This window comes from Equus przewalskii, chromosome 29 (assembly GCF_037783145.1).
Source record: "Equus przewalskii isolate Varuska chromosome 29, EquPr2, whole genome shotgun sequence".
NCBI lineage: Eukaryota > Metazoa > Chordata > Mammalia > Perissodactyla > Equidae > Equus > Equus przewalskii.
The window spans coordinates 992,791-1,281,148 of NC_091859.1; the positions used below are offsets into that span (position 1 = coordinate 992,791).

The following is a 288,358-nucleotide window of genomic DNA, read 5'->3' on the forward strand; positions in this document are numbered from 1 at the left end:
CCAGGACACAGTCCATTCCTGAGGCATAATAGGCCTGTTTGGATTGTGTAATACAGTATGATTTGTGTATTTCTAAATCCACTTTCCAATTTGGGAGTATAGGTTCCCTTTTTCCTACCTGAAATTGAAGACGTAAGCCAGAAAAATAGCTTAATGAATATCTGGATTTTCTGATACTCTTTTCAGTGCCTTTTAAGGATAGTTTTTAGACTACAATGTTAAGGTTGTCTCAAATTATCGATGTCTCTTCTGGGCCCTTTTGAAGAGAAAATAGAGTGAAATTGTTTTTTAAAAATACTACTCCATGAGCCAGTTATCAAGAAGTAACTTCTGTTCATCTGCATTAATTTATCTGCACTAATTTACAAAGATGAGTAATTTTAATGATATAATGACAGTTCTTGAAAATGTAAAAGCCCGGTAGCGATAAGATATTTTGAGGAATTTTGGCTGTCTCCTGGGTGACAAAATTATTATTCTTGTCCAAAAGCTATGCAATATATGCTCCCTCCCCCTATATTGAATCCCATATGATATTTTTAAATCTGAAAATGTTCTTTAACTGAAGAAGTGACCTGAGTAGTTCCTACCCCTCAAAGATTTTAAGGCAAACAGTAGTGGCACAGGAATTTATTTATGAAGAATATAGTTTTGCATGAACTTTATTGAACATGGTCAGATAAGGCATTGTTAATTTACTGAGTCCTTATCTTGGGTATCTTGCCTTGAGGTTGACAGTTGACAGTCCTAATTCCTCAACGTTTGGTTCACTGCTTTGCCAGAACTGCTACTGCCTCTCCTAAAATTTGTTGCCTGGATATAGAATTATTTGCAAAGTAATCACTGCAGTTCTCATCTGTGGATTCTAAAATATTGGGAGGAATTTCCTTAAATGCAGAACTAAGAGCTAAAGCTTTAACAGTGTGGTGTAGATTGAGAGCTCATTCAGTCTGGTAAGTGACTTTCATTGGTCCTTTTCTGTTGATACTGAATTCTAGGAATATGGGTGGGTTTAATTAGAGAAATAAAACTTGGCAAAATTTCTGATTCAGAATATTAGCAGCCAAGAATCCAAAAATAGCCATTTAAAAACATGTTGTCAAAGGAACACAGTATTTGTGGTGGTGCTTTTTAAGAACAAACAGAAAAGCAGCAGTACTAAGCCAAGCACTGCTTTAAAAAAAAAAAAAGGCAGGCTTGTATTTAATGATAGTGGAGACAGTAGTTTGGGGATGTTCCTGGCCTAATAATGACTTATGCTGACATTATTCAAAGTCAGTTTTAAATTAGGGAAGATTGAGATAGGTTCTATGACCTTCAGTTATGAAAGTTAACTATCTTTTTCAGAGCCAGTCCCCCTCCCCTCCAAAATGCTGCCTTTCTCTGTGGTCAGTGAAGTACACAGAAGCTTCCAGCTACTTGGCATTTGTATGATGAATTCTCAACTTTATGTCACAGTTTTTGCTAATGCTGTCCTTAAATTTCCTTACCATCTTTGCTCTGTTTTTGAAGCTGATTAGGGCACTGCCTGCTATCTTTTGGAAACACTTGAACTAGAGAGCTTGAGCTGTTCACTGTTTTTACCCTAATGTTGAAAACTGGGTAAAAGTTAATGTCCCCAAATTATTAATCTCAAAAGTTTTAAAAAATTTTTTGTTTATTGCAGTAACATTGGATTATAACATTATATAACTTTCAGGTGTGCATGGTAATATACTTCAAATTCTGTGTAGGTTACATCATATTCACCACCCAAAGACCAGTTAGAATCCGTCACCACATGCGTGTGCCTGATCACCCCTTTCGCCCTCTTTTCTCCCCCCTTCCCTTCTGGCAACCACTAATCCATCTGTAGAGATTTTTAAAAAGTGAATATTAAGCTTTTATCTTCTTGAGTTTTTCAAGATAATTTAGCTGTTTTGTTTTCTGGTTGCTTCTCAATTAAAAATAGCACATGCCAGTTACTTGTAATCAATTTAATACATTTGATGGGATATTCAAAAAATATCCTTATACTTACCACATTAATTCAAATGAATTTTAATATACATACTCACCAAGCAATGCTAAAAGGAACACCTGCAAGTTCTGTTGGGGTACCCCAATTGAACAGTGAATAGGACAGAAAAAGAGGCAAAGAGTAAAATAACTTTGTCATCATCTCAGGTTGTCACTTACACTGATTAGCCTTGTACATGGACATTTATTTATCCAAATAAGAAAAAATCGAAACTAATTGTAGTTATTTCATGTGAGTATTATGATCAAGATTCACATCCTGGTGTTGCGAATTCATTGGTTAGACCTCCAAATCTCAGTTATCTGCCTTTGATAGTCTTGGATGGTAATCTTAAAATAGTAGCACATTTGAAAATTTATGTCTTTCTTTTTGAGAGTTGGTAGTGTGGTATGTATACAGTCAATATAGGATTCAAGGGATAGGGGCCCGCCCTGTGGCGCAGCAATTAAGTTCGCACATTCTGCTTTGGCGGCCCAGGGGTTCGCTGGTTCGGATCCCAGGTGTGGACCTACACACCGCTCATCAAGCCGTGCTGTGGCAGGCTTCCCACATAAAGTAGAGGAAAATGGGTGCAGATGTTAGCTCAGGGCCAGTCTTCCTTGGGGAAAAAAAAAGATTCAAGGAATGTAAGGTCCTCTGAGGAAAATCCACAAATACTCTTTATGGGCAGTTTTAAGAGCTAATTTTTGTCTATACTTTCCTGAATTTTCATCTTACTTCACTGAATCACACAACTATTGCTAGCTTTACTTCACCTTATGAAATTTTAATTTAGAAGTTAGAATTTTTACCACATTTGAAAATGGCCTGGGAAAGAAACATTTTCTCAAGTAGAACTTCTGATTTGATGTAGTATTTTAAAATGGACACATGACTGATTCATTCTTGCTATTTAGTTAACTGGTGTAGTTTGTAAATATTTTAACATAAGATCCATAACAATAAAGTAAGAAGACTGATTTCCTTGTATAGTTTATAGAATTTAATCATCTGTTTCATGTATATAAATGTTTAGTTTGGATCTCTTTCATTTTAAGCTTTAATGCCCATTTCTCCCCTCACATACCTAATGTGTGTAGTTTTTAAATGAAATCATACATAGCTTAGGAAGACTGCTGTGGACAATATATGAATATCATCAAGAATGTTTAAGCAAACCCACGACTAAAAATTTTAGTTTTTGCCTGCAATTTCGTATGTAAATCCAAGGGAAAAACTTACAAGCTAAAGGCCTACTTTGTTGCGAAATACTTATGTGAGACTATAAAAGATTTTATTGTGAGAAGAGAAACGAATTTGGTGCTATGAATGGACAGAATTTATTAATCTCTTTTTAGAGGAAAATCAATTTTGGTTTCATTTGTGAGTGGAACCTGACAAAAGCGGTGTGAATACGTGAATCGGGCAGATTCAGAATTAGCAGGCTCTTTGTGTTTCTCTTCTCATAATAGGGGTTAGTCATAAACCATGCTATGCAGAGCATTTTGCTGGTGCTCTGAAAGGGACACAAAATGTACTACTGGAATTCATGTCCTCAAGGAACTTAAAAGTCTAGGGAAGAGTTATTTAATAGATGTGAGAGAATTTAGAGACATTGAAAATGGAGGAGGAGATAAAATTATTATTTGTAGAAGATAGTGCAAAGCTTAAGAGAGTTAACTGAAAGTATCCTAAAAACTAATAAAGTCACTGGGTATAAAATTAGTCACAGAAAGTAAAAGCTTGCATGTATATAAACAACAGCCCATTAGAAGATAAAATGGAAGAAAAGGTCCCTTTTGAAGTAAGAACACAGGAGAGAAAATTCCTTGTAATAAACAATATGCAAGATGACAAAAAGAAAACTTTTATATTTCTCCTGAAAAGAGAGCTCAAACCCATGGAGAAGTGTATCGTATTCTTGGAGAGGAAGACTTACACCATCTGCGTGCCGGTTCTTTGTAATTTAATCTACAAATGTGACGCAATCCAAATAAAAGTACAGCTTTTTCCACAACTAGAAAGCTGAGTCCAAAGTTCCTATGAAAAAAGACGACTAGCCAGGAAAGCTCTGAAAAAGCAACGAGGGCAGACTAGTTTTACAAAATATTAAAGTAGAAAACTCCAATAATTAAGAGTGTGGTACTGGCGTATGACTAGACAGATCATTAGAACAGAATAGAAAAGTCAAAGATAGACCTAGATATGGAAATTTCATACAGCATAAAGACAACATTTCAATTCAGGGAGGAAAACGTGCTCTACTCATTAGTAGGTGTTAGGACACCTGGGTAGCTATTTGCAGGAAAAAATAAAGTTGGATTCATATTTCGTATAATACCAAAATAAAATCCAGTATGAATGTGAAAACTGAAATATTTAAAGTACTTGAAGAAATCGTGAGAGAATCTTAAAAGATTTTAGTGTGGTGAAGGGTATCCTAAATTTAATAAAAAATCCAGAAAAAATAGAAAAGATTTTCACTATAAATTTATAATTATATATATTTTTTTACACCATATTTTATATAGTAATCACTATATAAAATAAATTCTTCATGGCAAAAACCACCATAAGCAAAGTAAAAACATGACAAATTTGGAAAAAATATTTGCAAATCATATCATGCATTGCTTAACATATAAAGAACTCCTAGAATCCAATAAGAAAAAGTTCAATGGTCCAAAAGGGAAAAGATCCAAAACTATAAACAGAGTTTTCACAGAAAAGGATACAAATGACTTAAACTGAAAAAAAAATTCAACTTCACTATTAAGAGAAGTGTAAAATAAAACTATACTGAAATACTACTTTTTTAACCTATTTGATCAAGAAAGATTTTTGTAAATTTTATAAAACATTTATGTCCTAGATATTGTAGGTAAGAATTGAGGAACAAGTGTTTTTGCTGGTAGAGGCATAAACTAGAACGACCACTGTGGATGGTATGCTGTGTATTTTGGATTTACTCAACCACAAATTTACCTTCCTGGTTGGAGAGGTTGGGAAATAAATACATTTCCCATGTTTTCTTGTGCAGCTAGGTTTCTGGGAGCTAATTAGGTTTTCCTAATTATATGTTCTCTGCATGATTTGAAAAGAGATGTGAATCAAAGGGCATCTTCTTGAGGCTCTTGAATGTTGCCAGGTTGTGGGAGACATACTCCTATGCAGCAGTGATCAAGTGTCTATCCTCCAACTTCCTGGATATGGAGAAGTAGTGGTGTAGGCGGCAGCTTCTTAATCTACATTTTAATCCCTGGATTGTGGTATCAGATCTTTCTCCATTTTCCCAGGAGTGAGAGGTTGTGATGGTGGCCTCTGGCTTCCAGCATGGCTCCACGATGACCCCAGACGTAGTAGCTCTCCTAATGAATTAGTTCTGTATCACAGTGGGATTCATTCTGGGAGGCTCAACCTAGATTCCTCTACCCTCCTCCTTCAGCCCCTCCAGTGGCTTTGTAAGCACCAAATTCCCTATAACAAGTGCCTTCCTGTTTAAACTATCTAGAATGGTTTCTCTTTCCTGCACTGAAAACTGACTGACTGATTTGGCAATAGCAATCAAAATTGTATTTCGATTATATAAATATATAAATAAATGTATTTCCTTTTGACCTAGCAATTTTACTTCTGGGAATATCTCCTATAGATATGCTTGTATATGAAGGAAATGAGTTTTCACGAGGGTTTTCAATGCATAGTAGAGGAATGGTAAAATCAATTAAAGTGCATGTATATAGTGGAATCCTAGGCAACTATAAAAAAGCATGAGAAAGCTTTATGTATTTAAATAAAACAATCAACAAAGCATATTAAGTTTAGGAAAAAAAAGCCAGGAGACAGAACTGTGTCTACTGCTTGTTTTTAAAAATTTTAATTAGCTTTGTTGAAGTGGAACAGACATAAAGTATACATATTTAAAGTGTGCACTTTAACAAGTTGGACCCATGAAGTCACCATCACAGTCAAGATAAGGAACATATCCATCACCCCCAAAGTTTTCTTATGCCTCTTTGTTGGTTTTTTTCCCCAAAGATTGGCACCTGAGCTAACAACTGCTGCCAATCTTTTTTTGTTATTGCTTTTTCTCCCCAAATCTCCCAAGTACATAGTTGCATATTTTAGTTGTGGGTCCTAGTTGTGGCATGTGGGATGCCACCTCAACATGGCCTGATGAGCGGTGCCACGTCCACGCCCAGGATCCAAACAGGCAAAACCCTGGGCTGCGGAAGCGGAGCGCACGAACTTAACTGCTCAGCCATGGGGCCGCTTCCATCTTATGCTTCTTTGTAATCCGTTCCCCCGTCCCTGCTTTTCTTTACAATAGGTGCGTTTGAATTTTCTAGATTGTTATATAAATGGAATTATACAATGTGTATACTTTTGAATCTGGCTTCTTTCGCTCTGCATAATTATGCTAAAACTCATCAATGTTGTTGTGTTTACTGATAGTTCATTCTTCTATTGCTAAGTAATATCCCTTTAATGGATGTACTACTTTTTGTTTATTATTCACTTGTGGATAGACATTTGAGTTGTTTTTTCATTTGTGGCTGTTACAAATAAAGCTTCTGTAGACATTTATGTACAAATCTTTGTAAAGACAGATTCTTTTATTTCTCTTGGGTAACTACCAGGAGTAAAATGGCTGGGATATTTGGTAGATGTGTGTTTAACTTTTCAAGAAACTGCCGAAGTATTTTCCATAGTTGTATCATTTTACATTCCCACCAGTAGTACGAGTTTCTGTTCCTCCACATCCTTGCCAACACTTGATATGGCCCGTCTTTCTAATTACAACCATTCTAATAGGTGTATATATTATCATGGTTTTAATGTGCATTTCCCTAATGACAAATGACGTTGAACATTTTTTTCATGTGCTTATTTGACTTCTGTATATCTTGGTGACATGTCTGTTCAAAGCTTTTGCTCATATTTTATTGTTTTTAAAATTATTCTTTAGTTTTGAGAGTTCTTTGTATATTTTGGATACACGCCCTTTATCAGATACATGATTTGTAAACATTTCCTCCTGGTCTGGCCTATCTTTTCATTCTCTTTGTATTTCAAAGAGCAGAAGTTTTAAACTCTGATAAATTCCAAGTCTTTTCCTGTATAGATTGGGCTTTGGTGTTGTTTCCGAGAACTCTTTGCTTAGCTCAGGGTCACAAAAGTTTTCTTGTATGTATTCTTCTAAAAGTTTATAGTTTTAGGTTTTATATTTAGGTCTGTGCTTCATTTGGAATTGTTTTTTGTATATGGTATGAGGTAAGCATAGAAGTTAATTTTTTTTTTTACTGCAGTACCATTTGTTGAAAAGACTCTCCTTTCTCCACTGAATTGCTTTTGCACCTTTGTTGGAAATCACTTGTCCCCAGATGAGTGGTTCTCTTTCTAAACACTATTCTATTCCATTGATGTATTTGTCTATCTTGATGCCAATACCATGCTGTCCTGAATACTGTAGTTTTATAGTTGGTTTTGAGATCAAGTAGTGTTAGTCTTCCAACTTTGTTCTTTTCCAGAATTGTTTTTGGCTATTCTAGCTTCATTTCCATATAATTTTTAGAATCAGCTTGTTAATAGCTATAAAAGTAATTTTTAAAAATCCTGATAGAATTCTGATTAGGATTGCATTGAATCTATATATCAGTTTGGGAATAACTGACATACAATAATTACTGAGTCTTTCAACCCATAAAGATAATATAGCTCTCCATTTACTTAGGTTTTCTTTAAATTCTTTCAGCAACGTTTTGTAGTTTTTAGTATATAGGTTCTTTGTCAGATGTATTTCCAAGTATTTCATGATTTTGATGTTGTTGTAAGTGATATTTTTTATTTCAGTTTCTAATTGTTTGTTGCTAACATATAGAAACACAAATGATTTTTGTATATTGATCTTGCATTCTACAACTCTGCTGAACTCACTTATTGGTTCGAATAACTTCTTTGTAGAATACATAAAAATTTTTACATAGATATTATGTCATCAGTGAATAAAACAATGAATTTTCTTCCTTTCTGATTTGGTTGTGTTTTCCTTCTTTTTCTTGCCTTCCTGCACTAGCTGTAGCCTCCAGTACAATATTGAATAGAAGTGATCAGAATCGACATCCTTGTCTTGTTCATGATCTTTCCTGTTATTGAAAAAGGAAAAAACAGTAACTATTTGTACTTATTTGCCTCATAGATCTGGTATATCTCCAAAAAGATACATAAGAAACTGATAATATTAGCTGCCTCTGAGGAGAGAAATTTGGTTAGATGGGGGAAAGGATGAGAAGTGAAATTTCCACTGGATACGTTTTTGTACTTTTTTTTTTTATGTAGGAGCCATGCAAATATATTGCCTATTCCAGAAATCAAATAAATAAAGCTGAAGAAAGAAAACTTACATGGTTTATAAACAGAACATTTGCTAAAAACCAGTATTTTTGCAAAGAAACAATGAGGATGGGACACAAGAAATCACAAAGTCAAAAATTAACAAAGGTAGATTTAATCATTTAAGAATACTTGGGAATAGTAATATTTGCAGTAGACTTTGAAAGAAGAGAGATGTGAATTGAGGGTGAAAGAGACATTTTAAGAGGAAGATATATGCAAAGTCATGAAAATGGGAAATGGCAAATTTTAGCCAACAAATTACCTTGACTGGGGCTTTGGGCCTGGTAAGAAAAATAAGAAGGGAAGGTAAGATGGGGGAGTGGTTTGCAGAATAACTGAGACTAACGGGAATGGCAATTTCACATGGTTCAACCCAATACCAACCCAACCCAACCCGAGGCACATATTTACCATAAGTTATCTTAACTCAGCTAACGGGTCTTTTGAATGAGGGCCTGCTATTCACCAGGTCCAGTGCTGGATGTTGTATGGGTCCCCAGCAGTGAACCAAATGGATGTGGCTCTTGCTCTGATAGTTTGTAATCTAGTGGTCATCTCTGGGCTTAAACAAAATGAGCAACCTCCATGTTCCTTTTTGTTTCAATATTTTAGCCACGTATTCAGTGTGACACTCTGAAAACCCCTAACCCTTTGCTCATCCTTAGACACCTCCACCTCTAAAAATTCAAGTCATGGGGCCGGCCCTGTGGCCTAGTGGTTAAGTTCAGTGTGCTCTGCTTTGGCAACCTGGGTTTGGTTCCCATGCACAGACCTACACCACTCCTCAGCCACCAGCCATTCTGTGGTGGCAACCCACGTACAAAATAGAGGAAGATTAGCACAGATGTTAGCTCAGGGTGAATCTTCCTCAAGCAAAAAGAGGAAGATTGGCAACAGATGTTAGCTCAGGGCAAATCTTCCTCAGGAAAAAAAAAATCAAATCACGATTCAAACCCCTTGACCTCCACTCCTCCTCTCCTGACAAAACCTTCTTGTCAGTGTAGGATAAAGGTTGAGACTGAAGACTCTGAGGCCAGATGCCTGGGTTTGAAATTTTATTTTACATTTCCCTGTATGAATTTAACTTTCTGTGCCCCAGTGTCCTCATTTATAAGATAGAGATAAAAACTGTATGCACTTCATAAGGTTACTGAGAGTATTAAGTGAGTTATAACATATAAAGTGCTTAGAACACTGACACATGGTAAGTTTTTAATAAATATTGGCAATTATTACTATTAGCAGGACATCTTGTTTGCACCATTTCACCCAAGGCTAACACTTCCCACCAATTGTATCCCACTCCCTCCCACCTGGTAGTCTTTTTAGACATGATCTCATTTTTCCCACAGCATATTGAACAACATTCTCTCTACTGGCCCTTTTCCTAGAATTATAAACATGACAAGAACCTCCCCCACTGAAAACAAAATCCATCCTTAATTGTGAGCATCTCTTCTTCTTTCCTGTTTTATAATCACATTTATTGAAAGCCCACACTGGTGCCTCCATGTTTTCCTATTTTCCCTTTATTCCTCAACCTATTTTTGAAGTTTTCCACCTGATGCCATCACTCTGCAAAATTGCTTTTACCAAGATCAAGTACAACTGTTTTCAAGATGCCTTTCCTCTGTTTTCCATTGCACCCCATGACTTCTCAAACACTTTAAAATTATAACTTCTTCAAGACTTCCTAGCCCCTCCAACATAATTTTTACTTGTTTATGTTGTTTATATCTGTTTTCCCTGACTAGAATGTAAAATCAGAGAGGACAGGGATTTTTGTCTGCTTTGTTTACTTCTGTATTTCTAGCACCTAGAATAATGCTGGGACATCATAGCAGCTCGCTAATTATGTGTTGAATGAATGAACCCTGAATTGTGATCATCTATTTTCCTGTCTTCTACATTTGATCAGGAGCTACTTTGAAGGCTGGGACTGTTGTTATTATCTGTTTATTAGCCCTGTTAGTTACACTACTGTAGACTTTATAAACACTGTTCACTTAGCCTACCTCGGATTTATTTAAAAAATATTTTTCTTTCTTCAATAATAAACTAACCTTAGCTTATTGTAACTTTTTTACTTTATACACTTTTTAATGTTTTTTAACTCTTTTGTAATAACTCCTAGCTTAAAACACAAACACATTGTACAGCTGTACAAAAATATTTTCTTTCTTTATATCCTTATTCTATAAGCTTTTTTCTATTTTTAAAATTTATTTTCTTTTTACTTTTTGAAATTTTTTTTAAAAACTAAGACAAAAACACACACATTAGCCTAGGCCCACACAGGATCAGGATCATCAATATCACTGTCTTCCCCTCCACCTCTTGTCCCACTGGAAGGTCATCAGGGGCAATGACACGATGGAGCTGTCATCTCCTATGATAGCAATGCCTTCTTCTGGAACCCCTCCTGAGGGACCTGCCTGAGGCTCTTCTTGAGGAGGAGTCACTCTTTCAGAAATATGTCCATCCTGGTTTTCTTGGTTTGTTTCTTTTTTTCATCATAGATTTGCTTCTAAGCAGATAATGCACCATGAACATTCCTCTCTATTAATGAAAACCTTTTGGTGTTGGGGTCCGTGTTTTCAAACCTTTTAAGGAGCTTGTTGAGGTCTGCAGAAACTTCTGCTAAACCCTTCACTGTGAATTTCTTTGGGGCCCTTCTTCTCCTGCAGTTTCCTTTTCTCTTACCTCTTCCTCAGCTCTGTGTTCCTGTTCCAGTTCCAACAACTCCTCATTAGTCAATTCCTCAGAAACCACCTCTAGGGCCTCCTCAATGTCATTCTCATCCACACCCAGGTTAGAGCTGTTTGCCATCTCAGCCACAGCCTTGTTGATTTTTGCAACCTCCTCGTCCTTGGCAAATCCTTTGAAGTCATGGGTGAACTTCTTGAGTGTCTTCTTCCAGATGCCATTCATACACTCCTACTGACATCACCCCAAGCCCAAGCAAGGTTCTTGATGCAGTCATAGATATTGTAATCCTTCCAGAATTGCATCAGTGTCTTCTCAGTGTCTTCCTCGGTTGCAGCAATAGCCTAAGCAAACGTCCTTCTCAGGTAGCAGGCCTTAAAAGCTGCTATAACTCTTTGATCCATTGGTTGGATCAAAGAGGTGGTGTTTGGAGGAAGTAACACTGCTTTCATATTGGGATAAAGATCAATAAAAGGAGGATGTCCAAGAGCATTAACAAAAGTGAGCAAAATCTTGAAAAATATGTTATTATCCAAATAGTACTTCTCCATTTTTCTGACATAGCAATTCAGGAGGGCATCTTGGAAGAGGAGATGGGTCATCCATGATATCTTGCTCCTGTGATACACTGGCAGTGTGTGCTTATGATATGCTGGAAGGCCTTGAAGTTCTAACTGTGCCAGATCACAATGGGTTTCAATTTGTAGGCTGCAGCATTAACCCCAAGCGAGACTGTTATCCTGCCCTTAAAAGCCTTGAAATCCGGCATTGATTTGGCCTCCTTATGGATGAAAGTCCTTTTAGGCATCCATTTTCAGAGTAGAGAGGTTTCATCCATATTGAATATTTGTTCTGGCAAGTAATCTTTCTCCACAATCAGCTTACCTAGAGTTTCCAAAGATTCTTCAGCTGCCTTCATATCATCACTCACTGACTCACCACTCAACTTTCACATTATTAATGAATAATGATTCTTGAACTGTTTAAATCATCCAGAACTAGCAGTATATTCAACATCATAGTCAGGTCCAGGCTTTTATTTCAATATGGCAAACAAACTTTTTGTTTTGACCATGAGCATCATGATGCTGAGAGGGACATGCTTCTGTGTCTGGTCTTCAATCCAGGTCATTAGAAGTTTCTCCATGTCTGCTGTAGGCCCTCGTTGAATTTCTGTTAGTCTTGTTATCTTCAATGAAACAGATCCTTTAACAGCTTCCATCACTTTGTTCTTGTTCTTCAGGATTGTGGCTAAGGTGGAATGGGACATGCCTGACTGGTGAGCAATAACGGTCACTGATTTTCCACCTTCATAGTCCTTAATCACTTTTAATTTTGTTTTCCAGTCAATCATTCAACATAGCCTCTGACTGGCCACATTAGCAGTGGATTTTGTATGTTTAGGGACCATGATGAACAAAACAACATGAGATTAAATCAAGTACAAGAGAAAATGATGCAATCAAGACATACAGTAAACATGAGATGTATGAGGCTGCTGCTCATGTAACATTGCATACTGTTTTACAGTAAACTTTTTTAAATAGAAAGTGTACACTAAAATAATGATAAGTATAGTATAGTAAATACATAAATAAATAACATAGTCATTTATTATCATTATCCGTTATTATGTTCTGTCCATAATTGTATGTGCTATACTTTTATATGACTGGCAGCACAGTAAGTTTGTTTACACCAGCATCACCTCAAACACGTAGCACATTGTGCTGCGATGTTAGGATGGCTCTGACATCACTAGGCAATAGGGATTTTTCAGCTCCATTGTGATCTTATGAGACCATCATATATGCAGTCCTTCATTGACCAAAACATCTTTATAGGGTGCATAACTGTAACTCAATCCGAGTCTGAATGTGTGAGAACCAGGGGAGGCAATTATGTAAATCCCAGCCCCAGGGTAGAAAATGAGGTGAGAAGTCCCACTTCAATCAGTGAGGCAGGAAAAAAGGGATATTCTTCCTTCACCATTTGTTCTTTTCAAGCCACACACAGGTTGGCTGATGCCCAATCACGTTGGAGAGGGAAATCTGCTTTACTGAGTCCATTGATTCAAATGCAGTCTCATCCAGAAACACCCTCACAGACAAATCCAGAAACAAAGTTTTATCTGGGCACCTTGTGGCCTAATCAGGTTGATGCATAAGATTAACCATTACACTGTTTACCCCTTTAACTTGTATTCTTTATTAGGATTCCTTGAAAATAGTTCTGCTGCTAAAATAGGTTTGAAAATGATAGGTTTAAGCCAAAGACAGAGGAAGGACAAAAGTACAAAGAAATAACAGGGGAGATAGTTCTTAACCCTAAGTATACATTTGAATCACTTGGAGAGTTTCTACACTGATTCCTGACCCCACTCCTAGAAATATTGATCAGGGTTAGGGACTGAGCACAGACATATTTGTTAATTCTTCAGATGATCCTAATGTATGGCTAGGGTTGAGAACCACTGGAACAGGTAATCCTCGATTACAAGGGAAGATGAAAGTCAGTCTGTTGAGAGAGGCAAAATGTCTCCATTGGTTGCTTATGGTTCCCTTCAGTGATGGTGGCCATAGACAGTTGTTATGACTGTGTTTTTTGTAGCCATGAGTAGTAATGGGATCCAGACACTTGAGAGGACAGAAGAGCAAGACCAAGTACTTATTGGTTACTTTATAGGACACTAATAACAACTGAAAAATAAAAAATAAATCCTTCTTCCTTGAAGTTTTCTAAAAGATTAATTATCAACCAGTTCTTTCAACCCTTACATTATTTTCTGAGAGTGAATTAGAAAGAGGAGCATGAATTCTATTAGGAGATTGTGGTGCTGTTTACTACAGATTAATTTTCCCTATTAAATGGTAGCCTCTTATTAATTTTTCACCACAAAGAGGCTGACTCAATCCTTATTTCGAGCTTGCATGTCGAGCATTCTGGATAATTGCAGGCGGAGTGATAACCTTTATAATGGGCACAATCAAATACAGAGAAAAATTCGTTCTTGGAATGCAATTTCAAATTTAAAAAGATGAAACTTATTATCTTGGAAAAAGAGTATATGAGTTTCATGGTGTAGTGTAATTATTCCTAAGGGAAGCTTCCAATGTTCTGTGATTCAATATAGACTCAGGATAAATGTATGCTACTGGCACTCGCTGAGGCGTGCTGACAAGTTACCACATTTCACTCATTAGCAGGTAAGTATAGTTAAAGGTTACATCAATGTGGCCACAGGTATCTTGTTTTTGTTTTTATTCTCTTGATGAAAATACATTTCAATAACAGAAAAATTCTCCATGTAAAGAAAGACATGTTATAATCCAGTTTTTTGTAAAGAGGATATTATTTTCATAGGATACATTGGAAGTTATTTTCCATTTAAATTAACTGTTTGTCTTTTTTTTTCTGCTTTTTCTCCCCAAATACCCCAAGTACATAGTTGCATATTTTAGTTGTGGGTCCTTCTAGTTGTGGTATGTGGGATGCCACCTCAACATGGCCGAATGAGTGGTGCCATGTCTGCGCCCAGGATCCCAACTGGTGAAACCCTGGGCTGCCACATGAGAACTTAACCACTCAGCCACGGGGCTGCTCCCTTAAATTAACTGTTTCTTGTGAGGAAATTTGATGAAATGGTTTACCACAAAAATTGCCTTTAACATTGCCTAATAATAAAAATTGCCTAAAACAAAAACATTAAACAAAAATTGACTTTAACAGAAATGGATATTGCAATATTTCTTCTGCAAGTGCCTGTGCTTTTTATTTTGCCTGATTTGTGCTCCCTGATATGCTTTATCTCATGCTTGACTGATTACAAGTGTGAAAGGGGGTTAAATGTATTCACTGTTGGCAATTTAGCATTAATTGTAATATGCTGTAATTGAAATTACAATTTGTCATTTCCAGTCAAATTGTGAAGCACCGTAATTGTATTTTAGAGTTCCACTGCCATTGATTATAGCTACCTTATTTGTGTTTTAATATACCATGACAAATTTGTGAATGGAAATACAATCTTGTAACAAGCCAGGAAACAAGTATTGTTCTTTCTACAATACCGGAAAGAAAATTATTTCTTAACAAATGAAAGGAGGAGATGGCAAGACAGTAAAGAGGATTCATTTGAGGATGAAAAGGACACAAAAAGACCTGTTTACCAAGAGTGCATAAAAATAATGAGCCATGGATTTTTTTGAAAACACTTTTATTTTTTTCTTCTTTTATTTATTTACTTTTGAGGAAGATTAGCCCTGAGCTAACATCTGCCACCAATCCTCCTCTTTTTTGCTGAAGAAGACTGGCCTTGGGCTAACATCTGTGCCCATCTTCCTCTACTTTATATGTGGGACGCCTACCACAGCATGACTTGACAAGCAGTGCATAGGTCCACACCCAGGACCCAACCTGGCAAATCTCTGGTCTACCAAAGCAGAATGTGTGAACTTAACCACTATGCCACTGGGCCAGCCCTGAAAACACTTCTAAATCAAATATTACAAAAATATTTTTCAAATTAACACTATTTTTGAAATCTACCCACACTAATACAAATTGTTCTAGTTTATTTATTGGAATCGCCACACAGTGTTCCACAGCTTATATGACATTCTTCCCCTGGTGGTCATTCAGGTTGTAAGTTTTTACTGTTATGAATAACGCTGCAGTGAACGTTCTTGTACATGACTCCCCATGCGTGTGGAAGAGTCAGTAGAGAATATGCTTAGAAGTGGGATTTCTGGGTTGCAGGGTATGCACATCCTCTATTTTACTTTCTTTTTGACTATGCTAAGAACACTTAACATGAGATCTACCCTCTTGACAATTTTTTCTTTTTTTAAAGATTGGCACCTGAGCTCACATCTGTTGCCAGTCTTGTTTTTTCCTTCTTCTTCTTCTCCCCAAAGCCCCCCACTACATAGTTGTGTATTCTAGTTGCGAGTGCCTCTAGTTGTGGCATGTGGCACACCACCTCAACGTGGGCTGATGAGCGGGGCCATGTCCGCGCCCAGGATCCGATCTTGGGAAACCCTGGGTCACTGAAGCAGAGTGCATAAACTTAACCACTCAGCCACGGGGCCGGCTCCTTGACAAATTTTTAAGTGTACATTATTGCTGACTAGATGTCAACAACATATAAAACTAATGTTTTACTGCTAGATTGCTAGAGCTGATTTATCCTGCTTGACGGAAACGTTATGCCCATTGATAGTAACTCCCCATTTACTGCTTTCCCCAGTCCCTGGCAACTGCTTTTATGCTCTTTGATTCTATGAATTTGACTATTTTAGATACCTCATGTAAGTGGAATCATGCAGTATTTGTTTTTCTGTGACTGACATTTCACTTAACATAATGTCCTCAAGGTTCATCCATGTTGCCAGATATTTCAGATTTCCTTCTTTTTAAGGATGAACAGTATTCATTGTATGTATATGTCACATTTTCTTTATCCATTTATCTATCAATGGACATTAAAGTTGTTTCCACATCTTAGCTATTGTGAATAGTACTGCAGTGAACAGGGGAGTGCTAATATCTATTCAAGGTCCTGATTGAAACTATTTGGTAAATACCTAGAATGGGATTGCTAGACCATATGATAATTTTATATTTAATTTTTTGAGGAATCTCCATAGTTTACCCAAAGTAGCTGCATTCCCACCAACAGAGTGTAAGAGTTCCAGTTTCTCCACATCCTCACCAACATGTGCAGTCTTTGGTTTTTTGATAACAGCCATCCTGACAGGTGTGAGGTGATATCTCATTGTGGTTTTGATTTGCATTTCCCTGATGATTAGTAACAATGAGGATTTTTTTGTATACCTGTTGGCCTCTTGTATGTCTTCTTTGAAGACATGTTTTTCAAGTCCTTGGACCATTTTTTTTGAGGAAGATTAGCCCTGAGCTAACATCCACTGCCAATACTCCTCTTTTTGCTGAGGAAGACTGGCCCTGAGCTAACATCTGTGACCATCTTCCTTCACTTTATATATGGGACTCCTACCACAGCATGGCTTGCCAAGCAGTGCCATGTCTGTACCCGGGATCCAAACCAGCAAACCCAAGGCAGCCGAAGCAAAATATGCAAACCTAATCACTGCGCCACCAGGCCGGCCCCCTTAGACCATTTCTTAATCAGGTTATTCATTTTTTTACTATTGAGTTCTAGTACTTTCTTGTATATTTTGGATATTAACCCCTTTTCAGATATATGATTTGCAAACATTTTCTCCCATTCCATAAGTTGCCTTTTCACTCTGTTTCCATTGCTGTTCAGAATCTCTTTAGTTTGATATAGTCCCACTTGTTTATTTTTGGGTTTTTGCCTCTGTTTTTGATGTTGTCCATGAAAGCACTGCCAAGACCAATCTCATGAAGCTCCTCCCCTATGGTCTTCTAGGAATTTTATAGTTTCAGGTTTTACGTCTAAAGTCTTTAACCCATTTTGTGTTGATTTTTGTATGTAGTGTGAGAGTCCAATTTCATTCTTTTGCATGTGGATATCTAGTTTCCCCATCACCATTTGTTTAAGAAACTAGGCTTTCCCCATTGTGTCTTCTTGGGACCCTTGTTGAAGATGATCCACTTATATGTTTGGATTTATTTCTGAGCTCTATCCTGTTCCATTGTTCTATATGTCTATCTTTATGCCAGTACCATACTGTTTTGATTACAGCAGCTCTGTAATATATTTTGAAATCAGAAAGTGTGGAGCTTCCAGCTTTGTCCTTTCTCAAGATTGATTTGGCTATTTGTGGTCTTCTGTGGTTCCACATAAATTTTAGAATTTTTTTCTATACCTGTAAAAAAAAATGCCATTGGGATTTTAATAAGGATTGCACTGAATCTATAGATGGCTTTCGGCAGTATGGACATTTTAACATTAAGTGTTTCAACCCATGAACATGGATGTCTTTCCATTTGTTGGTGTCTTGTGTAATTTCTTTCATCAATATTTTCTAGTTTTCAGCATGTGTCTTTCACCTCCTTAGTTAAGTTTATTCCTCAGTATTTTATTTGTTTTGATGCTACTGTAAATGAGATTGTTTTCCTGATTTCTTTTTCAGATAGTTTGTTGTTAATATATAGAAATGCAAGTGATTTTTGTGTGTTTATTTTGTATCCTGTATTTTACTGAATTTATTTAATAGTTCAAAGTGTTTTTATGGAGTGTTTAGGGTTTTCTACATGTAAGGTCATAGTGTCTGCAAACAGGGAAGTTTTTACTTTTTCCTTTCCAATTTGGATGGCTTTTTTTTTTCTTTTTATTCCCTAATTGCTCTGGCTAGGACTTCCAGTAGTATGTTGAATAAAAAGTGAGCATCCTTGCCTTGTTCCTGACCTTAGAGAAAAAGCTTTAAGTTTTTTACCATTGAGTATGATGTTAGCTGTGGCCTTTTCATTTATGTCCTTTATTATGTTGATGTAATTTCCTTCTATTCCTAGTTTGTCGAGAGTTTTTATTTATTTTATTTTATTTTTTTAAAGGTTGGCACCTGAGCTAATAACAGTTACCAATCCTTTTTTTCTTTTTCTCCCCAAATCCCCCCAGTACGTAGTCATACATTTTAGTTGTGGGTCCTTCTAGTTGTGGGTCCTTCTAGTAGTGGCATGTGGGACGCCACCTCAGCATGGCCTGATGAGTCATGCCATGTCTGCACCCAGGATCTGAACCAGTGAAACCCTGGACTGGGAAGCCAAGTGCATGAACTTAACCACTCAGCCACAGGGCCAACCCTGAGAGTTTTTGTTATGAAAGGGTATTGAATTTTGTTAAATGCTTTTTTTGCATCTATTGAGACAATTATGTGATTTTCATCCTTTATTCTGTTATTGTGGTGTTTCTCACTAGTTGTTTTTCATATGTTGAACCATCCTTGCACCCAAGGGAGAAATCCCAGGTGACAATGGTATATATGATCCTTTTAATCTGCTGTCAGTTTCAGTTGGATAGTATTTTGCTGAGGATTTTTCATCTACATTCATCAGGGATATTGGCTTGTAGTTTTCATTTTTCGTGTGGTGTCTTTGTGTGGCTTTGGTGTCAGGGCAATGGTGGCTTCATAAAATGAGTTTGGAAGTGCTCCCTCTTCTTCTATTTTTTGGAATTGTTTGAAATGAATGGATATTAACTATTCTTTAAATATTGGTGGAATTCACCAGTGAAGCTCTGTGGTTCTGGGCTTTTCTTTGGAAGGTTTTTGATTACTGATTCAATCTTCTTATTAGTTATAGGTCTATTCAGCCTTTCTATTTCTTCATGATTTAATCTTTGTAAGTTGTATGTTTCTAGGAATTTATCCATTTCTTCTAAATTATCCAATTTGTTGGCATGTAATTGTCCATAATTGTCTCTAATGATCCTTTTTATTTCTGTGGCATCACTTGTAATGTCTCTCCTTTCATTTTTCATTTTATTTGGTTGTTTTCCTTCTTTTTTTCTTAGTCTAGCTTAGGGTTTTGGAATTTTGTTGATCTTTTCAAAACACTAGCTCCTAGTTTTATTGATTTTTTTCTATTTTCTATTTCATTTATTTCTGCTCTGATTTGTTATTTCCTTCTTTCTGCTAACTTGGGCTTAGTTTGTTCTTGTATAAGACTTCAGTGAAAGAAATTGAAGAAGATACAAATAAATGGAAGGACATACCATGTTCATAGGTTGGAAGAAAGAGTATTGTTAAAATGTCCATACCACTGAGTCACCTATAAAGTCAATGTATTCACTATCAAAATTCCAATGACACTTTTTCACAGAAGTAGGAAAAACAATCCTAAAATTTGTATGAGACCAGAAAAGACCCCAAATAGCCAAAGCAATTCTGATAAAGAAGAATAAATATGGAGGCATCACACTTCCTGATTTCAAACTATACTACAAAGTCATAGTAATCAAAACAGTATGGCACTGACATAAAAACTGACACACAGACTAATGGAACAGAATTGAGAGCCCAGAGATAAACCCACACACATACAGTCAACTAATATTTGACAAGGGAGCCAAGAATACTCAATGGGGAAACGCTAGTCTATTTAATGAATGGTGTTGGGAAAACCGTATAGTCACATGCAGAGGAATGAAAGTAAACTCCTATTTTACACTATTCACAAAAATTAACTTGAAATGGATTAAAGATTTAAATATAAGATCTGAAACTGTAAAACTCCTAAAAGAAAACATAGAGAAAAGCTCCTTGACTTTGGTCTTGGGAAGATTTTTGGATATGGCACCAGGAGCACAAGCAACAAAAGCAAAAATAAACAAGTGGGGCTATATCAAACTAAACAGCTTCAGGACAGCAAAAAAACAAGCAGCAAAATTCCCAACCTATGGAATGGGAGAAAATATTTGCAAATCATACACCTGATAAAGGGTTAATATCCAAAACATATAAGGAACTCATACAACTCCATAGAAAAAAAAGGCAATGTGATTAAAAAGTAGGCTGAGGAACTGAATAGACATTTTTCCATATAGGACAAAGATGGCCAAGAAGTACATGAAAATATGTACAAGAACACTGATCAAAAGATGTACATCACTAATCATCAGGGAAATGCTAATCAAAAGCCCAATGAGACATCACCTCACATCTGTTAGAATGGCTATCATCAAAATGACATGAGATAGCAAGTGCTAGTGAGGATGTGGAGAAAAGGGAAGCCTCGTGCACTGTTGGTGGAATATAAATTGATACAGCCACAATGGAAAACAGTATGGAGGTTCCTCAAAAATTAAAAGTAGAACTATCGTATTATCCAGCACTCCTATTTCTGGGTATATATCCAAAGGAAATGAAATTAGTATCTTGAAGGCATATCTGCACTCCCATGTTCATTGCAGCATTATTCACAATAACTAAGATACCAAAAAAGCAAGTGTCCATCTATGGAATAATGGATAAAGAAAATGTGGTATATACATATATGTATACAATGGAAAATTATTCAGCCATGAGGAAGAAGGAAATACTGTCATTTGCAACAACATGGGTAGAAGTTGAGGGCATTAACCTAACTGAAATAAGCAAGACAGAAAGACAAATACTGTATGATCTCACATATATGTGGAATCTAAAATAGCCAAACTTAGAAACAGAGCCTAGATAGTTGCCAGAGGCTGGAGGTTAGGAGAAATGAGGAGATGTTAGTCACAGGCTACAAACTTCCAATTATAAGATGAATAAGTTCTGGGGATCTAACATACAGCATGGCGATTATAGTTAACAATATAGTGTTACATACTTGAAAGTTGCTAAGAGAGTAAATCTTAAATATTTTCACCACAAAAATGAATGGTAATTATGTGAGGTGATAAAGGTGTTAACTAACATTACTGTGACAATCACTTTGCAATATATGTGTATCAAATCAATGCATTGTACATCTTAAATTTACACGATGTTATATGTCAATTATATCTCAATAATGCTGGAAGAAAGTAAAAATAAAAATAAATGAAATCTCCAACTACATCAAAATTTTAAAAGCACATGTAAAATAATTTATGGGTCAAAGAAGAAATTATATTGTAAAAAAAATACTTAGAATTGAATGATAAATGAAAATACTACACACCAAAACTTGTGATATGCAGCAGAAGTGGTCCTTTTGGGAATTTATAGATTTAAGGTTTATGTTAGCAAAGAAGAAAGGCTGAATAGTAATAAGATAAAGGGTTAATTTAAGAAATTAGAAAATAAACAACAGAATAAACCCCAAAGAAAGTGGAAGGAAGGAGATGATAAAAATAAGAGCAGAATTCAATGAAAGAGAAAACTAAGATACAAAAAGAGAAAAAATAATTTCAGAAACTGGTTCAGTGAAAAATCTTAAAATAGAAAAAACGTTTGGAAAATTTTTCAAGGAAAAAGGAAAGCACACATAAGCAATATAATGAATGAAAAAGAAAACAAACTATAGTTACATTAGAAATGTAAAAGATAAAAATATCAATAATTTTATGCTCGTAAAGTTAATATGGATTAAGAATTCAGAATATCTATAACAATATGACTTACATACGCCTGTAGACCATCTACGTCAACTTGACTGAGTTGTTAGTTCAAGGAAATTTTGCCTGGAATGAATTATTATTTCACTTCTTTAGAAAATTCCCACAGATGAATTTATCTGAGGCAGTAGACTGCTCACTTCCACAATTAGCTTGCAGGTATCTACAATATACACTGGTGACAAGTGACAAAGAGTCACTCAAGATCCTCTCTTCTTTTTGTCTACCAAATCCTAAACAATTATGTCACAAATTTTCCTTATCCCAATCAGCTCCTTGCCTTGACAGACCCATCTCAAACCAATGAACTCAGGATCCAAAGCCCTATAAATAATTCATTTCTGACTCCCCCTCTGACACACTGCTAAGACTCTGTCAGGTAGTGTTCTCCCGTCCTGAGGTAACTTCTAGTTATAGCTTTACTTTAGTAACAGGTCTATTGATGTTTTGCGGAATTCAAAAGAATAAATTTCCTCTTATTCTGAAACTGTATATATAAAAAATAAACTTCTAGTGCTGTTTATTCTTTGTCAAAGCAAGTCACAAAGACAGCTCAGTTCCAAGGGGTAAGGAAAAATGTTCCACCTCTCGATTCAAGGAGCTGTAAAGTCCCCTGCACACAGGAAGTGATGCATAAGTGTGGCTATTTTTGCAATCTACCATCGGGATGGAGAAATCATCTAATTTAGTCTCTGCATTTTGCATATTTAAATATGTCAAAGGTTACACAACAGTTAAGTAGTAGCAGTTGTCTTGAGTCCTTTCCTAGATGTTCCTCTTCAGGGCTGCTCCTGGGGGTTCTTGATTCTCATAGTTGCTAGCACAGTGTGTTGACATAGTAGGTGCTAAGAAAGTGTAGGATCAGTGGATAGCTACATTTTAAATGGGGAGAACCAAATTAATTATTTAGAAATTCTTACTCTGATATCCCACTCTTTAAGTAAAATAATCATATTTATTTGTATAAAATAAATGGACTGAGGGTTTGGGGGCTTGAATTCCTCGATTCTCCTCATAAAAGATACAGACAGAATCACCAGACAAAACATTTGTAAAATCTTCTGACTATTTGATGATTTTGAAAGCAATATAGAGCCAGCGTAATGGAGAAGGGGGGATTTCTCTGGATTCTCCCCACCCTCCAATGCTATGAGAGCCTGGTGGGTCTCCCACAGGAAAAGTCAGCATGAGTGTGGGATACCCCCACCCACTGCATGACTATAGACTCCAGAAGCTTCACACTCTGGAGTTGGTCCTTGCTTGGCCTCCAGCAATTTATCTCAATTTCTAGGTTGGACTTCTTACTGGTTTGTGTGACATTTGGTGGCTCTGTCACAGTTAAGCTGCCAGGCTTCTGACTCATAGGAGCACAGGTTCAGGAGCTTATATACCATCACATTTGAAAATTAAACTACTGACAGGTTGAGGGAACAAACTGCAGAAGACTAAATCACTTTCCAACAGTCATACTGCTGTGAGGATTCACTCAAGATGGCCTCCAGATACCACACTCTTTACCACGCTCCACGGCCAACAGGGAATCGCATTTCAGTATAACACAAGAATCTTCTAATCATTGGGGAGGGGGAGCAATATAAACTGATTGTTAAAATTTCAGACAATACAATTTGCCTAAAGTAGAGAGTGGAATTCTTCTAACAGTCCTAGAAGTTTGGTGTTTGGTGTAGAATCTACACTGTAGATTCTTAGGGCTTTTTGGGTTTTTTTCTTCTACTTTTTATGCCCTTAGCAGGTAAGAAAATCAAAATTTGCTTAAGTAGTTGACTTAAAGCATTCTTAAATTCCACTAATAGGGTTAGAAGGCATGATTCCTGAATCTATCAGCTAATTGAATCAGGTCCAATGTATACTGTATGTCTTTTCTTAATGTCTAAAATTGACTCGATGTTGGGGGCATGAGGTAAGGGGAGGTATGCTAACTTTGTATGCACATGCTACAATGTGAGGAATGTTCACCCAGAATGCTTACATAGCTTTTGTAGAGAAACATACCCCCTCAAACTTTGGATGGAGTAGTTAGACTGCAACAACTGTTCTTTCCAAGGGTTCAATTTATGCAAATATTTGAATTTGCTAGTTCTGTTTTTCATTAGCTTCATCAGAGTATAAAAGAGAAATGCTGTAGATTCGTGCCAATATAATTTTAAATGATTATTACATTGATATTCCTTTTTCTTCCCAAATAGCTTACAAATTTCCTGTTTTCTTTCTTCATTTTATAAATAATAATAAAAAAGCATTTAACATAAAGCTTCATGACATATTAAAGGAGAGAAAAATGTAAGTGGGTAAGCAATGAAGCTGAGAAGGAAACATTTGATACAGGGTAATATGTGCCTAGATAGAAGAAAACAAGAATACCTCCTCAGGCTTCAACAATAACTCCGTCTCTCAAAAGTTAGCTATGTTACGATTCAGAGATAAATGGAAACATTTCATGAATAATCAGCAGTTTGGGAAGCTACTTTTCATTATTTGCCTAACAGGTCTTTCATTTCAAAAGCATCATAGCATCAGAGAGAAACAAATTGTGGTATGTACAGGCTGTCACTGATATATGAACAACTGACATTCAAAAACTCCCTATGTAGAATCCTACCTCAGGTTAGAAGTTCTGTTTGTTTTTCAACAGCTCTTTGTTGCTTTTCCAGCTCAGTCCTACAACTCTGTAGTAAAACTCTCTTGCCTGTCATTACTGTGATGAAGAATTGTGGAGAACCCTTCCAGGAGAATGATTTGCTGTTCTCGTTCTTTTTTTTTTTTTTTTTTTAAATAAGAACTGCTCTTTTTGTTTGTTTGTTTTAAAGACTGGCCCTGAGCTAACGTCTTGCCAATCTTTTTCTCTTCTTCTTCTTCTCTCCAAAGCCCCCCAGTACATAGTTGTATATTCTAGTTGTAGGTCCTTCTAGTTCTGCTATATGGGACATCGCCTTGATGAGCGGTGCTAGGTTGGCACCCAGCATCCCAACTGGTGAAACCTTGGGCAGCTGAAGCAGAGCACGAGAACTTAACCACTCGGCCATGTGACTCACTCTCCTCGTTGATTCTTAAAGGATGAAGAGCCATTTCCTAGATGAAATGGGTAGATTTGGGAATGGAAAGCATGGGCATGCCAGGCTGAAGGGACCTCATGAGCAAAGAGTTCAGAAAACCATTAACAATTGGGGGTCATTAGAGTGTAAAGTTCTGCAGGGAATGGTGGAAAATAGGCTAAAGAGTTAAATCAAGGAAGGAGCCTGGATCTCCTCCCATCAATGCTGACAAAAAATTAGTGGGGCCAGCCCCATGGCTGAGTGGTTGGGTTCGTGCTGTCCTCTTCGGTGGCCCAGGGTTTCGCCAGTTTGAATCCTGGGCGCAGACATGGCACCACTCAACAAGCCATGCTGAGGCGGCATCCCACATGCTACAACTAGAAGGACTCGCAACTAAAAACACACAACTATGTACCAGGGGGCTTTGGGAGAAAAACGAAAAATAAAAGGTTAAAAAAAAATTAGTTATTTTAGGGGGTGAATGACATTGTGATTTAGAAAAGAAAAAGAAAAGATGAAAAGATCACTGTGCTTCATTGCAAAGAAGGGATTAGAAGGGAACAATATTTTAGGCAGGATTACAAGGAAGTTGCTGCAGTCATTTATGGGGGAAATGACAGAGGCTTTTGACACAATAGACACCAGAGAGCTAAGACTTTTCAATTGCATTGAGCTAAACACATTTTTCAATTCCAGCTGTATATATGGTGTTGCAGACATATAGCCATTTTGAGACGAAGTGGACAGTTTTAAGCCAACAATCTGGAAATGAAAGAGCACAAGTATGCACAAGCTAGGTATCTGACGACCATGTTGAGGTGGTAAATTAATGAACCCTGAAACTGCCTTACCTCTTGAATTTTTGTTATGTGAGACAAAACAAAATCCACTTATTTAATACATTTTTACTTGATTGCTACTTGCAGCCAAATGCATCCTAACTGCTGTGTATGTGAAAATACGTAACTGAATTTAAATTATCATATATATATGTATGTTGTATATATATATATATATACACACATATACATATACTTTGGAAGTTTGCAAAAAAGAAAAAGGTACAGGGAGTCCCATATACCTTTCACCCAGTTTTCCCCAATGGTAATATCTTATGTAACTATAGTATAGTATCAAAACCAGGAAATTGACATTGGTACAATCCAGTTCTCTTAACCAGAATTTGCTGATTTTACCAGCTTTTACATGCACTTATTTGTATGTGAGTGTGAATAGTGTGTAGAGTATGCAATTTTATCACATGTGTAGATTCATGTAACCATCACTACCATCAAGATACAGAAATGTTCCATTATCACAAGGCTTCCTTGTGCTATCTCTTTATAGTCACACCCACCCCTTTTTCCTTTCTTCCCAATGCCTAACCTCTGGAAACACTAATCTCTTCTACATATCTATAATTTTGCCATTTCAAGAATGTTATATAAATGGAATCATACAGCATGTAACCATTTGGGATTAGGTTTTTTTTTTTTTTAACTCAGCATCATTCTCTTGAGATCCCTCCAAACTGTTGCATGTTTCAATAGCTGACTCCTTTTTATTGCTGTATAGTATCCCATGTAGCAGACGTACTACAGTTTGTTTAATCATTCATCTATTAAAGGACATTTTGGTGGCTTACAGCTTTGGCTATTACAAATAAAACTCCTATAAATATTAATGTACAGGTTTTGTGTGTACACAGTTCTCATTTCCCTGGAATAAATGGCCAAGGGACAATTGCAGGGTCATATAGTGAGCATATGTTTAGTTTTATAAGAAACTGCCAAGCTATTTTCCAGAGCGGCTGCACGATTTTATATTCCCATCAACAATTTATTAATGATTTTTCTCCATATTTTTACAAACATTTAGTGTCACTGCTATTTTAAGTTAGTCATTCTAATAAGTATGTAGTGACATCTCACTGTGACTTTAATTTGCATTTCCCTAATTGCTAATAAAGTTGAACATCTTTTATGTGCTTATTTTGCCATCTTTATATCTTCTTTAGTAAAATGTCTATTTATGTCTGTGATAGGCAGAACAATGGTTTCTCAAAGATATCATGCCATAATGCCCAGAACCTCAGAATATGTTACCTTACACAGCAAAGGTACTTTGATGATGTGACTAAGGGTGTGGACCTTGAGATGGGGAGATTGTCGTGAATTATCCAGGTGGGCCCAGTCTAATCCCACGAATCCTTAAGTGGAAAATATTTCTTGGGGAGATGTGACTAACAAAGAAAAATCAGAGATGCGGTGATTGTAGAGAGGTGGAATATTGCTAGATTTGAAGATGGAGATGGGGACCATAAGCCAAGGAATGCAGGTGACCTCTAGAGGCTGGAAAGGCAAGGAAAGACTCTCCTCCAAGAGCCTCCAGAAAGGAATACAGCCCTGCTGACACCTTGATCTTAGGCCAGCGAGGCCTGTGTTTGACTGTAAGAAAATAAAAATGTGGTCTTTTCAGGTAATTTCTTATGGAAGCAATAGAAAATAATGCAATTTATTTTACCCATTTTCTAATTGGATTATTTGTTTCTTTAGTGTTGAGTTTTGAAAGTTCTTTTGTAGTCTACTATTAGTCTTTTGCTGAATATGTGGTTTGCAAACATTTTACTCTAGTCTGAGGCTTTTTTGATCCTTTTCACAGTCTTTTGCAAGGCAAAATCTTTTAATTTTGATAAGCCCAACTTATCAACATTTCCTTTATGATCATGATTTTGATATCAAGTCTAAGAACTCTGCTTAACCATAGATCCTGAATATTTTCTCAATTATTTTAAAAATTGTAAAATATACATAAAATTTACTATTTCAGCCTTTTAAAAAGGCTTAAATTATACGCTTAAGTTATATACACTTAAAAAGTGTATAATTCAGTGGCATTAAGTACATGCACATTTTTGTGCAACCATCACCACTATCCATTTCCAGAATTTTTCATCATCCCAAACTGAAACTTACATAATGACTCCCATTCTCCACCAAGCCCCTGCCCCTAGACCACTATTCTACTTTCTGTCTCTATGAATTTGACTGTTTTAGGTACCTCAATAAGTAGAATCATACAGTATTTGCCATTTATTATCTGGCTTATTTCACTTAGCATAATATTTTCAAGGTTCATCCATGTTGTGGCATGTATCAGAACTTGATTCTGATTTTAAGGCTGAATAATATTCCATTGTATGTATATACCACATTTTGTTTATCCATTCACCTGTTGACGGATTTTGGGGTTATTTTAACTTTTTGGCTATTTGAATGATGCTGCTATGAATATTGGTCTGCAAATATTTGTCTCTGCTTCAAGTCTTTTGGATGTATCAGCTAGAAGTGAAATTGCCGGATCATATGGTAATTCTGCTTAGATTGTTTGAGGAACTGCCATATTGTTTTCCACAGTGGCTGCACCATTTCACGTTCCTACCAGGAATGCCCTCAAGATTCTCTTTTGCATGGTACCCCCTGTGTTTATTTCCCATTTTCTAGATTCAGTTTTGCCCTCTCATAATTAACTGCCTTGTTTTGGTGTCACACAGCTTCCAGTTGCTTCCTGAGAAAGGGTGCATAAAAGATAATTTTTTTGAACTTTCGTGTCTGAAAAAGAATTGTTTTACTTTCATACTTGATTGGGTATTTGGTTGGGTATAACATTCTAGTTTAAAAATATTTTCGAAGGCTTTACTACATTGTCTTACATCTTGCAGCGTTTCTACTGTCAAGTTCAAAGATATCTTTGTTCTTGTCCTTTTCATATAACATGCTTTTTTTACTCTGTGAAAATTCTTATGACCTTCTTTAGATTCCCACTGTTCTGAAATTTCAGTTATGTCCCTTGTTGTTGGTCCTTTTCATCCATTTTGCCCACTTGGTGGGCTGATCCAATTTGAAAATGCATGTCTGATAGTTCTGGAAAACTTTTGAATTATTTGTTTGATAATTTCCTTTCCTCAATATTCTCTGCTCTATTTGGGTATTCGATTTCCTATTCTAATCCACTAACTTTCTTAACTTTTCTCTCTTATTTCCATGGTTTTCTCTTTTTATTTCTGGGACATTTCCTCAGCTTATCTTACAATCCATTTATGGATTTTTTTTCATTTAGCATATTTTTCATTTCTTAGGGCTCATTTTGATTCTCTGAATATTCCTTTCCATGGCCTTTTATTCTTGTGTCATGGGTGCAAAATCTTCTCTCATCTCTGTAAAGTTACTTATTATACTTAAGTTTTCTTCTGTTCTCTGCATTGTCTTGAATTGCTTTTTTGTTGGTTTGTTCATTTTGCTCTTTGCCTTTCAACTTAAAAGTTTTCTTCAAATGTGGAGTGATCCATGGTTATCTGTTCATCTTTAAGAGACCAGAACCAAAAGCTGATTGGAAGTTTTAGAGAGATGGGTGGAGTTTATTTTTGTGCTTTATTGTAGGATGATGTGCTTGGGTCATTTCAATGGAGATCCCCAAGTGTCAGTACCTATAGGTCTGATTTCTTCAATTGTTAATTTATCCAGAGACAAATCCTGCAATCGCTTGGCTGTCAGCAAAGTGTATGCTCTCTTCATGACACTACTTTGTATAGTTAAGCACCGAAAAAAAGTTTTTAGTCTGGCTGTTTAAGAGTTCAGGAGGGGCCGGCCCAGTGGCGCAGCAGTTAAGTGCGCACGTTCCGCTTTGGCAGCCTGGGGTTTGCCTGGTGGGATCCCGGGTGCGGACATGGCACCACTTGGCAAGCCATACTGTGGTAGACATCCCGCGTATAAAGTAGAGGAAGATGGGCATGGATGTTAGCTCAGGTCCAGTCTTCCTCAGCGAAAAGAGGAGGATTGGCAGCAGTTAGCTCAGGGCTAATCTTCCTTAAAAAAAAAAAAAAAAAAGAGGGGCCGGCCCCGTGGCTGAGTGGTTCAGTTCGAGCACTCCGCTTTGCCGGCCCGGGCTTTCGCTTGTTTGGATCCTGGGCGGGGACATGGCACAGCTCACCAGGCAACGCCGAGGCGGCGTCCCACATGCCACAACTAGAAGGACCCACAACGAAGAATATACAACTATGTACTGGTGGGGTTTGGGGAGAAAGAGGAAGAAAATAAAATCTTAACAAAACAAAGAGTTCAGGACAGGTAGAGATCAATGAGTAGTGGCAAAGTTGGAGGAATCTTAATAGATGATGTGTGACATCATCATAAATCTTGAAAGACAAGTAGGTCAGTCAGAAACTGAGGTGGAGCAAATCAGATTAAACAATTACATACTGTAGTTCAGAGACAGGAGTGACCACTTTCAGCTGATAGTGTAGCTCATCTGACTAAGACATGTATCTGTAATTAAGTCTCTATTTATCCATAAAGCAGCCATGACTCTGGCAAATCATTAGTCTCCAAGAGACTCAATTTCTTCAACTGAAAAACCTGGGGAGACTAAAGTCCTGCCAGGGCCTAAAGTTTCTCTAAGGTACTTATTAAGATTCTTTTCCATCGTATGACTTTTTCAGTGATGTTATTAGTGAATAACTATATAGTTCATGAGAGTAAACTTAGAAACTATAAAATTTCACTCCCATGAAAACACTAAGTTATAGGGAACTTGGCTTTATTTACATTAAATTTATATGCACAATGCTTTAAAAAACCTGTCCACTTGTTATATGTAAGTGTATTATGATTTCTTTTCAACATAGTAAAAAACTAAAACATGAAACATACTACATTGAAATCCTGACCTTGTTTCTTCCTTTGCACAGACAGAGAGTGTAACTGAAGAAGGAAAGCAGTCTCTCTCCTCTTGCATGTAAAGTACAACTGTGCCATTTCTAAATGTGGAGTTGATTTACATTCAGTAAGGGTTTATTTAACAAATGTGTCTACTATGTGTCAGGTGTGGTGGTCACAGAAATGAAAAGCACCGTCCCTGCCTTCCAGTAGTTCATAGCCTCTTAGGGAAAGGAAGGCAGTTCAGTAACTCACCAAGTATTTTACAGTGTGAACCATGGGAGTGAGAAACGGAGCCTCTGTAACTGATGTCTGCTTTGGCTTGCTCAGCAGCTACTCCCCTTTTTTCTGGAATGGTTTCTGGATTTTTCTCTGGGAATTACTCTTCTTCTAATTCCATGTACTTTGAATGGAGCTGTGGGCATATGATTCAAATCAGGCCAAACAGAATATTCTGGGCCACAGTGATTGGTTCAGGAATGGTCCCATGATGCAGGCCAAGTCAATCTGCTACAGTCAGAAGCAATCTTGGGACACAGCATGGTACATTGGGGGAACAGCAGATATTTGGCTATGGCTGGAGAATTGGGTTTGAGTGGGGAAAGCTGGGAGATAAAGCTAAAATGGTAGGCAGAAACAGTTTATGAAGGACTTTGTAGGCTATGCTGGAGAATTTGGACTTTTTCCTGAAGAGATGGCGGAGCCATTAAGGCATTTTAAGCAGGGAGTTCACAGGATCACATTTATGTTTTAGAAAGATCAGTATGGTAGGGATATGAAAAATGGGTTAGGAGGAAGATGAAGCAGAAAGCAAGGGAATGAGTTACAATGCCACAGTAGTTGTCTAAAAGGGAGACCTGGACTGTGGAAGTGGTAGTGGGGACGCAGAGGAGAGACACAGTGGGGATGTCTCCCACGAGCTCTCTAGAAGATAAAGCAGAAAGGGGTAACACGATAGCAGAAACTGGAGAAACTGAAGAAATTGTGTCTTGACTGCATCTCTAGTTCAGCAAATAGTAGTAATTTTCAGAGAACAAAAGTAAAATTTAAGTTTCATTTAAGGCTGTGCTTCTCAAAATTTAACGTGCACACAAATCTCCTGGGATCTTGTTACAGTGCGGATTTTGGCTCAGTAGTGTTGGGATGGGACCTGAGATTCTGCATTTCTAACACACTCCCAGCTGATGTTGGTGCTGCTTGTCTGCAGATTACACTTTAAGTAGTGAAGGTTTACGAACTTTTGAGGTGTGAGTGGGTCATTCCAGTAAAAAGGTCCAGCAGGCAGTAGGTGGAGGTTCTAGAGTTTAAGAAAGAGAGACTGGGCTGGAGCTATTTGGGAATCATTATCACATAGGAGGCAGTGATACCAGAATATGAAGATAATGGCCCAAGAATGTGTTTGGAAAAAAAGTAGAAGAATCCCAAGGATTGCCCCTGGGTAGCACCAGCATTTAAGCGGCAGTTGGAGGATGAGGTTTAAGAAGATCAGAAAGTAGCAGATGAACATAGGATGCCAAATTTTCAATGAGAAGTCTTTAATTCCCAAACCTATATAAATAACAGCTACCATTTATTGAGTATTCTCTTCCTGGCACTGTACTGAGGGCTTCAACTCTTCTCCAAAACACGGGGTGTAAGAAATGTCTCATTAAAATTTTTCTCTAACCTCACCCCTGTTGACGCAAGTAATCCATAACCAACCTACAAATAAAAATTGGGGTGAGTTTATTCTGAGCTGAAATGTGAGGACCATACAGCCCAGGGGAGTTTTTCCACAAAGGAATGGAGCACTCCAAAGAGGCGGGATCACAGGCTGGTTATATACCCTCAAAGAGCATGTTTCACATATGATTGAAATGTCCCTCTTACAATAGTCACAAGAGTGCCCTGTCGGCACAGCGATTGACGGACACAGCAGGAAGCAGGTCTTCCGCCTCCAGCCGGGCGGTACAGGTGAGCTGAGGGGGTCGCAGGTGAGCTGGGCCGTACAGGTGAGTGCAGCAAACAGTTCCCAGTCTGAGGAAAGACGCTTATCCTTAGGGAAATGCCAATGTAGGGGGAAGTTGCACCTTTATCTTAAGGCCATTTGTTCTTGCCATAGGAAATGTTTTAAAGCAGATATACAATGCGTGCTCAAGGCCACAGACAGGCCCTTTTGGAAAAAACAAAGTCAGGCCACATTAGGTTTACACCAAATGGCTTCCTCATATACTCCAATATATCCTATTGCGTGCCATTTCTATTTGTCACCGGGTACCACTAACACAGTCAGTCCCAGCTCATTTTTCCCTCCCACGTGAGTTGCCTCCGATGCAGGGTGGGCTGGGCGCTACACACCCAAGCCCTGCAAGCCCTGCAAGCCCTGCAAGCCCTGCAAGCCCTGCAAGCCCTGCAAGCCCTGCAAGCCCTGCAAGCCCTGCAAGCCCTGCCGCCTCTCCTACCCTCAGTTCCCAGCATCCACAGAAGCGGCGACCCTTGTCTTCTGTTGTTCCCTTTGGTTGCCACCTAACTAACCTCAAAAGCCTCTGGTCTCTCCCCACTGTGTGAAGAGAGAAGCGCCTCCGGGGGGGCAGGTGTTTGCGTACAAAAGGGACTTTTATACCGCGCCAGGGTACGGGAAGTCCCGGATCTCGGCCAGAGCCATCAAGGGTCTATCCAACCATTCTCTGACATTCCGGTATGGCGCTGAGAGCAAAAGAAACCACCTCATACCATCGTCCCCTGAGGCCCTACACCGGCTCTGCGGCGGCGCTCCTCGTGCGGCCCCAAGCTTGGCCGAGTTCGGACACTCTCTTCCGGCCGCACGGTGACCAGCGCCCAGGCCGGGCGGGCCCCGCGGCTCGCCCGCTCCCTCCGGACCCCTCGCTCGGGGCGGCGGCCAGGCCCGCGCCTCGGGGGCTGGCATTCCCTTCATCTGCATCCCAGCCTCACCACCCCGCTGCCCCGGGGACAGCCAGGCCGCTGGTGGCAGAGTCGCCTGCGGCCACAAAGCCAGCACCAGGTCTGCTGCCCCTAACACGGCGTCCTCTCCCTCCTACTGAACTGAAGCCTGCCAACGGCTCACAGGCTCGCGCCCAGGCAAGCCCCAGGCAGAAACACCGCAACGTAGCCCCGCTCCTGGGGAAGATAAACGCGCGCTTCCGCAACACGCCTCGGGGACTCGGCTGCCTCTGAGCCGCACTCAGCACGCCTGCGTCAGGCGCTCGCCCCGCCCCTCGGAGCCTTCCCGCTACTGCCCGCCCCTTTCCCGCCCGGATGTCTGCCTGGTTTTGCCGGATGTTGTTGTGAGTCCGAGAGACACGTGAGGCGCTGCTACGTCATCACAGGCACGCGCAGGAAAGATGGCGGCGGCTGGGGCTGTGAGCGGGAAGGTGGGTAACGGCCCGGGGACACCCCTGCTTTTCTACGCCATGGGGTGCTTTTGCTGCGTGGGGGCCGGCCGGCCGGGCGGGGGGCTTTCCGTATCAGGAGCGGCCTGCGGCGGATGTGGGAGAGAGGACGTGGTGGGTCAGCTGTTTCCTCGGGAACGCCGGCTCCGCCGGGACGAGACCCCCCTCCTGTCCCGCGGCCAGCCGGCCCCGGCGCGGCCCTGGTCCGGCGCCTTCTCTGTCTTCTCTGTGTACGCAGGCCTTTCCTAAGGGGTAGGAGGTGGCTTAGTTCCTCTCTTTTTCTGGCTGTTTTCTCACTCTGGTTCTTTGTGTCTATTCTTTCGACTCCAGTATCTTTTCCCTTTTCCTTTGAGGCGTTAATCTACTTGCCCCTGCCTTTCTCTGCTTCACTTTGATGAGGGCATCTGTGTTTCTTTCGGGAGGAGCTGAAAACAGGTGCTATGCAGTTGTGCGCTCAGAAGAAAAGAGTGTGTTGGATCCATTTTACCGGACTGCCGAGTTGGTTGGTGGTTGTGCGCAGGAGGGCATGTTTCCACTCCGGGAGTTGGAGATTTACACCATCCCACGCGTGTCTAGGAAGCGTTGGTTAAGACATTTATTTCCTAGGCGTCTCTGTGATGTTCCCGTGGGAGTATCTGTGGCGCTGTCTTACAAGGTGGTCACGGGCCGTCCTCCCAGTTTGTTAGGAACTAGGATTAGGTGCGGAGGAGGTTTCGTTGTATGGTGCCTGTTCACCTTCTGAGGGCATAGGTTAATGCCTGTTATTTAGGACTATCATGCCTGGTTGCTGGTAGCATTTCTCATTGCGGGAGTATTTCGTAAACAGTTGGGTCTGGTAATTACTCATCCAACACTAAGGCCTATTTACTTGTCGTGGTACTTCCTCATTCCTTGAGTTTCATTCATTTTCTCTATGCTGCCCTCCTTATCCCATTTGGAATTGTTTGACAGCGTTTGTGGTTTGGTGTATGGACTACTAGACCAGGCGCATGTAACCTTGGGAAATTGAGAAGGATGACTTCTCTGTCCTTCCATTCTTTATCTCCAGAATGGAGGTGATGCCAGTCATTATTTCTTGGATTGGAGTTGTTAGGATTACATGAAATAATAAAAGCATTTAAAAAAGATTAAATACTTTTACTTACTGGATATTTTAAATGATAGGTTGGTCATCATTTTTGGATTATTCATGCTCTTTGGTTGTCTTGTGAGTTTTTGTGTTCAGGATGGGTGCTGATTTCTACTTGACTCAGTATGTATTCGAATGTTATCCTGTTTGATTTTTCCATCTTGACTGATCCAATCTAGTTCTTGCCAAGAGTGGATCCTTTCCATTTGAACTACACTTAGCTCTTTCAGGTGTGGGATGATTTTGAAAGAACCGTTGAGGTGATGAAACAGAGTTTTGGAATCTAAGACTTTTTTCACCCTTTCCTTCAAACCACTGCCTTTTGTAATCTGACTTCTTAAAATGAGTCTTTTATTTCGTAGCTCTGCTTCATCACCTCATTTATTCTCACTAATTGCACATTCACAACCATTCCCATCACTCCACATTAACTATTTTTCCATGCCAAAAGGTGCCCCTCTTCCAGATAATGCTATCATGACCAGCAAAACCCACTTATTCTTCCCTCAGTAAGTTCAGATCTAGTTTAATGGCTTTGTCATTCACTTTGTTCCATGAAAAACAAACTTAGAGATGTCCATTTCTGTAACAACATTTAACCATAACCAGGTCTACCAGTTTTACCTTAAAGAGGTTTCTTAAGTTTGCAGCATCCTCTTCAGTGCTTAGTTTATTCAGGCCTTTCGTCAGCCTCTAGTCGTGAGTTCTTGGCTGATTTTTCCGTCTGCAATCTCTTTGCTTGCAGTCCTCCCCTCCACCACTGCTAGAGTTATTTTTCTAATGCACAAATCCGATTGTCTCTTGCTTTAAAAGACAAACAAAAAAATCTTTATTTTGTTACTGTTACCATTAAAATAATACTCAAGGTTGGTTAATATGACATAAAAAGCCATGTTACCTTTCTAGCTTTATCTTAGGCTTCCTTACTTCCTAGTGTTGTTTCTTTGGGAAAGGCGAACAAGGAAGAATGTATATATTTATGAGGATGTATGTGTGTTTCTGTCTGTATTTATTTATTTCCCCGCAAGGGATCAGCTAAGACCTGTCTAGTTTAGAAACCCAGGGCGGTGGATGTTAACCAAGGCTCACAAGGATCATGTATGGTACTTTTAAAAAATACAGATGCTGGGCCACAACCCAGCTGTGTTGAATTAGAATCTCTGTCTCAGTGTTAAGATCTAGGATGTAGAGTCATTTTTCTAGTAAGTCCACTTTGCTTACTTTGAACTTTGAGTGTAGGGAGGGAGGGAGTTAATCTCTGTCATATGGAGAAGCAGTGTAAGATGAGATTTAAGAGCTTGGACTCGAGCTAAACTAGTTTCAAAAGCTAACTTTGCACTTACTAGTGACTTCAGTTAAATTACTTAATCTCTCTGTGTTTCAGTCTCCTCATCTGTAATGTGAGGACGATTATAATACCTACTTTATGGAATCGTTAGGTGGGTTAATAAGTAAATATATTAGAATGAAGCCTGGCACATAATAGAGGCTGTTGTAGGTGTTATTCATTATCATAATTTCCCTACAAGTCATTGGTTGGGTATGGCAGAATTTTAAAAATTTAGAATATAGTTTTTGGTATGGGTGTGTAATTTATTTTTGAGGTTATGTCTAGTTTTAATTCTCGTTGTTATTTTAACAATTGAAAAATATCTTGTTTTAGAAGTCATGTAGTTTTTTGTTTTATTTTTTGCAGGGAAAGATTTGCCCTGAGCTAACATCTGTTGCCAGATGCCATCTTCCTCTTCCCGCCCCCCCCCCAAAGCCCCAGTGCATGGTTGTATATCCTAGTTGTAAATCCTTCTAGTTCTTCTATGTGAGCCACTGCCACAGCGTGGCAACTGGCGGACAGGTGGTGTGGTTCTGTGACCAGGAAACCCGGGCCACCTGGCTGGCTCTAGAAGTCATGGAGTTTTGATGAATGAAAAATCGTCACAATAGGGCACTGGTTAAGGAGATGGAGTGTAATTGCCTGGGTTCAGACCCCAGCTCCACTGCTTTGTAGCTGTCTTACTTTGGGCAGATTTCTTAACTTCCCTGTGCCTCAGTTTTCTCATTTGTAAAATAGGGGATAATGGTTATATTTCCATCGTGGAGTTGTAGAAAGGATTAAATGAGTTAATATTTGCAAAATGTTTAGAATAGTGCCTGGTGTCAAGTAAGTGCTTGATAAATGTTACCTGCTGTTATTACTATTGTTAAGGAAGATCTTTCAGACTGTCTTAAGATTGTTATTATTGGTTTGGAAATAGTTGAATGTTTATTTTTGCTGCCATTTTCCACTAAGAGATTAAGACTGCCATATAAAAGCAATATAGTCATGTAAAATGGGTTGGGGGGAAAATGAGGCAAAAGGAACGTAAATAAAGGTAGGAAAGGTAGAGGGAACAGAAAGTACAATTATTAAATAAACTGTGTCCTTTAGTGGGCTACAGTTTGGCTCTAAGTTTTTTAGCAGCCAAAGTAAAGAGGAGAACTTGATCAGTTATAAGAATTATAGGATCCACAGTAAAGTAAAACCAAAAGCAGAAACCCAAAAACCTAGTTTCTGAAGATTACACCAGAGAATAAAGTCCTATAAGTTCTTTAGATTGTGTATTATAGTGAATGTGATTATATGGCATATTGTGTCCTTTTGGTAAAAAAAAAAAGACTCTGTAATGCCCCTTAGTATGCTGATGGTTTTATGCTAGTAGATGGTTCAGTAGTTCAGTAAATACAGGGTACCAGTTTGATGTATTCAGTTCTCTGATGATTTGACTAAATTCAAGGGTAGGCTTTTGTCGAGTTGAGTGATGTACTCAGTTTTGCACATACGTTGTTTTTCTTAGCTGAGCTTTTGAAAGTGATCTTAATTATAAACCTCAATTAGTTTGGAGTTCAGCTATTCTTTGTTGCTATATATGTGTAGAAACATATGTTTTCACACTCAGTGAAATGGGAGGGGGAAAGAGTGACATCCTCTTGTGAATATTGAGGGGAGAAATAGGGACACTGCTTCTAAAAGCCATTCTGCTTTTTCTTTAACAGGTGAACAGGGTTGAATTAATGGACTAAGTTGAGCTTACCAATCAGAGAGGGTGGGAGAGAGGAGATGCCTGAAATAGGTTTTAGCTTTATAACCAGTGTCCCTGATGATGGTTACAGTTTACTTTCATTCATTTATTCAACATTTATAATGCATCTCATTTGTTCCAGGTACTATATTAAGCATTAGGGATACATTAAATAGCCCCTTACCTTGGAGCATATAGACTTCAGTTCTTCAGAAGGAAAACATTCACTAACAATTACCGCTTTATCTTGCCTAAATAAGAAATGCAGTGTGAGTTTCAAGTCGTTGAAGTGGGTGATGTTTTAGTGAATGTTATTGTTCTGAAGACCTTTAGACTGACTTGTCATCATGAGGTCAGGGCCTGAAATGTTTCACATGCATCTAGCATAGGTTCTGGCACGTAGTCGATATTCAGTGAAGAGGAATGAGCAAGAAGGTAGAGAAAATGAGGGGGGACTAGAGTGAGAGAGATGGGTTCATTAAAGCACTCTTGTTTTGGAGTTAAAAAGTCCTATTTTAGTACACTTCCATTTCACTCTAGGTCTCTGTTTTTATTATGAGTATACTAGAATTTGGTTTTGTTGACAATAACTTGAAACAATTGGGAAATCAGCTGTTATTTTTTCTTAGAGTTTGTTTTGATGGCATTCTCATAAGAATTTATTTTGTAGCTTAAATTTGGCCCCTTCCAGTTCCTTTTAGATATGCTTATAGTCCTGCGAAACCCTCTCCTTAAGAAAGATAAAGGTGGCCGGCTCTGTGGCCCAGTGGTTAAGTTCGCACGCTCTGCTGTGGCAGCCCAGGGTTCGGATCCTGGGCGCGGACATGGCACCGCTCATCAGGCCACGTTGAGGTGGCGTCCCACATCCCACAACTAGAAGGACCTGCAACTAAGATATACAACTATGTGGGGGAGGGGGTTTGGGGAGATAAAGCAGGGAAAAAAAAAAAAGATTGGCAACAGTTGTTAGCCCAGGTTCCAGTCTTTAAAAAAAAAAAAAAAAAGATAAAGAATATTCTTAGTATCTAGTAGGTTTTTCCTGGAGAATTTTTCTTTTCCTGGACTAGATCTTGTAACATGGTAGTAACTTCCTGTTAGAGGATACAATATGAAGTATGTCTTCTTTCTTTAGTTTTCTGGCATTCTTTAGTTTAACAAACCTTTGAGTACTTTCCATGTGCTGAATTCTTTGGATACAGGAGTGATTAAACACAGACTTTATTCTTGACATGGTACAATAGTTTTCAATTTTAACAATTTCACTTTGTAAATTAGTAAAAACATGGCTTTTTTGGAAAAGAATTTAAATGTTAAGTCTGCTTCAATGTGACGTAGCTGCTGGGACTAGGTAAAAAATTATAACCCAGCCTTTTTTTTTTTTTAAGATTTTACTTTTTCCTTTTTCTCCCAAAGCCCCCCAGTACATAGTTGTATATTTCTTGTTGTGGGTTCCTCTAGTTGTGGTATGTGGGACGCTGCCTCAGCGTGGTTTGATGAGCAGTGCCATGTCCGCGCCCAGGATTCGAACCAACGAAACACTGGGCCGCCTGCAGCGGAGCGCGCGAACTTAACCACTCGGCCACGGGGCCAGCCCCTAACCCAGCCTTTTTATTTTCACTTTTTGGTGGAAGGAAATCCTTGTGAAATTTATTTACTGTCTCTTATTGTACAATACTATAGTACATGTATGTAGTTGTTGGCATAATGGTATAAGAGAAGTTGTTCAGTTAGTCCTCGGTACCTCCCCAGACCGCTAAGTTATTCCTGTTCTCCTGTCTGACGTTGTTGGTGCGCTAATCCCCTGAAGAAGCAATAATGGTTCTGCTGGCTGCCCTTCATCGAGAGTTGTCCCATCCTTAACATCTCAGTGTCTTCACACTCAAAATTTCTGTGATTCGTTACCCTTAATACCACCTATGTTCTACATTTCTTTGAGTTCTTCAGTCATCACTGAGCAGCATGTTCCAGGTAAAATGCACTGTTACGTTCTTCCTTCTGTAATCTTTCTCAGTGAATAACCTCATCCACTCAATTTTGTTCTTGACTCCTCTCCCCTTCACCTCCAACATCTAATCAGTCATAAAGTCCTATCATGACTACCAGGTACATACCATTCGACCCTCTATGTATCTTTCTAAACCATCTGCCTGCCTTTCCTTATCCCCACTGCCACTGCCTTAGTTCAAGCCGCTGTGAAGCTCTCCTCCAGATTACCGTAGCTGTTCATTCTTGGCTCTGCAGCTAGTTTGTTGGCTTAGAAAAGGCGAGTATGACCATGGCATTCCCCTGCTAGAACTTTCTGATGGCTTTTAGGTGGCAAAGATTGTCTTTAGAATAAATTCCAAATTCTCAAATTCTTGAGCATGGCTGATAAAACTCTTTATGATCTGATCTGATGTCTACTTTTGTCTCTAAACTCTTTATCTTCTATTGTCTGATCTGGGTTGCAACCATGTGCTGAACTACTGCTCTCTGTAGAACATACACCCTCTGCCAAGAAGGTATTCCTTCTCCCAGTTAAAATTCCATTCTTCAGGTCCCAATTTATATTCCATTCTAGTTAAGACTCATCTTCCCTGAGCCCTGTAAGTCTAGGTTAGATATGGTTTATTAGGGCTTGCTGTGACAGCCTGTTCATACTTCTGTCATATGTTGTAATTATGTTTTCTTATCCTAATCCCCAATTAAATTGTAAGTGCTATGAGGGCAATGACTGACTTTTACTTATTTATACCTGGAAGCTTCCTCTGTACCTGGCACGTTGTAGGCATTCACCATGTAGTTACTCAACGAATAACTGAAAATGACATCTCATTCAGGATCCTATGCATACTTCCATCACACTCTGCTATGACCATTCATTTATTGGTTTAGATGACGTTACTAATGTAGTCAGATGTTTTTTTCGGTGTGTGTTTTTCCACCAACACCTTTTATTCCCAGCATCTAGTTGGTGCTCAGTAAATGTGTCGAGTCTATGAGCGAAGAAACTTCTAAAGCATATTAGGTGGAATGGGGGTGGTTGGAAGAGTTTGGACAGGTTCTTGTGCTCTTTTGAAGAATTTAGTAGAAGTTATTTGCAGAGAGGAGTAAAAGGCTTTTCCAGGTAGAGGGAGCAGAATGCACACACAAGAAAGGCACAAGGCTTTGAGGGAACAGGTGGGTTCACAGTGGTGCAAGGCAGGAAGTTCGTTTGTATTGGGGAGTGTCAGCTGTTGTGTAGCTGTGGAGGACAGGGGTGGATCAGAAGGTTTTGAAGCTCAGGTGTGGCACCCGGATATACATTTTATAAAGATCAGATTGGGCAGTGGTTACTCATTACATAGCTTACACAGATTATTGGAGGGTGACCAAATTGGAGGAAGAGAGATCAAAATGTTCTTTTATCAACACAGGCTAGAAATGAGGAGGGGTCAGTGTCAGAGGTGAAGAGTTGAGGGATTAGGAGACAGGGTGGGGATGGTGAAAGAGTCATTGAGAAGAACCGGGTGGATGGGATGTCTTTGACAGAGTTGGAAATATCAGGAGAGCAGATATAGGAAAAAGCACGCTAAATTTAAGATGACTGTGACTTATTCAAATGGAGATATCAAGTAGGTGCTTAGGTATTTGGATGTGGAGTTCATTAGAAGTTCTGGGTTCACACTGGCGTTTCTTGGGGATACCTTCTCTGACCATAAGTTTAAATTATCTATGTGCTGAATAGTTTTAAAGAAATGAATTTTTGTAACTTTTTGTTGTTAAATTTAGCTTATAAAATTCACGTAGTTGCTAAAGTCCAAGAATGTATGTTATGTATGATAAGGACTGGATTATCATGTTTGAACAGAGATTTAGGGCAAGAATTTTATCCCTAAGCTTAATAGTAAATTTAAAACATTTGGGTTGAATGTTTTCATTTCTCTTTAGGTTTTGCAAATAGAGATTATGCTAATTGTAATACAAATAAAAACCCCATCCTCTTTAAGTGTAGGAACAATATAAAAAATTACTTGCTACTGTATTGTACAACTTCTTTAACTGTTTCAGCTTTTTCTCTCAGGAAGTAGCATGGTTTTGAGTTGGATTGTCCCAAGTACATCTCTTTTTATCTAGATAGTTGAATTTATCTATTGGCATGCCTCTTTTTTGCCTTTTAATTCTAACTTTTGCTGAATTAGAGGTTAGTAAGTTTATTCTAAAACATTTGCTGTGGTCCCCAGAATTCTTTTAATAAGTTATACCTGACTTAGGTTCCTTTGCTGAAGGAAAACTGCAGTTTCTGTTGCCGTCAGCAGGCCGTCATTGAAGGTTTTATAAATATGCTTACCTGCCTGGGCATCTCAGCAAATATTTCACAATAAACGAGAGCCCAGAGGGCGTGATACAATTTTATTCCAAATGGAAAGCTTTTTTCCTTTCTTCGGTACCCTTACACCTTGTTCCTGTGTAAAGATTTTACCTTTTTATAACGTTACCAGGTACATAGTTTATTTTTCTGCTCTCCATGGTATCTGGCATGTAAGTGCCTAATAAAAGTTGAATCACTTATATAGTTAGTTTAGCACCACCAAGTGACAAGTCTTTGAATGCCCTTTATAGTTGCTCCCTGTGGACACTTAATCCCCAATGAAGAACAGATAGGGTGAGATTTTAAATTTTTTTTTGAGGCAAGATAACTTATTTTTCTTTCTCCTTTTTTTACTGAAATATCTCTAGTTATGTATTTACTTTTATGTAGGGTTTTATAGTTTAAAACAATAGATTTTCCATGTAAGTTATTTTTTCTATAGCTTTATTGAGGTATAATTGATAGTAAGTTGCACGTAGTGTGTAATTTGATGGCTTTTGATCTATGTATATGCTATCAACCCATTGACACAATCAAGATAATGACATTTCTACCACTCAGCTTCTTTTTGACTCATTGAAACGTATCACTGCCTTCAGGCTGTCCACAGGAAACCGCTGAGCTGCTTTTTGTCGCTATAGATTAGTTTGCATTTTCTAGAATTTTATATAAGTGGAAGTATATAGTATGTACTCTACTTTTGGCTTTTCTTCATTTAGCATAATTATTTTGAGATTCTTTCTAGTTGTTGGATGTATCATTAGTTTATTCCTTTTTCTTTCTTTCTTTTTTAGTTAGGAAGGTTGGCCCTGAGCTAACCTTTGTTGCCAGTCTTCCTCATTTTGCTTGAAGAAGATTGTCCCTGATCTAACATCTGTGCCAGTCTTCCTCTCTTTTGTTTGTGAGACACTGCCACAGCATGGCTTGATGAGCGGTGTGCAGGTCCATGCCCAGGATCTGAACCTATGAATCCCCGACCACTGAAGCAGAGCATATGAACTTAACCACTACGCCCCTGGGCTGGTCCCTTTTTATGTTTTGGATGTCTTCTCTTAGCAGGTTCTTACTTTTCTGCAGTGTCTTGAACATATGGAATTCAGTGATAATGCTTTAATATCCTTCTTACTAATTCGGTTGTTTGTGTCATTTTGGGTCATATTTAATTTTGTTGATTTTCCTCCTCATTATGGGTTCTATTTTCCTGACTGTTAGCATGCTTGGCAATTTTTTTAAATCAGATGTCACATATTGTGAATTTTATCTTTTTGGGTGCTAGATATTTTCGTATTCTGTAAAATATTCTTTTTTTCTGCTTTATCTCCTACCCCCACCCCCCCGTACATAGTTGTATATCTTAGCTGTAGGTCCTTCTAGTGGTGGGATGTGGGACACTGCCTCAGTGTGGCCTGACGAGCAGTGCCATGTCCGCGCCCGGGATCCGAATCCTGGGCCGCCGCAGCGGAGCACGCGAACTTAACCACTCGGCCACGGAGCCGGCTCCTAAAATATTCTTGAATTTTTATCCTGGAAGGCACTGAAGTTATGTGGAAAGAATTTGATACTTTTGGGTCTTGCTTTTAAACTTTGTTAGATGATATCAGCGCAGCATTTACTGTGAAACTAATTTTGTCCCCCTGCTGAGGTAAGACTATTCTGAGTACCCTGCCCAATGCCCTGTGAAGTCGGTTTCCCACTCTAGAGGGAACAGGTCTGTGTGAGCCTGCAGATTGCTGCTGCTAGTATTTCAGGTGGCTTTTCCCCCTGGCCATAGGTGGTTTACTGATACACATGCAGTGATCAGAACTCTGCCGAGTACTCAAGGACCTCTGCACGTCTCTTGAGTTCTCTCTCTGCATTTCTCTGTTCTCGAGTCCTCTGTCCTGTGAGCTCTGTCTTGACTTCCCCCAGTTTCCAGCTCTGTGTCCTCAATGCACGGAGACCACTGGACACTTTCTGGGTTTTCTCTCCCATTACCACAGCTGGAAACTCTCAAGACAGTGAACTAGGGCAATTGTGTGACTCACTTCATTCGTTTTCTTTCATTTAGCAGTCGCTGTCCTTCATTACCCGTTGAAAACCATTCTTTCATGGATTTGGCCTTTTTTTCTGGTGGGAGGATAAATCCAGTTTCTGTCACTCTGTCTTGGCTGGAAGTGTAAGTCATTATAGGGTATTTTTTTCCTCTCTGTTTTTGGTTTAATACCCACAAATAGGTCTTTTTTTTTTTTCCTCAAGCCCAGGATGAATGTTTGTGTTTCAAATTTGTTTCCTTTGTCGTTATAAACTCTGAGATGGTCTTTTTCTTCCAGAGTTTTTGTTAATAACTGTTTCTTTCTTGTTGGTCTATATTAATTCTCTTCTGTCATGTACCTTCTGAGAGGTGACATTGTCAACAAGATATTCAAGAATGTTATCAGATGCTAAGTGTTTCCAGAATGCCAGTAGATATTTGGATAGCTCAAGGTTGTCATCACATCTGTAGGGTGGCTTTATGCCAGTTTGTAATATATTTTAGAGTATCTTTTTCCTCATTTCACTAGTAGTTTATATATACTCTCCACAACAATAGCATTCCCTCCCTTTTTTTTGCGGGTACACTTAGTGGTAGGTGGTGTTCCTCCCTCAAATCTGCTTGATCTGTCCCTCTTCCCTTTCTTTTTCTCAAGGTGTGTTCTTCCATTGTTGAATTCATGTCATGATTTCCACCTGACAATATCCCTCTAGTACTCTTGAGATTTGGTTTAAATTCAATTTAAAACTTTACATTTTGTGTTTATCACCAGTAATTTTTAGCATTTTGGTTGTAAAAGAAAACTTATATGCAGAAAATCACACTCGTATAACTTAATGAGTCATAAGGCAGACATCTTTCTAACCACCACTCGGTTCGAGAGACCGACCTTTGTAGCCACTCCAGAAGGCCTTCCATGCACCCTTCGTCCCTAAGTAACCACCCTGCTAACTTCTGTAGTACTTAGTTTCTTGCATTGTTTTTATTATTACTGGTATTTTTTGAACATTGCTGTTGTGTCATGTTTTCTTTTTAAAGTCCTCGTTTGTCCTCTACTTAGTACTGGGTACTAAGTACTGGGTACTTCCTCCAGTTTTGTTTTTCTCAATCAGTTGCACCTTTGTCTTTTATGATATTTGATATCTTATTTTTCTTTGGGTAGTTTGTTCATTCTCTTCACATTTCAATTTGGGTTCTTCTTATCAAACACATTACCTCTGGATTTTGAAAGATTGGACTGTACAGGAATAATGGTCCAAAAAAACAAAACAAAACATCCCAAACCACCCAAATCCTGATTTTGACAACAGCTATGTATCCTGTTTTATACTCACCTTTCATACTTAGTTTTCATACTCAGCTTTCTCTGCCAAATGAACTGAAAGATGAAATGAAAACACCATTTATATCGCCATTAGACATGTATTTCAGATATATTTTTACCATATAATTTGTTCCCTTATAAAATATCACAAATTAGTGAGTTGTTAGACGTGGAGAATCTGACATAGACTTTTAGTACTGTCTCAAATACATATGCTAGGGAAGTGATTAGGCTGTTTTATTTTTACGTTCGATGCCTCTGTATCCCTAAGGTAGTAATCGTGGGAAGTCTTTACTGCCTACACGTTGTCTTGCTATTTGGGATGCTTGCTGCTGATAACTTAGAGTGTGGGTTCTCTGTAGAAGGAGTCTCAGACATGTTGTGCATCTCGAGTAGTGCAGACTTTTGTCTCAGTCTTTTTCTTCTCTTAGCTTTCCACTTGCCAGCTTCCTGACATCAGTTTTCATTGCTTTTCACCTCCTTGGAATATAATTTTTTCTTGTCCTGTTTCCTGACCTGTATATTCTTTTCCTGTTGTGCCTGTGAACTCTTCATCTTCCCTCCCGTCTTAGGTAGTAGAAAGAAGCAGAGGCATCGCTGATGCCTTTTCTTTCTTCCTGTAGCATAGAGAGCCTATTCATGTTCATGGCACTGGTCACTGGTTACTCCCTCAGGTTGAAATACTAGCACATAGGATCCTGGAACCATTTTGTCAGTGTCCATGGGTGCTGAGCATGGGTGCTGAGCCTTAAGTTGATTGCCTTTTTCATTATGTACTTTTTGGACAGACAAAACTTGTCAGAGCAGACCTCTGAGTCTCCACCCCAGAGAGAACCTTGATCAAGTCACGTAACTTCCTTGCCTTTTTTCTCAATTACAAAGTGGGAATGATAACATATATCTAATTGAGTTGTGAAGATCAAATGTGATAATGTAGAAATGCTTTGTAAAGTAATACATAGTAGAGATATTATGTGGCCAATAATAACATTTGAACCTTTCTTTTTATTTTACATTAGAGATCATGAGTAAAACCAGAGTAAAGAAATTGGAAGCCTGTTTTATAAAGTATTATCTCCCATGAAAGTTCTAATATCATAGTTGTTCCCTGTAGCAAAGTAATTTTTCATATCAAACAAACTTGGAGGTAGTGTCGCAAATGTTAATGATTACCATTGATAAACATAGGAAGCAGAATATCCTACGGCAGAATGATATTCCTCAGGAATCAATTCACTGTAGAGTCCAATGAAGAAGTGTCTTCATGCTATTGTATAAGATCCAATTTTTAATCGGTCTTCTGTTTTTGTATGTTGAACTATTTTGAGTAGTTAATACCTGTAGAATTGTATTTCATTATACATAGGTACTCAGAAACTGGGGTGATGGACAGACGTATGCTGTAAGCAAAAAAAAATTCCCTTAAAAAAATACAGTGAAGAGCTATAACATTAAAATGACTGATTCAAATCAAAATGATAGAAAAGAGACTAAGCTTCTTGTGTGGAATGTTTAGGAGTTCAGATGGGAGAGAAATTAAGGATTTTTGTTTAAAGTCCAAATTGTTAATTAGCTGCTACATTGATTTATAAATTAAAGACATTTAAATTGGTTTTAGTCCTGAAGCAGCATTATTTTCTACATCTAAGCAATTTCAGAAACTGCTTTCCTCTAGGGAAGCCATGTGGAATTTTTCTGGTAGTTTCTTGAGGGAATAGTAGTTGAGATTTAATGGATGAAGGTGTCAGGAAATCTGAAATCCACTTGTTCATTTGATATGCCTGTGGTCTTGAACAAAGTCACTGAACAACTCTTTGTTGTACTTTTTGGAAGATTAGCCCTGAGCTAACTGCTGCCAATCCTCCTCTTTTCACTGAGGAAGACTGGCCCTGAGCTAACATCCATGCCCGTCTTCTTCTACTTTATATGTGGGGCGCCTGCCCCAGCATGGTGTGCCCAGCGGTGCCATGTCTGCACCCGGGATCTGAACCGGTGAACCCCGGGCCCTTGAAGCCGAATGTGTGCACTTAACCGCTGCGCCCCCACGCCGGCCCCTCTTTGTATTAGTTTATTCTGTAAAATGGAGATGGAGATAATAAGATCTATTCTGACTCATTCAGTTTGGTTGTGAGGATTAAATGAGATCAGAGTGCTTTGAAAACCAAGTGCTATTCAGTTAAAACTGTTACCGTTATTTTACATTTGAAGTAAATTATATACTGATGCAACTAGTGTTGTTTTTAAGGTTTAGTAGCACATAATGGTGAATTTATTAGTTTTATTCTATGTGCCATTTCTGGCAGAATTATTAATTTGTATTAACATCACACCCTTCAAGTCAGAAAGCTGAACATGGCTGCTTTCTAAAGACGTTACAAGTCTGGGTTCGGAATTTTGAGTTTTTGGTCAGGTAATTTGTTCCTCAAAAAGTGCTGAAGAGTTAACACAGAAAGAACTCAGCATGAGTGCATCTTTGACTTTTTTGTAAGGTGGCTGGTACTTTAATAATTTTTAGTAAATTACTGAATTATTTAGGAAATTACATAGCTAAACTACTTAGGAAAGTCAGCTTTTTCTTAAATGAAAAAGAGAGTAGGCAGCACTTGACCAACATATGTATAGGAAAGAAAGAGTCGCCTGAAATGCTTTGGTAGGGAAAGTGCTGCATTTGATTCTTTGGGGTTCACTTCGTTAAAGTGTCAAAATCTCTTTAGTGTTAATAGTGTCACAGAGCCTTGGATTACGTTGTTAATGATGCCAAGCTTTTCTTGGCAAGTAAGTGTCCCTTTTTCTGCTCTGAGAACTAGGAAGTTCTTGATTATTCTACTAGCTGAGTCTTGCTGAAAATATGCTAAAGTGTGGTTTCTGGATATGTCTATGATCTGTTTGCACAAAAGCTTGAGATTTTAAAGGATTTCTTTTTTATAACCTTTTCATACTTCCATTTTGTGGCCTCAGATATAATTATGTAGTTCAACTTCCTCTTTTACAAATTGATAAACTAAAGTCCTGAGAAGTTATAGTTTATACTTCTGGAACTCCTTTTTTTCACTTTACTCATTAAAATTATTTTTGTAATTACTAAAGCAATGTATAGCTGTAGTTTAACTTTGAAATATTGAAATAAGTTAGCGGCTTTAACATAAAAATTACAATTCCTCTTTCAACCTTTCCCTATTCCATTCTCTCTTCCAGAAGTAACCTCTGTTAACAGCTTAAAATGTGTCCTTCCAGAACTTGTTCTATGTGTTTTATACAGGTATAGAAAAACTTTTGAAAAGTTATGTAGTCATACTTTATATAATTGGCAGTTTTTTCCATGTCTGTCTATCTGTCCCTCTAATTTCCCTCATCCTTTCTTAACTCCTGAATAATATTCCCCAAGAATGAATATCCCAGTATTTATTAGATCATTTCTTTCTTTGTAGACATTTAGATTCATACCTTTCCTTTCCTCCCTCCCTCACCCCCTTTGATATTATAAATAATACTATTGTGAATATTCTTATGCATATCTTTGTGTACCTGTGTGAATGAATCTGCATGCTTGAAAAGTTTTCATCTCTATACAAACCGTATAAAATTGTCTCCCACCACTCCCCAACTGTTACTAATCTCCATCTTTGCCTTTGGCGTAATGCTTGTCTGTTGCTTAACAACTATTTTGTTGAAGGCTACCTTGGGGTTTTGAGATCAGAACTTCTCTGGTGATCTTGAGTACTAGAAAGACTTTCCTGTAAGAGATGAGAAATGATGTAAGTCCATACCACAAGTGGTTAATATAACACGGGAGAGGCAGTGAAAGTAATGTGGGAGCGTTGTAGTGTAGTGGCTAAGAACACAGTTTTCTGGTGTCACACTGCCTGGGTTTCAGTCTCCACACCACTCCTAGCCACCCTTCGCTGTTTGTGTCATCACCCTCAGACAAGTTATTTAACCTCCCTTTCAGTTTCCTCATTCACACAAATAGCCTCCTCATCATAATGATGTAGTGGGATATAGTTATAGAACCTGTGGTCCAGGGTTATGACATGTGGAGGTCCTGATGCAAAAGTGTTCCATAAATGTTAGCTGAAAACAAGAGGATGCATGTCCATTTACATTCATCACTAGGGGGTGATCATGATAGGCTTTGGTGGTGTTTGTCCTGCGTTGTTGGTCCCCATGCTCTTCTGAATAGTGATGTGATTGTATTAATAAAAGGTCTACATAAATAGAAAGTACGCTCGATTCCAAATTTGCATATGTCAAAATTACTGAGGTCTAGAAGTGACTATTTTTATCTCCCTTTTAGTTATTTGCATAATGAAAAGAATTTTTTTAATGGTTTGAAATGGCTCTCTTAATTTATAACATTATGCTTAAGAAAATAAGGCTTAACTTTAAATGTTTTAGTTTACTCAGGAGTTAACCTACGTCTCTCCAATATTCCCATAGGACAGTGTTCAGGAATCATGTCTTAATCATATTAATATATCTATAGTCTTTTACATGCTTTGACATATAGGAGCACTCATATTTGTAAATATTTGTGTGCTTGAGCTAGTTTAAACTAGTCATTTCTAAAAGTCCTCATCATTACTCTTTAAAATTCCCGTATTTTTTCCTGAATTTTTATGCCATGTTCTACAAAAACACACCAAAATGATCTTACAGTAAAAAATGTGCTGTTATGGGAGTAGTTCATCCACATTGTAGCACCTATCAGAGCTTTGTTTCTTTTTTGTTTTTTGCTGAATAACAAATTGCCTTTATGGATATATACCACATTTTTGTTTATTCATTAAACAATAAAGCATTAGTTCCTCATTGTATTTCATCTCTTCTTATTCTTGAATGTTTTCAGTTTGAACCCAGTATTTGCTTAGCATTTGTTAAAAATTTATTTTAAGTGACATTTGCATATTGAGACACATGGCAGTTAGCCCTGATATCTTTGTTTTTGGAGAAGGTCAAGATTGTGATTATTGCTGAACCAATGAACTTTCATGCATAGCTAAGTAAACTTCCTTTCCAGTTTATCTTTGTTTGAAGTGCTCTTAAGTCTGAGTAGTACTTTTTAAATAATACCTTTATATATGAAATAATTAGAAGCTTGGTTCAGACTTTATAGGAAAACATCTCTTAATTTTTTTAACAAATGTTGAAATAGTACTGAATAAAAGTGGTTTGATTAATCTTATTTTTACTGTTCCAGATTATATATGAACAGGAAGGTGTTTATATTCACTCATCTTGTGGAAAGACCAATGACCAAGACAGCTTGATTTCAGGAATATTGCGTGTTTTAGAAAAGGTATGTTTCTGGTAAATGATTTTATTTAATAATTGTTTATGGTAGTGGTTCATCTTTGGGGTATTATCAGCAAGTTTGAATTTTGTGTGTAAAATAAAATTAGGTGGTTGAGCAGTAGTTGTAAATTTAACATGGAAATGATAGAAATAAAATACTTTAGATAAACCAGTAAAATGGCATGGAATATTTACAAACTTAAGTAAAAGTTGCAGTAATAGAACTTTTTTATAATGAAAAGTAAGCAGAATTTAAAAATCTACGTAACATTGGTTGTCAAATAGTGGTTTATATATGATATTGCATATGTAAACTGCCAATATTTAAGAGGTTAAAAATTTCACTTTGGATTCAGGGATTTAAAAATACGTAACTAAGAATGTAAGATATTGCTGAATAGTAAATATAGTTTATAATTTCTTTCTCTAGGATGCTGAAGTAATAGTGGACTGGAGACCATTGGATGATGCATTAGATTCTTCTAGTATTCTCTATGCTGGAAAGGTATTTAAGAAAATAAAGTATGACTAAAGAAATGCCATTTTTTAAATAACAGCTTTATTGAGATATATTTCATATACGATAAAACTCACCCTTTTAAAGTGTATGATTCAGTGGTTTTAGTATATTTACAGAGTGTGCAACCATCACCAGTATCTAATTTGAGAACATTTTCAACACTCCTAAAAAAGAGACTGTACCTTTTAGTAGTCTCCTCCATTCCCACTTAACCCCAGCCCCTTGCAACTGCTAATCTACTTTCTATCTCTGAGGATTTGCCTGTTGTAGACGTTGCATCTAAATGGAATCATAGGTTCCATTTGTGACTGGCTGCTTTCACTTAGCCTATCGTTTTCAAGGTTCATCCATGTTATAACACCTATCACTACTTTTTTCTTTTTTGTTTGCTGAATAATATTACGTTTATGGATGTATACCACGTTTTTATTTATTCATTAATCAGTTGATGGACATTTGGATTGCTTTAACTTTTAGGCTGATATAAATAATGCTGCTATGAACATTCTTATACAAGTTTCTGTGTGGACATATGTTTTTCTCTTGAAAACCTAGGAGTGGAATCGTTGGGTTATATGATAACTCTGTTTAACATTTATATCATGTGTTGACTTTGCACTACGGAAGGTAGAGATTTCCCTTTATCTTATCTCTAATTCACCTTGAAACTCTGGCTCAGTTGTCTACATTTCTTCTCAATGTATTTAAACACATAGATGATCTTCTGATTTCTTAGAGACGTCTTTCCCAGAGCCTTCCTACAAGCTCATTCTTAGTAATTGGTTGCTCTCTTGGTTTGCTGTGCATTAATTATCCTAGGGGTTCTTTTTGCCTCTTTCCCATATTTGAATTCCTGTTTCCTGTATCCTATGTTGTCTTCTGTTTTGGTTTACTTCCTTGTTTTGAGACAGCTCCAGGGCTTCCTGAGAAAAAGGGTAAATGGGAGCAAAAACATTTCTATTTTTAGACTTTCTGTCCTTATTCTGAATTGATGGCTTGGCTGGTATAGAATTACAGTTTGAAAATAAATTTCGCCACGTATTTTTTAAAAATTATCCCAGGTTTGGTTTCCATTACTGATGTTTAGTCTATTGCATTCTAATTCCTGATCTTTTCTATGTTGTTTTCCTCTTTGGAAGCTTTTAGGACTTCCTCTTTGATTCTGGTGCTCTAGATGTCCTGGTAATGTGCCTTTATGGTCTTTTTTATCTGTTTTGCTGGGTATTTAATGGGCTTATAATATGGAAATTTGTGTTCCTTAGGAAACGTTCTTGAATTATTTTAGTGATGATTTCTTCTTCGTTTCCATTTTCTATTTTCTTTCTGGAACTCTTTAGACCTCTGGACTGGTCCTGTAATTTCTTAATACTTTCTTTCCTGTTTTCTAATTCTTTGACTTGGGTGTGTGTACTATTTTACAGGAAATTTCTTCAGTTTTATCTTCCAGTTCTTTTATTACCTTTTTCATGTTTACTGTATTTTTAATTTCTAAGACATCTTGTTGGAGTGCCCCCTTCCATCCTTTTTAAAAATAGCGTCTTGGTCTTCATAGATGTAATATCCTTCCTTATTCTGAGGCATTTAATGAAAGTTTTTAGATGTTTTTATCTCTGTATAACCCACTTCCTCTAATTGACTTTTTTTGTTTTGTTCAGACTTTGTCTTTTGTATAGACGCTTTCCTTTGGTGTTCGGTGGTCTTTGTAGTGTGGTGCTCATATTTAACAGCAGACACAAAAAGTGATTATACTCTGTCTAGGTATGGGTAGGCTTGGTAATAGTAGGCACTCAAGGTGACCTGGGTAGGTTGTTTCCTTGGGGAAACATGATACCTGATGTTGAAATGTAGGTGTTTTCTCTTGGGCTACTCATTTGCCAGAGAAGAATCTGCACATTCTTGCCTGGAAAAGGTAAGCCTGGATTCCAGTATTCTGGGAACTGAGTGGAGGAAGAGAGCTGAGAATCTTGCCAACTCATTCCATAGATGGACTTTCAAATAATTCTCCGGTTTTCAGCATATTATCCCTTTGCTCGGTGTGCTTGGTTTCCCTGAATTCAGAGATAATCTTGTTTCTCTAATGAGTAAACCTCCAGCCTTTTGGACTTTTGGTAGTAGTCTTCTTTCCAGCTTGACCTTTATCCTGATTTCCAGAAGTACCACATCTACCAACTCCAAGCCTTTATGTGGAGTGGTGTTCTTGTAGATGTTTCTTAGCTTTCCCCCCATTGATGGTAGAATTGGTAGTGATGATGTTAAGGGTTGTATTTTTTAAATTGGGGAAACAAGGAGGCCTCTCTGAGAAATGATATTTGAGGAAGGACCCAGAAGAGAAATCAACTCTACTTTCTAATTTCATTCATTCCAGTTCCCCTCTATTTTTCAGTCAGTTTCTGTTTCTTATTTCTTAATTTTTCTTGTGCCTTTATAATATCTTCCTAGTCCTACAAGTTTTCCTTTTACCCTTTTTTAAGAGAATTACACTAGCAATACATGAATACATTCTTGTTGTAAAACTTCAAATACTAGAAAGTTGAAGTCCTGCTTTACTAGAATCCTGTTCCTTATCTGTCCCTGTTTAGTGTCTATCTTCCCAGATTTATCTGTACACATTTCACATCTGTCTAGACCCAGTTTTCTCTGTGTTCTAGTTGCATATACTGCCATGTAGTTGTTACACTACACACATTGTTTTGCGGCTTTATTTGCTATTCGCTATTGGACATATATACATGTTAACATATATCAGTCTTTAAACTAGTGCTTAGTATTTCATTGGCTTCTCCTAATTTATTTACTCATTCGTTCATTGATGGATATTAGATTTCCAGTTTTTCACTTTTACAAACAGTGCTGCAGTGAAAATTCCTGTATATGCCTTTTTGTATACAGCTGTGAGTATTTCTCTAGGGTAGGTGATGACAAGAGAGTTACTGTGGTCAAACACAGGTATGTTTTAGGTTTTAATAAATATGGCTGTATTGCCCTTTTGGAGTCAGTACTAATTAGCACTGTCATCAACAGTGTCATCAATAGCATTGCCTCACACTCTCATTTTTTGATTTTTAATTGAATGGGGCAAAAAAATTGAAATTCAGTTTAACTTGCTTTTCTTTGACTGTTCCTGATTCTTCGATTTTTTTTGAAGTTGGACATCTTCCTAGATGTTTGTCTCTTTGTATTTCTTCTTTGACTTGTTTGTTCATACCATATGCTTATTTTTCTGTTTCGATATTGGATCTCTAAATAAATTGGTAGGAGTTGTTTTTGTATTCTGGTTATTTTTCTGTCATCTGCCATATAGTTTGGAAATGTTTCCACCCTGTCTTGCTTATCTTTAACTTATGTGTGATGTATTTTGTTGCACAGAAGTTAAACTTTTTGATTTAGTAAAATTATTAATTCATTTTCGACTTTTGGGTTTATTCTCTTTTAAAATAGAAAATCTTATAGAACTGTACATGTAGATCTGTTATCTGTAGCTTTTAGCTAATTGTGATTAAGAGAAATATGCAACCAGTGGTGACTTAAATAAGTAGCCACCATTGGTGTCTTCCTCAGATAACCAGAAGTCTGGGGGTTTGGAGCTATTTGGAGTGGTTCTCTTGCTTTTTCTGTTGTGGTTATAAGGTGACTGCCATATTTTTAGGCAACACAGCTGCATTCAAAGCAGGAAAGGGGGAAAAGGGATGTGGCTTTTATTAGGAAAGCAAAAGCATTTGCAGAAGCCTTGCAGTTGACTTCTGCTTGTATTTCATGGGCAGTCAATCCTAACTGTTAGAGAATCTGGGCAAGCTTTTCCTCTCTTTTTGGTAAAGATGAGCAAGGGAGAAAAGGATAGGAAAAAGTGTGTGGTTTTCCCATCAGTGATGTCTCCCACAACCTAGACACTTAATTTATATAGACACTGAGAAGATATTATTAATTGAAATTAAATTCTAGTTTTAGTTCCTAAATATTTTATATATTATGATTATTTTAGGATTCCAGTTCAGTTGTAGAATGGACCCAGGCCCCAAAAGAAAGAGCTCATCGAGGATCGGAACATCTGAACAGTTATGAAGCAGAGTGGGACATGGTTAATACAGTTTCATTTAAAAAGAAACCACATACCAATGGAGGTATGAGTTAAATCTTTGAAATCTGAAACTTATTTACTACACTATAATATAAACAAAAGTGCAAAGAAAATTCTTTAACGTTCCTTTGTCAGAAGAAGAATGATTTGATGCTTTAGTATGTGTAATTCTCATATTTTACTTATATTCTCTCTTCATCTCTCTTTGTTGTTTTTTGCTTGTGACTTTATGAAAAAAGGCTTTAAAAAGACTTCTGTTTTGTAGTTATTAATGGTAGAAAATGGAAGTTTTCTATTGCTTTGACTGTCTCTCATGCACATTTTTGTTAAACTAGTAGAATAAAAAATAAATCGTGTTATTTCATCCTAAAGCACCAGGGGGAGATAGAGTATACCACTAAACCATACTGCTCTAATTTCAGTTTTTACCTGGATCCTCAGCTCATTGCAGTCTCTCTTTTATATATGTTTAGTGACTATTCTCCTTTATATATTTTATATATATATTTAAATCTGTGTTTCTTATGTGGTGATTATCTACATGTAGATAATAAAAAAGAGCCAAGCTAACGGCCTGACAGGACATGTATACTACCCCAAATATGATTTAACTACCCAGTCTATGATGTGGCCAGCCTAGTTGTGATCTCTTAAAAATATTAAACACTTGTATAAGTTAAAATGATTTTTTCCCAATTGATTCTTTTGTGTTTTACAATTAAAAGGATATTTTATCTTGTAATGATTTTGGTCTGAATGTAGGGTTTATCCACGTTTACCAGACTCAAAAAGGCTGGTCAGAATTTACTGGAATATGTATTGCTATGTTTATTTAGCATTGTTACTGAGTAAAATTGATTTTTGTGTATGGCCTGGGGAATCATTCTCATATACAGTAGTCATGCTTTGTACCTTATCATTCTTGGAAACATTCGTAACTGTTAAGAAGTAAATAGTAATTCACAAGCTTTTGATAATAATCAGCTCGTGCATGTGTGTGTGTTTGTCTCTTTCTCTCTCTTTTTTTTTGGCATTCCCTTTGTACTGAAAGGGAAGTTTCTTACCAGAACAATGCAAAGTGTAAAAGATAGAACCATAGGATTTAGTATATTTGGTGTGTGAGCAATTTTTAAGTTCTCTAGATCTGAAGGATTTGTTTATGTGAATTGCTGTTTTTTGTTTCTTGTTGCCCAATATTGTTAAATCTTTGAAAATGAAGAAGAAAGACTATAGGAATGAGCAAAAGTGAATCAATGAGTGATTTTTTAGAATTTCATAAAAGAAAGAAGCATTACATATGTAAGAGAAAAGCATTATCTGACAATAAAGATCTTTTTAGATTAGTGGTTTTCACCTTTAGCTGCACATTGAAATCACCTGGGGATACTAGGCTTTTTTAAACAATACCAATGCCTGCGTTTCATCCAGCAAAGTAAATCGGACTCTGGAGGCGGACCTGGGCATTTGGAGTTTTCAAAAGTCCTGTTGGTGATTTTAATGAGCAGAGTTGAGAACCTCTGTGTAGCTTAGCAAAAAATGACAGATGTAAATACTGCCTACGTGGCTTGGCTGTGCATTGTGACTTGTAACGTAAAGAGCCTTTATTAGCAATTATTAAAAGTTAAGGAGACATTTTCTTTTTTTTTCCATTCAGTATTTTAAAAATGTTATAATTGTGCACAGCAGTAAGAATACATTGAACAGTATAGCCCAGTAGGCGTACACATGCACATGTCTAACAGAACAAGGAGTTATGAAGTGCAGTGCGCTCTGTTCCATTCCATCCCATCTCATCCCGGACTGTCTATCTCAGCTGTTTATTTTTCATTGAAACTCCTTCCTAAAGGAGACATTTTCTAAGCTCAATGTTTCAGAATTCAAAATTATGCCATTACGAAACATCTTTTGTACTGTTAGCGCTTTTTTCAAATAAAACTTTTATTTATTTAGTTTGTTTATTGTAACGTTGATATTTTTTACTTTTTACTTTTGTTTGTGATTCACAAAGGAAGCTTGGGATAGACCTTTAAAAAAATTGACTATCAAAGACTAACTTAAGTTTGTGTTTCTAAAGAGTTTCTATTGCTAAGTCTTTGTTTTTATATACCAGAGCAAATGTTTTGGAAACATGTCTTCCCAGAACAACAGACTGCCATCATATTCTGGAGACCTATTCAAAGAAAGCGTCAAGTCCTTGATGTTAATAAGACAGGAAGACTTATTGAACTGTTTTGTTTTGCGCTTCTGCTGTTGGGTTCAGTTTTCCCATGTCAGTGTGTTGGAGATATTTTTTACATGTATTTGGTAACCTAGTAAGTTCATCAGAACTAATTGCCTGTCTTTAAGGAAAAAGAAGGAAATTTTGAATTGATTCTTGGATTCTATTTTCCTTTGTAACCATTTCTACTTCTGATTAGCTGTTGGGGGTAGACTACATTGCAGATTACTTTTATGTTGACTTGGTACTAGGTTATTCATTTATTCCATACTTCTTTGAGTACCTGTTGTGTGCTGGTCACTCCTCTAGGCACTGGGGATATAGCTTTGAACAAAACAAAGTTCCTTTTCTCATGAAGCTTTATAGTCTTGTAAAGGGACTTCTAGAATTATCTTGTAATATTTCTCTCATTGTTTATCAGAGCTTTAAGTGAGGAAATGTGTGAGGTATTTTCTATTGTATTTAGTGTGTAATGTGTGTCTCTTCCATTAACAAGGGAAAAAGCCTATGAAAATTTTTACTTTTGAATTTGTACAAACTCCTGATAATTCATGTAGCCTGCATGTGTTATTTAATGTTCTCCGTATGATTTTCTCACATTAGTTTGGATTAAATGCTTTTTGTTTAAGAATTTAATAAAAAATTGTCTATATCTAGTTTTTTATCGCTGTTTTGCTGTGAAAATGTTTTTGGTCTTTGCAGATAATCTAGGAGTATGTATCCTTTCTAGATAGTCCAAGTACATTTATACATAAATAATTCATGAAGACATTGGAATTCTAGAATTGTTCTCACGTTGATATTAGCTTGTAGTGGTGTTATGAGCTCTATAATATAAATGCCATGAAACATAATCTATAGTAGTCAAGTTACCACATGGCCCTTAATCTAGTACCAGCCTTAGATATGAGTTCACCATCTGAACTGGTGTAGAAGCTAGGCAGGTCACTGTATAGATACGTTACTTTAGGCTTTCTGGACTTCTTTGAAATGATACTTGTTAAAGTGTCCGTGAAATAATGATGGTGTCCGTACTCCTTGCGAGTAGAGGTGTCTGTAAGTTGTAGATTTCTGTGTCACTTTAGGAGATCTTGTTGGAAGTAATGGGGCTAGAGTATTCCTGACTATGTAGGAATGTGATATACATGCAGGTCAACACCAACTGATCTACCCTTTGATCAAGTTTTATAAGCAGATATCTTCGATGTAGTTTATCTTTGCAGAATTGATAGTAAGGGATGGAATTAATGAAGATCTTGAATAACAGGATAGTATGACACTTTTGAGGAAATAAGCTTAGAGAAAGGGTTTTTAAAATTTCAGAGACGTGATGTACTTATGTCTGTGTTAAAATAAAATGGCATTTTAACATTAGAAATTAATTATAATTATTAGTGAGAAGAAAGAACATTTTTCCTTTGTTCTTTAAATTTTCGCTTAAATAGACAATCTTTAAGTTGCTTCTTATCAATTATGATGTTGTTCACAAACCTAGGGTTTTAAGCTTCTGTAAACAGCCCACAAACTCAGAAAATGCTTTATTTTACATAACTATGATTTGTTTTGAACAGAGATCTTAATTTAGAAGGTTGGTTTAGCAGGAAGAGTGAATGTATTCATTCTCTTTGAAGCATTCCCAATTTAGTTATCTTTTCATTCTCAGTTTCTCCCTATTCTTTGGGTTTTTGCAAATACAATGTCCGTATATTCATTCCAATGTTGTTATTTTTTTTTTTTAAAGATTTTATTTTTTCCTTTTTCTCCCCAAAGCCCCCCGGTACATAGTTGTATATTCTTCGTTGTGGGTCCTTCTAGTTGTGGCATGTGGGACGCCGCCTCAGCATGGTTTGATGAGTGCCATGTCCGCGCCCAGGATTTGAACCAACGAAACACTGGGCCGCCTGCAGCGGAGCACGCGAACTTAACCACTCGGCCACGGGGCCAGCCCCCCAATGTTATTTTTTATACCAGTATACTTACCTTCACTCAGTGTAGTCTAGTAAAATTAATTGCAAAAGGAAGTGAGGAAATAAAGGGTTTCTTTTTGTTTTTTTTAAACTCTTTTAAATAGCATCGTGCCATTTGTATTTGGAAAAGATTAACATTTATTATTTGCTCTATACCTAGTACTATACTAGTTAGTTGAAAAGTGTTCTCTCTTTTAGTTGAAAAGTGTTCTCTCTTTTAATTCTTAGAATAACATTGAGAGGTAAGTATAATTATCTCTGTTTTACAGATGAAGAAACTGAGGCTCAGGGAAATTCAATGGTTTGCCCCAGACCATTCAGTTAGTAAGATGATGGTGTTGCAATTTGAATCTAGCCTGCCTGCTTCCAAAGCTGTTGTGATTTGCGGGCAAAGCTTGTATTTTAAATAAGGAAAACATTTTTCAGTTTGTATGCAGTGGATAATATTTTAAAAACGATTCTTTTAAGAAAACACGTGTTGCCATTTCTAATATAGGTGGAAGCCATAGTAATATGAATGCTATAGTCATTCCTTAGGTTCAACAAATTTGTTAGGCAGTCATGAAGACCATTGTCAGTGCTTTTTAAAAAGGTGAACAAAAATATTTTGCCCTACTTTCTTGTTTTTAAGATGCTCCAAGTCATAGAAATGGGAAAAGCAAATGGTCATTCCTCTTCAGTTTGACAGACCTGAAATCAGTCAAGCAAAACAAAGAGGGTATGGGCTGGTCATATTTGGTGTTTTGTCTAAAGGATGACGTCGTTCTCCCTGCTCTGCACTTTCATCAAGGAGATAGCAAACTACTGATTGACTCTCTTGAAAAATATGTGGTGTTGTGTGAGTAAGTATCAAATTAGTTTCTACTTCTTGAAATTGGATTGTTGTATTGGTCCCAAGGCACACTGTTTTCACTTGTCATAGGGTATCAGTGATTATATGCATATCGGGGCACAAGCAGCTATTTTTTTCTGGTACATATTTTTTCCCCGGTACATAGTTGTGTGCTTTGGATGAATAACTGAATAAAATTTTCATTTTAGTAATTTTGATCTGCAACTTATCACCTTATTACTGTTTTAAAGAATGGTCCAATCTTTTTTATCCACATTTAAATGAATGATGATGCATCAGTAACTTATAGATTATATATTTACTGAATTTACCTTTTATTATGTAGTTTCTGTTAAATACAGAGTTTTCTTTGTAATGTTGCAAATTTACGTCAGGCAAGTCTAAACCCTTCATAAAATTATTTTAATTGTGGAAGAGAGAGCTTTCTCGTTTTCCAGAAATCTTATGTCTGATGTCTATTTACCTGTATGATGGGAAACACATACTCTTTCTTTCACTCTCAACAGATAGATTTTGGGTATATATTATGTTCTGAGCGCTATGCTTGATGTTTAGTAGTGAACAAAACAGGCATGTTCCTATGTATCTGAGAGTTTATGGTCTTGCGAAGGATGTTGACCAGTAAATGGCAATAAAACTCAAGAACTAAGATGAAGAAAGTACAAGCTGCTTTGGGAGCTCCCAGGAAGAGAAGAAGATTATCTCCTTCAGACTGGGGTGGGGAGCTGTCAGGGAAGACTTTCTGGAGAAAGTAAAATCTAAGTTGAGACCTGACAAATAAGTGAACATTAGCATGAAAGGGAAGGATAAATTTAGAGGGAGAGATGTTTTAGATAGAGGGAAGAATACAGAACATGGTATAATCACATCACAGAGTAGTTCACTATCACAGGTCTGCATAGTGGAGGAAGAGAGGGTGCCAGATTTAAAGATGAGATCGAAGAGCTGAGTAAAGGCCAGAGTGTGAAGGATCTTGTAAATCGTGTTAGCAGGTTGTTTGAGTCATCTAGAAAAGATTGGCGTGGTGTGAACTAGGAGAGTGACAGGAAAAGTGGAAGTATTGGGGGAAATATTTAGGGTTACAGTTTGTGACTGATTGGCTGTGTGGAGGTGAGAAGAAGGGAGAAGTTGAGATTTTTAGCTTGGGGAACTATCGGGATGATTGTTAACTTCATTAATAACGTCCTCACTTTATGATAGGGTAACATCACACCTAAATTTAATTATATAAAGCTACGAGTGATCCAGAAGTTGAAGGATTTTGACTGACTTGTTTTCTGCCGTGAAATTCTCCCACCTACCATGTTGACCACCTCTGGCTGGCACTAGGCATGCTGATCAGTACCAGGAACCATAAGAAAGTCAGGCTGGTTGGTGGTACGTGGGTCTTGGATCTTGAAGTGAGAAGCTGTGAATAGGCTACCACTCAGGGGGTTAAATAGATTTCAGGAGGCGCAGCGTCATGATTGGGGTAGAAGGTTTGGCTGTTGAATAGCAGATACGAAAGACATGGAGGTTTTAGCACCATAGCAAGCTCAAGTATCAAGCAGTGTTGCGATGTAGCTGTCACAGAAGAGCTCCTGTGGTCTGAGATTGTTGATTAAATCACAGACTCTAGGATGAAGTGGTCTTCCCTCTCTGTTCTTTACTGGTAAGATAGTACTTTGGAGAACTAGGCCAGTTTTGGGGTTTTTTTCTGGAGGTCACTGCAGGACGCCGGCTGCTGAGACCGTGCAGAGCTTTTTTTTTAAAAGATTTTATTTTTCCTTTTTCTCCCCAAAGCCCCCCAGTACATAGTTGTGTATTTTTAGTTGTGGATCCTTACACTTGTGGCATGTGGGATACCGCCTCAACGTGGCCTGATGAGCGGTGCCATGTCCGCGCCCAGGATCTGAACCCTGGGCTGCTGAAGCGGAGCCTGTGAACTTAACCACTTGGCCACAGGGCCGGCCCCTAGGCTTAGTTTTAAGCACTGCATTTTAAATGTGTTAGACTATACTACATGGAAAAGATGACTGGTGTCATCTTTTGATGCAAGGGATCAAAATGGTATCATGAAAAACATTAGAAGGATGTGGGGATTTAACTTGAAGAAGAAGAATTTTGGTGCAACATTAAGTAAAATCCAAACTTCTCACTATGGTCAGTGAGAGCCTGCCCTGTCTTAGCTCTGTTTCTCTCTTAAACCTCATCTCATGCCATTCTCTTCTGTATTCTAGGCACATGATTGTCTTTCAGTTCCTGAAATGCCCTAAACTCTTTCTTGTCTTAGGGTCCCATATGTCTGCTATTTCTTTGCTTCTCCCTTTCTGATCCCTGAGGTCTCAGTTTTGATGTCACTTCCTCAGAGGGGCTTTTCTGGATGCTCTCCTCTCCTGATTAATGTAGATTTCCACCTCCATTCTTTTTTGCTGTCTCTTTCCCTTGTTTGCTTCCTTCATGGCCCTTAACAGAATAAGATACTATTGTCTATTTTCTTCATTCATGTACTACTCTAGAATATAAGCCCAAAAAGGTAGGGGTTACATCTATCTTATTTACCTTTTCTCCTACGTTCCTAGCCACAGTGCCTGGTACATAATATTTGAGCAGTAAATCTTAGTTAAAGGAATAAATGGCATGGTATTTATTAATTCTACAAGTAATTCATTCCAAATTAATTTTGAATTCACCCAGTTATCATCACTTTTGGATAATCACAGGTCTAGTGAGGACAGACCAGTATAATGTGAATGAGAGCAGACTAGAAACCATCTTCTCTGTTGGCAGGCAGATCCAAGAGAAAGAGAGAGCCTAGAAGGGGTTATGCCTAGCATGCACCTTGCTCTTTCCTGATCTCAGCAATCAAATATGTCCTTGTGAAAAAGGAGAGTTTCTTTAGTAGAAGTATGTATTTCCATTTGGAAACATGAAGCCATGGGAATGGTGTTCCTCCATGTATTTTTTTTTTCTCATTCAACAAGTTTTTTTTTTTTTTTTTTGAGCACCTGCTGTATCCTAGACACAGTGCTAAGTGCTGGAAAGAGAAAGGAGTTTGTACTGTTTTGGGAGAGACAAACATTGCTTATATAAATAAATTTTCAGCTATGATAAGTGCTCTGAGTAAGAGAGAGATAGCACTATGAGAGCATATAAAAGGATAAAATGCAAGTTTTTTGTATGTCAGTAGTAATCAAAGCTCTGAGAGAGGATGAGAGATTAACTAAGCGGAGGATAAAATGTGACAGGATATGAACATAAGTGATTTTTTTCTTAAAGGTATGCTTTTTTTATGCTGAGGAAGATTGGCCCTGAGCTAATATCTGTTGCCAGTCTTCCTCTGTTTCTTTCTTTTCCCTCCCCAGAGCCCCAGAACCTAGTTGTATATCTTAGTTGCAAGTCATTCTAGTTCCTCCATGTGGAATACTGCCACAGCATGGTTTGGTGAGCGGTATGTAGGTCCATGCCCAGGATCTGAACCAGCAAACCCTAGGCCACCAAAGTGGAGCCTGCAAAGTTTACTGCTAGGCCATGGGGCTGGCCCCAGCATAAAATGATTAATTGCAACCTTTAATGACCTGGTCAAGAGAAAAACCTAGCTGAGGAGACTTACCTCCCTACACTTTGTTCTCTTCTCTCTTCCCATTGGGCTTTTATTAAGTTTCTGGTCAACCAGGGATGTGGCTGTTCTTGGGGGCAGAGATAGCTGTCTAAAAATGAGTCCTTCAAAAGCTACACCCCTAATGGGGTATACTCTTTGCCCCCTGAATGTAGTCTGAAATTTGTAAGAATAGTACCTCAAATATTTTATCTCTAAGGCCCCATCTGTACCCTAGGCTGAAAATAAGCACGCCTCATTCTCTTTCTCATTATAAATTATGCCCAATTACATTGTGTCATATAGCTCACTAGAGATTATATGTTGAGTCCAAGTGGTAGAATGTAGATACTCCAAATAAACAGTCACCAGTGTAAAAAATGTCCCAAATTTCTATAAGGTATCTCCCGTTATCAGATTCTTAGGGAGATATTAAAGGCCCTTGTTCTTTGTGTTCATTAGTAATAATCCAAATACATGAAATTCCCGATTAAGCTAAAGCCCAAAGAAATGAAAATTCCTGAAGATCTCCAGTTTTTACTCCATCATGTGTGAGCCATATAAATATAAATTATAAAACTTGGAATAAATTATATATATAGTTTTATTGTAAATATTCTGTACCTTTTTATTTTTTCTTAGCCTTTTTTGATTGATATTCTTAGCAGTAATATTTTTATTTATTTTTTAAGCTTTCCATATTGGTCATTCTCAGTAGCAATATAAAGTAGTTATTGCTACATCTCAGTGCATAAACATTCTTCAAATGTTATAATTTCTGAAGTTATTCTGAGGTCTTTGGGAGAGCTCACTCTAAAGCCTGGAAAGTACTTGTGAATTTTCAGTAGATATGCTGCTATAGTTGTGATACTGGACTATGGTTTTCTTGAAGCCCTTTAGTAGGCTCTAATAGAATTGCTGATGTTAGCATTGTTAAAAGTTCTATCTTACTGCTGCAGGGAGTTTGAAAGTCTTGAATAATGTTGTCATGAGAGATCAAATTGTCAGAATCCATAACATTCCCAGAATACCTAAATACAGTATTTATAAATCCATAATATTTAATCTTCCTGGATTAAATCAATGTGTTAGCCTGGCAGGTGGAACTGTTAACAATATTCCGGAATGCCGGCCCTCCTTTTGGTGAACTCTGCAGCTGCTTAGCAGTGTACTACTTGTCCTTTGACTGATGTACTTTTAAAATGTTTTGTGGATTTCTGTAGGGGCCACTCAGTTGTATGTTTTTGTATCTCTCCTCTTCTTACAGCTTCCCCCAGCCCCTCATCACAGAGCATTGGGAATAAAAAGTGAAATTCTTCCTTTTTAAAAAAGGATCAGTGGTTGCTTATTGCTTGGGCACTCATTGCTTCTTTCCCCCTCCAGTTCCATGACTGCGCTGCAGATCTGGGGCTGCACGTCTGTCCTGCTTCTACATGCATAGCCAGTGTTTTGACTTTCATGACCATTTGTTATTTGGATTTTAAAGAAATAATTTGACTTATTTTATTATTAGAAACAAAATAATAACTGCAGTGCCAGCAGCACTGTGCTAGGAAAAAATATGTTCCTATATTTTCTTTTTCTGGTGCTACATTTAAGAGTTGACCTATCATTAAAAGAACGCCTTATGAGAACCTATGGTTCTTCATATTAAGCATGACCCTGAAAGTGTTCAGAAAAATAGTGTTTAATGAAAATTGAACATTTTAAAAGTTATTATATTTTTCCTAGTTCAGATGACTCACCCTCAGCTCCTTGTAAAAAGCCAAGGAGCTTATTAGGCTATTGTTTCTGAAGATCAAGCGCTCTTTCTGACTATGTAAGAGTAAGATCCTGTTTTGGATTTCATATCCTCCTTGGCATTGCTGCTGCATCCTGTATGTTAGAATTAAGAAGAGATAACCATTATTAAAGTTCTTATCTCAAACATTTATAATAAACTAGATGTAGATAGCAGCAAAATAACACATTTAATTTTTATTTTAAACACAGAAAAGTAGATTTTAAAGACTGACTTACTAAGTTATAAAACTTACTGAGTAGAAAAAAGACTGAATAATTCATCTGATTACTTGAAATTAGATAGATGTCAATTGGGAAAGCATTTTATTTATTTTCTGGTTGTTAAGAAAAGGAGAGAAAAACTTATTTCCGGAGCTTAATAGGGGAAGAACTGAAAACATGCTGTTACCTGACCTGTCCTTAGAATCTTGGTAATACGTGCACGTGTGTTTATAATTACGGTTAGCAGAATTAATGATCTTTAACAAATAAATCTATAGTATCTTGTATTTTTAACATGTTATGTTGCAATACTACCAAGCTGTGGAATGAAGTTGGAAACCATTTCAAACTGGACATTTTTCTATAGTGAAAATATTATACATAAAATACTGATGAATTCTAAAGTGGGTTTGACCTTAATTTTTATGATAATAAAGGCAGATATATTTATAACATTTTTGTGTTATAATTCTTAAAACAACAATTTGGGTTCATTAAAGCTTAGTCTTCTTGGCTTTACCTAGAATAAAAATATACTTCAACCCCTTTTTATTTGTTAGTTTAGTATTTCATGTTCATGTAGTTTTGGAACTTGTTTAAGATACTAAGTACGTGCTAATTTTGTATTAATGAGAAACAGTTCTAGAAATGGACTTTCAAGGTTTTTGTTGTTATTAAGGAAAAGTAACCATGCGTTAGTAATTATTCAGGAAGTGATTGGTGCAGTGTGCTAGTATTTTCTACAGGTCTCTTTTTTTAAAATTACAGATCTCCACAGGATAAAAGAACACTTCTTGTGAATTGTCAGAGTAAGAGTCTTTCACAGTCTTTTGAAAATCTTCTTGATGAGCCAGCATATGGTTTAATACAAGTATGTTTCATAAAATCTATCTTGTATTAATCTGTTAATCTGACTCCATTATTGTATATACGTCCTACCTCTAACTTTCTCAGAGATTATACAGAATGAGGCAAGTGTCTCTGTGTGTGTAAACTTTATGGGATGATTCTCTGTAATTTTATAGAAATAGTGTGTTTCGTTAGTATTGGTAAGACTCAGAAGCTGCCCTCGTTCTTACTCTTACGGCAGTTTTTCCCTTTATCATAATACTGAAATTGGACATCAGTAAATTTTTATCATCATAGCTTTCATTGATTAGGTGAAAGGTCAGTGGGCAAGCCACTTTGGATTCATTAATGATAAACTTAGTCAAAAATCTGGATTGAATTTTTATTTTCCATTGAAGTTGATTCATTTGAGGTTGTGATAACCTAATTCCCCTTAAAGTATTTGAGTGTATTCTTCTTGCATTTGGCTAAAAATGTGCACTTAACAAAGGTAGGAATAAATTTAATTTATTTTACACTCAGATTTCTATGTAAACTAATGAAATGGTTATCTATTCTTTCATTCAACTAATGTTTGAGTCCTTACTCTGTCCCAGGTGCTTTCTTCTTCGTTCTGAAGATTAACAAAATAAGGAGGAAACTTTTTAGGAAGGAGGACAAGAGAGCTAAACACTGATTAAATTAAAAAGTGAAGGAACAGTTTTTCTTATTGTGAAAATAATTGTTTTAAAGATAGACCTTTGAGAAGTAACTATTTGCTAAATTTGAATAAGCACACAGTTTGAGATTTAGAAGTAACCCTAGCAGTAGAAAAACCTTTTGCTGTTTCCCAGGATGGCACTGTACAGAACAAATTACTCTTTTCGGCATGATTTACTAGTCATATAATTAGATTAAAATGTCAGCTGGTATTTAAATATTGTGAGCTTTTAAACTTAGCTGTTAAATATTTTGTGTTAGACTAGTGTGGTACTGCACACTTCAAGAAATATTTTTTTTTTGTGAAGGTAGGACTGCTAGACAGAAGAAAGCTGTTGTGGGCCATTCACCCGTGGCAAGTAAGCACTGCATATATTTCTGATGTATGCAGATTGAATGACGCCTGCAAATCATTTGTTTATTTGCAATTAAATCAGTAGTAGTAACTTGCCAGTTAATATACTGTTTTAGCCAAACGAAAAGATTGGCTTAGAAAATTAAAATTTTTTCCCCAGAAAAAAATAAAATTTTACGATAATCTTAGAACGCTCTTAGTTCTGATTTCCCCCACTTTAAAAAACTTTGCCCAATATAGTTATTTTTATTCTTTATTTGAATTAATAATGCTAATTTTTTTCTTCCTACTACATAGAAAATTAAAAAGGATCCTTACACAGCAACTATGGTAGGATTTTCCAAAGTCACAAACTACATTTTTGATAGTTTGAGAGGCAGCGATCCCTCTACACATCAACGACCACCTTCAGAAATGGCAGATTTTCTTAGTGATGCTATTCCAGGGTTAAAGATAAATCAACAAGAAGAACCAGGATTTGAAGTCATCACAAGAGTGAGTGGAGATTTATGTTGATATAGCTTTTCTATTTTAACAGGAGAAGCATATTTTAAACATGTACCAAATGCTATAGAAACTCAATTTTGATTATAGCTACCTGTTACTCATAATCCTTTCCATTTTTTTTTCTTTATTTTTTTGTTGGCTAAATAATATATCTAACAACTAAGGCTTGTCCTGCCACCAAATTCTTGGTTTGTTCTTCATCGATTATTACTTATACTTTGTGTTATTAGTGTTGGATCTCTTTTCTTTGATTACCTTTTGGTAATAACGAACAGACTGTTTCACTGAGTGCGTAGCGTTGAGTGGATAGCAAGCCCTGCGTCTCGCCGCAGCTCTGCCTTGGTGTACATGCTTGCTCAGTGGGCACCGGGACTCTGCCCTAGGGCCTTACTCTCGTGTGAATCTTTTCTCTATGTAACATGCTTTTGGCTCTGAATTGTGGCAAATCTTTATATATGCTCAACAAGATTTTAAATTTACTGCAGTTCTGGGCTGCACATAGAATATTATAAATATCTAAATTGTAGTACTTAATTAAAGGGCTTATCTTGCAAATAGCATTTTTAAATTACCAACATCTGTTAATTGAATAAAAAACTGTAGAAAATGCCAAGTGGAGCTAATGGACCATGAATCAATTCTGAGAGCTACAAATTTTAGTTTGGAAGAAAAGCTAATTTTAGAATATGGTTAATGGAATAATACTCTCTTTTTTAATAATATAGCATAGTATTTAGTTTGAAAGGTCTCTTACAGAATTTACATGTTGAATGTTCTATACTTATGTAATTGAAACCCAAAATAGCAAATATTTTCCTACCTCTGAATTTATCACCCAGTTATTTGTGTGTTTAATAGGAGGGAAAATGTATGGGATGCTAACTATTATAGTTCATAAAGTAAATGTTGGAAAATAAAAGAATATATTAGAAATGTTAGAACTCATGTATGAGGAATAGTATTTTAGTTTTAGTTTCTATATACCTTGATTTCATTTCACTGATTCAAGGTATACTCCTTATCGCTTATCTTCTTATTTTAGATTGATTTGGGAGAACGACCAGTTGTTCAGAGGAGAGAGCCAGTGTCCCTGGAAGAATGGACTAAGAACATTGATTCTGAAGGAAGAATCTTAAATGTAGACAATGTGAAGCAGATGATATTTAGAGGGGTAAATACGTTAATATGGACTGTATTTTAAACTGCTGGTATTCACATTTCTTTCCCTTGTCTTTTTTTTTGTCGGGGTAGGGGAATGAACTCCTTTTTGATGAATGATGCCTTAAAATCCCTGTAGGACAGAGTCAGGTGCTTGTACTGTCCCTGAGGGTTGAATGGAGGGCTGCCATTAAGCCTGGGGAAAGATGCTCTTCCTTCTTGAAGTTCTGTGGGTGTGTGAGGGAAGCATGTTTGCACCCCAGTGGTCATTGTCTTAGCCAGGAAGGGTCCCTCTGTCTGCTGTACAGTCTACTGTATACTCTGCATTGTTTAAGCTTTCTACAGCGGCTTACGTCTGCAGAATCTACAAGTCAAAAACAAGGTAGTATTCACGGAATTGAGCTATTTTCATGTATAAAACTCTTTAATATTAGTCTTCCTGTTAATTTATATGCAAGTTTTGTGAACGTAAAGTATTGCCTTCTTTTTTACAATGTGTTTAACCTGCATGTTTTCTTCAGGGACTTAGTCATGCGTTGAGAAAGCAAGCATGGAAGTTTCTTCTGGGTTATTTTCCTTGGGACAGTACCAAGGAGGAAAGAACTCAATTACAAAAACAAAAAACGTAAGTAGTGGTTTTTTATGTGTTCATCAAAGAAATTCACATAACTGACCCATACAAATTAGTATAGAGTTCCTAGATGACAGTTTGGAATAGACTAGGGTATGGAAAAATAACTTTATTTTCATCTTTTCAATTTAAAAATTATGAGCACTGTAGTTACTTCAGACCAGAAACACTTATTAGGAGGACTTCGTTACAATTATGTTGGTGGATATGTTAAAAAAAATTCCAGTCCCCTTGTACAAACGTTTTACATACCTGAAAAATAACTAATTAGATATGGATTTTTAAATATATCTCATTCATCTTGATTCATTTTTACAATTTGTTATGAAATTTTAAAAATGGCTCATAAGAAGTGCATTTACTATTTAGGTTAATCACCTTTAAATTATTTTCCTTGTGCTTTTGGAACATAAATTAGTCTTTCATTCTTTTTTGGAAGAGTGTTTCTATTTTTAAATAATTTCTCAGACTTGAGAAGAAACACAGACCAACTTTCCAGGTACACGTCTTATTCCCAGTTCGTCAGTCTAGCCTTTGATTTAAAGCTCACTCTAATCATTATGTGGATATTCAAACTCTTGGACAGTCTTTTCTCTTTTCAGCACATTTTGCTCTTCCTTCTAAGACATTTTCACGTTGACAAGTTTCTGCAATAAACTCATTGGAAAATGGAACTGTTATGTCACATTTAAAAAAATCCTTGTAGGTTTTTATTTGTAATTATTCAGAACGTTAGTGGTTAAAATATTGAATGCCTGGAATAATTTTAGGTATGATATTAAGGATTGAGGTAAATATTTTCTTAAAATCATACCTAAATTATTCTAGTAGTTTAAGCACAGTTTATGACATTTATAAGGTTACTTTATTTTTCCTTTGTTTTCACTCATTATCATAACTTTAAACATTTCACTGTCATTTATAAACTTGCATCTCACTAGCATCATAATTGCTTTGATACATTGTTACAGAAAAATTAAATTTTTAAAAAAATAAAGTACAAATAGCTTTTTTTTATGTAAAATTGCTTTCTATAGTGATGAATACTTCAGAATGAAACTACAGTGGAAATCTGTCAGCGAGGAACAAGAGAAGAGAAATTCAAGGTTAAGAGATTATAGAAGTCTTATCGGTAATTTTTTCTTAATTTTGGAAATGCATAAGAGGGGTTTACGTTGAAGTCTTGATAAGATTTAAGAAGTGGAGATATATGCTACAGAATTAGGGCTCAAAAGAGAAATCAGAATTGGAGAGTACGTTCAATTGTTTAATGTCTTAGTTGGTCCTCTTCCAACAGGAATATGAATTCAGTCAATATATTTGTGAGTACTGATATATTTTATTTTCAGTTCCAAAATGTGAATTTTAAAAAAGAGTGTTTAACTTTATTTATTCTTTAATTAAATTTGTTAAAAAAAAATTTGTCTTCCTTATTCCAAAAAAAGTTTGTGTTTATCATAGAAAAATTAGGAACCATCGATGAGCAAAAAGAAAATAAAGATTAGTTTTTTTTCTGTCATGCAGAGATAACTAGGGTTAATATCCCTCCAGACCTTCTCTAAATGATGCATACTTTCATTTTTTTTAATTAAATAGTTCCATATAGATAGTAAATTTTTGTCAGTATTTGAGAATTGAGTAACTATTCACCTGGGAATAATTATTCTCTAAAAAAGAGATGCTTGATAGAATTTTGCATTAAAGGAATTAGACTTAAACTTCCAAATAGTGACTACTGGGTTTTCTGGCTCTTCTGATAAAGGCCAGATTGGCGAAGGAATGCACAATTCCTCCTGTCCATGTCTACCTGACAAGTTTCAGTTTATATTCCCCATTTTACAGATAGGAAAATTGAAGCATTGAGAGCATAAATGACTTGTCCAAGGTCACATGGTTAATAAGGGCTTGGTTAATAAGGCCCAGTTTTAATGTTCTTAAGTATCTTGTGACTTAGCCTTGGTATAATTTTTTTTTTTTTAAGATTGGCACCTGTGCTAACATCTCTTGCCAGTCTTTTTTTAGCTACTCAAGTTAGATAGAGAGTTGGATTTAATGAATGTTCTTTTTTTTTTAACTTAAGTACAGTAGCATCCCCCTTGTCTGCAAGAGATAAGTTCCAAGACCCCCAAGGGGTGCCTGAACCTACAGATAGTACCGAACCCTATATATGTAATATTTTTTCCTATATGTATATACATATTTGAGCTGCAATAGCAAAGCTAGCATGAATTTCTTTTGCCTTCACAATTTCATGGATAGAAGATTTGTTCTTACCATAGATCTTAGCAAGCTCAGCATGTGATTTTTTTCCTATTAAGTCGAGAAACTTTCATCTTTTCACTTAAAGGAAGCACATTGTGGCTTCTCTTTGGCATATCTGAATTGCCAGCGTTACTACTCTTGCATTTTGGGGCCATTATTAAGTAAAATAAGGGTGACTTGAACACAGGCACTGCAGTACCTCGACAGTCGATCTGATCACCCAGATGGCTGCTAATGGGCGAGTAGTTTATACAGTGTGGATCCGCTGGACAAAGGGAGGATTCATGTTCTGGCAGGATGGAGTGCGACTGTGTGAGATTAAAACTTACGAATTGTTTATTTCTGGAATTTTCCTTTTAATATATTCAGACTGAGGTTGACAACAAGTAACTGAAACCAAGGAAAGTTAAACCATGAATAAGGGGAGACTACGTACTCATTTTCTTTCTAGAAATAGTTTCTCGAAATACTTCCCTTATAAAATATCATTTTTTACATTTTGATCTCTTTTCATATTCTGCCTGGCATGTCATCACTAGATATCTATACAAGAGGAAAGAAATACAGGTGCTAGTTCGTGAGGGTATAAATAATTCTTACCATGTTTAAAATGCCTGTTGAGGCAGATTTTCTATATTGGCATTATGACTGTAAATTGTGCTTGAGTTAATAAAAAATAACTTATGTACCTCTTTATTATGATAGGAAAAACATTTTGACATTTTTAAATGAAAGTTTACATTTATAGCATTTGATATTGCTTTTCCTTATTTGTTTGAAAAATTGATCCACACTTCTATAGATATATGCTTGCTTTTTATTAAAATCAAATGTAGTGTATTTTAACAAAAACCTAGAATATTGTTCTCATACTTTTTAAAAATGCCCTTACAGAATCTAAACTCATATCATCTTCTATTGTTAGATTGTACTCTGCTGTAAAATATCTCCCCAGCTCTTCATAAGTATTGAGAATGTTTTCAAATTATTCAGTTTAATGGGGTCATTGGGAGAGAAATCAGTTATAACTTTTAAACAGAATTGATTATAGAGTGAATCATTTTGAGCTTTTAAAATTATTCATAATTTACTGAGAGATTCAAGTTTGGGGCGTGCCTTTTTAGTTGTAAAATCTTTCACAACAAGATGCATTTAATAGGTATCAGTGTTTGTGAACTGGATTGTAAGTACAGCTTGGGATACACTCATGGTGATGTTTTCATTGTCATGAAATCATTTCCAGCAAAATGTGGATTTTCATTTTTTCAGAATTAAAATAAGTTACTTATACTATGTTACCATGAGAATAAGGAAATAATTTGTCCTGAAGATGATTATGGAACATGACAAAGAAGTTGATAATACTTCTCATAATGAATGAAGCAAATATGAATGAAACAAATCTCTTTGATTATGCTTGATTACATAGTAGTTTTTTTCATTATTGGTTTCAGATAATACTGCCTATCACATAGATTCATGACTGGCATTTTTCTTGCTAACTAATGTGAATTATTACTTAGTGTTGATTTTAATTAATTGAAAGTGTTTCCTACTATTCAGAGAAAAGATTTCTATGTTTAGATAGAAATGGGAAAATATTTAAAAATATTCCCATGAGGAGGTGGACTGATTTTTGAAAAATATTCCAAAATGTTATTTATTGCATATCTGAAATGGAATTTGATGAATTTTTTAATTAAAAGCTTGACAGGAGAGTAAAATTAATAGCAGGAAAAATAATTCTGTACTTGTAAGATACGAACATTATAAAAATCTGTTTTTTGAAAGATTTTCAAATATGTGATGGTTTTCCTCCTCAGAAAAAGATGTTAACAGAACAGATCGAACCAACAAGTTTTATGAAGGCCAAGATAATCCAGGGTTGATTCTGCTTCATGACATTTTGATGACCTACTGTATGTATGATTTTGATTTAGGTAAGTTCTCCTCTCATATCTTAATTTAAAGAAGGTTTATGTATATTTAGTTTAGAATTTAAATTTATTAACCTGTCAGATGTATGTACTATCTCTGTGGCCTAGTTTTGATGGGGTGGTTCCACAGGGGACTGGAAACTTAGAAGGCTGTGGCTCCCAAGTGCTGCACTAGGGAGCGCTGTGTTGCCACAGCAAACTCATGGGGGCAACGTGGGGTGTTTTAAATGTTTGAGGGAAATCCAGTGACTTCTGTAAGACACTGTTCTGTTAGCCGAAGTAGTTCAGGATTTTAACACTAGATTGCTCCTTCCTTCTGTTGAAGTTATATCTTTGCAAAGCAGAGTTTTTTACCTAGATATGATAAGGAAGTACTCTGTGAAAATAGATGAGAAATGGGAAACGAGGATGGTGACATCCAGTTGGATTCCAAAGTTTCAGAAGTAGTATTGTGCCCAACAGGTGCTGAGTTCATAGGTCATAAACACTTATTAAATTGTTTGGATCTAACTACTTCATAAGTGGAAATGTTAGTTATTTCTCTGAGCCCAGGGATGCCTTGGAGAAAATTGAGTCATTAAGGATGCTGTAACGTGAGAAAGTTTGGGAACCTCTGTTTGATATGCTTTCTCCCTTGTGAAGAAAAATACTTATTTGATATCTCACACAAGCAGTGCAGATAATTCTCTAGGGCATGTGAGACTTTACTGTCTTTTCTTGGCAAGTCTGTTTCCTACCAAGAATGGGTTGGAAAGACTGGGGCTGGAGGTGGGATGGAGGATTGCATGGGAAAGGGATACTAAGGGGTAGAAAACCTAAGAAACCGATATTTTAAGGGGCAGGAGAACTTGAGCTGTTTCTTTTGTTGACTCGAAAAGCCTCAGACTGAGTTTGTTCAGGAATAACCAGAACAACAGCAATTTGGGATGTGCGTGCTATGGTAAACCACTGGCAAATCCAACAGACAAAGAAGGGGAGCTGCCTTTATAAAGAGAAGGGGGGAGGAGGGGGGGCTGATCTGAATGAAAGTCCATTGGGGGAAAGTAATAGTTCAGGGTAGCAGCAGGTTCTCATTGGCTGAGCTGTAGTTTCTCACTGGCTGGGGTCTTTCCAGATAGGGAGAGAAATCCTCCTTTAGTAATAAAGTAGTTGTACTTCCTGTCCAAGATGCAGGCATCTGTCTCTTCCTTTTTGGTGTAATTGATCGTGTCTGATGGGCCATGAGAGCTCCCCCTGGAGGCCTTCCTCACTCCAATTTAATTAACATTTCTTTTACTAATTTCCACACTAAAGAACCAGAAGTTGCCTAAGTATCAACCTTTAAGTAAGTATAAATAATGAAAAACTTCTGAGTTACCTACAATGTGAGTGATTCCTCAGTAGAAGACAGTGGAAATACATGTTTCCCAGATTGCTTTAATAGAGCTTGAAGTATCTTTTGGAGAACATAATTGGATATTTGGCATATTAAACCCAAATGAACCTTGAATTATGAGTATGTTTTCTTCTGTTTGTATCTATGTGAATTCTTCTTGGCTTCTTATTCGTAAGTTAGGGGAAGGTGTAAACTCTGTTGTGCATCTTGAGGCATCAGCCTCTTTGGTGACATTAAGTTAAAAAATCAGAGGGGCCGGCCCCGTGGCCGAGTGGTTAAGTTCGTGTGCTCCGCTTCAGCAGCCCAGGGTTTCGCTGGTTTGGATCCTGGGCACGGACATGGCATCGCTCATCAGGCCATGTTGAGGCAGCATCCCACATGCCACAGCTAGAAGGACCCACAACTAAAATATACAGCTATGTACTGGGGGGATTTGGGGAGAAAAAGCAGAAAAAAAAAAAGAAGATTGGCAGCAGTTGTTAGCTCAGATGCCCATCTTCTAAAAAAAAAAAAAAATCACAGATTTCTGTATAAAATGTAAAATGTAGCCAGTTCTATCACACCTATAGTGAGCCTCAGATTGGATCATTGAAAACATATTGGTAGAGTGCTTTTCAGGTTACAGAGTGCTATCGTACTCAGTTTTGATTTTGGTTTTGATTCTAATAGCAGCCTTTTGAGGAAACGGAGAAATAATCCCCACTTTATGAGTGAGGTTATGTTGGTTCAGAGAGTGACTCAGGGTTACACAAGTAAAGAATGTTGGACTAGGAGTAGAGACCCAGGTCTTTATTTCAGGCTGGCCTTCTTACCTCTACATATTCAGCACCCTGACCCGTTGCCATGTTAGCTTCTGTTACCAATATAGAGAATAGGACCATTATCCTGGGGAATGAGGCATTGCCCAAACTCTCAGACGGTAAGTTTGAGGTAGGCATTCATGCATGTTCTCACAAGGAGTTTTTGAATGCTTAGTTTTTTTGGCCATAGTCTCAGACCAGTTAACTGGATAAATTGGGATCTTCATTTGTCTCTATTAACCCTATATTTTTTCTAATCAAATAATGTATGTTATCTTAAACATAGCCAAGATTCCCATTAAGAACTCTGGCCTTATGAGATGCCACGGAAGTTTTCATAAAGTAGTGGACCAAATTTCTTGCCTTTTACTCAAAGCAAAGTAACCTGGGCTATAAATTTACTCTTATAGGTGCTTCTGTCATTTTGAGTTGTTTGGCTTCTTAGCCCATAGGTGAGGTATAGGTGCATTTGCACTGAACAGAGTCTCACTAATAGTGAGGAAGGAGACAGAAATGATCAGAAACAGAAGAACTTCAGGAAGAGTCATTTTTAGTTAGTGCGAAGACGCTACACCTAGGATCTTTCTATGGAAAGTTCTTTTTTAGAGTATATGTTTATAATTATGATCCTGAGTAACCAATAGAAGGTTAAATTATACTCAAAATACTGTATGTAAGAAGGCAGGACAGTGTCTAATTTAAAAAAAAAGGATTTCCGGGGCCAGCCCAGTGGTGTTGTGGTTAAGTTCTCATGCTCTGCTTTAGCAGCCAGGGGTTCAGATTCTGGGTGTGGAACCCACACACTGCTCATCAAGCCATGCTGTGGCAGCATCCCGCATACGAAGTGGAGGAAGATTGGCACAGATGTTAGCTCAAGGTCACTCTTCTTCACCAAAAGAAAAAAAGAATTTCCAATTCCTAAGATTTTTTTTTATTTGCTAATCTAAGGGATAAGCTTCAGTGAACCTGGAAAATTGACCTATATGTAGATGAGTTTTTTTGTCAGTGTAAGAAAGTGTACAGTAGGATGATAAGGAGTTCAGTTCTCATGCCTCCCCACTGAAACAAATTTGCTATGAAAATAGTTTTGGGGAACTGCCTCAGAAATTGTAGTAGTGCCAATAAAGATGTGCGTTATCAGCACTAGTGCAGAATCTGAGTGTACTGAGTGCTAATTCAGACAGCTTTGCTCTTTCCTTAATTAAAGGGAATTCGTACGTTATTTCCACCCCCACAACTCACGACATATCCCAAAGAACGTCATGAATAAAATAAAATAAATTAAAAGCAACCAGAATACAGGTATTCATTTCACTACTTGCTTCAGCTGAGACTTACCACAGAAATATGGTAGTGATCCCATATGAAAGCTGAAGACTTAAGGGATTAAATTAGCTTCTTAGAAACTTTTATTTATTATAACTTTATAATAAAGCGCTTTTTTCCCCAGAGGAAATGTGCTTTGTAAATCTTTTGAAATATTTGTTATAGACCATGCGCAGTCAACCCCAGGAAAGTAGTACTCTTTTGCACTTTGTTGAATTTCCTTCATGCTTTAATTGGTTTAGTCTATATATTTGTCATTGTATTTACTGCATCAGTGCCGTGTGGGAAAATTCTGATAACAATTTAGTCTTCCTTCCAACCTACTTATTCTTTTCTTAACAGTGTTGTATTAATCAAGATTTTCCAGGGAAACAGAACCATTAAGATTATATATTTATTTGTTTCACACACACACACACACACACAAGGGGAGAGAGAGAGAGAGGGTGAAAAAGAAAAAGATATGGTATTGGCTCACGTGACTGGAGACAAGAGGTCCCACAGTCTGCTGTCTGCATGCAGAGTGGAGACCCAGGAAAGCTGGTAGTGTAGTTGGAAGGCCTGAGAGCAGGAGAGCTGATGGTGTGGATGCCATTCTGAGTCTGAAGGCATGAGAACCCGGAGCACTGAGGACAGGAAAAGATCAATGTCCCAGCTCAAGCAGCCAGGCAGAGAGCAAATTCAACCTTCCTCCATCTTTTTATTCTATTCAGGCCCTCAGTGTATTGGGTAATGCCCATCCACTTTGGGGAATGCTGTCTGCTTTAATCAGTTCACCAATTTAAATGCTGATCTCTTCTAGAAACACCTTCACAGACACTCCCAGAAATAATGTTAAACCAGACATCTGGGCACCCCTTAGCCCACTCAAGTTGACGTATGAAATTAATCATCACAAGTGTGCATTATTTTAAAAAGTACCTCCAATAAATTTCTAGAAATGCTTACACTTAGATATCCTGTCACATGCATTATTTCTGGCATGTTTCTCCAAATGTCTTGGTAACTCCATTGTCTGATACTGTGATAATTGGCTGCCTGGCCCTGGGAACCCTGGTGTTCTTTTGTGTTAATGTGAGTAGAGTCCCACTTTCCGCAGGATATGGTGTAGACATAGTGAGGTTGATAGGGATTCAGCATAGCAGGAGATGATTGTGAGAGGCTCAGAGCAGAGAGACCTAAATTTATTTGTAAGGAGATCTTGAGGTGATCTGAGTGCCTCACTCTGTTATACATTCAAACTGAGTTTTCTCAGGAGACTTTGGCTTATTTGTTTCCTGGGCTCATTTTTAAACTTTTCTTCCAAAATAAGAATGATGTAGATTTCTAGCAGAAATATCTCCTCCCCCTTTAAGATATATACTCTTTAAATGGCTTCAGTGCATGTAGATTTTGGCGACTAAGAATGTAAGCTTTGGAACTGCAAATGAAAGACTGTTTTCCATAGACTTCCCAAGCTTTCACTGGAAAAAATTCTCTACGTACCTTTAACAAATGTACAAAAGTTACCAAAGTTAAGTAATAATATGTATGTGCAAAGGCTTGGTATGAGCTCTTGTCCCTTTCTTGATTCAAGAATATGTGTCTTAAGTCTCAAATCTAGTTGTAAAGCAGTTAAGAAAATTGAGGGTTTTATGAGATGGAAGTAAAAAACGAGACTTAACATGTTCAGGTGAAAAGCTAAACCAAGACTTTTTGTTTGTTTTTAAGTGAGGGGCCTGATTCTTTAACTTTCCAGTTTTTCTCTTGATCAAGGGCTGTAATTAGTGTCATGACTGAGAAATTTTAACAGCATCAAGAGAAAGGTGGTCAAAGTGAGAGTTTTAGGTACAAAATCCTGATTGGATTAAACCCATTTGTTAGCATTGGTTGGATATGGAGTAACAAGAAAGAAAAGAGAGAAGCACATAGATACGACTATTTGAAAGAAGTGCATCATTTTGTTGTGACTCCTTTTGTTTAAATTACCAGCGATCTGGTTGCTAGAGCAGTAGGACCCTTTTGCGTTCTTACTTTATTTGGCTTATTCATGCAGTTTGGTGCTGTTGACTACTCTGGCCTTGCAGCTTTCTTCCCTTGACTTCTACCACACCCTTCTCCCTTGAGTTTTTTCCCCTTACTTCTCTGACTGTTCCCTCTTAGATCTCCTTTGAGTATGTACTCTTAAGTTTGATGTTCCTCTGGGTTTTCTGTTCACCTCTCTCCTTTTTCATAATGCTTTTGCACCTTATTTTTAAAGATATTACCCACTCTTGATAGTGATACCTACATGAAAACACATATTAACAGCTGTATTTCTGCTTACACCTCAATCTAAACCCATCTTTCTCACTTGATTGCTAGACTTCCTCCTCCTTGTTTATTTTCTTTTCTTGGTGAATATCAGCATCGACCAGTTTCTGAAACCAAAGAAAAGATGTAATTTTAAGTGGAATGGTGGTGATATGCACAGCAGGATACGTAAAGCTTAGGTTTTTAGAGACATGATTATTTTTTCTGTTCTTTTTAGGGTATGTGCAAGGAATGAGTGACTTACTTTCCCCTCTTTTATATGTGATGGAAAACGAAGTGGATGCCTTTTGGTGCTTTGCCTCCTACATGGACCAAATGGTAAAAAGAGAGATTCCTTCCTTTAATCAAACTAATTTAGAAAATTTTAGTTGTATAATCTTATTATATAAGATTGATGTTCATATTTAGCCAATTAAGATGTAACTTAAAAAAAATTGCTCCATGTTGTTCATTTGTTTCTTTTCTAAATAGTCTTTTCAAGAGGTTTGAAAGTACTGCATTGTTTTTAGTACAGAAAGTAGATGGCAAGTGCCTGTGGAAGAGGAATAATCAGGATTTAATATCAGCAAATTCTTATGTTCTGTAGAAGAGCCAAGAGCCATGAGTCATTATAGAATATTGATGAAATAGATGAATTCAGTTCTTGTGAAGTAGTTGAACGTTCATCTCATCTGTTTCAGAGATAAAGCTTAGTCATGCCGAGTAATATCCTTACCTTTTGTGAACATTTTGGGTTTTGTTATTATAGTAACTAACTTTTCTCCAGATGTGTTTCAACTATTTGTAATGCTGACACTCTCTTAGAACTTCGCTCTTATTTTCTCAGAATCATGTGATTATTAGAGTTGAACTATGTTTACATGTACATATTATTACAAAGAACATTTTATCTATTATCGTTGATAGATCTTGAAGACAGAGTTCTAGAATAATAGTACAGAGGGTATTATCAGGGAAATATAGTGGAACAGTCTTTTCAAGTAATCTGTTAGGAAGAAAAAAAAAAGCAGAGGGGCTAAGAGTAGGTAAAGGCACAGGAAATCCAAAGACCTGACTACATAGGTCATTGTACTGTGTCAAAATAAAGCTAATAAACTTGATGCTGGGCCTTGACGTTGGATATTGAAATGGCTTGCTTCCAAGGGGATAAGAATTTTGAGTATGTAATCATGTAAAATGTTTCCCCTGAGTTTAACTCAGAGTTTCTGGGATACAGATGTGAAATTTGGAAGTGATACTCTTCTCCTTTTTGATTACTTTTATTCTTCCCCTCTTGTTTGCCTCTTGTTCTTTCCCCGTCCAATTGTCCAATTTTTCCAACTTTTATCTAGTTCCTGAAGTCTCTTATCCCTGCTTCCAAGTCATCTTCACTTCTAGTCTTTTCCAAATGTATATTTGATAAGATTTGATAATTTCAAAATGTTCTTTTACTATTAAGTTAATAAATATTCAAATTATGTAGTCTTTTACCATGAATTAATGTTTTTGGATTATTTGGAAAGGTTATTAATTGCGGTAATCTGGTAATATCATAGTTTGTCTTCCTTACCTGTTTGATTGATTGATTTTACCTGCCTTCTTAGTTCCAATTACTCCCAAGTGGTCTAGAAACCTGAGACATTTGTTATAAAGGTCTGTACAACTCTTACTAACTGTATAAAAACTGTTGTCTTCCTTCCTTGTGTTTTTGTTGTTTATCCTCTTTTCACTAGAGCTAGTACATCCTTGATAAAGGGGTCATGTCTTTGTTTAACTAGTTCTCTGGTATGCTTCCAAAATTTTCCTAATGCCTGACGTGAGGTTTTTGTTCAAGAGATTTTTGTAGAATACACGCATATTTTCCCAGTGCTTGGTTTAGACCTCTCCTTATGTAGATATTCCAGAAGTACTAACATGAACATACTGCATTTAGTTTTTTAAAATAATTGTTTTCATAACACTGAGGCAATATTGGCACATTCCAGTATATTGGCTTATGATGCCAAATACATAGATACATGCATACATGTGCATGTATTTGCATCTCAGATGTGAAGACTACTTTCTGAACATCTTTAATGCGCACTTTGCAGTCTATTTGTCATTTTTGTGTATGAAAGCTCAAGTTCTTTTTTCTGTCTTTTTCACAGTAAATATTCTCTGTGTTTACCTTTTCCATTGAGGATGGTCTGGGGATTTTTCTAAAAAGATCTCTTAATATATTGTTTACTAACATTTTTTTCCATAACATGTGAACAAAAGGGGAATATGTTGTGATAAAAATAATCTGCACAGTTATTTTCCACTGCATTGCTTTTGTTTTGGTGTCCTTAAGTCTCTACTGCTGTTGTTGGATTCCTTTTTGTTTTACAGCTTTATTTTATGTAAGTTTTTATTTCTTTTGTGATGGCTGAACCTAATGTCTATAGATTTACTTTTGTTGATATTTACTCGCATCTAATGTAGGTCTAGGTATAGACTTGGTCTATTAGGGAAATATTTGCAAAGTTATCTGATGAACTTTCTTATACCCACCATCCGTTTTGTTTACAGATGTGCATATGTACATATGCATATATATGTATATGTATGCACACATGTTTATTCACAGATACAGTTGAAACCTTTATATAGCCATTGTTGATCTCATTTCCTCTTCTCCAGGAGTAGCTACTTCTCTGAAGTTGGCTTCTGTCATTTGGGTGTGCTTCTTTTTAGAGCAGAGTGGGTAACAGTGGCTGTGCTGTGTTGGTACACCCAAGCCAATTCTAACCTTTGGCTGTGTCGCAACAAAAATTATGCTGTTAATAAAAGAATTAATTCTGCTTTTCCCCTACAGGTCCATGTGGTAAATGTGAAGAAACTATATCCCAAAGGCTTGTGTTAGTCTACTAAACTAGTTTTTTAAATCATTAAAGAGAAACTAGTTTATTGAGAATTAGTAGCCTGTAATTTTTTTTTCTTTTTACCAAGAATGAATGACTTCTAATCTGATAAGATACTTCTAATAAAGGATTTTATTGCCTCTAAAACTGGAAAAGAAGTGTGAAGGAGAGGATCTTGTTCTTAGACTTTTCACAAGGGTTAGGGTAATAGGCCACCATAGAGGGATTGGAGCACTTGAGTTAAAGGGATCAGAATTGTCTAAGAAGCCTTGCATTTATTTTGGTTCCCTGCCCCTCCCAGCTCACCCTGCCCTCGTCTGAAGTGTTGGTAGGGAATCTCCTCAACATTGAAGGTTAAGTCAAGTAAACCACAGCAATTCTCAAACTTTATGATCTCAGGACCCCTTCACATTCTTAAATATTATTGAGGACCCCAAGAGCTTCTGTTTATGTGGGTTATATTTATTGATGTTTATCATATGAAAAATTAATACTGAGAAATTCATAAATATTTACTAATAAGAGTAAACGTATTACATCTTAACATCAGTAACATTTTTTAATGAAAAGTAACTTCTCTTAAACAAATTTATTGAGAAGAGGGATTGTTTTACATTTCCCATTTTCTTTAATGTCTAGGTTAATGGAACACAGCTGGATTTTCACATCTGCTGTTGTTTTCAGTTTATTGTGAAATCACACATCATATGTATGGCCTTTACACTTGTCGGAAAATTTAAAGTGCAAAATGCATATAGTGTTTTAGTATTATCGTGAGAATGGTTTTGACTTCACAGATTCCCTAATGTCATCAAATCTGAAAAATAATTGTTAATGCTGTAAATTAAGATATATATTAAAGCTAAAATTAATTCTATTTCATGTAATAATTTGAATAAATAACAATGGAAATGATTTGATACAAGTTTATTTCCCAAATGTGTGTTCCTTTCACTGGGTCTGTTATTCTCTTTGAAAAATAAGTATATCAGTCAATCTAGAGCTGCATTCTTCTTTAGCTAAGTCAAATGAATAGAGGGAAAAAAATAATCCTTAGTTTGAGACCAAGGATTCACTTTCTTTTCCTTTCTAATGTTGCTTTAGCTTCTTATAGTTGCGATTTTTTAATATAATCAGTGCATATAAGTCCACCTTTTGTCCTTAGATCATGGTTTAGTTATCAGTGAATATATACTGTAAAATATTTATTATTTATTATATTACTTATGTGGTAACATTTGTTTCCTTTTAAAGCATCAGAATTTTGAAGAGCAAATGCAAGGCATGAAGACCCAGCTAATTCAGCTAAGTACCTTGCTTCGGTTGTTGGACAGTGGATTTTGCAGTTACTTAGGTAAGTTTAGTGAATCAAAACTATACCCAGCAAATTGTAGGGTAATACATAGGAAAAACGTAAAGAACTCTTTTAAAGACATAGGTATTCTACCGCCGTTGCCTGGGTTCCTTTGAGGAATAAGAGTGGAACCAAATTGTCTTTGTATAATTCTGCTTTGAAACAGTTTATTCATAAAAGAAATTATTTGTTGTTGTTATTAGGTGTTTTACTTTTAAAGAAGTTAGCCTGCAAATTTGAATTGTTTCCTTGAATTAGTAGAAGGCAGTTAAATTTATAAGACTTGTAGTAGTCTACAATGCATAAAAAAAATTTGAGTTTGAAATAGGTTCACTGTATTCTGAGATAATTAGCATAAGAGTAAGCCATATATACATTTTTTCTTCTGTATAGAATCTCAGGACTCTGGATACCTTTATTTTTGCTTCAGATGGCTTTTAATCAGATTTAAAAGGGAATTTAGTTTTCTAGATATTCTTCGATTATGGGAGGTAAGTTCTTAAATTATTATACAAATGTAATATTTATTATGGAAAGAAACAAATTTATTTTATAGAGTATAAATGGATTATAATAGCCTAACTGAAATTTCTAAAGCAATTATGCTCCAAAATTCTGATAGTTTTGTAGTCTCTCCTTAAAAATTAGTGATCTTGAACTGAATTTCTGGTCTTCTGGTCTTTGGAGCTTTTTTGTATAAATCATAATCCTTCTGAGAGTTGGAGCCAGTCGGTTTCCTGGAAGCAGTTGTCTAGACCATTTGTGCCCGTGTTCTCTCCCTGGGAGACTTGACTTTCTGTGAGGCTCAGCTGCATCCTGATGTAGATTGTATAGAGTTCAAGGAAGTTTTGACAGGACGGTCAGTTGAGATGTCACATTATTTGTAGTCTGAGGTATGGGAGGGAGCCAGCTTGTCTTTTGCTTTTTTAAAGAAATTTAAGTTAGAGCAAAATACTAAGAGTAGTATAACAATACTAAGAATAATATAACAAGAATATAACATGTGTGAACATTTTGCCATATTTACTTCTAATGTTTTCTCTTTTTTCCCAAGGAAAAAAATGAAAGCTATAGCTGACATCTTTTTTAATCACAACTCCAAGTCCCATTTCCTTCTCCCCAGCTCTAGAGGATATTCATGATCATGCTTTTGGTGTATATCCTTTTACTTCCTTGTGCACCCAGGGCAACTCTTGATGAAAAACAGAAAATTATTATTTTCTTCTCAAATATCTGTTAATTATTAACAGATCGATGTGCTTTAAAAATAGCATATGGGTATAATGGCTGCTGTCTTCTTTTATAAAGGATTACAGAGTTTCTCCCAAGGAAAGAATGGGAGAGAGACTCCATTTCAGTAATAGATACTTACACAGTGGAACCCCAGTGCCATCTGAGGCTTTTGCACCTGAAAATTGATTCCTATACTTTTGGTGACTCTGCTACCTTAGAGAAAGTGATGCTCTGATTGAGGGACCACTGCTTTCTGGAGGATCACTTCCTTTGTTTGAAATTAGAAGTAAAATGCACATGTTCTTGCCCTGGAATCATGTTTTAAAGTTCATCAATCTTGTTAAATTAGTATCTCAACTTCTTTTTTAGAGGATGAATTGAGAATATTGTTACCACATAGCTAGAATAACTCCTCAGTCTGTGTTTATCAAATAAATTGGAAATTTTAATGAAACCTTTGAGGATAATTGCATTGTGATTAAACTTCCAGAAACTGAATTTAGTCTGAAAATTGTTCAACTTGATTTTCTGCTAGTGAAAGAAGTACAAATATTTCAGATGTACTTTAATAGTATTGTTTATGTGGGTCTTTTTATGTCTCCAGAAGAGACATTGTTAGGTACATTAACCAGAGGGAAACTAAGGCCTTAAATTTGAGAGCATTACCTATATTTAGTCAGAAATGCAGCTATTAATCAAACGTTTCATATGTTTGGGTATAAATTTTGGGTAGTCGATTCAGTTTTTCTCACAATCAGGGATAGTCTGACTTACCTAATATGATGTTTAGAAGGTAGAGCTATCTCTGGGTGTTTTTGATTCCATGTGCTGTATAATTGAATTTTTTTTTTTATTCCCAGGATTTATCTTTTTTCCCTCCCCCAGATACTGAAGATGATTTAAAGTGAGAAACTGAAGGTTCAGAAAAATAGTGAAAATGCCTCTAACCCTTACACCTTAAACTTAAGCTCATGGTTGTGACCTTTTAATTAATACCATGTATCATGTTGGTTAGGCTCAGTGGTGTGCTTATTGTAGTTACCTAAGGAGCCACATTTGGAATTCATCATATTCCCATAATGTTAAACTTGTTGTTAGTTACTTTGTAGGTAAAGGTAAGACTTCCCTGCCCCACCCTTCATTTCCTAACTAGGAAAACAGTGGACTACCCCATCTAGGCAACTTCTGCTTTGCATAGAAGTCATTCAGAGTTCAGCATTGTATCTGTGAGGATGATATTTTAGAATTGATAGAGTTTACTAAATAGTTGTTCTGTTTTTTGTAGGTCATGTGGACTGAGCTACCTTGTAAAAATTTCCATCTTCTTCTCTGTTGTGCTATTCTGGAATCAGAAAAGCAGCAAATAATGGAAAAGCATTATGGCTTTAATGAAATACTTAAGGTAATTATTCCTTTAATTTAGATTTTAATATTTGGCTCTTTCCTCTGTTTGGTGGTACTGATAGACAAAACGTTTCCTTGGAGCTTTATTGAATTCTTTGAGTGACTTAAATGTCATCAGTAACACTTAGTACTAGAGCTGACTCTCTGAGAATGACAGTTCAACAAATATGCGTTGGCCAGTTATTTTTACCTGGTTAATTAGGAAGAAAAGGAAATTCAACAGATTTCCTTTATGTTTAGTTTTCTAAAAGAATAATTGTGTTTTGCTTATAACTTTGGGATAGTAGACCTGGGACAGCTGCTGGATTTAATGTTGCATAAGCTTATTAGCCATTTTTTAGCTTTAAAACTTGAAGTAATCTAATGAAAGATATAGTGAATTTCCTGTTTATTTGTATTATGTGAATATTTTTATTTTAAGGATTTTATCTGCAGTGAAATATAACTGACAATAAATTAGTAGGATATAGTAGTGCTTTCAGTTCGGATTATCATTTTATTTTATTGATTCATTTTAGCATATCAATGAATTGTCCATGAAAATTGATGTGGAAGGTATACTATGCAAGGCAGAAGCAATTTCTCTACAGATGGCAAAATGCAAGGTATACAGTGTTTGAAGTAATGAGAAGATTTTTTGTTTGTTTTTGGTGGGTTGAGGTAAAGAAAAGTTTTCTTCTTAGAAATAAAATAAATGGCAGTTTTAGCAAGTTGAAGGCAGACACAAAGCATTGACTGGCATTTGATTTACCATTACAGATTTACAGCACTTAATTGAAAACAGTTGATTAAGTATGCTAGATAGGAAGCATATAATAATAAGACAAAATGGCAAAAGTAATGAAAACATTTCTGCAACAACTAAAGAGGCTGTAGAATTTAACCGTTGATATATTACACAATTGAATTAGTGAGCACAGAATAGGACCTCGTGTTAGATATGTAGTACCCCCAGATAAAGACATGCTAATCAGAAACAATTAAATGGATAGTATTTAGTCTAGATCATTATATTTGTATCAGTGACGCTCTCAATTATTTCTAAAAACAAGGCAAATTTGTTGTATTATCTGAATTCAAACCAAATCATTATACTTTTGATGTATTTTGTTTTTTGTATTTTAATGAGAATTTTTATTTGGTCTTTGTGTCATTTCTTCATGGTTCCAAATACTTAACTTTGGTTCAATTCTACAGATGTTCATTTGATAGCTTTTTGTTCCAAACATGCCAGTGAGAAACTTCTTACCTTTAAGGAACCTCTGTGTTTTGAGGGGGAAAGACTGTGTAAATAAGGAGAGTGAAATAAATGCTAAATATCAGGAAACAATGTTTGTAAGAGGGTGGGGTGGGGTAGAGAGTAACTAATTTGGAATAGAAGATCAGGGAACCTCTTATGAAAAAAAGTGGTTAGGATTTCATGTGGAGTGGAGAAAGAAGATTTGAGAGGGTACATAACGATGACTGCTAGAACAAATCTTCAGATTCTGGAATCGGTGTCGTCTTGAGTAGAAGTGTTATTCTGTGATTACTTTTCCTCTGTAGTGAACGATGGTTTTGTGTTTGATTTTTCATATTCAGGAATTGCCACAAGCAGTTTGTGAGATCCTTGGGCTTCAGGACAGTGAAGTTACAACACCAGATTCAGACACTGGTGAAGATGAAAATGCTGGCGTGACTAGTTGTCCTGCATCTGCATTTCAGAGTAACTCCTTGCCAGCACTTGCTGCCAGTGGAGCCAGAGCTGACAACCCAACACAAACACCAATGTCCCCAAATGTCAGCAGATTAACACCTGCATGATCATTTGCTTAATTTTTGAAGAGACACTTTGTTGCAACTTTTTTTCAAATACTTGAAAGGTGGAAATTTAAAATCTTGGTATTGATCATGCTTTAAGGTTTATGGAAAGAAAGTGTACTGATGTTTTTGCATTAAAGCTTTACAAAGATTTAAACTAATTATTTTTGTAGTTACTTCTACCAGATAGCCTTTTTTTCCCAGTAACATTCCTTAGTATTTTTATAGCCAAGTACAGATTATTTTCTTGCTGATGAACTGGAATTGGATAAATATTGCAAGTGGATGAGATGGAAATTATGCACTTTGAAAAACATTCACTTTGTTTACTCTAAGTTTGGTGGGTTTTGGATTTGATCAAATTAAAGGTTGAGGCTTTCTATAGCATTCTGAGCTGAGAAGTAGATTGTTGTCCAGTGACAAGATTCTCTTGTTTGTTTTTCTCTATTGTTTACAGCAATACTCAGCTTAAATATTTATGCTGGTTGAATGTGATTTAAATTGGACATTTTCATCAATGCAATTTAATGTGTAGATATTTCAACCATAGAAAGTGGATTGGCAGTATATTTTTACATTGAACTTTTCTTCACTTGTATATAAAGACTATATACGTACTTATTTATGAGTATAAGAAAAGATAAGCATATTTTCTTTAACTGAATAAACTTGACTTGATTTATATAACCTGATTTCACAAAGTTAATACATAGCTTCAATATGAGATCTTTTTCAAAACTATTTTCTTAACCACACGTTTATTTCATGAGACCACATTCAACCCTGTACCTGGTGTAATTTTAAAATTAACTGCTTGTAACCTCACTTTACTAATGATGTTTATTATCTTTCCTAATAATGCATTAACTGATTCATCAGGTCTTTAAATTTTCATAAAATACTCCTTGCAAAAAGCTTATGTCAAAAATTTCAGTGTACTATCGCGAGTCTCAAAATAATACTTTTTTATATATGAACAAAGCTGTTGTTTTTACCATGCAGTGTTGCATGATTTAAAGTTACGTGGAATTAACAAAACTGATTCTGTGTTAATTGTAATTTGTTAACTCCTGTACATATCATTAAAATAAATTTGAAGTTGAAGTAGCGTTTTCAGTTAAATTACACTTAGAAAATATTCTGCTAGTTCTTCATAAGAAAGAAATCCAAGATGGACCCAGTACATCTCATGTTTTTATGTAATTGAAGCAATCATTTGAATGAGTTGTGAAAATGAGAAGAAACATGACCCTTTTTATAACCTAAAAAAAAATTTTCCTCAGGATGAAGTTGAGCCAGTGTTGCCTTAGAGGATGTCATTATCTGACTCAGTAAAGCGGCTGCCCACACTTGGTGCTAATAATGTGAAGTAAAAATTACGCAGTTCTAAATCAGTCCAGTAGATAGACTTTTTTCCCCCAGAAAGCTAGGGAACCAAATGAACTTTTTTCCTACTTGCACGTTAACTGACAATAATGACAGTAGAACCATTAGATTTTAGTTTTTAATATCATATGTATGTTATCTTTCATCAGTTAATAAGAGTAAGCCTATTCAGGGGGAAAAAAGTAAACTGATCAAAAACTCAGCATCTCTAGCCTTTCATTTCCTGCTGTTCAGGAAATTACTTAGAACATCTTGATGTTCTTCTTGTTCTTCCTGGACAGGGACTTTTGGGGAGTTTTTTCATACTACGTAATGTGATATCTATTTCAGAGTTTTAAAAATCGTAATACATTTAGTAAGTTGAACTTTTATCAAGTTTTATTAAAACTACTTGTTAAAACATTGAATTTCTATCTAGCACATTTTTGATATGGGAGTGATAATAATGCAGTGGTAGATAAAGTCTTAGATAATCAGAGTCCACAAAATCCAGTGAGCAAATACTATGTAAACGTGAGCTATTGAGATTGCTAAAATAGATAAATAGGTAAATGCGTTAGTCTAACCTTTTAAAGATTTGTTTATTTCAGTTTTCACAAGATGCTCTGTCCACACTCTGATAACATGTAAAATATTATGTGCTATATTAAGTGATATTTAAAGTTGTTAAAATTCAAGTAATTTCTAATTTAATTGTAAAAAGTATTTTCAATTCTGATATGAGTGGGAAACATTTTTGCATGGAAGAACATCTCTACTTTGATTGTTTCATGTGTCTAGGATTCTTCATCTCTTTATATATTATGAACTCTAGTCTTGGTGATGTCTAAAGCTTTGTTGAGTAAGGAAAACAGCCTTTTGGGATAAGATAGTGATTCTTGCTGAACCTGACATTTCCAAGGACTTTTATAGATGCCGACTATTCTTACAGAAAATTCATATAATTATGCCATTATTAAAGATAGTTTGTATAAAGTAATGCAAAATGTTTATTGAAGAACCTAGAACATCATTTGACTTGTGTGCAACTATGTAACAAGGTAATATCATTCCAGCTTAGATTTCTCTACTTGGGGTTTTCAGTAGGTGCGTGAACCTCTTACTGTATTTGAAGTCTTGTGTGCAAATATGCATATTTTGGAGAAGAGGTCACATAGTTTCTCAAAACCTTCTCTGATTATCCCCAAAAGTTGAGAACCATTGTTATAAATTATTTAATGTGAGAATAATAACATAATTTAGGACTCATGCTAATGACTTCATGTGCTGAACTTCAATTAAAATATCTTCAGAGTGCTCATTCCCAATCCTTGGTCTCTATTTAATCAATCAAAATACATGTCCAAGCTATACTTCATACATATAGAATCAGAATCTTTGGAAGTGAGGTCAAGGAATCCACGTTGTCACAGGCCTCCAGCTGGTTCCTGAGCCTCCCTGAGGTCAGAGAACTGCCGTTATATGTCGTGTTTCAGGGATTAACACTTTCACTTATGGTCAGGTAGACAAGTCCCTAAGTTTTTAAAAAGTAGTTCCGTGATTTTCTAAGGTGGATTTGCCCTAGTTCTGGTCACCATTTTGAGTGGAAAGTGAGGACATTCATCTTAGCCTATTTTTCATAGATTTCCCCCTCCGTATCTTATTTTTGAAGGTAAACTTTCAGTGTCACTTGTGAACACAAAACAAGATGAAGTTTGAAATCAATCTGCAAGGTTTCCATCAGTATCTAATGTCATTACCTGATTCTAAACATCTGTATCTACTGGTACTAAAGTGTGAATACGCTACCATTTGAATGATGCAATGTATTTAGTCTGTTCTCCCTCTAGGTCCTTATACTACAGTGATTTTAAGTTGTAGATTTTTGAGGATTGTTCCAATTACAAATATTTTTCTCATTGTTTTGTAAGTAGACTCCTATTTTTCAGGCTATTTTTTTTCACCTGGGGAAAAACAGTGTGTTGCCCTTAGATGCAAAGGTTGGGTGGACTAGGGCAGTTATACTGGACATAACTTGTGTAACTCTTTGGATATCTAAAGCACTTGTTCAGACCTTAGGAAATTACACTGTTTAAGAACTCACTGTAAAGAAAAACTGATTATAATCAAAAGTCTCTAAAAACTATCAAGAATCAGAAATCCCATAATTGCTTAATGTAGTTCAATCCCTAAAGTCGGAATGTTAGAATGATAGGTCAGCTATAAAATATGGTTTTCCTACTCAAATATCTATATAATGTAGTGCTCCTCACGTATCTCGCTGTGTGCAAAAGAAGACAATGAAAAGAAATTCCAGTAGGCTTAGCTGTGATCATTGAGCAGTGTAGTTCCTGGTTTAGCTTTTTAAAGTAAGGCTTATTAACTTCAGAGATGGGCTTTTGCTGTGACAGTCAATAATAGATGTTCCCTATACCAAACTAGTCTGATTGGAGGCACAAGACCCAACAGGTTAGTAAACGGCTTTAAAAACACGACTAAGGTTGTTTTTAGATTGCTTTAGATGTTATATGGCCTGGCTGTACAAGGGACTAGAATCTCTTCCATGGTCACAGGCTCACTTTGCAAGCCACCATGGTACTTCTCAGTGCTCAGTATTTACAATGCATACCACTATCACTGTTTGGCACAGAGTGCGGGATACACCCAAAGAAAATTTGGGCCACATGTTTTTTATTAACTGAATCAAGTGTTAAATGAGCCAAATGGAGTATTTGCTGAATAGGAAGTCGTTAGCAGTTGACAGCTTCTAACCCAAATAGATATATAAAGACTAAATTGATATGTTTTCTGAGTGAAATTGTTTAAATTCTTTTACTTTTGTACTCTTAATGGAAACAATGCTGTTACAAACACATAGATGCTCTTATATCCTCCTCTCTCCCTTCCTCCCAAAAAAGGACAAAACTCAAGATACGTTCTCTTTCACATGTCAGGGTGTAAAGAAGTTAAGTCTAAAAGTTTAATTTCGTTAAATTGCTCAATTTAAACTCGACTTCTGAATAACTGGGACAAATATTTATTCTCTTTTGGGTTACAGAGCTTTTAAGAATTCTATATAAAGGCTAATGGATTTCCCAAAGGAGGAGAAACCCAATCTTAAGGCTCTCACAACCTTCCTTCACTTCCTATTAACTAACAGTGTTTTCCAAACTAGCCTTCTAACTTTCTGTATAGTATGACTTGTCCCAAAGTTTTATTGGTTGGTGAATATAGAGGGGGAAAGAATCCCTCTCACTGACATACCTAAAAAGAGTGAGAAACCCTAGCTTCGTAAACTACAGCTTACAGAATGGGTGGGTTAGCCTTGACAGAGGCACATCTTAGGGAAGGAATTTAAGAGTTAAAAATGCGTCAGCTAAGGCCCAACAGATTGAATTCAGATGGCAGAATCCTGGAGCCATCCCTCAGCCTCAGCAGAACCCTTTTTCCTAATCTATTCCCTTGGTCCTAACAAGACTACAACCGAAATCCTTCCAGACATGGGAATCCACATCCTCTCCCTATTTTTGTTTTTTTAAGCACCTTAGACAGATTCTTTGCCACAGAAATTCTCATCTCTTTTGGTCACTCTCTCAATTTGATTTTGCAATGCTTTTCAAATGTTTGGGTTGCTGAGTTTTCCAGCTCTGTCTTCAACTCTGTAATTCAGAATTAGACATAAAGAGGTAAGTTTCGAGGAGTGGGGGTTGATTCTGCGAGAAGGCGCGAACAGTTATGAGCGTGTCTTCTCACGGCTTCACAGTGTGGAATGAATCCATAAGAGGCCTGGCCTTCATCTAGGGGTCCCTCCTATTTTAGTCTCCTTCCTAAGCTGACTAGGTTTCTCTTAAGGACTCATGCATTGTCTGAGAACATCACTATGGAATTTTAAAAAATGTTCTATGGTCTTTGTTAAACTTGCTTTTAAAAACCATAGAAATTTTGCATGCCTTATTTTTCTTGTTTTCTTATTTATCTGCTATCAATAACTTCAAGTTTCTTGGTTACAATTTAGAGTTTCTTACCTATGTAAGCACAAATCCTGAGTTGTGTTGACAGGTGATTCTTCTGGATAAACAGTACAACTTGCTTCAGACATTTGTTTCCTCAAGGAGTTCATGGAGGCTTGGGCTGGGGTGTGGACACTCGGGTCACCATATAAAGTGCTCTGTGTTCTTGCCACCGATGTGGAGTTTATCCTGTAAGCTCTGGGAGTCAGACGTTGGAAAAAAATTCAGTCAAACTGCGTTGTTCATACTAGAAAATGTCCACTGTACTTATGAATGCGAAACAAGGGTTAAACTATTTGAGCAAGAGGACAGGTTTTAGATTCAGGTAGTCATGGAAGTGAGACTCAGCAAGGTTATGTCTTCGTTTTGTGACCATAACGGTCACAAACGCTGAGCCCTCGGTTTCTCACCTGTTGGTAGGGATAATACCCCAGTTGTGAGGAGTAAATGGAGTACATATAAAACGATTAATAGAGTGCCTGGCTTGATTAAGCATTAATAAATGCTCTCATTATTATCTGGTGGCCATTAAATAGATACTGCCGCAGGCCACCTTTTTCATCTTAAAGCTCTGTGGTTTGTTTTCCCTCCCAAAACATACTATCCTACAGGACCAGCCTTAGGGCACCAGTTGGTTTGTTTGCAATTGACTGAGGCTATTTTCATTTCAAATCCGAGCTGTGTATTCTGGTTTCATCTGAGCCACTGCCTCGATGACCGCAAAGTAAATCACGGTCCCCTTTGTGCTTGCAGTTTTATCCTCTTCCAATTGGGCTTAAATGTGCTTGCCTTTTATCAAGCTCCCTTTATGAAAGTTGTTATGAAAATATGATAATGAGAACACAAGTGTAAGATGTATCTCATATTTTGCCTATTAATAGAGTCTGATCATTCTTAAGTCAACCCTCTTGGTCAGTACAGCAAATAATCAAAGAAATTAAAAACAAACACAAGGTATGTCTGCATTAAGCATTTGTAGCAGTATGGTAAATGATAGTGTCTACAAACATTTTGTCAGGGAACAAACTGATGCCTAAGACTGTGGGTAGCTGTGGTTGGTTATTTTTCAACATTAGGTCAGTTCAGTCAGACTATGATACCAAATCATCCTTTGTGACTTTATTTCCCATTATATTGTCTAGATGTCTGGCTGGTTGATACAACCTCCTTGCAAAGTTTAAATCCTTGTTTCCTTTATCTTTGTTTATACTTTTTCCCCCTTCAAGGTGATGGTTTCTGTAGTGTGTAGGGGTACTCAGCAGGAATAAATACATTTCCATTGTGTCATAAACAGCTTCGTCTGATGTAATATGAGTTGAATTGGTGGAGGCCACTTGGGTATGGTAGAGTTTGGAAATTTTCTTCATGTGAGCACGAGTGTATTATTGCTCATATTCTCTCATGACCAATATCAATTTTATGAAGACTTTTCATTCAAAGTTAGGGTAGGATTTTATAAGGTCTCAGGTGAACCTCGGACTTTTTCATACTGCTGCCTTATCATTTTAAAAATCTGTAGATAGGGGCCAGCCCCGTGGCCTAGTGGTTAAATTGGAGCAGTCCACTTCGGCAGCCCAGGGTTTCACGGGTTCGGATCCTGGGTGTGGACATGGCACCGCTCATCAGGCCACGCTGAGGCGGCGTCCCACATAACACAACTAGAAGGACCCACAACTAAAATATACAGCTATGTACTGTGGGGATTTGGGGAGAAAAAGCAGAAAGAAAAAAAGAAAAGGAAAGCAGATTGGCAACAGTTGTTAGCTCAGGTGCGAATCTTTAAAAAAAAAGAAATCTGTAGATATTTAAAGTACCAGGCTAATGGCTACTTTATTAACTATGTTCATGATGATGGTTTGTGAATAGCTTGAAAAGAAAGTGCTGTTGTGTAGGGGCCTGCTTGAGTTTCCCAGAAGTTAGTCATGGCAGACATTTCATTTCTTTTTATTGATAAATTACTACTAAATCAAGAAAATACCTTAGATATGGTATACATTTATTTTGGTATGCTATTCATCTGGCTATGTTGGAGGAGTTAGAAGTGGATGGTAGTAATAGTAAACAATTCCTGCCATGGAATTTACCCTGTAAACTCTGGGAGTCGAATGTAAAATGAAATCTAACAAAACTGATTGCTAGGTTGGTTTCATGCTATAAAGTTCAGTCTTTTTTTCTTTATTCAACATGAGTTTAAGCATAGAAAGCATATGTATCAAATTTGCTTTGAAACAAAATTAATAGGCTGGAATTAGGGCTTAAAACCAAAATGACAAGTTACTTAAGGGAAAGAGATCAGACTTTTTGTTGATTCCCAATCTTGAAATAATCACTACTGATTCTCTTTCAAATGTCTCCATACTTACACATCCCCTGTCTATGCTTTCATAACTTCAAGCTGCTTTCTCCATTCACTTTGAGGAGTGGCCAGGAAAATTCTTCCTTTCAGTTTATTTGTTTACCTTTTCGCACCAACACGTTTCTTTGCATATCTGAAGCTTAGCTTTCCCTTGATGACATTGAATTCCCAGTTGGCTTTTTATTTGGCCAGAGTGATGAGAGTGAGTGGTGAGGGAGGGAGGAGTAAGAAACCCCCAGGGTCTCTCATCTTTTGCCTACAGTATGGAAGTCTGTATGTGTAGTGGGGGAAGTTCATAGGCGTGGGGAGGTTGATCTGTTCCAGTGTGAACTATGGATACCCCTTGGTTCCCTTGTTGGTTCATATCGCTTTCTCCATACCTTTGTCCTGGGAATCTACAGACTCCTAGGATCCACTTCCATTTTCCAGGTGATTTAAGGACTGGCTTAATATTATTTCTCTCTTGTTTTCACAACTGTCCTCAATGAGGACAGATACCTATGTTGAGGATTCATTGATGTCCTTAACATAAAGCTTCCCTAATTTTGTAGACCCTGTCAATCTCTCAGCTGTTTACCACCATGACCATTTATGGTTACATGGCCCTTTTCACCTGTAAGATCTTGTATTTGAAGGTCTCCTTATCTGACAATACCTCACGCTATACTTTCCCACTCCATTTCCCACTCTTGGGCTCTTTAACTGCTTGGTCTAAACCAATTCTGTGTAAGACTCAGCTTATGACTGTTGGCTGCTTGCTTATCATAGACTATAAGGACAGCTGCCTCGTCAAAGCCTAGGTATCCATATCTTTTTAGTTTCTGCCAAAGATTCCAAACCAATGCCCAAATTTATATCACTCTGGTTTCAAAATCCATGAGGGATAGGGAAATAACTAACACTGAGTATCCAGTATCTGTCAGACACTGTAATAAGCACATTATACACATCTAATTTAATTGGGATAACAGCCCTATAAGATGTAGGTATTATCACCCTATATTACAGAAATGGGGCTGAGAAATGTGAAGTAATATGTCCTCAAACATGGGTAGGGCAGAGCTAAGATTTAACTCAAGTTTATCCAAAACTAATGCCCTATTTCCATGCAATATAATTTGTTTTAAAAATTTTTATTTTTGTAATCAATGTCACACATGCACATGATTTCCACAAGATTTGTTATTATAAGCAACTATCTTTTTCCTTCTCCTCACCCTCTGTTCCTCCTCCCCAGTGACAAGACTTTCAGCTTTCAGCTGATTCTGTTGGTGCTTACTTCCACCTCTCTCAATGTTGTGATATGCTTGTATTGCTACCACTTTAATTTTTGGTTTTAGGCATTATCCAATGACTTCCCATCAGATGTAGATTCAGCTCTCTGTCCCCTCCCCCAGTCCCCACTATACATATCCACCCTTCTTCATCTTACCAGTATAGTTGATATCATAATATTGGTTAATGTCAATGCAATTCTCAGCTGAGACATGTTCCCCTTTGGCCCTAACTTTCATTTTGCTTTGGAAATTAACTGTTATCAAGGTGTTTTATTTACTAATTTTATATATAAGTATCACTAATCCAACCCTACTCTCTCTACCAAATGTTTAAATTGGAGCTTCTCTGTTGGGTAATCTGATGCTCCATTTTGTTCAGAGCTCTCAGTGTATCTTTAGGTCTTTCCTCTTAGCTTGGTCAGATTCTCCAGGCTTTTCCCTTTACTTGGCTGGAGGGTAAATGCCTGGCTTTCAGCCTCCTGGGGTTTGGCAGTCTCAGTGCATAAGTTCATTAAATCACTCTCTTTTTAGCATGATGCCCCTATTCTCAACTATATCTGGTGCCCTTCAGTCCATAGGACTTCTATTTTACCTTCTCCAGAGAATAAGCTCCATTCATCTACCTGGGGCAGGAAGGGAAGCGAGTTGGCTATATAGAACAAGGGAGGGAAATATGGAGTTTAACTGCCTTTTTTTAAAAAAATAACAACAGCTTTAGTAGGATAAAATTCGTATGTCATAAAATTCATGTGTCAAAAAAGAGGGTTCTTAAAGTGTACAGTTTAGTAGTTTTTAGTATATTCACAGAGTTATGCAGCTATCACCAATATCTAATTTCAGAAGATTTTCATCACCCTCAAAAGAAACTCTGTACTTAGTAGTGATTCCTCTGTTCCTCCTCCCTCCAGCCCCCAGCAACCACTATTCTACTTTCTGTCTCTTCTCTCTCTCTCTTTCTGTTTTATCTCTGTTTGCCTCTTCTATACATTTCATATAAATGGAATCATACAGTATGTGTTTCTTTCTGCCTGTCTTCTTTCACTTAGTCCAATGTTTTCAAGGTTCATCCACGTTGTAATACATATCAGTACTTAATTTCTTTATATTGCTGTTTATAGGTATACCATGTTTTGTTCTGTCATTTTATCCATTGATATTGAGTTGTTTCCACTTTTGGCTGTTATGAATAATGGTACTATGAACATTCGTGTAGGAGTTTTGCATGGACACGTTTTCATTTTTCTTAGGTGTACACCTAAGAGCAGAATTCCTGAGTCATATGGTAAGTTTAGGTTTAACTTATTTTAAAAAAAAATTGGCACCTGAGCTAACATCTGTTGCCAATCATTTTTTTTTCCTTCTCTCCAAAACCCCCCAGCATGTAGTTGTATATTCTAGCTGTTGGTCCTTCTGATTGTGCTATGTAGGATGCTTCCTCAGCATGGCATGATGAGTGGTGCCATGTCCGCGCCCAGGATCCGAACTGGTGAAACCCTGGGCTGCTGAAGCAGAGCACAGAACTTAACCATTCAGCCATGGGGCTGGCCCCTAGGTTTAACTTTTTGAAGAACTGCCAAATATTTTTCCAAAATGACTACACCATTTCACATATACATAGGTGTAAAATTGCTGGGTCATATGGTAACTTTATGTTTAACATTTTGAAGAACTACCAAACTTTTCCCAGTGGCTGTACCATTTTTCAATCCCACCAACAATGTATGAGGGTTTCAGTTTTTCCACTTCCTGCCCACACTTGCCTGTCTTTTTTATTTTAGCTACCCTAGTGGTTTATGAAGCGATATCTCATTATGTTTTTCATTTGCATTTCTCTAATGATTAATAATGTTGAACATCTTTTCATGTGCTTATGGCCTATATATTCTTTGGAGAAATGTCTATTCAAATCCTTTGCCCTTTGACTTTCCACTAAGAAGACATAACACTTATGACCATATATGCATCCAACACAGGAGCACCAACAACATAATCATAGTAGGGGACCTCAACACCCTACTTACTTCAATGGATAGATCATCTAGACAAAAAATCAACAAAGAGATAGTGGAATTAAATGAAAAACTAGACCAGATGAACTTAATACATATATACAGAGAGCACTCCATCCAAAAACAGCAGGGTATACGTTCTTCTCAAGTGCTCACGGAACATTCTCAAGGATAGACCACATATATGGGAAACAAGGCAAACCTCAATAAATTTAAGAAGATTGAAATCATATCTAGAATCTTCTCCAACCATAAGGCTATGAAACTAGAAATAAACTACAAGAAAAAGCAAGGAAAGGAACAAAAATGTGGAGACTAAACAGCATGCCACTGAAAAACAAATAGGTCATCAAAGAAATAAAAGGATAAATCAAAAAATATTTGGAGACAAATGAGAACAAAAACAGACCATACCAACTCATATGGGATGCAGGAAGAGTGGTCATAAGAGGGCAATTTATAGCAATACAGGCCCACGTTAAGAAACAAGGAAAAGCTCAAATAAACACTCTTAAACTACACTTAACAGAATTAGAAAAAGAAGAACAAACAAAACCCAAACTCAGCAGAAGGAAGGAAATAGTAAAAATTAGAGCAGAAATAAATGAAATTGAAACAAAAAGGACTGTAAAAAGGATCAATGAAGCAAAGAGCTGGTTCTTTGAGAAGATAAACAAAATTGACAAACCCTTAGCCAGCCTCACTAAGAAACAAAGAGAGAAGGCTGAGATAAATAAAATTAGAAATGAATGAGGAGAAATTACAATGGATACCACAGAAATACAAAAGATTATAAAAGAATATTATGAAAAACTATATGCCAACAAACTTGACAATCTAGAAGAAATGGATACATTCTTAGACTCTTATAACCTCCCGAGACAGAATCAAGAAGAAATAGAGGATCTGAATAGACCAATCACAAGTAAAGAGATTGAAATAGTTATCAAAAACCTCCTCAAAAATAAAAGCCCAGGACCAGATGGCTTCTCAGGAGAATTCTACCAAACATTCAAAGAATATTTATTACCTATTAGTCTCAAACTATTGCAAAATATTGTGGAAGACAGAAATATTCCTAACACATTCTATGAGGCCAACATCACCCTGATACCAAAGCTGGATAAGGACAACACAAAGAAAGAAAATTACAGGCCAATATCACTGATGAACATAGAGGCAAAAATCCTGAACAAAATATTGGCAAAGCAAATACAGCAATACATTAAAAAGATCATACACCATGATCAAGTTGGATTTATACCAGGGACACAGAGATGGTTCAACATCCTCAAATCAATCAATGTGTTACACCACATTCACAAAATGAGGAACAAATACCACATGATAATCTCCATAGGTGCAGAGGAAGCATTTGACAAGATCCAACATCCATTTATGATAAAAACTCTCAATAAAATGGGTATAGAAGGCAAGTACCTCAACATGATAAAGGCCATATACAACAAACCCACAGCCAATACCATACTCAATGGGGAAAAACTGAAAGCCATCCTTCTGAGAACAGGAACAAGACAAGGGTGCCCACTCTCACCACTCTTATTCAACATAGTACTAGAGGTTTTGGCCAGAGCAATTAGGCAAGAAAAAGAAATAAAAGGAATCCAAATAAGCACTGAAGAAGTGAAACTCTCACTGTTTGCAGATGACATGATCTTATATATAGAAAACCCTAAAGAATCCATCAGAAAACTATTAGAAATAATCAACAACTACAGCAAAATTGCAGGGTACAAAGTCAACATACAAAAATCAGTAGCATTTCTATACTCAAATAATGAACTAATAGAACAAGAACTCAAGAATACAATCCCATTTACAATTGCAACAAAAAGAATAAAATATCTAGGAATAAATATAACCAAGGAGGTGAAAGACTTATACAAACAAAACTATAAGACTTTACTGAAAGAAATCGATAATGACATAAAGAAATGGAAAGATATTCCATGCACATGGATTGGAAGAATAAACATAGTTAAAGTGTCCATACTACCTAAAGCAATCTACAGATTCAATGCAATCCCTATCAGAATCCCAATGACATTCTTCACAGAAATAGAACAAAGAATCTTAAAATTCATATGGGGTAACACATGACCTCGAAGAGCCAAAGCAATCCTGAAAAACAGGAACAAAGCTGGTGGCATTGCAATCCCTGACCTCAAAATATATTTCAAAGCCATAGTAATCAAAACAGCACAGTACTAGTACAAGAACAAGATACACAGATCAATGGAACAGAATTGAAAGCCCAGAAATAAAACCATACATCTATGGACAGCTGGTCTTGGACGAAGAAGCCAAGAACATACAATGGAGAAAGGAAAGCCTCTTCAATAAATGGTGCTTGGAAAATGGGGCAGCCACATGGACAACAATGAAAGTAGACCATTATCTTTCCCCATGCAAAAAAATACACTCAAAATGGATCAAAGACTTGAAGGTAAGACCTGAAACCATAAAACTTCTGGAAGGTAATATAGGCAGCACACTCTTTGACATCAGACTTAAAAGGATGTTTTCAAATAACACGTCTCCTCAGACAAGGGAAACAAAAGAAAAAATAAACAAGTGGGACTTCATCAGACTAAAGAGCTTCTGGAAGGCAAAGGAAACCAAGATCAAAATGAAAAAACAACCCACCAACTGGGAGAAAATATTTGCAAATCATATATCTGAAAAGGGGTTAATCTCCATAATATATAAAGAACTCACACAAATGACTACAAAAAAACAAACAACCCAATCAAAAAGTGAGCAGCAGATATGAATATGGGTGTACAAATATGTCTTTGAGACCCTGTTTTCAAATCTTTTGGTTATGTGTACCCAGAAGTGGGGTTGCTAGATCATACGGTAATTTTATTTTCACTTGTTTTTGAAGAACAACTATATTGTTTTCCGCCATAGCTGTACCATTTTACATGCCTCCCAACAGTTCACAGGGGTTCTAATCTTCTTTTTCCCTCTCTAGATATTCTTTTATTTGGAGAGTTTATGTCCTGCATCAGCTAGTGTCACTGAATTATTCTCAAATTTCTATTCCCAGCTCTAATCTATTTCCCAAACTCCAGTTCCATATTTATAACTGCATGCTATTTAAAGTCACTTAATAGTATGACAATCAACTCAAATTCACTGTTCCTAAAACTCCTTTTTTCCCCAAAATTTATTTCCTCATTAGAAATAGTGAAAATACCACTATTTCCAGCCGTAGAGGCTTGATAGCTTAGTCTTTTTCTTATATTTGACTTCACCTTCTTTTTCAGAAGTAATATCCAGTTAGCCACCAACTACTTGTTGATTCTTATTTTAACATTCCTTTTTCTATTCATAAGTGCCACCACCCTAGTTCAAGCTTTTATCATTTTTATTCCAACTGGTTGTCCTACCTAGACTAAATCTTACTAAGGTATTATTTTTATTAGGCTATAATCCCAATACAAAAATAATAAATGCTTCCTCTTAAAATATACATTTTTTATCCTGGCATTCAAATTTCCATATAATTAGTCCTTCATCTTGCCTTTCAAGTTTTATATTTGTCTTCTAGAAAATTATTTTCTCTTGGCTTCCTTTTCCTACCTCTCTGGACTTTTTTTCATTCTTATTTTTCTTCTTTTTTAAAATTTAAATTGCTTCTTAAATTTGGCACCCCCCAGGGTTCTGTTCTTGGCTCTCTTCTCAGACAACATATTCTCCATGAGTGAAGCTACACTTATGTAGATTCAGTTGTTTGACAATACCTAAATCTCGATATCCAAGTGAGTCTCATTTCAAGTTTTAAATGCATATATCCAAATGCTTACTAGACATCTTTGCTTGACCATTCACATGCAATATGTAAAAAATCTAACTTTAAAAAATTTCCTCTTGGTGGTCAGCAACATGGCAGAGTGAGCTGTTACCTTATCTCTCCCTCTTTGACATACAACTAAATAGACATTCCTTGACCAATGGAGGATACTCACACAGCACAACATGAGGCCTGAGAGATCCACACAGCTGTACCTCTGAAGGTGGATGGGCTGGCTCCCTGGCAAGTGGTGGAGGTAGGTGAGCACTCCCCTATCCTTCCCTGGAAGATCTGTGCATGTGCCTGAATGCTTTCCCAGCTGGCAGAGCTCTCATAGTACCACTGCAGCCCTGAGAGTGGGAACGTGCCTCAGGTGACTGTGAGAAGGGGCAGTGGCGGCTCTGGGCCTGTATGTGAATGCTTTCCCAGCCAGTGGGAGAGCCCAGCCTGCTGCTACAGTCCCAGTGAGAGGCCCAGGCTTGACTCCATGAAGAAGCCCTGCCCACCAAGCACAGCACTGAGGCAACTGTAAGAAGCAGCAGCAGTAGTGGATATAGGCATATGTGAATGGTTTCTTATACAGTGTGAGTGCCCACAGTACTGCTGTGGCCCCACAGGTGGAAATGTGCCACAGTGTGGCAGCAACACTGAGCCAACCTGTAAACACTTTCCTGGCTGGTGGGAGGACCCACGGTACCCACACAACTTCCAGCAGAGGGGGTGGGATCAGAAACACAGCTCCTGCTTCCCCCTAGTGGTAGCTTGTGGAATCTGTGACCTGATACTACCACAAATGCACCAGCAAAAGATTAGTTCATCAAACACCATGAGAAACTATAGCAACAATTCAGAGCAAAAGGAGAATGACAAGTATCTAGAAACAAACCTTAAAGTCACAGAAATTTACAATCTAAATGACAGAGAATTCAAAATAGCTGTCATAAAGAAATTCAACAAGTTACAAGAAAACTCAGAAAGACAGTTCAATGAGCTCAGGAATAAAATTAATGAGAAGAAGGAATACTTCACCAAAGAGATTGAAACTATTTTTAAAAAACAAGCAGAAATTCTGGATATGAAGATCACAATTAATGAGATAAAAAATAATCTAGAATCCTTAAAAAATAGAGCTGACTTTATGGAGAATAGAATTAGTGAGTTAGAGGATAGAAATATAGAAATGCTTCAGGTAGAGGAGGAGAGAGAACTAAGACAATGAAAATGAAGAAAGTTTTTGAGAAATATCTGACTCAATTAGGAAGAGTAACATAAGGATTACAGGTATTCCAGAGGGAGAAGAGAGACAGAAAGGAGCAGAGAGCTTGTTCAAAGAAATAATAACTGAGAAATTCCCAAACCTGGGGAAGAAACTGGACTTAGAAATATATGAAGCCAGTAAAATTCCTAACTACATCAATGCTAAAAGACCTTCTCCAAGGCATATAATAGTAAAAGAGGCAAAATTTGATGACAAAGAAAAAACATTAAGGGCAGCAAGGCAAAAGACAACAACCTACAAAGGACCCTCTATCAGGCTTTCAGTGGATTTCTCAGCAGAAACTTTACAGGCTTGGAGAGAATAGAATGATATGTTCAAAATACTGAAAGATAAAAACTTTCATCCCAAAATACTCTATCTAACAAAACTTTCCTTCAGATACAATGGAGAAATAAAAGCTTTCCCAGATAAGCAAAAGCTGAGGGAGTTTATTGCCACGAGGCCTCCCCTACAAGAACTGGTTAAGGATGCCCTCACACCTGAATCAAAAAGGCAAAGGTTTACAAAGCTTCAAGCAAGGAGATAGACAAAATCGGAAAACTGCAGCTCTCTTTCAGTACAGGGTAGCAAATACTTAATTATAACTTAAAAGATAAAGGGAAGGAAAGCATCAAAAGTAACTATAAAAACTTCAACTTAGTCACAAATTCAGAAGACAAAACAGAATAATTTGTGACAACAGTAACTCAGAAGAAGAGGAAAGGGATGAAACCTGCTTAAGCTAATGGAGATCAGAGGCTATCAGAAAATGGACTATCTCTACTATGAGATCTTTTATCAAATCTCACAGTAGCCACTAAAAAAAAAATCAGAGCAGAGCCAAAATTCATTAAAAAAGAGAAAACTGAGAAAATCTCAACAGAAAACCACCAAAATGAAATGGCAGTCAGAAATAAAAGGAAGAGAAAGAATGGAAACATAACCAGAAAATAAGAGATAAAATGGCAGTACTAAGCCTTCATAAATCAATAATCACTCTAAATGTAAATGGATTGAATTCTCCTATCAAAAGACACAGAGTGGCTGGATGTATTAGAAAACAAGACCCAACAATACGCTGCCTCCAGGAAACACATCTGAGCTCTAAAGACAAACATAGGCTCAGAGTGAAGGGACAGAAGATGATACTTGAGGCAAATGGCAAATGAAAGAAAGCAGGTATTGCCATACATATATCAGAAAAAGCAGATTCTAAGATAAAAAAGACAATGAGAGGGGGCTGACCCAGTGGTGTAATGGTTAAGTTTGCATGCTCTACTTTGGTGGCCCAGGGTTTGCCAGTTCAGATCCCAGGCACAGATTTGGCACTGCTCGTCAAGCCATGCTGTTGCAGCATCCCACATAAAGTAGAGGAAGATTGGCACAGATGTTATCTTAGTGACAATCTTCCTCACACACTCACACACATAAAAGATAGTGAGAGATGAAGAGGGGCATTTTATAATGATAAAACGGACATTCCACCAAGAGGACATAACACTTTTAAATATATATGCACCTAGCACAGAGCACCAAAGTATACACAGCATCTATTAACAGACCTAAAGGGAGAAATTAACAGCAACACAACAATAGTAGGGGACCTCAACACTCCACTTACATCAATGGATAGATCATCCAGACAGAAAGTCATCAAGGCTGGGGCCAGCCTGGTGGCAGAGTGCTTAAATGTGCATGTTCTGCTTTGGTGGCCTGGGGTTCACCTGTTCAGATCCCAGGTGCAGACATGGCACCACTTGGCAAGATATGCTGTGGTAGGTGTCCCACATATACAGTAGAGGAAGAAGGGCACGAATGTTAGCTCAGGGCCAGCCTTCCTCAGCAAAAAGAGGAGGATTGGCAGCAGATGTTAGCTCAGGGCTAACCTTCCTCGAAAAAAAAAAAAAAAAAAAACCCACCAGAAGAAAAAGAAAGTCAGCAAGGAAGTAGTGGATTTAAATGAAATACTTGAGCAGATAAACTTAATAGATATATATGGAACATTCCATCCCAAAACAGCTGAATACACATTCTTCTCAAGTGCATGTGGAACATTCTCAAACATAAATCACATGTTGGGAAACAAGGCACGCCTCAATAAATTTAAGAAAACTGAAATCATATCAAGCATCTTTTCCAACCACAATGCTATGAAACTAGAAATCAACTACTGGAATAAAGCTGGGAAATTCAAGAACATGTGGAGACTAAAAAACATTCTAGTCAACAACCATTGGATCAAAGAAGACATCAAAGGAGAAATAAAAAAATACCTGGAGACAAATAAAAATGAAAATACAACATACCAACTCTTGTGGGATGCAGCAAAAGTGGCTATAAGAGGGAAATTCATACCAAAAGAGGCCCACCTCAATAAACAAGAAAAACATCAAATAAGTAATCTGAAACTACACCTAACAGAACTAGAAAAAGAAGAACAAATGAAGCCCAAAGTCAGCAGGATGGAAATGATAAAAATTAGAGCAGAAATAAATGAAATAGAGACTAAAAAACAGTAGAAAGGATCAATGAAACTAATAGATCATTCTTTGAGAAGATAAACAAAATTGACAAACCCTTAGGCAGACTATGACAAAAAGAGAGAAATCTCAAATAAATAAAATTAGAAATGAAAGAGGAAAAATTACAATGGATACCATAGAAGTACAAAGAATTTTAAGAGAATACTATGAAAAACTATATACTCACAAATTGGACAACATAGAAGAAATCAATAAATTCTTAGACTCATGCAACCTCTCAAAACTGAATCAAGAAGAAATAGAGAATCTGAATAGACCAATCACAAGTAAAGAGATCAAAACAGTAATCAAAACAAGAAACAAAAGTCCAGGACAAGATGGCTTCTTTGGAGAATTCTACCAAACATTCAAGGAAGATTTAATACCTATCCTTCTCAAATTATTCCAAAAAGCTGACGAAGACAGAACACTTCCTAACTCATTCTATGAGCTCAACATTATCCTGATACCAAAACCAGACAAGGACAGAACAAAGAAGGGAAATATCGCCAATATTGCTGATGAACTTAAATGCAAAAATCCTTAACAAAATATTGGCAAACTAAATACAGGAATATATTAAAAGGATCATACACCATGATCAAGTGGGATTTATGCCAGGAATGCAGGGATGATTCAACATCCAAAAATCAATCAATGTGATACACCACATTAAAAAAATGAAGAATAAAATTCACGTGTTCATCTCAATAGACGCAGAGAAAGCATTTGACAAGATACAACATCCATTTATGATAAAAATTCTTAATAAAATGGGTATAGAAAGGAAGTACCTCAGCATAATAAAGGCCATATATATGACAAACCCATAGCCAACATCATACTTAATGGTGAAAAATTAAAAGCCATCCCTCTGAGAACAGGAACAAGACAAGGGTGCCCACTGTCACTACTCCTATTCAACATAGTCCTGGAGATTTTGGCCAGAGCAATTCAGCAAGAAAAAGAAATAAAAGAAATCCAAATTGGAAAGGAAGAAATGAAACTCTCACTGTTTGCAGATGACATAATTCTATATATAGAAAATTGTAAAGAATCCATCAGAAAATTATCAGAAATAATCAACAGCTACAGCAAAACTGCAGGGTACGAAATCAACTTACGAAAATCAGTTGCATTTCTAAACACTAATAACAAACTGGCAGAAAGAGAAGAATACAATCCTATTTACAATCACAACAAAAAGAATAAAATATCTAGGAATGAGTTTAATCAAAGAGGTTAAAAGACCTAACACTGAAAATTATGACATTATTGAAAGAAATTGAAGAAGATAGATATAAAGAAATAGAAAGGTATCCCACATTCATGGATTGGAAGAATTAACATAGTTAAAATGTCCATATTACCTAGAGCAATCTACAGGTTCAATGCAACCCCAATCAGAATCTTAATGGCATTCTTCATGGAAATAGAGCAAAGAATCTTAAAATTTATATGGAATAATAAAAGATCTCGAATAGTCAAAGTAATCCTGAGAAAAAAGAACAAAGCTGGAAGCATCACAATCCTTGACTTAAAAATATACTACAAAGTTACAGTAACCAAAATACAATGGTACTGGCACAAAAACAGACACACAGATCAATGGAGCAGAATTGAAATCCCAGAAATAAAACCACATATCTATGGTCAGTTAATCTTTGACAAAGGAGCCAAGAATGTACAATGGAGAGAGGAAAGTTTCTTAAATAAATGGTGTTGGGAAAACTGGACAGCCACACGCAAAAGAGTGAAAGTAGACCATTATCTTTCACTATACATAATAATTAACTCAAAATGGATTAAATACTTGAATGTAAGACCTGAAATCATAAAAATCCTAGAAGAAAATATGGACAGTACACTCTTTGACTTGGGTCTTACCATCATCTTTTTGAATACCACATCTACTCAGGCAAGGGAAACAAAAGAAAAAATTAACAAATGGGACTACATCAGACTCAAAAGCTTCTGCAAGGCAAAGGAAACCATGAACATAATGAAAAAACAACTCACCAACTGAGAGAAAGTATTTGCAAGTCACGTATCCGACAAGGGGTTAATCTCCAAAATATATAAAAACTCATATAACTCAACAAAAAAGCCCAAACAACACTATCAAAAATGAGCAGAGGATATGAATGGACATTTCTCCAAAGAAGATATACAGATGGCCGACAGTCATATGAAAAAATGTTCAGCATCACTAATTATTAGGGAAAAGCAAATCAAAACTACAGTCAGATGTGACCATATGCCTGTCAGAAGGTTATAATTACCAAGACAAAAAATAACAAATGTTGGAGGGGATGTAGAGAAAAGGGAACCCTCATACACTGCTGGTGGGAATGCAAACTGGTGCAGCCACTATGGAAAACAGTACGGAGATTTCTCAAAAAATTAAAAATAGAAATACCATATGACCCAGCTATTCCACTACTGGGTATTTATCCAAAGAACTTGAAATCAACAATTCAAAGAGATTTATGCACACCTCTGTTCATTGCAGCATTATTCACGATAGCCAAGATATGGAAGCAATCCAAGTGCCCATCAATGGATGAATGGATGAAGAAGATACCGTATATATATATATATACGGAATGCTACTCAGCCATAAAAAGGGACAAAATTGTCCCATCTGCAACAACATGGATGGACCTTGTGTGTATGATGTTAAGCGAAATAAGCCAGACAGAGAAAGACAAACACTGCATGATTTCACTCATATGTGGGAGATAAACACACGGATAAAGAGAACAGATTAGCAGTTGCCAGAGGGGAAGGGACCTGGGGGGTGGGCAAAAAGGGTAAAGGGGCACATATGTACGGTGAGAGATAAAAATTAGACTACTGGTGGTGAGCACGATGCCACCTATCCAGAAATTGATAAATACTAATGTATACCTGAAATCACACAATGTTATAAGCCTTTATGATTTCAACAATATAATTGAAAAAGAAAGAAGGAAGTATAAAGACAATAAGAAAGACTAACATACCAAGGAAATAATTTGGGGCAAAAAAGCAAAAGAATAATAATGAGAAGAAATCATCAGTGATACGATAAAAGAGGTCATTCAGATGTGCCATTTTCCTGTTAGTTTCCTATCTTATTCTAACAACAAAAATTTCCTCTTAAATTGTTATTTATGTGTGGTCCATTTCAATGAATGACACCATTATTTACCCAGTCCACCCGAGTCAGAAACTTGGGAATTATTCTGTTTTTGTGCACCCACATCCAAGTTGTACTATGTTGCCCTATGAATTTTACCCCTTAACATCTCTTGTTCTTTTCATTGCATCCTTAATGCTGTTACCTTAATTCAGCTCATCATCTCCTGGCTCAGCCACTCTTTACTTGTGTGAACCTTTCGCAAGTTACCTTAATTCTTTTTGCCTCACTTTCTCCACATATAAAAGGGAAATAATAATTATGTCTTGTAAGTGTTGCTGTGATGATGAATAACATTTTTACCTAAAAAGGTGCTTAGAATAGAAATTGGCAAATATGACACGCTCAGTAATATTAGCTACTATTATCATTACTTCAATGAACATATTTAAATTTGACTTTCCTAATAGCTGGTCATAGCTGATTTTTTAGAGGAAATGTGAGCTAAATATTTCCCAAATTAGATAAAATAATAATATCCCCTCAAGACTCCAGAAACAATTAAAATTCAGTTAATATTAGTTCATCCTTTCCTGTTTTCATCTTGTTTTATATACAGACAGGCAGTGTCAGCCCCAGGTTTTGTTTAGTTTTACAGTCAAACAAGCACATTTGGTCAAGAGCCTTACATCCTTCAGGAAGTTGGTAATATTTTCCTGTGACATGGTGAATTTTATGACTTACTAAAGTTTGAATAGTAAATCAATTGATCTATGTATTTCAGATTGTCGGATTTGATCTAATCACAAGTGGAGAGGAAAAATTCAGTAACCGTCAACAGCATCAAAGGAATGACTGAAACATAGGCATTTTGTTTCCTTTTTCTTCCCACTTAGTGAGAAAGATTCTAGTGTTAGTGTCTCAACTATCATCTATATGTCGTTACATCAAAGCCTCACGTTTCCTTTACAATACAATTGCCTGAACATCACTGCATAGCAGCATCACACAATTGGGAAGCAGTGCCTTTTATGAAAGCCATCACACACACGTGTAGACACAGTCATAACACAATCAATCAAAAAAAATCTTAACATAAAATAGCTTAGGGATTCAGCAGTGCTGATATTTCTTAAATTATTTTCCTCCTTTTGGAAAGAAAGCACAAACCTTTGAATTTAGTCACCTAAAGCAGGTTTGAGAGATGAGAACTAACGTCGGGAGACAGTTGTTTTCTTTTACACATAACACCCTAGTTACGGATTGTTCTTCACCAACTACGCCCACATGACTACTCGACCTGTGAAACAAATCGCACCATAAGCACAGATAACCCCAGGCGTCAGGTCTGTAATCTGACTGTGGCCATCGGCAGCCAGAAATGAGTTTTTTTCTAATCAGCCTTCCATCAGTTCCCAGTCACTCATAAAAAGGAGCCCGGAGAAGGGAGGATTCGCGTTGCTCTTTCTTCAGCACCAGAGTTCTGGACAGCGCCCCTTCCTCTCTCCATCTCCGCCAATCTCTACTGCCCCGCTAGTCCCCCTGCTGCGGAAAAAGAAAATCACGTTGGGATCCATGCAGCCGGCAATGATGATGTTTTCCAGTAAATACTGGGCAAGGAGAGGGTTTTCCCTGGATTCAGCGGTGCCTGAAGAGCATCAGCTACTTGGCAACTTAACAGTGAGTACTGAGTTGCTGGCACTCTCTAGAGAAGTGTTTTCTAGGGTAGTGACCATCTTATCCTTGCTACATGGACAACTGGTGTAGAGTAAGCACACACACCTCAGCCCTTCCTCTTTCATCTGTGAGCCCTGCTTCCCTCTTGTCTGCATTCAGTATTCCTTCTCTCTCCGTAAAGTAAAGCGTGTGTACTGATGGATATGTGCTAAACTTCCTTTCCTCAAAGTTTATAAGTAGAAAGTAAAGAAGTTCCTGAACACCAAGAATGAGAGGTTGTCTGAACCAATGTCTTTTATTCACAACCAAAAAAACTGTAGAATTTTGAAAGGCTGTTTATTGTGAGTAGAAATAAGGAGAAGAAATTAAACAGATTTTTATGGTTCCTGGAAGATTATGATGTCTCCTATACACTCTTCCATCTACAAAGCCTAGTCTTTAAACAGAGAGGCAATATTTTCTCTTCTTGTCTATAGGTGCTGGTTATTGGAATAAAAGGAAGATGGGTTCCTTTCAAAAGTTTTTCTGCACTTTTCATTGCTTCATTTTTTTCAGTTTAATTTTTGGAGTAATGAAAGCAATATGCCACTTGCTTCAGTGTTTAAGGCATTTGTTTGTATTTAAATATTAACAGGGTAAAAGAGCAATAGTTCGCTGGATTTTAGATCCTGTTTTGAGGTAATAGTCACAGGATTTAATAAAAAAGACAATGAAAGGAAAATGTATTCGGATTCCTAGTCATTAAAAATATTAAATGATATTTCATTACTGTACTCTCAGAGTTTATCAACCAACTGCAATTCAGTCTGTATCACAGAAAAATCTGTTTTATTATTGTAGCTCCAAATACACGACAGAGAGTCATCTTGTACTGGCATGTTATACTGCTAAAAATGTTGAAAAGTAATCAGGCAAGTTTTGCAGAACTATTTAAATCAATTTGCAAAAATGAGACCAAAATTATAAATAGATTTTCTAACATTTAAATATTATGAATATTTGGATGAGATATTACGCTGAGGAATTTTGAAGTCATAATGAACTGCTAGAAGGAAAACAAAGAAAACTCAGAGTTATGGTTAAGGTATGACCTTTTCCTATAAAGAATACTACTGAAATATATAAGATCGGTGTGTTGTGTCGTAAGGAGGAGGCAGATGTCGAGAGGACTAAGACATTTGAGGTTTTAATGACTAAACATACTGCCAAATACCTATGTCTGCATAAATAATAAAACATCCATTTCTATGACATATAAATCTAGTGAGCAAGGCAATACTAACATGTGAAAGTAAAGCCAGCAAAGAAACCAGAGGAAAGCAAGGGCAAATCACTATTCACTGGGTTCCATATCAAATTTATATTTCTCAGTTTCATGAGAAAGTAATAATTGGTGTGATTGTACTATATCACTATTGCCAGGGTGGAAGTTCTCTGTTTGCCTAATTCTTCATTAGCATATAAAAAACACAAAAAAGTACACCCTAATTTTGCTTTTTCTGCCAAATGAAAATTTCCAGCTGTTTCATCCTGCATTTATGACAATGTGATCCAAGATTCTGGAATCTGTCCTTTTTGTCCTCAGCCAATGGGACTAAGAGCCATTACTTACTCATGTACTACAATATCTTGAATGGCTAATGAACTGTTAATCTTTTTCAGTTTCTCAGATGCTACTCTTTGCTCGTAATGATTAGCTAGCTAGTTTTTTCTGCCCTCCTTTCTCCCTTCCTTCTTTTCTTTTCTTTTATTTGTGGGTGAATTTTAACAGACACTTTTCAGATATCGTCTGCTGACACAGATAGCCTTAGCTGAATACATTTCCTCTGTGCTGAACTTCTGCAGATATATTTACACTGACAATGTGGATCTAATTTCAGAAAGGAAGGTTATCAAAATCAGTGCATGTCCTGATGACTTTCAAAATGAAATTAATATTTTGTTTTTAAGGTATAATTGAAAGTAAAATAACTGTGAAGAGTATACGTTTGGTCTTATTTTTGTTATATTTAGTAATTAATATAGTTTCCATATGATTTAACTAGGCTAACAAATCAGATTTCATGCCATAAAGTAAACCTAGAAAGACAGGAATTGCTCATACATGAGACTTATACTTTGTGGGGTCAGATTTTTGTTGCTATTAAAATGAAGCAAATATGACCCCCTTTTCATTTCAGCTACTACATGAAAATAGTGCACTGGAAAATGGTGTCCCAGAGTAAATTAGACCAATATTTATGATTGAAAGGTATGAGTGACATGGCAGCTTTGTTTTGAGTTTGTGTGCTTGCTGGGGCTTCCAGCATATAAATGGAATATCTGAAGAAAAATCTAATTATAGAGAACTCTGGAATTCTAACTTATATATATATATATATATATATATATATTGTTTCCACCTTCTTGAAGGTAAATAAATCTAACTCTGGCAAAAATGATGATAAAAAAGGCAACAAGGGAAGCAGCAGAAGTGAAACTGCTCCTGACAGTGGCAAGACGGCGGTCGTGTTCTCCCTGCGGAACGAAGTGGGTGGGTTAGTAAAGGCATTGAAACTCTTCCAGGTGAGTGTCAGACATCACTGTACCACTTTAAAAGGGACTGTGTGCCTGGTTACAAACCTGTCATCTGTTAAGAAACATTCGTGAATCAATTTCTGGACAATGTGTTGAAAGGTTCAAAGAAACTGAACTTCATGAGGCTTTACAAGGGGAATTTGTTTGCCAAACAAGGAAATAAGCAGATTTGTGTGAATTATATTTTATTAATTCAGAGTTAGCCAATTTGTCATTCTGCAGACTGTTGCCAGGTGAGGAAGTCAGTAATTAAAAAATGTGAGCCTCACACCTGGAAATGCAAACACAAAGGAGCCAAACAGGGTGTTTGTAAATATTAAGACCCTGCAACCTGAATTGATTTGTTAACCTTTGAACAGTGCACATGTCCTAGGAGCACATTTATTGCATAAGATGAGACACAAGACTGTAGGCACTTGGTATTTCCCTAAACTTCATTGTCTCATGAACTTAATGTGTCTTTTGTAAGGATGAGTCACTCTCCTTATATATAAACTGGGGCTAGCTCTCTCTTTATCTTATGGAAATGCAGTAGCCTTTTCCCAGGCCCAAACTGTTGATTTGAACCCTCAAGAGAGAGCCTGGTTGAGGGTGAGGTTAGAAAAATCCAGAAAGACTATTGCCTCCTTGCCAGGGTAAACTGGATGCTTCCGTACGCTTCAGCAAGCACCTTCCGTGCTTCAGGCACCTTCAGTGCTGTGGGATGCTGGTACTGGGGGAAGAGGGTTGGAACGGCAGTCGGAGGATTCAGACCTGTGTTCTCCTGGCTTGGTTAATCACTAGCTGCTTCCTAGGCTCCATTTCTTCATTTGTAAAACAGCAATAATAATTCCTACCCAACAAGGTGTTGTAATGAAATAATACGAGTGAAAGCGCTTTGTAAAGTGTACAGATATGAGGCATTATTGTGATGCTTTTTTGATGAGGGGGAATTAGCAGCCTGATTTGGCAAATATTTCCTGTTTTCTCTTGACCTTGAAGAAAGGATCAGGCACCATAAGCAGTGGTAATGGAAATCTAGGAAAATATTTTACACATAATTATATCATCCAGCATTGTCTCCACACAGTGCCCAAGGCAGACACATTCACTTAGACAGCTGGGTGCAGTGGAAATCCCTGGAGAAGGAGTTGGCAGCCCAGAGTTCTCACTTGGCCATCAGATCGTCATGGAGTCTCGGCTAAACCACTTCACGCATCTGGCCCTCAGTTTCCTTGTCTAAAAATATTTACTCTGCTTCAACCAAAAGACACTGAAAGGCCAAAGTGACACAATATGTGTGAAGATGCTTGAATCTTGAGCTTAATATTAGTCTTACCTTTATTATCTGCCAATTTAGGAAATACGGCATTAGTGCGAAGATTAATAAAAGTAGAAATAGATCATTTAGTTTCCTGGTCACAGGGCTAAGTTTTTAATACAGGGAGGATGCTGTTTGATTTCAACTTACTCTGGCATCAGAAACTACCTGTCCTGCTCCTGTGCTGAAAATTCTGAGGCCAACGAGGATTGTACTGGGAATTGTGCTGATAATCAGAGAACACCATCCGGAGGGTGAGGAGGTGTCTGTTTCTTTGGGGCTAGGTTAAGGTGGAGAGGAGAGCTTAGTTTTCAGTTAATGTGGTGGAATGGAAGCCCACGTCATTGAGGAAATTTAAACCTGAGGTTTAAGTATTAAATTGCTGCCCTCCCTCTCACATCTTACTGTAGGATTGATGGATTCGGGAAGCTGCTCTTCTTGCTTCCTCTTCTTTTCCTTTTCAGTGTGGGCCACACTTTGGCCAGCGTTTCCCAAATTTCAGTCATTTTCATATGATGTTCCCAATCTATGCCTCATTTGCCTACTGTTTGTACTATTTACTTATTTTTTCAAAGATTATCTTATTTTTAAGCTTTATTTCAAAAGGAAACTCTATACCACTATAAAATCAGGGGTTCGAGTTTGAGTTATGATTTTTTAAACATATAAAAATAAACAAATAAACCTGAGGATTACATGGCATATGATAAACTAATCCCTCCCAACCCCCCCCAAATAATCAGGCACAATACCAGTGGGATGGGGACCACTCTGGGAAATGATGATGCTCATAATCATAGTACATTTTATGGGTCTCTTTATGTAACTTAATGCTCCCTTCTTTTTTTCAAGGAGACAGGAAAACCTACATACAGTCTCTGTTATTATTAATAGGGACAATGGTTATAAACATTTCCATGTTTTAGTCAACCAAAGAGCAAGGAGATTGTCTTTCCCTCTTTTGTGGGCACTTGGCACCTTGTTGCTTACGAGTTGAACAAGACCAGTCCATGGCATCCCTTTTATTGTTCCCTTATTGAAGATGATTTAGAGATGTTGCTTATATTTCTACAGGAAAAGCATGTCAACATGGTTCATATTGAGTCCAGGAAATCCCGGCGAAGAAGTTCAGAGGTTGAAATCTTCGTGGATTGTGAGTGTGGCAAAACAGAATTCAATGAGCTCATTCAGTTGTTGAAATTTCAAACCACAATTGTGACATTGAATCCACCAGAGAACATTTGGACAGAGGAAGAAGGCAAGGCCAGGTTTTGCTTGTTGGGGGATTTTGCAATCTGACAAATGTTGCGAAGGAGAAAACACAATCTGTGAGCTAATATTTGTGAACGTGCACTGTGTTTTCAACAGAGCTAGAGGATGTGCCCTGGTTCCCCCGGAAGATCTCGGAGTTAGACAAATGCTCTCACAGAGTTCTCATGTATGGTTCTGAGCTCGATGCCGATCACCCAGTAAGTGTTCAGTAAAATCCATTCCTCACATGCTCTTCCAGGACTATCCATGTGCCAGGCAGGGTGCCATGTTCTGTGCTGTGATGCCTTATTGTAGAGCAGTTTGTTATTTATTCCCCACAACTGAGAGCAGACTTTCAAATGATAATGCTTTCCTGTACATATGCCTTGGCTGGAAGCAGGTTAGAAGGATGACATTTCCTTATAGCATTTATTTTTAAAAGGATTGGTTAGAGGAGGAGATTCTAAACCTTGGAGAATATTTCTGTAGAATTAGACAGCTTGAGATATACTTGCAGATAGTGACCCTTGGAAAAATGATGAACTGAAATTGATCGCCCCTTTTGGAAACTAGAGAGGCCTAGGCATTATGGGGCTCAGTGAGAGAATAAAATTCTCCTTGCTATTTTCCTCGACTGAAGGTAGTTAGTTAGGAGCAGAGAAATGTGGTGGTTCAGTCTCAATGGAAGGGCATAGGGTTTTAGAATAAGGCCGTGATGGAAGATGCATCTCTTCCCACCTCTACCCTAAATCTATTTACCACCATCTCTCCTCTACTCCAGTAAAAACGTTACCTTTCAAGAAATATAATACACAGGTAAGCATTTCCCATTATTCCCTCCCTCTCCCTTTGCATCAGTTTTTATTTAACACAAGAGTCCTGGAGCTTCTTTATGGTCAGAATGAAGTACGGTTAATAGTCTGGGAGAAGGAAGCAATGTACAATTATTTTGTTACAAGCATTTTTTCCCCCCGGTGCCTGTTGTCTAAAACTAGGCAGATAAAAGGGTGAAACCCAAGCAGATTGGTCATGCTTATAGAGGACTTTGTGGTCTGAGGGTAATGGTTTAGAGATTTTATTTAAATGGGAGAAATCCGGAAATCTGAGAGTAGGACTACACTCTATGCAGTGGTTCTCTAAGTGTGGTCTCAGGGCTGCTGCATCCGCGTTGCCTGGAAGCTTGTTTTAACAAGCCCACACTTGCCTTTAAAGGAAACTATGATGACTTCCACAAGAGGGAAATTTTCAGTCAAGTCAGTCATTTGGCATAATATACCAATTCAAACCAATTCATAACATACCGTTTAAACAGATGGTCTAACAGCCCTAATTTAATTGCGCTTTTTAAAAAAATCAGAATTAATTCAAAGACACAGCGTGTTGTGTTTGCCGGCATAGCCTAAAATTTCAGAATTCAGTATTTCACGGGTAAGGATCCTGAATACTAGAAAAACACTCAAAAGTGCCTTTAATAATCACCCATTTGTTGTCTGCCCCTTCCCCACTTCTGGAAGAGTCAGAATGAGCAGGGAAGCCTGATGTAGAGGTGAACAGTAACAGGGCTGCCCAGATAGCAGCTGTTAGCTTGCAGGATGTCCCTGGGCAAGGCCCTCTATCTCTGCACCTCAAATTCTTTATGGAAAAAGCGGAAATAAAATTCTTATTGACCTCAAAGGGGCATTTGAAAAGCCTAGTTAATAAAACAACCGGAAAGCATTTTGGCAAGATGAAATGCTTAACTCCAGAATGGGAATGCTGTATTAAATCATCCAGATCAATGCCTGGACAGAAAAGGATTTCTCGCTAACCTCCTATTTCCAAATGCTCCCCTTAGTCTAGTTTGAAAATTACTCAACCTGGAGAAAAGAGATCAGCCATTTTAACGGAACAACCACAGGAACCACAGACCTTGTTGTGAAAAAATTTATTCTGATACCCAGAGTAAATTTCCCTGGGCTGAATTTTGTTTCATTGCTCCTAATTACACCCACCTTATGATACTTTCTCTTATTTTCTGTGCAGCCACTTGAAATAATTGCAAGTACTTAGCAATCTCCTACTTTATTGTCATTTTTTTCTTTTTTAACCATATATTTTTTTTTATAAGCACACCAAATGTTCATTATGCAAAGTTTTATAGCGGTAAGTTGGTGTTTTTATAAGTTATTATTTGAGGAGGATGGAAAAAGTTGTCCAAGCACATTTTGTGCCCGGGAATGATCCCAGTCCTGAGACAGGGAGTATTGTGCTAGACGGCTCAGAAGGGGCTTGGAATACCAGAGTCAGGGCGCTGAGGCTCTCTAGAAATGGTTAAATACCTATCTAGGTCAGTGCCTCTCCAACTTTGACGGACAGACAAATCACCTGGAGGATCTTTACAAAACGCGGATGGGGTCCTGAGATTCTGCATTTCTCGCGAACTCCCAGTTGAGGCTTCCTCGGAGGTCTGAGGACTACACTTTGAGTAGCAAGGATCTAGACTAGGGGAATCTTTCAAAGTGTGGCTCAAGGTTTGCCACAGCAGTGCTGGTTAAAAATGCAATACCTTAAGGCTCCTGGAGCCTGCTGAGTCAGAACTTTCAGGGGTGGACCCTGGAATCTGCACTTAAAAGGATTTGCAGGAGATTCTGATGAGCTCTAAAGTTTGAGAAGTAATATCCTAGGCAGTGACTCACAGCCCCAGCTTTCCATTCCAATAATCTGTGGGAAACTGAAAAATATACTGAAGCCACGGTGTCACCTCAGAGTGCCTAAATCAGAAACTCCGGGAATGTGTTTAGGTTCAGAGTAGTAGTTAAAGCTCCCAGGTGATATAATATTCCACCGGTGTTGCCCTCTTTGGGAGAGCTACTTGAGTGCCAACGCACATTTAGCTGAGCACTTTAGGGTGCTGGCTAGGTCTTCAGCTCCCCTTGATTAAGACTGAGAGAGGAAGAGTGGGTGTGTAGCAGATATTCTCTGGATGCCAGTGTTGCCAGATTTAGCAAATAAATATATAGGATGCTCAATTAAATTGGAATTTCAGATAAACAGTGAATACTTTTTTTAGTATAAGTATGCCCCAAATATCGCATGGGTGTCCTGTATTATATCTGGTAACCTTATCCCTGGCTTCAGTCCAGCATGGATGGCCAAGGGATGCTGTGTCTCTGTAATCGTAGTGGAGCTAGCACCCCTGTTTGATTTTGCCAGTCCACGGCTCAATCCTGGAAGCTCTGAATCGCGCACCACATTTGTGTAATCACCGTCACACTAGGCTAATGAGGCATGATGAGTAAATCACTGTCTTGCACGCCTAGAAAATGTGCAGGTGTTTGCTGAGGAGAGACAGCCAAGATTCTTTGGGAAGTCCAGCAGATTACTATGCTGTTACCATGGTACTTGGTTAGGCAGGAACTGGGGACAGATGCCACGCTTTCCCATGGCTCTTTTCCTTTCCTTGCGGCTGGCTTTCTTTCTGAGTAATAAAGGTGCTGGGAACTTCTCAGTCCGACCGTCCCAGGTTGCCTGGTAAGACTAGTGAGTGTGGACGCTCATACTCCCTGGCATGACCATATCTGCCCTCTCTAAAGCAGGAGACCCTTTTCTTAGGTCATACACTCATTTGCGAATGTGGTAACTCTGGTCACAAAATCTTGCATATACACATTTTAAGGCTTCACAAGCCTGCCTCTGAACCTAGTTTAAAAACTCCCAATTCAGCAGAAGAAAGGAAGTGCTTGCTTCTGGGGCGGGATCCTTCATTTCTGCAGGGTGTTTGGGTGACCGTGGCACTCTCTATCCCTCCCCCATTAATGAATCTTGTCATTCCTGAGAGAAAGGCTGTTCGTAATGGAAGTTCTTCATTTCTGTGAAGATTTCCTGCCTCAAGGCCAGTTCTCCTTCAACCAGAAGAGAGGATGGAACAATTTTCTATGAGTTTGAGGTTCCACTACGAAGGATCTTAGCTGCGGGGAGGCACTCTAGGCCTTTGTGGTCCTGCCCCACTTCTCCTCAGAGCCCGTGACCCAGGCCTGTCTTTTGGCCTGGACTCCATTCTTGAGATGACCACTGCTTCCTGGTTATTCTTTGAAGTTGCAGTGGTAAGAAGTTAAATTGAAACAATTCCTTCTGGGCTTCCAGCAATTTGAAGAAACAACTTTAGGAAGGATTGCTTGTCTAAAAGTACCTGAAGGAAAGGAAAATGGAAAGTCTGTTGACAAGAGGAGAGATTCTTGAGTAAACCAAGAAATCTTCTCAGAAGGATCCCACTTGACTGAGGAATGACAGACAGGATGTTTAATTCCCCAAGCCCCTGATGACAAATAAACTCTTCAAGTTGCTAAAGACTGATCAGAATGATGGGAACTCAGAGTGGAACAGAGCTAGCCTGCCATCCTGTGCATGAATCTGTTTAAATCTATTTGCATTGTGTGGCTATACACCAAACCTCTTTAATTCGTACTAATTGGGGACTTGATGATTATTTTGAAGGATAGAATTTTAAATAAAGGTACATTTATTGGTCATTTACACAAAGCAATTTCATATAAATTAACTTACGAAATAACCTCATTAAAGAGACCTGTTTTAACGAACAGGATAAGATTAATTTGTGATTAAGATCAATTACATACAAATGATACTTTAAAAGCAAAGGATATTGTTCACAGCATCAATTTGCTTAACTAAGCCATTCTGCCCACTTAGTGGAAAGGTAAACTTCAGCCTGAATTTCCACACATCCCGAATTAGTACAGCCCAAATTTAATGAGGTTTTACTATAAGCACAATTCACTTCTGCCTGTCATCAAGATGGTCATCGGAGGATAAAATTTACATTCGGATCAAACAAAGTAAACACCACAGTGATTTTCTTTTAGGCCTCTGCAACTAATTTTTTTGGCACTCTGTTAAAGAACTTACTCTCTTTTCTGTTTAAGGGGTTTAAGGACAACGTCTATAGACAGAGAAGAAAGTATTTTGTGGACGTGGCCATGAGTTATAAATAGTAAGTACTTGTTTGACTCTTTCCTGTGACTTGTTGCTGGCCAGTTAGGAGAAATGCATACTGTGTGCAAGGACTCATCTCCTCTTCATTTGACCTTCAGCGGAAGGCTGACATGAAGTATTTTAAACACTCGCCAACTCCGTAGGCTTTCGTGCCAACACTGATGTTTGGCGTCCAGGTATAACTGTAAAATAATGAGACACATGGGCCACATGCCAAGCGCTACATTTTCATGGCTGTGTTCGCAGCTCTACTAAGACAAGAAGCCATTTTTGTGCACTTTGCAGGGCCTGAAAAATGTGTTTTAATTTTACTTTCGACTTTTCCTTTTAGTAACCCCTTCGATGTCCAGCTTCCCCAGTGAAAATACAGGTTTCAGCAAGAATGGGGAAAGGCTCATGTTAGCAGCTATAATAGAAAATAAACGAATTTGCTTTACATGGAAAGGGAAACTTCCTATAAATTGGAGGGCTTACGGAAAAGTTTCACACCCATTCCTGGATCAGGGTTGGGATAAAATTGCAGAAGCTCAGAATTAAGGTGAGGACTGTGCATGGTGCTTGGTGCTAATGGGCAGTGACAGGAGGTTTTTGACTGGCAATAATGCAGTGTGTTGACTGATGACTATGTCTAGAAAAATGGAGAGGAGATCAGGCCTCTGTTCATTCTACTTACACCAGTAAAACTTAAAGACCATTGCAGTGCTGTGTTCCCTTTGTCTGGTATGTGATCAGCTACATGAATCTTGTCATCAGAACAAAATATAGATCCGCACGTGGTACAGGAAAGATTCTTTCTTGCTCTAGTTGAGACTAGGTGAGAAGCTTGACTGCCCTGTGCACAAGTTTTTCCTTGGTGAGGATTTAGGACATTATGTGTATTATAGAGGGTATCAGTGTTGCTTTTTTTTTTTTTTTTTTTTTTAAAGGACTATGGCATACAGATGCTTAAAGTAAAGTGACCGGATTCCACATCGCACCTCTGGTTGGGCCAGTCATTTACTCATTTCTAACTTCCTGGATGCTGGCATCCCCTTCTGTCTCTCCTCCCAAGCCCCAGGCCTCCTCTATTTTTTTCCCATCACATCTATAATGCCGAAAACCAGAAATATGTGGCACATGCTCTCCACATGTGTCTACTCCACTCCTGTCTCCTCTGTTCCAAGCAGCTTCTTGATGTTCGTTAGCCTACTGTGACTTTCTACCCTCACAGTGTCTGTGTACACATGGCTTGTCCTGGCCCAAGCCCAGCCTCATGCCCCCTTTGACCCTCAGCACCATGGCTCATGACCCCGTCTCCCAGTGTTTCCCAGACAAATTGCCGAGAGAGCGCTCTGATGGGCCAAGCTCACTTTTTCCCATCAGGCCCTCGTAAGTGGTGTTGAGTGTTAAGATCAGCTCCTTTGGGTCCCAGACCCTTCCCATGGAATCAGACTATGCCTGCATTGATGGGTCCTCAGAAGGGATATGCGCAGGACTGGCTTTTGGGACATGACCTGTCCAGGACATGGTCAAAGCTCAGTGCCTGGCAGAGTCTTTCTCTTAGATAAAACAGATACATGAAAATGTATTTTATGCGTAGATGCTATATGTAATGTATTTTATATATATATATAAAACAATATATGTATGTATGTGTGTGTGTATATACAGGATTTTGTTAGCATAGTGATCAAGGGACTACCTCAAATATTACTTATTTCCTCTTGATAGAGCCCAGAAACTGGATGAAGGTGAGCCGATATTGTGGTGATACTGATACAATTGGTATATATGAGTCAACCAGTTTCAAGGAGCATTGATAATGGGGAGACTTTGGCTTTAAAGAAAACATATTTATATGGAGACGAAAGGAAAAAGGCACATAGAGTGATGGAGAGTGAGGCTCTCAAAGTGTTAACAAGAGTTGGCATTTGCCAACAAAAGAGAAAAATTGAGGTGTGGTGTTTATGGAAAACTAAAGATTGGAGGTTGGAAATGGTGGAGATTCCATACAAAGGAGGGCTGGATGGAGCTGGAGCATTCCAGGATTTGGTCCCAGTTTGGAGGGACCTGACTCTTGGTAACTGAATGTTTAGGAGGCTGAGGTAGGAGGGAAACTGCCAAGTCACCATGTTACAGGGAGAAACTACTCTCGTACGGACTCACAAAACTCTCCCTGTTGTCATGATACCAGAAAGGCCAAATTACAACCTGCAGGTTACTTGGTGGATAGAGAATCAAAGCAAAGGACGGTCAGCTGAACAAGCTGGAATCCAGGGGCATAAGAACCTCTCCCCTGGACTGTGCTGAGTCAAGATTGACACGTAGAATAATAGAGTGATTAAAAACTGGGGCATTGGAGGCAGACAATGTGGGGTTCTAGACTGGCTCCACTGCTTCCTACGTGGATGTTCGACCTCCTAATGCCTCAGTTTCCCCATCCAGGAAACGCGTTTGACCATAGGACCCATCTCACAGGGCTGTGGTAAGGATGACGAGAGAACGCATATGCTGTGCTCAGCACAGTGCCCAGCACGGGATTTGTGACTATAGGCGTCAGTTGTTAATACTTTATCCTCCTCCTTCCCCCTTCCCCACAGGCTGTCCTTAGTTTACAGGTGACCGATTGTTTGCTTGGTTCTTTAGTTATACTCACACCCTAGTTTAGGCTGCCACTTAGCAAATACTGTAGCTCCAATGTCCCTTAAAGTAATCCTTGGAAGAAAACTCCTTCAGTTTCTAATTTAAAGATTGCTGCGTATACCAATGCTTTTTGTGCCAACCAACATCCTTCTTTACGGAGAGATTTCATGGAAAACCATAATATTCTCATATTTGTGTGTGTGTTTGTGGGAAGCTGCCAAAATACTGATAACACATTGCCAGTTGCCTTGGGTGTTCCTTGTAAGTGGACAGAGTGAGGACAGTGCTTACCAGGAGTGGCTAAATCTGAAAAACATGAACCCAGGACTTGCAGAAAGTAGAGAGAAAAGAATCATCACTTAATGCCCTCATGCCATCACTGCTGCGGCTTCTCTGAGTCTGAGGATGAATAAGGGCTAGCCATTGTGTGTGGGTGCACGCATGTGCATCTACAAGCACACTGAGGGCTGGAGTCGAGCCTGGGTGCTGGTGCTGATGGGGGCGTGGCACAGATACTGACAGATCCCAAGTGGGCCTGGGCCCTTGTCTCCAGTTTGCCCTGAAGTAAGTAAGGTTTCCTTTCAGTTTACAAAAAATAAAGGTGCAATTTCTAATTGAAATAGGTATTTTTCTAGTGCTGATAGCTTTCTGAGTGAGCAAAGGTAAAGGATGTCAATACAATAATTACTTAAAATAAGTTCATTTGAGCGGCTTCTGGCAGCATGCTATGATCTGATTTTCCAAACCAAAGCTTAGAACCACTGGTCTGAAGCAGACTATTTGAAATCAGGGGGGTCCTAAAATCCAGCATGTGAGGGCCCTGCAAATATAATTTGGTGACAAAATTAGGGAGCACTCTGACGCGGGGAGAACAATTCAATTTCCTGTTGATAATTCGTTAAGGCTTCGGGGCTCTGAGAAGAAGTCAAATATATGGTCAGAAATAGAGATGAAGATGGAGTACAGATGTTTTGGCATTGCCATAGGGATTGGCAGGATGTAGCTGGAGGGGTCTAAAGGTAAGGAGAAGGAAAATAAATGAAATACAGAATAGTATATATTGAAACCACCGGCAAGAAGCCCTCTGGGAGATTCGTGTTGAATACTGTATTTTCTATGATAGTCTTGGAAGGATAAAGCAGGGAGAAAAAAATCAACAAAACCAGTGAAAAATGAAAAAGTTTCATTTCATCACTCTATGATGAAAAAACAGCAGGCTCAAAATCTGTATGACCGTGAACCCAAAAGAGGAGAGGGAGCGGGGAACATGCCGGCCGCTGAGAACTGTCGGTGGGCGCCTCTTCACGAATTTCTGATTGACAGCGCAGCGGACAAGCAGGATTGAAACCCGCGCCCCGGCAGGCCGCCGCCGCGACCGTCCCCGCTGCGCCCACGAGTGGGGTGGGCGTGGCCTTCTCCACAGATGCCCCGGGGACCAACGCCCTGCCCGGAAGGGGCGCTCCTCCTGATCCGTCTGGGAGAGAACGTGGGGATCAGACCCCAGTTTCCCCCCCGCAAATAAAAGAAATTCTGGTCCGAACAGAACAGCAAGTACCCCGTGATTCGATGATGTGAGGCCCCCGTAGATTTGCAGTTCAGAGGAAATGGCTGTGCGTGGGGCAGCCGGATTGTGGAGCAAGAGAAAATGATGCCTGAGATGTTGTAACTGTTAGGTTTGTCTGAAACTACCCAGCTTTTTGTCATTGGTACATTCATCTTTTAACGTTGGACGTTAGCTTTGCTGCATTTCCCTGGGCTTCACAATTGCTATATTGTTGGGGAAGAAAAGCAGTAATGTGTTTTTATTCAATTGACTAGAAAAAAAACAAATTTTTCTTTGGAGGCTATTATAATGACTATTTCTGAACAATATGCATGCATATTTAGTTTAATTATGTGTTTGGTGGGGCTGGTGGTAGTTATTTCAAGCCATCTTCTCTCTCGAAAGAGGCCCCGAGCTCTGGCGTCCATTGTGCCGCTCCGGTTTGCTTAAATTGGTTTTGAAGATTACTGTGATTGTGTCTTGCTGTGAATGTACTTTCTTCTGGTTGAAATTAAGTTGGTACCTAACCTTATGTTCTTCTCATGGGGCTGCTTCCTCTTTGGTTGGTTTGTTCAGTCCATGGAATCTGAAATGAAAATAGGTAAATGCAAACGTCAGTGGGAAAGGTAAACGAGGGAGTTGCAACATGTCAGAATTTGCTACTTAAAGTTGGAAAAGCCCCCAATTTGCCAAGAAAACTCATTTCATTTCAACTTCAGGAGTCCAAGTGGTTCCATAGCATCTCCAGGCCTCAGTCGTGTCCTCTGTACAGTGGAGACAATAGCAGCGCTTCTGCCTCTCTCCTGGGAGTATGCTAGGGATTACATGGAATCATTGCGGCATCACTGTTCAATAGGCTTTGTTATTATCTTTATGAAAACAGTAATCAAAGAATCTAGACCAAGAGCCCAGGATTCCCTCAGCCCGCTGCCCGACATGGAGGCCTCAGTAGCTGCCCCTTTCCCCTAGAGCTGAGAGGCAGTGTGTGGGGTGGCTAAGAGGGCAGAAGTTGGAGTGCATGCCTGGGGTGGATTCCAGCTTTACCACTTACCAGCTGAGTGACCCCAGCAAATTACTTATCTTCTGTGCCTCAATTTCCTTGTCTGTAAAATGAGGATAACTCTACTACTGCTTTATAGAATTGTCCCGAGGGCTAAATGAGCGGATATATTAACAGCATGTGGAACACTACATAAGAAGTGCTATATAAGTATTTGCTAATACTTCTATAATACTATTTTTCTCACTTCAGCTGACCTCTCCTTTTTGTCTCTCCTCACGCTCCAAACGTTTTTATAATCCTTTGGTTGCCACCCATCTCCACTCCCCTTAGCTAAGACTTTCTTTAAGTCCTGACTTTCGTCTGATATTTACGCTGTTAGTTATTTATTGCTGCATAACAAAATCGAGCAGCTTAAAACGACAAACATTGATTATCTCACATAGTTTCTGAGGGTCAGGAATTGGGGAGCAGCTTGGCTGGGTGGGGCTGGCTCAGGGTCTCTCACAAGGCTGGCATCAAAGTGCTGGCCGGGGGAGCAGCCATCTGCAGGCTTAGCTGGGGCTGGAGATCTGCTTCTGGTATGGTCACTCATATGGCTGTTGGCAGGAAGCAACAGTTTTTTGCAACATGGGCCTCTCTACTGGGCTGCCTGAGTGTCCTCAAGATATGGTAGCTGGCTTCCATCAGTGGTCTGAAAGAGTCCAGGGCAGAATCCACAATGCCTTTTATAACCTAGCCTCAGAAATGACGTACCGTCACTCCTGACGTGTTCTGTTGGTCTCACAGCCCAACCCTGATACGCTGTGGGAGGGAACTGCACATGGGCGTGACACCAGGAGTCAGAGTTCACTGGGGGCTGTCTTGGAGGTTGGCTGCCACATACATTTAACTTGTGTTTGATTTTATTTCTTCAAGCCTCTCCCCAACTGCTCTGCCAGGATTGGTGCCAATGTATTATCTGTAGAACTGATCTTGTGAAGGAAGCGGTAGCATGGTGTAGCAGAACACGTGGCAGAATGTATAGGCTTTGGAGCTAGCAGAGCTAGGTTTGAATTCCTGCTCCACTTACAAGCTCTTTGGCCATGAGCACAGACGTAGTCTCTCTGAGTCTCAGTGCTCTCATCTCAGAATGGGCACAATATCTACCTTGTATGGTTGGGAGGATTAGCAATGATTACAGGGCCCAGATGCCGATGCGCACAAGCTAGTGTTGACTCTCTGATAATGTGATTATTATCATCAAGCGTTAAGTAGCTGGTGGTTCCTCGATTCCATATAATCATTTATTAAGCTCATTTAAAATGAATAAAGGACCTTATGGAGTGAATGAATTAAGGAATTTCAGGCTCCATGGTAGGCTGGGTTGTAGGAGTTTTTCAAAAAATGTGTGTGTGTACTTTTCACTTTTTAGTTTCATGTAACTCACGCACACAGCTTGCTTCTTCAATCTGAAAACTTGAGCCTCTGCAAGGCCTTCTGAGGCCAGCGACTCTCAGCTAAGGTCTGAGAGTCCAGGATGCGGCTGGCATATGTTGGCTTGAGCCCTGAATGGCTGATGGTGGTAGAAATGTTCACCACAGGTGGGCCTCTCACCTGGCACATTCAGGTGGTTTTAGCTTCCTTTAGTGAAATTCCTGCTGTGTACTGCACATGGTGCTAAACACATCACTTACGTCTCTCATTTAGCATCACAATGAGGCTTGAAGATTGGTGCCATCATTGTGTTCATTTTGAAGATGAGGAAATTGAGGTTCAGAGATATATTAAGAAACTTACTAAAGGTGACACAGCTGATCATGTCACCTGCATAAATACTAGTTATTGCCACTTTAATTTCTCCCAAATGGAGCAGTAAATCAAAGAGTAGAATGAAAGCAAATATTTGTAGTCCTAGGGTTACTTCCTAGATGACCAGAGTAGATTCTGAAGAAGGTCACTCTCAGGGGTTTCAGGAGTGCCTCTCTTACAGAATCTAAATGTCTTCCTTTGCTCAAGAAGCCATATCTTTTCTTTTTCTTTTTCTTTTTTTTCTTTGGAAGTGGCTGCAGCACTTCCACTTTACATAGGTGGTGTCATACACAAGCTGAAAATAACAATGACAAAACTAAGTGACGTGGCATTTTTAAAAGTCATTATTGTCTTTATAGAATTCTCAGCATATTTGAAATGCACAATTCTTGTAAGCATTTAATACACTTAAGACTTTGTGGAGCCAGGACTCCAAGTAGCCCTGTCTGACTTCTAGGGTACAATGTGTCTCCCTGGCTGCTTGGACATCTGCCTGCTGCTGGCACAGCAGAGCCATGCCGTGTCCTAGCCCTGCACAGTGGTTTTGTGCTCTTCTCCTCCTGCCTGAAGCCTGACCCTTGTGGGATGTATGGTAGATGGAAATAAACATAGCTAGGCTAAGACTTGAAAAACAGTTGCCTGGGATTTGTCTCTCTCTGGCTTTTTTCTAGTTGCTTGCCTATTTATTTCTTGATTTTTTGATTTACAAAATTGCATCCTTTGTGGTTCAGTTGCTCTGAGTGTACATGGCTAAACAGAGACTCTAAAACAAAACAGCCCCACATGGGAACTGACATATTAAAAAAATGCAATCACCCGCCCAGCAGGCACGTTCAGTTTGGGTGAGCTTGTGAATATTCTACTCAGCTCCATCGGGGCAGACAGAGAGAGAGAAAGAGAGAGAGAGAGAAACTGGGAGAGAGAGAGAGAGAGAGAGAGAGGAAGAGAGAGAGGAAGAGAGGAAGAGAGAGAGAATTTGCTTATTCAATACGAATTGGCGATGATTCTAACCTCTCTCCTCATCAAAGCAGAGAAGGGCATTGTTTGCCACTCTGTGTTCCCCTACTCACAGCCCCAAATACCACATGATGTCAAAATGAAGCCCTCTGGGACTGGGATTCAGTAATGTGCTGTGCATTTTAAGGTGTGGAAGAGATGCATAATTATGGAATGGATGTGCCTTGAAATAAACATATTGGGCTTCCAAGCCAGCATCTCTCTTCTCAGCAGGTCTACTCAGTTACTTCTTTCTCTAGATGACTCAGCAGGAGTCAGCCATAGGTTTGCAAAGGGAAGGAAAGAGATGGAGGAGCAGAGACAAACAAGGATGAGCTGCAGACCTTGAGTAGAACCCTTGGCAGACATTGGGTAGAGGTGTCTGCCGCTCTGCCTCCCACCTCCCAGTGCCCAGGACTGTGCACACTGGGCTTCCTCTCCTCACAGGGGGCGGTGACGATTTAGCTTTGAGTTTGAGCCAGAGGCTTCCTGATACTGAGTTTTTCCGAGAAGGCTTTTGCAATTATTGCAGCTTGCAGAAAAATAACTGGGGTGGCTCCACCTCTCCACTTTTTGAGAAATTTCAGTTGACCTTAGCATTTCTCATTTCATGTGAGAAGAGGCATGATTTATGGATCCTGCTTGCTTTCAGAATGTAGCTTAAAGGAATTCATTGCTAACAGGAGTCGTGAGTGCCACATTACCTATTTTTAGATAGGCAAATCTTAATAGGAAACACAACAAATAGAAGGTGGAGGAAGAATGAAAGGGAAAATTTAATGCTTTCTTGACAGGGGAAAAAAATTAACTGAGAGGTTGCAAGTTTTTATCCTTCATGACATTTTCCTCATCAGTTCCATTGGCGGATGGTCCCCTTGATGAATTGTGGCCTCTATTGTGATGTGGGACCAAGCTTTAATTTTTTTCCTTCTGTGCCTTTTTGAGAAGAGGCCCCTTAGAAGGCAAATGTGCTTTCTCCCTGACTGAGCTAATTTTATCCCATTCCATTATCCTCCATCGATTTCCTTTCCCAGGTTTTGAATGGAACTGAGATATATGGGGCTGTTTGGGTACTTTGTGACTCCTGCATAAACACCAGTTGTAGATGCTTTAATTTCTCTGAAATGGAGCGGTAAATTGAAAAGTGGAACAAAACCAAATATTTGTAGTACTGGGGTCATTTCCCAGATGACTAGAATAGTTTCTGAGGAAGGTCACATTAGAGGTTTCAAGAATGCCTCTCCTGCAGAACCTAAATATCTTCCTCTGCCCAAGAGGCCACCCCTGTTTTTGTTTTTAAATCTGGATAGCAACTTCCGTTTGACATGGGGGATATCGTACACAAGTTGAAAACAAGAGCAACAGAATTAAATGACTTGGATTTTTAAAAAGTTATTCTGCTCTTTACAGAATTCTCAGCTTATTTGAAGTGTACAGTTTTTGTAAAGTATTTAAAAGAATGCCAAGTGTTACTCTCTACGTGAAGTTCAGCTCAGTGGGTGAAAGGAAGGGAGCCTGAGAGTTTCAAAGAAAGACAAAAGGGAAAATTGACTCGGAAAAGTTTTCTCCTTTTCATCTTCTGGGCTTGGTGGACCGTTTAGCTGTTCGTGAATGCCTCAGGAGGGCTGCTCCCACGGCTGTGGACGACGTAAACACAGGATGGCCCAGTAGCACTTACTGACAAGGACAGAAGCTGCACCAAATTCTAACATCTTTCACGGGAAATGAAGTATGAGTACTTTTACTTTAAAATGATTTCCATGAACATGAAGGATTAAAATGATTTCCACAAGTCCTGTCTGAGGCGAATGGGTTTATACAGAAGAGTGCCATTTTGTAATATCTAGATCTATTCTTTTTTTTTTTTTAAGATTGGCACCTGAGCTAAAATCTGTTGTCAGTCTTTTTCTCCTCCTCAATTCTCCCCCGCCCCCCAGTACATAGTTCTATATTCTAGTTGTGGGTCCTTCTGTTTGTGCTATATGGGATGCCGCCTCAGCATGGCCTGATGAGCAGTGCCATGTCTGTACCCAGGATCTGAACTGGGGGAACCCTGGGCCGCCAAAGCGGAGTGCATGAACTTAACCGCTCGGCCACGGGGCGGGCCCCATCTCCAGACCTAGTCTTGACCCTGAAGGGAAGTGATGAAATTTTATTCATTTCTGTAGACGTGGAGGAAGGGAACCAACTCTATTAAGTACTGTCAGGTAGTAGGCATTGGCCCAGGTGCTTTACAGATGACGTCTCATTTGACCCTGTCAGTGTTGTACAGTTCCCTTCTTTCCCTCAGTTTCAAATGCGGAAACAGAGGCCATGCAGGATACGTGGTAGGTACTCAGTACCTTGCACTGAGGTGTACTGGTTAAGAGTGAGGTCTCTGAAGCTGGCCTTCCTGAATTGGAGTCCTCACTATGCCACTTATAGCTGTTTGACCTTGAACAGATTCCCAAGTCTGTAAGCCTGTTTACTCAACCATAAAATGAGGATGGTAGGAGTCATTTATTCCCCTGTAAAGTGAGAATTATATGACACCATCCATGTCATGTGCTGTTATGTTATTATGATTGCTACAGTGGGATGGATGGATGAATGAAGGGATCCTGTGGTTGAGGTCATGACTCCACTACTGAAATAGGTCGTTAGCAACATTTGGTCCCTGTTGGTCAAGATGCAAGATGTGTGCGACTGAATTTGGAGCTCTTGGAGACCCCAGCCTGAGTCTCTGCATCCCTGTGGCCTGAGATGGTTGGCTGCCATGGGATGTAGCTCTTTGCTGGCTTGTGTCCTCTGAGTCACCATCCTGGTGAGTGCTGAGCATGCACACATCAACAGTTGTCAGACCCGCTGTTGTTGCTGTTGATGTTTAATTTCATAGTAGTTTTGGCAGAAGAAAATCACTCCTCTAGAATGTGAAGAGGACTTTCTTCAAGGTGAGAAAATGGGAGGAAGCCCTATCCCGGGATCACAGGACAAGTGAAAACACATAATTTCCAGGAGTTAAATCTTCCCTCTCCTGAGGCTGCCTAGGTGCAGTCGTTGATTTTCATTACGTCTCTTACAAAGGCAGCACCAACATTAACAACGTGAACAAACAAACTAACATTTTTGTTTTCTACCATCTGAAAGTTCCTTAGGTCCCATAGACTCATTTATGAAAATTCATGTGTGAAAAACTCATTTGTAAAAGCTCATAAAATATGTGATCACCGGTGCTCTCACCTGAGCGGCCTGGGGACCAGCTGAGAATGGGCCTGAGCCTTACAGATGAGTTACAGATAGCCCCACTCTGTGGAGCGGCATCGAGCCTCAGGCTGCCCAGTCCACCACCCACGAGCCCTCACCGGCCACTTCATGTCTGACGGCTTGAATGGGTGGAGGCCTCGGTGTAACTCAGCAGTTGTTAAGTCCCTGTACTGAGTTGTACGTTTCCTTTCAGGAAAATAGCATTCAATCATCGTGCTCTGTGGCTTTGCAAATATCTTTGAAAGTTCATTCACTAGGATATCCAGTCAAGGAAACATCTCTGTGTTGAGTTAAGTTTGGCTTTTACATCCCTCTGGGTTTATATGTGCTGCTTGCTTTCCTGGTGAAAATTTTGGCTACAAGTGTGATGGGTGACAATGCTTAGGAAACCTGAGCTGAGAAAAGTAGGAAAAAGAAACCCTTCCACGTGAAGTAGGGATAATAGGAAACCAGTGGGACAAGTATGTATCTGCCAGACTTTCTGGTACTCAACTATAATTTTTCTGAACCTTTAGATTTGTGGCTTGTTTCACGCTGACTGGTTGATTTACTTATTCAATACACATTACATATGGAAACCTATCTGCTCCAGGCTCCCCTCTGGGTGGCATAAGGTAGATGAGAAAGCATCGGGCCGCGCCCTGGGGGAGGGCACTTTGTAATGAGGAGAGAGTTAGCAGAGTCATAGCTGTGGATATTTACTTCTTGTTTTTATTTCCCTGGGTATTACTGATAGTATTTTATCACAAAGTTATTGAGTGTCCTTTATGAGCTGAATTCTGAAGTGTAATTTTATCAAATTGGAGAGCCTTAGACTTTTCTCATAGACTCTTGGAAATCAGTAGAAAAAGTGGCATTTGCTTTCTGGTTAAACTTTAATGGAATTCATACACTTTTCTTAGGATGTTTTTTTCCTGGCTTGTAGTAACATTTTTCCAACCTCAGAGGCATACGCATCTTCCTGTGTGGCTTTGCTCTGGAGACACCTGGCTACAGGTGACACTAACCAGCATAGAGCTAGGTGATGGCATGGTCACTGGTTATGGTGAGAGTCACCAGTACTGACTGGAATTTTGGCACACTGGTGTGTCACCTCAGTTGTGAGAAGTGTAACAAATGCTTGGTAACAATAGTAAATTTTGTGAATGATGAATGCTTCTCTTTTTTTAAATTTAATTTTACTTTTTATCTTTCTGTGAGGAAGATTGGCCCTGAGCTAACATCTGTTGTCAACTTCCTCTTTTTCAGATCCTAGGGTTTTTAAAAAATTTTGATGACTTTCAATGTCTCCACTTCTTTTTTTGTGTTTTTTAAAAACTGGCACCTGAGCTAACGTCTGTTGCCAGTCTTCTTTTTTTTTTCTTCTTCTCCCCAAAGCCCCTCAGTACACAGTTGTATGTTCTAGTTGTGAGTGCCTCTGGTTGTGCTACGTGGGACCCTGCCTCAGCGTGGCCTGACGAGTGGTGCCATGTCTTGCCCAGGATCCGAACCCGGGAAACCCTGGGCCGCCGAAGCGAGGCGCAGGAACTTAATCACTCGGCCCAGGGGACCAGCCCCAAATGCTTCTTTTTTAAAAATTACATTAGATCAAAATCAAGGTTATTCTTATAATAATGTTAGAATAATGTCAATTTTACTCTTCCATATTCTTGTATGCTTTCTTGGATGGGAAGGAAAGAGGATGAATTGCAGATAGCTCCCTGGAAATTATGCAGAATTCAGGGTGTGCTCACTGAGGAGTGCAGGATGTACTCTCATAAGTCAGGAAGGAACAAAGACAGGGACCTCCTGCCTTCATGTTCCCATAATCTTCCTGGAAGGTCCTGTCCAAACCCTTAGAGGAGCTGCTAATTGCTAATGAGTTTCAAAGTTGGTGAATTTTCACATTTCACCTCTTCTCATTTCCTTTCTGTAGCCCCCAGGTGGAAGTGTCAATCCAGAGAGAAACGCCTAAGGTGGGGAGAGAGAGAAGAGATGAGGCAGAGATGTGAGGGACAGTCTGTTCCAGGTAGATGAACAGCTCTTGAATAAGTAAGGCATCTCCTACCCTAAGGAACATGTAATGAAATAAAGTAGAAATGAGTTCCTTTCTGTTTTTATCAGATTCGTCCATCCGCCTCACCAATTCTCTGTTTACCTTCTGTTCTGTTTGGTCCTTGCCACTGAGGAAATCCAGCTGTTCTCAAAAAACACAATCTGCATGGTGTTTCAGTCAGTCTTGCCATCTTGGTGTAAATACCGCAATTGCAGCCTGTCAGATCTTCCTCCACTGAGTGAGTGAACTGCTCCCCAGCACTGGAGTACCTCTGAAGATAACACAAGTAGGGAAACTGCATCTGGTACTAGGAATTCCACCAGCAAGGACGCTAGGAGGCATCCAGGACACACCACCATAATTAGATATTTTCCAATCCCCCAAGTTTAAAAACATATATATAAGAAAAATAGCTTGCTGTTAGACGTGCTGGAGGAGAAGATAGAATAGTTAAATAAAACAAAAGCATTGTTGCTTATTCATCTGGGTATAGAAAGAACTCCCACAGTTTCAGCCTCAGTGGGGTACGTGTCTCTGGGTTTCAGTGTCAAATATGTGTTTGTTAAACAGCTTTGCTCTAAGGAGCTCAGGACTTCCTTAGAATAACCAAGTCTGTACCTGCCTCCAATTTGGTTTGTCTGTGCACTTTCAACTCCTCATTGTAGGGACAAAGCAGGTTTTTCAGAATCACGCCCCTGATTCTAGGAAGAGTGGTATTTAACCTTACAGGCAGAAAGATGCCTCCCACAGCCGTCAGTATTTCCAAAGAAGGTTCTTAGTGTTCTCCAAGTAACTTATTGTACCATGGAGTTTGTCCTGTCATCCAGCGTAAATCCCCATGGTGACCATCTTAGTCCTTTTCCCGGTACTGTCTTCCCGGGCGCTGGCCCCCATCATGTTCATAAAGCCTCAGTTTGCTATTCTTTGGCCAGAGGGCGAAATCTACAGTGAATGGAAACGACTGAAAGTCACGTCTGTTTCTCTCCAGTGAATTAGGAATCTGTGAATAACAATTTTGGTGGTTGTTGAGAATTCCAGAATCTCAACTAATTCCATATAAATGGAGGAGATTCCCTAGAGATCTAATTATAATATTTGCATGTAATTAGTTTGTGGAGGAGTCCCATCTTGTTAGGGTTTATCCCAACAGAAATGTCTTTATTTTCCCCACTCTCCACTTTCAACTGTGTCATGTGGAACTCTACTTTCCTGCTGGGAAGCAGCTTCCTTAGCAACATCTAATCTCCTGTCCGTTTTCATTATTAGTACAGTCTCATTTGGCTATTTAAGGCCTAGTCCTGTTCATTGAAAGAAAGATTAATCTCAAACTTGATTCAAAGTGTATCTTCCCTCCCCTTCAGTAGTTTGGAGGTGAGTGTGTGTGTGTGTGCGCGCACACGCATGGGGAGCTCTGGTTCTGTGTGCCTTTCCTTCCCTCTTCTAGAACCTAGTTCCTCTGGAGGTAGGGGCTGAGAGGAGGGAGGGAGGTGGCTAAGGGCTTTTTATAGGATTGTTAGAATGCCAGCGGTGGGCAGGCCTCAGGCCACACTTACCCTGGTTTAGATGGATTCTTTCTGAGGGGGTGGTCTCTGTAGAGTGTTATGTGTAGTTTTCTTGGGGCAGGACCATTCCCTCCATCTCCACCCCTACAGATATGCACCCTGCATCCCCTTGGCCTTGGCACCCCCACCTCCTTCTCTGGGTTGGGCACACTATGGCTTGGGCACCTCTCACAGACCTGCCCTTCCTTGCTTCTTCACCAGGGTAACGGGAACCACTGGAGCATTCTTCTGCATCCTGAGACCCAAGCAAAACTAGACAGGGTGAGGCTTCCCCATCTTTCTCTCAGGGACACCACATTGGGTCCTCTAGAAATCTATAGATCACTGGACATCAGGCTCCACGTTCATGGGAACCTCAAATTTCAGAGGGCACATATCAAGGGTCCCCTCTTCTCCCTCATAGTGTGCCGTACTCCTAGGCTTCCAGACACTCCCCCAGGGACTGTCTTTCTGCTACTCGACTCTGGTGGCCACACCAGGGAGGGCCTGTGGTACTGCTGCTCAGCACGGGTCCAACTGGGAAAAAGCAGCCAGGCCTCACTTCTCATGGGCATCCACAGTCCTTCCAGATGATTCTCATGGCACAGCCTCCCCTCCTCACTCAGGGAAGGGGAAAAAACCTGCCCTTCCCCTCAAACACTGGCCTCCTCACAATGCTGTGCATCTTGTTCCCTGTTAGACCAGTGGGTGAGGTGGAGGTGGAAGGCGTGTGGTAGAGAGGACTTTATTGGTGGTAGGGCCATTTCTGCTGCCTGGTAACATGCCCTGCAAGGAGAGGACTGGCTCCAGCTGTTGGGGTCTTTTTCTAGAATGTGGAGTACTTAAGAGACTTTAGTTTGGACCAGAACAGAGGTTTAGGATGCTGAACTACAACAACATTACATAGACATTATAACATGTCCTCCTAGAGAGATGCATAACACATGGGTGTATATCCTAGGATACCCTTCTGTCATCTTTCTGAGGTACAGTTCACAAAAGAACATTAATCTGTAATAAATACAAAGAAGTGCAGCACATTCTGCTTCTTCCCACGACTACTGTTTTTATTTTTCCGAATATCAAATTTCACAGTTTTAAAAAAATAGATGGGTGCCCCTGCATGCCTGGTGCCCCCAGCACGACCTCCAGTCTTCTCGAGATGGTTAAAGAACTGAGTAGCTCCGCGAGCACTCTGTGTGATCCACGCCTGCACGCTGGTCTCGTGGCTGCCTGTGACTGCATATGAGAGCTGCTATGTATAAACGCACACACCTGGAAGTCTTATTTTAGTTTGGTATATGGAAAGTTGATGTCTGGAATAAGTTTTATTTCATTGGTTATCCTAATCAGTTAAGACTACAGCCAGTCTTGAGCCAGACTAACTGGGTTTTAAGCCTGGCTCCATGATTTTAGGCAAAGAGCTTCATCTTTCTGAGCCTCAGTTCCTCATCTGTAAAATGGGGATAATAACAGTGTCTGTCTCATGGAGTTGTTGTGAGAATCAAATAGGTTATTGCGTGTAAGAACACTTCACCTTAAAAAAGCGTGTGGCGCAGAGTAAGCTCTCAAAGATGAACTGTTATCCTATACCTGTATTAATTGCAGAGAAAAATGGGAAATTTCTTATTTTCTTTGTATTTTGGATATTTTTAATAGAAATTAAATGGATAAAACTAGGCTTTACTTTGTGATGAACTTGATTTTTGAACATTTAACTTCAAGAGTTCCCTGGGGCCAGGGGCTGGAGGGGCGAGAAGCTCCTGATGCAACCGTAGTCAGACCCACTGAGCTCAGGGTGGCGCGCGCACCAGACCGTGGCCGAATGAGCCGGCTGGCTAGTTACCCAGGAAGCAGCAGCAGAAACATATAGAATCTACACGACCATACGTATTCCTCAGATGGCGATGCTGGAAATTCACTCAGTGACAGATGTGTATTACTCTTTCTTCCTACCCTAGCTTACACTTTTTTTCCTTCTTCTGCTTCCTATTGGCCATATTCAGCTCCCCTTTGAAATGCTGCAGGTTAGTATCAAAGGGAAAAGTCTGGCCTCAAAATTCGTTCACTGCCCTCTCAGTATTTCATTGACAGTTTCAGCTTCGTTGCTGTCCTCCCTCCTGATGGTGCACAGCCCTGATTAGCTTTGTTCACTTACCTGACACACATTGATTTCTTTGAGTTTTCTGGAACTGGGATGACAGCATTTGTATATTTATTCCCTTACATCCTTTCTATTTTTATCTTTCCATTTCAAACTTTCATTCTAGATTCATCACAGATGCTTAGCAGGTCTTGAAATTCTTAGTAAATGTTTGCCAGGTTGTAATTTTTTATTTGTTATCCACAGCCAAATTTAAGCCACGCTAATCCCATTCTAACTGGGTTTGGATGAGCCTAGCCTCGGCGCTCAGAGAGAGCGAGGGCTCATTTCTGCTCCTGCTTGTATGTGTGTTGTTCCCACATCCCTCAAGTGCTGCAGCTCATGTTTTGTTAAATAGAAATAATTTGGGGCAGTGGGACCACATTTGGACCTGAACTTCAGACAGGAAGCTTTTTGATAGGAACACCCACAGGCTGGGGGCGCTGGGTCTGTTTGCTGCCCTACCCCGCGTTGTCCTCCTTCCGTTTCTCGCTGCCCTGGGGGTGCTCCCGCATGACCCGCTTGTTGAAGGTGCTCCGCAGCCGCAGCAGCCCGGGGCGGCGCTCGCTGCCTGTGGAGATGGCTGGAGCAGAACTCCTAGTTTTCTGTGTATATATTTGGAACATAATACGTTGCGTGTGTATATTTGTTGACTGAATCTCTGATGAGTGGCCAGGGTGAGTGGGGGGCAGTGCTGCAGGTGGATGCCGAGTGTGTCCTGAGAGGTTTTCTCAAACCCTAATTTCACGTTCAAAATAGGTATTTTAATCAGAGGCTAAATTCAGATTTTGGTCCGTCAAGCAGTAGTTTGCACAGCACAGGTCCATCTTCCTCTTCGTCTCCTTGCTCCGGGTTGCACCAGGAGCTACGTTCCTTGCCCATGGCTGCTGGCTGCTGTTAGAGCAGCATTTCTTCCTCCCCTTTCTGTCTGGGAACCTGCAGATCATACCTGGCCAACAAGGCTCAGCTTAAGTTTCAGCTTCTCCAGGAAGCTTTCCCTGACCACCCAGTCCAGCAGCACCTGTCAATGTGCTCGTCAGGTGCCAGCACACTACTGCCCGTGGGCCAAATCCGGCCCACTGCCTGTTTTCATAGAGGAAGTTTTGTGAGAGCACAGAGAGGTTCCCTTGTTTACACATTGTCCGTGGCTGCCTTCAAGATACAATGGCAGAACTGAACAGTTGCGACAGACCATGTGGCGCACAAGCCTGAAATATTTACTTTCTGGCCCTTTACAGAAAAAAGGGCTGACTCCTCTCCTAGCCTGAGAGACCTTGATGTGTGTGCGTCTTGGCATGGTGTGTAACAAGTGCTTGTACTTTGCAGTCTGCGAAACTCTCACTTTTAAAATTAGCATAGTCTTTTGTATTTCCCAGATATTATTCTCACTAAACAAATAATCTCAAAATTACACTTAGAGATTGGGGTGAGTTCCCAACAAGGGACAAAGAGAACCCAGAGGCAGTTTTATTTTTAAGAGATTATATCCGTTTATTACTGTTGTTAGGTGATTGCAGAAAAGGTCCAAGCATAGCTTTGTACCCAAACCAGTTCTTTCCAACCCAGAACTCTTACTTGTTACTGATCTCAGTGAAAGAACATAAATCTTGTCAAATTTCCATGAGGATGTGTGAAGGTATAACTTGATCAAATCATTTATATGGAAGTCCAAATACACACACACACACAGTTAGAAGGTTAGAATTTACTTTAACAATGATACTTAATGGGGTCCTTTTAGACACTCAGATGTCCCACTTTATAAGAATCTGACTTGCGACAGGTGTGGACACTTAACCCAGTGACCCAGAGGTAGATTCATTCTCTTGTCTTCTCTCTCTCCTAGTGGTCAGCCCATTCCCCGGGTGGAGTACACAGAGGAAGAAACGAAAACGTGGGGCGTTGTGTTCCGGGAGCTCTCCAGACTCTATCCCACCCACGCTTGCCAGGAGTATCTGAAAAACTTCCCTCTGCTGACCAAATACTGTGGCTACAGGGAGGACAACGTGCCTCAGCTGGAAGACGTCTCCATGTTTCTGAAAGGTGAGGCCTCACGCAGCCTGCCTTTCCCCCATCAACATCCTCGTTTGCCTTCCAAGGACACACAATGCAGCAACACCCTTTTTTCCAGAAAAAGGGGGATGATGACGCTATAGTAGTGAACAAGACAAAGCACAGGGTCACCTCGAGTTCATGTTCTTGTGTGGTCACTCTCCTCACTGGCCCTCCTGGGACAGCAGTTGGGAAAACTTAGGGCTCCTGTGGGAGTGGGAGAAGGCCAAGTCTCCTGGTGGCCCCACTTCCTCCTCTGCTCCTCACTGTGGTCGAGTCCCAGTTTCTCTGCTCGGTGCTCTCTCTTCCTCTGTTTCGAGCTCGACAGTTCTAAAAGCGGAAGCCGGCTGTCTGCCACCCTTCCTGGAACTGGCGTTCTCCCGGCTGTCTGTCTCTGCCGGTGCTGCTGTGTTCCCCAGCCTCTAAGGACTCCTCCTCTGAATCCCTGCCCCATCCCCCATACTTAGTTAGTCTTTGTGTGAGTTTCCTATGGCTGCTGTAACACATTACCACAAATGTAGCGACTTAAAACGACACAAGTGTGTTATCTTACGCTGGTGATCAGGAGTCTAAAATCAAGGTCTTGGCAGGGCTGTGTTCCTTCTGGAGGCTTGTTTCTCGCCTTTTGCAGCTTCCAGAGTCTACCTGCATTGCTTGACTCATGGCCCCTTCCATACATCACTCCAGCCTCTTGTCACATCTCCTTCTCTGACTCGAACCCTCCTGCCTCCCTCTTTTAAGGGCCCTTGTGGTTATATCAGCCCCAAAAGAATAATCCAAGATCACCTCCCTTTCTCAAGACCCTTAATTAATCACATCTGCCAAGTCCATGTTGCCACATAAGGGACACATTTAAGGTTCAGGTGGACATCTCGTGAGGGCCACTATTCAGCTTACCACAGTCTGCAAGTGTTGCTGCTTCTAACTTTGTGACCCTCATGAACCTGTCCTTTTCTTCCCATCCCGCTGCCACCACTCACACTGAGGTCCCACCGTTTAACAACCTTGACGTCTGTGTCTCCTCCCGTCTACTGTCCTGCCCACTGTTCCCACACGAAGCTTCCTAAAGCACCACAGCCTTCCTGGATCTCTGCTCAGAAGCTATCAGTGGCTCCCCTTTGTTTTTACTGAGGTTGACAGACTTTTTTTCCTGTAAAAGGCCAGATAGTAAATATTTTAGGCTTTCTGGCCAAGTGGCAAAATTGAGGCAATTATGTAGGTACTTATGTAGACATTTAGATGTGACCATTAAAAAACGTAAAAACTATTCTTAGCTCATGGTGGTGTACAAAAACAGGTGGCAATCTGAGTTTGAACCACAGGCTGTGGTTTGCTGCCGTCTGGTTCATCCGCTCAAGCTCTGGACTTCAGCGTCAGTTCAAAGCCCTCCCCGGCCTGCCGAGCCTCCTGCCCGGCCGAGCTGCACAGACCCTCTTGCTCTGTGGCTCCCACACGAGGCTCTGCCCCGTGCTTGAAAGTCCTCCCTTCTCCCCCCACCCAAATTCTGTCTCCTCTTCGAGACTCAGAGCAAGTCCTGCCTCCTCTGAATCCTGTGTGTAGCAGCAGCCGTCATGACCTCTCCATGCTCTGCTTTCATTCTGGATCATGTGCGTCTCAGGAGAGCTGGCATGGTGTGATAGCTTGTATCCCAAGAACCACACCTAGCACACTGGGAGAGCCTCCCATGTGGACATTTGTTATTGAGGGAAAGAGATGGAGAACCACGAATCAGTATCATTTAGCGCCTAACTGCAAAAGGCCTCATGTCGATGCTGAACTAGATAAGTTGTCCCTGATGGCCCCGTGTCTGGCACATCCTCTGTGCCTCCCGTGGAGCTGTGTGCATACTATATATTTACCAGGGGCTTGATTGCTCATATATTGGGATTGCTTTTTGCCTTATTGTTTCTCACACCCCAGTAATTAGAATACTGACTCTGTATTTTTGTCATATCTGTCTTTCAACTTAATATTTTTACGAAAGGTTGTATGTACGGTATAGCATGATTCTGGATCCAGAATGCCTGGGACTGAGTTCCCACTCTACCAGTTCCTAGCTGTGTGACCTTAGAGGATGTACCTTAACTTCTCTGTTCCTCAGTTTCTTCCCTGCAAATGGAGATAATAATTTTATCTGCCTCACAAATATCTGCCCTTATTATTGCTTGACACACATTAAGCATAGCTGAGTCTCAGTTATCATTACTATTATTATTGTTGTTGTTTTTCACAACCCTTGGTGAACCAGATACGGGGAAGCTCATTTTGCATCATTCATTGGCACAGAACAAGCACAATGTAAATGTTTGTGTTTTTATTTCTTTTAACTGACTTACTTTTAAAATGCCTAATTTATTTAAAAAGGAAACTTTTTAGGCAATGATATCCACAAATTCAAAGTTCTTTACATGATAGTTACGTATTTTATTTATTATTATTTTTTTGTGAGGAAGATTGTCCCTGAGCTAACATCTGTGCCAGTCTTCCTCTGTTTTGTATGTGGGTCCCTCCACAGCCTGGCTGGTGTGTGGAGCAGGTCCGCACCCAGGATCTGAACTCGTGAAGTCAGGCTGCTGAAGTGGAGTGTGCAGAACTTTAACCACTCGGCCACAGGGCTGGGCCCAATAGTTATATATATTTTAAAAAATTCATATAAAAATAAAATACAAAACTATTAAAATAAAGAATGTTCCTCTGTGTACCACCCTTCATGTCCCACATGTGGGAAATACTGGCTTAATTGACATAAAATAAAACAGAAGAAAATACACCTATCTTTCTGATATTCAGTGGGGAAAAATCCAAAGTGAAAGCTTTTGGTGGAATGAACATAACACTGCTGAGATGCTGGGTCTGAGGAGGCCTGAGAACGGGGTTATTTCCATGTAGATACCAGAAATCCCAGGACAGGCTTGTTTTATAAGTGGAATCAGTTCTTGCCTTTCAAACCCATTCTAGCAGTCTTGAGGGACTCTCCTAGTCAGCTGAGGCTTTCCGCATGGGCGCTGTTACAGGGCAGGTGTCAGAGATAAGAGGAGCCATCCCCTTGTGAATTTTCTGGGCCTTCACGAGAAGGAAGCATTAGGTAGTCCTTAAGCTGAGAGTACGGATGCCCACAGCCTGCCTGAGTTAGCAGTGTAGGGAGAGTTCACAGATTTTACTGTAGTCTGCTTACTGTGTCTCCTCTTTCCATAGACAAATAGGGCATGTACAGTTTTAGTGTACTTGTTCAAATTGCAGTAATTAATATGAAGGTTTTCATAATATCACAGAAAACAGCACTACAGAATGAAGGAGTTAGGTGTATTGACAATAGAAAACTGTAGTGTGAACTGATTCCAGGATGCTAGTGAATTAGCTGTGTGTTAACTGAACGCATATGGCAGAATGGATCCCTACCTAGGTGTGTCACTTACAAAGACACCAGGTATTATGTTGCAAGCATCACTTTAGATTGTAATCTTCTCCTGTGTATTTGAGCTTTTTGATTCTCATTTGGCTTCTGAATTTAAATTCTTAAATTTTCTTTTCACCTTTCTGTCCATTTTAGTGTATGTCATGTTCCCCTGGAAACCCTACGAGTGTATTTTAGTAATCAGAAGTTTTTAAACATGCTAGCTGTGAACAGTATATGTCATTCAACCATCAAGAGTGTTAGGACCTTGATCACTTTGTTTCTAGAACATCCTTATAAATAACAGGACGCCCTGCTTGGGCCCTCAAGTCTCACAGGGTTAATATTTAGCTGGCTCTTTCTGTTGCCCCTGTAGAAAGGTCTGGCTTTGCAGTGAGGCCTGTGGCTGGGTACCTGAGCCCACGAGACTTCCTGGCAGGACTGGCCTACAGAGTGTTCCACTGCACTCAGTACGTGCGGCACAGCTCGGACCCCCTCTACACCCCGGAACCGTGAGTACCCCTACTGGAAGCCCAGGCGGGACGAGCACCCACACTGTCAAGTGGTCAGTGCTCACTTTGTGTGAAAGTGGCTCTGGCCCTCTTTTACCTCCATGGCAATTTTGTCTTTCTGGCCAGTGAGAGCCCCAGCACTCACCTAAGGAAGCCAGGGCCCAATGAAAGATCAGATCCCCAGCTGGGAATGTGGGGTCTCTAATATCCTTGCTCCAGCTGGTCTCTAACTTTATCCCAACACTGAACCCTCTGCTTTGGCCAGACTGTTGATAATATTACTCCCTAACTAATGTGTAACTTTTATAAAGCCATGATCCATATGGACCATTAGGACAATGTTGCATTTAAAGAAGCTGGGCTCACACCAAAATTCTAATAAAAAGGGTAACCCTACAAGCCGGGCACGCAGCTGCTCATTCAGTCCCCACAGCAGCCCTGTGGCGCAGGCATGGTTGCCATGTCTGTGTTTACTGATGAGGACACGCAGGTGCAGGGTTAAAGTGCACGTTGGCGCACAGGTGGGGCACATGGGCCCCTGCACAGGCGGCTTCTCTCGTGTTGAGGAGTTTCACGTGCACACAGCGCGGTGACTCTGTGATTGCTCCCTTCTTCTTTAGTCTCTTTCATCACCTCAGACTCAGACTCTGTGCTGTGCTCTCCCTACTGTCTTGTTTCTTGAACACTCCTCCAGTCCTGCCCACTACCTCTAGATTATGTGGGGTTTGTGATTCTTCTTGGCTCTGTCAGCTCTCCTTGAAAGAATCCGTCTTTGGGACTTTTATATTCTCTCTCCTGGACAATAGGTGGGCCGAGGTGAGGGACAGAAGATTGGGTGGAGAGCAGTGGGTAAGCTGTGAACATGCATGTGTGGCTAATTCGGCTTGATCACACACGGGATTGTACAGTCTCCTAGTGTGGGACACTCTGGCCCCTGGTCCTAAACTCATTGAATTTTCTACTGCCTTCAAGACAGATGCCACTTCTCTCTTCTCTGGGAAACATTCTCTTGCCATCTTGTGCACAATCACTCCTTCCTCAGAAAATCCGCCACTTACTCTTCTTATTGTCCATCTGTTACATGTATTTAATCATGTGAACTTTTAACATTTTAAACTTGGGGCTTACATCTTCGATGAAATTGTAAACTACTTGAGAGCAGTGCCCTGAATACTTCTTTGTATGCTTTTTTTGTGTGTGCGTGTGGTGAGGCAGGTTGGTTCTGAGCTAGCATCCATGACAGTCTTCCTCTATTTTGTATGTGGGATGCCACCACAGCATGGCTTGAGCGGTGTGCAGGTCCGCACCCAGGATCCAAACCCACAAACCCCGGGCCACCGAGGTGGAGTGAGCAAACTTAAGCACTATACCACCTGCCCAGCACCTGTATGCTTAAAAAAAAAAAAGAATCGATATTTATTGGGAGACTACTATTTGCTTGAATTGTTTGGGAACAAGACAAGGCCCCTGCCCTCCTGGATGCGTGGGAGACAAGGGTCAGCACACAAACAGATGGTTGGGGAATGTGGGATCAGGTACAAGTGCTGGGACGTGCTGCAAGTGCCGTGAAGAGAGAGCAGACCGAGGCAGTGAAGAGTGACGGATGCCGCTCTTCTGGGATGAGTCATCAGAGCAGCCTCTGCTCTGGAGGAGCAGAACCAAGAGGAGAAGAGACCCTGAAGTTGGGAGCTGTCACTGGGTCTCTGCCCTTTTGGCTCTGTTCAAATGAGTGCCTACCCCTAATCCTACCCTTATTTGTTACCCACTGTTTTTCAGGCCACTGGGGTTATCATTTTGCTTATGATGCTGTTTTACTAGAATACTCTTGTGGCTGATGGGCTGCCATGCTCTTCACTGGGGGAGCAGAGGTTCCGCAGTCAAGTAGCTGACTGTGGAGTGAGCCCAGGTCAGAGCTGCTGTGGGGGCCCCTCCTCCTCCTACCAGGCAGGCAGGAGGCCCACAGACCAGGGAGGGGGCAGGGCCTCAGGCTCACTGCATGGTTTTTAGCTCCTTTCAGCTTCCCTGAAAGTGTTTTCAGGGTAAACATGGTTGCTTATAGGGCTCAAGACATTTGGAAAAGAAATGCTACTGAGAGTGGAGTAAGCGCTCAAAGGAGCATTGTCAGAGTTAGAAAGGCAATCTCTAAATCTAGCCCAGAGGGTTTATAAACAGCAGGCACTTTGTTAGTTCCCTTTGAATAACTGGCCCTCCTGAGACCTGGGCTGGCGTGCCAATAGGTATGCAGAGAGAGGGCAAAGAAATGAGATTGTAGCCACAGAGGTCTATAAAATTTGGGGATAATGTGTTACATTTTTACCAAAGTACTTTCAGCCAATTCATTCAGCAAACATTTACGTGCAATGCTAGCAGGGAGGTGCAGTGGAGTCAAAGATAAATAAAACATAGCAGCTGTTTTTTAAAGCAGCTCGCATTCTGGCAGGAGAGAGAGAGAAACATAAATAATTGTGAAAGACTGTGGCTAGGGTTATAACGGGGTGTGTACAAAGTGTTAGCGGAGGGCAGAGGGCAGTCCTGAAAGCTTTCCAGAGAAGGTGTAAACTGACTGCAAGTCTAGGAGGGCATACAGGAATTCCTTTTTTGGACAAGGTGGGGTGTGGGAGGAAGGGAATGCTTTCAAGACAAGGAAGTGACAAGTGCAAGGTTGTGAGGCATGCAGGGGGCACAAAGGAGCAAGGCTTGTGGCACCAGAGTGGCCAGAGCACAGGGTAAATGTTAGGGAGGAAATATTGTTTCAGTTTGTGATGTAAATGGTCATTTGTCAAATCAGGATATTTGGGCTTAATTCTCTAGGCAATAGAGAGCTATCCAAGTTTCTTAAACATGGTCAGATAAATTGTATTTGAGAAAGATGATGGGGTGGGGGCTGGAGAAGTGTGGAGAAGGAAACAGCTGGAAAACCAGCCTGGGAGCTCACATTCCAGTGCAGGAATGTAGTTTATAAGGCGTTAAACTAGAAAAGGTCCATGGGATAGGACAAGAGGGCACCTATGTGAAAAACATCACCAAGGTGGGATTAACAATATTTGGCAACTCTAATGGGGGTGAGGAGGTGGGGGGGGGGGTCCCTAAGGTAATGCTAAGGTTTTTAGATTGGAAAGCTGAATGGGTAGTTTTTTCTAATAATAACGGAGAATATTGGAGGAGGATCTGGCTTGGAGGGAAGAGGGAAGGAAAGAGGGAGAGAAGAGGAGGGCTTGGGTTTGCGGCATGTTGTCTTTTAGGTGCCCATGGGTGGGCCCTCCAGGTGGAGAAGGCCCTGGAAGCTGGAAACAAGGGTTGGGAGTTCAGAAGTGAATTTAAAGGTCCCGCTGTAGACCTGAGTGTTTTCTTCTTCCCTGACACCTATGACCACACAGACATGAGGAGACTGCCAGAGGGTGGGAACTTGCAATTCACTAACTTGGGATTGTTTCTGCAGGCTCTTTTTTTTTTTTTTTTGGTGAGGAAGATTCGCCCTGAGCTAACATCTATGCCAGTCTTCCTCCATTTTATGTGGGATGCCACCACGGCATGGCTTGATGAGTGGTGCTGGGTCTGTGCCCTGGATCTGAACCTGTGAGCCCCGGGCTGCTGAAGCAGAGTGTGCAAACTTCACCACTGACCCATCAGGTCAGCCCCAAGCAGGCTCTTCTTTTTGAGTGGGTTTTATATTATAAAACATTTGTTTTTTAAATTACTATTATTTTATGAATAGGTGATGCCTGTACATGATTTCGAATTCAAAGTTTATGAAAGGGTACACCGTGAACAGTGACTTCCTTTCCCTCGTCTGCTCCCTGACAGCCACTTCTTCCCCAGAGGTGACCACTGATACCAGTTTCCATTGCATCCTTCCAGAAATACGTTATGCAGACAAAATTCTCTGTAAAGATCCTTTAATCCTCAAGTATTGCAAAATCCTAAGTGATGCACGCTCAGTGAGCCAAGGAGTTGAAAGATCTCTTGGACTCTCAAGGTCTCATAGTACTGCTCTTTTATTCAGAGAATAGCTTGGAGTAGCATGGGGACAGGACCCATGGGCAGTGAAGAGCTGCAAACATGGGTTGAGGGCAGGGCTAAATTTATAAGCCATAGGTATGTGAGTTATTTCTTTACAAGACAAAAGAAAGATTATGTAGAAAAGTCATTAAAATGGTATCAGTGCAGGTCGGGTCTGGCTATTGGGTGGTCCTATAACTTTGGGTAAGAATCAGATCAGATCAGGTCAGGACGTCCAATACTTCCCAGAGGATGATATAGATCAGTATGTAGGGCAGGACATCTTGAGCTTTTCTCCCTGGAGCAGCTTTGATCCTTGTCATAAAATCCCCCCTGAACCCATTTGGCCCCCAAATCCTTTGGGGACATGGACGATGGTCAATCTTCTGTAACTACTTCCAGCTGTACAAGGTTGTAGAGCTGTCCCTAATGGGGCCATACGGGTATAGGCAGGAAGTTAGTGAACTGGAAAGTTATGCCTGTGGAGTCCAAGGCTGACAAAGTATACAGAGAAGGAGATCATTTGATGAGAAGTGGTCCAGGAGCTGAAACTTTGTTTACATGTGAAAGAGAAACAATGAAATAGACAACAAATTATGCTAAGAAATACAAACAATATGATTGACCCAATGAATAAGACTTTGATAGTAGTCCAGAGACCTGGTCCTGACCAGGAGTCCAACTAATCATTTAGGGATAGGGTGGGGTCAGACATGGGTTTAATTTGGTGGCTCATATCAGATAGGAAGCCAGAGATATTTTCATGGTAGTCAGGAATATAGACACAATGTTCGGTTTTTATAATGGCACAAGTGCCTCCCTGTGCTGCTGTCAAGACATCCAGTGCCATTCAGTTTTGGAGGACTGCCTTACACATTTGGAATACTTCTAAATCAAGCAGTGAAAGGCTATGTTATGTATTGTTTAATGCCTTCGTGGTAAATTTGTTTAGGGCTTCCATGTGCAAGATCATACTTTCGATCCCTAAATGGGGAAGGAAAATTGAGGCAAGGTGATCACACCACTGGAAGGCAGAAGGGGTCTAGCATTGTCATAGGTTGGGTAGGTTAGCAGTAAGAGATGTAGTAAATGTAGTTCTACCTTGCATCCAGATGACGCCTAGAGTGCATCGTCCAATCCATCCAGGTGGCAGCCAAGGCCATAAGTTGGAGCCACATAACCACTGAGTGCCATTAGGGGCTAACCAATGTATACTGGGCCGTCTATCCCAGTCAGTCCCAAACCAATCAGTATTTCTTAAGGCTATTGTATGAGAACACTTATAATGGAGAATTTGTCCCATAGGTCGGGTGCTATTAGGCCACGTATCACAAGTGTGATTGGTTTGTTCCCAACATAGAGTGGCCTTTTGACTGAGTTGACCACTAGTAGGAGTGAGCCAAATACATTCATCCCAAATTTGATATAGTCCATCCTGTGTGTGTGTAACTTGTTGTTTATGATCCATCTGTGGCAAGGCAAATTTAGTTAGCATTTAGGCAGTAGAGTTGAAGGAAAAGGCTTGAATGTGGCCAGGGAGCTTCCAGGTATCAGAGACGGATGGCCACAAGGAGACTTTATGATCAGTAATAGATGAATCTTGTAGAAGAGAAGAGCTAGAATGTAATATCCATGAATGTGTACTATACATTCTACTGAAATGTAATTTTTCTCTCTAAAACACTCTCATTTTTACAAAAGATAGCCAAATTAAGATGAACTGATTTTCAAAATAAGTGTAGTTTCAATAAAACTTGGTCCAGGGGCCAGCCCCGTGGCTGAGTGGTTAAGTTCGTGCACTCTGCTTTGGCGGCCCAGGATTCGGATCCTGGGCATGGACATGGCACCAGTCGTCAGGCCATGTTGAGGCAGCGTCCCACATGCCACAACTAGAGGGACCCACAACTAGAATATACGACTACGTACTGGGGGGATTTGGGAAAAAAAAAAGAAGATTGGCAACAGTTGGTAGCTCAGGTGCCAATCTTTAAAAAAAAAAAAACTTGGCCCAAGTATTTACTTACGTGCAGCAAGAATAGCAATTGATCATATACACTCTTTTAAATCTGCTTTGCTGGAATTTTTTACGAGAAAACTCAGATTGAACTTTAAAGGCCTCTTGAGGCCGGAACAGCCCAGCCAAGGACTTGCCATCAGGTTTTGCCTACAGTATGTACAGATTGGGATGGATTCCTCTCTTTTTGAGGTCCCCCAAACTATTTCAAGGTTCCCTGCACCTGACAGATAAGTGAGACTCCTTACTTACCAGGTAAGATTGCTGGAATCTCTGTAAACAAGGTACCAGGCCAATATTTCCAAGTGGCTTTATTCCAGAAAGTCAACCTTATTCCTCAAAGGCTGTATTGTCATATCTGAGTCTGTATGTTTCTCTCAAATATGACATTCCAGTCAAAGCCTTGGTAATATAACCAAGGTTTCCAAATGTGTCCTGTTATAAGAAGAACAGATTCTTATTGAACTTATGCAAATAACTATATTGCCATGAAGTAACCATACTCACTCACTCACTGAGTTTCTAAATTCTGGAGGGATCAGATAGGGAGACAAAGATAAATGTTTCAGTTCTGCTCACAAAGGGATAATTTCACCAAATTGCTATAAGTCATAGTTAGCATAAGAGAAAAGAGAAAAAGATTTCCTTAAATCTGAGAAAACAAAACAAAATATCAAAAACTCAATAATATTTCAAACAAAAGTCATAAACAATTATAACCATGCTCATTAGTTCATATGGTCCTGTATAATCGATTCTTGGTCTTAATCTTCTGTTAGCAGATTTATGAGGTCATCAGTTTCTCTGTTAGAATTCTTTAATTTCTTACCCAGCTCAGTTTTACCATCTGAAAGCTTATCAGGAACCTGTATTTTAGAATCTTGTGTCAGAATTCTTTCCATGAATTTCTCTGAAGATGAAACATATTTGCAAAAGCAAAAAGCATCAGAGTAAAACAATTACTATCTGCAAATGACAAAAGACACAAAAGGGCAATTGACAAAGAAACTTGGCCACTTCTGTGACAAACAACACTTTAAGATAATAACTAAAATTATGGCTGACAATCGGGACAGATCAGAACTTTAAGAATGTTATATAACTTTAAAACATTTATATCAATAACATTTATCCACATAATACCACCTAAGAGAGTTTATCATCACTTATTTGACAATGCTTCCCATGTAATTTAATACACCAAATAAGCCTAATAAGTTTAGTATTTTCCTCCTTATAGGAAGAGAGAACAAATTTCTTTGAGAAGTCTTGGGGACCTCTGAAAATTCTCATAGAAATTTTCTTCTTTCTACCAGGTCAAAAGAAAGCCTTTATTCAGGACTTGAATATTTTTTTGAGGGAGAAGTTTGTCAAAAATATCAAAAAGTTTTAAAACACTTGTTCAAATAGGAAACAACACTCCCTGTGAAACAATGCTCAGGTATCTATTCAAAGTGACAACAGAAACAGTCAAGAGCAGTTAAAACAGTCAAAAAATCTTAAGAGAGACCTCTTTCTGCACATACGAAATTATTTTAGTGAAACATAGATTTTCTGGCTTTTAGGTGGATTTAGAGCAGACCAAAATTTCAAGAAAAGTACCCTTTGAGAGAAAACTAAATTTTAATTTTTGTGCCAGCTTATTTTTAACATTAAAATTCATTTACTTAATTGGATTTACTTTAATCTTAGCCAACTTGACCAGGCATGAAACTCACTTCAGAACTTTTCTTTCACAAACCGTCTACAACTTTCTTTTTGCCTTCAGAATTTGTCCCATGCTTGCTTTCTTCACTTCTAGTACTTTAGGACAAATTTATCTTTCTTAACCCAACAAACAAAAATACTGCCACTCTTTATACCCTCTTTACTGAAAACATACATTTTACTTTTCTTGTATACAGAGCTGTTTTCCTTATTTTTAGTAGCTTTAATTACATATATTAATTAGAATTTTAGACCCTAGTAAAAACTTTAAATCTAAGCAATTATGAACTGTCTTTTATATCAGCATTCTAAATACTTTTCATAATTTTCAGAAAACATACTACTTCAGAGTAATAAAACACAGGTATGTTTACTAATAGACTCAAAAATCCTTTAGCCTCTCTTCAGTAAGAAAGCAAAAGTAGATAAACTTAGATACATTTAACAATAATGTTTCAGTGTTCCATTCTATCCAAAAATGACCCAGATCCTCAACAGGTTTTTCTCGTTTAACTTAACTTGGCAAAACTCTAAAGTTTTAAGTTACCAAAAAGAATTTGGAAGCTGTTTTTTCCTGAAGTATACAGACCATAAAACAATTATTGTACCCACAAACTCTTACCCATTTTAATCTATTTAAATCATTTTTTTCCAACAATTATGTTCAGATTACCCAAGAAAACCTCACGAGACATTAGACAAAATTGACTATTATTTAAAGCTATTATTTTGCTCACAAATTTGTAACAGACAACACAAGCTTATTTGACTAGTAAACCTAGGCTGCATGTCTGCATCATATCCAAATACTGACAACGCTAAGGACATGCCTATTTCAATCAAACCAACAAACTTAAGCAAACTTTCATTTACCAAAGATTAATCTGTATTATGTTAACTTGAAAGATATGGGTTAGTTTTTTACTACATTTAGAATTTATGTAAGTGCTTACCTTAAGCCAATTAAACTTGGCCATACCATCTGGAGGTAAAATACTACACACATATAACATACATATAGACACACATACACAGAATCTCCACAGCTATTGTTTTAAAAATTACTTCCAAAGCTCATCAGCTATGTATCCAAACTTCTTTTTGAGCCTTTTAATAATGTTTGTGGAGAAGACATTTAAGATGCTAGATTTTTTGACAAGGGCACACTTATGTTTTTTCCTTTCAGTCTTAGGAATTAGTGATGGGCTAGATATTCCCCCAGAAGATTTGCAAGCTCTTCAAGATGAGGGAAATGAGTGGAACCTGAACTGCCTCTAGAGCTGCTTTCCAGCCTTACAAGGATTTTCCAAGGACAGTTGCTCGTGACTTCTCAGAAACTGGATTGTAACTCAAATGATGTTATAGATTGATCTACCTGTCCAATTACATCACAAAGGCACAGAGAAACCCCTCAGGTTTTCTCCCAGATGGAATTTCTGGGGCATAATCCATCCAATTGAAAGTGTTTCCAATTAGTTAGAATGCACCTGAGTGGTGAGTCTTTCGGGATGCTTGGGGCCTTCCCCATGGCAGTGAAGTTGGTGTGCAACTGACAGTGGGATAGAGAAGGGTGCAGAGCCCAATTGTAAGCATCAATATAGTTATAAAATTTAATCAAGTCCTGCTCAGCTGGGGCACTTAGTCCCTGAACCAGCACAAGGTGAGCCAGGGAGGCAAGAGGCAAAGGCCTGGAGCTGGCTAGGGGCTGGGGCTCCCAGTGCTGGGGTTGAGAGTTAAGTACCTGGCAAAAAGTTTAAGTTTTCAATTTTACAGAAGGTCCAGATTCTGCTCAGGTCCAGCCTGAACTTAACCTCGACTTGGTGACAACAGGGGAGGTGACAAATGAAACAAAGAAAGGCCTTGCTCTCACGGTCTCTTCCTGAGGGATATCAAGATAAGGGTCACACAACAGTTCCCTTGCTGAGGAACACAACCCCAGAAGGACAGTTCACAGAATAAATCACAGGTCTTCTTTCCTCATAACTGATTCAGTAGGGGCCTAAAACACTTGACGAGCCAACCGGCAAGAGAGGGCACCCAACTTGGTGTTACTGGGGTGATCAGGCCCGGGAACTCAAAGTTGGGGCTCCCAGGGGTGGAGCCTTTGACTCTTTAAAGATTTCTTTGTTTCTCAGTTGCAAAGCTCAAAAGGACACCAAAATGGCCACTATAACTGTAAGAGATGAAAGAAATGGGTCCATTACCTTGAAAAATCCCCCCTGAACCTAGAGCAGTGTCCTACCCATTGTTCCCCCAATGGGGTTCCTATAGCAAAGGGTGATGGGGGCGTCCTACTGCATTGTATCCCTTGTATACCTTCCCTATTATGCCTGGCAGTAATAGGTGCCTGGTGAATGGTCCTAGAGATAAAAGAAGAATAGAGAAAAACAGTGAAGAATTTTCTGCCAGTTTGGGGAACATTCTACTCAATTGCGTCCTGGAGCTCTTCTCTGAAGAAGGGGTTCCCATACTCAACCAAGGATTAGAGTTTGGTACTTTTCTTGAACTGGAGTCCCAATTGGGTCTTTCCTATTGTTTGGAGTGTGGTCAGGAGCCATAGGGAGGTATCCCAATCCAGCCTTAGGAAAAGAAACCTGACATGGGAGTCTTGGAGATTGGCGACCATCCTAATGACTTAAGTGGTTGACCCGTGCCCATGTAAAATTTATATATTAGAGATAGGATAAGGAAGGAATGGATTAGTTCATTCTTCATCACCCTCAGGCTTAAGGTACTGATTCTCTTTGAGCTGAATGCTATGATTTGCCCCATAGAGTAGCCATGGGAAGCAAATGTGGATTCATAAACAGCTGTCTGAGAAGGTTCCTGATGAAAAAATGAATTTATATCCACCTTTGAAAAAGAGGAAGGCACAAAGAAGAAAAGGGCACTTACAAGAACTGAAGCTCACAAGCTGATGAGGCAAGATCCCCATACTAGCCACCAGGAGAAATGATGCAGGCTTGGCAAGCTGAAGAGTTGAAAGAAAGATTTCTTGGACTCTCAAGGTCTGATAGTAGTGCTCTTTTATTCAGAGAATAGCATGGAGTAGCATGGGGACAGGACCCATGGGCAGGGAAGAGCTGCAAACATGGGTTGAGGGCAGGGCTAAATTTATAAGGCATAGGTATGTAAGTTATTTCTTTACAAGACAAAGGAGAGATTATCTAAAAAAGTCATTAAAATGGTATCAGTGAAGGTGGGGTCTGGCTATTGGGTGGTTGTATAACTTTGGCTAAGAATCAGATGGATCGGGTCAGGACGTCCTATGCTTCCTGGAAGGGTGATATAGATGGGTATGTAGACCAGGATGCCTTGGGCTTTTCTCCCTGGGGTAGCCTTGATCCTCATCAATAAGTCCCTTCCTAGCCACATGGTTTGACTCTTTGGGACACTAAACTGGGAGTGCTGTTTCCTGCCTGTGCACTTTCACAGGCATTGTCTTTGTAATGAAATCCATTTCCTGAGTTGAAAACCAACAAGAGGGCAGAGTCTCCAACTTGTGAAGTTCAACTTGGCCACTGCATCTGCTGCACGTACTCTGCTTCCAGATAACTGCCTTCGGTTGCTGAACTGTTGTAGTGGAGGCAGCGCTAATCAGACGAAGGTGAGCCCTGAAGATGCAGGTAGAAATGAGAGTGAAGACCCCAAAGAGACACCATCTGAAAAGAGAATTTTATTTTCCTTTTCAGTCTGGGTAAAATGTGTTTCTATATTGAAGCTTTCAACACACAGTGGATTTTAAATATGTCTTTGGTATGTTTTTGGATTTTACATTTTAAGGACTCTGGCTTCTGTAAATCTGGCCAGATAATAAGACTTGAATTTAAAAAGCGATGGCAGATTGGGTTGGTTCCCTAGGGAAAGTTGTCAGGCCTGGAGGACGATAGAGAAAGTCCTGAAGCATCAGTGACTCCCAGCTTTCTTGGGAGGGGTTGCTTTTTCATGTGCTTCTACCTGGATTGAAAGGTCACTGATTCTGCCAGAAGTGGGAGATATTCTTTCTCTTTCTTTGAGCAGTGCCCAAGGCAGTGGTTCTGCATTTCATTGTTGCATAGCTGTAGGCCTTGCTCAGATGAGATTGCAAGCAACTTTGTCACTAATTGAGGATTGGAGTTTGCAAATGATTTCCTTTAAAAAAAATCAGTTGGGTCAAATTCAAGGTTATTCCAATAATAGCATCCCTCTCACTCAGTGAAATGAGAGGAAAGATGTAGAGTTCCAAGTTAAACGGGTGTGTGAGCATCACCTGGCATGTGGATAGAGGTAGAAGAAAAATTGGAGAAGCCTCACAATCTCCTGGTCTCCTCTTTGTCTCTCTGGGAAGTTCATTGTGATCTGTATCATATCGCGCCCTCTGGCCCACTTATCTTCTTTTAGAATAGGCTTTCTCAACCTTGGCACTATTAATATTTTGGGCCAGGTAATTCTTTACTGTGGGGGCTGTCCTATGCATTGTAGGAGGTTTAGCAGCATCCCTGGCCTCTCTCCAATAGATGTCAAGAGCACCCTTTCATCACTGCCAGATGTGACAACCAAAGATGTCTCCAGACATTGTCAAATGTCTCCTGGAAGGCAACATCACCCCCAGTGAGAACCACTGTTCAAAAATGAGACATCTGACAGGTCATGTTAGTGTTGCTGCTCTGTCTGCCAATTATTGTGCTCCTTCCTCCTAGAAGCAATCTGTAGACTTTATTTCCTTTCTAAAACACAGATCTGAGTACAGCATTTCCCTGTTTAACTTCTGTTGGTTCCCTGTTACGTATAGAGAAAAAAGTCTGATCACATCAAACCTCGTCTTCCGCTTCTCTTTCTGCCCCCTTCAAAACCTTACGCTCCAGCCACACTGGACTTATCATCATCTCCAGAAGCCTCTGGTTCATGCCTCCATCCGTTTGCACAAGTGGCTCATTCCATCTGGAAGGGTTCTGGTAAAGTCCTTTAATTCTCTAGGATTAAGGTCCGGTTGCAGCTTTCTCTCTCAAGACTTTTCCAGGCAGAGAGAGATGTTCCCATAGCCCTTGGACTGACTTAGCACCTACAACACTGCATGGTAATTATCTGTTTGTGTGCCAGTCTCCTTTGGAAAATGATAATTAACTCAAGGCCAGTTGGCAAAGGCAACATAGGAAGAGGAAAATAGACTGAGGTTGGAGTGGATACCCAAACCTGGCATATAAAGTGAAAACTGAGTCCAAAGAGGGCTGAAACCATGAGTAGCACTGCTGCCCGGGGAGAGACTCTGAGGCCTAGACTCAGCCTGAGATCTGTGGAGGAAGGGAGCGCTGGGGAGCTCAGACACACCATGTGTGGTAGTAGGGCCTCTTTCTGCAGGGCTGTGCCCCTATATTGGTGAGTGTCCTCCACTCACCCCAATTGCTTTACTCTGATTTCAGGGGCTGACACTGGACACTCCTCTGTGAATAAGCTATTTTTGTATGTTCAATGTCTTCAGGCAAAGTCATGAATCTTTGATAATTCATGGAATTGTAGACACCAATTAAAGCAACAAGGATAGCCTTCTCTTCAAATCACACCCAATAAGGCCAATTTATGTTGCTCATGTGTTTTGTTTTGGGATAGAAACAGTTTCAGAAGAAAGTAGTTATTTACTGTGAAGCTGAAGAAGAGGAGCAAAAGGAGATGCGAAGTGGTCTCTACTTCTGCCTTATTAAAACAAGAGAAGGAGGGGGAGGAAAGAAAAAGAGAGAGACCCAACTGCACTTCACATGGTGCTAAAAAAAGGACATTTTCTCCCATTTTGGGTAACTAACCGTAAATATCGTCTCACCTAAAAGGCGAGAAAGCCATTGACCTAGCTTAAAAAGTCATGTCACTTTGTGATGTGTTCTAAATTATACTTGAACTGTTTAAGATATTACATGAGAAGAAGTTCTATAAGATTGGCAACTTCGGCCAAGCATCGGTTCAGGTCCGTTAGGGACTGTTGCGCAGGTGGATGTGCTGTCCATGTCTGAAGTGGGCGGCACTCCTCCTCCAGGGAGAAGGGTGGATCAGAGAGGTGGAACCGTCTCTGGATTTTTCTCTGGAAACTTCTTGCTGGAGGGGGTGGTGGTGATTCAGTTTGGGAAAGTCTTGGGCATGCCCAGAGAGAGAAGTGGGTTGGAGGGAGAGACATCCCTCTGCCCTGCTGGGGTTTGGCTGGGTCTGGTCTCTGACACTAGGCTTTTGGTTCTCAGAAGGTAGCCCACTCCAATCTAGTCCTGCTTTAGCTTGTTTCACTTTTCTTCCATGGGCACTTCCTCTGGGGGTCGGTGTTCTCCAGTCTTAAGTGCCTACAGACTTCTTGAATGTGTTTTCTGTTAGGTGTATGTTGAATTGTTGCTAACTGAATTTGATATGCACATATATTTGTGTATATGATTTGCAATTATGTCTATAGACATAAATATATTTGTCTATCTTAGACAATTATGTCTAAGATACCCGGTTGCTAGTGGTATCTTAGAAATGCAGAGCTCTTTAATAAGAAATACTGGTTAATAACACTGTATTCTCCTGGGGCCAAATTGTGCACTTTCCTTTAGCAGCTGTGTGGACTGACTGAGGTCTCAGAAATGGAGGAGGATGGGCAAGAAGACCCTATTTTCTTAGGTGTTCCTCCTGTCTACACAGAAGACTGGGCACAGCATAGTATTAGCTTCTTCAGTCAGGGCGTTCCAGATTCAGGCTGCGCTGGGATGACAGGTGATTTGCACGTACTGATGTGAGTGTGTGTTCTGCTCTTTCTTGGTGTGTCACTTTTCAAATCAAAGAGCAAACTTTGCCCATTAGGACATAATTCATGACACCATTGGCTAATATTGTAACGTTTATTGCCATAATACAACTAAATGTGTTTGCGTTAAGGAAAATCTTCCTTGTCACAATTGAACATTTTAGGTGCAATTAATGTTACTTTTAAATACAACTATTTGAAAGTTTAAAAAAAGCTTTGCAGTCAGGTGATTTTCCTTATAATTGCTGTTGTGTGTCAATTTTACTAGAAAAATAAAACTGAATTATTTCTGACAATATTATGCATCTGTTTCTAAGTAAAGTAGATGAATTTTATGCTCAGCCCTTGCTTATTAGAACAGAACCCTCTCTAAAACTGGCAGAAGATGTCCTTTTCTTGTGACTCGGACATTAATCCTCATTTGTTAAGCAACAATATCAGCAGGTGAAGACTGAGGCTTTCAAAGTTATGAGCAAGGCTGGCTGCCCCTCTCTTCATCCAACAGATGCCTCTCTATGTCTGTAATGAGACGAAAATAGGATCTTTGCTTCCCAACATTCCCTCCTGGCTGCTGGCTGAGAGATTCGGGGTCTGTGCACCTGTCCCCCTTAAGCCCTGGCCATCGTGGGCATCTTTAGCACTGGGCTCTGCTGAAGGCAAGCCTGTGCGAGGCGGCGCTGCAGGGCCAGGAAGATGAGCCAGAGGCCAACCTTCATTCCTATGAGCTCTGCGGAGCTTAAACCTACTGCCTCCCACGGGGCCCCCAGTGGGCTCGTGCCAAGCTTCCGCGCAACCAACTGGCTTCTTCCAGGGCTCTAGGATTGTGTTTTGCTGTTCAGGATTGCAGAACCGCATTTCCACCAGCAATTCTCAGAAAACGGCATGTTTTCAGAATGCCAGTTCTATCTGGCCTCCCTTTCCTGCATTTTCACCCAGAATTCACACTGCAGCTTAGCAGCCATCATCTCCCTCTGGAGAAGTTTGGTTTAGGCGACACTCAGGCCCAATTAAGATGTTAAAGGCCCTAAGACCTGAAAATGTCGTCATCCCTCCCTTCTATCCTCCAACATCGATAACTTCAACAACAGCAGCAGCAGCAGATGCAACAACGTTTTTTACCGTTAGTAGCAAACGTGTATCGACTACTACGTGCCAGGCACTGTTTTGTGTTGTATGTGGATGAACTTTATTTAATACAAAAACCATCTGAGTTGTTACTATTATTATTCTGAGTTTATGGATGAGGAAACTGAGGCACAGAAAGGTTAAGTAACTTCCCAAGGCCACACAGCTGGTAAATTGGGGAGTCAGAATTTGCACTCAGGGACTATTGTCAGAATCTATGGGATTAACCACTATTCTACGTTAAACAGTAACACTTAACAGAAAAACTCAAAACGTATATGTGTGCCTAAGTTGAATAGCTTCTTTCTTGGTTTTCTGATTACAGATTTTGTACAACATTGTCAAAGGTGACATTGTCTTACTTTAGTTTGGTGGTTTTGCCTTGCCAGAACCCTAATTACAGTGTGTGCCTCTTGGACGGTCTAGTGCTGTGCTGTCCCATCCAGTCTTTGGTCCAGTTGCCAGGCTTGTTAGGAGCCCACCCTCTCCTTTGACCCTGTCAGGCTGCTCTTAGCCTGCCCCTTTCGACAGAGGAGGCAATCCTACTTCGTTGGGAGAGAGAAGGGGAAGGGCCTCGCCCCGTGTCGTGCGCACAGGAGGCTGCTGTGTCCATGTGCTTCAGCAGAAGGGCCTGAGGACTTGTGCCTGAAACCCAGGTCCTACTGTCAGCACTCAGCGTGACTTCAGCAAGCCACCTAACCTTCCTGTGTGACTGATGATGAAATACACGCTTCGATGTGTGAAGAGAAAAAAGCTTTATATAAATACCAAATATGTCCACCCTTACGTGGCACCTCTTAAATGCACGTGGAGGCTCAAGCGCCTCATGGAATTCCAGCGTGTCCTGAGTTGTAACACTACGTTCCTAGAGGTGGACTCCCAAGCTGCCAATCGTAATATTGTGTCTAGTTTTGTGAAGTGCGGAAAAGCAAAAGTAACCCCTAAGACTTTTCACAGAGCCCTTTGTCTCGAGAGCTCCAAGTTCTCCAACAACAAACATTCTACATAAAGAAAACACAACCCTGTACATTATTTAAAACCTGTGCATTTTGAAAACAAATTTGTGACTAAGTGCCTGCTGGAGCTCTGTTTTTGTTCTTTGAGGCTATTATCTGTAGTGATTTGGGATTAAGCTTTCTCATATATATATATATATATATATATATAGGAGAAATAAATATATATGTTAACAGATTCAAAGCAGGATTTTTTCCCCACCGCTCACGCCCCAAGGTGTGCCTTCCTCACGAGGTGCCCATAATCCAGCATCAGCAGTCAGCAGCACCTGTGCCCGAATCACAGCGCACATCCCCTTGGTGCCGCACAGTCAGGGAGAGGCTCATTTATGGAGCTGTGGGTGTGCAAGGCTGAGATGACCTAGGAGAAATTCTCTCAGGAATATTTGCATTTTTAAATTGCAAGTTCAGAAGAAGAAATTCAAAACGATCAAATTTTAGGTAAGGAAGACATAACTACTGTTCGTACCTCTTCACTACTGTGTAGAGAATGACATCTATTGACAGGCACAGAAGCCACCGTGAGAGAGAAGGACAAAGGGATCTGACATTTCCCACACATGTAGTGTTTGTCATCATTCCGCTCATCTCTATGAGGTAGACAGGACTGTCATCATTTTACAGATGGCAATTCCAAGATCCGAAAACGTCGGGTAATTTCCCTACAGTCATAGAACCAGAAACCATGATCTAGTCCAAAGTCCTTATGCTACACTGAAAGTGAGGAAAATGATACTTGGGATTCACTTGGCTATACCTCGATATGGAACAATAGAGCCCACCATCACTGCTCTATTCAGTTGAGTACAAAAAGCAGTTACCCAGCATCTACCACGTGCCAGGTTTCCTAAGCACCAGGAACCCAGAGATGAACATGGCATGACCTCTGTTCTGGAAGCTTCCTGCTTCTCTATTTTTCGTGAGGAAGATTGTTCCTGAGGTAACACCTGTTCCCCCCTTCCTCTATTTTGTATGTGGGATGCCACCACAGCATGGCTTGATGAGCAGTGTGTAGGTCTGCACCCAGGATCTGAACCCACAAATCCTGGGCCACCAAAGCAAGCATGCAAACTTAACCACTATGCCACTGGGCCAGTCCCTTCCTGCTTCTTCTTTTTTTAAAAAATTTTTTTATCGAGTTTATGATAGTTTACAACCTTGTGAAATTTCAGTTGTACATTATTGTTTATAAGTCGTGTTGTAGGTGCACCACTTCACCCTTTGTGCCCACCCCCATGCCCCTTTTCTCTGGTAGCCACTAATCTGTTCTCTTTGTCCACATGTTTAAATTCCTCATATGAGTGGAGTCATACAGAGATTGTCTTTCTCTATCTGGCTTATTTCACTTAGCATAATACCCTCAAGGTCCATCCATGTTGTTGTGAATGGGACGATTTTAGTCTTTTTTATGGCTGAATAGTATTCCATTGTATATATATGCCATATCTTCTCTCTCCAATCATCAGTTGATGGGCACTTAGGTTGTTTCCACGTCTTGGCTATTGTGATAATGCTGCAATGAACATAGGGGTGCATGGGACTTCTGGAATTGCTGATTTCAAGTTCTTTGGATAGATACCCAGTAGTGGGATGTCTGGGTCATATGGTATTTCTCTTTTTAATTTTTGAGAAATCTCCGTACTGTTTTCCATAGTGGCTGCACCAGTTTGCATTCCCACCAGTAGTGCATGAAGGTTCCTTTTTCTCCACAACCTCTCCAACATTTGTTACTTTTTGTTTTACTTATTTTTGCCATTCTAATGTATGTAAGGTGATATCGTAGCATAGTTTTGATTTGAATTTCCCTGATGATCAATGATGATGAACATCTTTTCATGTGCCTGTTGACCATCTGTATATCTTCTTTGGAGAAATGTCTGTTCATGTCTCCTGCCCATTTTCTGATCGGGTTGCTTGATTTTTTTGTTGTTGAGTTGTGTGAGTTCTTTACATACTATGGAGATTAACCCTTTGTTAGATGTATGACTTGCAAATATTTTTTCCCAATTAGTGGGTTGTTTTTTTTGATCAATCCTGTTTTACCTTTGCCATGAAGAAGCTCTTAGTCTGATGAAGTCCCATTTGTTTATTCTTTCTATTGTTTCCCTTGTCTGAGAAGACATGGTGTCTGAAAAGATCCTTTTAATACTAATGTCAAAGAATGTACTGCCTATATTTTCTTCTAGAAGCCTTATGGTTTCAGGTCTTATCTTTAGGTCTTTGATCCATTTTGAGTTTATTTTTGTGAATGGTGAAAAAGAATGGTCAATTTTCATTCTTTTACATGTGGCTGTCCAGTTTACCCATTTGTTGAAGAGACTTACTTTTCTCCATTGTATACCCTCAGCTCCTTTGTTGAAGATTAGCTGTCCACAGATGTATGGTTTTATTTCTGGGCTTTCAATTCTGTTCCATTGATCTGTGCACCTGTTTTTGCACCAGTACCATGCTGTTTTGATTACTGTAGCTTTGTAGTATGTTTTGAACTCAGGGATTGTGATGCCTCCAGCTGTATTCTTTTTTCTCAGGATTGCTTTAGCAATTCGGGGTCTTTTGTTGCCCCATATGAATTTTAGGATTCTTTATTCTATTTCTGCAAAGAATGTCATTGGGATTCCGATTGGGATTGCATTGAATCTGTAGATTGCTTTACGTAGTATGGACATTTTAACTATGTTTATTCTTCCAATCCATGTACATGGAATGCCTTTCCGTCTCTTTATGTTGTCATTAATTTCTTTCAGGAAAGTCTTATAGTTTTCATTGTACAGGTCTTTCACTTCCTTAGTTAAATTCACCCCAAGGAATTTTATTCTTTTTGCTGCAATTGTAAATGGGATTGTATTCTTGAGTTCTTTTTCTGTTAGTTCATTATTAGAGTATAGAAATGCTACTGATTTATGCAAGTTGATTTTATGCTCTGCAGCTTTGCTGTAGTTGTTGATTATTTCTAAAAGTTTTCCAATGGATTCTTTGGCATTTTCTATATATAAGACCATGTTGTCTGCAAACAATGAGAGTTTCACTTCTTCCCTCCCTATTTGGATTCCTTTTATTCCTTTCTCTTGCCTAATTACTCTGGCCAAAACCTCCAGTACTATGTTGAATAAGAGTGGTGATAGAGGGCATCCTTGGCTCGTTCCACTTTTCAGGGGGATGGCGCTCAGTTTTTGCCCATGGAGTATGCTGTTGGCTGTGGGTTTGTCATATATGGCCTTTATTATGTTGAGGTAATTTCTTTGTATCCCCATGTTGTTCAGAGTTTTTATCATAAATGGCTGTTGGATCTTGTCGAATGCTTTCTCTGCATCTATTGAGATGATCATGTGGTTTTTATTCCTCAATTTGTTGATGCGGTGTATCACGTTGATTGATTTGTGGATGTTGAACCATCCCTGTGTCCCTGGTATGAATCCCACTTGATCATGATGTATGATCCTTTTGATGTATTGCTGAATTCGAGTTGCCAAAATTTTGTTGAGAATTTTTGCATCTATGTTCATCAGTGATATTGGCTTGTAGTTCTCCTTTTTTGAACTGTCCTTATTAGGCTTTCGTGTCAGAGTGATGTTGGCCTCATAGAATGTGTTAGGAAGTGTTCCATCCTCCCTAATTTTTTGGAATGGCTTGAAAAACATAGGTATTAAATCTTCTCTGGAAGTTTGGTAGAATTCCCCAGGAAAGCCGTCTGGTCCTGGGGTTTTATTGTTTGGGATGATTTTGATTGCTGTTTCAATCTCTTTCCTTCTGATTGGTCTGTTCAGATTGTCTGCTTCTTCTTGACTCAGGTTTGGGATATTGTGGGAGTCCAAGAATTTATCCATTTCCTCTAGGTTATCCATTTTGTTGGCATATAGTTTTTAGTAGTATTCTCTTATAATCCATTGTATTTCTGTGGAGTCTGTTGTTATTTCTCCTTTTTCATTTCTGATTTTGTTTATTTGAGCTTTCTCTCTTTTTTTTCTTTGTAAGTCTGGCTAGGGGTTTGCCAATTTTGTTTATATTCTCAAAGAACCAGCTCTTTGTTTCTTTGATCCTTTCTACTGCCTTTTTTGTTTCAATAGCATTTATTTCTGCTCTGAGTCTTATCATTTCTCTCCTTCTGCCGACTTTGGGCTTCATTTCTTCTTCTTTCTCTAATTCAGTTAGGTGTAATTTGAGATTGCTTATTTGGGATTTTTCTTGTTTGTTGAGGTGTGCCTGTATTGCGATGAATTTCCCTCTTAATACATCTTTTGCTGTATCCCATCTGAGTTGATATGGCATGCTATCATTTTCATTTGTCTCCAGGTATTTTTTGATTTCTTCTTTAATTTCTTCAATGATCCATTGCTTGTTCAATAACATTGTTTAGTCTCCGCATCTTTGTCCCTTTTTCAGCTTTTTTCTTGTAATTAGTTTATAGCTTTATAGCATTATGATCAGAGAATATGCTTGTTATTATTTCAATTTTTTAAAATTTATAGAGGCTTGCCTTGCTTCCCAACATATGGTCTATCCTTGAGAATGTTCCATGCACACTTGAGAAGAATGTGTATTCTGCTGTTTTTGGATGGAGTGTTCTATAAATGTCTATTAAGTCCATCTGTTTGAGCTTTTAATTTAATTCCACTGTTTCCTTGTTGATTTTCTGTCTGGATGATCTGTCCATTGATGTGAGTGGGGTGTTGAGGTCCCCTACTATTATTGTGTCATTTTTGATATTCTTTTAGGTTTGTTAATAGTTGCTTTATGAACATTGGTGCTCCTGTGTTGGGTCTTAGATATTTATAATTGTTATTTCTTCTTGATGGAGTGTCCCTTTGATCATTATATACTGCCCCTCTTTGTTTCTCTTTACCTGCCTTATCTTGAAATCTTCTTTGTGTAATATAAGTATTGCGATACCTGCTTTCTTTGTTTGCCATTAGCTTGGAGTATCGTCTTCTGCCCCTTCACTCTGAGCCTGTATTTGTCATTGGAACTGAGGTGTGTTTCCTGGAGGCAACAAATTGTTGGATCTTGTTCTTTAATCTATCTTGCCACTCTGTGTCTTTTTATTGGAGAGTTCAATCCGTTTACATTGAGGGTGATTATTGATGTATGAGGGCTTAATGCTGTCATTCTGTCACTTGTTTTCCAGTTTTCCTGCACTTCCTTTTTTTCTCGTCCTGTGTGTTTTGGTCTACCCATTGACTTCTGCAGTTTCTTATGCTGTGTTTCTTAGTTTTTTCTTTATTTGTTTTTTGTGTCTTTGTTCTGCTTTTTACTTTAGTGGCTACCTGAAGTTTGTATTCAGAATCTCATGCATAACGTAGTCCATTTTCTGATGGCCTCTTATTTCCTTAGTCTAAACCAATTCAGTCCTTTTCCTTCTCCCCTCCTAAGTTATTATTTTCCCATCTTATTCCAACTTGTGTTGTGAATTTGTGGTTAAAGTGACAAGATCTTCTTTGTTTTTGGAGTTTTCCTTCCCTTTAGCCTAATGCTAAAGTTGAATATTTGCTATCCTATTCTGATTCTGTCTATCTATTTGTCTCCTTACTCTGGGTTTTGTGACCCCTTTCTCCCTCTTTTTTCTTTTGTCAGGTATGAGGGCCTTCTTGAGGATTTCTTGCAGGAGGGCGGGTCTCATGGCTATGAAGTCCCTTAGCTTTTGTTTGTCTGGGAAAGATTTAATTTCTCCCTCACATCTGAAGGATATTTTTGCTGGATAGAGTATTCTTGGATGAAGATTTTTATCTTTTAAAGTTTTGAATATGACATTTCATCCAGTCCTAGCTTGTAAGGTTTCTACAGAGAAATCCACTGAAAATCTGATGGGGGTTCCTTTGTGGGTTATTTTCTTCTGCCTTGCTGCCCTGAGTATTCTTTCTTTGTCATTCATTTTTACCAGTTTTACCTCTATATACTTTGCAGTAGGTCTTTTTACATTGACGTATCTAGGACATCTGGAAGCTTCCTCCACACGCATTTCTCTCTCATTCCCTAGATTTGGGAAGTTTTCTGCTATAATTTCTTTGAGCACGCTTTCTACTCCATTATCCTTCTTTTCACCTTCTTGAATACCTATAATTCTTATGTTGCATTTCCTCCTCGAGTCAGATATTTCTCAGAGACTTTCTTCATTTCTTTTTAGTCTTAGTTCTCTCTCATCCTCTGTCTGGAGCATTTCAATATGTGTATCTTCGATTATGCTGATTTGCTCCTCTATGGTGTCCACATGAGCATTCAGGGAATCTGCGTTTTGTTTTATCTCTTCCATTGTGTTATTCATCTCTAGTATTTCTGATTGATTCTTCTTTAGAGTTTCAATCTCTTTTGTGAAGTAGCTCCTGAACTCGTTGAATTGTTTTTCTCTATTTTCTTTTACTTCATTGAGTTTTTTGAGGATAGCTATTCTGAATTTGTTGTCATTTAGTTTACTTATTTCTGAGTCCTGAGGACATAGTTCTGGGTATTTATTGTTTTCCCTCTGGTCTGGAGATTTGATGAATTGCCTGATACTGGAAGTATGATTTTTCCCCATTGTGATATTATTCAGTTGCAGTTACAGCTTCTCGCCATTAGATGGGGGTCAAGAGCCATGTATTCTGAGCCCTCTGCCTTCACCCCAGATGGCGCAGCACAGCACGGGATGAAGTGGTGGGGGCACTTTCTCTTGTGCCCAGACCGGGTTTCTGATCAGCTCTCTCTATCTGGTCTTCTGGGGTCTTGGCTTGATGAGGTCAGCCCACGCAAAAGCCTTCCCCCAGTTAGAGGGCTTCCCTTTAGTCTGCAAGGGCGCTGGGGAGTCCTGGGTGATCCTGCGGACGTGTGGACCCTCCCCCACTCTCCCTCATGGATCCTCCGGCGGCAGTGGTCCCAGTCTTTGAGGGAGGGAGGGAAATTCTCTCTTACCCCATTCCAGCTCCTCCAAGGGGGGCTCCAGCCTCTCTGCCCTCCATGGTTTGGCTGCTGTGACTCTCCAAGGATTCCTGTGCTATTAGGATATCTTCTGTTGGAATGTGGTCACTCCTTTTTGTTGTATGTTGGAGGGGAAGAGAGTCCCGGGCAAGCTCACTCCACCATGACACTGATGTCACTCCCCCTTCCTGCTTCTTAAGTGATAAAATATCTTCCAAGAAGACAAAACTTATTTAAGTACAATAGACTTAGGTGTAAGTATAATTCAGTGTAATATGATGAATAGTACATAACTTGGGAACTTAAGTTTTCAATGCATTATCTTACTACATTGTTTAAGAACTCCATGAGATAGAGACTTTTATAATCTTCCTTTTATAGATGAGAAAACAATATGTCTGTGCTGTAAACATGGTGGAGATATGGCTATTTAAATGTATTGACTAATATATTTAGTTCCTCAGTAGCTCTAGCCACATTTCAAGTGTTCAATAGCCACCTGTGCCAAGTGGCTACTATATTGGACAACATGGATGTAGAATATTTCCATCATTGCAGAAAGTCCTATTTCATAGCACTGCTCTAAGTAATGCCTATGCAGGAATGTGGGAAATGGACTTAGGTCTGAATCCAGAGTGTATGCTTTTAATCACTATGTTATATTGCCTCCTCAATATTTAGTGAAATTGAGGGGGTGCAGGGAAAGAGTTAAGAATCTCTTATTTCTTCAAGAAATAGGCTATCAGGGATGGTGGGGGAACTGGAGACACATCAATGGCATTTCTCTCGTGGCCTTTTTGTGGTACTTGTAAGAACAGGAAATTCTTTCTTTCACTAGATGAAGAAAGTTGGTACTTGCTGTTTGACAGCTCTTTTATGGAACCATAGGGTGGCTTTTGCTAAGAGTTGTTCTGGGATTATGCCTCCTTTACTTTTAAGCCTCAGTTCCTAACATAGTCCTGGTCCATAATAGGCACAGAATAAATGCTTTCTGAGCTAAGTTTCAAAAAAGGTAGCTATAATATCTTTGTCCAGTCTTGGAAGAACCATAGTGAACAAGAGTAACATGAGGGGGCTTCCTTATGATTCCTAAGGGAAAAGTAAAGATTTCTTCCAGGGAACATCCAGGGGCTTGGCCTCATCAGAAGAGGGCCACATAGGTGTTTATTTACATGGTAATAGAGGAATAAGAGGGAAGGATCATAAGAGCCACCTAAAATTATATCTGGGCCAGGTTTTCATATGCTATTGTAAATCTAAACTAAAGAACTTCTGTATATGGCTCCAAAGAGAGCACTGAAAAACAATTGCCTCAATACCAGATTAATTCCCATTATCATTTCCTTAGTGCAGTGAAAACAAATTGTCACCCCCTTTTCAATGCATCCTAGTGTGTTATCCAAATTACTTGCACTTATCCACCAAATGTTGTGTGAAAGCTGAAAAAATACCCTATTTTCGCTCCCAGCTCATTCTCCTGCTTCTTTTCCTCAGTGCAAACTCTCCATCCCTCTCACATATCCTCCTTTCCTTCTCTTCACAGTTTAGTTAAAGTGCTGGCTTCTGTGTCATTTAGAACAACCAAAACCTATAGAAATATGGTTTAAAACAGATGCACTGATTTGGGATGAGAAGCAAATGTTGGATGCTCACTCACTACTTCTTAAAGGCTTTAATTTACAGCAAGAATGAAAAGAGTTGTCCAACAGGAGCATGAGGAGTCAGCTTTGAAAACTGAGAAGAGGAGAGAGACGCCAGGCTCGTTTTGAAGTTGAACTTAACAACCAGAACCTGTATTTCCCCGAAGCAAAATGATAACAACTTTCTTAGAATGATTTAAGAATTCCCTGGAGACATTTAGCCCAGGCCCCTGTGTAGGTCCATCTTTAGAATTCTCCTAACAGGGCTTATCAGAGAAGATTGCAATTTAAAGCAGCAAAAGTTTAGTGTCTGTTATCAGCTCTAGTTTCTCTTTTTCTTTTTTTTTCAAAAGGAGGCAGATGTTTTACAGTGTTAACTGTTTTGAAAGGTCCTACATTTCCAGTGAACAGAGCACTTTTGTGAAAAAGGCTCTGAAAAGCATTATTCGGGCAAAAATGCATCAAAGGGATGTGAGTTAAAAAGAGAAAAGTTTGCCAATGTAGAGATTGAAGGCAGCGTGTGCTGACAGGTACAATTATAGCCAAATAATTGAATCTTTTAAGAGAGATTTGGTGAGATAAGTTGATCATTGTGGACTCACATCGGAAGCGTGTTCATAATTAGATACTCAGGGGTCCAGCTGTGGACTGACATAGGGATCGTGAGCTACTTCACATGCAGGATATAAGAGCTATTGCACTTTGTAAAATAGGGTGAAATAGCACGATTTCAGCCCAGCAGAACTCAATTAACACAAAGGTTGGAGAGAAGGCTTAGCCTTCTCCCTCAGTCTCTCAATAGCCTGGAACCTCTTTCAGTCCCTCAGAGTCACAGTTAACCCAGCTTTTAAGCCCTTCAATCTTAAAGAAACCCCAAAAAAGTCAACTTTTCAAAAAATTAATTAATTGCTTTTATTAGTAACATCAAAAATCTTTCTTTGGTGTTTGGTTAAAGAGTTTCCAGGCACTTCAGTTCCTTTGTCTACACCACGTGTTTTAGCCAAAGACATTGGGATGGAGAACAATCTGGTGTTTATTTCTGGGAGTGTTCCATCAAAGTTGTAAAGGATAATAATCTTGTTTCTGGTCTTGAAATGTAGGGTCTTAAAGCCCTGGCTCAGTGAGAAGTGACGTTCCTGTACGTGCTGCCTCTACACTTGCTCAGGCATCTGAGTGGCAGTGTTGTCTCAGGGTCTCTGTGTGGAGTTGGGGGGCCGAGGGGCGTCCATAGCATTCCATTAATGATTCTGTTAGACATCTTGCTGCAGGGTTTCACTCTTAAAGAAACAATATAACTCATTCTGCTATATTGTATGATTTTTATCTTCCAAATTTATAATTTCTTTTCTCTTCTTGTATGTATGGTTGGATTACCTTGTTACTGAAATGCTAGTAAAAGTTCTTAAGTTGGCTGGGAGTTACGGGTTTCTGATAATGACACCCTAACCTAAAATCCAGGTGACAGCTCCTTTCCTGCCATGGAGAATCGACTCCTTGATGTCTCTGGATGTCTAGTATTTTCCTTCTTCTGTCCTTTTTAACTGCCAACTTTCTTCCCTTTCCCTTCTACCTGTAAGCTTTTGGGCCCCACTGGACCCAGGTAGATAGGACACTGTCTTCTGCAGCAGCCTTTGTCAAGTATTTAACAAGCTCGAAAGTAAATCCAGTGTTGCCCCCAGAATCCACCAGCAAGTAGCCACAACCTACCCTCTTCTCTCATCATGAAGCACTTAGCACAGTGCTGGCCCATAGTAAGCATTCAATACAGCTTGGCCGCAATAATTGTGATTTTAGTTTCTGCTTAACTTGCTTATTATATCACAAGCTAACACTCATCATCTTCAGTATTTCCCTGGAGTTTGACACCTGGCCAGTTTTGGAATTATTGTCATGTTTTCTGCCTGGATCGGTAGGGATGCTTTAGTATTTACATCATAGGGCTACAATGGGGGGTATGCAGATTTGTTAATGCTGGGCCACTTGATGATAATTCCAACTTTGGTGCAGACTGCACACCTTTTAAAAAACAGATCACAGGAGTGAGTCTTTAGGGTCCACTCCCAAGATAGAAGTATTAGACCTTTAACTGAATCAAATGCTCATGGAGGAGTAATTAACTACTACTGAACTTTCTTTCACCGCCTTTCCTTACTTCCCAGTATTATGATGTAATTTTAGTGCAATTAAACTTGGGCAGCTCAAAGTTACATAATCACATTCAGCTTTAGTTTCAAGTACTACTTGCTTGAAGCCTGCTAGGAGACTCCTAGCATCATCCATTGTGACAGTTGGTCTCCACCCTGGCTGGGTCTTATTATCGCCCTGAGAGCATTTAAAAAAATACAGATGCTCAGGTCCATCCCAGAGAATCTGATTGAATTGGTCATAAGTAGGGCTCAGTCACTGGTATTTTTTAAAAGGCTTCTCAAGTAATTGGAGGTCTGAGGACCAGTGAGTGGCAGCAAAAGAGACTTAGGACATACTGACTGCATTTTTACTTGTACTAAGCAACTCGGTTAAACTGTCTCCCCATGTCCTAAGCTGTGCCCCCTCCCCCTTCTCATTTACTCCATATCTGAGTAAACAGAGCAGAAGGAGCAGGGCTTTGAGCAGAGGAATTTTCTTTCAAATCTTGTCTCTGTCTCTTATTAATAACGTGACGTTGGAAAAGTAAAATTTACTAAATTTTGGTTTTCCCATTTTTCAAATGGGAATAATCTGAATTCTTTGTAAGTGAACGTTACTAGTAAGTGAAATTACTAGTGTGATACGAAAATATTTAGTATAGTACCTAGCACAAAAAAGAGCTCAGTGTATTTTAGCTTTCTTTTTTTTTCTTTTCCTTTAATTTCTTCATAGGTAAAATGAGGGGCTTGGACAATGTTTAAATTCCCCTTATGCCTTAAAATCTAATGAGTCTGATTCTTTGTCTTAAGCAATGTGATTAGAGAGTAACCACCACATATTCTTTTCCACAAATTCAGTTTGTGTGCAAAAAAGAAAGTTATTGTCACACAGTTGATAGGAAATGAATTTGGAGTTTCTTTTTATATTGTGTCCAAATATTCTCACTTGGCCGCCCTTTCAACCTGATGTGTCTATGAAGTGCCTGGCCATGACTGGGGATGTGGTTTGAGTTGTGGGAACAAGATTTTTAGATTGAGTAATGCCGTCTGTTTTATGTGGGCATCAATCTTGTGCTCTTGACCACCATTCACTTGCTTCAACCACATGACCATCCAACTTACTTTATGCTTGTAATAATGGTGGTAGCAGCTGGTGTTTATATTATAGCACCTATTTGAAGGGATCCACTTCTGAGGAGGGCAGGTGAAAACAGAAAACTTTCAGTTGCTACCTGGCTAATTAGTTTTGTCAAGAAAATAAAACGCTCCTATCTTGATCCATTCCCAGTGAGTCATAGGGGAATCCACTCCAATATAGGTTGGTATTAGGGAGCAGTCCGTGATTCACAGCAATGACTCAGGAAGGCATCTGCCTTGCTTCGTTGTGACACATACCTGCCTTTGCCTGGTCATCTGGCTCCATGTAGAAGCTCAGGCAAGTGAGAGAGATTCTAAGCTTTTATTTTTACCTAGTTCAAGTTAAACAAAGCAGAGGACTGGGTCTTCCAGTGTGCGAACTCAAGAGAGTTGCTTATGTTATAGGCAGATAAATTGTCTGTGGGAAAAACCACTTTGATGATGATGATATGACCCTCTGTTGTTTCTCAGTGCCTGGCAAAGTGTAACATGGGATGCAGTGCAATTTAAGGGTTAAGAGTAAGAGATCAGAAATCATGACAAGCTGGATTCAAATTTTGGCTCCACTATCACTATCTATAGCAATAATTAGCAAACTTTTTCTGTAAAGGGCCAGCTAGTAAATATTTTAGGCTTTGGGTGCCATATGGTCTCAGTCACCACTACTCAGGTCTGCCATTTTAGTCAGAAGGAGTCATAGACAACACATAAATGAATGGGCATGACTGTGTTCCAAGAAAACTCAGTTTACAAAAGCAGACAGCAGGCCGGATCTGGCCTGTGGCTACAGTGTGCCCACCCCTGATCTTTAGGATCATGAACTAATACGTTACATTAATTCTCTAAATTTCTCTTAAGGATTAAAAGAAACACTTACCAGGCGACTACTTGAAAATAGTCACTATTATTTTATTAAAAATATTGTGTATTTAAGATGCCATTAATTGTAAGTACATTTGGATTTCAGGGATGTTAAAATGTGACAAAAGTTCATGGAATTGATGAAATGTCCTAACAGTAATTTATTCTAGGAACAATGTTATATTTAAGATTTCAAGTCTTGTTCTACTAGTGATAGTTTAAAACTTCTCGTATGACATTTCTTTGTGATTTTTTCTTGTCAGAGACACATGTCATGAGCTCTTGGGACACGTTCCACTACTTGCAGACCCTAAGTTTGCTCAGTTTTCACAAGAAATAGGCCTGGCATCTCTGGGAGCATCAGATGAAGATGTTCAGAAACTAGCAACGGTGAGTTCATTTTTTAACTTAGAAGACTTCTGTTTATGTCCATTTGTAAGGTAAAGAAAGTTTCAGAGTTACTGACTATGAATTTTAAGGCAAACGTTCTAGAGGGGGCATAGTGACTTTACCTTTGTCCATGTGTTCCTTTGAAGCACAATATGTCCTTGACTTACTAACCATCAAAATATTTGTATTTCTTCCTTCTCATTCAGGGATTGGCTAGATAGTAAATATTTTAGGCTTGCAGGTCATAAGCTCTCTGTCAAAGCCACTCTCGGCCACTGCGTTGCAAAAGCAGCCACAGACAATATGTAAATGAATGAGTGTGGCTTTGTTCCAACAAAGCTTTATTTAGAAAAGCTGGTAGTGCGCCAGGCTTGACCTGTATGATGAAATTTGCTGGCTCTTGTTCTAGTCCAATGTTTATTTCTTAGAAACATTAGTGGGGCCGGCCCATGGCCGGGTGGTTAAGTTCACGCGCTCTGCTTCAGCGGGTCAGGATTTTGCCAGTTTGAGTCCTGGGCGCAGACATGGCACTGCTTGTCAGGCCATGCTGAGGCGGCATCCCACATAGCACAACCAGAAGGCCCCACAGCTGAAAATACACAACTATGTACCAGGGGGCTTCGGGAGAAAAAGGAAAAAAAATCTTAAAAAAGAAGAAACATTAGTAATGGTAAAAAGTACGCATTTATGGTAAAGTACAGACTGTTCTTAGAATTCTCTCTGATTAATTGACATGGGTGTGGTCAGACACAATTTGAGTCAGCAATAAGAAGCTCAGACTAAACGATTATTATAAGTACAAAACCAGAAAAATATTTAATAGATACTATGGTCTTAGCAAGGCTCTTCTCAAAACCAGCAGTATAAGAAGAAAGGTATAATGTTGGCAGCTACCTTTGAGATGCTGGACAGCCAGCCCGAGCAAGCTCATGTGCCTACCTTAGTGCCATTTCAAAGAGCCCAGGCTGAGAACGAGCAGGTTTAACAGACTTGCTTGCCTACAGGGCCAGGCCTTTCAGCTAAATGAGCAAATGAGCCTAAATGAGCTAGCAGAGGAAGAAAGAATGGATCTTAGGTTGTGTGTATTTGACAGAGGTACACATTGATGGCATATTAGGCGTGCAAGAATATTTGTCACTCTCACCAAGAAGTAAGTTTTCTCCTAGATTTCTTAAAACACACAGCCCTTTCAGTATACCTTTTGTTTCCTACTTTTGATAGATATATAGGAACTGAGAAATATTTTTCTACTAAAAGAGAAACACAAGTGCAAAAGTCATGCTGTTGATGTCATTGGGGGTGAACAGGGGTCAGCAGGGGCTGCAGTGAACTTGGGAGCACATGCTTCTTCTGTAGCACAAGGCTGCTTCTCAGTTCCCACTGATGACTGCCAGGTGGGCGTGCAGGCCTTTGTGTTGCCAGATCTCCAAATTTTTGAGAGAGACTGGAAATCTAGATTTCTAAATGAAATTTAATGATTTTTAAATTTTGGCTCATAAAAACAAATCTAGCTTTGTGAGCTGAGGAAAATATATTGTAGACTGAATCAGGATTTTGATATCCAACTTGTAACCTCTGCCCTAAGGATTGGCTCATGTATATTGTCTGTCTATTACTGCATAGTGAATAGGCCTAAAACTTAGTGACTTAAAACAATGAACATTTACAGGCATACTTTGGAGACATTGCGGGGTTAGTTCTACACCACCCCAATAAAGCAAATATCGCAAGTGAGACACACGAATTTTTTGGTTTTCCAGTGCGTATAAAAGTTATGTTTACACCATATTGTAGTCTATTAAGTGTGCAATAGCATTATGTCTAAAAAACGTGCATGCCTTAATTAAAAAATACTTAATTGCTGAAAAATGCTAACCATCGTCTGAGCCTTCAGTGAGTCGTAATCTTTTTGCTGGGTGTTGCCTCGATGTTGATGGTGCTGACTGACCAGGGTGGTGTTTGCTGAAGGTGGGGGTGGCTGTGGCGATTTCTTAAAATAAGACAACAGTGAAGTTTGCTGCATTGATTGACTCTTCCACGAATGATTTCTCTGTAGCACGCGATGCTGTGTGATAGCATTTTACCCACAGTAGAACTTCTTTCAAAATTGGAGTCAATCCTCTCAAATGCTGCCCCTGCTTTACTGGCTAAGGTTATATGATATTCTAAATCCTTTGTTGTTGTTTCAACAATCTTCACAGCATCTTCACTAGAGTAGATCCCATCTTAAGAAACCACTTCTCTGCTCATCCATAAGAAGCAACTCTTCATCCATTAAGGTTTTATCATGAGATTTCAACAGTTCAGTTACCTCTTCAGGCTCCACTTCTAATTCTAGTTGTCTTGGTATTTCCACCACATCTGCAGTTACTTCTGCCACTGAAGTCTTGAACCCCTCAAAGTCATCCATGAGGGTTGGATTCAACTTCTTCCAAATTTTTGTTAATGTTGATATTTTGACCTCTTTCCATGAATCATGAATATTCTTAATGGCATCTAGAATGGTGAATCCTTTCCAAAAGGTTTTCAATTTACTTTGCCCAGATACATCGGAAGAATGACTATCCATGGCAGCTTTAGATAGCTTTAGCTTATGAAATGTATTTCTTAAATAATAAAACTTGAAAGTCAGAATTACTCCTTAATCCATGGGCTGCAGAATGGGTGTAGTATTTGCAGATGTGAAAACAACATTTATTTCATTATACATCTCCATCAGAGCTCTTGGGTGACCAGGTGCATTGTCAAGAGCAGTAATATTTTGAAAAGAATCTTTTTTTCTGAGCAGCTGGTCTCAACAGTGGGATTAAACTATTCAGCAAACCATGCTGTAAACAGATGTGTTGTCATCTGGGGTTTGTTCCATTTTAGAGCGCAGGCACAGTATATTTAACACAGTTCTTAAGGGCTCTAGGGTTTTTGGAATGGCAAATGAGCATTGGCTTCAACTTAAAGTCACCAGCTGCATTAGCCCCTAACAAGAGAGTCAGCCTGTCCTTTGAAGCTTTGAAGCTAGGCACTGACTTCTCCTGTCTAGCTATGAGAGTCCTAGATGGCATCTTCTTTCAATATAAGGCTATTTTGTCTATATTGAAAATCTGTTGTTTGGTGTAACAACCTTCATTAACGATCTTAGCTAGATCTTCTGGAGAACTTGCTGCAGCTTCTCCATCAGCACTTGCTGCTTCACCTTTCACATTTATGGTGTAGAGATAGCTTCTTTACTTAAACCTCATGATCCAACCTCTGCTAGCTTCAAATTTTTCTTCTGCAGCTCCCTCACCTCTCTCAGCCTTCACAGGATTGAAGAGAGTTAGGGCCTTGCTCTGGATTAGGCTTTGGCTTAAGGGAATGTTGTGGCTGGTTTGTTCTTCTATCCAGACCATTAAAACTTTCTCCAGATCAGTAATAAGGCTGTTTCACTTTCATATCATTTGTGTGTTCACTGGAGTACACTTTTCATTTCCTTCAAGAACTTTTCCTTTGCATTCACAACTTGGCTAGTTGGTGCCAGAGGCCTAGCTTTTGGCCTGTCTTGGCTTTTGACTGCCTTCCTCCTTAAGCTTAATCATTTCTAGCTTTTCATTTAAGGTGAGAGACGTGTGACTCTTCCTTTCACTTGAACACTTAGAGGCCATTGTAGGGTTATTAAGTGGCATGATTTCAATATTGTTGTGTCTCAGGGAATAGGGAGGTCCAAGGAGAGGGAGAGAGATGGGAGAATAGCCGGTCAGTGGGGCAGTCAGACCACACAACATTTATCGATTAAGTTAATCTTATATGGTCATGGTTCATGGCACCCCACAACAATGACAATAGTAACATCAAGATCTCTGATCACAGATTACCATAAAAAATGTAATTATAATGAAAATTTTGAAACATTGCAAGAACTACCAAAATGTGACACAGAGACATGGAGTAAGCAAATGCTGTTGGAAAAATGGTGCTGATAGACTTGCTGGACGCAGCGTTGCCACAAACCTTCAATTTGTAAAAAATGCAGTTTCTGCTAATTGTAGTAAACTGAAGTATGTCTGTATTATTTCATAGTTTCTGTATTTGGGAGTTTGAGAACAGCTTAGCTGAGCGGTTCTGACTCAGAGACTCTTCTGTAGTTGCTGTTAAGATGTGGGATGGGTCTGTAGTTGTCTGAAGATTTGGGAATCTTCTTCCAAGTTGGCTTATTCATGTGACTGTTGGCAACTGGCTTCCTCCAGAGCAAATGATGAGAGACAGAGGCAGAGATTGAGGGGAGGAAGTTGTGATGCCTTTCTGACTTGATTGTATGCACTTCACGTGGGCCATATTCTATTTATTAGAGAGGACTCCCTCCAGCCCACACTCAAAGGGAGGGGAATGAATCTCTGGAGAAAGGAGTGTCAAAGTATGTGCAGACATCTTTTAAAACCACCACAGCACGAGTCCTGAGTCCCGTTACTTAATTCTCAAACCTTGGCTCTGGCTTTAAACTCCACGTTTGAAACCTTTTCCATGCCTTTCAAATCCCCCTTGAAATTTTCTGGTTTAAACCTGTGACATCCTACAGCTCCTATTTTTGATCAGGGATGAATGTATTGCTTACTTGTCTGACTCTGAATGGCTACAAACTGAGATTTGACTCTGCCAGGCTGTGTGTGTGTGTGTGTGTGTGTGTGTGTCCAAAGAGAAGAGGAAAGGAATAAGGTAGGACTTTATGGATGTAATGTAGGTGGATCCTAGTGAGCGCTCTTATTCCTTTCTTAAAAGCAGTAATAAGAAAGCAGTTTTATTGTTCTTTACTTTTACAACCCATCAAATGGTGATTGATTAATTCCATCATTCAAAGCAACATTTATGAAGAATATGGCATGGTCCTCACTTTTGGGTAATTTATAGCCTATGTAGATAAAACTAAGATTTTTCACAGGAGATAAAGTTAGTACTAAGTCTTGAAAGATGAGACAAAGTCAGGTAAGCGGAAAAAGGAGCAGGGGAATAGAGGGATGGTTTCAGCTAGAACAAGAAATCTCCCTGGTTTCGGGGGTCAGCAGGAAATGCCTGCTCATCAGTTTAGAAGGCCATGGCAAAGCCAAGGGTTTCCTTTTGAAGTAGTTCTCTATCACTACTGTTAAAAAATTATGCATGGCTTAAAACAGCACAGATTTCTTATCTTAGTTTCACAAGGTTAGAAGTCTAATACAGTTCTCACTGGGCTAAAATTAAAGTGTCTGCAGGGCTGTGTTCCTCTTTGGAGGCTCAGGGGGAAAGTCCATTTTCTTGCCTTCCCAGCTTCTAGAGGCTTCCCACATTCCTTGGCTCATGGCCTCTTCCTCCATCTTCAAAGCCAGCAATGTTACATCTCTCTGACTTTTCTTCCTTTGTCACATTTCTCTCTCATAAACTGTAGCTGAGAGAGGTCTTTTGCTTTTATGCAATTAGATGGGCCCACCTGGATAATTTATAATTATGTCCTCATCTCAATGTCCATACATGCCGTTAGTCATATCTGCAAATGTAACATACTCACAGGTCCTGGGAATTAGGTCAGGACATCTTTGGTGGGCCATTATTCTTTGTTTCTATTTTTACACTTACAAGAAAAAACTAATACTTGAAACTTGAAACCCATTTTACTAGGGCTAGTAAATTTGTGGGATGAGTAAGTTTTCTTTCAGAACTTATATTCCTTAGCACAATTCCAATACCCTTGGCCATGGATTTCCCTAGCTCCATCAGCCAAAAATGCTTCCACATTTTAGACATCATTAGGTCATTTATGATGTTTCTCTCTCTCTATTCTTCCCTCATTTTTTCATTATCCTTTCCCTGGAATATTCCTGCTTTTCTGCAAAGCTAATTCAAGTCAACAGGTATTCTTTAAGTGGCTAAAGAATTTTAGGTACCATGAGGGAGGGATAGGAAAAAAGACAAGGACATAGTACTTTCTTCAAGGAATGCATGGTCTAGTACACAAAAATACAGAAACCCCAGAGTCAGTATCAGCTTGTATTCATATACATGAGCAGATATGTAAGAGGGGTGGATTTAAGGTGAATCTTCCATGTGTGTGTGAGTTCTGAATTCAAGGTGGGAGACTGGGACTCAGAATTGCAGCAGGAGCCAGCAGAGAGCTTCTTCTCTATAGAGGAATTAACTGGTGATGGGTTAGGGAGAGTCAAGTGTCCCCCAAGGGAGCCAACCTGCCTGGAATCGTGCAGTGACTTTGATAGTTAAAAACAACAACAACAACAAAGAGAGTGTAAACTTTCAAAAGACTTTAACACAAAATATTTTGAGGCTCTTCTAAGTACAGTGGGGAATTTTGGGGTGGTGCCTCATCATAGTTTTTCATGATCTGCTCATTTCTCTTTTCCCAACATTGCATGAGCCTTTACTCTGAATCTCTTTGATTTTCTGTCTTTCACAAGTCTTACAGTTCCAATTCTTTTCAATTTTGTAGACTACCCATTTACTTTGGAGAAAATGTTTTGCAGACCAAAGAGAAATTTGAAAAGCTTGTTCTGTGTGGTATGGAGAGTATGGAGGATGGTTGACTCAGTGTGAGGAGCTAGGGAGATTCTTCTTGAAATGATACTAAAACTGCTGTTGACTTCTAGAAGCACATTCCATCCTTCATTAAAAATGAAGTGAATGGAAAACTGCTGGTGGATGGTTTTGAAAGAAAACACAGTTAGACTCCAGCCAGGCAATTTCAGAGTAAACCCTGGAATAAATAACCTATTGGATAACATGCTTATTAATAACCATCAAGCCATATACCAAAACTAGAAGCCTAATTTGATGACCCAGTTGCAAAGACTAAGAGATTAAGAGCTCAGGCCTCACTGGGAGAGTAAAAAGTCCAATGGGGGGGGGGGGAGTAGAGGTGGTTAGCAAGCCCTCCTAGCTGTCCAGATGAGAAATGGACGTGTTATTAGCTGATTTCCTCAAAGTTGTTCCCAAAAAGTCCCCTGAAGAAGTATCAGAATAAAATGAGTGATGAGATGTACCAAAGGAGAAAATTCCATAGACGGGACAAATGGAAAACCAGAGAAATCATATTTATGCAGAACAATGAGACAGGTTGTATTGTTCTTTCATTTCAGGTGAGATTTATATTATTAATGACTCTGTGTACATAGTGCCTACTTTTCCTTGTTTAGTGAACTTAAGCATTTATGAAAAAGAGAGTCACTCCTACTGAAAGCAGACATTTCATAACTTTCTGTGATGAGCTGTCAGCACATCCATCTAAGGAAGATGACACCCTCCACGAGGACTAATTGGTGCTGCCAAACTCTGTTTGGCTGCATTTGAACTTCTGGGTCTGACTTCAGAGGCACCAGACTGTTGCCAGGAGCTACTGCCTCTCCTTGCTGTATTTCTTCATGATATTTATTTTGGCATTTTAATAATGCTCAGTTTTGAGAATGAAGCTATCTTCACTGTTTTATGTGAGCAATGGTTTTTATGCCCTGAGAACAATTTAAATGAAACTCTTTTGTATCTGAAGAAATTGATGATGATGCTTGGTAAATATATTTCAAATGCATTGTTATACATGTAAATAATTTGCCCTCTGGTGGATAATAAATAAGGCTACCGGTTTTGGCAGCTGTACTCTTTTCATACTCATCATAGCTGTCCAGGATCTGTGCATGATAGATATGCAAAAATGTTCCCAATAAGGGATGATTAGAGTGTGCTATAATTTTGAGACCAAGCGTTTCCCACTGTCGTGCTGGCTTAAGTGGATTTAATAGATTAGTGTCTTCTTGAAGGGTTGTAAACTCAATTGCCTTCAGGGGCAAATAAGTAGCAAATGTGTGAAACAGCCTGATATAAGATAACAAGTAGTATAGGAGCCTGTGGAGACAGGATAATACACATCACACCTAAAGGCTTCAAAGTCAAACATTAAAACAAAAACAAGATATTCTTTGGCTACAAACCATGTCTGTAAGCTGAAACAGAACTATAGGCTCCCAGTCGCTAGCCTTGTCTCTAAAGTTAGATTAGGAGAGTTTGGAACGTGGTGGTATAGAAGGATCCTGAACCCATGTCTCCCACGGACACAACAAACCTACAACTACCTGTAGAACAATTTCCTCTGAGAGAGATCCTGAAACTGGATAAAAAGGACCCCCACAAAAGGGACAACACTGACAGGGGTGGAAGAGGCTGAGATAGAGTCCTGGTGAGGAAAAACCACACTCTAGCCATGGGGCCATATGGTTGGGGAGATCTGAAAAGTATGGAGGTTTTCCAGAAGCTCAAGGGATCTGAACTCCACATTAGGCATCCTAGCCCTTAGATCCAGCACAGGAGAGGCAAGATCCCATAATACCTGACTTTGCTGGCTTTGAAAACCATTGGGGAACATGCCCAGGAAAACTACAGAACTTCTGGGAAAGAGAAACCTTCTCTTAAGGGGCCCCCATACACACTCACTTGATCTGGAAACCAGCACAAATGCCTGCACAAAATGTGCAGTCTATTGGTAAAAGAGACTCACTTACTAAGCTCAGAAGGCATCCCAGAGAGGCAAGAGGTGGCTGAGTCCACCCAGCAGGGACTGAGACACTGGTGGCAACCATTACGGTGACTTAGTTCTGTCGTGCTGACACAGAGGCTGGCAGGCACCATTGGAATCCTCCCCCAAGTCTGTTAGTGCAGAGGTCTACCCCGCCCAGTAGAGCACCCACGGCAACTGAATGCAGCCAGGCAGGAGGGAGCCCACCCCAGGGATTAACACTGTCTGTTGTGAGCCTGGGGCAGAATTGGGAGCCTGTGGTGGACTTCTGGGCCCATGGCAGACTTGTGCTGCTGGCCATTTCAAACAGTCACGCAGGGGATCTTCCCTGCCTTCCAATGCCTGAAACGGTTGTGCCCTGCCAGGCCTGGGGCTGCCCCACCCATCAGCACAACATAGCTAGTGTTCACCAGAGTCCTGCCCTGCCCAAAGCAAGCTGACAGCTGCCACAGCCATGCCTGGGAGCCAGCCTCACCTGAGCCTGACCCACCCACCAACGTAGAGGCAGCTGAGCATGCAGGGTGCCAAACTGGGAGTGTGGAGCAATTGCAAGCCCCTGGGCCTAGCAACCAGCCATACTAAGGGCCTGACTTGCTTACCAGCAAAACTGCAGTAGCTGTGTACTACCAACCTTGCAGCCAGCTGTGCTGGGGGCTTACCCCACCTAATAAGGTGCTTGTAGCAGCCACATGTGGCCAAGATTCACGACCAGCCAGCCTGGGGGCCAGCCTGGTTTACCCATGCACCCACAACAACAGCAACTCTGCCGCAACAGAAGGGCACACAAAAAATAAAGAGAAAGGAACCCAAACACATAAAACCCAAAAGCTGTGAAACCACTAGGGCAGAGAGCAAGAGAAGAACTACAAAAACAGCCAGAAGCAAAGTAACAAAATGGCTATAAGTATGTACTTATCAATAGTTACTTCAAATGTGAATAGACTAAATGCTCCAATCAAAAGACAGAGGCTGGCTGAATGGATAAAAAAACCCCACGATCTGTATATTTATATGCAATGTACAAGAGACACACTTCAGACCTAAACACACTTACATAGTGAAAGTGAGGGATGGAAAAAAGATATTCCATGCAAATTAAAACAAAAGCTGGGGTAGCAATACTTATATGAGCCAAAATAGACTTTAAAACAAAAACTGTAACAAAAGACAAAGAAGGGCATTGCATAACAATAAAGTGTACAATCCAACAAGAGGCCTTAATACCACTTGTAAATATCTATGGGCGCAACATAAGAGCACCTAAATACATAAAGCAAATATTAACAGACGTGAAAGGAGAAACTGATAGTAACAAAATAATAGTAGGGGACTTTAACACCCCACTTACACCAATAGCTAGATCATCCAGAGAGAAGATCAACAAGGAAACATTGGCCTTAAATGACCCATTAGACTGGATGGACTTAGCAGATATTTACAGAACATTCCATCCCCAAACTGCAGAATATACATTCTTTTTAAATGCACATAGAACATTTGCCAGGGTAGGTCACATGTTAAACCACAAAACAAGTCTCAATAAACTCAAGAAGACTGAAATAATATTGAGCATCTTTTATGACCATAAAAGTGTGAAACTAGAAATCAACTACAAGAAGAAAACTGAGAAAGTCACAAATATGTAGAGATTAAACAAGATGCTACTGAACAACAGTTGGGTCAATGAAGAAATCAAAGGAGAAGTCAGAAATACCTGGGGACAAATGAAAATGAAAATACAACATACCAATATCTATGGGATACAGCAAAAGTGGTACTAAGAGGCAATTTTATAGCAATATGGGCCTACATGAAGAAACAAGAAAAACCTCAAATAAACAGTGTAACAACACAACATCTAAAGGAACTAGAAAAAAGAACAAACAAAGCATTAAATCTGTGGAAGCAAGGAAGTAATAAGTCAGAGCAGAAATAAATGAAATAGAGACTAAAAAGGCCAATAGAAAGGATCAATGAAACTACAAGCTCATTCTTTGAAAAGATAAACAGAATTGACAAACCTTTAGCTAGACTCACCAAAAAAAAAAAAAAAAAAAAAAAGACAGAAGCCTCAGATAAATAAAATCAGAAACAAAAGAGGAAAACTACAATGGACACCTCAGAAATACAAAAGATTTTAAGAGAATACTACAAAAAGCTATGCACCAACAAATTAGATAATCTAGAAGAAATGAATACATTCTTAGAATTGTACAACCTTCCAAAACTGAATCAAGAAGAAATTGAGAATCTGAATAGGCCAATCACCAGTAAGGAGAAAGAAGTAGTAATAAAAACCTCCCCAAAAAACAAGATTCCAGGACCAGACAGCTTCCCCAGTGAATTCTACCAAACATTCAAAGAGGTTTTAATCCCTATCCTTCTTCAACTCTTCAAAAGTTGAAGAGGAGGGGATGCTTGCTTTCTTTTTTCTTTTTGTATTGTGGTAATAGTGGTTTACAGAATTATATAAATTTCAGGTGTACATCATTATATATTTTGGTTTCTGTGTAGATTACAACATGTTCACCACCCAAAGAATAATTACAATCCATCACCACACACGTGGGCCTAATCATCCCTTTCACCCTCATCCCTCCTCCCTTTCCCTCTGGTAGCCACCAACCCAATCTGTTTCTGTGTTTGTTTGTCATTGTTTTTTAATCTTCTACTTATAAGTGAGATCATATGGTATTTGACTTCCTCCCTGTGACCTATTTCACTGAGTGGGATGCCCTCAAGTTCCATCCATGTTGTCACAAATGGCCAGATTTCATCATTTCTTATGGGTGAGTAGTATTCCATTGTGTATATCTACCACATCTTCTTTATCCATTCATCCCTTGACGGGCACCTAGGTTACTTCCAAGTCTTGACTGTTGTGAATAATGCTGCAATGAACATAGGGGTGCATGTATCTTTATGCATTCATGTTTTCATTTTCTTTGGATAAATACCTAGCAGTGGAATAGCTGGATCACATGGTAGATCTATTTTTAATTTTTTGAGGAATCTCTGTATTATTTTCCATAGTGGCTGCACCAGTTTACATTCCCACCACCAGCAGCGTATGAGGGTTCCCTTCTCTCCACATCCTTTCCAACACTTATTGTTTCCTGTCTTGTAAATTTTAGCCATTCTGATGGGAGCGAGGTAACATCTCATGGTAGTTTTGATTTGCATTTCCCTGATAGTTAATGATGTTGAACATCTTTTCATATGCCTGTTGGCAATCTGTATATCTTCTTTCAGGGAAATATCTGTTCAGATCTTTTGCCCAGTTTTTAATTGGGTTGTTAGTTTTTTTGTTGTTGAGATGTATGAGTTCATTATGTATTTTGGATATTAACTCCTTATCTGATATATAGTTTGCAAATATCTTCTCCCAGTTGTTGGGTTGTCTTTTCATTTTGTTGATGGTGTCCTTTGCCATGCAGAAGCTTTTTAGTTTGATGTAGTCCCATTTGTTTGGTTTTTCTGTTGTTTCCCTTGCCCCGTCAGACGTGGAACTTGAAAATATGCTGCTAAGACCAATGTCAAAGAGCATACTGTCTATGTTTTCTTCTGAAAGTTCAATGGTTCCAGGACTTAAATTCAAGTCTCTAATCCATTTTGTTGATTTTTGTGCATGGTGTAAGACAATGTTCTAGTTTCATTTTTTGCATGTGGCTGTCCAGTTTTCCAAACATCATTTATTGAAGAGACTTTCCTTTCTTCATGGTATGTTCTTGGCTCCCTTGTCGAAAACTAGCTCTTCATACATGTGTGAGCTTATTTTTGGGCTCTTGGTTCTGTTCCATTGATCTGTGTGTCTGTTTTTGTGCCAGTACCATGCTGTTTTGCTTACTACTGCTTTGTAGTATATTTTGAAATCAGGGAGTGTGACACCTACAGGTTTGTTCTTTTTTCTCAGGAATCCTTTGGCTATTTGGGGTCTTTTGTTGTTCCATGTAAATTTTAGGATTCTTTGTTCTATTTCTGTGAAAAATGTTGTTGGAACTTTGAAAGGGATTGCATTGAATCTATAGATTGCTTTAGGAAGTATGTTCATTTCAACTGTGTTAATTCTTCCAATTCAAGAGCACAGAATATCTTTCCATTTCTTTGTATCTTCTTCAATTTCTTTCAATAATGTTTTATAGTTTCAGTGTACAGATCTTTCAGCCCTTTGGCTAAGATTATTCATAGATATTTTATTCTTTTTGTGCTATTGTAAATTGGATTGTATTCTTAATTTCTCTTTCTGCTAATTCAATGTTAGTGTATGGAGATGCAACTGATTTTTGTATGTTGATTTTGTATCCTGCAACTTGACCACATTCATTTATTATTTGTAAAAGTTTTTTAGTGGATTCTTCAGGATTTTCTATGTATAAAAGCATGTCATCTCCAAATAGTTGCAGTTTCACTTCTTCATTTACAATTTGGATCCCTTTTATTTCTTTTTCTTGACTGATTGCTCTGGCTAAGACTTTGAATACAATGTTAAATAGGAGCAGTAAGGTGGGCATCCTTGTCTGGTTCCTGTTCTTAGGTGGGTAGCTTTGAGATGTTCACCATTGAGTATATGATGTTAGCTGTGAGTTTGTCATATATGGCCTTTATTATGTTGAGGTACTTTCCTTCTATACTCATTTTATTTAGAGTTTTTATTGTAAGTGGATGCTGTATCTTATCAAATACTTTGTCTGCATCTATTGAGATAATCAAGTGATTTTTATTCTTCATTTTGTTAATGTTGTGTATCACATTGATTGATTTGCATATGTTGAGCCATCCCTGCGTCCCTGGAATAAAACCCACCTGATCATGGTGTATGATCTTTTTAATGTATTGTTGTATTCAATTTGCTAGTATTTTGTTGAGGATTTTTGCATTCATGTTCATCAGTGATATTGGTCTGTAATTTTCTTTTTTTGTGTTGCCTTTGTCTGCTTTTGGTACCAGGGTATGTTGGCTTTCTAGAATGAGTTAGGAAGCCTCGCCTCCTCTTCAATTTTAGGAAGAGTTTAGAAGGATAGGTGTTAAGTCTTCTTAGAATGTTTGGTAGAATTCACCAGGAAAGTCATCTGGTCCTGGACTTTTATTTTTTGGGGAAGTTTTTGATTACTGTTTCGACCCCTTACTGGTGATTGGTTTATTCAAATTCTCTATTTCTTCTTGATTCAGTTTTGGAAGGTTGTGTGATTCTAAGAATTTATCCAATTCTTCTAGATTATCCAGTTTTCTGGCTTATAGCTTTTCATAGTATTCTCTTATAATCTTTTGTATTTCTGAGATGTCCATTGTAATTTCTCCTCTTTCATTTCTGATTTCATTTATTTGAGCCTCTCTCTTTTTTTCTTGGTGAATCTAGCTAAAGGTTTATCAATTTTGTTTATCTTTTCAGAGAACCACCTCTTGGTTTCATTGATTTTTCTTATTATTTTTTTAGTCTCTATTTCATTTATTTTGGCTCTATTTTTATTACTTCCTTCCTTCTGCTGATTTTGGGCTTTGTTTGTTCTTCTTCCAGTTCCTTTAGGTGCACTGTTAGATTGTTTGACATTTTTCTTGTTTGTTGAGGTAGGCCTGAATTGCTGTAAACTTCCCTCTTAGAACCCCTTTTGCTGTATCCCACAGATTTTGGCATGTTGTATTTTCATTTTCACTTGTCTCCAGGTATTTTTTGATTTCTCCTTTGATTTCTTCATGGACTCAATCGTTGTTCAGTAGCATTTTGTTTAGTCTTCACATTTTTGTGGCTTTTCTGGTTTTCTTCCTGTAGTTGATTTCTAGTTTCATAGTTTTGTGGTCAGAAAAGATGCTTGGTATTACTTCAGTCTTCTTAAATTTATTGAGACGTGTTTTGTGGCTTAATATGTGATCAATCCTGGAGAATGTTCCATGTGCATTTGAAAAGAATGTGTATTCTGTGGTTTTTGGATGGAATGTTCTCTATATATCTACTATGTCCATCTGCTCTAATATGTCATTTAAAGTCCATGTTTCCTTATTGATCTTCTGTCTGGATGATCTACCCATTGATGTAAGTGGTGTTAAAGTCCCCTACTATTATTGTGTTACTGTCTATTTCCTCCTTTTAGGTCAGTTAGTAATTGCTTTATATACTTGGGTGCTCCTATGTTGGGTGCATAGATACCTACAAGTGTTATATCCTCTTGTTGGATTGTTCCCTTTATCATTATTTAGTGCCCTTCTTTGTCTCCTGTTACTGTTTTTGCTTTAAAGTCTATTTTGTCTGATATAAGTATTGCTACCCCAGTTTTCTTTGCCATTTGCATGGAGTATCTTTTTCCATCCCTTCACTTTCAGTTTGTGAGTGTGTTTAGGTCTGAAGTATGACTCATATGCAGCATATATATGGGTCTTGTTTTTTATCCAATTAGCCTATGCCTTTTGATTGGAGCATTTAGTCCATTGACATTTAAAGTATCTATTAACAAATATGTATTTATTTCCATTTTGTTACTTTTCTCTGGGTGTTTTAGTAGGTCTTCTCTGTTCCTTTCTTCTTCTCTTGCTCTCTTCCCTTGTGCTTTGATGGCTTGCTTTAATATTATGTTTGCATTCCCTTCTCTTAATTCTTTGTGCATTTATTATAGGTTTCTGTTTGTGATTACCACGAGGTTCATATATAATAACCTATGCATATAGAAATCTATATTTAGTTGATGGTCTCTTTAGTTTGACCTCTTTCTAAAAGCTCTACTCTTTTACTCCCCTCCTCCTACATTTTATGTTTTTGATATCATATCTAACCACTCTGTGTGTGTGTGTGTGTCCATTACCCTCTGATCATGGAAATTTGTAATTTTAGTACTTTTGTCTTTTGACCTCCATATTGTCTTCATAGGTTGTTGATTGCTACCTTTACTGTAATTTTGACTTTACTGGTGATTTTATTACCTTTTAAAAAATAATTTCCTTATTCCTATTTGTTGCCTTCTCTTTCTCACATAAATAGTCCCTTTAAGCATTTCTTGTGAGACTGGTTCCTCGGTGATAAACTGCTTTAACTTTTGCTTGTCTGAGAAACTCTTTATATCTCCTTCCATTCTGAACGATAACCTTGCTGGGTACAGTATTCTTGGCTGTGGGTTTTTTACTTTCAGTACTTTAAGTATATTGTGTCAGTCCCTTCTATCCTGTAAGGTTTCTGCTGAGAAGTCAGCTGATAGCCTTATGGAGTTTCCTTTGTATGTCACTTATTGCCTTTCTCTCGCAACTTTTAGGATTCTCTCTTTATCTTTAATTTTAGACATTTTAATTATAATGTGTCTTGCTGTGGGCCTCTTTGGGTTTATCTTCTTTGGTGCTCTCTGTGCCTCCTGTGCTTAGATATCTGTTTCCTTCCTTAGGTTAGCAAGGTTGTCAGCTGTTATTTCTTCAAATAGATTCTCTGCCCCTTTGTCTCTCTTTTCTCCTTCTGGGACAACTATAATACGAATGTTAGTGCACTTGATGTTTTCCCTGAGTTCCCTTAGACTGTTATCTTTCTTTTTAACTCTTTTTCTTTTATCTGTTCAGCTTTGGTGATTTCCTCTAGTCTTTCAGCTAACTCATTGATCTGTTCTTCTGTATCATCTACTCACTATTGAGTCCCACTAGTGAATTTTTCATTTGTGGTATTGTAGTCTTCATTTTTGATTGGTTCTTTTTTATATTTTCCAATTCTTTGTTGACATTTTCACTTTGTTCATCCATTCTTCTCCCAAGATCAGTGAGCATCCTTATGATCTTTTGCTTGAACTCTTTGTCAAATAGATTGTTTATTTCTGTTTCATTTAGCTCTTTTTCTGCAGTTTTGTCCTATTCCTTTTCTTTGAACATATTCCTTTGCCTCCTCATTTTGCTTCTTTCTCCGAGCTTATATCCATGTATTAGGTTGGTCAGCTGCATCTCCTGATCTTGGAGAAGTGGCCTTATTTAGGACACATTTTTTGAGGCCCAGCAGTGTGGTTCCCTCTTGTCACCACTTCCAAATGTTCCAGGAGTGACCTCTGTTGTGGACTACATATGTCCTATTTTTGTGGCATGGTTGCTCTTGTGGCAGGTGCCTATGGAGGCTAGGCTGTCCCCCTTGCTGGCTGGTTGTAATGCTCAGCTCTGTGTGGCTGTTATGGACCCTTCAGTCAGTTCATAGGGTGTGGGGAGCCCCAGCACAGTTCACTGCAAGGTCTAATAGCACATTCCTCTTGCAATTTTTCTGTTAAGTGAGTAGGCCCTAGTTGGTTGGTTGCTAGGCTCAGGGCTTACAATTGCTGTAGCCCTGAGGCATTCAAGGCTGTTTTCAGCTCTCTCAGGATTGCAGCTGAGTGGGGCTGGCCCCAGGCATGGGATTACCCAATTGTTTCAGGCTTTGGAAGGTGGGGCCTATCCCTTGTGTGGCTGTTTGTGAAGCACAGGTCTTCTCTTGCTGATAAGCTCCATGGCCTACAGGTCCACACCCAGGTCCAACACAGTCCTGACCTGTGCACACTTCCAATCGCCCTCATGTGTACCCAGTTGCCCCCTGCAGAGACCCCCACACACTCCCCCAACACCCCATGCTCTCCACCCTCTCCTCATGCAGCCTGCCCCACAGAGGCAGACTCACTCACTTGCCTGCAGCAGATCCAGGCACCCAGTCTATGCAGGCTGAAAAGTTGCCTGAGGGCTTGCTGTTGGTGGGGGTCAGTCTCTATGGTGGTCTGCCTGCTCTGGCTGAGCTGGATTAAATCTGTGCTCTAGTGGACCAGGAAGATCCTGGGCTAAAAGGCAGGTGGAAGAAGTCCGCTAGCATCTGTCAGCATATACATCAGCATGCCTATACTAGGTCACAATAATAGCTACCACCAATGTCTCCATCCCTGGAGAGGTCTCACCAGAGCCTATTAGTTGAGTTTCTTTTCACCAAAGGACTGTGCACCTTTCTTTATAGTCATTTTAGGTTGCTTTCTGAAATGGGTGAATTTGTGCATGGGCTCTTTAAAAGCTGGCTTTTTTCCACTTACATCTGCTAGCTTTTCTAGGAGTATTCCCTGTTGTTGTTAACAGCCACCAAAGCCAGATATTATGAGACTTGTCTCAGTTGTTCTGAGTCTGCAGGATGCTTATAGTTGTAGCACTCCCCCACTCAGGTCCCCCACTCCTCCAGGGAAGGCTTCATACCTTGGGATTGCTCCTGGCTGGCCAGCCATGAAACTCCATGGCTTGTGAAGGTGGCTTTTTTCTTCTCCAAAAGGAATTTCTGCCTCAGACAGGACTGTCCTTTGTTGTGGGGGTTCTTTTTATCCAGTTTTCAGTTCTCTCTCAGGGGTAATTTTTCCAAAAATAGTTGTAATTAGGTTGTGTTCATGGGAGGTGGTTGAGTTCAGAGTCCACCTATGCCACCATCTTGACCAGAGTCCTCTGAGGGGATGCTTTCTAACACATCCTATGAGGCCAACATACTCTTATACCAAAACCAGACAAGGACAACACAATAAAGAAAATTACAGGCCAATATCACTGATGAACAAATCCTCAACAAAATATTAGCAAATCTAATAAAACAGTGCATTAAAAGGTCATATACTAAGATCAAGTAGAATTTATTCCAGGGATGCAAGGATAGTTTAAAATCTCTAAATCAATCAATGTGATAAACCATATTAACAAAATGAAGAATAAAAATCACCTGACCATCTCAGTAGATGCAGATAAAGCATTTGATAAGATAGTTCATCCATTTATGATAAAAACTCTGAATAAAATGAGTATAGAAGGAAAGTACCTCAATGTAATAAAGATCATATATGACAAACCCACAGCTAACATTATATACTCAATGGTGAAAATCTCAAAGCTGCCCCCCTAAGAACAGGAACCAGACAAGAATGCCTACCTTACTGCTCCTATTTAACTTAGCATTTGAAATTCTAGCCAGAGCAATCAGTCAAGAAAAAGAAATAAAAGGGATCCAAATTGTAAATGAAGAAATGAAACTATCACTATTTGCAGAGGATATGATTTTATATATAAAAACCCCTAACGATTCCATCAAAAAACTTTTAGAAATAATAAATGAATGCAATAAATTTTTAGGGTACAATATCAACATACAAAAAGTAGTTGTGTTTCTATACACTAACAATAAAATAGCTGAAAGAGAAATTAAGAATACAATCCCATTTACAATAGCAACAAAAAGAATAAAATATCTAGGAATAAATTTAACCAAAGAAATGAAAGACCTGTACACTGAAAACTATAAAACATTGTGAAAGAAATCAAAGAAGACACAAATAAATGGAAAAATATTCTGTCCTCATGGATTGGAAGGATAAACATAGCTAAAATGTCTATACATTTAAAGCAATCTACAGATTCAATGCAATCTCTATCAAAGTCCCATTGACAGGTTTCACAGAAAAAGAACAAAGAATCCTAAAATTTATATGGAATGACAAAAGACTCAGAATATCCAAAGCAATCCCAAGAAGAAAGAACAAAACTGGAGGTATCCCACTCCCCAATTTCAAAATATGCTACAAAACAGTAATCAAAACAGCATGATACTGGCACAAAAACAGACACATGGATCCATGGAACAAAATCGAGAGCCCAGAAATAAAAGCACACATCTATGGACAGCTAATCTTTGACAAAGGAGTAAAAACATACAGTGGACCATGGAAAGTCTCTGCAATAAACAGTGTTGGGAAAACTGGACAGCTGCTTGGAAAAGAATGAGAGTAGACCATTATCTTACACCATACACAAAAATTAACTAAAAATGGATTAAAGATTTGAATGTAAGACCTGAAATCATAGAACTTCTAGAAGAAAACATAGGCAGTACACTCTTTGACATAAGTCTTAGAAGTACATTTTGAATATCATGTCTCCTCAGGCAAGGGAGACAAAAGAGAAAATAAACAGGATGACATCAAACTAAAAAGCTGCTGCACAGCAAAGAAAACCATACATAAAATGAAAAGACAACTAACTACTGGGAGAAGATATTTGCAAATCATATATCTGATAATGGGTTAATATCAAAAATATATAAAGAACTCATACAACTCAACAACAAAAAAACAAACAACCTAATTAAAAAATGGGCAAAAGATCTAAACGGACATTTTTCCAAAGAAGATATACAGATAGCCAACAGGCACATGGAAAGATGTTCAATATCACTAATTATTAGTGAAATGCAAGTCAAAACTACAATGAGGTATCACCTCACTCCTGTTAGAATGGCTATAATTAATAAGACAGGAAACAACAAATGTTGGAGAGGATGTGGAGAGAAGGGAACCCTCATACACTGCTGGTGGGAGTGCAAACTGGTGCAGCCGCTATGGAAATCAGTATGGAGATTCCTCAGAACATGAAAAACAGGAGCCAGCCCTAAAGTCCTAGGTGTTAAAGTTCAGCTCTCACCACTTTGGTGGCCTGGGTTCACTTCCTGGTCGTGGAACCATACCAACCATCTGTCAGTTGCTGTGCTGTGGTGTTAGCTCACATAGAAGAACTAGAATGATTTACAACTAGGATATACAACCATGCACTGGAGCTTTGGGGAAGAAGGAAAAAGGAAGATTGGCAATAGATGTTAGCTCAGGATGAATCTTTCCCTCTTAAAAAAAAATTAAAAATAGAGCTACCATATGATCCAGCTAGTCCACTTCTAGGTATTTATCCAAAGAATATGAAAACACTAATTCTAAAAGATATATGCACCCTTATGTTCAGCATTACTTATGATAGCCAAGACTTGGAAGCAAGCCAAGTGTCCATCAACTGATGAAGGGATAAAGAAGATGTGGTGTGTATACGCAACAGAATACTAGTTAGCCGTAAAACAAGACAAAATTGTGCTATTTGTGACAACATGAATGGACATTGAAGGCATTATGCTAAGCAAAATAAGTCAGATGGAGAAAGTCAAATACCGTATAATTTCATTCACATGTGGAAGATAAAACAACAAACATATATGAGGAGAATAGAGGGGATGGTGAAAGGGTTAAAAGGGCGCATGTGTACAGTCATGGATGGCAATTAGACCGTGTGGTGAACATGAGGTATTTCTTCTCAGAAATTGAAATATAATGATGTACACTGAAATTTGTATAATATTACAAACCACTGTTACCTCAATAATAAAAAATGAAAAAGTTAGCTTCTACATGAGATTCCACCTTCCTTGAGGTACCGGCCCTTACTAGACTCATCTTTGTGTCGCATTGGACAGCCTCAATCACTGTTTGCTGTGGGCAGCTGACTATTTTTCATAAGAAGAGATGGCTGCTAGAGTGTTCACTAGAGATAAATATCTTATTGCAGTTGAGAGGTGACTGGTTTTTGAGTTATAACTTTAAGCAGTTACAAGAATGACTGTCATACATCTGCATTGAGCACGTGTCAAAGATTTATTTAACTCATGAATGACATAAAGCAGTGTGGTAAATCTAGCTCAAAGAAGAATTTGAGGGCCTGAGACTATATAGTTATTGAAAGAAAGAGTCCTGGAATGAGGCACAAAATGGTTTATATTCTACCGGGCAAAAACCCACAAACCTGAGGTTATCTTTTCTCCTAGGCAGAAATCATTTGCATGTCCGGTAGACAAAAGTAACCTACCACTTATCAATCTTCACAAGTCAGCATTTAACTTCCCAGCATCTGGGACCAAATCAAAAGTAAATGGCCAGAGAAAGGTTACATCCCCTAGGTCAGAGCTTGTCAAATGGCAATGTGTGTAAGATAACCTAGGGGTCTTGTTAAAGGTAAATTCTGGTCAAGTCAGTGTGGAGTGGGGCCTGTTTGGCATTTCTGACAAGATCCCAGATAGTGCTGATGCTGCTGGTCCAAGAGGAGCAGGGGACCAATTAGAGAACTGGGCCTGTCAGATGACGCTTGACGATGTCTTTCAAAAGGCATACAGTAATCTTTTAGCTTTATTTCCACATTTTCAATACTTTTTCTAAAAATTGGATTAATAGGGTATCCTCAGATAAATATTGTGAGGTGTGCGATAAGTTTATTTAGGACTTATTCTGGGCCTGAGAGTGTACCCTTGTGTCTGTGAGTGCCACATCACTGGCGCTGTTTTGTATGTCTGCTCTCACACTCTCCTGCTGCCTGCTATTTCACCATATGACTTATATTATTCAATTTTACAGGAATGCACAAACAGAAACTTGCTGATCAGGTAAATTTAGGAAGTAGTCCCAGGAAAATATTGATTTCTCTTCCTCCAAATGTTAGGAAATGTACAGGGGCACATTTTACCAAACGGTGCACCCCATCCTACAATGCGGATGGCTTCAATTCAGTCTATTCACTTCTCACATAAAGGCATTTGATACAGACAAAGCTGTGCATCAGTGGTAGGAGAAAGCAGTCCGTATGAATACACCCCAGATGTTTCCCGGGCAGGGTGAATCGGCCTCTGGCCCAGTTGGAATTTTCCCTCTACAGAGAATTTTAGGGCATCCATTCAGTTCTGCGGGCCCCGAAACCTTCAGCATCTGATTGGGGGGAGTCTGCTCTGGGTCTTCATAATACTGATGAGAGAAGCGTCTCAGGCAAGCGTAGTGAAGGGACCAGCAGTCTTTCCCAGAATGTCAGCCTCATGAAGCGTTATTATGAGTTCTGTAGAATGAGAGCTCCATGGGCAAATGTATTTGGGAAACACTGGGTTAAATAAAGTAAACGGCTTTGTTTTTAAAGCATAGGACTTTTCAGAGCCTTTAATAGGAAAATGTGCAGAGTGAATCTACACAAGTGATAAAAAACATTATTTTTCCAAATTTACCATTTTCCCTCCATTTTAAGATACATTGGTTGTAAAATATACTGTTAGTTTAATAGCAATTCTTTTTGTTTTTAGGGGAAAAAAGATTCAGCTAGAAAATTTTTTGACATTGTTTGTAAGATGAAGCTCCATTTTGGAAATGTTAAAATGTGAACTTGAGAATTAAGAAAATACATTATATGGTCACAGAAGTCTCTTTTTATAGAATGTGTATTAGCATCCCAAGCTATTAATATTCCAAAGAATACAGTTTTAGGAGATACAAATCTACAATGTTTTTTGAAAGGCTGGAATTCATTGTGAGCAGGGACCTGATCACCAGCTAAATTTATTTTTTTGCAGAAAAGAATTGTCAGGAAATTAATAATATAGGGTTCTGTTTGTACTTTACCAAAACAAATAATCTATTTCTTGCAAGAGTTTGCATTGCTTGGGGCTTTTGATGGCCATGAATCAAGTGTGTTTGAATTTCCAGGTATAACCAGTACTTCCTCATGCTGAGAGTGGTAATGAAATGTACAGGCAGCCTTAAACTAACAATCAACTGTAACTTACATTAGAACTGTAATTGTAAAGTTTATCAATTGTTTAGTTTATCAACAGCCAATTAATATTTTCCTGTCTGCTGAGGACATTAGCTTGTTTCCTGGTTGCTCATGTCTTTGCCTACCTGGCTGGAGATGGGGAACTTTCAGATGCTTTTGAAGGATTATGCCCAGCTCTAATTCTTTCTGAAGATGGATGACATTAAAAATGACCATTTTGGTATCTCTACAGAATGCTTGAAATAAACCCCAGGGTTATTTATTCCATGTAGAGTCTTTGAACTAGTTCAACTATTTGGATCATTTGATACAAAACTGGCAAAAGGCTGGAAGGAATACACTTTTATACATTTTTAATTGAGTTATTTGGGTGGTTGATCAGTTTGTGTGATGTTTCCAAGAGTACTTAATTAAAAGTTAATAATATCTATTCCAACTCATTACTTTCACTTTTATGTCTTCTGTGCATATGGAAAAGTAACAGCGCCTTGCAAGGATCACTACATTTCTTCAGCTCCACGAAGTGTAACTTCTGTCCTTTCTCATTGTTCTCACCACTGCCTTCCCTTGGTCTTTTTCCACCTGGTGCTCCACGGCCATGCTTCCTTCTGACTCCAGCTTTCTTCTGAGAACTGTGATATTGGAGCTGAGGCTCTTTTGCTCTATCTGTTTGTGTATGTTTCACTTATGTTCATCATGGCCATTATGAGGTGTTTGAAGTCTGTTTACATTATGATGAGGACATTGCCATTATTTGGAATTAAAAATTGAGCTCTACATTGCCCACTTTGTTTAGAAACAAATCCATTTGCAATCTAGAATAGTTGTACATTTTTGCAACAAAATTTTTCTTTGCTGTTTATGACTGTATCCTATGGGCTTCCGAGAACTGAGGATGAGAAGACAAAGCAAAATAAAACCAAAAACCTATTTTATATGTTTAGAAACTCATCAAGTAGAGCTGCTCTGGTACCTGTCCATTCTCTGTTCATGTGCTGAGTGAGCTCCACGTCCCCGTAGTGTCTTCCACACAGCAGCACCACAAGTCACCAGATGAGGTCTCCCAGCCCTTGATGAAGCTGCTATTTTGGATCTCTGATGGGCAGGACGTGGCATGGTACCATGTGGTAGAGAGGTTCTGAACCTGAAGTCAGCCCAGTGGAGTTCCCCCCGACAGCTTTATTGAGATATAATTGACATGTAACATTGTGGAAGTTTAAGGTATACTATGCGTTGATTTGATACATATATATTGCAAAATGATTAGTTAGCTAACACCTGCATCATGTCACATAATTACTTTTTGTGTCTGTGTGGTGAGAGCATTTAAGAACTACTCTCCTGGCAACTTTCAAGTATAAATTACAATATTATTAACTATAATCACCATGCTGTGCATTAGATCCCCAGAACTTATTAAGCTTATAACTGGAGGTTTATGCCCTTTGACCAATATCTCCCCATTCTGCCACCTGGCTACCCCAGCCCCTGGTAATCACCATTTTAGACTCTGTTTCTATGAGTTTGGCTTATTTAGATTCCATGTATAAGTGAGATCATACAGTATTTGTCTTTCTCTGTCTGACGTATTGCACTTAGCATAGTGTCCTCCACGTCCATCTGTATTCTCACAAATGGCAGTATTTCCTTCTTCCTCATGGTTGGATAATGTTCCATTGAATATATACACTGCATCTTTGTCCATTTAGCCATTGATGGACTTAGGTTGTTTCTACATCTTGGCTATTGTGAATAATGCTGCAATAAGCATGAGAGAGCAGACAGCTCTTTGAGATCCTGTTTTCATTCCCTTTGGTTATATACCCGGAAGTGAGATTGCTGGGTTATACAGTAGTTCTATTTTTAATTTTTTGAGGAACTTCCATACTGCTTTCCATAGTGGCTACATCAATTTATATTCCTACCAACAGTGTACAAATGTTCCCTTCTCTCCACCTTCTCACCAACATTTGTAAGCTCTTGTCTTTCTGATGATGTGAGTGCCAGCTTTATTACTTCCTAACCTTGTACTCAGGGACAAATTACAATACCTCTTTGTGCCTCAAATGTTTTCTTTAAAGTTGGGGTAGTCTCCTTCCACCTGATGCTGAATGAAGAGCAAATGAGATGGGATACTTTTGTTATGGACACCATGCCATTACCTACCTCCTACCCAGGTATGGTAGGACCTGATCTCAACCCAAGAAATGCTAACTGCACAAAAGAAGCAGTAGTGTATTGTATGTATTGTTGGTAAAACAATTTTAAAGTCATGTCAAGACCCTAAATTCTTTAGTTATTCATCCAGGGCTAACTTCTTCCTGTGATTCAAAAGCCCTGATATCGAACCCTCTTACTTTTTCTTCTCAAAGTAAGCTAGAATGCATTCACCAAGCACAGACAATTTCATTTTAATTCCCATAAAGATTTACAAATGAAGGAGTTTTCTGGTTTAACTACAATGGAGTAGGCTCTCAAAGTTTAGACTTGTATTAACAGAAATATCTGTGATGTAATTCCATTTTTAGAAAAAGCAGAGAGAAGGTGGTTGGGATTTTTTTTATGAGCTAGAATAGCAGAGGTAGTGTTATATTGAATTATAGGAATTTAATTACCCCATTCTACAAATGTAGTTTTCAAATAAAGGAGTCAAAAGGATTTTCAAAGCTATTCCTCTGAACTGTGATATAAAAACCCAGAACACATTTAGTAGATGTAAAATGTATTACTGTACATTATGAGCCACCACAACGAATGGAAGCGCAATAAGAAACATGACATGAGACCGAACACACAGAGACTAAAAATCTCTGCTCCCTTCTTGGAAATATTGTAATTTACTTGGAGTTTTATATGCTTGTCACTGTAAGGATGGGTATTGCTGGAATATTTCTGATGGGTGGATTTCATACTAGGAAACGATTTCCCAGAAAATGGAAATGCTGTGATCTGAGGGCTTAAATCCAGAGTATGGATGGGTTAGAAAGGCCTGGGTGGGGAGGGTGGCGGGAGGAGGCAGTCTCTGGAGGCCTCCTCATTCTGTCAGGGTCTGCAGGGCTGTCTTTTATAACGTCCACAAAACATCGTCCCCAGTGGTGAAGGGAGGTGGATGCAGGGTGACTTAGGGACCCCTTACTGAAAAGTCTTTATGAAAACTTTGTTTCTCTTCCTTAATATGAAAGTGACACGTATTCATTGCAGAAAAATTTTAAAAAATGGGTAAGTAAGCAAAAGAATATAAAGATAATTTGTAACATCACAGCAGCAATAACCACTGTTAACATTTTGGAATATAGCCTTTTAGTTTTTCTAAAAAGTCATTTTGCCACATCAAATAAGAACTTAGTAAAAAGGAGTCCTGGCTTTGGGAAAACAAAGAATGAGATGCTCGCCCATTTATCAATACTGTGCTGTCAGGAGAGACTTTATCTTTTACATTACAGAAAAAAGAAAAATTGGAAGTACTCTAGAAATATGGGGTTTATGACCTTTGCTCAGGTAATTTTGAAAGTATTTTAGTGAACATCATATGTAGCTAATGAGTATTGCTTTTCTTTTTTTGAGAAAAAAGTTAGTAGATATCAGTTTTTAATTAAAAAATTGATTCCCATATGTATTTTAATCTTTAATCTTCAAATTTTGCATTAGTCTTGTTCCCATTAGTGAGCAATACTTTTACCTAATCAGTATTCACCCTCTCGGGGTGGGTCCTTTGGCCAAGTTGTTAAGTTCGTGTGCTCCGCTTCAGTGGCCCAGGGTTCGGATTCTGGACGCGGACATGGCACCGCTCGTCAGGCCATGTTGAGGCGGCATCCCACATGCCACAACTGGAAGGACCCACAACTAAAATATACAACTATGTACTGGGGGGGTTTGGGGGCGGGGAAGAAGATTGGCAACAGTTGTTAGCTCAGGTGCCAACTTTTAAAAAAAATTCACCCTCTTTTTGAGTAAGATCATAGACATCCTTCCCCATTGCTTTTGATCCAGATAATCATACGGTAGGGAGTAAGAGGGAAAGCTGGGATAAAATAGAGCAAACCCTATGTGTATGACACTGTGGTTTTCCTTGAGCCTGTGCACCCGAGGGACCTGCTCTTGAGGCAGTGTGGTGTTGTGGGTAATTCAGAGTGTAGCCGTTAGGATCTAATTACCTGAGTTCACATCCAGGCTCTATCACTTACTGGCTGGGTAACCTTGGATAAGTTAATTAACTTCTCTGTGCCCTAGTTTCTTCATCTTTAAAATGAGAATAATATTATCAAGTCTTGCAGAGCTGCTTAGGACCAAGGAGATAATGTGTTTAAAGCTGCTTAGCACAGTGCCGAGTGTTCAACAGCTGCCTGCTGGTGTGCTTGACGTGATGGCGCTCTTAGACAGCCAGGTGGCCATATCGGTAAGACTCAAGTGCAGGAAAGAGCCCTGGAGAGACGGTTTACTCTTTTGTGTGACCTTGGGTAATTCCCTAACTTTCAACAACTCAGATTTTCCATTCTGAAATGCAGACTATGCAGTTTATATTATAAAGGGGTTTTAGACAGAGATAGCGTGCTACTTTGCAATGTAAGGTGTTTTAACCTAAATAATAAAGAGAAGACCTCCCCTAAAAGATGTTGAGCTTCTTCCCGGAGATGGAGGAGGCCTCCCCCAAGTTAATAGCACCCCTCCCCTCAGTGAACAGGGAGAAAGCCAATCGCAGGAAACAGCTCGGGAAACAAATGAATAAATATTGTCTGTGCTGGTGGGAGCACATGAAGTGTGAATCCCTGAGTAAACTTTCAAGCAGATTAGGAGCAATGCTGTTCACTGACACATGCAGCACTCCCTGAATAACTAAAGAAGCAATAAATTTGGGGTTTCAGATCTTGGCTGCTCCTCCTCATGAGTTCAAGTTTCTGATAATTCAAGCTGACTGTTAGCAGTTTGGCTATAAGACAGCTGCATTTACATAAAAGTGTGCAAAGAAGCTATTGGAAGAGCTCCAAATGATGGTGGTTCTAGTTTCGATGCATTTTGGATGTGTCTCCATGTTTGTACACAAGGGTCCTATGTTGGTGTCTGACTAGGAAGGTTTAAAAGTTCTCTGTATACAGCAAGGGAGATAATATCACATGGCATACTTTAGAAACATTTAAATATTTAGCTCTTACAAAACCTTTTTTGGGCTATTCATCTTTTTCTCCCTCAAATCTAACTAAGAAAGCTTAGTTCTTCCAAGATAAATGTCAAGGCTATAATCAGTGAGAAAATGGGCATTGGATTCTGCGTCTTTACGAAGGTATTCTAACACAGGAACGCACTTGGCTGGAATCCTACTGAGTATCTTTTCCACAGCTCTCATAGAGTCGATTATGGCCCAGCCACTGATTCATTCCATAAATGTTTACTGAGCATCAAATGTGTCAGGCATTGGGACTTCCACTGTGAAACAGGTGGATGTGGTTCTGCTTCTTGGAGACTTACAGTTGAGTGAGGGATACAGATACATGAAGAAGGATTTAGATACAATTTGATAGGTGCAAAGGTGGGGAAGAAGAGCACTTGGTCAGGTTCAGGGAGAGGAATGGATGATCAAAGGTAGTTTCCTGGGAAGGCTTTCTCAGCAGTCAAATTGGTAGTTTTTAATTTGCTGTTACATATGCTTGCTGATTGAAGAGATGTTAATACTTCAGGAAACTGCATCTCCATGGGCTGTCTTCATATTGGACAGCTCCTTAGACTGGGTTTCAGGAAGCATGGACCTGTAACCAAGCCCACAGTCGGCTACCCAGAAGGGGTTCTCTGTAGAATCAGAGCCTGAGGCGAGGGGAGGCACCTGAAGATATCTACCATCTGAATCACCACAGAGAGCAGGGCTGCCAGCTAAGTTACAGCTCTTACGCTGATCTAGCATTTGACACATGCTTATTCATTTGAGTCTTACAATGGCACTTCAAGATAGGCAGGACTCATGTTATTGTCCCTTGACACAGTCCCCAGTATCTACCCATAGGGCACTGTACACACAGTCAATGCTCAATAAAAATTTGGTGAGAAAAAGGATCCTCATTTTATAGGTGAGTAAAGGGAGGCTCAGATAAGTGAAATGACTTGCCCAAGCCCATACGGTAGAACAATGGCAGAGACTGAGCTATTTGATTTTCTGTGTCCTGACCCAGGGCACCAAACCACGTCTCAGGAGTTTCAGATGTCAGGCAAGGTGTGAGTGAGGGAGGCAGCAGAGACATGCGCTCCGCGTCCTGAGGCAAGCTTCAGTTACAGAAGCGGGATTCAGGTTCCTAAACCGTGCTGTTCTATGGAGAGATTACAAATTAGCATCCTCTGTTCTAGATAATATCTGTGTGAAAAAAATACACATTTACACATCAGAGGCTATCGCATGGACATCCAGATTCCTAGCTTTCCTTAAACAGACCAGCTTCTCTGGCATTTGGACTGCCTTTACCCAAGGAGACAATTGGCCAGAGCTGAATTGCTGGCCCCATTGGAGGGCGTACGTAATCCTGAGTTGGAAAGTGAAATTTCATCTTCAGTCACCTGCCTGTCCCCCTTTACTGATTAGAGGAAGGAAGAGAGATGGGGGGGTTGGTGTTCTAGGCAGCAGCAAACACACCAGTTCTCTTGGCAGCCAGAGCCAGAGAGTAAGTTTGGCAGAAGAGCTCATCATGAGACACCAGAAATATTTCAGGTCATATTATTCTTTACTGTCTCATGAATTCTCACTGTCTGTTACCACATCTATTTTGTGCCATCAATAATGCATCCATATCAAATGGAAGTAGATTGCTGTAGTTTAAAGCAATACTGTGTAATATTTAGTTTTGTGCTCTGTGATATGACTTTTTTAAAAAAATTTTTTCATTTTTCTTCCCAAAGCCCCCCAGGACATAGTTGTATATTCTTAGTTGTGAATCCTTCTAGCTGTGGCATGTGGGACGCTGCCTCAGCATGGCTTGATGAGTGGTACCATGTCCGCACCCAGGCTTCGAACTGAGGAAACACTGGGCTGCCTGCAGCGGAGCACGCGAACTTCACCACTTGGCCACGGGGCCGGCCCCCCATAATATGACTTTTTAACATAAACATGACGTATTTTATTTCCAACCCGGTCTCATGGATCGTGGGCACAGCTCTCCTGAGCTAGGCTAACTGCAGTGCCGTTTCCCACCGGCAGGACGCAGGAGACTGGGCTTCTTTTTAGGACTGCTATCTTGTGTGTGCTCCTCCCTGGCCCCGAAGGTCTGTGCTGTGTTACGTGGCTAATCCAAGGGCCGCACAGGGGATAAAGGCATCTACCCAACCACAAATGGTGAGACGATGGCTGCAGGCAAGCTGGACAGACTCCTATCTTTCCTGGCACATGTCACACTCACCTATCCAGAACGTGGCAGAAACATCAATTTTAGGGGCCTGCAGTGGTCAGTCACTCAGAACAGAGGCCCAACAGTCTGGTGTAGGACAAACAACTTGAGCATCATGGATCAGGCACAACTGATCCAACCCAGCTCTATCATTGATAACTTTGCCCAAGTAATTCTGCCTAAGTCTCAGTTTCCCCATCTGTAAAACAGGGGATTTAGTACTGGCACATAGTAGGAATTCTTTTCACAGTGGTCTCTCCTTCTCTGTGATTTCTCTTTCTGCAGTTTCAGTTACCTTTGGTCAACCACAGTCTGAAAATATTCAATGGAAAATTCCAGAAATAACTCATGAGTTTTAAACTGTGTGCCATTCTGAGCAGCGTGATGAAATCTCGTATTGTCTTGCTTTGTCCCTCCGGGACGTGAATCCTCCCTTTGTCCAGTGGTCCACACTGGACACACTGCCTGTCTGTTAGTGGCTGTCTCTGTGGTCAGATCGACCATCGAGGTGTCGCAGTGCCTGTGTTCAAGTCATTGTTCTTTTACCTAATAATGGCCTGAAAGCAAAAGAGTAGTGATTCTGGCAATTCAGATGTGCCAAAGAGAAGCTGTGAAGTGCTTTCTGGAAGTGGAAAGGTGAAAGTTCTCCACTTGAATAAGGAAAGAAAAAAAATAATTGTTTGCTGAGGTTGCCAAGATCTATGGTAACTTTTATTACAGTGTATTGTTGCAATTGTTCTATTTTATTATTAGTTGTTAATCTCTTACTGTCTTAATTTATAAATTAAACTTTATCGTAGGTATGTATGTAGAGGAGAAAACAGTAGATCTAAGATTCGGTACGATAAGGGAGGATTACGCATTTTCTCCATTTTATGGACAAGGAACCCACGACTCAGAAAGGCTAAATAATTTTCCTAAGGTCAAGTACATGTCAGAGCCTGCCCTTGATCCTTGGTCTTTCACTCCAAAGTGAATGCATTCAAGCTACCACACTAAATTACCTTCCCGGGGCCCGCCTCCCGGCTGTCGGGAGCATGATGTGAAGGGCGCAGCGCTGGGGCTGCTTAGGTCTTGGTAGCCGGCAGTGGTTATTATTAGAGATCGGGGCACTAGCTGAGATGAAATGCTGTCTCGAGTTTCACTTATCTGTAGACTCTCATTGTGACGGGGACCCCAATTCACAGGTAAATCTTTCCAGCCCCATTTACACATATAGATGGTTAGTGTCAACTCTGAGTGTGAGAGATGATGATGGTAGTTGTTAGTGACTAGAAAAGAAACATGACTTCATTACTAAAAACTTACCGTAGAAGACTGCTCAGTGCCATGGAGCAGCAAGAATGGCTCTCCTGCTAAATGTCCCTTTCTCGTCAGTTTTCAGACATGCAATCATCTTCCAGGACTCTTGGTCTTGCCTGGAAAGAAATAGGTGAGAAAGTGCAAGCTCTTTAGCTCTAATGTCTAGGAGGATGCTGCTTTTAGTAATGCAGGGATAAATAAAAGGACCCTCCAAAGGCACTTGTGACTACCCACGGCTTCCTTGGGAGTGAGTAAAAATCTTATTTTTCATATTAGAATTTGAGAGCTGCCGTTTAAGATCACCACATCTGGGGAGAAAGTGTGATTTGATGCAGAACATTTTAGGACATGCCAAAGGATAAATGGCTGAGAATGTTCTCATCAGTTTTCTTCTCCTTCACGGAGCTCAGAATTGCTTAGGTTATAAAGTCAGTTCTTGGGCATTTCCAAACCTATAGCATTTGCTTAAGTAGGTCTTCTGTGCAAAGTAGATTAAGCGCATATCTAAAAGGAATGCTGATCCATGCACCTGGTATGAAAATGATAGTGTGTGTGTGTGTGTGTGTGTGCGCGCGCGTGTGTCCTCAGAGTGAAGTTTAGCCATTTCAAGGTAGCTAGCTATACAGACAGTTCAGCAAAGGGTCGCTTGGTAAAAGATAGAATTGCTTTAAAAGAAGAGCCAGACTCCGTGGCTCACTGTGTTCTGGAGATGTTGCATTGAGGCTCGTGCACTACATGGAAGGTCCAAGGAGTAATACTGCTGAACATAAAACCAGCTTTTGATCTATGAAACTCAAAATACCTGCAGGTCCAGGAGGCTTTAAAAAGAAGCCTATTTGTATTCACAATATCCTTTCAAAGAGCCACAGAATTTTGTGGAAAACAAAATTGGATGGATAGTCATCTCACCAATTCATCTCCAGGAGAAAATAGCATCTGTCTGATCTTGTGTGTTATCATCTGCTAAATGAAAGTCTGGGCAGTGATGCCGATAGAAATTCCTCACAGCTGCAGTGCTGAGCAGTGTGGGCTGCAAGGCACTTCAGGGCCTGGATCCATCACAGTCAAACTCCTGCACACCCCAACCAAGCACAGTGAGCATTTTCCCTGGCTAGTCTCCAGTTGGCTACAACCTTCAGAAATGGCAAACTGAAAAACTTCCCTCTTGACGTTTTTGATTGAGGATCCAGATGTCGGAATCAGTGGGTTTTCAGAGTTGCTGCTTATGATGAAGGAGACTAGAAGCCACTTAACCACGAGACTGCTGAGCTCCCACAGGAGCTGCCTGCCCAGCACTCTTCATCCTCCATCCTGAAGGTCTGCAAGGAGGCCGGCTCCTCCCTCCCTCCCTGGTTTGGAGGGCCATTGACTGTTGTTGAATGGGGCCCAGAGAGAGAGGTCAAAGAACAGATCATTTCTGAAGCTCTAAGTGAAAACTGATTTGATGGCTACAGTAGAGGGGTGTTCATCTTTTCAAATATTGGAAAATTTGCTGAGGGTAGTCGCTACTGATCTGGAAGATGGCGAAACTTTTCTTACTGAACCATCTCCTCCCTTCCTTCAGCATTCGCTGAGCACCTGCTGCGTGTCAAGCAGGATGCTGGACACCAGACATCAAACAACAAAAAAACAAGTCAGACCCTCCCTCAGAGAGCTCAGAGTCTGGTGGAGGGGACAGGCAAGAAGACTGGCAGTTTCTGTATGGATCCATAAGTGCTACATAGGGAGTGAGAAGAGAGCCACCTAAACTGTCAGACAGGCAGCAATTAGGCAGCGGGGCTGGGTGCTGACAGGAGCACTCCAGGCAGAGGGAAGTCTGTGTGCGAAGGCCTAAGGGGGAAGCTGAAGAGAACACGTTCAGTCTGCACAATTGCAAATAGTCCCCTGAGGAGCGGGCAACAGGGGGAAGGAGGGTTGAGAGATGCGGCTGGAGGAGGCAGGGGCCAGGCCAGAGAAGGGCTTTCCTGCCATATGAAGTGTGGACCTGTACTCCAGGGCAGCGGGCGCAGTGAAGGTTTGTAATTGGGCTACCATGTGGCCATTGTGACCTGACGTTGAGCCCCAGGGCTGGAGTGTCTTAGAGGAGGAGGAGGGAGGGTTCCTTTTTCTTCTTCTTCTTTTTTTTAATTAAAAAAATATCATCAAAGCCTGATGTGGAAACTAGTAAATATTAAATGATAATAAGTTAAGTGGCCTTCTTTCAAGTTGAAAGTACTCTCAGATAAGCTGAAGAAGGGAGAATAAAACAGAAATGGCAGAGGGCACTTAAACAAAAGCATCCATTTGTTCTTAAAAGCAACCAGAAAGATTAGCAAATGGTAATTAAGAAACACTGAAAAGTCCGGACTAAAACAGTGCTGCTGGAAATGGCCTATGCTGATGCATTCTTCAATAAAAGTTGCTTTCTGCCGACACTTTTTTTTCCCTGTGGATGTTCCTCTTACATTTGATGATCAATTTTCCACAAGGTTTGCCATAATGTTTCCTCAGAGCTTGGGTTTTTACTTCTTAATTCATTCGATGGCTGTCTCAACCTAAGATAATCTGCTTTCACACTTCAGGGTCACCATTTTCTAGATGATGGGACGTTATCCAAATCCCAACCCTCCTCTTTTTTTCTACTTGTTTTCCTCTGTCTTGGTTTGAGGAGACCACTGGCCAAAAAAACTGCCTCTGCCAGTTCAAGTGCAGCCTGTGATCTGGAACATTCCACAGTTTGACTTCCCTGCATCTTCCTATGGCTTGCATTTTGGGTTCCCACAACTCACCCTCCCCAACCCCTCGACGTGACTCTTTCCAGTAGCTTCCCCTCTTCCTGAAGCCCTCCCAAGATCCCATTTATCCTCATAGTCCAACACAAGCTTCAGAGTCTCCATGTTCTGAGACAGAGGAACACACTGCAGTGGCAAGACATACACGTTTGTGGTGGGATTGAAAACAGCAGAGTTTTATTATTATTATTTTTTTATTATTCTGGTCTCCCATCCACAATACACCATCATTGAGCATAGAGACCATATCTTTAGCTACTTTTGTAATCTCATCTAGAGCTTAGCACAGAAGAATTTAATAAATATAAATTTTAAAAATGTATTTTGATGAGGTTGTAACCTGCCACAGCCATAGTGGTTTTCATTTAGAAGTTCATGGTAAAATACGAGTGTAGTATCTAGGTGTGGCTCGAATCCACAAGGCACTGGGACAGGGGACTCGCAGTCCATGCCAGGACTGGCCCCGGGTCTGCGAGCTGTGAGCGGGGGCTTCCTTTAGCCAAGGGGAGGCTTCGAGACTGGTGTGAGTGGCCTGTGGTTACAAGAGCAGCTCTCGCCCCAGGACTGCAGAAGACCAGTGTCTTCTAGCTCTGGTTTCTAGCATTTCTCACACTCCTATTTTGCGGAGGACTAGCCTAGGGCACAATAACATGCAGAATCCTCCTTTCTGCTCCCCCAGAGCTTTCCAGTCAGGAGTCCTTGCTCTGCACACAGAGCGTTGGGCTGGGGTGGCCCCTGAGGGTGATGTGGCCTTCTGCGCAGCCCCTGGGCGTCTTTGCAGTGTAAATGATCAAAGAAACAGCAACAGAAATTGGTGTGGGGTGGGGGGTGCTTCTGACATTTGAGTGAGTGTCTGGGTGGCATTTCAGGGACACCGAGGCCTGCGTGGCTCAAGCAATGTGGCTTTTGTTCCCCAACGTTGATTTGTATTCCTTAGTATTTCTATCCCTACCCTTCCTGCTTAGCTATCAAGGCTCTTTCCTGTTCCAAGCCTATTATCATTTGCAATTTAATCAAGATTAAGGGAATTTTGGTAAAAGGTGAGAAGGTACTTGCTGCTTGTGAAAGGAAATTTTGATGTAGTTAGAATTCATACTCTGGGGATGGGCGGTAGCTGGTGGTGGGAGGGGACCTAGAATGCTCGCCTCCTTTTCAACAACTTTTCAAGTGTATATTTTGACCTGCTAGCTGTTTGAGCCAAAATGGAAAGACGTTAGAGAAAACGCGGACAGCGAGGCTGCGAGGTGCAGAGCGCTCCGAGGAGCTTTTATCTGCGCTTCTCTGAGGGGCTGAGCTGATGACAGAACATCTTCGCGTAGCATTCTTCCTTTCTGCAATTTATCCTCTTGTTAGGATACAGCACCAAATAGGACAGATGCTTGTTACACTTGTGTGCGGCAGGCTTCTGGAGGCCCCAGCTTCTAGGTACTGAGCCTTTATTTGCCGGATGATGGAGGGGTGCGGTGGGGAGGGCGTGGAGCTGGAATCCTAAGGGGCCTGGGTGGCGGGGTGGCCCGGGCACTGGGGAGGGTGGGGTAGAGCTATTTACTATTCCCATTCTGGAAGTATTTCAGTACTTCAGCGACAGGAACTGCTGTGCCTGTGTGAGCGGCTGATGGTGGCCCTGTCCCTCTGAGTGCACTCGATGATGAGGAGGGAAGGCTGGGCTCGGAGTTAGGGAGCCGGAGCTTTGTGCCCAGATCTGCCAACCATGAGCTGTGGGATCTGGGCAAATGACTGAACACTGACTCTCGGTTTTCCGGCCCATCGAATGGAGATGATAGCCCCTCTACCTTATCTCAGGTGAATGTTTTTAGTAAAATAGCCCACATCTGAGCACTTGTGAAACTGGACGTCTTCTGGCTGAGCTTGCCTGTTATCTTGATGTTTTAGTGTCACTGTGGAATTCTGTTGTTTAGTGATAACTAAGTATGGAAGTGTTAGGGTATACTACCAAATATTATATTTCTGTGCTTTTGAGTTGTTGGGCCTGCTTTGTGCATATTTTTCTTGTTCTCCTCTTACGTTAGTTATGGGCTTGGAAGCTACATAAGTGAACTTTGTTTGCATTGTGTACAAGATAAGGAGAACAGGATCTGAGTGAGGCTGAATGAGTCGTTCACATATCAAGTAAATCAGCTTAGCGCACCACTTCCGGTTGGTTTAGCACATCTCAGTTAGGGCCTTTTCACATTCTTTTTGCTGACTTCTGTTTCCTGTCTGTGTTGGATATGTGGATAACGGAATTCTAGATGTGGAATGCTGTATGCAATTTTTAAAAAACATATACTACCAGTGTGCAAAGCTCACATTTGTAGTGAAGATGGCAGAGAAAATATGTCACCCACTGACTCAGGCATTTATTGAACGATGCGTATGAGCCGCCGTCCTGGAGAAGGTGGAAGAAGTGACTCCTGGGCATCCTCCTAGAGGTGAGCCATTGTAATCCAATGTAAGAGTATGGAATGACTCTTAGGAAGAGATTATGTCATTATTTCAAGGGGCACTGGGAGTGGGGGAAGTGGGAGGCAAAAGGACCCTTTGCGAGGGAAATTGGAATAGTGAATTTCTTTTCCACCAAGAGTTCTTTGAAAAAGTTGTATATCTCTTTAATTGGAGTAGGTGCCTTAGCAACGGCCTCAGGAACCTAACCCCCAGCGTTTAGGATGTTGCGCCATGTGCTTCTGCAGATCAGCACGTAGGACCAGTGTGTATGTTGTCGGTGTGTTCGGCGTCTGGGGACGTCCTTCGTTCCAGCCTCGGCCAACACCCACCTAGTCAGAACTGTGGGGAGAGTGCTGCACTACTAGGAGTGGCCTGAAGATGGCAGCGTTGGGCGGCCCAGCCCGTCTTCCTGCGCACTCGCCTTCGTGCGCATCCTCCGGCCGCGTCGACAGCACTCTGGATTTCAGGGTGTCACTCAGACTTTCTTCTGCTTAATGACGTAAATGACTCTCCTTTTCTTCTGCGGAAAAGGTTGGGTCTATCATTCCTGTTTTGATTTTCAGTTGATGGTTATATGTAATTATATTCAAATAAAATATTTATAAATAATTACATATAATTAGCAGTATGTAAAATTTGGAACTCATAAAACTCAGCTCTGATGAAAGGCGCCCTTCAGTTTGGGAGGTGCTAGTCTTAGTATTATTACTTGTTTCTGTTTAAAAGATGTTAGTGGCCAGGAAGCTGCAATTCTCTTTCACAGATGTTCTTATAAGGCTCAGGGTTTTGTTTTTATTTTTTTGATAATAGGTAGGTCCGAATTTATTTGGTAAATCTGTAGGAAATATAGATCTACATCGAGAGTGCTCTGAGGAAAACAAATTGTACTTTCTTAAAATTTCAAGAAGCAGTTAGTTATCCTTGAATGCTAAAGGGTCTTCAGGGGGTCATCCAGTCCGGTCTGAGCAGGCTTTGCATTTACAGCCAGACAGAAGCGCGCAGCTGCTCTCCATCGCTGTCAGCGACCATGACCAGGCAGTCTGCATTCTGAGATCTCCATCAGTATTAAAAACAGAAAGGGAAAAATTATCCTGAGCAAGTCCGAAATTCAAATGTTGTCAACACCTGAGGTTTAGGTGCATTTTACTATTTCTCTTTCTCTGTTAGACACACATGCAGCTGCAAATGGACAGCTGTCTCTAAGCGAAAGGTCGAATTCTCCCGCAAGAGGGGGCCTAGAAGCAGCATCTAGGCACCTTCCTTGCTGGAGGATAGAAGGAAAGCCAAAAGGAAAGGTAGCTAGGGAGTGAGCAGATGAAGCTGTGTAAAGTCGGAGTTTCTGGAAGGACTCCCAGATGAGGTCTGTGGCCAGAGCGCATCGTGAGTGATGGCCGGAGGCTGTGCGCTCTTTCCTCTGGGGTTGCCCTGATTCTGGAAGCGCATGGACCAAAAACACGCTGATAGACTTAGCTTTGAGTCTTTAGTCAAACTGATGCAAACTTTTTTGTTTCTGCCTTAAAACAGGATGGCAGGCCCAGCCCGTGTGAAGCCTACGTGTGTGGCACACTAGCTTGTCAGGGGCTCTCTCAGCTGTTTGGATTTAGATCGTAGCCATGACCGCGCGTTGTGCGTGCACTGACAGAGCACAAGGAAGATTAAACTAATCTTCATGGGCTGACCTAAATGCTCCTGTCGCTGTGTCCACGGGGCTGTTTTGGAGACTTTTGAACGTGACAGCACATTTCTTCACAAACCCTTCTGTGTCCACTATTAAGGTTCCGAGAATTTCACGTCATGCTGTAAACACAATAGGAATTAGGGAAATCAGCCACAGACACGCTGAGAAGATGATGCGAGTCTAGTTTTCCTCCATAAGGACTTTTATTTCCCAATTTTTTGTTTGTAAGGGAAAATCATGCATCTATTAATCTTTTGCCTAGAAACTTTAAAACGCGACAGATGTCGAGCTCTTTAAAGTACTGAGCTTGAGACCTCTTAAATGTCACCATCTAGACTGGTCCTGGGTAAATCACTTCATCTCTAAACTTGAGTTTTCCTTTTGGCAAAATAGGAGACTGAACTTCCAGGCCTCCCCTTCTGTGACTGTGGCATCGCTTCTCTTCGTTGTGCCCAGGATTGTGCAAAATGTTTTGGAGGACAGACTTGAGGGCTGCATTTTAACTTTTCAATGCATCTTCACATCTCTTATTTTGGTTCTTCTCTTCAGCCTCTGTGATATTGACTTCTCTCCAATCCCCTGCTACCCCTGGCCCAAGTCGTATTCTGAGTCACTCACTACCTTGTCTCTTGGCTGCCACTGCCCTCTCATCGGCCCCTCTGTGTTCACTCTTGCCCCCGATACAAGTGCCCCCAGCACCAGTGTGATCTTTTGAAAACTAAATGAGAACATATCTCTCTCCTGCCTAAAACCCTTCCTGTTGCCCTTGGAAATATAAATCTATTCCTGCCTCAGGGCCTTTGCGCTTGCTATTTCCTCTACTGGGAACAATCTTTCCTCTAGGTCTTTGCACAACTGGCTTTTTCATTTCTTACCAAAAGGCTGCTTTTTAGGCAGGTTACAGTTTAAATATCACTCTCTCAGAGAGGCCTTCCCTGACCACTCTATCTAAAATAGTCATGTCCTCTGCTTAACATCTGACACATTACATGGTTTTGTTATTTATGTAACGTATTTATCCTGTGTCTTGACTTTTGTTGTTGTTGTCATTGTTGCCTGTCTCATCTCAGCAGCCTGTCTGTTTCTTGGGACCAGGGCCCTTGTTGCCTCGTTCATCACACGTTCTCGGCAGCTGCATAGAGTCTGGCATATGACAGGTGCTCAGGGTGTGTTTGTGGAGTCAGGCAGGAGGGTGCCACCCTGCAGAGGTTGTGGCTACAAGCGAACCAGGAGCAGGGCCAAGGCTAGAACTCAAGCCTCCTCATGTGTTTCTTTCCTCCAGGTCGCGCTGTCACACAACAAGCCTAACTTAGACTTTTTCCATTCACTATTTGCTCATTTATTCTCCAAATAGTTACTGAGCTCTTATTATGTTTCAGACGCTATTCTATACCAATGGTTCTCAACCAGGAGTGATGCTACTCCCCTGGGAACATTTTTCAGTATCTAGAGACATTTTTGGTTGTTACAATTGGGGTTGGGGCGTGCTACTGGTGTCTAGTGGGTAGAGGCCAGGGATGCTGCTAAACGTCCCATAGCGTATGGGACAGCCCCCAACAGAGAATTACCCAACCAATACGTCAGTGGTGCTGAGGTTGGGGAACCCTGTTCTAGATGAATAGACAGCTCTGTACACCCCTGGAGTTTGTAGCCCAGGGTGAGGAGACGGAGGAGAAATAGTCCATGTCCTACATGAAGAAATGAAAGGCCATGTCAAAGAAGCGGTGTGGTGGGGAAGTTGGAAGAGAGTAAGGAGGCGGATGCGACAGAGGCAGGAGAGGCTGGAAGTTCAGCCTCTGTGGGAGGTGAGTGAGGAAAGAAAATTTTGCCTCTGGAGGTTCAGCTCCAGGGCCTGGAAGGATCAGTGCTCCGGGTCCAGCCGGTGCTGCAGAGCGTTGGGCCCTCAGCTCCGAGATCAACCTCACACGTGAAACAGGAAACCCGCAGCCTCCGAACAAAGATAGAGCAACCTGCCTGGGCCAGAGGAGTGGTTATGTTCCTCCCCTGCGGGAGCGTTTGTGTCCTCCTCTTTCTCAGCATTCAGCGCTCTGCCGCCACCAACCCAGGATAGTGTTCGACACACGCGATTTTCCTTGCTCACTGCCAGCGTCTCACTTTCCTCAGAGCGGCAGCGGCGTGGTTCCAGCCTCTCAAGGCCGTTGGGAGGCTGTTGGATGTAGAGAGGTTTCTGTCTGTCCAGGTTGATTTCTAAATTCAGACAAAACAATTGTAGACTTTATCATCTTGGAAAAACTGTAGTAGTTGATGCTGATAAAACTCAGGCCAATGAAATGGTTTTTACTATATATATTTATATATATATGTACATATACGTATATATATATGAATGCGTGCATACCTAGATATACTTTTAAGATTTCACTAAAAAAGTGGTAATTTTGTAGGCACACACTTGTGCTTTTTGTCTCTCTGTTTCTTTACCAAACATTGGCACCTAGTAGGTACTCAACAAAGGTTTGTTGAATGAATAAACTGCAAAAATCAGTTTGGAATTACTGAATTCCAAGTTATTTTTCTACATTTGTATGAACTTATTTATGTCACTGAAACACAACTTGGTACGTACAGTAGCATATTCTCATGGTGTTATCACTGTGACATATTCTTTCATTTCTAAATCTGTGTTTTTTTATTTTTAAAATTATTGAAGGGGATATGATTTCACGCATAGGGTTTCTGAATCCAGGAAGTGTAAATTCTTAGTGATTATAGTTTTTTTGTACACTTTTAACCTGGGGAGGGATTATTAAACAAGCAAATAGATTTCAATAAATGTTCTTAATTCAAATGTATTTAAATGGACAGTGTTGAAGAAGTTATGCACTGTGCGCTGTTTTATTTTGGTGCCATTTTATTCTGTAGAAGAGTTTGCTGGCCCTTTCACTGGACGTGTGTCCATTTTCTTTTCAGTGCTATTTCTTCACCATCGAGTTTGGCCTTTGTAAGCAGGAAGGACAGCTGAGGGCGTACGGAGCGGGTCTGCTGTCCTCCATCGGAGAGCTGAAGGTATGGCGCACAGAGGGAATGCCTTCCACCTGCACAGGGGACGGTCAGGGAAGACAGTGATTGGTTTGTACGAGCGTTTCTACTCCCAGATACCTCATAAACATTTCATACAGAGGATTTGGCACCTCAGATGTGGGTGCTGACCTAACCTTTTGCACTTCTGAAAATGGGTCAGGCCTTTCTGGGTTTGTGGTGTGACTCAGACGGGTGAGCAGCCGTGGGCACAGATCGACAGGAATGACAAGCGTGTGCTCAGATGTTGGCTAGTAAGCGACTGGCCTAAACTGAGTGCTGATAAGTGGGTGGTGAGCTGGCAGGGACCCTGCTGGCTGGGAGGCCCTTGTTGGGGTGGCTTGTCTGCTCTTGTTTCTGCCCCACCCGTGGCTCCCATGGACTCCTCAGCATTTACTTCCCAAGGGGAAATCTGAGATTATTTTAGCTTTTTCAAAATTAATATGTATTAAAACATTTGTGGATATATACAATCTGAAAAAAAAACTAAATAAACATATGATCACAGAGGTATCTAATGCGCATAGTGATGCCTAATAAACGCTATTTTTTTGCCTTATAATATAGTAAAATGATAATTTATCCAGAAATGTTGGGGCCCAGGGCATTTTGATAATTTAAATATTCTGGTCATTTAAGAATTGCTGTCTATACCACTAGGGGACAGCAAGTTTTCATGAATTTAGAATGCAATGTGATATATAATCTGGAAGTGGCACTGAAAGAATTTAATCCTTTTTTGATCATTTGGACTAAGATCAGGATCATAGACTAACCTAGAGTTTTTACTTTGTCTTGAGTGTCCTTACATAATGTAATTGTAAACTATGTGATTATTAGAACTTTCTGGTTGTTTGCGCTCTGGAAAGATGCAATGTAACTGGAGTTTTATTGAGTTTGCTCCCTTTTATGACTTTACTCACTCATTCATTCATTCCTCAGACATTTGGTTGAGCGGCTATGATGAGTCATATACTGGGCCAGGCACCGGGGATACAAAGACAAATAATAATAATGAAGAAGAAGAATATGAAGACAATAACAACTACTCAACAGACACTAAAATAGACTTTAGTTAATTTTAGGTGCTTTAGACCATTTGCTTAATTAATTCTCATAACAGCCCAATGAGACAAGCAATGTTATTATTACAGGTGAGAAAACTGAGGCAAAGAGACCTTAAGGAACTTGCTCAAGGTCATGCAGCTAGTAGTCGTTGGAGCTGGGCCCAAATCCAGGTGATCTAGACTCCAGGATCTGAGCCCTTAACCATTAGGTTGCACTACCTGGGGCCCCTGTTATCAAGGAATTTACATTCTAGTGCAAGAGATAACACAAACAGTGTGACAAATGTGGGTGGCACATATTAGACCATGCCTGGGAAGCCCTCGCTGGTTCCTGAGCGTGGAAACGTGCTAAGGAAAGGACGAGATGCACAGATCACTCAGCGCACAGCAGCATGTGCTGTAGTCAAAGCCCGGCCCGTTTAGGGAGCTGCCTGAGGCTTGGCATGGCTAGAATAGATGATGATATTTAACATGACAAAAGCCTCATGTAATGTGGTACATTTTCTTTTTACTAAATTCTCAAGAAAAAAAATCCATTTGGGGTCCATCTCAGTGGAGTGGCAAAGCCCACAGCAATAGCATGAGGTCGTATCCCGTTAAGACCCACACCTTCCAGAGAGTGCCTCTTGATTTCCCCGAAAAAAGAATTAGTCAGAAAATGATGCAGGTCTTGAGCTACACTATTTATGTCTTCCTTAGAGGCTTTATGAATTACACCAGAAACAAAAGAAACCAGTCCCTCTCCTTGCCTGGCTCTCGGCAGGGTCGTCTGGTCTGGTTAATGGAGCATGTGTTGGCAGCATTGGTGTGAATCTGTTGTTTTTGTTCCTATTGGTGCAGACAGAATCGTCTGGAAATGGAAATCAGCCAGAAATATGCACACTGAAGGGCATCGTCTGCCCTTCCTGTTCTGGTCCATCACCTCCAGTCATTAGCATTCTTCCATTCTCAAATTTCAACACTCCAACATCCCTATGATTGCTACTTTAGGCCATTTGTACAATTCAGAAATTCCTTCTCCAGGGACCATCTTCCGATCGCTCACAGAGAACACATTATGTGAGATGCTCTCCGCAGCACCTGTTCCCTCACCCCGTCCGGGTCCAGCACCCGGGGCGTCCAGAGCCCTCTCGTGGAGTCTCAGCACTCCTGTCTAACTTTTATCTGAATGAACAAGTGGGAGTCCTGGACCCCGGTGGGGGCAGTTTTATTAATAGCCTTATAGCAATTCCTGTGTAAACATGCTTACAATTTTGAATGCAGTTATCTTTCACGATAAAACATTATTACTTATTTTTTTGTGATAAAATACTTTTGCTGTCCCAACTACAGCCCGAACATAGGTCCCAGCTAAGTTGTTGGAGATTTTGGTGTAGTCTTTATAACTTTTGCATAAATATCCACAATTCTCCTTGAAAAGAATCCATTTTTAAAATTTGTGCTTTAGGAGGCTAAATTTTCTTGGGGTAGGTGTTGCACTTCAGAGCTGCCCAGGTACTTCCAAACCGTATATCTGTAGTTTGGGGAATAACTTTCATTTTCCCCTCTTATTTTTTGACAGTGCTTATTTTTATCTTAGAAAACACAAAGAAAATAAATATGGAAAAGCTTATGAAAGCTCATATAAATCTGATAACCGTTAGGACTATTTTTTTTACCTCAGCAGCGATCGCGCTCTTTGGTTCTGGTTTCCTTTTCTGTGGTGCATTTTCAGGATTCCAAAACTGTGTTTGTAGGGCGTTTCCACCCCTTCATCACTGTGGAGACCAGTTAATAATGAGCTAAATCGTCTGGAGATGGATTTTTAAAAAGGTTGAAAATAGGATAATTACTATTCACCCACAGCCTGGCATGTGTTTCCTTTCACACGCTTTTTCTCTCTATCCCGGAGTGGACCTAACTATAATTTAAATTTAAATTTATTATTTGCTCATTCATTCGTTCATTTTATTCAACAAACCCCAAGTCGCAGGTCTAAGTTTCAGGGGAGTGGCGTCTGTAGGGGGAGGTTCTAAACAGTGACTGAGCCGGTCTGGGTTGAATCCAGTTTGCTTGGCGCACCAATAGTGTAGGGAATGTTCACCTGAGGTGGTAAGGAAATACTTGATAATTGATGAATTGGCTGAGTCTTATCTCAAAAAGTTGACCCATCTCAAAAGCGAAAGGCCATTTCTTCTTCTTTTTCATGGCTCAGGGTAAGGTCGGATTCTTCATTTCCTTAGGGCAGACATTAGATTGTTTTGTAAATGGCCTTAGAACCTACTCCATAGTAGTTGCTAGAATGTTGCATATAAATACATCTGCTCTGCTTTTCAGGTTTGGAGAAAGCTGGTGGTTTTAAACAATTTTATTATTATTATTATTCGGCTTCAGTTTCAGGATATCCTTAAACAGTGAATTTATTGTCCTGCTTTCTTATAGCTATTAATCAGAATTCACAGGACAGCTTTATATTTTTTACAATCATTTGTCTTTACTACCACTCACAACAACTCTGTGAGGTGGTCAGCGTTACTGCCAGGTTGTAGAGAAAAGGCTGGAGGCACAGTGGTTCTCTGAGCTTGTCTGCTGTGTCAGCCACGTGGCTGGAGTTAGGGCTCACTGCTTCAGAGCTCCAGTACCTTTGTCCTGCTCAGAGGTCTCCCGCCCCCCTCCCCTCCCTTCCCTTCCCTGAATCTAGCATTGCTAGTAATGGCAGCACATGCTGGAGCACCTGGAGCTGGAAAAGGGGCTCTGGCCTTTAGGAAGAGATTGCTGAAAGAGCAATTTGTTCCCTTGCCCTGCAGCTTATTCAAACTGAGGAAACTTTTAACATCACTGATTTAAAAAAATGTGGTGCCATCATCACCCGGTTTGGCAATGGGGATATTGATGCCATGTTGTGCTTGGTTAGCAGGAGAAACATTTGAGGGAAATTCAAAAAATATTATATATAACTATCCATATACACACACACAAATGTATATATTTGTGGTTCTGACGTGGGAAAAGATGATGGTAGTGTGGATGTGAGAGTGTTTGCAAATTCTCCTTCAGAATCTAGGCCCCAAACTACCTACGAACCTGACTTCACACTTGAGTTTTTCCCAACTTTAGTCAATCCTAATATAGAGGGTGAGGATCACAGGGTTTACAGCTAGAGTAGTTGAGATGATAACTCTGGGTCATTGCAAAGGCAGGTGACTGGGAGGAAGGAAGAGTTTAAACTGATGAACTCAGGGCAGGCCCTGTTGTGGTCCAGGCCCTGGAGGCCTCCTGGCTGGGGCTAGGTTTCTTTCTCTCTGGGTTCCAGACCCCAGGGGGAGAGGAGCTGCAGCAGTGGTGGACAGGGTGGCTGAATGCAACGTCCACCAAGCATGATCTTGAGACTGAATTAGCAGTGATAACGAAATAGAGAGCATCGTCCATGTGCCAGGCACTTTGCATGCGTTACCTCATATAATTCTTACCACAACTCTAGGTTATGGATACTATTCCTATTCCCATTTTCCAGATAGATGCTGGAATAGGCTTACAGAGGTGGAATAGCATGCCCACACTTCATGTAGGAACTTGAGAGAACAATTGGGTTCTGAGAAATGTTTGATGTTGAAAGAGATTTTTTATTTAAAAGGCTGCAACAGCAAGTGAGTCTTAATTTCTGCACTAAAGCCAATTAGCTGGTAATGGCCATCTCTGCTGGGAAGGGTGGGGAAGTCGTCCCCAGGCCCAGGGCTAAGGGCTGCTCTGGTCAATTTATGCTGGCTGGGGTGGCAGGAGGGCATGTAGTATTTGTGCTGTGTACTTGTAGGCACTGTTAAAACTGTATTGCAAGAAGAGCTGTAGAATTCACACAGATCAATCTTTTCAGTTTATCAAAGATGAAACTGCCTCCCCACCTGGGGAACTTTCACTCTGGCCTCTGGGACAGCTGTGTTAAAACCCAGGTCTCCTGGCTCTGGGTCCTGTGGCCTCGTCTTTAGCACTATGGGTAAATCCAAAATAGTCCTTGTAGAGAGCGTTTACATGAGAGCAGGTGAGTCTCACGCATTCCTGCACTTTTAAAATGGCTTTAGAGGGAAAGACTGTCAGCCAGAGCCTCTCAGCATTATACAGCCTCTCTCTCAGGTGGTTGGACTCATTCTGGCAGACTTCCGGATATGAGAATGTTACACTTCAGGAAAGATTCACCACAGACTTCCCCGGGGACATCAAACAGTTGGGTTCGATGTTTACAGAGAATCCACTCTGGACATAGAGGAGAGGAAGATAGCTGCCCCTGCAAACCAAGCCGGCTTAGAGGGGGACATGGGTAGGTGTTGAGCAGCAAACTCAGGAGGACGCACTCCATTGGGCAGCGGACTTTAGAACCCATGGAGACACGGATGCGATTTTATAGCCTTGGAGCCATACTCAAGTATTCAGAAACAGGGGACTTCATGGCTGCTGTGGATGTTCCTGACAGTCGTCACACGGGAAAGCTCCCTGTCAGGTAAATTAGACCATTTATAGGTGTGATCACAGCCTCATTTGTTGGCTTCACTCACTGGTTGCTCCCCCAACTCCAGGCTCTAGTCATTCTCCAGGCTCATCCTTGGGCTCCATTATCATTGCCATATTCATAATAGCCAAGGAGCAGTTCTGGTCCCACACTCAAGGGAGGGAGAGGGTCCCAGCAGGCTAACAGTGTACTGGACCATAGCACACTCCTGAGGATAAACTGCGTTGTTCAGAGCTTAGACCAATCAGCTTTTGGTTTTTCCTTTGATTATTACATTAGGCAAGTGTGATATATATTGCCTGATGGTCTTTGCCTCAAATTATATGCTGTGAATCAACTGATTGTTCTTGAAGTGTGGGGCAATGCACCCTGCCCTTCTGGCTTCTTCTTGATCTACTCTCATCCCCTTTACCAGTTAAATGAGTAAATAAGCTCATCTGAGTAATCAGTGGAATTGTCAACCTGATAATTTTTCTGAAACTACTCTGATTTCCATCTCTGTTATTGCATACACACGTTCTGGAGGCATCCTCCACACGTAGTGATTGCTAAGGTTGCTAATGTCCTCTCAGAGCATTGCAGACCCAAGCAAATGAGTTTCACCCACTGCTTGTGCTTGTCCTTGACTCAGTGAAGTCTTTGGCTTAGCAGGGATGGCCCCGGGGAACCATGTCTTAACTGTTCTTCTAGCCTGTTCTCTATCACTCTGCCTCCGTGAATGTGAGGATGAAAGTAGAAAGATCAAGGATACTGAGCCAGTCCCTGTCCTTCCTTTCATATGGGCTTATGGATGGATAGAAAATTAGAGCAGCATACTAAAGTAAGATGCACCCAGAGTGCAAGAAAGCACTTCTAATGCTGAAGACTCCGGCAAGCCAATAGGAGGCCTTTTCTTTGCAAAGGAGCAAGAGCCCTCATAAAAGGACATTTTGTCTCTTGAAACTGTGAGGTTGCTTTTAAGATGTGGACAGAATTGTTAGTCATGTGGAACCGAAATCCCCTGATGCTCACTTCACTGCATTGAATCTAGCACAATACATTTGCGTATTTGTAGTGACCTTCTGCTTACAATGAAGTTGTTCCGTGGGCCAACAAAATGAGTCCTCTCCAGGAGTCCCTCTGCGTCCCCTAATTCGTATGCGTGCCCTCCTTGGCAGCGGGCCTTTGCGGGGAAGCAGAGCCCATGCAGGGCGGGGCCGTGCACCCTCTGTATGACAGGCCCGTCCTCTGGTTTGCAACTGTATTTTCAAAGTTAGGAGCCACAGTCTTCTTCATGGAAGGTGCAGATTACCCCATGCATTTTGAAATTGTTGGGGGAATATACCAGGAATATTGTACAGGAAAGATTTTTCAGCATTTCTCCAGGAAACCTTAGCAGTTAGAGACTGAGAGAAAAGTGCCATGGGTGGAATCCCAAGCCCAGAATAGATAGTGTCTTCAGAAGTCACCCAGCCCAGACCTCCCATTTACAGCTGAGGAAACGGAGGTACAAGAGGTGACATGACTTGCCAAGGCGACCCAGTTAGCAGGCCGACACTTGGACTAGAGCCCAAGTTTTCTCACTCTTAGTTCTGTTACCCCTTTTCTCTCTCTTTCAACTAACTTATGCTTTAAATTAAGAAAGGGACAGTATCAAGAGGAATATTTCTCAAAATATAGTTCACAGCCACTTATGTCTGAATCACCTTAGATACCGTTAAAATGCAGATTTCTGGGATTCATCCTGACCTACCAAATAAAATTGAGGACTGGGTATCTGCATTTTTCATAAGCTCCCAGTGATTCTTATGCATATTACATTTGAGAATCATCAATGAGGGTCTATAAATGGGCAGGTGGCACATGGCAGGAAGTGACCACGAACTTGTAGCATCACTGAATTTATCTTGAGAATACATTCATCGTTCTTTGCTCTTCTTAGTCATGTGGTGAGCTGAATGGAGCTAACGATGACTCAAAGAGTAATTACACTGGCTTTCCTGTTTTCCTAATGCCTGCTCTGGGCATAACTATAGCTATTAATATTACCTCTTTTTTTCCCAACCTGGCAATATTTATCTGTCAGTATATTGCTCTGTTGACTTGGTGGAAGGTAAATGAATGCTTTTCAGGTGTCCTTAAATATATAGGCCCACTCCAGACTATTGATACACAGTACCTGGCCTCAAAACGTCTCTCACTGAGTCCACAAAAGTTCAGGCAGAGTCCCAATTACCTCTGCATGCAGATAATTATTACTTCTGCCAGTTAAGTGAAATTTCTACATTGCTTATAGCAATAAATTTAGTACTATATTTATGCTCTCCGTGGTTCTATTCACAGCATAGATTTAAAATTCCATTTCTGTTGGGATACAGCTCTGAACTGTCCTTCAGTATGAATTTGGCTGATAATAAATAAAATAATACCATAATCTCATTTTTTCCCTCAGTACCTAACAGACTTTAAACCCCCCCCCCCCCCCAAAACCCTAACACTCAATTTACCCTGCGTTCGGGAGAGCTCGCTATTTCCTGGCAGACTAGTAGCTGAGTGGTTCCATAAAAGGACTGAGCTGTGTTGCAGAAACGGGGTGTCACAGCACTTGGAAGTCTCCTTCTGGACTTGAATGGTTTCTGTGGCATGTTTTGCAGCACGCTCTTTCTGACAAGGCGTGTGTGAAAGCCTTCGACCCGAAGACCACGTGCTTGCAGGAGTGCCTCATCACCACCTTCCAGGAAGCCTATTTTGTCTCTGAAAGTTTTGAAGAAGCCAAAGAAAAGATGAGGTAAACTTATTTTTTCTCCCATCTAGAGAAAATGACTTTTTATTTTTCTGGCTCTGTTCCTTCTTTCTATCTATTTCTTGTACCCATGAGAGTTGATTGCATATCCTTCTATTTCTGTTTATTTTGCAGGGAATTTGCGAAGTCAATTACTCGGCCCTTCTCAGTACACTTCAATCCCTACACACAGAGTGTTGAAGTTCTGAAAGACAGCAGAAGTATTGAGAGCGTCGTGCAGGACCTCCGCAGCGACTTGAATACAGTGTGTGATGCCTTGAACAAAATGAACCAGTATCTGGGGGTTTGATGCCTGGAACCAGCATTGTCACCGGCGTGATCATTGTGGGGCTTAGCAGTCAATGTCATATAACACCAATAACTTCCTGTGTCTTGGCTTGGCTAGTAAGCATGCAATTCTGTATATCTCTACCTATGTGTGACTTACTGTATTAAATGTGTGAAACACCATAAAGAACCAAGTGACAGATAACCACTCACTGCATGAAAGATTGTAGTATGTTTAAGTGTCTTAAACAGATTTGACGTTCCTGCTTAGTGTCCCTAACCAAACTGCATCTGTTTAATATTTGTAACAAGTAACTCTTACGATTCTAGCTTATGACCTTTTCTTTCTCAAATCTGAGCCTTTCCTCTGTGTTCAATAGGTAAAATGAAAATAGCAGTGAGACTATTCCTGTTTTCTGTACACCAGTGTTTTCACAGCATTATTTGAGATAAACCCAGAATTGTATGAAACTTCTCATCATATTAACAAAAGATTCAGTATTCTGTTTCAAAAATTGTTGATGTAACACACTAGTTGGAATGTCTTTTAGGTTGAGTTCATTGTGCAATGTAAGAAAAGAGAGCTTTCTACAAATGGAATATATAGGTTGCATTGACCTTGTAGAAACTGAGTTGTAGCATGCTTCCCAGAGTATTTTGGGAGAGAATACTCTCAGAAAGAACATTAGGAGAGACTAAACAGTGGGGAATAATCATGGGACTGTGAATTTTATGCTGGAATAAAGTGAATTATTATGCTCAGGTGTTTAACCCATTTCTCTTAGAGACAATAAAATCATAAGACTTTGCTTTCAAAGATGTGGAAATTGAGTCTCAGAGAGGTTAAGTGATTTGCCCAAAGAAGCAGTTAGTCATACACCAACATTTATAACCCATTGCATCTTGCTTTTGGATTGCTACAAAGTTCAACTTGTATGTGTATATCTATATGTAGTCAGAGAAGGGACACTAGTGGTTATCAAGACTAATGTTTATCACTAGGTAAGACTTGGTTGGGAAGGGTTGTCAATGATACAGATGTTTCCTCACACAGCCCCAAACCAAGCCAGATCTCTGGAAGTCTGTCCACTTGCCCGAAGTTTGGGCAAATTTGGGCAGACAGTAGTGATACACCACAAATCTCTGGCCATCCTTGCCATAAGAGGTATAAGCAGGTGATTAAGTGAATAAATAAAAAACTGCTGAATGAGTGAATGGATTTCATCTTCCCCGATTCCCTCAGCAAACATAGCCACCACTCTCCAATTGTGCTTTGGTAGTGCAGAATACTGGGCAGAGGAGACAGGGCAAGAAAAGGAGAGAAGGAAAAGATAAAGAAGATGAAATGATCTTAAGTTAGAATTCTAAATATTTACTTGAGCAGCTTCCAAGGATATTCTTTTAACAGGAAATTGCATATAATTTCAATCTAATTTATACTCTTATACAGGCCTATTATGAGTCATAAATTTTTGGACTAAATATCTTCAACAAGAAGATGAGAAATTTAAAATATACATCAGAGAAAGGTAAAGTTAAAATGAAAACTCAGAAGTGTGAATATTGGTTTCTTAACTATTGCACGTCTTTCATTGCTGCAGGGTTCTCAGGACAACTGAAGCCTTGAGACAAGATTTGGTGGATGAAATGTGAGAGTTATGCAATTTAAATGCTATTCTAAGTGAAAGAGATAGTGCCTTGAAAAGTTATTGACGGTAGGGAAATGATCAGCAAGCTGAACCAAGTTAAAAGGATCTAGAATGATCAAGTACTTGTATATTTCAATAGTTTTATAGATTCATAAAAACAGAGGTTCTTATAGCTTGCTTTGCTAGATCTGGATGATCCTGAGTAATTGTTTACTTATAAGTATTAGTCCAAAATAATAATCCGCAACAGTAAATCCAGAAATTTCCAATAAACAATAAAAAGAGACTAAGGACAATAGTCCAGAAATTTCCAGAATTAGTTGCCAAATTTTCTCAGAGGAGAAAATTGGCTAAGAAACTCTTAACATCTGCCTTCTGTGTTGTTTTCATAAGTTGGTGGTGCTTTAGACGCTATTAAAAAAAACCCCATAAGTAACTACCAAGCTTTTCCCTCAGTTAAATGTACTAAAAGAAGAACTGTATTTAATTGTAAACAAATTCTCTCAACAAAAATGACATTTGAGCTGTCTTCTGGTTGGGTTACCGTGGCATCTTCAGTTTTCATACATGTGAAAAATCTATGTTGTTTTAAAATAGAAGAGTTACAAAGTAACTAGGCTTTCCCACAGAGCTTATATAGGTATCACACAAGGAGGAAGAATGTCTCGATTCTTTTTAGATTTGTTCTCCATTCGGAATAGCAGTAACCATGGTTTTTACAGTGTAAAACAATGGAATTATGGTTTTCATTTCTTGTGAACATTTAACATGCAAATGCCATTACAACTAATGATGGGCAAAATTCTACAAAATTTAATAGCCATCATAGGAAAAGTATTGGCAGAAAATGTTCCCAACTGGAAATAGTACAACAAAATAATCACAGCCAGCTACTTGTCATATCTGCTATCTACTCAGCATAACCATTTGTCTCAATTATGCCTCATGACTTAAGGGTAGATTAAGTAGATCTGAGGGCGATTATAACTTTAAAGACACTTGCTCACTGTCATCTCACTGTGAACTGCTGCTTTATTTTGGCTTTGCTGCTGACTTCTGTAATCAGCTAATCAGAAATCAACCCAAGGTTCCTAGCAAGACCAGGTTTCTTGCGCATCAGAGTTTGCAAAAAAGAGTCAGATTCTGATTAGTCCAGTTTTCTTCTTGAAGCATTTTTGTCTGTTATAAGTTAGGATCAGGCATCCAGTGTATTCTTGAATGGTCAGTTTATTTGGCATAATAAAAGCATAACAGATTTTTCATAAGTTGCATCTTTTAATCTTTTAAGAATAGGGAACTTTGATGCAAGGTGGTTTAAAAATTTTTTTTTTCTTACTTTAGTGGTACGTGATGTGAAACTTGGGTTTCTGGCTTAGTTTCATGTATTTATCGTGTAATTTAGAAATGACGCTTTATGGGGATGATATATCTGTGCTTGTCTTGCTTGCGCGTGGTAAATGGGCTTGAGCCTAATGAATGTAAAGTATTGCAACATTTACCACCATGAAAAGTCTAAAATGAAAAACAGTGTGCTTTAAGTGGAAGCAAATAGAAATACAAAGTTTCAGTTTCAAATGGAGTCATGGCTCACATCATCTCATTTTCTTCATTTGAGGAGGAAAGCATTAATATAAGATGTAGTTGTTCTCCAATTCATTTGATCTAATTTTCAACTTCTAAAGAATAAAGTGCTGATGCTTACTCTCATGAACTATGTCGTACTTATAATGAAAAAGAAAGCAGCTCAGAGTTTTCCAGTGCGTCTGAATTTTTTTCTTCTTCAATTTCCGGACACATTCACTTATTCTGGGAAATGATTCTTATGCAGATTGCTGTATCCCAGGGAGAGTCACGGGAATTAATAGTGGGATACTGCTTCTTCTCATATTAGATTTGCATGTGTTCAAAATAAACCAGTTCTGGAACATGAAGTGGTGATTCTTTATAATGTGACTTGGGGTCTCCAAGCATTCATTCAGTGGTTTAGACCATACCGGGGACTGTCTCAGACTCTGTCCTAGACACTGAGGATACAGTGGTGATTAAGGCAGAGGAAGTTTATGCTTACTTTGAGCTTACATTCTAGTAGTGAGACACAGGTGAAAAACAAGATCATTTGATTGAGATCATGGCAAATTTTATGAAGAAAATCATTAGGGTGATATGATAAAGAGCAATGAGGGAGGGAGTAAGGTGGCATGAGGGCGTTTCTGAGCAGGTGGCATTTAATGAAGAACCATGGGATGAGAAGAAGCCAGGTATGAAGAGGGCCGCGGAGAGAGTGTTCCTGGAAGAGGGGACAGCAAGATCAAAGGCTCTATGGCCGAAATGGAGTTGATGTGTCCGAGGAAGAGAGATTGCCAGTGGGCTGGAGAGGAAGGATAAGAGGTCAGCAGGGGAGAAAAGGGTTCACAGGGGTCAGGAGTACTCTAAATGCAGAGAAAGTCACTAGAGTGCTGTAAGCAAGACAGGACAGGACCTGATTTATATTCTTAAGGGGTTACTCAGGCTGCTATGGGGAAATGAATCATAGTGAGGTTGGAGGGTGGGGGTAGGGACAAGAGTGGAAGCTATAAAACCAATCAGGATGCCACTGCAAATTTGGGATCTGCAAAGTCAGTATCTTGCTAGATAGTGGTGGACATTATTACAAATAGTTGTAATTAAATAAGTTACAAAGTGGGTAACTCTAAGTGGGTGGGTCAGAAGTGTCAGATGAAATCCTGGGGAAACTGGAAGGACCGGTACCTGGGTTGCTTATCATTTTGCTGGAGAAGCAGACATCCAATGATATCCAGTGTCTTTTGCAATTACTTAAAGCTTCCTTTGACAAAACAACATCGTGTTAAACTTTCCCTGGCCAGCTTTTAAGGACACAAAGCCAGGCTTGGAAGCGAATGCATTTTTTATTGTTGTGACTCACAGATATTGAGTCCATAAGCAAAATGAAGCAGAGAATGGGGCATTATTGGTTAACATTGGTGGTACTAACATATAGGGTAACTCAGGACAAAAAAAGCTCCCTCACCCCTGGGCAAACTAAATAGTTGTGTTCACTGTCCACTCCAGCTGTTTCTGTAGGAATAGACCACATAAATGTAGGGGAATTAATTCAGTCTATTTCCACTCTTCTCGCTGCCTCCTTTCTCCCCAAATGTATATTTCAGATACCCCAGAAAGGTTCACGTGCTGGGATTTCTTCTCTCCAAGAAGGATGGTCTGGTGCAGCAGCTAAAAGTATATTTCCTTCTTTGGGAAGATGATAGTGAGCCTGATGTTCAACCCAAGGGCGTCTGTGGTTATGGTGCCTGCAAACAGCATTCTCATAATCCAGTCTAGATACAGTTTTTATAATTAAACAACGAAAACGTCTGACAGATGCGGGGAGACTAATTTGAAAGCTAGATGGCACAAAGAAATCAAGTTCATTTTCTCTCAAAATCAAATCTTGAAAAAAGACGTACAGCTAGCCCTCATTTTACAGGTAGACCAAGATAGTCTTAATTATAGGAGAGGGGTAGGAGTTCTCTGGTCCCTCCTTCACTCCCTCCAGATCCTTGAACTCTCCTTACTTTTCAGCTTGTTAATTTCCATGGCACTAGCAAATGCTGATTCAGTAGGTCTGTTATTCCCAAAGGTTTGCAAACCACTGAACACATCTAATGTATAGCTTGCCCAATTTTAGTGAACAGCTAACTTCACACACGTTAATGAGGCCAATTATTGGCAAGTGAGTTTGAAGTGGAGAACACATTAGGTTTGCCACTATAGCAGTTATTTGTTTATCGGGATTGATTGAGGCAAACTTCCTTTTGATCGTTACGTCTGATTGATCACAGCGCATGGCATTATGAAAGAATGAGGTTCCCAAATCAGACAGTTCCTTGGAATACAAATCTCTACCTTGCAAGGGCGGAACATGTTCGCCTATCCATTTCAGTGGGAAAGCCTAGCCATTAAGTTGGAATGGAGCCTAATTAGCCTTCTCACAAACCTCTAAAACTTCTTGGTCTTTCCCGTTGAGCAGAACTTAAAAGAAGCCTAAATTCCTCCTTTGCCCACATCTAGTCAATATCAAAGAAAATAACTTTCGGGGTAATACTTACTGCTGAAAATGAGTGCAGACATAGCAATCCCGATCTGAAGTGGCATTGGAAAGCATAATTTGATTCACCCAGCCAAATGACTACTGCAAGTACAGATCATCAGCATGGCCCACTCCAGCACATTTGAATTGGTGATCAGCTGACATCTAATTGCCAGACTGAGTCTGCCTCCTGAGCTTCTGCCTGGGAACAGAGGGAAAAATCCGCATGAGTCTTACCTAGCCTGGAGGGAGGTATTTTTTCCATGTTGGAAATACGACTTTGAGGGTGGTTGTCTCACTGCTTACACCAGCGGGTGGTTCTTTGCCCGCCATCCATGCCCTGTCTGTCCAGTAACTGCACTCTCCTTTTTCTGTTGTGGACACCCTCCTGCTTTTAGCCCATAGCTTGGGTGGGGCTGACTCCACCTCCCAGTCCCAGGGCTGGGCTTATGACCAAGCTTGGTCAATGAGATATTACATCCCCCTGCCCACGAAGATTGGTGTGGGGGTGGGCCATGCCCTGAGGTGGGCCAGCTAAGGTCAAAGCTGGACTTTTTGGGAAGCATTGGGAAAGAGGTGTGCTGCTTTCTTCCGAGGTGGAAGGCACTGGTACGTGAGTCTGGAATTTCCAGCCGCCATATAGGGAATGCAGGGCCCAGAGTAAGGGATAGAGGCAATCTTAATGATGTCATCAAGCTCATGAATTTAGCTGCATCTGAAGCTAGATGTACCTTTGGACTTTCCAGGTGGGTGAGCTAACAAATGGCCCCTCCTCCTCCTCTGCTCTCATTTTCCTGTTGCTGTCACTGGCACCAAAAAAGTGTTAACACTCAGGATAGAAGCATAAAAGGAGAGGCAGGAGACTTTAGATTTGGTTTCTTCACATTTTTCATCTTGGTTTTAGAAATCAAACTTCCTGAAGGAGCACTATTTATGTCCTTTTGGCTTAGTCTGTGCCGTGGAAATATGGGATGTCTGACCTGTTTATCCTCCTCTAATGCTGGGAACAGTATGGCTTCTCCCAGGGAGATATGGCCAGCAAATTGCTCAATAGAGTGTTTAATAGGGTCCTAGGTGACCACTTGAGGTTTGATCTGTAGGCCACCAATTTATTCCATGGAAAAAGAATATCAACGCAAATTAAAATTAAGATAATTTAAGATAAATTTTTCAGTCTCAGTCTTTTGTGTTTTTTTTTATAACTCTTAAGAGGATCTGGTTTTCATTAGGATTGGGCACCTTTAAACAAAAATTCTCTCCCAGAGTATAGTAAAAAGAACTTGGGCTTTGGAATCAGGAAAACAGAGGTACAAACTCATTTTTCTGTTTACTAGCTGGGTGATCTCTACAGATCAGTTTCATTTCCTGTAAATGGGAATGAGAATACCTCGTTTACAGAATTACCATGGAAATTAAATACTATATATATGTTTAATTGTGAAAATTACTGAACGAATATTAATCTCCTCTTCTTGTTTTTAAGCTATCAGCCCTTTAAACATCTCCAGCTTTAAGTTGATAAAGTAATTGTACCTTAATGGCCTAACACTGTGCCAGAAGATGTACTACACCAGGGTTATGGGTCATTGTTTTTTTTTTCTGTGACTTTTCATACTTTTATTTGACCAGATTTTAGTAGAACTGACTGAATCACATTCAGACATGAATCTGTAGCTTGTAGTCATTTATATGATGGCCTTAACTCACTACCTGGAAAGTCAAAGGCAATGGATACCAGTCTTGACTCAGGGACCTCAGAGGTGCTTCGCATTTCTCTCTGAACATCAAAATTTGTATCTATGAAATGGGAATAAACATATAAAACCTGTTCAAATTAATGAAACAATATAAAGGTTGGAACTTTTTGGAAAGAAAGACACTAAGCAAATCAAAGTATTATTCGTAGTTCATTGAATTGTGACAAGTTGGCTCTGAGAGGTTCCACAACTCTCCATCTCAGAAAAACTGAGAGGGCAGGGTGGTTGGTGGATACGTGCTCCTGTCACCTGTCCATCTGCTAAAAGGCAGGCCTAACTAACCCCCTCTCTGTCAGCGGTACTGCATTTCCAAGGCTCTGTTTCAGAGAGCAATTGCTTAGGGTTTTCTCTGATGAAAATAAGATCCTGGTCAGAGGGAACAAATTAAGTCCAGAATATGAATGCACTTTATTTGCTGAGCAGGAAAGGGAAGTGCTAAGTGAAAATAGGAAATTGGAAGATTATGTGTTGGGAGAGCAGCTCCTTTCATGCTTGCAGTTAATGGACTGAACAAAAGGTGAACAGTTTGTTTCATGTGATGATTCACTAACGCTAACTGACAAGGTTTCCATTTCTGAGTCCTGTTCCTTATTCAGCTGCTGGTTTTGTAGTGCAATAGTACAATTATCCGTCTATCTGTTGTGTTGCATAAACAGCATGGCTGAGATGTATGTGGTGAACAACCATAAGTGCTTAAATCCTTCCCGTTAAAGGAAGGAATGAGGGAAAGGCAATATGGACTGTCTTGAAATAGCCATCTGTTTCCCTTGTGATGTCCTCTTCCCTGGAGATTCCACTTTTAGAAAAATATTCTAATATGGGAAGGGGAACAGAAGCTGGATTAAATTTCACTTTGAGCTTTGTTCTTGCTTCCTTTTTGTCTTTGTTGTAAATTAAACAACTTTGAACTGAGGAGTAGCTCTAACCACCAGCCTAGACACAAAGCAGTTACCCTTGTGGCTGTCTCTGCCTGAGGACCTGGGTTAGGCACAAGGAGAACTGGCATGTGACAGCCCAGCCTCATATCAGTAAGGATTATAATAGAAAATCGATCAACTGTTAGCTTTACCTTTCATTTCTAAATGTTTCCTTTGTTGACTTTTGTTTTTGTATTATTTGTCTAATTTGGGTTAGCTTGATGAACGAAGGGGAGCTTTGTTACAGGTGACTCATGGAACCCAAGAGCAGGGATGCAGTGGCCTCCAAAAAGGACGAGAGCTGGTGACTGGGAAGACTTCAGAATCTCCTCTCTGCCTTCACCGCTGCATTCTCTGCACACCTGTTTCATCCCACACTCCAGGACTCTGTTTTCTTCTTCTTTTTCCTCTGCAGATGGGACTTTTCTACTTACCCATCTGCATGGTAGAACCTGGGAACTCTATAACTCCTGAGGTTTACGTGGTATAGTTTGAGCCAGAGACAGACTCATTGACTCAGAATTCAAATTTCGAATTCTTGGGAAACAGAATCTGATTTATCCAGTGTGGGTCAGGTGTCCATTGCCTGTCCAACTGACTGTGGTCAGAGTGGAAGGGTAAGGTGGTTTAACTAGGGCTGCAGAGACCCTCTCTTGTGGGTGGGGAGGCAGTTCTGGGAGAAGATGGGTAGGGCAGAAACCCAAATAGGATTTTATAGTTCAGACTACAACTATTGTCCCATCATAAAAATCATCGTGCCTAATAGAGATTGTCCTTGGATCCCAAATGACCAGACTTGGGGTGGGCCTTTACCCTCTATGTCTCATTTTTATCACTCCCTTTAGGACTTGCTGGCATCTCATCCAAATGTCCCAGTTTTTGGAGAGCATGAAGTGAACTCATAAGTAAGTACTTTCTTTGGCTAGTCCCTTTTTTCCCCTCTCCTCTCCGTAAATGCTTTGTGTCTGACATCATCTCACCTGCAGGCTGGAAGATGACTTGGAGGGCTCTTACAATGAATTGGTGGGTAAAGGGGAGAGACATTGGGAACAGAGGAGGAGCATCCAGAGGTAGGAGGGTCAAGAATATGTGGTCCCGGAAGTTGAAGAAGGGCTTTAAGGTTTAAGGAGCTATGTACTCCAAAGAGCTGATCCCTCTCTATCACCCACCCATTCACAGGTGTGTATGAAGCACCTGCGCACTGGACATAATCATGAGCAAAGCCAGATAATTCCACGCATATGGACTATATGGTCCTACTGGGATTCCCGTCTTATTCTGGGAGTGGTATTTTTCTTTGGAAAGCTAGATAGATTATTTTGTGGCCTAGTTTCTATCAAGATACTACCCGAAAGGCAGGCTGATATAGCAGATCAAGTTCTGTCTGACCACCTAGATGCTGCACCTGTGAGAAGTTTGTGGCACCTACTGTGGGAAACTTTGGCGCTGCTTTCTTTTTTCTGCCTCAAACTTTTCCAGGATTTTTTTCTTGGTATACTGTGACCTTGTAGCTGTGATGGTTTGGGCTGTATAACCTAGAACAGTGCGGGTGGAGACCCAACCTAAGAGGTCTGTAGAGTCAAATGCCTCCTTTAATCTTAGAAGGAAGTTGACTCATGAGCTTCACTAAAGCTTCCGAGTAGAAGCCTCTGCCTGTGCTAAAAATGTTGTCTTTGAATGACCACACCCGATTTTTACAGATATTTATAGCTTCCCTCTCTCTTTTTTTGGAGATGTGTAGTAGTTTTTTTTTTAATGAATTAAAGCATTTCACTATCTAGTCATAGTTTGTCATTTAAAATTACCTATCACAATCCAGGGAAAATTAGATAACTGTGGACTAATATTAATTGGCTTGTTTTTTTCAGGGTTAGTTTAATATCTATTATTTTTGGTATAATTGTTATACATAAAATGAAATCAAAGAGAACTAAATGGTAGAATTGTCTGAACACAACATCACATTGCCACATTTTTTAGAGGCACACACACAAAAGGTTAAAAATGTTTCTCTTTTATTTTATAGACTAATTTTCTTGGTTCTTCTTGAATCAGGTTTAAAACTTGTAGTAAGGCAGTCAGTATTCTTCATGCATGGGTGTGGATGCGGAAATGGGTTTGCTTCGGCTCAGCATGTGTATAGATTTTATTTCCTCTCTGATATAGTGGCTAAGAGCATAGATGCTGTGCTCAGATAACCCAACTGTGTATCCAGTTCTGCTACTAACTAGAATAACTGGTTTCATCACTCTATTTTATCTGTGAAATGGTAACTGATGATGGTACTGATCTCAGAGCTTGGCTGTGAACAGCAAAGGAGATGATATATTTAAAGCACACAGAATAGCATCTATCACCTATCGCACGGAGTTCTTGTGAAGAGAAAAATAGCATGAAGAGTACTTGGCTCAGTGCCTGCCACTTGGCATTTGTAAATATCCAATAAATGTGAGCTATTATTATTTTATCCATTGTTCTTTCTTAACCATATGCTTCTATCTTTGTAACTTCTTTTATTATACAATTAATATATTGGTATATATTTTTTTATTGGGCAAGAGTCAAGAATACACAAGAGTGGAGAACAAAATATGAGCATTTCTTTTTGTTCCCAACCTCATCACTGCCCTCCACAAACTCAACAATTGTCAACCCTTGGTTCAGGGAGATTTTGGTCCTCTCATGATTTCTCAGTCCTTCTTCAGCATACTTTCATAGTGACTCTTTCTATTTTTTCAATTTGTGCAAAGTTCCAAGCAAACACAACTTGGAGCTCAACAATATTTTTTGATGGAAGGTCAGGCTAAGCAGGATCTGGAAACTAGAGTCGTGTGAGTGGTACTGGAGGGAACAGGGAGATTCACACAAAAGAATATCTACTGGTGGGCAGGATAACGGCCTTCAGCCGTCTGAGCGATTCTGTGGATTGCCTACCTTCGTACACTCCTGTACATATCCACAAACACTCTGGTTTCGCGAGTTCGCCCCTGCCAGATCTGCCAAGTTGCAGCCTGGCTTTCCTTCTGAGCTTTAAGGGAGTCAGACTTCTTTTCAATGACTTTTTTTGACTTGTAAGTAATAAAGAGTTTTTTGATTCTTCTTTAAATGGACATTTCATCCTACTTGGGAGACGATTAGGGAGACATTCAGGTTTTTGGAACACAAAAAATAATTTTGAAAGGGAAAGAAAGATAAAAATAACTCCCAGTTGTACAGAGTCTTGTTTATTATTTATCAAACACAGGTGCTCTTTAAACGTGTTATCTTATTAATCTTCACAACAACATTGTGAGGTAGATATCTCTTCTTTTTTTCAGATTAATAATCTGAAATTCAGAGAAAGTAAATAACTTACCCAAGGTCATGCTGAGCGCTGGTGTCATTTTTATGCCTGAATGCTGATCCCATGGCCCAGTCTCTGGACTTTGCTGTTCTGCCTTTTTTATGCTGAAACGATGCCAGGCACTGGAAATGCAGATTAAGATCTGATTCTTGCTCCCGTGTGGTTTGTTGTCTAAATAAGGGCTGAGTCCGAGTCTGTTCACAGCCTAGCTCCAGAGCCAGACCTTCTTGGTTCAGATTCCAGCTCTACCACTTAGTTGCCAAATGGCTTTTGACATTCACTTAACCTTCCGGTGCCTCAATTTTCTTGTGTGTAAAACAGGGATAACAATATTTTGTTATTGTGAGAATTAAATGAGACAATACAAGTGAAGCACTTGGAATAGTCCATGGCATGTAGTGAGGCCTCAATAATGTTTGCTTTTGTCATTACCATCCTGCCGTTGTTACTGAGGTTGGCTGAGCTTGGGCTGGAGCACACACTGAAGGAACAAGGCTAGTTCTGGGGTCTCAAAGAGGCTCTCTCCATTCCCAAAATGCAGGTCGATGAAGGGACTTCATTTGGGACAATTACTTGGAGTTTTCATGGTGGTTAGCTGCCAAGATTCTGAAAAAGTTGCTTTTTTTCCCAAGGGTGTGGTGTCTTTCAACCTTGGAGTGACTCCTTCCTGGCCAATATTAATATCTCATTTTGGCTGTGGTTTAGAGTAATTTATGTTTTCTCACCATCCACAGACAATTATTTTGCTCCTACAGCTTACTTTTAAAGCTTATTAAGAAAGAGAATAACTATATAGTTGAAGCCAGATCCTAGACATTTTTGGCAAATCTACTGATTTGAAGAGCTGTGTTCTTGTATTGCCTGTGACATTAACTACTTTGGGCAAGTTGATTCATCTCACTGAGTCACAATTTCTTTCTATATATAAAAAGAGGATTGGAAATGTTGGCAAGGATGTGGAGAAATTGGAAATTTTGTACACTATTGGTGGGAACGTAAAATGATGCAGCTGCTTTGAGCCATTTCTTTAAGATTCAAGGATAAAGTTTGTTGAATTTTTTCATTCAAAATATTTGTTGAAATATTTCCATACATATGGAAAATAGTTTGGAGATTCCTCAAAAAATTAAAAATAGGGCTGCCATTTGATGCAGCCATCCCTTTTCTGGGTGTACATCCAAAAGAATTGAAATCAGGATCTTGAAGACATGCTTATACTTCTATGTTCGTTGCAGCATTATTCACAATAGCCAAGATATGGAAACAACCCAAACATCCATAGATGGATGAATGGATAAAGAAAATGTGGTATATATGTACAATGGAACACTATTCAGCATTAAAAAGAAGGAAGTTCTGACATATGCAATAACATGGATGGACCTGGAGTATATTATGTTAAGTGAAATAAGCCTGTTACAGAAGGACAAATACTGCATGATTCTACTTACATGAGGTATCTAAAATAATCAAACTCACAGAAGCAGAGAATAGAATGGTGGCTGCCAAGGGCTGGAGAAGGGGGACATAGGGAGCTGTTCAATGGGTGCAAAGTTTCAGTTATGAAAGATGGGTAAATTCTAGAGATCTGCTGTATAACATAGTGCTTCTACTTAACAATACTGCATTGTGTGCTGAGAAATTATGTTAAGAGGGTAGATCTTATGTTGTGTTCTCACCAGAAAAAAACTGAAAAAAGCAAAGGGCATGAAGAAACTTCTGGACGTGATAGACACGTTTATTACCTTGATTGTGGTGATGGTCTCATGGTTGTTTGCATGTGACATTTCATACATTAAATATGTGCAGTTTTTTTTTGTATATCGATTATACCTCAATAAAATTGTTAAAAATAAAAGCAGGAGGCCACCCACGGCTGAGTAGTTAAAGTTCTGCGCTCTCTGCTTCAGTGGCCTGGGTTCGCAGGTTTGGATTCCTGGTATAGACCTACTCCACTTGTCAGCCATGCCATGGTGGTGACCCTCATACAAAATAGAGGAAGATTGGCACAGATGTTAGCTCAGGGTAAATCTCCCTTACCAAAACAAAGAAAGTAAATAGGAAAAAAGGTGGATTGTATTATATAATTTGTAGGACTACTTCCATTTCCAAAATTCATTTAACATATAATTCTGTGATTCTGTTCCTATGCCAATATCTATAGGCCGGATTTTCCCCATACTTTGCAAAACCTGTATACACCCCGTCATATGGTAATTACAGGTTTACAGGTGTTTTCAGAACTGATTAATCTGCCAGAAAGTGTGTTAACACCCTTGAACATTTCTCAGTGTCTTCCCACCATATCTTATCATTCTTTTCCTTCTATATCTCAGGCACTAATTGCAACTCCCTCTAACCACTTAGGAAACCTTCCTGGAGGCCACTTGGAGCCACACAGGCAGATAGATTTTCTTTCACCTTGGTCCCTTTTTAATTTTTGCTTTCTCATCTACCCATGTCCACAAGCAGCTTTCTCACATTAATGGTATTTTTCTATTGCTGCTATAACATATCATCACAACTAGAGCGGCTAAAACAACAAATTTATTATCTTAAGCTCCAAGGTTAGAAGTCTGGCACAGGCCTCCCAGGCTAAAATCAAGGTGCTCACAGGGCTGTGTTCCTTCTGTAGCTCTAGGGGAGAATCTGTTTCTTTGCCTTTTCCAGCTTCTAGAGGCTGTGGCATGTTTTGGCTCACGGCCCCTTCTATCTTCAAAGCTAGAAATAGCGGGTTGCATCTTTACACAGCATCGCTCTGACCATGCCTCCATGGTCACATCTGTTTCTCTGAATTGTCTGCTTTCCTTTTCCACTTTTAAGGATGCTTGTAAATATATTGGATCCACCTGGATAATCCAGGATACTCTTCTTACTTTAGGACAGGTGATTAGCAATCTCGATTCCATCTGCAACTGTAGTTCTTTTTTGGCTATGTAACCTAAAATATTCACAGATCCTGGAGATTAGGACATGGGCAAGTTTACAGGGATTATTTTGCTAACCACAAATAGACAGAGACATCTTCTAAAACTATAGATCCACCATCTAGTGAAAAGGTTTGAAGGATTAACAGTAGCTAAGTGGCTCAGAGTTGCTAAAAATTCCAGGTTGTGATACGAGGCGTGGAAGCCCTCCCCATACGCCCAGTTATTTACAAGATGAACAAGTTTCCAGTAAGAAGGGAATCCCTTGTTTTCTGCTCACCCACTCCCTCCCAGAATACAAAATTTATTTGAGCGTTTCTCTTTCTAATGGCCTTAGAGATTGCAGAGTCCTCATTAATTCATTTAAAAGACACTTATTGGGGCCGGCCCGGTGGCACAGTGGTTAAGTGCGCACGCTCTGCTTCAGCGGCCCGGGGTTCACCAGTTGGGATTCTGGGTGTGGATATGGCACCACTTGGCACGCCATGCTGTGGTAGGCGTCCCATGTATAAAGTAGAGGAAGATGGGCACAGATGTTAGCTCAGGGCCAGTCTTCCTCAGCAAAAAGGGGAGGATTGGCAGCAGATGTTAGCTCAGGGCTAATCTTCCTCAAAAACATAAAAGACATTTATTTTAGTATCTTTGGGCTTATTCAGGTTGACGTTCAGTTTCCTCCTTGCTACTGCTGAGTAGAGGAGTACTGAATATGCATGGCCCCAGATTGTTAACTACAGAACTAAGCGTTGATGACGGAAAGATATCACCACATCACGTCCTACAGTCCTTCATCTCCCTGCCCAGGTGCCTCCACAGCCTGAGGTTACAGAGAGAGCACAGGCAACGCCCCACTTCCAGGTGCCTGATGCTAATGGGAAGATTACAAGCAAGTAAAGTCTTTAGTCCTCCTGTCAATGACAAGGCTTCCAGTGGGAGCAAAGTAGGTCTTTGCTGAAAAAAAGGGCTTCCAGCAGGTAATTTTTTCCCCTTCTTTAAACTACTGGTTATTTATTGTCTAGTGACAAGAGATTGGCTTCAGAGCAAGACAGACCTAAGTCTGAATCCCAACTCTACGAATCACCAGCTCTGTGACCTTTGGAATGTTCCTTAATCTATCAGAGCCTCAATTTCCTTAGACTTAAAATGAGTACAGTATTATTTTTCTCATATGTTCGGTACAAAGATTAAATGAACTAACATATTAAAAATTCCTACCACAGTGCCTTACACATGATAGGTGTTTGATAAAGAGCATCATTATTATTGATGTAATATCTGGCACACCCAGACAAGAAGTATGGCTCAGAGAGAATTCCATTGGGGGATTATTTTTCTGATTTCTCTCTCTTACACTAGAAACTTTTTCAATATAACCTTTCTTATTAGAAAAGCAATATCTTCTCATTATAGGATGTTTGGGAAGTTAAAAAAAATAAAATAAGTAAATAAAATGACGTACCTCTACCTCACAGACACAGCCTCTTTCGATATTTTGATGTATTCCTTGCTCTCACTTGTGACCTCTAACAGTCTTAGTTAGAGGTTTTTATAGCTACAAGCAACAGAAACTCAAACTAGCTCAAGCAAAAATGGATATTTGTTGGAAGGGCATCCATGAAATTCAAGAATATCCAGAAAGAATGGTACTAGTAACTGAAAAGAAAGCAATAACATTTACTCTCTTCGTTTCTCTAAGGTGGACTATTTTCTGATCTTTGCTTCCTTTTGGTGTTTTTTGAAGACCAGCTTTCTCAGCTTTGGACATGGCCTTTGTATTAGTTTCAGTAAAGGTTGAGCTGCTGTGTATAACAACCCTCAAAACACATTGTCTTAAAGAAGTTTATTTCTGTCTCACTCCAGGTTGACGGGGCAGGTCTGCCCCATGCAGTCACTGTGGAACCTAGGTTTCTTTTACGTTTTTACTCTATCATTCCCTGAGGCATTGTCTTTGTCTGCTTGGTTGAAGCTGGTTCATAGGTATATCCAAGTTCCAATTTATGGGATGGAGTGGAGAGAGAGTGCTAGTTCAGGAGAAAGTGCTTATTTTTCAAGTAGGAGATAATCCAGAAGTTGTGTGCCTTACTTCACTTCCACTCATAGTCCTTTGACTTGAACCAAACCACAGCCAGCTGTTAGAGGCTGGGAAATGTCAATCTACTTGGGCTACCACGCATCAAGCTACAACCCTATCACTATGGACAAAGGGAACTAGTGGACGAATAGCAGCTTTTGCTATGACTTCCCTGTTCAAGAGCCCAACTACAGCTCCTCTGCCTCAATTCCAAATTCTCTTGAATGGGCCTCTGATTGGTCCAGCTCGGGTAAGGTGTCTACTCCACCACAGTGTAGTCGATCCTTGTCTCAGGAGGCAGGGTCATGTGAACCATGGCAGCATCATGGGAGTTCTGGGAGAAGGCTAAGAAGGGGCAAAGCATACAAAGTGCCCGTTTGTGTTTAAATATATGTTCCCCCAAATCTGGACATATGCATACGCAGATATTTGAGGATTCTCTCTCTTTTTTCTCTGTTTATGTTCTCTGCCTCTGTCTGTCTCTCTCTCCTAAATCTATATATCCTTATTTTTATTCCAACCATGCATCCACCTATCCGTTCATCCACATGTTACCCAGTTCTTTAAGATTTAAATAAACTTGGCTTGAATTCACTGAGTCAGAGAACATAGTTTTCCTTTCCTTTTGGGCACACATCTAGACCACATTCCTTAGTCTTCCTTGCAGTTAGGTATGGCCATATGATTGAATTATGGCTAGTAGAATGTGGCTACCAAGAACGGTAGAATGGTAGAATGCTTCTGGTAGGATGGCTACCAATAACAAGCTGAATGCTATGCTCAGGTGAGCTTGAAATCCGTGTGTTGTATCCACTGTCAGCCTGAGAATTTGAATAAGTGTGTGGAGCAGAGCTCCTACTGTCCTACCCACCAGCTGAACTGTGATGTGAAGTAGAAATGAATTTCTATCATTTTAAACCATTGAGATCTTGGGATAGCAGGTAGGATAACCTTAATATACTCACTAATTTCTGTCTTATGGGATGTCCAATGCCCTAGTTATGATTTCTGTCACTTCTTGGAGGATTATGTTTTTATGGTACCTCTCTCTATGATTTCCTGTTTTATTAAACCCTTAAAACTCACTTATCGCTCAACTCCTAATGTGGTTCTCTTCTTCCTCGCCCACACTAACCCAGTAGGAAGAAGAAACAGCTCCCATCCTTTGTTTTTTCCAAAATACCATCATCTGAGGGATTTGTGTGCATGGCATACTTTGCTGAAGGTTTTTAGCAACCTCAAAGAACTGGATATGTAAACATCCATATTCCTGCAAGTTCTTACCCCTTCTACTGTTTTTTTTTTTCTTTTGAGGAAGATTAGCCCTGAGCTAACTATTGCCAATCCTCCTCTTTTCGAGGAAAAAGAATGGTAGAATGCTTCTGGTAGGATGCATTCTGGTAGGTAAAATTTTCCTCTTTTTGAGGAAGTCCTTCCTCTTTTTGAGGAAGACTTGGCCTGAGGTAACATCCATGCCCACCTTCCTCTACTTTACATGTGGGACGCCTGCCACAGCATGGTGTGCCAAGTGGTGCCATGTCCACACCCGGGATCCCAACTGGTGAACCCCGGGCTGCCAAGCAGAATGTGCGCGCTTAACCACTGCGCCACTGGGCTGCTCCCCCCCATCTACTGTTATGTTAGTTGGTTTCTTATTTCTTCTCCTCTCTCCCTTTTTCTAATTTCCCCTTCCCCCAAATTAATCTTTTTTGCAGGACAGCTTAGCTAGCTACTCTTTGACTAGTTCCAGCCTATCCAGGCTATCCTCAGAGAGCCTCCTTGTCACACCTTGTCACACACACACACACATGCATCTAAATTTATTTCAACCTGTAAGCCAGATGTAATAAAGAAACCATGGCAGCCCTTGAATTACAACTGGCACTTTACAGTACTGACCATTACGCAAAAATCAGCAAAATTCAGAGGGTTAGCTCCTTTTGGAAAAAAAGGTCAGAAGAGATGGCAACACTGAGTGCACATTCCCAGATACAACTTGATGGAGCCGAGTGTTGGCTGTCTCTATTGACGACCAAGTGCTCTTCAGTGAGCCGTATCCCCACCATCACTATTCCGTGTTATCTCTTAGACATGGAACATTTCACTCATTTATGTCACTTGCCTGACTCCTAAGGCGTATGAGCTTGCTACTTCTCTCTCACCTGGAAACAGTTTCTATCTTGATAAGAACTCAGCACTCAACTCTCAAAATAACAAACATTCTTCCTTGTACACATACACATTACCCATTTTGCTACTTCTCTGGTCCCATTGAAGACACAATAATAACATATAAATATACCATAATTTAATGATTTCTCCAAAGTTATTTGGGTTGTTTCTAAATCATTGTGTATAAATATTTGTTCACTTTCCATTTCTATAGACAATTCTTAGATGTAGTATCACTTGATGAATCGGTCTGAAGAATTTATAGTACCTGATACATATCACTAAATTTTTCTGAAAGAAATGATATCAACGAGGGGTACTAGAATTTTGCATGCCGTAGTTAATAGGGTTACAACTCAGTCTTGGATCATACCTCCTACAATACCTGGAAGAGTTCTTTAACTTTGAACTTTAATTTTGACAGAATTCACACTATGAGATGAAAACATATAGAGTTTAGTATTTGGTTAGCCTAAGTATAATCAGATATGATAAACTTTAATGATGATAATGAGGCCAGAATTTTAATTCGTCCTCACTAAAGAATGAGCACACACCTTAGCTAAATGTGGTTGAGCAGTAGTTTTGGTTCCAGTTTTCTCTCTCTTGTACTGTCCAAGTTTTTGGATCCTTTTCTGCTTATCTCGTGGTGCTCTTATTCCACTCTGGAAGGCTCCTTCCTTTGAACAGGATATTTCTTACTTTTTGCAACAATTTTTTAGTTTTTTTCTGCTTCTTAAAATACAGTGTCCATCACAGTGTTCAAAAGAGACTGCTTTCCCCTTCTACCATGCTAAACACTTCTCATCTGTTCCTTGCTACCCTCCCAATGTGCACTCTGATTTTAGGCTCTGAGGAGTCTCTCTCTGTCTGTGAACTGCCTGGTTTTGGTGATTTCATCTAAAGTTCTAGATTTGGGCAGAAATACTGGGTCAAACTGTGCAGGAGCATAATCATTATTATATTTCCCATGTCACGCTGTTGTATATTCTTCTGGACTAGAGCAGGTCTGTTTAATTATTTACCTACTTCATAACCACATATATGCAGCCTACACTAATGAACAATGAATGTAAAGTTAGAGTATAATTTATTACATCAAAACTCTTATTCTGATATAAAATGAATCAAAGGAAACTTCAGTGCAGAGATTCTCATCAATTTAGGAATTCGGGAGCAACCTGCCTTAAAGGCAAGCATGTGGCCTCAATGCTCTTGTAGCATTGTTCCCATTCAGTAATGATAATTCTACACAAATAACAATGAAAATCAAAGTCACTGCCCAGTTCAACGAGATAATGTTTTTTCCATATTTATAAAAGACTTCCTTTAGGAATGGAGCATTTGATCTCTGTGGTTTGCTTGTCTAAATTCTGGTCTAGTTTAAAGTAACATCAGAAACTCTTTGATCTAATGCAAGCAGGGCAGTAGTTAAAATGGTTAATTGAAGAAGTTGGTTAAATCAGGGAATTATTTTAAAAAGATGCCTTAAAGCTTTTACTTACCTTAAGGACATAAAAATTTACGTTCATTCACCAATATTTTCATGTAGAGCCAGTGTGTTCATTGTGAGTATGGGTCCCCTGACTGGAGGTCTACATCACCTTTCTTGCATCAACCACACCCATAATTCATTGTGAGTCCTGGTTCGACTTCTTGAACTGGGGCAATAACCTAAAGACATGGGCACAGCACCCCGCATGCTGGCACCTTCACATTTTCGTGATTCTTTAAAAATATTTTATGATGGTCTCACTCCCTTCTAACCTGACAGTATATTTTTTAGTGACACACCTTTATAAAATCTTTCTAAAGCATTCAATATGGTTTTCAAAGAAGCCACAACTCTCTTTTTGCATTAAAATATCATTGACTTACTTGATATTTCATTAAATTATGCAATTACAAAAGCAAGTTTAAGAGACATAAACAGAGCTGGGAACGGACATAGCTGACCCTTGGCAAGCATCCGACTCAGATGGGCTTAGAGCTGCGCAGACTAGAGAGCAGTCGCTGCCAGCAGCTTTCTTATTCTCTGGCCTCAACAGAAAATCTCTCCAGGGAGACAGGGAACATTGGGTAACCTGGTGAGTTGGTTAAGTGGAGATGGGTGAAGAGAGTTCTATCACTTCTCAGATCCCTGTTAAATGTTTTATGGGAAATCTGAATGCTACATACTACAATTTCAGTTAAAGTGTGAAATAAATATGTTGTACAAACCCAAAACTTTTTAGTTTGCGTTTCTGGAAGATTTTATCTTTTAGTTCACTGACACTCTAACACTCGTCTTGACGGGATTCTTGGCAGTTTCAATACTGGAGCCCAGATGAATCTCTCAGTACACTGACTTCTCGTTTCCTTTACCTCCTCTCCTCCACACGTCTTGTCCTTCACCCTCCTGCAGCCCTTCCGCCTCAAAGTCGTGTCCCAGCTTTGTTGTTGCCAATAACTGCATCCTCTCCGTAAGTTCTTGTTCAAAAAGCTACTCTCTGCCACCAGCGCTAACTTTGCAGCTCCCTTCAGTAACCTCAACTCTAAAGGTCCTTCGACCCAAACTCTTCACTTTTCCTCACCCCTCTGTTGTACACATTTCCCTTCTTTTTCAGCTTAAATTCCATGGTCAATCATTATCTCTTCCTTGCATACACCCTCAAATCCCCTAATGCACTCTCTTGCTTTCTAAGTTTTGTTTGGGAAAATTCCAACCTTGGATCAATCCAATTACTTTTCTACTCTATGCCTACACCCATGTAACAGAACGTGGTTGTAGACAAACACACAACAGTGTGACCAGTCTCACTTTAAATTTGTGATCGCTCACCTCAAGTGGGCTTTATGCAGCCCAGACTTATGTAGTCCATAGTCCATTTACTGTCCCACTCTCTTAGATTATTAATTCCTACTTTCTCCTCTCTCCTTAAACTCTCATATCCCCTGCCCCATCTTTTTCTGAAGTGAATTTGCTTCCTATTCCGCTGAGAAAATATAAGCAATTAAGAGAAACTTTCCATAAGCTCCCATCCAAAACTGCTCACCTTCTAGCATTAGTTCTCATATACAGGAGCTGTCCCTTGTCTGGGGAGGATATGTTCCAAGACCCCCAGTGGGTGCCTGAAAGCACAGATAATGCCAAGCCCTGTATATATTGTATTTTTTCCTCTACGTACATACCTATGATAAAGCATAATTTGTAAATTAGGCACAGTAAGAGATTAATAACCATAACTAATAATAAAATAGAACAATTATAACAATATACTGTAACAAAAGTTACCTAGATTTTACCAACCTCACCATGTTTTTTGTTTCTTATTAAGCTGAGAACTTTCACTTTTTCACTTCAAGAAAGTACTTTACGGCTTCTCTTTGGCGTATCTGAATTGCCAGCATCACTACTCTTGCTTTGGGAGCCATTATTAAGTAAAATAAGGGTGAATTGAACACAGGCACTGCAGTACCTCGACAGTTGATCTGATAGCTGAGACAGGTACTAAGTGACTGCTGGGTGGGTACATACAGAGCGTGGAACCGCTGGACAAAGGGAGGATTCACACCCTGGGCAGGACGGAGCTAGATGGCACAAAATTTCATCATGCTATTCAGAATGGGGCATAGTTTAAAACTTAGGAATTGCTTATTTCCTGAGTTTTTCATTTATTATTGTTAGACTGGGGTTGACCTGGGTAACTGGATCTGCAGACAGGGGAACTGCGGATGAGGGGGACGGCCATACTCTGTCTTCTCGTCTGCTTATCACTTGTCCGCCTCTCTCCTTCATCAAATTTTCCTCTTTTGCTGGATCATTCTCATAAGTATATGAAAAAAGGAAAAGCCATTCTCACTCCCATTAAACAAACTCAAAACCTCCTTTTAGAATCTCATATCTCTCTTACAACTTCCCCACTTCTCTGCTCCTCTATATAGCAAAACTTGTAAAGAGTAATCTATAGAGATCTCGTCAAGATGGTGGCATAGGTGGACTCTGAACTCATCGCCTCCCAGGAACTGTTAGAAAAATTACCCCAGAGAGAGAACTGAAAACTGGATAAAAAGAATTCCCACAACAAGGGACAGTCTTGACTGAGGCAGAAGAGGCAGAAATTCCCTTTGGAGAGAAAAAAGCCACCTTTGTGAGTGGCAGAGCTGCACAGCCAGCTGGGTGGGAGACACCCTAAGGTACGCAGCCCTCCCTGGAGGAGTGGGGACCTGTGTGGGGGCACAATACCACTATAAGCATCCTTCATACTCAACATGACTGAGAATAAGTGTCATACTATAAAAAATCTCCCCAAAAATATAAGTCCAGGACCAGACGGCTTCCCTGGTAAATTCTACCAAACATTCAAAGAAGACTTAATATCTATCCTTCTCAACTCTTCTAAAAAATGGAAGAGGAGGGAAAGCTTCCTAACTCATTCTACAAAGCCAACTTTATCCTGATACCAAAGCCAGACAAGGACAACACAAAAAAAGAAAATTATAGGCCAATATCACTGAGGAACATGAATGCAAAAAATCCTCAACAAAATACTAGCAAATCAAATACAATAATACATTAAAAAGATCATACATCATGATCAAGTGGGATTTATTCCAGGGATTCAGGGATGGTTCAACATATACAAATATATAAACGTGATACACCACATTAACAAAATGAAGAATAAAACTCACATGATCATCTCAAAAGATGCAGAGAAAGCATTTGACAAGATACAGCATCCATTTACGATAAAAACTCTAAATAAAATGAGCACAGCAGGAAAATACCTCAACATAGCAAAAGCCATATATGAAAAACTCACAGCTAATATAATCCTCAATGGAGAAAACCTGAAAGCTATCCCTCTAAGAACAGGAACCAGACAAGGATGGCCACTTTCATTGGTCTTATTTAACATAATATTGGAAATCATAGGCAGAGCAATCAGGCAAGAAAAAGAAATATAAGGGATCCAATTGGAAAAGAAGACGCGAAACTGTCACTATTTGCAGACAACATGATTTTATATATAGAAAACCCTAAAAAATCCACTAAAAAACTTTTAGAAATAATAAATGAATACAGTCAAGTTTCAGGATACAAAATCAACATACAAAAATCAGTGGCATTTCTATACACTAACAACAAAGTAGAAGAAAGAGACATTAAGAATACAATCCCATTTACAATTGTAACAAAAAGAATAAAATACCTAGGAATAAACTTAACCAAAGAGGTGAAAAATCTGTACACTGAAAAATATAAAACATCGTTGAAAGAAATTGAAGAAGACATAAAGAACTAGAAAGATATTCTGTGCTCTTGGATTGGAGGAATTAACATAGTTAAAATGAACATACTTCCTAAAGCAACTATAGATTCAATGCAATCCCTATAAAAGTTCCAACAATATTTTTCACAGAAATAGAACAAAGGATCCTAAAATTTATATGGAACAATAAAAGACCCCTAATAGCCAAAGGAATCCTGAGGATAAGGAAAAAAGATGGAGGTATCACACTCCCTGATTTCAAAATATACTACAGAGCTATAGTAACCAAAACAGCATGGTCCTGGCATAAACACAGACACACAGATCAATGGAACAGAATTGAGTGCCCAGAAATAAACCTACACACTTATAGACAGCTAATTTTTGACAAGGGAGCCAAGAGCATGCAATGGAGAAAGAAAAGCGTCTTCAACAAATGGTGTTGGGAAAACTGGACAGCTACATGCAAAAGAACGAAACTAGACCTTATACCGTGCACAAAAAATCAACTCAAAATAGATTAAAGGCTTGAGTGTAAGACCTGAAACCGTGAGACTGCTAGAAATAGGCAGTATACTCTTTGATGTCGGTCTTGCAGCATTTTTTCAAATACCATGTCTGCCCAAGCAAGGGAAACAATGGAAAAAATAAACAATTTGGACTACATCAAAGTAAAAAGCTTGTTTATGCAAAGCATACCACCAACAAAATGAAAAAATAACCTAACAATTGGGAGAAGATATTTGCAAACCATATATCAGTTAAGGGGTTAATATCCAAAATATACAAAGAACTCATGCATCTCAACAACAAAAAAACAACCCAATTAAAAAATGGGCAAAAGATCTGAACAGAGATTTCTCCAAAGAAAATATACACATGGGCAACAGGCATATGGAAAGATGTTCAACATCATTAACTATCAGGGAAATGATAATTAAAACTACAGTAAGATGTCACTTCAGTCCGGTCAGAATGGCGATAATTAACAAGACAGGAAACGATAGGTGTTGGAGAGGATGTGGAGAGAAGGGAACCCTTGTACACTGCTGGTGGGAGTGCAAACTGGTGCAGCCACTATGGAAAGCAGTATGGAGTTTCATCTGAAAATTAAGAATAGATCTACCATATGATCCAGCTATTCCACTGCTGGTTATTTACCCAAAGAACTTGAAAACACAAATGCATAAAAATATATGCACCCCTATGTTCATTGCAGCCTTATTCACAATAGCCAAGACTTGGAAGCAACCTTGGTGCCCATCAAGCAACAAATAAATAAAGAAGATGTGGTACGAAATGGAATACTACTCAGCCATAAGAAATGATGAAATCTGGCGATTTGTGACAACGTAGATGGACCTTGAGGGTAATATGCTGAGTGAAATAAGTCAGAGGGAGGAAGTCAAATACCGTATGATCTCACTCATAAGTAGAAGATAAAAACGACGGCAAACACATAGAAACAGAGATTGAATGATGGTTACCAGAGGAGAAGGGAGGAGGGAGGAGGGCGAAAGTGGTGATTAGGCGCATGTGTGGTGATGGATTGTAATTGTCATTGGTGGCGAACATGGTGTAATCTACACAGAATTTGAAATATATTACAATGTACACCTGAAAAATAGATAAATAAATGAAACAAGAAAGAGAAAAAAAAGAATGCATTGGTGAGGTGAGGGCAAATGCTGTAAAGGAGGACATTTGTATGGTGATGGATGGAAACTAGACTTTTGGAGAAAAAAGAGAGCAATCTATGTATACCGACCTTTGTCCTCTCCTCCCATTTTCTCAAACTCTTTCCAGTCAAGCTTTTTCTGTATCGCTCTACCCAAACTTAGTAAGGTCACCAGACCTTCACATTGCAGGATCCAATGGTCATTTTTCAGTCTTCACCCGACTTCACCTATCAGCACGGCATTCGGTACAATGGGTCACTTGCTCTCTACATCACTGTATTCACCAGCCCTCCAGGCACCATCCTCTTTTGGGCCCTCTCTTCTGCTTCTCTAGCTTCTCCTGTTCGCTCTCCTTTGCTGGTTCTTCCTCATTTCCTCAGCCTGTTCACAAACAAGTGTCCCAAGGCTTGGACTTCATCTATTCTTCAACTACAGTCACTTCCTTGGAAATCTTAACTAATCTTATGACTTTAAATACCATCTAACACCAACAACTCTTACATTTATATTTTAGCTTAGACCTCTTCCCTGGTACATGCAACTCATCTTCAATCTCCACTTTGAAGTCCAATGGGAAGCTCAATACGTCCAGGACTAAGAGCCTGATTTTCTTCCCCAAACTTGCTTCTCCTGCAGGCCTCCTTATTTTAGTAAGTACAACTCTATCCATTAAGTTGTTCAGTGTATCAGTTAGCTATTGCTTCATGATAAATCACCCCTCTCAAAGGGATTAAAGTAATAATCATTTATTGCTATTCATATGTCAAAGGTTGATTTGGAGTTGGCTAATCTAGACGGGTCTCGGTGAGGTGCCTCTGCTCCAGGCTTCAGAGGCGAAAGCAGCTCTGCTTACCCGGGCAGGTCTGCAGGTCACCTGTGCAGTTCTCCTCCACTTGTTTCTTGTCTTCCTGGAACAGCAGGCTGGGCAGGACATATTCTTCTCATGCTAATGGCAGAGGGGCAAGAGGGCAAGAACTAGTGAGTAGGGCCTCTTAAGGAGTAGGATCAGAACCAGCAGGCAGTCACTGCTACACACGTATCATTGGCCAAAGTTAAGTTTATGGTTGAATCCATCATCAAGTGGTGGGAAAACAGACACTGCCTACATTGAGGTCATGAGAAGGACATGGATTCTGGGAAATACGAAGAATTAGGGTCAATAATTCAATCTATTGATCTCAGCCAAAATTCTCAGTGTCACACTTGACTCTTCTTCCTCACACTATTCCCCAACATTGAATCAGTAAATCCTATTGACTCTACCTTCAAAATACGTGCCAAGTCTGATCACTTCTCACCACTTCACTGCTACCACTCAGGTCCTAGTCACTATCGTGTCTTATCTGGATAACCACAAGGCTTTTACCCGGACTCTCTGTTGCCGTGCCTTTCTCCTGATGGTCCTCCTTAACATGGCAATCAGAGTGATCCTGTTAACGTATAAATCAGGTCATGTCATTCTTTTCAAATCCTTCCAAAAGCTTCCCAACTTAGAGAAAAAGCCAAAATTACAATGGCCTAAAAGAATGCACAAGATCTTCATCTCATTCTTTTACCTCTGTGATATCATCTTTACTTTCTCCTGCTCTCACGGCTCCAGAAATACTGCACTCCGTGATGTTTCTTTAGAATGTCAGCCATACCCCTGCTTCAGGACCTTTGCACTTGCTGTTTTCTTTACCTGAAAGGCTTTTGCTCTAGCTATTAACATTTCTTGCCCTTACTTCCTTCAGGTCTTTGCACAAATGCTATCTTCTCAGAGAAAACAATTATTTAATTCATCCTCCACCTGTCCCAAAATACTGCCACCCCCAGTACTCTCACCATCCTTTCCTGCTTTGTCTCTCCCTAGTACTTATCTCCATCAAGTATACATATATTTTATTTATTTTTTTCATTATTTGTCTTTACTGGAATGAAAGCTCTGTTCTTCCATCATTCTAGCTGAGATTTCCCCCTCTTGTTCACTGCTGTACCTCCAGTTTCTAGAAGAATGCGTGGCACAAAGTAGAGTTTTCATAAAAATTTTTCGAATGAAGAATAATTGAGTGAATTTTACTGTTCCATGAGTATTTAGTTCATAATGAGTAGAAAGATCACTCCTTTGCTTAATTATGAATAATTATCAGTAAATATCTGAGGGATGTTTAAGTTTCCAAATACGATTGATTATTCAAAGTCTCCTGAAGTCAGCTATGGATTTAGAAATTATTTTGTCAGAAAACTTTTATAATTTGGATTTTGATTAATTATTGTTGAAGTACATGGTAGAGAACATATTAACTGAAATAACTTCTTTTCAGCTGAACCTCATTCTCGTCTCTCCTCCTTCTTTAATTCATAGCTTCTACTCTGGACAGCACAAAATCTTTATTATTTGTTCCTTTTTTTTGGCAAAATGACTGGTTTTGCAATTTTAGCAAAAATGACCTCAGTTGGGAAAATAAGTTTAATTCTCCTTTAGGTTTTGAGATGATTAAAGTTGAGAATGGGTGGGATGTTTTTTTCGTATGTTGTTTCTTCAGCTTTATAATTTTATGTTCAAGCTGGTTTATTTTTCTACGCCCTCTCTTCTTTTTCCTCCGCTGAGGGCAAAGCAATCACTTTACTTCACAGAAACGTGCCAGCAGCATCCTGCAAAATCTTAGAGAATGCTTATCTGTCATGGTTAATTTTGGAAGATTCATGGATCCCTGTGAAAGATAGAACAGTCGGTGCCTGGAAGCTGAGGATGATTGTTCTTTTCCTTTTCCTCCCTTTCATATGCAAGGGGTGGTGGTCATATTTCCTTAGGGTTAACGATGGTGATACATGATCAGAGACAATCATTCCTCTCAGCTCCCATGAGAGGGAGTGACGCAGAGCCTGGTCTGCGGTGAGAATTACGGGGTCTGGACGAGAGGAACTGGTTTGGGTCTTCTAGCATATATCAATAAGTTTAATTTCCTTTGTAGAGCTTACAAAGTTCCTTTCATTTCTTTTACTGTATGAAAGGTGATTGAAGTCGAGATTTAAAGGAACTAAATATATTGCTGCAATTCTCCGCAGCTCTTATGTTTCCTTCCATGTGTCGGGCTGGAGACGATTCTTAATAAAATGTGGAGAATTATTATTTGGCACTGACGTGCACCACTTACGGCACACATTTATAAAGGCTCAGGGGCTATGCTGGGTAGGTTTCCAAGTCTTTACAAATGACTCTTTTGATCTTTGATTGTTTTAATTCATATTTAAATGTTTTTAAATTCGTATTTTTTTTTAAAGATTTTATTTTTTCCTTTTTCTCCCCAAAGCCCCCCCCCCCCCCCAGTACATAGTTGTATATTCTTCGTTGTGGGTCCTTCTAGTTGTGGCATGTGGGACGCTGCCTCAGCATGCTTTGACGAGCGGTGCCATGTCGGCGCCCAGGATTCGAACCAACGAAACACTGGGCCGCCTGCAGCGGAGCGCGCGAACTCAACCACTCGGCCACGGGGCCAGCCCCTAAATTCGTATTTTTTAATGTTCAATTTTGTAAAGAAAAAAGTCCTATGCTGCTTCTTCATGTTCCTCATTCCAAAGGAGAGTTTTTGGTTTTTTTTTGGTAAGGATGAATAATCTTATTTTTTGCTGCTGGAGTAATCGAATGATGGTTTTTCTTTACATGAAAAAATTGAACTTAAATGGTATCATTTTTAATGGCTGGCATATATTAGGAAAAATACTTTATGTTCATTATTTGATCTCTTTCCTAAAACTGAAAGCAGTAGGTCGGTGGCCCTAGGAGAAAGAGTGGTCACTCTCGCATTCTCCTAGGGAAACCTTTTTCATTTGTCACTGCTCTCTTGTGATATTTTCTGTGGGGCCCAGCCATCCTTCGCCCCCATGTTCTCCTCCAGAAAGGAAATGGGAGACTCTACCTTAAAGAAACAAATAGGAAGAAAATTGAATGGACACATCGCCCAGGACGTACTTTGCAGGTATTTCCAAAGTTACTTTCTCCTGAGGAAGGGCAGTAAACAGGCATTCACTTCGGAAGTCAAAGTCCTATTTTTAGCCATTTAAAATGGATATGTTAATAAGCAGACAATTAGAGTAAACAGTCTACAGCCCACGTGAGAATCATCAAAGTTGTGAACAAGAGGAGGCATTTAAGAGATAAACATAATTGCTGAAATCGTGTTGGAAAGAAAAAAAGAGATTAGACTGAGAACACGCTGTGGGATTTTAATCAGATCTTTGCTCCCTGTTTTACACTCCCCTGGATCATCCTCTCCCACGGGTCAGGCAAGCCCGGTCTTCCTCTTGGGTCTAGGGTGGAGGGAGCTGACGCTCCAGAGTGAAGGTGGCGATACCTGTCCCTGTCCGTTTCCCACCTCGGACAGTTTGCTGCGCCCTCTGCTCCGCCCTCTCAGGTCGCCCTCCTTGCAGGCGCCACGCCCACAAGCCCTGGGAGGGAAGGCGCAGGCGGCTTTAACGAGAGAGGGGCCGAGAAGGCTTTCTTTATTTCTGTGCTACTGGTTGGACCTCCGGATAGTGTTTTTAAAACCTGAAAGCACTAGAATAAGCACTATTTCTGATAAAGGTTTTAAGTTTCTGGTTTTGTAGATTGTCAAGGAAAATATTCATTTCATCAACAGCTATTCACTGAGGCTTATTTTGTTTTAACGTGCAGTCTTCACATCTGCTATCATATGGCTACACCAGGATGCTGAGGGCATGTGGAGCGTCGTGTTCCTCACGAGGCAGACTGCTCTTGTCTGAAGGTGGGAGGGCCCCCCCCCGCAGCCTGCAGAGCCAGGACAGCAGCCGGCTGATGGAGACCATGGCCTCTGTAGTCGTATTGCCTGGCTTTGAGTTCCAGTTCTCTTGCTCACAAGCTGTGGGACCTTCGTAAGTTATCTAACCTCTCTGTGCCTCAGTTTCCTCATCTGTACTATGGGGGCATTAATAATTTCTCCCTCACAGAGTTGCAGGAGAGTGCTGAAAACAGTGTCTGACACATTGTAGCTCATGAGCTGGGAGTAGAAGAGGCTGAGAATAAGAATGAATCTACTTTGCGTTTAATGTGAGACGTGACTGAACTGTACAAAATTAAAGCGACTCATTAAAAAGTGCTACAGCAGCAATGAATTTTATTCCATCCCAACTTTTAGGTGTAAGAAATTTCTTTTACTTCTCTAAATCAAATTTAATCTGATCTGAGGCTTCATCTCATTATATCGGCTGGAAATTCAATCTGAATCATGGCAGTTTTCTCAGTCTCCAGATTGCAAAAAGGTGCGGGTGAGGATGGGGTGAGTGTTGGGGGGAATCCTACAGTGCGAGTATTTGGGGATGATTCTCATGTCTTTGGTTCAAATGGGTCTCTGCCCAAGGTCACTCTGTCTTTTTTTTTTTTTTTTTGAGGAAGATTAGCCCTGAGCTAACTGCTGCCAATCCTCCTCTTTTTGCTGAGGAAGACTGGCCCTGAGCTAACATCCATGCCCATCTTCCTCTACTTTATATGTGGGACGCCTACCACAGCATAGCTTTTGCCAAGTGGTGCCATGTCCACACCCGGGATCCGAACTGGTGAATCCCAGGCCGCCGAGAAGCGGAACATGCGAACTTAACCGCTGAGCCACCAGGCCGGCCCTCACTCTGTCTTTGATGGGGAGAGGCTCTGCTGATTTTTTTTTTTTTAACATTCCTGTTGTACTTTTGTTTTTTCCTTTGGTGAGGAAGATTGGCCTTGAGCTAACATCTGTCGCCAGTCTTCCTCTTTTTTTTTCTTCCCAAAGCCCCAGTACATAGTTGTATATCCCAGTTGCAAGTCATTCCAGCTTGCCCATGTGGGATGCTGCCACAGCACGGCTAGATGGGCAGTGTGCAGGCCCGTGTCCACAATCCGAACCAGTGAACCTTGGACCGCTGAAGAGGAGCGCGTGACCTTAACCACTCAGCCACAGGGCCAGCCCTCCTGATGTCTTTTCCCCGAGCTTTGTTGAGGTATAATTGACAAATAAGATTGTATATATTTAAAGTGTATAACATGATGATTTGATATATGCATACACAAAAATGATTACCACAAACAAGTAAATTAACATATCCATCATCTCACCTAGTTACCTTTTTCTTTGATGATGATGAGAAGCCTTAATATCTCTTAGCAAATTCAAAGTATAAAATATTATTAACCATAGTTACCATGCTGTGTGTTAGCTCCTCAGCACTCATTCATCTTATAACAGATAGTTTGTGCCCTTCGACAAACATTTCTTCACTTCCTCCACTCCCAGCCCCCAGCAACCACCATTCTACTCTCTGTTTCTATGAATTTGATTTTTTTTTTTATTCCACAAATAGTCATACCGTACAGTTTTTGTCTTTCTCTGCTGCTTTTGTTACAGGCTGGAGCCTGGGTTGCTGTGAGGCTGGGGGCCCGGGCACCTCATGTCCAGTCTCCCTGCACACGGACAGCAGTCATTCCTATCAGGGCCCTGCCACCTGCTCACTTTGTGGGGCCTCCCTGTTGTGGAACCCACAGATCTCAATCCCTTTCCTAGTCTTCGGAGAAGCTCTCCCTCCAAGCATTCACTGATTTCCTTCCTTTCTTACCCTGCAGACTCCCTAAATGAGTTTAGACTTTTAGGGACAAAAAAATTCAGAAAGATGAATAATCTTTAGGCAACTCCTGCTTGGGCCATGCAACAGGAACTCCCTTAAAGAGGAAACACAAGGATCTGGAGACCATTTTGGAACAGGGAGGAAAAATTACAGGAAAAAGAAAATATATGTTCTTCCCACCATTTTGGTCTCAACGGTGGTTTCAGAGTTTGTACCATGGGAGTTAATTTTCTCTAGAGTTCCTCATGCACTCCTTTCACACTCGTAAGCCCCAGCTTCTTACTTACTCACTGAAGTCAAGTTAAATGGCAGTTGAGACAGTGTTGGTAATTTCTGGCCTATCTTACGGCTTGTGTGTTTTCTTTCACTGGCAGATGCAGCGGGATTCTTCCCATGACAGAGAGAGCAAGTGGAGGAAGCATAGTGCACACCAGTCAGATCTGAGGGACCCAAACACATCAAGTGGACACTAAATCAATTACTTTTGGTCTGAATTCAAAATAGATGTTTTGTTTCATAGTGTTGGAGGAGGTCATCAAGAGGATGTGACCACCGGTTGACGGCAGAGCTGGCCCTGGGCAGTCAGAGGCTCCTCACCCCTCCCCTGTCCTGGGAATGGACTTCCCACCATGGTCCCCACAGCCGGAGCCATTTTCATGGATGCAGCCTCCAGAGAGCAAAGGTGTTGAGATCACCTGGACCGAATCTGTGACTGGACTCAGTGAAGGCCTCCAGGTGAACTTTGAAGATTCTGGCAGGCCGGTATGAAGATCTGCGCATCTTGCAGCCTCCCAAGACAAGCCTCACAAGTAAGTTCCCTCGCTTATTAAACCTGCCGCCTGCCAGTCTGGGGTGGTCCACCTCTTTCTTCATGTCTCCTTGCCTTCTGTGTGTGGGAGCCAGTTTGAGAGCCAACGTATAGAATTGAAATAAGCCAATTACCTTCACTTCTGTAAAATACTCTATATTAGATTTTTAAAATACTGTGAATCAAGCTTTAGTCATCCATGACCCTGGAATATTTACATGACCTTGAAGGAACACCTGACAGTCTGCCCTCCGCACCACGGGCTCACGGATGGGTCTCCTCCTCTTCTCTTTTCCTCACTGTTTCTTCCCCTCCCATTGTATCCTCTTCCTCATTATTGACTCCTCTATCCCTCCGTTTTCTCCGTCCCTGTCTCTGTGCTTTCTCTAGCTTTCCATTATAGAATAGTATTTTGCAGCCCCAGCGGGAACCACCAGGACTAAGGAGACTGTTAATTTCCACATGGGGGTGTTTGCTTTCCTTTAACCTGATGATCTGTGTTGCTCTCTCACTGAGACACTATCGCATGTGGATAATGCAGTGTCTGTTTGTTATCCTTTTTCTTCTATCCCAGCTAGCTAAACTATAATTTAGGGAACCAACCTAATCACAGTAAATATCCTTCTTAGAGTTCTCATCAGAGAAAATAAGGTCGATTTTCCCTACACCAGAACAACTATTTGGGTTTCTAAGCTGACACTCCTTTGGATCTTTTTAAGACAAAGCCATAGTACCGAGCTCAGGACTTGAAATGCAAAAGTCCAAACAGTTTTCTTCCCATTGGGAAGCCGTGCCCCAAAAAGGGATGCTGCCTCCATTTCTGCAGCAACATTTTTCTGGAGGTGCTTAGTGCCAGTTACCATCGCTGCAAGTGAATAAAACATACATATCAGCAAAGATCAGAGTCTAAATAGTTCAATTCAAGTCAACAAACGACAAAGATGTTAAAACTAGTCCTTATCCTCCTGGAATTAGATGCAGCAACTATGGCCCATGGGCCAATGAGGCTTGTTGCTGCAAATAAAGTCTTATTGGGACACAGCCATGCTCGCTTGTTTCCATATTGACTATGACTGCTTTTGTGCTATGGTGGCAGGATTGAATAGTTGTGACAGACATAGTTTAGTTCAAACAGCCTAAAATATTTACTATCTTGACCTTCACAGAGAGCCTTTACTGCTGCGCACCGTGGAAGCTAACGTCAGCGTGGGCAGGGCGGTGGAGCATGGGTGAGGGATAGGCACCTTTCTGTTTACCCTGATACATGGTACACTGGATGACGAGGCAAAGCCCATCATGTTTTCATTGTATCCTGTGTATACTTCTTTTGTGGTGCTTGCCACTGTGTCATTGCAGTTATTATTTCTAAGTAGCCGTCTCCCTTATTGTTAGACTATGTTTATTCAACAAACGCTTCTCAAGGATCTACTTTGTGCCGGGCATTGTTCTAGGCATGCAAGATATGGCAATAAACAACAATGACAACAGAGTATCATCTGTTTCTCTCTCCATGGAATTCACAGTTTAGTTCTGGGATTGCAAATCCAAATGATGTCAGAGACCAGGCTCTAACATAAATGAGTGCAGCAGCCCTGGTGTTCCAAAATACCATAGACTGGGTGGCTTATAAACCAAAGATGCCTTTCTGACAGTTCTGGAGGCTGGGAAGTCCGTGAGCGTGGTGTTGGCACATTCAGCGTCTGGCGAGAGCCTGCTTCCTCCTTGACAGACATCTTCTCTCCCTGACCTCACATGGCAGACAGGGCAAGCAAACTCTGGAGCCTCTTTCAAGGGCACTCATCCCATTTGTGAGGGGCCCACCCTCATGACCTAACCTGCCAAATGCCACACCTCCCAGTACCATCACTTTGTGGCTTAGGATTTCAACATAGGAATTTTGGGAGGACACAGGCATTCAGACTGTAGCACCAGGTATAAGACACGGACTCACTTTCTTTGACTATTAGATGTTTAGAAATAGCTTTCACCTCCACAGAGCTTGTGCTGTTTCCTGGTTTTCTTGAAACATGAGCCCTCTTGGATTATCTTTCACTTTTCCAATTTTGATAGAGACGCATTTGAGATACATTTTTCTTCTATGAGAAAAAAACCCAGTGTATGATAAATGGAGACTGACACTGGCTTTAGTGTCAAGGAGGCAATAGGGACTGACAGGGACTGTGACACACTGGAAATGAGTATCTTCTTCAAAGGCAACACCAGCGGCCCAACTCCAGGGCATTACTGCTGTACAAGCATGTTAAATCTCCTCCTCCTCCCGTTCTTCTCCTTCTGCTTAGAAGAGAGAGAACCTGGACAGCTCATCTGGGTTTTACGTGAACTCCTAATCTTTAAGCGTTGCCTCAACTGAAAAAAATACTGTGCAGACCAAACTCAATACATGTGCCAATCAAATTTTGTTTACAGTCCATGAGTTTGTGTTCTTTGTGTGGGAACTCTGTTGGGTCCTTGGGAGTAAGTACCTTGTTTTAATAATAATAATAAAATATTCTCAATGATTCCTTAAGTTTGCTATTATTATTCCTATTTTTCAGATAAAAATGAGGTTCAGATAGAAGTAACTTATTTGAGATTCCGAAAATCTCTTCATCCTTCCTCAAGAAAGTAGTACTGAAAAGGCAGAACATTTTTGCAAATTTAAAGAGACACTATTTACAAAAGTTTTTTGTAAACCATAATGCATTGTACAGATGTTCATCTATAAAGTGATAAAAGAGAGCTGGAGTATTTTCTGTAAGTGTTGGGGAAGCACAGAGTCGCTTCTTTTCCTGGCAGAGACAGACTTTGATGTGGACCTTCCAAAAGGCTGGGACCTGGAGGTGTGGAGGAGAGGGCGCGGCAGACAGAGGCAAAGCCAGAGCATTATTTCCTAAGCTGTTTCTGGCAAGCCCCTTGGAGCACTGGTGTTTGAGAGATGTTGGCCTAGATATACGCAGCTCCAGAGTTCCTTTAGGGAACTGCGTATAGTTGTGTGACTGAAACATGATTGGGTTTACTGGAGACGTGTTTGAAGGGATGGGAAATTGCCAGATTGGAGAGGGCCCGAAGGGCCTGTCTGGAGAATCTGAACCGTATCCTGTGGGACATAGGCATCATCAGAGGTTTTGGGCAGGAAGGATATCTGCTTATATTTGAGTTGAAGGAAGGAATCAACCTGAGGAGGGCAGGAATGATGGAGAGTTCTGGGCAATGGACCAGAGGCCGGGAAGCCAATCTGTCCATCTAGGAAGGTACCCAACAAGCGCAAATAAAGGGTAAGGTTGAGAAAAGTTTTCCATAATCTTTCTCTTCTTTTTGATAAAGATGCGTGTTTTTTTTAAAGAGTGATTTTTTTCCTTCTTTTTTTTAAAGATTGGCCCCTGAGCTAACAACTGTTGCCAATCTTCTTCTTCTTTTTTTTCTTGCTGTTTTTCTCCCCAAATCCCCGCAGTACATAGTTGTATATTTCAGTTGCGGGTCCCTCTAGTTGTGGCATGTGGGAGGCCGCCTCAACATGGCCTAATGAGCAGTGCCATGTCTGTGCCCAGGATCCGAACCCTGGGCCGCCAAAGCGGAGCATATGAACTTAACCACTCGGCCATCGGGCTGGCCCCTAACGATGCATTTTTATGTTGCCTGTATATTACAGAGTATTAATAAGGAGGTATTTGGAGACAGGCTGTAGATTTCTTCTGAGAACCTGAAGGACTTTTGCATTACTGAATTTGGTGCTTCAGTCACCAGCCATTTAGGGGAGAGAAGTAAAGGCTCTGGGTAGAAACATAAAGATTAGTTTTTGTTTAGAAAAATTTAACTATGTGAAGAAAAGATAATTTTCATGGTACCCCTCAGTGTTTTGATATTCTTGAAGTTGGTGCCCTGCTCCTGTGCTGGCTCTGCAGTGGCATGCTGTTCTAGGCTGTGGATGAGACGCTCTTAAACTCCCCTTCCCCTTTTTGGTGGCAACAATTAGTCTTTGCTGTATTCACCTGCTTCAGAATATTATCCGGTTCAGCAACTCACACTGACTTGTTTTCTTGTCATCATTTCCAAGTTGCTTAGACAGGTTGTTTTAGTTGTGTATGTTTCAAATTTTTCCTTTTCCCTGTGGAATCCTTTATTTAACTTGTCTGCTTTTGTTAAAAGCTAGTTTTCCAGGCCTGTGAAGAGACAGGCTCTTGGATAAGAAAAAGTCAAGGGACTATCTCTGTGATCTGTTTTTGCCGTGTTTAGATCAGCATTCTGCATCCAGAGATGTCTAAAGGATGCTGGTGCCTGAAATCTCTTTGCAAGTCTTTAATCTCTACTTTAGTTAGTAAATAGCCATCTCAAGAGAAAACTAGGAAAAAAAATCTTGAGCAGGAGTTTATGCAGGTGGCTTGAGATTAGCATTATTCATTAACCCCAGCAGTTTGTGCTAGCTAATAATTGCTAACACACTGCCCTTTGGAAGATTTCTTATTAGGTTGTATAACTGTCCCTTCAAAGACATTCTTGCTATTTCACTTAAAAGGCAGTCAATTAGCCCTGGATGTCTGCCATCTATAATTTCTATCTACTGGAACTGCCCTTCTATATAGCATATTAGAATTTAGTGCTGGGAAAATTTCATCATCAAGTAACATCTTGTTTCTCTAGTGGGAGGAAAAAAATGAAGATGAAGACAATGTCAGGGATGATGATAAAATTTACATATTATTGTTTGACACAAATTGTTTTAAATTTATTTTAAAGTATCAAGCAAATGCATATCTAGATCAGGAAATATATACAATGTGACACATTATTTTAAAACAACTCAAATTTTATTTGAGTGTGAGTTCAAATTCTAGAAGCAGACAGACCTGGGTTCCATCCTAGCTCAGTCATCTATTTGGTGTGACTTGGATAAATTACCAGACCCCTCTGAGCCTCAGTTTCCGCAGTGGAAAATGAGGATAATAACAGCAACCTTGCAGAGTATGTTTGATGGTTAAACATACAGTGCTTGAAAAGCGCTTAGCAAAGCACATGGCACAGGGCTGGCCTTTAATAAAGGGCGCTTATAATTATTATTGAATCAAGTTCTTCGAGGAAATCATCTATTCCTTGTTGTTAAGTTTGATGTATAATTTTGGAAAAAATTCCGTCAGACATTACTTTTAGGTTTGAAATGAGAATGAATAGTTTAGAATCTAGGTTTCACTATTTACTTAACTGGACGGTCACGGACAAGTCATTCATTCACTCATGTGTTCAACTACTCATGCATTTATCCAATGTAATTTGGTATCATTCTGTGCCAGGTTCTAGGCACCTGGGAGAAAGAGGTGAAGAAGGAAGACAAGGCCTTTATCCACAGGATGCTCACATTCTAATAAGACATGTTAGGGAACCAAAAATATAACACAGTAAAAGACAAAATAAGGCAATTTGAAGGGGTCTTATAAAGAAAGAAAAAACAGGCCACTGAGTGTGGGGTAACTGGGAGGGGTGGCACTGATAGTGTGGCTGGGTCTGAGAGGATGTATTCATTTGAGTTAAATCACAAAGCAGCCAACCTACAGGGATCTGTGAGAAGAGCATTCTGGATGGAGATGCCTGCAAGCGGGAAGGTCTGGGGGGTTACTCTCGGGGTGGCTGAGAAAGGGGCCTGGAGTGGCCAGAGTGCAGGCAGCAGAAGGAGAGGGAGAGGCAGGGCCAGCCGAGGAAGCCTTGTGCAACCACGGTAAAGAGCTTGGATACAGTTGTGAGAATAAGAAGAAGTCATTGGAAAACTTTACTCAGGGGACAGATATGTTCTGGTTTTTATTATTTTATTATTGAATCTTTCAGGGTGTCTTTTTCCTATGTGCAAAAAGTGGGCAATAATGGTAGTTACCTGATAGGGTGCCAGAAGATTAAATGAGGACATTGCAAACAAAGCATTTGGCACTGCATGCATAATCACAAAATGAAGGTTAGCTATTGCTATTTTTGTGTAATTGATGTTGTTTTTATTATAGCTGCTTTGGACTGAATCGTGTCCCCCTCAGAATTCAGATGTTGAAGAGCTGACCCCCAACATGACTGTGTTTGGAGACAGGGCCTTTAGGTAGTAATTCAGGTTAAATGAGGTCAGAAGGGTGGCGCCTGCTCCTGTGGGGCTGGTGCTCCTCTAAGGATGGGCAGAGGCACAGACTTCTATCGGTGGTGAGTTCGGATGGAGTAATCTCTGTCCTCACTTGCTTCCTATGTGAAGAGCAGCAAGGATCTGCGGGGACACACCAGCCAGGGACAGAGGAATTGTCCATGGACGTGCAACAGGAATGATGTTGTTTTAGCCGGCAGTCGAGCACACGAGCTAAGCCGTCAGGACTGCTAGGCTGTTTAGTTTTGGAGCAAAGCGTTGCAAGTCTGGCTGTGCATAACGATGACTGGGAGAACTTTTACACCACAGATTCCCGGATTCCACCTCCAGAGATTTTAACTGACTAGTTCAGTGATGGAGCCCCGCAGTATATAGTTTTGACAAAATACCTCAAATGCTCTGCCAAGTTTGGGATGTACTGGTTTTAGAATATTTCCTACTCACCTTAAATGATGTCCTAAAGTGTGTTCAAATACATCAGACTTTTATCTAGAGAACACCAGGCCCTGGGAGATTCTGATTAATTAAACTCAGAGTTTATGGGTTTTCTATGAGGCTCTTCTATATACAACATGCTTTTAAGAAGCTATGCAGTATAATGGTTTTGTACATGTCCTCTGGACATAGAATTTATAGACTGAAATTTCAGTGACACTACTTACTAGCTATGCAATTTTTGGCAAATTGTTTTCCTCGTTTTATTCATCTATAAGTGGAATGATGATGATAATTCTCCAAATTATAGAACAAATCTTATTAAAACCAACATTAGAAGAAATATAAAATCGGAATAGTCTTATAACTGTTAAATAAATTGGATCCATAATTAAAAACTTTCCCACAAATAAACTCCAGCTCAGATGACTTCACTAGTTTATTCCAGAAAATAATAAGAAAAAATGTCAATCTTACACAAACTCTTTCAGATAAAGAAAAAAGAGAGAATACTTTCCATTTGTTTGATGAAGTTAGCAAAACAATAATAAATCATGACAAGAATAGTACCAAGAAAGAGCTATTATTGGTCAGTCTCTGCCATTGTGCAGAGGGACACAGCGGACCTGACTGCACCCATAGGAAGGCCGGCTGGCGCCTGGACAGTGGGCTGCAGGAGTATTCCCACCATTCCTCGAATGTTGAGAGTCACTCGCTGGCCTACACTGCTTGTACAAACAGCAAGGTTAATGCTGAACACCGACTTTTCTTCTAGAAATAAGGAATTTTATGTGCGAAGCAGAGGCTGCCTATGTGACCAGCCCCCAATAAGAACCCTGGGCACTGAGTCTCCAGTGAGCTTCCCTGGTAGACGGCACTTCACGTGTGCTGTCACAATTTAGTGCTGAGGGATAAGCGCATCCTGTGCGACTCCACCGGGAGAGGTCTCTGGAAACCTGCTACTGATTCCTCCATGCTTCACTCCTTGTGCCCTTTTCCCTCTGCTGAATTTACTGTGTATCCTTTTGCTGTAATAATTCAGTAAGAATAACTAAATGCTGAATCCTGTGAGTCCTTCTAGGGAGTCATAAAATCTGGAAGTGCTCTTGGGGACCCCCAACAGATTCATGCACTGTAGGTATTAACCAATTTTATTAGTCATGAAAAAGTGATAAAAGGTAGAAGAATTATTGGTACATAACATGATCATGTGTGTAGAATTAAAAAGTAAGTTTAGCAAGGCTGCTAGATACATCACCAAAATTTTTCAAATTGCCCATGTTTCTGTGTAACAGCACAGAGCGTAGGAAAATACAGCAGCATCAAATAGTGTTAAAGACCCTAGAGTAAACCTAATAAATATGTAAAACTCTTCACAGGAAAGGGTAGAACATTGAGAGAAATTGCAGACCTAACTGTTGTGATGCATGTGCCATATTCATGGATTAGAAATTTCAATATAATAAATATCAAAACTCTTTCCAAACTGATTTATAGAGTCAATGAAATATCAATTAAAATTCAAATTTTATTTTAGTCGAAAGTATCAAGTTGATTTTAAAGTTTATATGGAAACGCAAAGGACCAGGAACAACTAAGCCTCCTTTGAAGAACAAGGTAGGGGCACTCATTTTATCCGATAGTTGTCATAAACAAAAATAAATATATAAAAAAATATATTTATGTATATGTAAAATATAGACAATTTTATGTATAGATTTTATGCATAATGTGTATATATATGCATAATGCATTTTCTGCAATATATATATAGTGTGTCTGTGTGTGTGTGAGGAAGATTGGCCTTGGGCTAACATCTGTGGCCAATCTTCTTCTTCTTTTTTTTCTTTTCCTCCCTAAAGCCCCCCAGTACATAGTTGTATATTTTAGTTGTGGGTCCTTCTAGTTGTGGCATGTGGGACGCCAGCTCAACATGGCCTGATGAGTGGTGCTAGGTCCGCGCCCAGGATCCAAACAGGCAAACCCTGGGCCACCAAAGCGGAGCACGCAAACTTAACCACTTGACCACAGGGCCAGCCCTGACATATATGTTTTTATTTATGACACCAGTTTCATTACAGTGCAGTAGGGAAAGAAGAGTTCATCTCAATTAACGTGCTGACTCAACTGTTTATCCATATGGAAAACAATTATTAATGTAATCCATGAATATCCTGTATCTCAGAAAAATCCATTCTAGATGAGTCATAGGCATAAATATGAAAAAGCAAAACTACGAATAATAAAGCTTTAGAAGAGGACCGTTCACCAGAACTTTCTGTGATGACAGAATAGTCTGTGTTGCCCATTACAGTAGCCACTAGACACATGTACCTACTGAGCTCTTGAAATGTTTCTAGTGTGAATCAGAAACTGAATTTTTATTTCTTAAAAGTCGTAGTTGAAGGCTGGCCTGGTGGCGCAGTGGTTAAGTTCACACATTCCGCTTTTGCGGCCTGGGGTTTGCAGTTTCGGATCCTGGGTGCGGACATGGCACTGCTCATTGAGACATGCTGTGGTAGGCGTCCCACATATAAAGTAGAGGAAGATGGGCACGGATGTTAGCTCAGGGCCAGCCTTCCTCAGTAAAAAGAGGAGGATTGGCAAATGTTAGCTCAGGGCTGATCTTCCTCAAAAAAAAAATTGTAGTTGATAGAAATTTATATTTAAATAGCCACATATAGCCAGTGGCTACAGTAATGTACAGTGCAGTTCTTGAGATGTGGATAACTGTAATCTTGAGATAACAAAAGATTTCTTAAACAGGAGAGCAAAATTAGCAATGAAAATGGAAAATATAATAAATTGGACTACATTAAAATTAATCACTTTTATTCATCAAAAGACTGTTAACAGGATGAAAAGTTCAGGCACAGAGTGGGAGAAGGTATCTTCAGTACAGAAAATTGACACTCTTGTTCAGATTATGTAAAGAACTCCTATAAAGAAGAAGAAGGTGAGAAAAAGGGAGACGATGTTCTAACAATTCTCACGAGGCTTACACAGGTGCTTTGAAAGGACGTAGAAACGACCAATGAACACGTGAAAAGCTGCTCAACGTGATTAGTCATCAAAGAAATGCAAATTAAAACCATGAGATAAGACTACTCTCTTATCAGAAGATTGAAAACAAAAACACTTAAGAAATGTCCGGGGTTGGTGATGCCATGGAGCCTCAGGGATTCCTGCATAGGCTGGTGGGCGTGTCAGTTGGTGTGACCCCTGGAAAACAGGTACTGGCTCCTAAAGTTGAAGACGTGTATACTCTATAACTCAGTATCTTCCCAACAGAAACACAAGTATATGTGGTCTAAATGACATGTCGAAGAATGTTCATAGCAGTAATATTATTATAGCCAAAACCAAGAAAAAACTCAAATAGCTGTGAAGAGTAGAATGAATGCATGAATTATAGTAGATTCATACAGTGGAATTTTTTATAATAATGAAAATGAATGAACTGCAGCCACACAAATAAACATGGATTAATCTTATATATATAAAGTTGAGCAAAACAGGCAAGGCAGATTAAAGAGAATATATTATGTCTCTTTCACTTACATAAAATTCACAAACAGGGAAAGCTGCACTGTGGGTTTTGAGTCCGGATGGGAGTTGTCTTGGTTGGGGAGTGGAGAGTAGTGCCTGGAGGGCACGAGGGAGCTTTCTGGGCTGCTGTGTTTGATGTCTTGACCTGGTTATTGGTCACGTGGGTGGGTTTGCTTTCTGATAACACATTGGACTATGCATTACGTTTGTGCATTTTTCTGAACATGTGTTTTACCTCCATAAAAATGCAAATTAATGGAAAGAACAAATTAGATGATAAAAAGTAGGTTACAAAATAGACTAAAGATAGAGATTAAGATAGTTCATCTCAGATGTATAAGGAATATGCATTGTTTTCAGAAAGAAGAAGCAATATTGTATCTTTGTGTTACTATTTGTGTCCACATCCATGTCAGGTCCACATTTTGGGTGACACTGCAGGACCCACTAGCTCCATGGGGTGGGAGGGAACAGGGCTGGCTTTCACACGGCAAGCATGGTGAGGCAGGCCGGCAGGCGGGTGGCTGGTGTCTAGGAGGCCTGGCAGTGCTCTGCAGACAGATGTCCTGGCTGCTGGGTGAGGGCTGCCGGCCTGGCAGCAGGCAGGCGGTGCACGTCCAAGCAGGCAGGTGGTCGATGCAGGGAGGACGTGTAGCAGGCTGTGCTGACCATGCCATGGGAATAGGGCTCGGGGACTGGCTTCCATGTCACGAGAGGAATGGGAGGAAAAAGATGAGATTAAAACCCCAGAGCAATACAGGAAATCAGGCAGCAACTCATTTCAAGAAAATGGGGTACAATGAGAAGGTTTGGTCATAAGATTCTCAGAGCCTGGAGCTATTTTGAGCCTACAGGTGGGAGTTAAATATTTGCAGCTGTGCAGCTTGGAGGCCAGGTGGGGAAGCTGGCTGGTATACAATTTATAGTACCTGGGAAAATAATAGAAACATAAAATATTAGCACCAGGAGGGACCTTACAGCTCACCTAATTCAAGTCCTTCATTTCATGGGAAAGGAGAGTAATATTATTGAATACGACCTTTTAATTCCTACTTGTAAGCAAATCCATCTGACCTCATAATCACCCTGTGAATTAAATAGTATTATCTTTAACTTACAGGTGAGTCAGAGAAGTTAAGTAACTTTCCCTGTGTCACACAGCACTATTAGTGCCAGTTCCACTTTATTAAATACTAAGTTATGGCAGAATTGGGTCTAAAATTCAGCCTTCTTGACTTCTAGGCTTATTCTATTTGCAATATGACAGAAATGACTATAATTCTATTTACACGGATTGACTGAGAAGGAGAGGATCTAAACTTTCGATACTTCTCTCACTTGATCTGAAAACGTGGGTTGACTTATCATTCACACTGGAATCACTGATTTCCTGTACTGAGGGTTGTTGAAAATCTGATTTGTGCTTAAAATGGCCTCAAGTACAGAGGGACGCTTGAATGGATAAAATTGTACCTTCAGGTTCCTGTTGAATTTTACTATGTACAACCTTGGTTCAGGAAAACCAGAGCATGTAAAGTTAAAAAAAAAAAAACTAGGAAAGAAAATCAAATAGGAAACTTCTAGGCAACTGTTTTAGAGCTTGTTTTGGATGAGAGGCGCCTGATGCACTGGGGAGAGGCTAATGACACCCTCGCAGCCTGCTATCACAGACCTGTGAGCGCTGTGGCAGGAGTGGGGAGGACAACGGAGGCCTCTGAGGGCATAGAGGAGGAGAAATTTCCAAAACCACCTGAAAAGAGAAATAATTATAGAGAGTCACCTAAAATTGAGCCAGAAACATAGCATGGACAAGTTATTTAATACCTTTATTCATCCTGTCTGAATTGCAGATTAAAGCTTTTATCTACCTACCTTATGTAGACATAGAAATAGATGTAACTTTTGTTGTATGATTCTTCCAACTATTTCGCAAAGAATCCTATTTAAAGATAATGTATTGTTATTACCATTTCTTTTTGCTGTGTGTCTAGGGAGATATTGAAAGATGCTGCCAATGGATTAGGTGGGTCAGGGATAATGGGGTCCGCATCCTCCAGGAGCTCAAAATCTGTAGATGGCAGACCAGTTTCTCCCCTAGCACCTACATGTAGACATGCAAATGAATAAATGTCAATATGTACATAATATCTAGAAAGGTCACCGTGTTGTTATATTGCGTTAAGCACCCTTGTATTAGTTGCATGAATTTTCTTGTTCTCTCTCTGTCATGCTTGTGTGCCTTGACTCTTTTCCCCTTCCTGCCTGTGCTCCTTCCTTCCTTCCTTTTAGGTATTTATTGACTGAGAGGAAAAGTGAAAATTTTTATCATGGAAGTTTTCTTTTTCTATGTGCTGCCAAATATCCAAACGTTCTTAGACATCTGGAGATCTGTAAGAGTCTGTTAGGTGCATTATTGAAAAATATGCAGACATTCCATTTCAATCTAGTTTTGCAACAGGTGTTATAAACAAACAAAATGCCCCGAGGGGGAGAAACATGTGGTTCTCTCAGTCCAGATTTCATTTTCTCATGTAGTAAAAGATACACATAGAAAAATATTCATGACTCTGATATGACAAAGAGACTGTGCGTGCTTGATGACAGAAAGAACTATTGATACCCACACTAGGGTCTGGAGACAAGATGGGTGGTCTAGGAACTGTAGTTATTACTTACCATGTGGAAACATGGGTCCAGATTAGACATATTTTCCAATTTTCAAGAAAATTCACGTTTCCATTTTTAACGAGCAATATTCTTTTTTTCAAATATTGGCAATGAATTAAAATCTTTTGAAATATTCCTTAGGGTAGAGAAAAGATGGCTGTGGGTCAAATTCTGTTCACAGATTCCAATCTACAGTCTCTGAGGTAAGATCTTGGTGAAAAATTTAGATTTTAATATGCATGCAATGGGAAATCATTGAATAGTTTTAATAGCAGTGAAAGAATCTAATTTACATTTCCACAAGAACCTCCTGGCCACTGTGTGGAGAGTGGCTTCCAGGTGGGCAAGAGTGGAAGAAAGTCACAGCTGTGGTCCAAGTGAGAGGTGACGGGCCTTGGTACGTGGAGGTGGCAATGGAAGGGGAAGAATAGGAGTTGCAGTTGACAAGGAAAGGGGAGAATCAAGGGTGTCACGCAGATTTGGGGCTGAGGCAGTTGGGTCGATGGTGGTGCCATGTACTGAGATGGTGAAGAAGGGAAAGAATTAGGTTTCAGGTACAATCAGAACTCAATTTTGGGTAAGTTCCTTCTCTAATTTCTTACACTGAATGCTTAGTTCACCTATTATTTCTTTAAAAATTGATAGTATTTCTGTTTGACTCTATCAAGATTGTCATTTTTAGTTTTTTTAATGTTTCCCTTCAATAGTCTATCATATTTTTTATTTTTGATCCAAATTTGTTTAGGAGAATATTTAAAAATATCTAAGTGGTTTTGGTTTTGTTATTGACTTCTTTTATGGCATCATGGTTAGAAAATGGAATCTGTTCAAATTCAGCTTTTATAAATTAATTGAAATTTTCTTTATATCTAGTGTAAAATTGATTCTTTCAGAAAAAGGACCCGTTTTATCTCAATTTCATTTTATCAAGGCTTTAACATCTCAGAAGGCCGATCAGAGTGTCTCACCCAGATCTGCTTTACGAAAGAAGAATTATTGTTCTATTTAAACTAATGGTTGATTTGCTGTCAGTGAAAATAGCTAATAGAAATTAACCTCATGAGAAGGTGATGTCACACCATTTTTCACATATGCGTTTTCAAGTGACTCAGTGAACATTTGCTATAGAACCTTTTACTTTACATCCATCTTTGACAAAAGGCGATTTCATTTTGGACCTTGTCCAAAGAAGTTCGACCTCTTCCAAGGGCCTCAAGGGGCTGAAGGCTAGAATCATCAGAGGGTCTCGGGGAGGCTTTCTCATGACACAACTCTGTTCCCAGCCCTGCACCACCCGTGGGTTCCAGGGATGTGCTGCCCTTTCCACCATAGGCTCCTCTTTCTCTAGTGTGATTCCCTCCGATGCTCTCATCTCCTCTTTCTTTCACAGGCCCTCATTTCCGTGAGTTCTTTGATAGCATCTATGAAGTACCGAATCTCATGCACATACGTTTCTTGGAACTTCCCTTTCTAGTGAAATATTTTGCAGCTGCTCTGCAATAGAGTGACAATCTTGCTACCGCCACATTTTACAGGCTCTTTTAGCCTCTTTTCTCCTTTTCTTAGTATGCCATCAAGCAGAGGACACTTGCACCAAACTCCTATTTCTCATTGTATTCACCTGTTTTTTTCTTTTTTTCCAGTTTCCTTTCTCCTTAGGTTCCTATCTGAAATTATAAAGTGTTTACTTTATAAGCATAGGTAATTTTTAAAAACTCATTATAATAAGATATTCAATAGTAAACCTGTTTGTTTATTCTACACTATTTTGGACTTCACTGTACACATTTGTATGCTCTCTTTGTGAATAGTTGACCTTAATTTTTAGTGGAAAGAAAGTATTGAAAAGAGTCTAATGAAGTGCGTTATAGCCAAAAGCTCATGTAGGGAGAAATCTCTCTTATGCAGTTTCTGAAATATCACCAAAGTGAAGGTTGTACCGAAGGTGAGGCAAGGTAAAGAATTAAATTCAAATTTTTTCCCCAATGGTAGCCAATATTTCTAGTGTACATTGAAAATAAAATGGTCTACCAGTTACTAAGTAGGCTTGAATGCATTATTATAGGAAAAAAATTATATGGGATTTAAGTGCCAGCTCAGGAAGAGAGAGGCCCAGGCTAGCTTTCTCACCTCCTCTGGTCCCATTTTGTTGCAGCCTGCTTCTGAAAGAAGCAATCAGCAGCGGTTTATGATGCTCAGACATTTCTATGAGGCACGCTCACTGAAAATCATGGATGTTTCTGCTTTAACTAGATTTACCTACTTTGAGATGAAAGCACTGGACTGCCTGAAATCCCATTTTGCTAAACCTGCCAGTGAGTAAAACCACTGAGGTCTTCAGGAAAATTCCATTGCACAGTAAAGGAAGCTGTTAATTACAGCTACAATCAGATCCAAAGCTCTACCTGAAAGGTGCAGGAATTCTGCCTGCTCCGGCTGGTCTCTAATCCGGCCCATGTGGCGCCATTCAAGTGGGATCACGTGGCTTGGCCTCTTTTGATGTGTTTCCTGGGATCCTATGACTTTTTTTCTTTAATAGACTTTATTTTTTAGAGCAGTTTTAGGTTCACAGCAAAATTTAGTGAAAGGTACACAGATTTCCTATATACCTCTTGTCCCCACACATACATGACCTTCCCCACTATCAACATCCCACACAAGGGTGGTATATTTGTTACAGTCGATCAACCTACATCAACACATCATATTCACCTTAAGTCCGTATTTTACATTAGGGTTCACTCTTGGTGTTGTTCATTCTGTGGGTTCAGACAAATGTATAATAACATATATCTACCATTATAGTGTTGTGCAGAATAGCTTTAATGCCCTAAAATTCCTCTATTCTCTGCTAATTCATCACTCATTCCCCTCACCCCCTGGCAGGATCCTATGATTTTTGTGTCCCTGCAAAATGCTTTGCAAGCAACACCACAAATCTTTCAGACAACTCTTTCATTTTCCGTTCCTGGTATTCCAGTCTTTTCCCACCTGCCCTCCTTGCCCCTCCCCTTTAGCAAAATAGCTAATTCTTAAAAAATAAATCTAAACCAGCTCTACACCTGATTATTTGTAGAACTGTCATAGAATATGTTACCTTGGGAACTGAGACAAATTGTGGGCTTATGGATTATAAGGATTTTTTTTGACCTTAACAAAAATTTAATTTGTTATGAATGGTTCATCATAACATATGCCAAGAAGAGCATGCCAGAAATAATGATCTGAAGGAGCACATGGGATTTCATGCTTCCATACTTTTCCAAGAGTGAAAGAGATCATTGAAACAACACATGTCAGATGCTATTAATGTCATATTGTTGAGGCCATCTGTTGAAAACCAGGATCAGGACCTGCTGTGTTCATTGAATTTGCAGTTCTGGAAAGGACAATGTCAAATGAAATTAAGGTGATTCTATTAAGAGGAGTGTACCTGAGGGATGAAACTCTTTTTTCAGAAGGATAAGCCCATGTTACTTGTGTAGCTATCCATATGAACACAACCTTTAAAAAAAGCCTTTTTTTAAAAAAAAACCACTAAAATTTGCATTACTGCACTAGTTATTCAGTTTTTAAAACATAAAATTACGGTAGTTTGTATATTTAGATACATATTTGAATTTTTGCATGTAAGGATGCAGAGTATGGATACATACTTGATAAAGTTGGCACAGAATATTTACAGGCTTTCGGAATAAATCAAAGATGACCATAAAAGAGTACCTGAAAGTTTGTAAGTGGAAAACATGTGCTGTTTCCTTTCATATTCTGATAAGGGCTGAAGAGTGGAATTTAAGAGTGGTTTTTAATGAGATGCTCACTCACTTTTCAGCCATTCTTGCTTTCATATTGAAAAATCAAGCTGGTTTTATTAAACAATAACTACATGGGCCTCTCAGTCTCCTGGGATGTTTCTTTGGGCTGTATTTCAAGTGTCCCTGCTAACATTCCATTTGTCCGTATTCTACGCTTTTTTTCATTCTCCCCCAATACTCCCTCCTCTCACACAAATAACGAAAGAGTACAGCTTCTCTCTCTCATTCTATTTCTTGACTCTGATCGGGTGCTGTGGCTGGCGTTCTTCAGTAAGAGCATGTGCGTCCGATGCATTGGCTCATAATCAATGGCTAAATGCAGTAGACAAGTCACGGATGATTCTTTGATGTTGGTTTCCTCATCTACAGAATATTTGAAGTGGATTTAGTGGTCACTAATGTCCTTTCCATCTCTAGAAGTTTGGGATCCCAGGGAAAGTGAAGTCATATGTATGTTTATAAAGTGATATAACACGTTCTATTCATCTCAGCAAATGATGTAGAGTTAAAGATATATAGCAAAATTGCCAAGAAAATTTAAGACTTAGGACAATAATGTTTGACATAAATCTCTACCCACCGAAGATGAGACCATACTTTCTGAATAATTTTCTAATTTTCCATTTCTTTTAAAATCTTATTCCATGTTTTACCACAAATTCTTCTCTCTCTCTCCATTCTTGAAGTTTCTTCTGAGGTCATTAAATGGATTAGATGCATGAGGCTTGTTTCTCAGTTATTTTCTGTTTCTGAAGGTCAAGGTTGTTCCCACTTTATAACAAACCCAGGGAGTTGTTCGCGTGCATGACAATCATGTGTGAGGGGAAAGGAAGTGGGCTAGGGACCAAGAATAATTGGATGTGGACTCAGATGGTTAGAACTACACGGCAATACCGAAGCAGTGGGGATGGCTGTGAGGGTCGGGAATGAGGTTCACTTTAGGTGTTTTGGATGGAGTTTTTTGTGCTGGAATCCTATCATTTATTATTCTCTTTCCCAGGGCTTCCAAAAGAGGGAGCACAGACACTAAGAACTATGTTTAAATAGAAAATAATATCTGAGTAGTTCCTGATAGTCCTTCTAACAAAAGCTGGAGCACAAGCCTTAGGGCTGGAAACCTAAGACCAGACGCCCAATCCCCTCTCGCCTGTGTTGACCTGCAGGGCAGACCCAATCTGACTCCCCCAACCCTACACTGAGAATTAAGGTCTCTAATTTCACGTAGTGATTCTGTCCACTTGTGAAATGGACCCAGGGTCTGTCTCAGGATCTGATTAATCTTTGGTAGCATTTTATTCCTTAGCTGGGCCCTGCGGAATGGTGGGGGGAGGCAGAATTTAGCTAGTAAGGGAGTGGACAGTGGTGGAAGCAGAAGCAGAAGATATCCCTGTGGGCAGGGCAGAATACAAGAGAGGCAGAAATGCCACAACCCCAGCAGTTCATATATAAATAGCAAACACAACGAATCTGGTTGATTGCTTACCTTCTTGGGATCTATTTAAAACCCCCAGGGAACCTGTTGCCTACTATTCCAGACTGTTTTTAGAATTTGTCTTATTGAGATTACTCTTGTTTACAAATTGGTGTTGTGGATCAAAATGCTTTGTGCTTTTGGTTTTATACTTCTAATAAAAACAAATTTGCTTATGTGCTTAATTGAAATTTCCTTTGAACTTGTTTTACTCTAGTGACATTGTAAGATATGGATTCATCATGACTCTTCACAGATTGAGAGAGGGTCCCTAACCTACTGGAAAACTTTTAACTGGCTTTACATGTATTCAATTAAATTGAACAAAAGATTATTGTCTACTATATACAAGGGTCTGTAGGGTACACAAAATGAGTTTCCTTGATCTTGAAGATCTTACAGTTTAGTTTAAGAATGTTAATATTTGGCTTACTGATTCTAAGATACACAGTTTAACATTTCTAAAACTGGGGTTCTTATAATTGATGGCATGACAGTTTAATTAGAAGCATTTAAAATTTCTTAATGGTAAGTAAAATTACGTGTCTTAACAGTTATTAAGTTCAGATTCAATAAGATATGGTAGCACGAGAAATTTGGGCAAGTTTACCTGCCATTACACTTGCTAAGCCTGCTATGAGTGACTGTGGATGAGAAAATAGGAATGTGTAGTTCTGTTGGTTGATTTGTTTCTGGTTTCCACCTGCCTCTCATTGTGTGAGCATCTCACCAGCTGAAAGTGATTCTAGGATTTAAAGCTACATCATTGTCTTATAAGATGCAAGCCAATTACCTCATCTGGCATTCAATAAACAGGTATCTCTTGTAATACTGGAGGGAACACCAGGTTCTCTAGAAAGACAACGTGAAGGACTTCAACAACATGGCAACTTTCTAAGTGATTTTTAAAGGTAAATCTGCTTATATATGATTTTTTCCCATTATAACTAAAAGATCATGTAAGATGTGTCTTCACTTTATACAACAGGACAGCATTTTTGACATTGGTACGAAGATTGTATGATGTCCAAATTATTTCCGTGCATTTGTGCATTTGGAGAATATATTGAACGCCTACTATGTGCAAGGTGCCCACCAAGCCTGGGAAAGTATAACAGCAAGAGGCCAAGAGATAGTATTACAAACTTTGCCTTCAAAGACTATGTAATATAATATAGCAAAGTATATACAGATATTTAAATGAGCAAATATTTGTAATTGTTGATATTATTAGATGAATTAATATTTTAACATGTGGTTAGAACAGTGACCAGGACATTGTAGGTGCTACATGAAAGTGTTTGTTAAAAGAAAGACAAACAAAGAAAGAGTGGATGAACTACAGTATATTACATTATGGGATAAGTGATCTAAGTAATTTAAGAATGGTACCAAAATGGACTCTGGAAATTCAAATAGCTAGATATTCCAGCTAGATGTGATCTTAGAGCCAAGGGAATTTTTGAGCCAAGTTTGTGAATAACACTAGGATTCCAGTGGAGACAGAAGGAAAAGCACTCCTGATCCAGAGTGTCAGAAGAAAAGTCCATGTACACTAGCTTATTTGCTGCAGGGAGGAGCCAGGTGAGAGAGAAAGGCTGAAGACCCGGGAACCAGAGGCATCAATAATACAGCATGACCTGGGAAGAGGGAAGAGGTGATGGGATTCAGTGCACAGGCAGAGGGATTAATCTTAGACAAGAGAATCCACATCTATTCTTCTGAGGCAAGAAGAAAGGAAAGAAGAGTAGGTACAGATACATTAAATTAATTTCGGGGGTGATTCCCTCAGCAATCCTTAGCAGCTGAGGTGTAGAAGCAGAAGAGAGCTAGGACTGCAGGGTCGCTACAAGGTTGAGTTGTCTTGGAAGCAACAGCTTAGTAGGGAAGAAAGCGGAGTCAAGAGGGTGTCCAAAGAGAAGAAGGAAATTGAAGGGTCAGGGATTGGCAGGCTTGAAGAAGTTGACTGACCATCAAATTTGGTGGGAGTGAGGGAGTTGCCTATGTGGAAGTACGGAAGGCTGGTTTTTCAGAACAGAGTGTCAGGATCTTGGTGTTTAGGCTGAGTCAGGTCTCAGCAGTGGAAAAAGAACTATTGGATAGTCATCCACATTGATATGGAATTAACTCAACTTCCACAGTCCTCAGTGGATCTTGAGAAGTGATTTGGAGGTAAATAGATGATAATAACAAGGAAAGCAGCAAGGAGTTACGTGAATCAAATGTATCATGAAGAAGCAAAGGCACATTTTAAAAAGGTGAGGATGGAAAGATCAAAGAAGATCTGTAAGAAACAGTGGGAGACTGGAGAGTGATATCCAATATTTTAGCCTTAAATTACACACACTGTAGGAGAATGAGCGTTTGAGAGGTGTATAAAGAAAGTGATATTCTTAGAGGAGAGACATACCTTGAAGACTAGGTAGGTACCAATTTAGCATTCTGGATTAGACTACGGCCTATAGAATCAGAGAAGCATGAGTCAAATCCTGGCTGGAGAGTTGAGTGACGCTGAGCAGCCTAACTTTGCTATGCCTCAGTTTTCTCATCTGTAAAATGGAAATAATAACAGTATCTGGTTACTATATAGATTAAATGCTATGGTGTTTTTGTCCTACTTCACTGGTCTCTCATCCTCAGTTCCTTTATTATTTTTTTTGTCTCCTTGGGCTTTTAATGTTGGAGCGTCTCAGGGCTCAGACCTTGTTCTGCTTTCTCCTCTCCTTTCCTGCTCATCTCTCCCTTCTCCTCCTCATCAGTCAGCCTCATGGTTTTAAAGACCACCCATATGCTGATGACTCCTACATTTTTATTTCTAACACAGATCTTTCTCCCAAACTTCAGACCTATATATCCATCTAGCCTTCTGGGGGATGGCTAATATATATTCACCTCCAACTTGACATGTCCAAAACTGAAATCCTGAACTTTTCCTCAAACCTGCTTTACCCACAGCCTTCTCTATCTCACCGAGGGCAGCTCTATCCAGTTGCCAAGGCCAAAACCTTTAAAGTCATCCTTGTTATTCTTTCTCTCAGACTCACATCCACTTGTCTCTGCTCACAAAGAATATCCTGAATCCAGCTGCTTCCCTCCATTTCTGCTACCACTGTCCTGGCTAAGTTCACCTCCTACCCTGTTTCAGGTGTTGCTCTCTACAGTCTTTTCTCAACATAGCTTGAACTTGCTAGAGACATATTTAAAAACGGAAGTCAGGTCATATCACTCTTCTAACACAGTTCCGTGGATTCCATTTTTCTCAGAAAACTGAAGTCCTTACAAAGGCCTACAGGGCTGTACACGATCAGCACCTTCCTCAAGTCTGGCCTCATCACCCATTGCTCTCTTCCTTTCTCATCCTGCCACAGTCTGTGCAGCCTCCTTGTTTCTTCAACAGGTCATTCATGCTCTCTACAGCCTTCATGCTGACAATTTTCTCTGTCTGGAATGCTCTTCCTTCAGGTATTTTCATGGTTAACCTCCTTACCTTCAAATCTTTGCTCAAATCTTACCTTCTCAATGAAGCCTGTGCTGGCCGCCTCATTTAGCAATGCACCATGTACCAGCCCCCCATGGCATTTCCAATCTCCTAGCCCTGCTTTACTTTTTATTATCACCTCCTTACATACTATATAATTTACTTAAATGTTTATTCTTTATTGCCCATCTTCTTGTGCAATGAAAATCCCATGTAAGCAGAGTCTTTATCTGCCTTCATCACTAATATATACTAAAAATCTAGTATGGTGCTTGGCAAGTGATAGGTACTCAATAAATATTTGCTGAGTGAATAAAACAATGAAAAGTGAATGGATGACTGTAAAGCACTTTCTATATGCTGGACATTATACTAAGTACTCCATTAGTGCTACCTGTTATTATTGCCGTTATGTTTTAGTTGGGGGAGAGGAATGAAGAATACGTTCTAAAAAGGCTTGAAAAGAAGAAAGAAGTATAGAGAGGAAGATTGTTTGGTTGACGTAGGCTGGCAAGTGGATTATGACCTTAAAATAAAACCTAGCAGGCTATTGGTTTCTCTGTAAGAGCTCTCTGGAAGAAAGCACCTTTAGGATGGCATAGTTAGGAAATAATTTACCCAGGGATAATTATTACTGGCAGGAAGGAGTCTTTTCCCACCATGACTCAGCCAATGGAGACTACTTTTACATCATTATCTTGGTTCAGTTTTATTAATCATCTGGCACCGAGCACCGTGGTATACATTATTGGAGGACACTGCTCACCACTGAGGTTTTAAGGCTCTTGCAGGAGTATCTGAATGAGAATAGAATTTGATAGTAAGATTGATTTAAGAGTGGTTGTTCACATTTTCCTTGCTTTGTCTTTTTTATCTATCTTGAATGTTTGGGCAATTAGTGAGTTTAAGACAGAATCGAAAAATTTTAGTTCAGAGAATATGAGATTTTCTGATTACTTTGAGTGAGTCTTTATGTCTTTTGAATTTTGATGCTTTCTTCTTGTACTTCCTATTGATTTAAATATTGAAATGGATTAATTGCTATGTTGGAACTAGGAGTTTTATGGTAGACCCAGGGATACAGGCTGACATTTCTTTTCTTAGATTAACCTTTTATACCACTGACATAATTCATCTTTATCAGAGACAATGCAGACAAGGTACAAAGAAGAAAAATTAGCAGTTATCCCATCCCCAGAGAGAACCACTGTCAGCCTGTTGGTGCATTGTGCATGTTCTACCTTGAGTCACTTCAAAAGTTGAGTATATTTCCCTTGGAACTTGTTCATTAGGCATCAGAACCACCTTACAATCTACAAGGCAGTGATTTCTAACTCTTGCTTGCATTATGGGCTCTTCTGAGAATCTAATAAAAACTATGAATTCCCTTCCCCCTAAGCTCCATGTGGTCATGCGCACAAATGTTGTGTTTATTATCAGGGTTTTTGTGGAGGACAATCTAAATCCCATACTAGTGTATGGATTCTAGGTTAAAATCCTTGATATAAGGCACAAGCCCTTTAAAAAATTTTTTCAAATCTCATAAATGATGAAAAATTAAAATGCTTTCCTATAATGCTCACACTTCTTTAAAAGTTACTATAGTGAATATCTGTTGCGAATCTTGGGCTGCCAAAGAGGAGCACACAAACTTAACCACTACACCACAGGGCCAGTCGCTGAACAATGTTTTCATTGTACAATACAGTATTGTTAACTATAGGCAAAACGTTGTACTGCAGATCTCTAGAAATTATTCATCTTGCATAATTGAACATTATGCCTATTAGCAATTTCCCATTTCCCCTTCTCCCCAGCCCCTAGTGACCACAATTCTATTCTCTGATTATATGAGTTTGATTATTTTAGATACCACGCATAAGTGGAACAATGCAGTATTTGTCCTTCTGTTGCTAGATTATTTTGCTTTGCATAATGTGTTTAAGGTTCATCCATATTGTTGCATATTGCAGGATTTCCTTCTTTTTTAACGGTAAATAATATTCCATTGTATGCATATGCCACATCTTCTTTATCCATTCATGCATTGATAGACATTTAGGTTGTTTCCATAACTTGGCTATTGTGAATACTGCTGCAGTGAACATCGGGGAGCTAATATCTGTTTGAGATCCTGATTTGAACTCTTTTGGATAAATACCTAGAAGTGGGATTACTGGATCAAATTGGTTGCTCTATTTTTAATATCTCAAGGAACTTCCATACTGTTTTGCATAGCAGCTGCACCTTTTGGTATTCCCTTCAACAGTGTAACACTTCTATTTAATTTTTTAAATCACATTTTAGGTGCTATCCATAAATGTGCTGTTATAGGAATTACAGAGGATAAAAGAGCATTTCTGGGTTGCCAGGAATAGTGAAAATGCTGTTTGAAGCGAGTTACTCCTTGGCTTTAACTCAAATCCTCCTTCCTCAGGTGTGCTTTCAAACCTTTCTTGATCATTTTGAAATATGCTTTCTCTGTGAGCACAAATTTTTCAAGAACACATCTGCTCCAAGGAAAGAGTTAGATATTTTCGTCATCATCTCTGTCTTTTGGATCCAACTTGTTTTCCATTGGAAAAACAAAACTTTAACCTGATATAGCTGAGAAAACCTTTTAGTGTGGGCTGCCTGGAGCGGTTCAGTGTCACCTTTGCTAGGCTGCTGCCAACACCCACGGACCCCTGTCATTGCTATTCTCAGCAGCACACGTCCTACTTTTATTTAAATAGCATAAAGGTTGGAGCTGTAAATGAGAACAATATCCAATTTGGCATTTGAAATAAATATTATAAACATCGGCTGTAGAGATTCTAGGAAGCAGCGAGGCTGGTGGTTCTGGTTGAGAGGGAGGTTAGAGCTATGTCATAACTGAATGTTAGAAGACTCCTTGGAGGTCGCTAGTTCCACTCTCCTTACGTTATGGATAAGGAAAATGAAATCCAGCTTATTGAAATGACTTGCTTAAATTACTTGGGCCTTCTTACTCCTGGGGCATCTATACTTCTTGTGTATTTCAGACTTGGAAGTCAATGATAGCTACTGGTATGATAATTTTCTACAGATCTGGATTTTGTAAGCCAGAGAAAATTTAGTTGATGATGTGGAGAAATTTGCTAAGACTTGTTGTTCCTATACTCAGTATGATGGTTAATTCTATGTGTTAACTTGGCTGAGCATGGTGCCAGATATGTGGTCAAACATTATTCTGGATATTTCTGTGAGGGTGTCTGACTGAGATTAACATTTAAGTTAGTGGGCTTTGAGTAAAGCAGATTGCTCCCTGTAGTGTGGGTAGGCCTATCCCATCAGTTGAAGGCCCAAATACAATGAGGACTGACCTCCCCCTGAGCAGAAGGGATGCTGCCAGCAGGCGACGGCTTTCAGACTTGAACTGCAAGATTGGCTCCTCATGGCCCTCCATGGTGTGATGGCTCACCCAGCAGATTTTGAACTTGTCAATCTCCATAACTGGGTGAGCCAATTCCTTAAAATAAATCTCTCTCTCTCGATATACATATATGTACGTATATACATGTCTTGTTGGTTCTGTTACTCTGGAGAACTCTGACTAATTCACTTAAATATTTGTTTCTCTAATCCAGCATTTGGACCTTAAATATTTATATGCAGAGCATATTGTCTTATGTTTTGGGTAATCATGTACTATTATCTAATGCTCTGTAAACACAAAGATGCTTCTCTTTTATTTTGATACTAAAAGAAAACCTTTAACAACCATGGTTTCCTTTCTTCCTCAGGAATGGGGACCATTTCAGACCGCATCCTAACGTGTTTGTCAAATTCCAAGAGCAGCGCTGCTGGCTCCACCTGTTGAAGGGTGAGGCAGGGTTTTGGCTCAGGTGGTGGAGAAGGCAAGAAAGCAACCACACAATAACTCAGTTTTTATTCTTTCTCTGAAAAATTGGTAGTTATTCTCCTGTCTGGTCCTCCATCTTGCTTTCCCAAGGCACACCCAGATCCTCCGCATTCTCTTTCTTTGTATTGGTTAGGACATTTCAGTCATGAGCAACAGTAACCAAACTCAAACTAGTTAAAGCCAAAAGACAATTTTATTTGCTTATGTAACAAAAAATGTTTGAGGCGAGTTCTAGGGTAGGGGAATTCAGAGCCTCAAATGTTGTCATCAAGACCTAGTCTCTCCATCTCTCTGCTTGGCTTTCCTACGTGCTGGTACCATTTTCAGGCTGGCTCATCTTTAGTATTCTCAAGGTGCTCCAAACTCACATCCTCTTCATTCAACCCCACAGGAGAAAAGAGAGCACTTCCCAAGGGTTCTAACAAAAGCCCGGGCCTGACTCTCACGGGCCAATGAGGCCATGTGTCTGTCCCTGAATCTGGTGATTAGCTTCCTCCTGGATCATGTGCCCATCTTCATGCTTAAGTCAGGGCTTGCCGCAATCAACCCACATGTGCAAAGACTAAGGAAGAGGCAGTGTCTCAAAGAGAAAGGGAGAGTGGACGCCAAGGAAACAAAAGAGATAGAATGAGAATGGACGACCTCGTCCTTGTCCAGTTCGGGCAGCCAGGTTGTGTCTGGCAGGCGGATGAGGAGCAGCGAGAGGAGAACTAAGGAGCTCAGTCTGCCTTGTTCACTTTTTTTAATCTTTAAAAATTTATTTTTCAGCTTTATTGAGGTATAATTGACAAATAAAATTGGAATATATTTAAAGTATACAATGTGATCATTGATATATGTATATGTTACATATAATATACATACATATATAAGTTTGATATACATATGCAAGTATCTGGAATAGCCTGTGGTTCTGGATAACTGAGGTCTGCAAGTAGTGAAAGAAGGCTAAGCTGGAGAGCCTCTCAATGTTTTAGAAGCAAATTACATTTCCTGGAAGGTTTTAAAGTTTCACAATGGAGATTCTGAATAGATTTAGTCTCTCCTGAGCTTATAGTGCCACTTTCTCTTTGACTGCTTTCTCGTCAGCTCCCAGGCTTCTCTGTCATTCATCGCTGTGGTTTGCCACAGTGTGCAAATATAGCAGGGAGGCTCCCCGGGGAGAGGAGTTTAGACCTGTTGCTCATTGTTACGTATCCAGCACCTGGAAGAGTACCTGTGGTAGGCACTCAAAAAATATTTGTTGAATAAATGGTTTGATAAATTAAACGTGTTATTTTGTATCTGGCCTCACCATGGATTGGTAAAATATGATAATGAATTCTGCTTCTTTTACTATGATTTTTTGATGACTTTTTCAGTTGACTCTTTTAAATTAAATTTTTAATTTTGAGATAATTGTAGATTCACATGTAGTTATAGGAAATAATACAGGGAGATCTCCTGTATTCTTAACACTGTTTCCCCTAATGTTAAGATCGCACAAAACGATGGTATAATATTACAACTAGGCTATTGAGATGTTAACAGTGATGCAACCTGGCTGACTTTGTATGTGTGTGTGTGTGTGTGTGTGTGTCTGTGGTAAATTGTTTCATGGCCACAAATTCTTGCCACCCAATATACATACTCTTTTGCAATGTGACTTTGCTGTTCCTATAATCCAGAGATAAAGTCTCTTGTTCCATCCCCTTGAATTTGGGCCAGATTTATTTTGCTTTGACCAATAGAATGTGGCAGAAGTTATGTTGTGTGAATCCTAGAGCCACAGCCTCGAAAGGCCTGACATGTTTTTCCTCCTCTCTTTTGGTGCATTTCCCTGAGACCCCGGTTTGAAGAAGGTGGTGTAGTCCACTGGAGGATGACAGACCGTAAGGAGGCAAATTGAGGTGCCCTAGCCAAGGACTCAAACCAGTGGAGCACCTGCCTAGTCAACACCCACAGAACTGTGAGAAATAATTAATCATTGTTGCTTTAATTTTGGCATGTTTGTTACATAGCAGAGGTAACTGATACAGAAGCATCTCACATTGAGAATCTTTAGGTGTAAAGACTCAGGTTTTGTTCTTGGGTTATGACATGGTAACTAGCTGAGAGGATCAACTAGGTGCAGCTTGAATTTTTTTTCCCTTGAATACATTACCTGCCAGTTGCTTTCATCTTGTTGTTTCTACTCAGTTACATACCAAGAAAATCTGATAAATACGAGACTTCCTTCCTCTCTCTCTTTTATTAGCATGCAGAGTTTTTAGTGGTATCCGACAAAGCAATTGAATGGTTTCATGTAGATGTACACCCAAACGTGATTTCCTAGGTTAATATTTATGTAGACTCAAATCTAGCCAAATGAATGCTTAGGTAGAAAATACACATTCCATATTGTAAGATAAGTATGGAAATCCAGATTTCAGGCTCAAGAAGATAATTTAAACACTCTTATGTCTTCTGAAAAACAGCTCCTATCACTAGATGTGATCTGAAATGATACATTATTTCATAAATCTCAAGAAAATATCTCGACATACAGAGAGTTCTATAGATAGTGAAAATATGGATGGGTTTATATTTACTGGCTCTTTACAACATTTCTCTCTTAGATATATTAAAGACTAATCAAATAATCCAGGAAGTAGGGCTCTCTGCACATTGGTTAAGAATTAGTCCTTGGAGTTAGAGTCCCAGGTTTAAAATCTGATTATATCACTTACAGACTGTGCGATGTTTGGCAGCTTGCTTACCTCCTTGTGCCTCAGTTCCTACATCTGTGAAATAGGGATGATAATAATATCTATCTCAGGTTTGTTAAGAGGATTAAATGGGAAAGGGCACAATCCCTACCACATAGTAATCACTCAAATGTTCCTTAATACTACACCTCCTTTTACTTCTTCTCTGACTGTTACCATTATTACTCTTTATTCTCTCTGTGGTTACTGCTAAGATGAACTTATTCCTAGCTTCTTCTCATAATGCTAGGACTCTGAACATTTAATACAAACCTAATGACTTGTTGTGTGGTTTAAAGTTTTATGGGGGTTTTTTTTTGGTGAAGAAGATTGCCCCTGAGCTAACATCTGTGCCCACCTTCCTCTATTTTGTATGTGGGACACCACCACAGCATGGCTTGATGAGCGGTGTGTGGGTCTGTGCCCAGGATCCGAACCCACGAAGCCTGGGCTGCTGAAGCAGAGCACGCAAACTTAACAACTACACCATCGAGCCAGCCCCCTGGTTTAAGCTTTTGATTGTTACAGTTAACAGATGTTTATGATGAGGTCAGCAATGTTTAGCATGAGAGAAACTCCATGGGTTCAACTGGATCACCATGGGTGTTTGTTGTTGTCAGAGTTATTTATCTTCCTTGGATATCTCTTCTACTTCCCCTGAGGAAGCTGATAAATAAAAATTTCTGAAAATTTCTACCTCATAGTCCCTTTGGGATCAGGTAAAGTGTCCTTTTCCTGAAATTTTCCATTTCCTTGAAATGGAAATGAGCTTTCTTTCTCCTTGCTGTACTTATCCCTCCAAGACATATTGCAATCATGACCCAGTCATTCCACCAAAGTGTGAGGCTTGTCTCCATTTATTGAATCCTTTGCAGGTTCACTGACTCCCTCACCTACACGGTAGGGTTGCATCGGCCTGGGAATTAGTGACAGCTTAGTCCTTAACAAGATTCCTCATTCTTCCCTCTGAATAGCCATGATTCATTTTGGCTGATAAATTCATCACGAGATACATACATTCTGGGTCTTCCGGATGCAAATGAAGCTGCATGAGATGTATCCAAATTCAGAAGTAAATGAAGGGTAATGTGGTGAGCTAGTGTGACTACAGTCCAACTAATTTGAATCTATTTGCCCTCCATCATTTCTGTGTCACCGTAGCCATACCAAAGTGGGTTCTGTGAAGCTGATTGAATCACAGCATCTAGGAGCTTAATAAGGGGCTATAATGTAAATACTGACCCAGGGAGTTTTGCATGGCTAATGAAGGCAGAGTTCAGTGTCCATGATTATATTGCACAGCTTTACTGAAACAGCCTATAAATGTCTACAAATCCATTTGATCCGCTCAGTTTGCCTGTTCACAATATAGGTGGGGTGATTATATTTCAATG

At 39.7% G+C, this 288,358-nt stretch overlaps 2 protein-coding genes across 3 annotated transcripts; both read left to right on the forward strand.

Moving 5' to 3' along the window:
• Positions 1-33,713: 33,713 nt before the first annotated feature.
• TBC1D15 (TBC1 domain family member 15) lies at positions 33,714-90,589 on the forward strand. Of its 2 annotated transcripts, XM_070600412.1 has the most exons (18): positions 34,001-34,265; positions 51,331-51,429; positions 51,856-51,930; positions 55,925-56,063; positions 60,837-61,047; positions 67,408-67,510; positions 68,496-68,546; positions 68,840-69,037; positions 70,092-70,220; positions 70,729-70,832; positions 71,876-71,970; positions 74,924-75,040; positions 81,048-81,148; positions 84,949-85,048; positions 85,442-85,539; positions 87,567-87,683; positions 88,204-88,290; positions 89,267-90,589. In XM_070600412.1, the coding sequence occupies exons 1-18, from the start codon at positions 34,236-34,238 to the stop codon at positions 89,486-89,488; spliced, it is 2,076 nt and encodes a 691-aa protein (XP_070456513.1). In that variant the 5' UTR covers positions 34,001-34,235; the 3' UTR covers positions 89,489-90,589. The 2 variants fall into 2 exon arrangements, with proteins under 2 accessions (XP_070456514.1, XP_070456513.1); XM_070600413.1 differs by lacking the exon at positions 68,496-68,546 and having other exon boundaries at positions 33,714-34,265.
• A 22,095-nt stretch (positions 90,590-112,684) lies between these two features.
• TPH2 (tryptophan hydroxylase 2) lies at positions 112,685-228,934 on the forward strand. Its single transcript, XM_008536811.2, has 11 exons — positions 112,685-112,903; positions 115,313-115,465; positions 117,852-118,035; positions 118,146-118,246; positions 122,951-123,018; positions 141,781-141,977; positions 145,757-145,892; positions 175,408-175,534; positions 216,875-216,970; positions 225,163-225,296; positions 225,426-228,934. The coding sequence occupies exons 1-11, from the start codon at positions 112,799-112,801 to the stop codon at positions 225,598-225,600; spliced, it is 1,476 nt and encodes a 491-aa protein (XP_008535033.1). The 5' UTR covers positions 112,685-112,798; the 3' UTR covers positions 225,601-228,934.
• Positions 228,935-288,358: the final 59,424 nt, after the last annotated feature.

Coding starts and splice junctions, on each gene's coding strand:
- TBC1D15 (XM_070600412.1), top strand. CDS start 34,236: ATGGCGGCGGCTGGGGCTGTGAGCGGGAAG. Junction 61,048..67,407: donor AAATATGTGGTGTTGTGTGA/GTAAGTATCAAA, acceptor TTAAAATTACAG/ATCTCCACAGGATAAAAGAA. Junction 87,684..88,203: donor GCTTTAATGAAATACTTAAG/GTAATTATTCCT, acceptor GATTCATTTTAG/CATATCAATGAATTGTCCAT.
- TPH2 (XM_008536811.2), top strand. CDS start 112,799: ATGCAGCCGGCAATGATGATGTTTTCCAGTAAATACTGGGCAAGGAGA. Junction 112,904..115,312: donor AGCTACTTGGCAACTTAACA/GTGAGTACTGAG, acceptor ACCTTCTTGAAG/GTAAATAAATCTAACTCTGG. Junction 225,297..225,425: donor GAAGCCAAAGAAAAGATGAG/GTAAACTTATTT, acceptor TTTATTTTGCAG/GGAATTTGCGAAGTCAATTA.